The sequence below is a fragment of the Dipodomys merriami genome, unplaced genomic scaffold, assembly GCF_024711535.1.
Source record: "Dipodomys merriami isolate MVZ:Mamm:240054 unplaced genomic scaffold, mDipMer1.0.p SCAF_29, whole genome shotgun sequence".
Classification (NCBI taxonomy): Eukaryota; Metazoa; Chordata; class Mammalia; order Rodentia; family Heteromyidae; genus Dipodomys; species Dipodomys merriami.
The window spans coordinates 3789613-4077970 of NW_027204381.1; the positions used below are offsets into that span (position 1 = coordinate 3789613).

At 36.9% G+C, this 288358-nt stretch overlaps 7 protein-coding genes and 3 pseudogenes across 9 annotated transcripts; 4 read left to right on the forward strand and 6 right to left on the reverse strand.

Moving 5' to 3' along the window:
• Positions 1–23456: 23456 nt before the first annotated feature.
• Positions 23457–195533, reverse strand: LOC138838830 (cytoplasmic dynein 2 heavy chain 1). 3 transcript variants are annotated; one of them, XM_070038201.1, is made up of 90 exons: positions 195193–195517; positions 191238–191408; positions 190701–190836; positions 189674–189792; positions 188258–188402; positions 186892–187124; positions 185060–185194; positions 184841–184954; positions 184620–184731; positions 184211–184335; positions 181938–182113; positions 179091–179286; positions 177727–177822; positions 174003–174155; positions 173365–173463; positions 171881–172020; positions 171549–171777; positions 170052–170179; positions 168957–169072; positions 168300–168427; positions 167497–167646; positions 166460–166665; positions 165857–166012; positions 165649–165763; positions 164978–165148; positions 163378–163760; positions 161598–161730; positions 161373–161490; positions 158648–158760; positions 157811–157930; positions 157449–157599; positions 156327–156532; positions 154651–154833; positions 153469–153651; positions 151623–151846; positions 150935–151050; positions 148436–148635; positions 147465–147729; positions 145330–145537; positions 144237–144366; positions 142024–142179; positions 139911–140170; positions 138309–138555; positions 136893–137044; positions 136109–136253; positions 134715–134817; positions 134064–134231; positions 132037–132167; positions 130475–130723; positions 129928–130036; positions 127847–127960; positions 127057–127199; positions 125671–125752; positions 124473–124627; positions 119410–119547; positions 119091–119204; positions 118424–118584; positions 117378–117501; positions 116284–116405; positions 114174–114260; positions 112454–112580; positions 110254–110395; positions 109441–109550; positions 107692–107712; positions 106399–106497; positions 103411–103534; positions 99559–99722; positions 99070–99189; positions 98461–98595; positions 95435–95578; positions 90045–90134; positions 87541–87606; positions 83906–83956; positions 82897–82974; positions 78902–79033; positions 77901–77973; positions 71896–72056; positions 70494–70619; positions 66604–66714; positions 64586–64741; positions 62008–62083; positions 58525–58733; positions 55710–55814; positions 47101–47217; positions 46583–46792; positions 38186–38275; positions 30886–30995; positions 29694–29775; positions 28346–28462; positions 23457–23932 (listed from the first exon to the last, which is right to left on the reverse strand). In XM_070038201.1, the coding sequence occupies exons 1-90, from the start codon at positions 195385–195387 to the stop codon at positions 23774–23776; spliced, it is 12942 nt and encodes a 4313-aa protein (XP_069894302.1). In that variant the 5' UTR covers positions 195388–195517; the 3' UTR covers positions 23457–23773. The 3 variants fall into 3 exon arrangements, with proteins under 3 accessions (XP_069894302.1, XP_069894304.1, XP_069894305.1); XM_070038203.1 differs by lacking the exon at positions 107692–107712; XM_070038204.1 differs by lacking the exons at positions 23457–23932; positions 28346–28462; positions 29694–29775; ... (33 more) ...; positions 124473–124627; positions 125671–125752 and having other exon boundaries at positions 127164–127217; positions 195193–195533.
• Positions 195534–204103: 8570 nt separating this feature from the next.
• Positions 204104–224010, forward strand: LOC138838832 (DCN1-like protein 5). Its single transcript, XM_070038206.1, has 8 exons — positions 204104–204468; positions 206509–206600; positions 210260–210330; positions 210732–210823; positions 218772–218880; positions 218964–219068; positions 221848–221950; positions 223856–224010. Exons 1-8 carry the CDS (start codon positions 204383–204385, stop codon positions 223909–223911), a joined length of 714 nt encoding a protein of 237 aa, XP_069894307.1. The 5' UTR covers positions 204104–204382; the 3' UTR covers positions 223912–224010.
• An 11801-nt stretch (positions 224011–235811) lies between these two features.
• Positions 235812–236818, forward strand: LOC138838756 (olfactory receptor 8C8-like; annotated as a pseudogene).
• Positions 236819–242631: 5813 nt separating this feature from the next.
• Positions 242632–243573, forward strand: LOC138838749 (olfactory receptor 8C8-like). The gene has a single exon (XM_070038082.1). It carries the CDS (start codon positions 242632–242634, stop codon positions 243571–243573), a length of 942 nt encoding a protein of 313 aa, XP_069894183.1.
• Positions 243574–250693: 7120 nt separating this feature from the next.
• Positions 250694–252078, reverse strand: LOC138838724 (olfactory receptor 8C8-like; annotated as a pseudogene).
• Positions 252079–256477: 4399 nt separating this feature from the next.
• On the reverse strand, positions 256478–257671 carry LOC138838755 (olfactory receptor 8C8-like). The gene is made up of 2 exons (XM_070038089.1): positions 257556–257671; positions 256478–257428 (listed from the first exon to the last, which is right to left on the reverse strand). Exons 1-2 carry the CDS (start codon positions 257556–257558, stop codon positions 256478–256480), a joined length of 954 nt encoding a protein of 317 aa, XP_069894190.1. The 5' UTR covers positions 257559–257671.
• Positions 257672–266721: 9050 nt separating this feature from the next.
• LOC138838725 (olfactory receptor 8C8-like) lies at positions 266722–267678 on the reverse strand. The gene has a single exon (XM_070038065.1). It carries the CDS (start codon positions 267661–267663, stop codon positions 266722–266724), a length of 942 nt encoding a protein of 313 aa, XP_069894166.1. The 5' UTR covers positions 267664–267678.
• A 21-nt stretch (positions 267679–267699) lies between these two features.
• LOC138838726 (olfactory receptor 8C8-like) lies at positions 267700–274625 on the reverse strand. Its single transcript, XM_070038067.1, has 2 exons — positions 273700–274625; positions 267700–267826 (listed from the first exon to the last, which is right to left on the reverse strand). The coding sequence occupies exons 1-2, from the start codon at positions 274623–274625 to the stop codon at positions 267700–267702; spliced, it is 1053 nt and encodes a 350-aa protein (XP_069894168.1).
• Positions 274626–279062: 4437 nt separating this feature from the next.
• Positions 279063–280025, forward strand: LOC138838750 (olfactory receptor 8C8-like). Its single transcript, XM_070038083.1, has one exon. It carries the CDS (start codon positions 279093–279095, stop codon positions 280023–280025), a length of 933 nt encoding a protein of 310 aa, XP_069894184.1. The 5' UTR covers positions 279063–279092.
• A 3468-nt stretch (positions 280026–283493) lies between these two features.
• The window catches only part of LOC138838727 (olfactory receptor 8B2-like), a 7071-nt pseudogene continuing 2206 nt past the window's right edge, over positions 283494–288358 (reverse strand).

Sequence of the window (288358 nt, forward strand, 5' to 3'; positions counted from 1 at the left end):
CTGCTTACATGGTGCTGAGGAATTGAACCGATGGTCTCATGCATGCGAGGCAAGTACTCTACCACTGAGCCACCTTCCCAGCCCCATCTTCGTATTTTAGAGGGGTATCTCCTCAGAGCACTCTCTAGTAGCCTTTGGCACACAATTTTAAACATTAGAATATATTTGCAAAAAGAATATATTTGCAAGAAGTCAATACGTGAAACTCGGTCCTGGGATCCATTAAGATGCAGACCACAACATTTCCCTTTCAAAGTTGCTGTGAGTAGAAATGTGTCCTTCATGCCTTTGGATTCCTTCCTGATTTAAGAAATCAGTGGAGAGTAGAAAGATTGGCACTGCAATGATTAGATCACTGATATCCTACCCAGCTTTGCGGTGCTCAGAGAGCCCATCCAGTGTCTCGTTATTCTCTTGGTAACTGCTGGTACATTGCTAGTAACCATGGGTGAAATTTCTTTGTGAATGGTAGAAATCGCTGCTGTACATTTCTAACATAGACATACATAATAGTGGATCAAAATCTAGTTTAGGGCAACAGTAGTAACATATCTCATCAGATCATTGTAGGAAGTACAGATATAATTCCAGAATCGAACTTGGGTTCGATTCTTCGGCCCTCCAAATGTCTCTGTCATTTATCCTCAAAGATAACAGCCAGGTGCTGGTGGCTCATGCCTGTAATCCCAGTTACTCAGGAGGCTGAGATATGAGGATCAGAGTTTGAAGCCAGCCAGAGCAACAAAGTCTGTGAGACTCTTATCTCCAATTAACCACCAGAAAACTGGAAATAGAGCTGTGGCTCAAAGTGGTATAGACTACTAGAATTGAGGGAAAAAAACCAAAAACCAAAAAACAACAACTCAAGGATAGAGCCCAGGCCTGAGTTTAAGCCCCATGACTGACAAAAATGGGGAAAAAAAGATAACCATCTTTTTTATAACCTCTTTTTCTGCTGAGTCAAAGTTGGCATCTGTTGTTTGCAGAGAGCAGATCATTAGAGTGAGAATTAAAGTGTGTGTGCAGTGCATATGACATATACAATAATATACTGCAAGCATTATGACTTCTGTTGCCCATGTAATTTTAAAATTGTGGTGTTGGCTACAATTTTATTAATTAATTAATAAGTAATTAAGTAATTAATCATTAGCAAGTATTTGAACAGCAGTTTGTACATAACAATCACATCATACATGTTCATTAAAAAATACTGCTGTTCAATCTTAGGCTCTTCCATAAATATTAAATTGTTACTTTGGACTAAGTACATGTTTGGGAGTTGGATTGATCCAAGATAACTGTTTTGACTGAGTATCAGAAATGGGATCTGGGCCCAGCTTTTCTTAGGGCAATTTGACTCTGAAAAAAGAAGTGTTCTCTGATGCCAAGTCTTACCATCTTTATCCCAAGTGATTGAAGTTTGAAGCTCATTTCTGTTTCCCCTCCTTCTATAGGCTGTAATGTCATCAGGTGTTATAGGTCTCGAAGTACATTCATTCCCACCAGTAAATTTCTCTCAGATCTCAGGGTTGCCAGAAAGAGTGAAGTGTGTGTGTGTCTGTGTGTGTGTCTGTCTGTCTGTCTGTGTCTGTGTCTGTCTGTCTGTCTCTGTCTCTGTCTATCTGTCTTGAGGCTTGAATTCAGGGCCTGGGCCCTGTCCCAGAGCTTTTGGTTCAAGCCTAGCATTCTACCATTTGAGCCACTGCCCTACTTCTGGCTTTTTCGGTAGTTAATTAGAGATAAGAGTCTCACAGACCTTCTTGCCGAGGCTGGCTTTGAACAATGATCGTCAGATCTCAGCCTCCTGAGTAGGAGTATAGGAGGGAGCCACCTATATTTGTGACAGGAAAACTTAAGATTCCTTGCAGAGAAGTGTATACATCAAACATTTGGAAGTTATCTCTTTGATGGATACTGCCCTAGATTTCACTAAGAAAAACTTTAAATGTTTCACATATACTTTTGCTTCAGTGAGATCTGAATTACACAGACAGAAACTTTTGTAAGGTCAGGGAATAAATCTATAACACGGGTCTTGATTCACTATGCATCATTTTCATTTATATAAAGAAGATAAGGAAAACCCATCAATTAAAACAAAGGAAGGGCTCTCCAAATTTAATCTGCTGGTCTCTAGCACTCAAGCTGCAAATAAAAGTGTGTTTAACTGTACAATGTACCTACATTTTGTGTGTAATGAATATGGTGTGAGTATTTCCACCTAGCAAGTTTAAATTTGAAATTATTAAATAATGGTACATTCTACTCTTCCTTTATTTGGCAAGTGACTGTCCTTGAAGTTATGGGCGAGGCTGCCTTATCAAGTGTTGATATTTCCATCAAGTTGTCCAGTATTAAGAAACCCATGGCTTCCATTCATCAGCAACACTAGCAGTACTACAACAGAAATTTGGCCTACATTCCTCCAAGTATATCTTTCCTTCCTTCTCTTCTTTCTCTTCCCTCCCTCCTTTCTCTTCCCTCCCTCCCTGCCTCTTTCTCTCCTCTTTCTCTCCTTCTCTCCTTCCCTTTCTACTTACTTCTCTTTTTCCACTTTTCTCTCTTCCTTCTTTCCTTTCCTTCCTCCTCTCCTCCTTTTCTCCGTCCCTCCCTTCCCCTCTCCCATCCCCTATTCCCTCCCTGCTCATCTCCCTCTCTCCCTTTCCCTTCCCTCCCTCCTTCCCTTCCCTTCCCTCCCTTCTTCCCTTCCCTTCCCTCCCTCCATCCCTCCCTTCCCTTCCTTCCTTCCTACTTCCCTCCCTCCCTCCCTCCCTCCCTCCTTCCGTCCTTCCTTCCTTCCTGCCTGCCTGCCTGCCTGCCTTCCTGCCTTCCTTCCTTCCTTCCTTCCTTCCTTCTTTCCTTCCTTTGCTGGACTCTTACTTGGGAATTGGCCAACACCAAATCAGCTCTTAGATATTTCCAGGGAACATATTCCTCCTCTGGCATTAGTATGCCATGCAGATTCTCATACTATCATTTGTTATTCTTGGCCATAACCAACCCTCCCTTGCCCCTGCCCCCATTGTTGTAGGGGAATGCAAGAGATGTGAACAGTTTAATAAGGTTCTCTCTTGACAATCTAATTTGAGGAGTTACTTTTATGTTACCCTATAACTTTTCAATAAAACGAACTTCGGAGATTAATGGGCTTTGGGTGGACCCTGCCCCTCTATCCACAGAATGGATGGAGCTGGGCAAGGATGCAGATGGCCAATGGTAGCCTTTCCAAGGTGGAAGCAGACAGAAGACTGACCATTCTCTATTGGAGATGTAGAGAGGAGGCCGGAAGGAGAAGGGAAATGGGGTTGTCCTAAGATATCAGATACTCAGATACAAATCTAAACCACCAGAATATAGCTGAGCCCCATATGCCTGTGTACATGTATAAGTGGACAAAAATATCACTGACAGTGCTCTGGATAATTTCTTCACCTAAAAGGTGTTTAAACTAGAAATTACTCCATCACCAGCTCTCACTCTTCTGCCTGGCTTAGCATACATTATCTTAGCACTTAATTGAAAATAGTGGATTTTTTTTTACAACTTCAGAATGGATCGTTACAAATCTCAAGTCCTAGATCATCATCATATGTTTAAATATTAGTCTTATTTGCCTATCAGAGAGGACTCCACGTCGTGTGCTTGATGTTTATAAATTGTTCAGTGGTGCCCAAAGCCTCATCAAAGTTTTAATCAAATTCAATTTTTAAAAATTATCTGAGGTACAAACAATAGGAGGAAGAATAAGAATAATTTATGGATCTTGAGTGTGGCAAATATTCTGCATGTGACTGAGTAAATTTGAATAATTAAATGGGAGGGAGGACAGGGCGCAGCACCAAATTAAAACAGCTTCTATTTGAGCCACTTCTGACAGAGGGCAGGCTGGAGGGCTGCGCTGCTTTTTGTGATTTCTATGGAAACTGTCAAAATCACTCCTAGTCCATGCCTGACTTGCAAAATCAGGTTAATTAATCAGTTTCCTTGACATATCATCCATTTCAGATATTAACAAATTAGAGCCTGGTTTATAACAAAGCCTTATATATGTATATAAAGTATTAAGGTGTGTACAGAGGGGCTACCATTTCATAAGTCTGGTAATGAGTACATTTCTTTTTCCTTTGTTTGGACAATGTCACCCTTTCCTTCACCTTCCCCCTCCCGTCCCAGCTCACAAGTTCATAGGTCATTTTCCACAGGGTCTACTGAACAGCATGATTGTGTCCTTCCTCCCTCCCTTTCTGTACCGCCTTTGTCCCCCTCAAAGAAAAGGACCCCAAAGAAAAAACAAATACCAACACCAATAACACCATCAAAAATCCCCTCAACATTTTCGTTTTCTGGAGTTTGTTTGGATAAATAGTATTTCAAATGTTCAGAGAGGTTTTACCTCTTTGAGTTCTGTTTCTAGTCTGTGTGTGTGTGAATGCTTAGCGTCCTATAAAGCTTATTATGTCCAGTTACAGTATTTAATTTTTTTGAGGTATCTGGGTTTGAACTCGGGGTTTCATACTTTCTGGAGACTACAATCTGCTTTCCTCTATGGACTTCAATGCTAAAATGGTGCAAGATCCCCTCACAAAACCACGGAGAAAGTTTGACCACATATCAATGCATCTTATTGCCCAGTGAAATTATTCATCAGCTTAACCAGCCTGTCAGTATTCCCACTTAAGGGATCTTGATAACCAAATTCTTCAATCTAGTCAATGTTATGGCCTCATATTTTTTTCCTATTTGAATTAATTTTTTTTATTGTGAGAATACCGTACAGAGGGGTTACAATTTGGGCAAGGTAATGAGTACATTTCTTATCAAGCATTGTTGCCTCCTCCTCTGTTTCCCCTTCCCATCCCTTTCCATCTCTTCCACCACCACCATGGCCTCAGATTTTTTGTTGTAAAGGTCTCTCTGAAAACTCTGATTCATGACAGGTTGATGAAGTGAAATATCTGTACCAATATTGTGACTAAGAATTGCTAAGAGCCTAGGGCATGTCTAGCTAAGGGCATGAAAAGTGTGCCTGAGTACAGCAGGGGATATAGAGCCAGGGCCAGTGGAGTCTCAACCCTTAAGGAAAAAGGAAACCAAGAAACCTCACCAACCCCTCTAGCAAGCCAAGATGAGCAAAGGCAGAGCCTTGCAAGGATTATAACCACAAGGACATCCGTGGAGAGTGAATGTGTCACAAATTCCTGTAGTACAGATTTTGTTGAAAATATTCTTACCTGGTTAAGATCCAGAAACAGAAATTTAGCAGTCTTTATTAAACAACAACTGAATATAAGAATTGTCACAGCAACATCCCGAACATAAGGCTGTGGTGTGAGGATGCACACACAAAAGTTCCCTTTGCCTGGCCCCATTATCATTCAAAGATTGTCTAATGGGCGCACTCCTGGAATCCCAGCTACTCAGGAGGCTGAGGTCTGAAGATCCCAGTTCCAAACCAGCCCAGGCAGGAAAGTTAACCAGTTAACTCCAGTTAACCACCAAAAAAAGCTGGAAGTGAAGATGTGGTACAAAAGAAACAAAAACAGCAACAAAAAAGAAAACAAGCAACCCCCCCCCCCCAGGACAGCAGCCTAAGTTCAAGCTTCAGAACTGGCACAAGGCAAATAAACAAAAACCTTCAAGTAACTCTACAGGGGGATAGGTTTTGTGCTTGTTATCAGGGGTTGTCTCCTAAAAAAAACAGCTGAGAAATCTCTATTATCTAGGAGTGCATCTGAATCCCACAAAATTAGAAACAGTCCTATTTTGTGGAATCTATTGCATAAAGGCAATTTGTAGAGACTTGATTGTCTAAACATCATTTGTCACATGCCGCACTTGAAGGGCAGTCTTACCCCACACATATGTGGGTAGATGGACTGGGGATCTTGTCCTGGCTTTGGTGTGAGGGGAGGATTTCAAGGGGCTCAAGGCTACATGACTGAATTGTCACATGATAGGTGCTTTGGTTATTTTAGATGGAGGGATACCTAGTCTCTTCGTGAGCAGGGAATGGGCAGGGAGTTAGGAGGTTCTGTCTCGTAAATGCTCTCAAGAGTCATAAACAGTTGCGTCTTTCTCTTCTCTCCGGCATTCTTGATTTCCTCTTATTTTAAATGCGCCTCTTTGCATTTGAGATGCCATCCCTCTGTCAATCCTAAACCCAACCTCCCTAGCCCACATGCCACTCTAGCTCCCAGCCTTCTGTTCTGAAAGGCCCCCAAAGACACGCAGGACACCGTGGTCTCCTGTGATCACCACTCATCTCATTCGAAAAGTTCTGCATGTCCTCCGGGTCCTGGCAGTGTCCCCAATCATCACCCTAGCTGCAGGCACACGCACAAGCACAGACTTGAACAAAGTAATCCTGACCCCCAGCCTCATTACGCCCCACGCTAGAGCTTGTATTAGTGAAAACAGATGGTCTGGCTGCAGTCGCAGATGCCAATCAGGTGCACTGTGGGCAAACATGTCCTCTAATCAGGCCCCTTTCAAATGGCATCTGTTTCCTCTCCCCGTAGGTATAAGCAGTGACTCAGAGCCGCCTGCACATTTCCTGTCACTTTTGAGACCTAGCAACATGGAACAGAACAGAGTTCTCAGGGCAAGACAGGCCAGTACACTCGGCCTGAGGCAGAGGTAGGCAGCACTTCTACCTGGTATCTGGAGCCTGGGAGGAGGTGGATTGAAGCAGAAAGAGATGGTGTCACAATTCCTATAATACAGGTGGTGTCTCCGTATACCCTTGCAGCTCTCATGTAAATGATTTAAAATCAAGTCTTTGCCAGGCATTGGTGTCTCAAACCTGCAATTCTAGCTACTTAGGAGGCTGAGATCTGAGGATCACAATTCAAAGGCAGTAAAGTCCATGAGATTCTTTCCAATGAACTACCACAAAGCCAAAAGTGGAACTATGGCTGAAGTGGTAGAGTGTTAGCCTTGAGCAAAAAAGCTCAGGACAGTGCCCAGGCCCCGAGTTCAATCCTAGGACCTGCACAAATAAATAATAAAAACCCACCAAAACAACAATGAAAACCTAGTCTCTCCACATGTTTTGGTTACGTTCTTACTTCCCTGCCTTATGTGAGCATTTGTGACACAGGGATTTGATCCGCTGCCCATCACAATGATCCATGAGCATAAGGGACACCACCAAGATATTCATAAGCTCCTCCTTCCCACGTGTTCTCTTTCAGCCAGCCAATCCACAGCCCCCTTCTTCTGGGAAGACAAAGGGATTACACCTGGGCACCAGAGTGAAGGCCTGGCCCCACAGCTGGTTGGGTTCCTGTTGCCCGCCCCCCCCTTCTCCAGGCTCTCTCAGCACCAGGCACTTCTCTGCAAAATGAGTAATGTTCGTTCTGTTTTGTGTATTTGGGTTTCACCTTCTCATGGGGTCTCACCCATGCCTGACTTTCTGCCTGCTCAGAGCTCTTCTAGAAAGTGGCTGCCTTGGCTCATGGGAGCTCTTGACAGAGAGCTCAAAAGAAATGGGAGAAGAACCATAACAGTAAAAACCACACTGGGCAGGAAGAGTGATTTTTCACCTCGGTGTCTAATCCTGGCCTGCCAGATTAAAGGAAGGACTGCTGCCCTGCCAGACTAGAAGCAATGTGGGAGAATTCACCCTTCCACATGTTGTGCCACAGGCAAAACCAGTGTACATGCAGATATGGGGATGGTCTTTGTTAGTGGGGAGCAGGGGTGGCCAAGGTGAAGGGCTTTTGGGGTGATGGAGCATTCTGTGTCTCAACCGTGCTTCTGTGGACACAGCAGCTCTCCAAATTCAATTCACTGGTCACTTGGCATCTGGCATTTTGTGTGCATGTGCTACCTCAGGAGGAAAAGATAGCAAGGTATAAAATTAAAAGGGTCTCAATCCTCCCTATAAAAATCATGGGAGAAAGGTGGTTTTTATTTTTGTTTTATCTTCCAGTTTTTAGCCTGTCTGCCCTACAAAACACACTACCCACACACAGTTCCAGTTTGCCCATTTAGTTCATTTGTTTTCTGTAGAACTTCAGCCAAATCTGGGATTTGAATGAATATATGTGTTTCCTTGGTAAATCATTAAGCTTTCTTTTTTTTAAATTAAGTTTTCTTCTATCTAAGACAATCTCTTATATCATGGGATGTACAATTATGTGTGGGGATTTATGATAAATATTTGTTGGATTTGAGGCGAGGAGAGAGAAAGAAATGGAATAGTGAAAGGATTGGGAAGTGGCTCACAGGAAGTCTGCTATTAGGCCACGCCCAGCTTCACCTTGGGTCAGTCTGGCTGGATGAGCAGTCTCAGATATTAAATTTGTCAAGAGAGTACACTTAATATGTGTTTTCTTTTGTTTTGCCATTCCGGGGGCTGGGCACTATCTCTGAGCTTTTGCTCAAGGCTAGCACTCTACCACTTGAACCACAGTGCCATTTCTGGTCATTTCTGTTTATGTGGAACTGAGGAATGGAACCCAGGGCTTCATACATGCTAGGCAAGCACTCTACCACTGAGCCACCTTCCCAGCCCTTATCAAGCACTTTAGATAGCTGGATGATGAAGACATGGGCAGATGTCAGAAATCAGATACCACTTCCATTTAAGATTTTGTGGGAGACCTTGGATTTGGACTGAGAACCTGCCTTGGTGCCAACAGACCAAGCCAAGGAAGAGCGTAATCACAGTAGCTGAGCCTGGCTGGATGCAGAAGGCCAGCTTCGTAGCCAGTTAACCGATTGGGCTAAAAATAAGCAACAAGCTATAAAAAGTTGACTGTTGATTTCTAGGCTGAGGCCAGTAATGGCCTTCCCGGGCCTTGTTTCTGTTTCCTATTAAGGATGGACAGTCACAATACTGGTTGACATTTTCAAAACCTGCTTTCATTCTGGTAACTGTCGGGGGGTTGAACATCTTTTGTTTCTTATGTTGTCTACTAAATTTAATGGGGCTAAGGCATCTCTTTTTAGTATGGTCCTGTTAATTGTTCTTTTTTCCTGGTACTGTGGTTTGAACTCAGGGACTCGCCCTTGGTAGTCAGGTACTCTACCACAGAGTCGTAACGCCAGTCATTTTCTTTTAATTTTTTTAATTGCCAGGAATCCCATGTGTTTATATGTGATATTTTGACATATGTTTACAATGTGGAATGATTAAATCAGGCTAGTTAAAACAGCCCATTCTCTCAGACAACCACTGTTTTTGTTTTGTGGTGAAAGCATTTTAAATCCACTCTTATGGATGTTGAAATATATACAGTCATATCTCATCAGTCACAGCTAGTCTCATACAGGAATCCACAGTAAGAATCTTTCAATGCCAAAGTTTATGAAAAATTTGTAAAGCTACTACCACAGGTACAGACGCATTAATAATAGTATTCTGACAAGTGTGAGGTAATTTCTCCTTGTGATTTTAATTTGAATTTCTCTTAAGGTTGAGTGTAAATATATGCACATACATCGATATATAAAATCAATGTATTTATTATAGTAAATACTGATTATGTACTGCTGTGTGCATGTCTGCATGTCCATTTTGTTCTTTTTTTTTTCTCTGAGACAGAGTCTCACTGTTCAGGCATCCTGAAAGATATTTGGGGGTGGGACAAGACATTGGGAGGTAGATTTGGCATAGTTGGAATAGTGTGAATGGCCATGCCCAGCGTGTTTGCCCACCCTGGCCTTGAACCTCCATCCTCCCAATCACTGCCTCTTATAAACTGGGACTGTAGGTATGCACTATCTTGAGAGAAATGCTCAACTTGTCCTATTTTGTAGATTAACCCAGGTAACAGAGAATTAGTAATTTGCATAAAGTAACAGATTAATAAGGGGCAGAGCTGGGCTTAAGTCCAGTCAGTCTGCCTTCTGAGTATTCAAATGAGGCATCCTCAGTTTCTTCAGCCTGCATTTCAGAAAGAGGATTGATATACTAAAAGAATAAATCAGATTATCAAGATCAGAGACCTACCACCCCGCTGAGGGGAAAAGGGAGAAGACTCTTGCAGCAGTAGCATTTCCTATTAGATAAAAGAAAGGCATTTGGAGAGCACTTCCCTTGTATGAAGCTGTCAAAGGCAAACCAATCTCAGGTACCTTGGTATTTGCCACAGAGGCTCTTTTCTCAATAGTTTTTCTGCCAGGGAAACGGTGCTTTCAAGCTGTGATTTAATATCTGTTATCCAAGCAGGTAGACAGGAGCTTCCACTTACCGCACCTCACCGGGGCTTTGTCTACAATAGGTGCTCAGAAAACCAATTTAGAGGGAGGCTGAGAAATGGCCATTCTGTAAAGCCCAGGAAGGCATTAGCAGGACACATAATCTAGAACAAGCAAGTAAAGCTTTGGCAAGTTTATCATCAGTCTAGACACTCAGGACTCATTTATAAGTGGCTTTGCCAAGCAATACAAAGGATTCTGGAGGAAAGTGTACCTTTGAATCTGCACACCTCACTTGTCATTTGTATTCAACTAAGAAGACTTTTTTTATTGGATTATGTTTAATCAAGTGAGAAACCACTGAGGAATACCAGGCTCACATGCTTGTAAGCTACTGTTCATTTAGCTTGTGGGGAAAGTGGTACATTTACAAGGGGAGACAAAAGTATTGGGGTGGGGTGATAGTGGGGGGTTGAACTCAGGACCTTGAGCTCTTGGCTTGACTTTTTCCACTCAAGGATGGTTTTGCCACTTGAGTCACATTTCTACTTCTGCCTTTTTGCTGGCATATTGGAGGTAAGAGTTTCTTGGATTTGTATGTTTGGGTGGGCTTTGAACCACGATCCTTAGATCTCAGCCTCCTGAGTAGTATTACAGGGGTGAGTCACCAGCACAACCAAGTCTAGCAGTTGTGTGAACCTTTGCTTTGTAGGTAAAGTTTCACTCAGAGTAGAGCTGGCGAAACAAAAGACTGTTATTTCTTCAACACTCAGTCTCTCTCTCTTTCTTCTACTATGAACAAAGCATCAGGAAAGGTTGTGTGTGTGTGTTTGTGTGTGTGTGTGTGTGTGTGTGTGTGTGCATGTGCATGCTAAATCCCATCTGTAAGTGTGAGTGACCACTAGACTCTTACCTTCTGTCAAATTGTTTGAAGTAATCCCCTCCCCACCCCCCAAACCTTAGTGGCAGCCTTGGAGGTTCTGATGGAACCCGAGGTTGTGACATTTGGTGGTGTAGACCTGTCATCTTCATCACCCATTCATGCTGGCCAAGTTACTGGGCTGCAGAAATCTGCCATCCGCTAATCCGTGTTAGAATGTGAAGGAAAGCTGAGTCCCCTTCTTGCTGGCTGACTCTCCTGTCTTCAGGGCTGTTTGCTGGGCTCTGAGGCTTCTCAAGCAGCTGGCAGCTGGGCTAGGTTTTAATGAACCGCACTGGTAGGTACCCACTTGGCCTGCCTTGGGGTAAGACTGGGTCTTGTCAGTCGGTGGTCTCGGGGGACTCTGTTCTCATTTAAGCTTTTGTGTTGAACAGGAAACTCGGTTCCCTTACCATGTGGAGTTTCAAATGAAGTTCAAATCAGATGTGAATTGCCATTTTATAAGGCTGTCTTAACATTTCCTGTCTCTGCAAGTAGTTTCCAAACCAACTTGCCTTTAATGATTATAACATCTCATGCTCAAAGCTGCTCCTGAACAAGATAAAACCATCTCTCCTCCAGGTACCTCTGTATGTGCATTATGAGTGGCTATCTTCCGTTTCCCAGGTACAGCGCCACTACTTCCGTGTAGCTGCCTTGTCTTGGCCTCTGTGGATGTCTGGCAACTTTAAAGCATGATATTCGCCAGAACCCAGATGTACTCTTTCCATCCTTCAAAGCAATCAGCAGTTAGATAACAGCAGGCTGTGATTAATGTAGGGCACATATGGAAATGCAAGCCAGCACGTGTCTCATTGTTCACAAGCAAACAGGCAATCTCCCGTGCTTTGCAGACTAGCAAAGCCAAATAAAATACTGAATTCTGGCCCTACAGACAGGCACATACATTTTTATTTTCCTCTAGAACTGTGCTGTTTCAAAACATGGAAGGTCAGAGGGAGGGAGTTGAGCCTTTTATTTATTCGTTTTAGCAAAGTTCTGAAGTCTGTAATTTTTGCTAGTCTTATAGATGCACTGGAATTGAATGCTAATACTACTTAAAATAAAATTTACATCCAGATAAACAATTTGTGTAAGAAAGATGTACTAGATAAAGTTCTAACACCTGAAGTAGATAGGAGCCAAGAAATAGGTGTGTGTGTGTTTTGACCGTTTTGAAAATGTCTCAGTATTTAAATTTCTGGCGTTCCTGTTTTGATGTGGTTTTGTTGTTGTTGTTTGCAAAACAAGTAGACTTTACTGGCATCCCCTAAAAGCCCACAGAGCACCCCATTCACCGAAAAGCACAACTGCTTACAAGACCGGCCAAACCAATGTTGTAAGCAAAGTAAGAGGACTCGGTTACAGTCCACTCAAAGCATCCAAGATACTTCAATTAAAAAGAGGAATTGAAAGGGTGACACTATCAAGATGCCCTATACTCTTAAACTGACATGTTGACTTGAAATCTCTCTGTACAACCATTTAAAGAGGGGAAGCATGGAATAGGTATGAGAACCTGAAACAGTGAAAAGGGAAATCTGAAGTGGCAGAGCCACCAGAGACAGCTACTGAGCCACAAGTGGCAGAGAAACTAAGAGACAGCGCTGGGCCCAGTGGGTGGCCAAGGGTGGCTTTAGTCAGACGGTACCACATGCTCAGCAGGTTTAGTGTAGTGCTCTGTGGGCACCCCATCATTATTACCAACAATCTTCGAGGGAGGGATCCTCTTTTTTATTCTCACCTTTCTATAAATTATAGAACTTACAGTGAAGCCTTGTAGAGGGAAGACTGCTAGTAAAAAAAGAGCTACCTGGCCAGTGCTGGTCCATGAGGCTGATTCCAGGAATGCAAAGAAAACTGAGATCTTAAGCCAAGAGCTGTGGAAATCAACTTCCCCTGCCCAATTTCCTTCTGTATAGGCAGAAGCTGTCTTACTGAAGCTAACGACAACAAACTAGTGTCCCATCTTCAACGCTCACCACCAGGTATTCTGCTGTGTCCTCCTACTGGGAGAATGGAGTTGACAGAACCTAGATAAGGGGAAAGAGCTTAAAAAGGCCCATATCCGGCTGGGAAGGTGGCTCAGTGGTAAAGCGCTTGCCTTGCATGCATGAGGCCCTGAGTTCAATTCCTCAGCACCACATAAGCAAAAAGAAAAAAAGCCGGAAGTGGCGCTGTGGCTCAAGTAGTAGAACGCTAGCCTTGAGCTGAAGAGCTGAGGGACAGTGCCCAGGCCTAGAGTTCAGGCCCCACGACCAGACCCCCTTCCCAATAAAAAAGGCCCATATCCAACTTTAAACACCGAAGAAAAGGCCAGGCATGGTGGCTCACATCTATAATCCCAGTCACATAGGAGGCTGAAGTAAGACAGTAGTCTGAGGCCATGTTGGGCAAAGCATGAGAGCTCATCTGAAACAAGCTTAAGGAGAAAGGGCTGAGGGGTGTGGATCAAGGGGTAGACACTTTGCCTACCAACTGACTTTAAACCCTAGCACCACCAACATAACAAACAAAATAGGAATGGTGGCTCATGCCTGAAGTCCCAGCTACTTGGAGGTTGCAGATTGAGGCGACTGTGGCTCAAGGGAGGGGAAAAGCCAGCAATTAGCAGGACCCCCATTCCAGCATAGTGGTTCATCCCAGCTATGTGGAGGGTCGAGACCCACCTGATTCATTAGCAGTCCTTACCAAGACTTCTCTCTGAGGGGAAGGTCACCTCCCATCACCAAGTATACTGCAGGCCCAGAGGAAGGCAAGAATTTCCTGTAGAGTTGCTCCGATCCATCAAACCAATCCTGGGATAAATGAGACAGGACTGCTGCCCCATAATTCTCAGTGCATTCTCACTGTCCGTCCTCAAGGCTGATCTCAAGGTTTCACAAAGTGCCCAATTTTTTTTTAATGCTCCTCAGATTTCTTAAGATGGATGAGCCCAGTGAAAATCACAGGGTACTTCAAAGTAGTTTGTAATTTAAAATCTGCCACGCAGCACTTGACCGATGGTTTCGTAGATGAATGGTTGGAAGGGATCAAGGGTCTAGCGTTATTTGCTGTCATGACCTGCTGTGGTGCTCTCAGAGCTCTGTCTCCAATGTGTAGCGTTCTCCCCTGAAAGAAGTGTTCTAGAATGATGTCTGAAGCAGCTAAGGGCTTTGGGGGAGGATTTGTGATGATGGAGGAAGAGGAGCCATAGCTCAGCTGGGCAAGTACAACAACTCCAGGCTCTCTCCACCCTTCCACAACATGGCGGTCAGAGGCACGGCCATAGTCACGCCACTAGCCTCATTGTGGTCACAGTGAGTTCCTTCAGAGCATGCAATGGAGACACAAAGAATCTGAGCTTTAGAGAGTAGTTCTGGTGACAGCCGGGGAAGCCACACTAATGCCACCAGCCAATTACTGCTTCTACCTCAGGTCTCACATTTCTCATTCGTATGCACAGCTCACTTCTTGGTCTCTTATCTGCACCCATAAATAAGATAACATGTTTGTATTTTGGTAGAGGAATCTGAGAACTAAAATGCAATGGTATTTTTCCAGTAACACTAGTTAAAAGATTTTTATTATTTTTCTCTCTGATTTGTTACATTAAGCTATAAAACTCAACATGATATAGCTTAGGACCAGCTGGGGAAAAAGAACTGAGACTTGGGACAAATCAAGTATAAAAAGTATAAAAAGCTGTTTATTATTTCCTTTGCCATTGAAATCACTCTTTGAGATTGCTCTATTGGGTAGACACACACGTTTCTGTTTTCAGCTTTGTTTGGGAGTTTCATTTCCTCCATTCTTTATACAGAATGACCACCATCTGCATAGCTAGCTAAAAAGGCTAAAGAAAACTCAGACCTTGTGTGTGTTTATTGTGATAGAGAGCACTGAGCAGGGCATGCTTATGCCCATGTTTCGTTTCCTGTTTTGAGGGAGGCTGGTAGCAGAATTGTTTCAGTTATAGAGAATGATAGCTACCAACTTGACTTTTGAGGAGGAAACAGCAATCGCATAGTTCCAGAAGCCACCATGGCCCAATGTTTAGTGCATGGGGGACAGGTTTACCTCAGCACAGAGAAAGCTTGGAGGAGGAACACAGACTGAATAGTAGAAAGTTTCAGGCAGCTGAATAACACCAGTCCTTGAGTCTGGTAAGAGAAGGATTCAGGCAAGATGCAAACATAAAACGATAGAAAATATTGTTAGAAAATAACATTAGAAAATGAGTATGACAGAGAGAGCATGTGGCACAGATAAGCCACAGGGAAGACAGCACTTCACCCACTTTAACTATGTGAGCAGTCTTATTACAGAGCTTGGCCTTGGTTTAAATAGTGAGAACTGAATGGCTTTCTGACTGGTGGGTCTCCTTTCTGTTTCCTGTAAGACTGTGATGTCAGGGATTTTCTGTCTTATCCTTATCTCATTCTTTTGTCCTTACCACCCCATTCCTTTGTACTCCTTGCCCCCATTTTGTTGCCAGGTAAGTGTTGGTTTGTCAGCTTATCCTGTGATCTGCAAGATGTATTGGCCACAATGTCTTTTTTTTTTTTTTTTTCCGGTCGTGGGGCCTGAACTCTGGGCCTGGGCGCTGTCCCTCAGCTCTTCAGCTCAAGGCTAGCGCCCTACCACTTGAGCCACAGTGCCACTTCTGGCTTTTTTCTTATGTGGTGCTGAGGAATCAAACCCAGGGCCTCGAGCATGCAAGGCAAGTGCTCTACCACTGAGCCACCTTCCCAGCCCAGCCATAATGTCTTGATTGTAGTTATCTGCTGATTCATTCAGCACAGGATGCATCTCATGAGGTGAAGGTCAACTGTAGAGAGTGGTGGGGTGGGGACAAATGGTGTTGGGTTGGACCCAGGCTTGAAGCTGTATGGTGCTATTTCTGCTGCAGGGTGGGAAGAAAGAGGAAAGGTGGTCTTAGATAGAAGTGAATAACAGGTGAGGCATCGTGGCTGCTCCTTTTCTCTGTAGGACCCCAGCTGCCTCTGATTCTCAGTATCATCAGCATGCAGGAATAAAGAGCCATGGTCCCTGGGTTCTTGGGATTGGGGTTATGTTTAGATGTACCCAGAGCTATTAGAATATTCTAGTTAGCTCCAACAAATGGCACGTGCCTCATGAAGAAAGCTGCTAGGCAGGTTGAATCAATCTATCAAATAGTAGTAGAGATTAGCTATTTCTGAAATGCTCACATACACTCACACGTTCCTGTCTGTTTGAAATATTACAGTGTTCTTTATAAGAAATGTGAAAGATAAAAGATGGGCTTGATTTCATTACTCCTTTCATGCAGTGAAGAATGGGACTGTGAGGCTGTAGAGGCCCCTGGAACAGTATGCGCATTGCAGAGACCACATAGTGGTCTGAGCTGACATTTCTGAACGTGAGGTTCACAATTCAACACCCCCACCCCCTGCCACTCTACCTATATTCTCTTTGTAAGTTTTATGGAGGTGACTCTTCAATGAAAGCATATAATGTAATATATTTTGACTGGCAGTGTCAGTTCATTTTATCTTCTTGCCAGAAGCTCTGCTGTAGCAAATATTTGTCAAGATGAAGAATTGATCCGTATGTGGTTCTGAAATACCACTGCTCTTTCCTCTTTGCCTACGCAGTTTTTAGATGATGGATTTTAGAGAATTTTAGAGAATTCAGCGTGGCTGTCCTCTTTGCTGAGGGTGTGGAGTAAGAGTTATTTTTTGTTTGTTTCTTGCCACTGCCACACCTGTATCTCCATTTAGTCATCCACTAAACGGACACAATAATGACACATGACGATGGATGTGTATCTACCAGTCAGTTGAGGCAATGCTGGATTTGCTAGTTATTGTTCTTATTGTCAGAAACAGGCATTGTGTTAAATTGTGTGAAAACAAAGCAAATCTTTACCTCCAGAAACAACATAACTAAACCATGCAATATAAAGCTTGAGAATAGTATAATTAAACCTCAACTTACATTTTCATTTCCACATGGTAAATTAACATTTTATACAAAACTTCAGATTATGATCTTCTAAAATCTTAACAATTCATAAATTCATATCTAGTTCTAAGATGACAATGTAAAGAGCCAATTTGAAGGTTATATATTGGAATGTGTCAATATAATATAGTTTTTGTTTATATTTAGCTTTAAAATCTTGTTTTATTTGGATTATGAAAACAATATAATCATTTGTATTATATTTGAAGAATGAAAAGAAGCCAGGCACCAGTGGCTCACACCTGTAATCCTAGCTACTCAGGAGACTGAGACCTGAGGAATCACAGTTCTAAGCCAGCCCAGGCAGGAAAGATCGTGAAACTCTTATCCCAATTAACCACTAGCAAATCAGCAGTGGTGCTGTGGCTCAAGTGGTAGAGTGCTAGCTTTGAGCTGAAGAGCTCAGGGACAGTGCCCAGGACCAGAATTCAAGCCCCATGACTGGCAAAGAATGTAAAGAAATACTCAAAGTTAAACAAAAAGTACCTATCATTTTACCCAGAAGTGATCATTTAATATTTTAAGTGATTTCTAATTTGATGCTATACATACATGTTATATATTAAATCACGTATAAAATATTTTATCTTTGCCTAATAACATTAGGCAAAGACAATTCACTCGAGATATTTATCTAGTGACACAAACATAGCCTGAGTACCATGAGCAAGGAGTAGAGGCTGGCATCTGGAGTATTTTATTATATTTTTATTATCTTTAAGTAGTTGTACAAAGGACTTACCATTCAACAAATCAGTTTATAAAAGCAATGCATCTTGATGTTACTGCGTTCACATTCTCCTGCAATTCCTTCCAACCTGTTCCCTCCCTCCCTTTTCTAAGAGATTCAGAGGACAAGCGGTAAATATTGTGACTGCCTTCTCCCCTCCCTTCATTCCTCGATCTCCCTCCCTTGACCTGTCTCCTACACCTTTCAAGTGCCAGATTCCAGATATTCATTTTGTTAGGCTGTTTTTCTAAGAAATTACACTGTTTGAATCCTCCTCCCCTGCAAATACTATACTTTGGTTTATACGTCTGTGTATATTAGCATACAACTCTGTATGTTTACTTGCATACTTACGAGAGAGGACATGTGTCTTTTGTCTCTCTGGACCTGACTTCCCTCACTTAATTTTCCTCCAGGTCCATCCATTTCTTTGCAAATGATGTGCTATCGTTCTTCCTAATGGATGAGTACAATTCCTGTGTGTATGTGTGACATTTTCTTGATCCATTCATTCAGGGGCATCTGGGCTGTCTCCACATGTAGGCGGTAGTGAATAGTGTAGCAATAAACATGGATGTACAGTGGCGTTACTGTATCCTGACTTGCCATCTTTTGGATAAATGCTCAAGAATAGTACTGCTGGACTCTAGGGTAGTCCTATGGTTGAGGAACCTACATGCTGCTTTCCAGTGGTTGAACAAGTTTACAGACCCACAGTGTATTCGAGTTCCTTCCCCTTCCCAGCCATCCATGCCATGTGTATTCTTTTCTTTTGTCCTTCCCTTCCCCCTCCCTCTTCTCTTTCTCTCTTTCCTTTCTTTCTGTCAGTTGTGGGGCTTGAACTCAGGGCCTGGGCACTGTCCATGAGCTCTTTCATTCAAGGTTAGCACTCCACCACTTTGAGCCCCAGTGGTTTTCTGATGGTTAACTGGAGGTAAGTCTCGTGGATTTTCCTGCCTGGGCTGTCTTTAAACCATGATCCTCAGATCTCAGCCTTCTGAATAGCTGGGGTTACAGGTGTGAGCCACTGGCACCAGCTTGTTTATATTCATGATGATGGCAATCCTACCTGGAATTGCCATTTCTGTTTATGGCTAGAGATGTTGAGTTTTTATGTGTCTACTGGCCATTTTTACTTCTTCTTCTGAGAAGATTCTTGTTTGCCCATTCATTAATTGCGTTGTTGATTCCCTAAGGATTTAGTTTCTTGAACTTTGTCTATTCTGGATGTTGTGTCATTATCTGATATATAGCTGGCCAAGCTTTCCCATTCTGTAGGCTGCCTTTTTATCTTGTTAACTGCGTTGTTCTTTACCATGCAGAAACTTCTTAGTTTGAGGCAATCCCACTTGTCAATTCTCTTTGGTTTGCGGAACCCTGGGAACTTTACTCAGAAAGTTGCTGCCTATGCTGAGAAGTTCTAATGTCTTCTCCTTTCTATGGTAGTTTCATAGTTTCAGGTCTTATATTGAGTGAGGTCTTTGATGCATTTTAAGTTGATTTGTAGTACAGGGTGACAGGGATCCGATCTGTTTTCTGCAGGTAGATGTTTAATTTTCCCAATATCATTTGTTGAAGCGGCTTTTTAAAAAATTCCCATATTATGTTTTTGGTTCCCTTATCAAATATTAGATGGCTATGGGTCTCTGGGTTTATTTCTGGGTTCCGTATTCTGTTCCATTGGCCCTCAGGTTGTTGGGCCAAGATCAAGCTGTTTTCATTATTATAACTCTGTAGTAGCTTGAAGTCTAGCATTGCTATCCCTCCAGCACTACTTCACCCTCCCCATCCCCTGCATCCCCCCCGCCCCCATGATTGCTTTTGCAATTTGAGGCCTTTTGTGGTTCCATATGAATATTTGGATTTTCTCTATCTCAGTGAAAACTTACATTGGTATTTTGATGGGTGTTGCATTGAATCTGTAGATTGCCTTAGGGAGTATTGCCATTTCCACAATATGCTGCCGATTTCCATTTTCATCGCAGAGGTCCCTTGGTTAGGCTGATTCCTAGGTAAATATATATGTATGAGCAACACTCCCAGGTTCTCATGCTGCTGGAAAGACAGTTGTGTCTGTGTGATCACTGCCTCCCTAACAAAGGGAACCTGCATCAGTCAGAGGCCACACCTATTACTTCTGGTCAGGATGTATTTTGATAGTCCTAGTATCTTTACTGTTTAACATCAGATTGGAAATACAATGCTTGATAAATATGTATCCCCCAAATAAAGCTGACCAACACTTGCTGAATGCCAAGTATGTCAGTAGCAGTGTATTATCTCTAGAATCCAACTTCACTCTTAGATGTCTGTTTTGCAACAATGCATAGCATATCTTTAAGCATTTCCATTAGAATGCTCAGTTGAGCCAGACAGGGAACATGTCAAGTCCAAGATGAAGGGGTTCCTCTTGCTGGTGTGATAAAAGACAGAGTATCTGTGACTGCCTTTTCCAACAAATCTGTTCTGAATCCCAAGTTTGGTGAGGTTCCCCCCCCCCACCTTGAGTTCCCTTTAGCCATAGGGAATCTGTGTTCTATTATATCATACAGCCTCTCTCTCATTGGTGGTTATTAACTCCATATTTTCTGTTTAAACCACAGTGTGGTCTATAGTTTTTATCTTTTGATTGGACACAAATGGTTATATAATGAAAATTGGTTATAATTTCTGGATCTAATTAATATTTCCCAGAAATTTCAAAACTGGAATGTAAAACAGAATAAGCTTCTAGCCATTACAGAATATCTTTCCTAGAAAGAGGTGTATGTATGGAAAATACTAAGTTTTTACCAATTTGTTCTTTCATTATTATACTCTGGTTCCTGTACTATCATTTCTTTAGGAATACTTTTACATGCTTTCTTAGTTTATAGTCTTTAAAAAGACTGTTTTCCTTTCATTGCATCCTTTCGCCTGCAAATACCTAATTTCTTGTAAGTGATTTAATTCATTTTTTAAAATTTTATTTTATTTGTGAACATACTGTACAGAGGAGTTACAATTACATGGGCAGGATAATGCGTACATTTCTTACCAAACATTGCAGCCTCCTCCTTTGTTTACCCTTCACATCCCTTCCCAGCCTCCCCCCTCCCCCCCAATCCCAATCCTTCTCCTTCCCCCTCCCCCCTGCACCGACGTTGTAAAGCTCGTTTTGGACATGACAACTTGTACTTCTCATTGTTGCAACAGGTCCACCTGTATCCTTAAACAACTGGTTTTTCCCCATCTCCTCCACAAGTTATACTGACATCAAATATAGTGAAAGTAGGGGTTATACTGTGGGGAAGGGACATACAAAGCAACAAAGAGATAATCTTATAAATGCGTTAGAAACACATGCATGAAAGAAAAAAACATTAAAATACACATCTAAGGGTTCATTTCCCTGACATCACATTATCTGACCTTTTCCGCTTGACTCATACATATACTAGATATTACAAATAAGGGAAACCATGGGACCTATGTTTCTTTGGGCCTGGCTTACTTCACTTAATTTTTTCCAAGTTTTTCCATTTCCTAACAAATGGTGCAATGTCATTCTTTCTGATGGAGGCATAGAATTCCATTGTGTATATATACCACATTTTCTTGATCCATTCATCTACTGAGGGGCATCTGGGTTGGTTCCATATCTTAGCTATGGTAAATAATGCTGCAATAAACATAGTTGTGCTGGTAGCTTTAGTGTGGTCTTGTTTGTAAACATTTGGGTAAATGCCCAAAAGTGGGATTGCTGGGTCATAGGGGAGCTCTATGTGGAGTCTTTTGAGGAACCTCCATACTGCTTTCCAAAGTGGTTGAACAAGTTTACATTCCCACCAACAATGAAGTAAGGTTCCTTTCTGTCCACATCCCCTCCAGCATCTGTTGTTGTTAGAGTTCTTGATTTTTGCCGTTCTAACTGGAGTGAGGTGATATCTCAATGTTGTTTTGACTTGCATTTCTTTTATGGCTAGGGATGTTGAACATTTCTTCATGTGTCTATTGGCCATCCTTCTTTCTTCTTCAGAGAAGTTTCTCTTTAAGTCTTTCGCCCACTTATTTATTGGGCAGTTGTTTCTTTGAGGATTTGTCGTTGGAGGGTTTAATTTTTTGAGTTCCAAGTATATTTTAGATATGAGACCCTTGTCCGTTGTATGGCTAGTAAAGATCTTCTCCCAATCCGTGGGCTTTCTATTGATCTTGCTAGCTATGTCCTTTGCCCTGCAGAAGCTCTGCAACTTTATGCAATCCCATTTGTCCAACCTTTCTTTGATTTGTTGTGTTTCCGGGTCTCTATTCAGAAAATTTCGGCCTGAGCCAAGGAGACCTAGGGTTTCTCCTATTCCATCCTGTAATGTTTTCAGAGTGTCTGCTTTGACTTCAAGGTCTTTGATCCATTTGGAGTTGATTCTGGTGCAGGGTGATATATAAGGATCTAGCTTTAGTTTTCTACGTGTAGTTAGCCAATTTTGCCAGCACCATTTACTGAAGAGGTTGTCTTTCTTCCATTCTATTGTTTTAGCTACCTTATCGAAGATTAGATGGCTATAGGTCTGTAGGTTCATTTCTGGGTTTTCAATTCTATTCCATTGGTCCTGAGGTCTGTTCTTATGCCAATACCAAGCTGTTTTGATTACTATGGCTTTATAGTAGAGTTTGAAATTTGGTATTGATATTCCTCCAGCAGTGTTCTTTCCATTGAGGAGCGTTTTTGCTATTCGGGGTCTTTTATTGTTCCATATGAATTTTTGGATTGCCTCTTCTATTTCCTTGAAGAATGAGGTTGGAATTTTGATAGTTATTGCGTTGAATTTGTAGATAGCCTTGGGAAGTATTGCCATTTTCACGATGTTAATCTTTCAAATCCAGGAGCATGGGAGGCTTTGCCATTTTTTTAGTTCTGTGTTGATTTCCTTTTTCAAGATTTTAAAGTTTTCATCATAGAGGTCCTTCACTTCTTAAGTTAATTCCTAGGTATTTTATTTTTTGTGGGGCTATTACAAATGGAGTTGCTTTCATAATTTCAGCCACACTTTTCTCATTGTTGGCATACAGAAAAGCCATTGATTTTTGGGGGTTAATTTTATAACCTGCTACTTTGCCAAAGTTTTGAATCAGCTTGAGTAATTTGGGAGTGGAGTCTATGGGATTCTTTAAATACAAGATCATGTCATCTGCAAAGAGGGAGAGTTTTATTTCTGATTTAATTCATTTTTATCAAGACCTAACAAAAATGTAGACCTTAGTTCTTAAAAGAAATTCTAAGTACAGCTGGAGCCAATTTTTGGCTACTGAAATACCTGTCATCCAGATGAACAGTATGTTTTTTTCTTTGATTCAGAGGGTCTAGCAGAGCTGAAGTAACAAGCTCCAAAAATTGTCAACAGCTGAATATCACCAGTATTTATATTTATCATCTGAATTATCCCTTTTACTATTTTGAAATGTAACTTATATAGGTATTATGAATTATATAAATGAGTTATATATCAGCTATAGGTATTATGAATTATATAAATGAGTTATATATCAGCTATAATTATTGCATTTTATTTAATGCATTTTATTATATGTAATATGTAATAATTAATGTGTAAGTATATTGATCTAATAGAGTTGAAAAAGAGAGTAGATACTTACATCATAAGCCAAGGAAGACAGAAAAAAATAATGTCATATTTTATTAAATATTTAAAATGGTAGCCAAACTATTGATTTCTTAAATATAGTATTTTTAAAGGTTTTACTTACATATCTGAACCAGGATGGAGCTCCTCACAGAAATACTGCCTATCAAAGGAATAATACACTTCCACTATTAATTCCATGAAGTCACTACTTTCAAAGGTGCACAGCACCACTACTACATATTAAAACAAGAACCCAAGGAGATCAACAGTGCAGGTGAACTAGAAGCATATTCTGAACTAATATTTCAAATGTAGACGGTACACATTTTATTTCATCCTGTAAGGCATCCTTTGCTGAGCTCGCTCCTACTGGTTTTTTAGAAACAGGGCAGCTCCACACTGGATCCACTGGTCCTGGTTGGCCCCGCAGGGAACATGGATGTTGGTCACCACACGGTCCCTCTCTGAACTTGTGTAAACAGGCAGAGAGATGCACTCTTCAGGGGAGTAGGGACCATAAGCACCCTGTTTAAAAACAATGTTTAAAATAGATTATTGCAAACAAAGCAGATTCTGTGCCTAAAGAAACAAACGGAAAATCTTCTAACCAGTAAGTTATTATGGAATACTTAAAATCTTCTAACCAGTAAGTTATTATGGAATACTTAGATTAATAAGCCCCTACTATCACACTGCAATAATTACTCATGCCCAACTGAGTTTCCTTTCAGTCTCCAGATATTTGAGTATTTTGAACCAATAATTCACAATATTTATTTCCCAATGTTAAATCTCCATTCACTCAACATATAATTTTAATACTTCTAATTAAAATTGTAATTCAGATAAAACCTACATTTTCCAGTTTGTTAATGTCTCTTAAATCTCCAAAATTTATATAGGTGTATGCTTTTTCCTTAGCAATACTTATGAAGAAACTAACCACAGAGTTTTTTTTTGGGGGGGAGGGGAGTTACATTCCATGCATGGTATTTCCCTCATACTTATTAGCCAAAACTATTATATACATGCTATTACACACTCTCATAAATGGAAGTGCAGGTGTGGCTCAAGTGGCTGAATAGAGCCATGAATTTTAAAAAAGCCAGTGAGAGCATGAAGTCCTGAACACAAGCCCCAATATAAGCACACAGTAACTAATTTCTATCAAGATGCAACACAATGTCTGGTGTCTTTTGGGATATTAGAAGCTAATAATGATGGTGATTTCATTCAAGAGTATAAAATGGTAATTTGATTCTATCCTTTTTTTCAATTCCATTTATTAGTTTTTATAAGAGAATGTACAGTTTAAAGTTTACACAGAAAAGGTTGTCTAAATGCATCTAGTTTATTTCATTCAAAATAATGAAACTGGTGTTTGTTGATGTACCTCCAAAGTATATCCTTTTCTAAATAGATTTCAATTTGTTAATTTGGCTCAACCTGTGCAATTATCTTATTAATGTTCAAATTGTCAATATTTAGTGGTAGTACTTTAAGTTGGCTCCTGAGTTTTGCTATGTCCCTAGTTGTCTTCAATGGCTTCATTGTGCTTCTGGTATGGTAGGATGGTACAAAGTCACATACTTTTGTCCTATAAGTACACGGGTTCAAGAGAAATGGTGGAAGAGATTATAATTTAGGTGGAGGAATGACCATTCTTATTCTAGGATCTTTCAGTGATAAAAGCTCAGAAATACACACACACCCCACATATATACTAAAAACATTTTTAAATGAGTTCATAATGGTACTTCCAGTTCAAATTGAAAATAGAAGTTAATAAATAAGCTGGACTCCCTGCAAAATATTCCAAAACTGGTCAGTTTTAAAACCCAGTGAAAATTTACTCATGGTACATAGTTAAGATGTGCAAAGTCACTGAGGGCAGTTGACTAAAGTTCTGGCATTTGTGGAAATCACCAGTTTTTGGCCCTGGAATGCCACTCTAGAGAGCTAAGTGGATGACCCTCCCAATACCAGTTTCCCAATTATAAAAGTACAAGTGACACCTGGACACCTCACAGGGAGGTGAGGGAATCTGAAGACACCGTTTATCCATCCATGAGGCTCTTTCTATTGTTAAATCATCTAGAAAAAATTTCCAAGCCAGGCAAGAGTGGCTCATGCCTGTAATTGTAGCTACTCAGGAGGCTGAGATCTGAGGATCACTGTTCAAAGCCAACCCAGGCAGGAAAGTCCGTGAGACTTTTATCTCCAATAAACCACCAGAAAACCAGAAGCAGCACTGTGACTCAAGTGGTAGAGCATTCACCTCGAACTGAAGAGCTGAGGGACAGCAAGCACCCAGGCCCAGAGTTCAAGCCCCAGGACCGACAAAAAAAAAATCCAATTTTTAGCACCCATGCTACATGTTGCTATGAGAGAAATGTATCTCTCCTACATGGAGAATTTTTAAAAGCCTATTAAGTCCAAGTGGGCACTAATTTTATGAAATTACAATTATTATCTTTTCTAATCGTAATCCTCTTTCTCCCACTCCATTTCTTTCAGAAATTATTTGTTCCTAACATTCTTAAATCTTAACCTGATGTGCATAAAAAATTTGTCATGTAGCATCATTCCCTGAATAGGTGAAAACATCAGCCATCCTAAATCTTTCCAGTTCTCTCTCTGCATTGATGATTTTGCCAATTAGTAGCATTTTTGTGTGCTAATAGTGTACATAAAACTTTAAGCAGCTAAGCATTTTACATAATATTCTTTAGACTTAAATTCAATTTAGGAAACACAAATATCTAGTATTTTGGGAAATTTCAAAACTTTCAAAAATTAAAATATAAAAAATAATACAAGGATTTGCAGAAAGAATGAATCCTGAGTTGAGCTGAAAAATACAAAAAGTAGGGATTAGAGTTTATATTTTCAACCAATCTCTTTCCTTCTTTTTTACTGTTTAAATGGCAAAGCATTGCCTGTAACTGCTCACGCTGGCCTGAGTTTAATAGCCTTTGAAGAGGCTTCCTTCTGGAGCTGCTTCAGGATTTTTCAGCAAAGAGCATACTTGTCTTTGGACAACTAATTTTAAAGCCAGAAAAGGTCTTGAATTATGTCTCTGCCACCTGATATTTGCTTTGCTTTCCCTATTTCCTTTGAGATCAAAAATGAAATGGAAATGTCTTTCAGCAATATATTTCTTTCTAGTCAGGAGATGTCCCTATCTCTTCACACCAGTAAAATCTCCTTTTAAAAGGAAAACTCTGCATATGCACTATCAGCTACTAGGCTTTCTGTTTCTAAACCCTTACAAACCTAGTTGGAATCTTACACAATGTTTTAAAGTGCAGTGACAAATCCTTCTCCCGAGACAGACTTTTATTAGTTTGGGCAGGGGGTTGGGGGGGGGGGGAAGAAAAGTGTAAACTTGCTCTTAAGTCACTAAAACCTAATGGTCAAAGTAGAAACAAACCTCAGGTTTTCAGTATTTTCATGATCAGAGCTTTTACATACATAGACTGCTCAATGCAAAAAAGATAAATGAAGACCTCAAGTAATTCACATTAACACTACATATAAAGTGTTTATAATTAAAATGTATTAAAATCTAAGTATTATGGTTATACTGAGCTGGGGGAACAGTTTTATGGCTTTTGCTACTTTACTCTCAGGGCTTGTATTCTATCACTTGAGCCACAGCTCCATGTCCAGCTTTTTTCTAGGTAAGCTGGAGATAAGAATCTCTCAGTGGTTGGGCGCTGGTGGCTCACGCCTGTAATCCTAGCTACTCAGGAGGCTGAGATCTGAGGATCTCAGTTCAAAGCCAGCCCGGGCAGGAAAGTCTGTGAGACTCTTATCTCCAATAAACCACAAGAAAACTGGAAGTGGCTCAAGCGGTAGAGCACTTGCCTTGAGTTGAAGAGCACAAGGACAGCGCCCTAGCCCAGAGTTCAAGCCTCATGACTGATAAAAAAAAAAATCTCTTGGATTTATCTGTCAAGACTGGCTCTGAACCTGAGCAGCTAGTACAGGTGTAAGTACTGGTGTTTGGCTTAGAATTGGATGTTGATATCCTATTGTAAGTACTGCTTGTGGATCTCTGAACAATGACTGTTAAAGCTTTGGGTTCTCTTAAATGAATATTCATATGCTTTTTCTTTTCAAAAAGACTAAACTAGAAATTTCAATGTGTTATTTCTCAATGATAAAATTCATTTTTCTTGTAGTAAGCAATACATATATTTGCTGCTTTTTAGGAAAGGGATTCCTTGTCATGTATTAATACTTACGTTTTTTAAAGGTCTTCATGGAGGAAAGGTCATGTGTTTCAACTGCAGCTATATGTTTATTTTTTTGCCAATCGTGGGGTCTGAACTCTGGGCCTGGGCGCTGTCCTTCAGCTCAAGGCTAGCACTGTACCACTTGAGCCACAGCACCACTTCCAGCTTTTTCTGCTTATGTGGTACTGAGGAATCAAATCCAGGGCCTCATGCATTCAAGACAAGCACTCTACCACTGAGCCACATTCCCAGCACCTATATGCTTTTTTAAAAAGGAATTTGCCTTATACTTCCAATAATTGAAGCTTTCATTCTTTATCTGCCTATTTCAGCATTATACTGCTATTATTTGGTGTGAAACTAAAATAGTATTTATACCTTGGTTCTGTCACTCTGTACCTAGTTGTGGGGAAACCTCTAACCCCTGAACATGGTTAAGCACTGGAAAAATATCTGCTTTACACAGCTGCATCAGGAAACTAACATAAAAGTACATGAGGTGCCTAGCACAATGCTGAAAAGAACAGGAATACAAACAGGGTTCTCACTATATATTCTTTATGTGATTTCCAAAGCAAAATGGGTTAAAATGTCCTACACATCTAAAAAGATTTTGACTATAAAATCATTTGGTTAAGATTAGAAAGCAGAAATACACAGGCCAGAATAACTTGTTGAAAGATTATGGGTAAATTACCTGTGGAATCCAGCCCATAAAACAAGGAAGAACTGCTGACACGCTGGGAGAGTCATGTTGATTTTCAGAAAGCTGATTCCCATCAAAACTGCAGCCTTCCAATAATAAGCCACTGATCTGCCACAGAAAATATTGTTAATATATTCAGTGACTCTCGACTTCAAAATGGACATATCTGAACATCAAAGGCCACATGTTCCATTGTGGCACCTTATTGGAGAATATAAAGAAAAGGTACAGACTAGTAACTCAGACTGAATTCTCATTTTAGCTAATATGTAAATGCCATTAACCATATACCCTCAGATGTCTTGGCAACAGAAATTAAATCTGGTGTAAAGTAAAACAGAGCTCCTTCTTTGATTTTCTCCAATGTCAATCTACTTTGTCACCTTTATTCTCAAGAAATATAGTTTAGAGGATACATACAACAGTTCTCTGGGAAAATGGCAGGCTTAATTTTTAGTCACAATCATGCTGGAACAAGCCTTTCTAGAAATGCAGAACCCCTTCATTCAGAATATTTACACTTGAAATAAAAGAATGCGGAAGAGACAAGTAAAGGGCCCTAATTTCTTCACTGTAATTCAACCAGGTGAAGGCGCTTCTTCCCTGGGATGGGAGGAATAAAGAGATGACCCTTCAGCAGATTCAAAAAACACTAGTGGGAAATAAGAATCCCTCTTTCACAAGCTATTTAAAATAGTTGGAAGAATTTAGATTAAATGAACAATAGCTAAAACTGTTTAGGTGAAGCAAAATTACTTGGCTCCTTCCAACCAAAAGCCTTTTTTCTTTAAACCGTCTGCATTTTTTCCATTCCAGATAGACAACTGAGTCCATCCTATTATTTCATTTGTAGATGAGAGGAAAATGTATTGGAGCATACTTTACAATTTTAGCGATGCTGTACTTTGACTAATTATCCACCACTAGTCAACAATAACCCATGCTATTTGTACATGTGTACTTCATACTTCCTGCCTTAAATTTGGCACTAGTGTCTTACTGTAGAAGACACATTGTTTACTGAGGAGGTGGCATGGTATCTGTGTATATTTACCATTGAAGTTGAATGTAATAGGTGTCTCAATGTGTACCTTCTGTCATGTCATTTACCCTAATTATTTTTGCTTTGCTTGTATATGGCACAGCTTTCAGTATAACAGGACATCTTTATTTTTTCATCGGTGGGATTAATATCAGATTTTATATTATAAATTCTTATTTGTATTGTAATTCTTATAGGTCAATCTGTGTTGATCTCACAACAATAAAGACAGAAGTTTCAGAATCTATCTTCATTAGCTATACATTTTTAACCCAGATAACCATCTAAAGTTAGTACCTTAATTTGCAGCTTTGCTTCTTGAAGTCTACCTTTCCATGAGGCTACAAATTTAAGGCTATCCACAGAATGGCCCATTGCCCTGTAAAGTTGAGGAATCAAATGTTACAAAGAAGTCATTCTCTGCTATCAAGCTCAATGGTATAGAAGGGATGAATGACCTTAACATGGCTCAGGGGACCTAGTTAATTCCACAAAACAACCCTCAGACACTAAAATGAGATAAGGAACTGCAGCTAGATATTCTTCTTTATTTTAAATCAAAGTGTGCAAATAATACCTAACTGCATATACAGGTTACAAGCTCTCTTAGCAGAGTGGCTTTTTACTTTCTCCATTTTGACACTAAGCCTCAAATGTAGGCACACTATAAATGTCCAATAAATGCTTATCAAATTAATCAAAATACTAATATTCCTTATATCCTGAGAAAGTATAAAATGAAATGTCCAAGTGACTATACAACTAAATTTTGTTCAGCTTATTTGTGGTAGCATCTCTTTCACTATGTGCTCACTGGTTTAAAAAAAAATGTTCTCTGAATACAAGCTAGTAATCCTACCCTGGTATAAAGAGGAATTTGATCTTGACCATGAGATCCCGTTCTTCACACTGTACAATAAACATTAGTACAAATATAAAAAAAGTTTTCATATATTCCAAAATCGTACCTAGCCACCTGTGGATACCGAGCAAGCCAGTGTGATTGGGGAACTTGAATTTGAACCTTTTCAAAGCCTTGCAGAAAAGATTCTACCATGTGAGAGCATCACCCCTCATTTTTCAAATACGGTCTCACTTTTACCTGGGGCAAGTCTCAGTCTATGATCCTCCTACTAATACCTCTTGAGTAGCTTGAATTACAGTGTGAACAACACCACCCTGCTTTTTTGTTAAGATAAGGCTCTAATTTTTCTGCTATGCTAATCTTTAAAAGTGACCAGAAGGATCACAGTTCAATTTAATTTCTAGAAGTTTAAATAGCTCCATGTGACCTCTGGTTACCATATTTCACAGTACAAATCTAGATAAATGACAATTTCAAAAGTCAAATTTCATTATTTCCAATCCTAATAAAATATTTTAATTAAAAGCAGTGTTTTTTAAACTAAAATCTTCAGAGAATAACAACTGTCTGGATTCTAACAATAAATGTATTTCTAGAAACTCAAAGCAGCTCATTATTAATTACCTGGCAGTTTCCTGGCGAAGTGCATTAAGAAAAGTATCCGGATGGAAAAGCTCTGACAGATCAAGTGTATCAGAAAGAAGAGCTTGTTTTTCAGCTTTATCTACCCAGTTCTAGAGGAAGAGAGAGAAAATGAAAAGTATAAATATACATGCACACGTACCCTCTACAGCACTGAAGATCTGTGATGCACAAGTCATTTGTGCTCAGAGTTTTGCACTTAAGTGTCCAAATGTGTCTGGGAAGCCTGACCCAGCAACTTGCACTACATCCATCCATCCGTCCAAGTAAGCTTCCCTCTATATACTTCTACTAAAATTGTGCTCAACCTAAGAGCCTGGGAAGTTAGCTTTCTGCATAGCCTTTCACTAGGACCTCCCAGTGTTGCTCCAGGCCTGCCTCAGTCCACAGGCTCATCAGCTTGCAAACAGTATCAGACGTGAGAGTGACTTGCGCCTTACAGAACCAAGGGTCAAAGGAGAGGGTAATACCCAAGAGGACAACATTCTCCTTCACAGGTGGCTAAGGCTTTTCCACTTACCTGAACTTACCTGTTGCACATCAACATAGTTAATTTGGAAACTCAACATAAAGTTTGTTAAGTATTTAAAAAATTCCCACTTAGAACAAAAAAAACCCAGCAAAACCTTATCCAAGATTGTTTCATCTACTAACTGATGTTAGGCTCACCACTGCTCTGCAGATTAGCAGCCCCTGGTTACAAATAAGAAATGGAGCAAAGCAAGGATGAAGGTCTTGTCCAAGGTCACAAGCTCAGTCAGCCATGATTTGCTTTTCTATTTCCTACAGGTGTCAATGGGCATGTACACTGATGATTCTAGCAGGTGCAGAGATGGGATTGGAATAATGTTAACTACTAAAAACTTAACAAAACTGCCATGTACTCAGTAAGTCATTTTACCTAATTTATAAACGTCCTAGAAGAAATCTTATTGCTGCTCTGAAAAAGGTGTGTTTTATGTACTTTTAACAGCCTATTATCCACCTCAGCCATGATGAGAATGAGAAATTAAAATCTCCAATGCTACCCTACTTGCATTAATGTTGTAATACATTGACTAGTATTCAAATCCTATAGTACAAAGACTTTAAAAAGATACCTCCTAATCCAAGTATAATTCTTTCAGATATTATCCTTTACAATAATAAAAATATTCTCAACTAAGTAAATTATACAAGGTAAAACTTTACTCCCTACTTTGAGTTAAACAGTCAACAAGTTGCTCATATCACCCTTTTTACCATAAAATATTTGTTATTCAAAAACCATTTAATATAACTTTTCAACTATATTATTTCATTAATGCCTGAAAGTTAAGTTTGAATTCAAAGAATTCTAGATAAAACTAAGCTAGACGCTGATTGCTTATGCCCGTAATCCTAGCTCTTCAGGAGGCTTAGAGCTGAGGATTTCAGTTCAAAGCCATTCCAGTTAGAAAAGTCCCTGCAAGACTCTATAAAAAACTGGAAGTGGAGCTATGGCTCAAAGTAGTAGAGAACTAACCTTGAGCAAAAGAGCTTAGGGTCAGTGCCTAGGACCTGAGTTAAGCACACAACTGACAAAAAATAAAAAAGCTTATTAACAAATAAATGTGTATTTGTTTCACCTAACTAAAGTCCTGTGGTAAGAATGTTATTGGACCAGATGGGGAAAAATAACTCCTAGTCTATTAAGCTTAAAAGTACCGAGTAGCACAAAGATACCGTTTGATAAGTTAAAGCTATATACTTCACACTGAAGAAAGAGTGCAGCAATGTTGTAGCTAGCATACTTAGCTGGCAATATTTTTCACCAAATGTCTCTAGTCATGGCCAAGGATTTGGTTTGAGATAGAATATAAGACTTAGTCTGATCTATGATTATGAGACTTTACAGTATACCTAAAATTCTTAAACAGCTGAAAGAATGGAGCAACTAGATGGCTGGACGGCTTCTTTTTAACTACTTCTGCACCTACCTGAGGCCATTCTCTTTTCATTCACTATGTTCCTTGGAAAAGGTGTTTACAGTCAATAATAACAGTCAATCATTCTTTTCAATGACATCTTTTATTCCCACATTTTTTCTTCTAATTTACTGTAAATTTAAAGCCAAGGGATCTGAGAATAAATTCATCCAGAACTAAAAAGTCTAATCTATTCAGAAAAAATAAGAAATAAGTGCCTCAGTCACTGCTTTTACTAGAAACAAAACATTGGAAGTTTCTCAGATCACTAAATGAATAGATGTAATAAATTACAGCTCATCAGCAAGGTATTTTACCAAAATTGTCCTAGAATTAAAGCCTCCAAATTAATCATTAAAAATAAGACATTTAAAATTGTTGGTATATTACTAGACATATCATTCTTGAATATAAATTGCTCCTGAGCCCAAACTTTGGTTTATCATCATTCAAATAAATCTTGTGCATTAGATTTGCTAGTTATATTATTATTCCTAGAAGAAAACAAAAGTATTCTCTGTCAAGTTTACTCACTAGCTTTTGAAGAGATAGAAAATTTGCTATTCAAATCATTTAAATAGGGATACAGGTGGACCCATAGCAACAATGAGATGTACAAGTCATTATGTGGAAAAACGAACTTTACAACTTGGGTGGGGGGGCGGGGGGAGGATGGGAAGGGATGGGAAGAGGAAACAAAGGAGGAGGCTACAATGCTTGATAAGAAATGTACTCATTATTTTGCCCATGTAATTGTAACCCCTCTTTACAGTATTTTCACAATAAAAAAAAGAAAATTTGCTATTCAACCTAAGTTTAGTTGAACTAACTTCCTGGTACTCTGGTCATTTTTAACTATATATCCTTAAAAATAATTTTCTTGTCCCATATAGAGCAAGAAATTTCCTTAGGGAAAGATTGCTTTCCCCACTAACTTACAGAATTGCTTTAATAATGTGTGCTGAATACATTAATGCAAATATTCTATCCATTAATGTTCGCTAGCCAATTATATTGCCTTTAAATCTTGATTGCAGCTCTAAAATTTTACTGTTTTGATTTTTATCCAGTTAATTTCCAACCTTTTTTGGGGGGGTGGGGAGATCAGTCATAGCGCTTGAACTCTGGGCCTGGGTGCTGTCCCTCAGCTCTTCAGCTCAAGGCAAGTGCTCTACCACTTGAGCCACAGCGCCATTTAACTCATAGGTTACTTAAAATTCTTTGGCCAGTATCAGCACACCATATCTTTTCCTATCATTTGACTTTTAACTTCTTTGTGTCTTAGTATTAAATGTCCTAAAGCCATCATTGCTGGCACTGTTTCCACTTCAGTAGGTAACTTTACAATACATATTCAATTGTTAAAAATATTCCAACCTGATTTAGGGGGGGACTGACATATGTTGTTGGTCTCTCAGCTTCAAAGTCTCTCCTCCCAGTGTTTATCTACATGACCACTCTACCCCCTTCAGGCCACCATGCTAAGAACATGAAACCATCACAATGTCACTTTCACTGTTGAATTAACCCGCTAGTCAACCTGCTTTCCTTCTTTCCATCTCTCATCTACTCATATACCAACTTGTATACCAACCTCATCTGCTGACTTCTCATGCACTCAAGTCTTGGGAGTCCTTTTCACCAAACAAGCTTACAATGAACCATATCAAAGTCTCTGGCAACCTCTTCCAACCTCATGTCCAGAGATCTCTCTTTATGTACATGATATATTCAAGCAGAGCATGTTCCTGCCTGAGAGATTTTGCACTTGCTGGTCTCTTTGTGGTCCCTCAGATAAGTTTACTCATGTCTGCTTAGCAATACTGAAGTATTACTTTTCTGAGCCCATTCATCTCTAAACCCCTTAAACCAACATCAGCACCCTGATGTTCATTAGAAATGCAATTCACTTCTCAACACTTAAGTCATATCTGTTACTTGTCTTTCCTTCATGTCGGTGCAACAAACAGGTGCCTACTTCAACACTGTTCTATCCCAGAAACAAACAGTACCAACATTTGTTTAGTACAAACATAGTGAATAAATGTAATACTGTCAAATAATGCCAACAAAGTGGGGAGGGAAGGGATGGTAGGGAAAAAACAAAGGAGGGGATAACAATGCTCGATAGGAAATGTACTCATTACCTTACGTAACTGTAACCCTCTGTACAGTATCTTTACTATATATAAAAATTAGAGTTATCATCATATATAGTTATTTTATATGCCACTTGAAAGGAAAAAATATTTATGTGATCTCTGGGTTAAAATTCTTAGTCTAACCTCTGTGGGTTATTGCCTGAATAAAAAATTTCATGAGGAGGCAGCTGAGTGATAGGAGGCAGCTGAGTGATATTTCCTGGCATCTTTCCTCATGTGCATACCTTACTGAACAGCTTTTGTCACACCAAACCTCTAGAAAAGCTAAGGAAATCAGAGATGATGGCACAGTAGATTTGTAATTAGTTATCAAGGTAAATCTGATGGAAGACATATTAGAGAATCGAATAAGCATGTAAAGTCATATGTAATTATCACTGACAAATCTTTTGAAAGCTGTTTGATCCAGGTGTCAAATACCATTTGTTCACAAACAATATTGTGTTTAATAGAGCAAACCTATTGACCACAGCAGAAGTTTTACCACTTCTATTATTGTTTTGTAGCAAAATTACATGAACTTAAAGACATTTTTCAGCTGTCTTGATTGGAATATATATATATATATATATATATATATATATTCCAATCTCTAAATGGTAGAAAATGGCTACCTTAACCCAAGGAGAGCATTTAAATATGATTTCCCAAATAAGAGTAACAACATGATAGACACTAGTAACAATCACTGGCTGATTCTTTAAGAAACTACCTAAGAGTGTAAATAGTCACTGCATGTTTTCTGTGTAAAAGTCCTCTTATTATGCCAATCAGAAGGTTCTTAAATTTGTATGCCTGTGATGAATACTGCAATGCAGACAGAATTCAAGAAGGCCAATTATGTCACATTTCTAGAACTAAGATTTATCTTTCGCAAACAGGGTAAATTGTGTGTTTCGTAGAAATGCTTGTATAAAACTGCAAATCACCATAGACTACTATTCAGTATTCCATGTGCAAGGTAAGTTAACCACAGGAAGAATTTATCATCTGATAGTGTTGAAGAATTACTGTCCCTATAAAAAAATGTTAACTCTTCAATTTTGTAATACTGCTGTTATTAAGCTATTCACTGGGTAAATTTCAGATATACATATGCTAACTTCATTCAATAATGGTGACAATGTAACTTAGATCTTGGTTTGTATGTTAATTTTAGGTTTCAGGATTTGAACCAAAATATAAATACCACAACTGGATCAAATATATCTACATTTATATCCTTCAACACTATGATTCCTGTTGTCAAGAATGTCATGTTTCCCAATTCTACATTTTTTAACATTAAGAACAAAGGTTTATATAGAACAGAAGCAATATGTATATGAATTTACAAGGTGGTCCTTATAGCCAAATACTATCTGTAAAATGCAATGCTATACAATTTAGAGCTACATGCATACTTCTATCTTTTTACAAGTCTTCTGATAAGATTTTAGTGAACTCAATATGTGTAAAAAGTACAGTGTTACTGATTATAAGAATTGCTGTTAGAAAAATGATGAATTTTCTTTTCTAAGAATGCAAAGTACTACTAAATCTTCCAAAAGACGAGTCAAAAATAAAGAATGGTATAATTCTAGTAACTTTTAACAGCTGAAGTCTTAATCACAAGTTTTGAATGTTTAACTTTATACACTATGTGAACAAGCTATATTTACTGGGAAGATTTAGATGAGAGGCAAAATCCCAGAAATATATCATTAAGTCTATAGAATGCTTCTTAGCCTTGTAGCCTAAGTCATGATTACTGGGAAATACAAAGAGGAATGAAAGCCTGTCAATCTACTTAAGCATTAGCCCCCTTTGATCTAATATTTCATTTATTCAACAGGTATTTATTGTATGAGCAACATCATTGGATTTCTGCCCTTGGAAAGCTTTCACTTTAGCTGAAGAACACACAGAAAAGTTGAAAAAAAATACGAAAATATACAGAATATTGAAATTATCACCATAGAGAGACAAAGAAGGGAGAGAGTAATTACAACTTAAAATACAATGATCAGAAGACCTCACAAAGAAGGTGACATCAGAGTGAACACTTGGAGGAGAAGGTTTCTTTTAGACATTTGGGAGATGGCATTTCTGGGTAAAGAAACAGAAACATAATGGGCCTGATCAAAGAAACTCAGAGGCATTTAAGGATCTGGTGTCCTGGATGAGATGACTAGTTTAACAGGGACATTTTTAACCTACAGCTTGTTCTTCAAAGCATTTGAAACTAGTAAGAAACAACCAGGGCATGGGGCTGGGGATGTGGCTTAGTTGTAAAGTGCTTGCCTAACATGTATGAAGCCCTGGGTTTGATTTCTTAGAACCACATAAGCAGAAAATGCCAGAAATGGTGCTGTGGCTCACGTGATAGAGGGCTAGCTTTGAGCAAAAGAAGCCCAAGGACAGTGCTCTGGCTAGACCTTGAATTCAAGCCCCAGGACTGGCCAAAAACAAACAAGAAACAACCAGGGCATTGGAATATCTACCCTCCCCTTTAAGAGTCTGAAGAGTTGAAAGCAGATGGATTCAAGTCCACAGGACTAGGGAGGAGTCTTGAACAGCAGATGACTAATTTCTTTTACATTAGAACCAAGACAATGAGAGAGGGCTCCTAGCTCATGGCCTCTGTTATGTGTAGTTGTTAACAAATGGTAATGAACACCTTAGAGGTTTAAACATGAAGCTGTAAATAGTGAGGGCCAAATTCAGTATGTAGGTAGGTATAAGAATATAGATGAAGTCTTACTGGATAGAGAAGGACACAGATTGAGTTTATGTGGTTAAGACAGCTTAGTTGTGAAACAGGGGCAAAAGAGACAAAGAAGGGAGGAAAGCAGTGGAAAATTTACAAAGCAAAAAAGGAGCCTTTCAAACACTGATCCTACAGGGAGAATATTCCTTAAAGCAAACTAGTCATAGTGATGAACTGGTTCAGTTACTATCTGTAACTAAATTTTCTCTAAATTCTCAAAAATGATGGAAAGGCACAATAATCAGAAGGAATATATAATCTTTAAAGAATCCTATGCAAAAATAAAATCAAATGGCAAAACACAAAATGAGAATACATGATGTTTTCCTGTGCAAAATCACATTCTCATTGGTAAGAAGGTCATCTCAATATGCATTCTCTGACTAGGAGCCACACAATACAATCACTGAATAATTCATTCTTACCTGTATTGCAAGGGCACGGGACACAAGGCCTCTGAGGTATTGCAAAGGATCGTCAGGGCCTTCCCACTTGCTCTGCCACGTGAGAGGACACTACAATTTAAAAGGGCCAAACTGTTTATATACACAATATTACACAGAAGAGGCTTCAACATTAGTGGCAAGAGAAAAACTGACAATTTACATTATTCAAACCGTAAATTCATTTCATTGATATGTCTGTTTCCTTTAATTTCACTGAAATTGACAGACACAAAATGAATTAATATTTCCCTAAAAGGGGGACCTTCACAGAAATGAACTCAAATTAGTAAACAGAGTAGTCAATTACCATTTCTTGAAACAATATACGGTTCATCAGGAAATCAAATTAAAAATCTTAAATTCATTTTAAAATTGGTAAAAAAAAAAAAAAAAAAAAAAGAATGTTAGTCCCTTACAGTATTTTATATATAAAGCAGCACAATAGCAAATTTACCCACAAAGTTTCCATTGAGATATATGGTACGAAGAGAAATGAAAGAGAAGTGGGGGACAGGGGGTGATGGGAAGGGGAAACAAAGGAGGACGCAACAATGCTTGATAAGAAATGTGCTCATTACCTTGCCCATGTAATTGTAACCCCTCTGTACGGTATTTTCACAATAAAAAAAAAGGAGTAGGTACTGTAAATATTTAAACCCACTAAAAATATAAAACCACCCTAACAATGGTTGCTTTATCTAGAAAAAAGACCTCAATAATGTTAGCACCTAGAAAACCACTGATGAGTAACTGAAAAATGTTCAACACCTATAACCCATTAGAGAAATCTAAATAAAAACTGCATTGATTTTTCTCATTTAACCATAAACTGGCTAAGATCAAGTAAACACAGTCCAAATTTTTCCAGTGATACATAGAAAAACCAATCCATACACACTGCTGGTATAAATGTATTCTAATCCAGCCACCATGGAACTCAGTATGAAAGTTTCTCAAAAAAGTGGAATTACCATGTTGATCCAACAATACCAAACAATAAAAATCCAATAATTACAGAATTACCTGCTTGCCCATCTTTACATTAGCCAAGTTACAGATCAATAGACTTGCCCATCAATAGATGAATGGATAAAATATGGTGTGTATATATATTGCATATATATACTATATATGCAACGAAGTATAAATATAAGTTATATCATTTTTAGGAAAATAGAGCCAGAAATCACATTAAGTGAAACCACCAGTATGGTATCACAAAGATACTATTGTAATCTAAAATATACCTGGAACTCAAAAAATTAAATCCCCCAACAACAAATCTTCAAAGAAACAACTGCCCAATAAATAAGTAGGCTAAAGACTTAAAAGAGAAACTTCTCTGAAGAGGAAAGAAGGATGGCCAATAGACACATGAAGAAATGTTCAACCTCCCTAGCCATAAAAGAAATGCAAATCAAAACGACATTGAGATACCACCTCACCCCAGTTAGAATGGCTAAAATCAAGAACTCTAATAACAACAGATGCTGGAGGGGATGTGGACAGAAGGGAACCTTACTGCATTGTTTGTGGGAGTGTAAACTTGTTCAACCACTTTGGAAAGCAGTATGGAGGTTCCTCAAAAGACTCCACATAGAGCTCCCCTATGACCCAGCAATCCCACTTTTGGGCATTTACCCAAATGTTCACAAACAAGACCACACTAAAGCTATCAGCACGACTATGTTTATTGCAGCACTATTTACTAGAGCTAAGATATGGAACCAACCCAGATGCCCCTCAGTAGATGAATGGATCAAGAAAATGTGGTATATATACCCAATGGAATTCTATGCCTCCATCAGAAAGAATGACATTGCCTATTTAACTTAGGAAATGGAAAGGCTTGGAAAAAATTATATTAAGTGAAGTAAGCCAGGCCCAAAGAAACATAGGTCCCATGGTTTCCCTTATTTGCAATGGTTTCCCTTTTTTGCAATATCTAGTATATGTCTGAGTCAAGCAGAAAAGGTCAGATAAGGTGATGTTAGGGAAATGAACCATAAGATAGGTATTCCAATGTTTTTTTTCTTTCATGTGACTGTTTCTAACACATTTATAAGATTATTTCTTTGTTGCTTTGTATGTCCCTCCCCCACAGTATAACCCCTGCTTTCACTGTATTTGATGTCAGTGTAATTTGTGGAGGGGAAGGGGAAAAACAAATCGTTTAAATAGGGATATAGGTGGACCCACTGCAACAATGAGATGTACAAGTCATCATGTCGAAAAATGAACTTTACAACTTTGGTGCGGGGCGGGGAAGCGGGGAGGACTGGGTGGGGGCGGGGAGGATGGGAAGGGATGGGAAGGGGAAACAAAGGAGGAGGCTACAATGCTTGATAAGAAATGTACTCATTATCTTGCCCATGTAATTGTAACCCCTCTGTACAGTATTTTCACAATAAAAAATAAAAATAAAAAATGTTTAGATGAAAAAAAGATACTATTGTATATTTTCTCTCATATGTAAAGCTTACATGGAAAAAAAAAGACTTGAAAGTAAAACAGGGAATGTTAGGGATACAGAAAAGGAAAAGTACCTGGGAGGGGCATAACAATGGGTCATAGAAGGGTTAATATGATCCAAGTACTTGTACACATGTAAAGATATCTTATTGAAGCCATTACTTTGTAGAGTTAAGGAAAAATGAAGGGTCACGAAGGAAATATTAGGCTTCTGAGAATATAAATTCCAAATAAAAAAGTGGTCTATGTGGCATGAGAGAAAGAAGAAATAAGATCATTTCAAAAATAGTAGGAAGTTGTTTCTTCGAAAAAATGAACAAAATTGACAGACCCTTAGCAAATCTTATCAGAAAAAGAAGAGAACACACCCAAATAAATAAACTTAGAGATGAGAATGGAAACATCACCACAGAAACAAGTAAGACTCTGAACATTATAAGGGAATAATTCTCAAAACTTTATGCTAATAAGTTTGAGAACTTGGCAGAAATGGACCTTTTCCTAGCAAATACTGACATGCTGAACTAAACCAAGACAAGTTAAACCATCTTAACAGGCCCATACCAAGCACTGAAATAGAAACAGCAATAAGAGACCTCCCATCTAAGAAAAGCCCAGGACCAGATGGTTTTACAGCAGAATTCTACAAGCCTTCAAAGCAGAGCTCACACCAATACTCCTCCAACTCTTCAATGAAATTGAAAGAGAAAGTTCACTACTGAACTTATTCTATGAAGACATCATAACCCTCATCCCAAAACCAGGCAGGGACTCATCAAAGAAAGAACTATAGACCCATTTCGTTGATGAACACTGATGCAAAACTTCTCAACAAAATTTTGGCCAATCGACTTCAACAACTCATCCAAAAAATCATACACCACGATCAAACAGGATTCATTTCAGGGATGAAAAGCTGGTTTAATATATGCAAATTAATATAATTCATCAAATCAACAAGAGCAAGGATAAGAACCACATGGTTATCTCAATAGATGCATAAAAAGCATTTGACAAGATTCAACACCTTTATGATGAAGGTTCTGGAAAAATTAGGAATCCATGGAACATTCCTCAATACAATAAAGTCTGTAGATGACAAACCTACAGCCAGCATTAGACTTAATGGTGAAAAACTAAAGCCATTTCCTCTTAACTCAGGAATGAGACAAGGATGTCCACTTTCTCCACTTCTCTTCATTCTAGTATTAGAATGCCTAGCTGCAGCAATAAGACAGGATGCAAACATAAAGGGGATCCAAATAGGGAAAGAAGAAGTAAAACTCTCCCTCTTTGCAGATGACATGATCTTGTATTTAAAGAATCCCACTGACTCCACTCCCAAATTACTTAAGCTGATTCAAAACTTTGGCAAAGTAGCAGGGTATAAAATTAACCCTCAAAAATCAATGGCTTTTCTGTATGCCAACAATGAGAAAAGTGTGGCTGAAATTAGGAAAGCAACTCCATTCGTAATAGCCCCACAAAAAATAAAATACCTAGGAATTAACCAAAGAATTGAAGGACCTCTATGATGAAAACTTCAAAAACTTGAAAAAGGAAATCAAAACAGAACTTAGAAAGTGGCAAAAAAAAAAAAAAAAAACCTCCCATGCTCCTGGATTGGAAAGATCATCGTGAAAATGGAAATAATTCCCAAGGCTATCTACAAATTCAATGCGATACCTATCAATATGCCAAGCTCATTCATCAAGGAAATAGACGAGGCAATCCAAAAATTCATATGGAACAATAAAAGAACCTGAATAGCAAAAACGCTCCTCAACAGAAAGAACAGTGCTGGAGGAATATCAATACCAAATTTCAAACTCTACTACAAAGCCATAATAATCAAAACAGCTTGGTACTGACACAAGAACAGACCTCAGGACCAATGGAATAGAATTGAAAACCCAGAAATGAACCTACAGATCTATAGCCATCTAATCTTCGATAAGGGAGCTAAAAAAAACAGAATGGAAGAAAGACAGCCTCTTCAGTAAATGGTGCTGGCAAAATTGGTTAACTACTTGTAGAAAACTAAAGCTAGATCCTTATATATCACCCTGCACCAGAATCAACTCCAAATGGATCAAAGACCTCGGAATCAAAGCAGTCACTCTGAAAACATTACAGGATGGAATAAGAGAAACCCTAGGTCTCCTTGGCACAGGCCAAAATTTTCTTAATAGAGGCCCAGAAACACAACAAATCAAAGAAAGGTTGGACAAATGGGATTGCATGAAATTGCAGAGCTTCTGCATGGCAAAGGACATAGCTAGCAAGATCAATAGAAAGCCCATGGATTGGGGAGAAGATCTTCACTAGCCATACAACGGAAAAGGGACTCATATCCAAAATATACCTGGAACTCAAAAAATTAAATCTCCCAACAACAAATCTTCAAACAAACAGCTGCCGAATAAGTAAGTGGGCTAAAGACTTAAAGAGAAACTTCTCTGAAGAGGAAAGAAGGATGGCCAATAGACACATGAAGAAATGCTCAACCTCCCTAAGCCATAAAAGAAATGCAAATCAAAACAATACTGAGATACCACCTCACCCCAGTTAGAATGGCTAAAATCAAGAACTCTAATAACAACAGATGCTGGAGGGGATGTGGACAGAAGGGAACCTTACTGCATTGTTTGTGGGAGTGTAAACTTGTTCAACCACTTTGGAAAGCAGTATGGAGGTTCCTCAAAAGACTCCACATAGAGCTTCCCTATGACCCAGCTATCCCACTTTTGGGCATTTACCCAAATGTTGACAAGCAAGACCATACTAAATCTACCAGCACGACTATGTTTATTACAGCTTTATTTACCATAGCTAACATATGGAACCAACCCAGATGCCCCTCAGTAGATGAATGGATCAAGAAAATGTGGTATATATACCCAATGGAATTCTATGCCTCCATCAGAAAGAATGACATTGGCCCATTTGTTAGGAAATGGAAAGACTTGGAAAAAATTATATTAAATGAAGTAAGCCAGGCCCAAAGAAACATAGGTCCCATGGTTTCCCTTATTTGCAATATCTAGTATATGTCTGAGTCAAGCAGAAAAGTTCAGCTAAGTTGATGTTAGGGAAATGAATCCTAAGATATGTATTCAAGTGTTTTTTCTTTCTTTCAGGTGATTGTTTCTAACACATTTGTAAGATTATTTCTTTGTATGTCCCTCCCCCATAGTATAACCCCTGTTATTTGATGTTGGTATAATTTGTGGAGGGGAAGGGAAAAAACAAATTGTTTAAATAGGGATACAGGTGGACCTATTGCAACAATGAGATGTACAAGTCGTTATGTCAAAACCGAACTTTACAACTTTGTCTTAGGGGAGTGGGGGAAAGGGATGGGAAGGGATGTGAAGGGTAAACAAAGGAGGAGGCAACAATGCTTGATAAGAAATGTACTCATTAACTTGCCCATGTAATTGTAACCCCTCTGTACAGTATTTTCACAATAAAAAAAGAAGTAAAAACGGTTGTTCACTCTGCAAAAATAAATGACAATATAATTATTTGATAAAAAATAGTAGGAATCTAAAAGACTTCTTGACTTGCTTTTTCTGAGCATTCAGTAACCCACTTTGCTTGTTTCTACATAAATAACTATTCTGTTCATAATGAAGCTCTTCTGAAGTAACAAAAATAGTATTTATGGGGTACTCTATATGCCAAGCACTTTTCTTATAAAGTAGGTTTTATTATTATCCTCATTTACAAATAAGAAAAATAGTTTAGTGGAGTTTAAGTAACTTTTCCAAGTTACACATAGTAAGTATACTAGGACTCCAGAGACCACATTCTAGCCATTTTGCTATACTGTATTTCTACATAAAATATCATTTTGCTACAGCAAAATGTATCAATGCAGCTTCTTTACTTTGGCTGAGAAAACTGCTCTTAATCCCATATCCCTTAAATTTTCTCAGCTTCATTTCTGCTAGTCATACTATATTACACAAATCACATTCTTATGTTATCACTCCCTTCTCCTTAATTTAAAGCCAATTATTTTGCCCTTAAGTAGCATATAGAAGAGCTTTAAAAGAAACACACTGAAGAATATTTCTCTTTTGATTTCAGTAAATTTAAAGTTACATTAATTTTGACAACAAGATCTGCTTAGATTCAAATGCTGATCTTAGTACTGTGGTTATTTAACAGTCCTTGTTCCTCAAGTTTCTCATGGTAAATCATAATAACAGTAGTAGTAGAGCACTCATTACTGTAGTAATTCAACATATCAGTCAATATAAAGTTCTCAAAGTTTTCCTTCTGTTTTTTTTTTTTTTTTTTTTGGTTGGTCGTGGGCCTTGAACTCTGGGCCTGGGTGCTGTCCCTCAGCTCCTTCAGCTGAAGGCTAGTGCTCTACCACTTGAGCATCAGCCCCACTTCTGGCTTTTTCTGCTTTTGTGGTGCTGATGAATCAAACCCAGGACCTCATGCATGCAAGGCAAGCACTTTACCACTGAGCCACCTTCCCAGCCCCCTTACTGGTTCTTTCTGTGTCTGGATTTTTCAGGACTGACAGTGTTTCTATTATAGTTGATAATACAGTACAGCACTATAGTAATTTTTGTTAATCACAGTTGATTAAAATATATTAGTCTATACATTACAAAGCTATTAAAATTCTTTTTCCAGATAGATTCAGGAAAAGTTTTTTTTTCTATAAATGGTGAAAGGCACTGGATAGCTTCTTAGATCATTGAGTACACGTTCTATAAAGGCTTTATCTTTATATTAACATCAATAGGATTATACTCACACCAAGAGGAATTTAGGTTGACTATCAGAAAATTTCTTATATTGGATATACACAACAGGAAAGAACACAAAAACTTTTAATTTTCATAGAGCCCTAGTGAAATTTTTCTCAAGTTATCAAGTTCTATAAAGTCTATATTTTTCAAAGAGCTACAATCAAATTCAAGGCGTTTTGCCTCTACTCAATTGATCTGAATTACATAGATTTTACTATCATATAAAATGATCCAATCATTTAATAAAATTATTTTCATATTCCTGATTTTCCATAGGCTAAACATCATCCCTTAAGCCCTGTATATGTGTTAACGATGAAAAGAAACACATACCCACCTCCTGGAACAAGCACTGGACTGAAGCACAAGTTATTGAAAACTGTACATCGTCACAATTTCTATGTAAAGATGTTAATGTTTTAAATAGAAGCAACACCAAGATTTTTTTTTCTTAAATTACTAGGATCAGTGTTCTTTCCATTGGATTTGGTGCTCAAATGGTATTAGACTTGGGCTGGTAGGGTACAGCTATACAGTATATACATACATGTATATATACAGATACACAGATATATCTACATATACATACTGAATGTATATACAACCTTCCCCAGTGAAATCAAAATAGATGTCTTTCCAAATGCAATGAAAATGAAGCTAAATAACAAGAGAATCTAAAGATATTTATAAGCTGCTACATCCAAATGACAATGTTAGCCATCATTAGACTTATGTTAGCCAATTAATTCTTACATGCTTCAGCCACTTTGACTTTAGTTTTCTGTTACTATTAACTATTAACTATGAAATCTATGGTGGAAGTAGGCATAAAGGAAGAACCACCTAAACAATGGAATAAAAACATATATGTCTGCCAGGTGCCAGTGGTTCATGCCCATAATCCTAGCTTCTCAGGATGCTCAGATCTGAGGATCTTGGTTTGAAGCCAGCCTGGGCAGAAAAGTTCCTGGGAGACTCTTATCTCCAATTAACCACTCAAAGTGGCACTGTGGCTCAAGTGGTAGAGTGTTCATCTTGAGCACAAAGAGGCTAAGGATAGGGCCTGGGCCCTGATTTCAAGCCTCACAACCAACAACAACAACAAAAAACATGGCTAGAATTGGCTTACCTTTTGGTTTAATAAAGCACTTGCCAATTTTTGTACCTCTGAACTCAGTAAAGTAGTTCCTCTGATGACTTTGCTGAGAGCAGCAAGAGACTGATGAACACTTTGTACTAAACGAATGGCATTAAATTGCTCAAGAATGATAAATGACAATATTGGAGATCCTTGTCGGTCATTAGGAGGAGATACTTTCTGATGAATCAGGTTTGAATTCTAAAAGAAAAATGCCATTAACTTACCAAATACTAATACAAATCACAGACATATTAAACCACATCAAAATTAGGACTGTTTATTATTTTTAAGAAATTTCTGAAATACTCATTTTATGTATGGTCAAATTCATTCATTTTACAAATACAAAGCAAGGGAGCCTGGAATTCAGCATATTTGACTATATGGGTGGAAATACAGAAAAGAGGAATCATATTGAGAAGCAATACTCTATTAGGACATCAAAGCAGAGAGCAGGATACACTGCCACTCTCAATACAAAAGATAAACAGCATTTAACCACGAACCTGGTTTAGTTTCTTCCAGAGATTGAGGACAGGAGAAAGTTCATTAGACCAGATTTCTCTATCAAACTTGCAGCCAGCAGTTACTGATCTGCCCAAGATCCGCAGCTGTGAAATAACCTGAATGATGAAAGTATCAATAAATGAAAATAACTCCTAAATATCAGCTTACAAAGAGGTTTTAATCTTATTATCTCTGTGCAACTGCCTTCATATTTTACGGATTTACCAGAATAGTTAAAAAATAAAGATGAGGAAAACATTATAGACTGTGATAACTCTCATTTTAAAAGGTGTTTATTCAGAAAGCACTCATTACCTATTATTAATATCTTCTTGGCTCATTTTTGAAATCCATTTTTGTCTATTTTAATTCCATAATATAAATGCTGAAAAAGATACATTCTTTAAAAGCAGAAACTAGCAAGATAATAGCATAGTAAACACTGTAAAATGGTAAAGCAAGGCTGAGTCATTACTGGTTGACAAGATTTTATAAATCTAATTTTTAACACCCCAGAGTAATTTTAAGCTGTCATTTCAGTGTTCTTCTGCATAAGGCTCCAAAGAAGTATCAGTTAATTAGAATGAAGCCAAGTTAACATTCACTATTTACATTCACCTCGGTAACTTCCTTAGTCTGTCATCATTCTCATCAAAAGTCAATTGTTAACACTTTCTAATTTTTTTTTTTTGGTTGTGGTGCTTGAACTCTGGGCCTGGGCACTGTCTCTCAGCTCTTCAGCACAAGGCAAGTGCTCTACCACTTGAGCCACAGTGCCACTTCTGGTTTTCTGGTGGTGAACTGGAGATATGAGTTTCACGGACCTTTTTGCCAGGGCTAGGTTTGAACTGCAATCCTCAGATTCAGCCTCCTGAGTAGCTAGGATTACAGGGGTGGGCCACCAGCCCCAGGCTTTCTAAAATGTTTAATGGTTCCCATTTTAAGAAAATTAACATAATCATTTATGAGTAATAATCCAGATTATAGATAATAAGGTTTAAGTCTAAAGTCAATAAGGTGATGATTCTTTAATGTTTCAACTGAACATTATCTATTATTAACTAACAAAATTTAAAAAAAGTATATATTATCCTAAGTCAGTATTTTAAATTTATGACATTTGCAGCACTGTTAATTACTTTTCTGCTTTCGTTTTCTGAAAGATCTAAGTTGTTTTTCCTTATGACCTATATGCCATATTTTGTTGTTCCTATATTAGTAAAATTTGTAATAAGAGCTACAAGTCTTTCAGAATGAATATTCTATTTAATCATTAACATTCACAATCATATTGTTAATTTACTTCTTGTGCTTTTGATTGATTTTCTAGTCTTGTAAAAAGCTGTAGTGATTCAGCGTTTGATTCTCTGTTTTTCTGATAAATTATTTTCATTTGTTCTAGCTGAACTCTGCAACAGCACCTAATTTATCAGCTTTGCTACACTTCAAAACATCACTACTTGGTAGTCAGGAGATGCAGTTTTAACTTTGGTAACATTGCTATCACTTACTTGTGTTTTAAATTTGTCAAACAGGACAGCAAATGATTACAGGGAAAAGAAACGAAGTAAAAGTACTTTTTATACATGAAGCTAAAAACTATTTTAATAAAATGTAAACAAGGACAAAGGTTTTTGCTTTCTGTCCTAGAAAAACACATGATGCTGAGTTATTTAACAAATTATTCTGATGCTTAAAAAATGAGTTCAAAAATAGGAAAAATATTCTTATTAACAAGGTTTTAACAATGGGCCATCATTTCTGCAAATTCTAACATACTTTTCACAAGCACAGATAATGTCTATTAATCATATCTGAAACCACTAAAATATTTTTTTCAGTAATACTGCCTTAAGGTCATGTCAAAGGGGATAGAATACCATCTATTAACAGCATTTTTACATGGATTCTTCTGTATTCTATGGAAAATTCAAGCTTGTGTTATGAAATCAGACCACTTTGGGAACCTCAGAAAACAAGCCTAAATACATGCCTAAGAACTGTAGGAAAGCTACAGAATTTGTTGCTATTCCACCTATCCTTATTTCAAAGACCTATAAGAAAGAGATATTCAGTAATTCCTGAAATGTCTCCTGGCAGGCTTCACCTGGTCTCTAGCATGTTTTCATTACAAGACATGGCATGGTTTTCATGTAGCTCCGTGTCCCCCAAGAATCCATTATGAACAAAGACTTGGTTCCCAGGGTGCTGCTGCTGGGAAGTGAGGCAGAGTGGGAAATCTTAGGTCATGGTGTGTGGGGGTAGGAACCTTGCAAAATGTCTCATTCTGGACCCTATGTCATATGTCATATATTCATTATTTCTGTTTCTCCTTATGGAAAAGTTTGTGTTTTAGGGAATTCCTTTGGAAAGCATTTTTTATCCTGCTTTACACTCTGAATGCCTCTGCTTTGCAATGAAAAGCTCATCACTGGGGAAAGGGGTAACAGCAGATTCCCCCATCAACCTTCCATCTACCAGATTCAGTCTTCCACACTGTTTTTTAATCATTTTTGTTTACCATGATTTAATTCACAAAAATTCTTTTTACCATTTGCATTCAAATTAAGAGTTTTTTATTCCTTTCTATATAACCTATAAAAGCTTAAAATTCAAGTTTGTAATATTTTATTATTTCCACATAAACATTCAAAAGAAAGTGATATCACTATATTATGACCAAAGTAAATAGACTGATGTGGTTTTTCAGTGTTCTTGCTTTTATTTTATATGGTCTTAGAACTTAAGATGTGAAAAGTACTCAAACTCATGTTTGTCAGAAGTTAATATATAGGCACATAGTATCTCACACTGCTGATCATGCTACTGGCAAAGTGGAAACAGATATGTTCCTGAAATACACATTCTTATATTCAAATAGAAGGTTAGCTGAGAGAAAAGTGTTAAGCTCCTTTATTTCAAACATTGAATTTACCAGGAACTTGTGACTTTACTAATGATGACAAAGTATCTGAGTCAGGATAACACAGCTGCTGAACATGAGGAATCACAGCTGCTGTGAATCGCTCATAAAAGCCATTCAGTGCCATGCTCTAAAATGATCATACCAGCAATTAATCCTCACATCTTTGGCAACAGAAAACTCATCATTGCATTTTAGGAATAAATATGACACATTTGAAGAACTTTGCTACGAAATTGCTTCTGAGTCTATGAAAATATAATCATATTCTGGAACTCAAAGCATGTTTAGGAAAATAAAAAATGTGTACTCTTATAGAAAACACATATAAAACTTTTATAAAAGTAAAGCTACTCATAGATTTGATTAGTAACAATTCCCTTCCAAAACCTGCTGTTTTTGAGTAACATCACCAGCTTTCTGCATCTGCTTTCTAACTCACCTCTTTGCGCCAAGTCTTACTCCCCTATTGTCCATTCTCTACAAGTTATACACTGCCAGAGGATCTAGTTAATGCTATAGATCACAAGGGTCAACCTTCTCTCCAGCACCTTCATCCTAGCTAGCTCTACACTAATAGCCCTCTCCCACTCTGTTCTTCAACCATGTCTGCTTTACTGCCATCCTTCCAACTGAAAACAAAGAGAAATGGCCACAAACATATGGCAGTATGTTTAGTCATACTGATCAAAAATGCTAATTTAGGAAATAATATTTTAACACATCAGATTGGCAGAATAAAAAGGTATCTAAAATTCCATATATAATGGAATTAGGAGGATGTGGCTATTACATGGGGATGGCATGACTGTAAGTTACGATGAACATCAAATAATTTGACACAATGGTTCTATTAGAAACACTTGTTCCTGCATACCAGGAGATGCATCCACAAATACTCATAATAGCAAACATAAGAATCAAATATCTAGAGTAACTCAATTGTATAATGCAAAGTGAAATAGGCACAGTAATAGCAAAGGATAGCAAAGCAAAAATATGGATATTATTAGAAAAACAAAGTTGGAGGAAAAAGCAAGTTCTAGAACATCACATGCTACATACTTTTATAAAATTCAAAAATAAATAAACATAGATCCAGATGCATTATATATATACATTGTTTTGTTAAATGGCAAAAAATACATAACCTAAAAATTAAGAAAAATGAGGGAAAGGGTAGGTAGGGTGGGAGGGATGGGTTAGAATGTTCAAAGGGGCAACACTGATCAAGAGACACTATGTTCATAAACTACTGTGTTGAATGGCAACTCTTGTACAACTACTTAAAAGAAAAAAGTAAAATAAAACTATATTTTAGGCACATGTATGTTGAGAAAGTACATGGGAGCTAAATTTTGTGAGACTTAAGTATCTGAAAATATTATTATATTTGGCTGGTAATTGGCTATGTAATTTTAGTTTGTCAATTTTCTCCCATATTTTTGATGGTATTATCATTGCTATCTACCAAAAATGTTATAGTAAAAGCTTATACTATTTTATGAGGCATACATACACAGACACACATATATCTCCTAATGTAATCCTCTTTACCTGTGCCTGACTATACATTTACATAGTAAGCCCCACCTGTCTAATGTTTGTGCATGTGAGAGAGATAAAGAGAATATGTATGTAGATACTACTACTATTTTTAGAAGTTTGAAAGTACCTGTGGGGTAGGGTCGAGGGCAAGGATGGAAAAGGAAGGGAAAGGGAGGTTGTGGAGGGATGGGTGAGAATGTTGACAGGGATGATAGAGATCAAGATGCGTTGTATTCATAAACTCCTTTGTTAAATGTCAACGCCTTTGTACAACTACTTAAAGACAAATAACTAAAAAATGAAGATTATAACAAAAATAAAACAAAGCCAGTTAGGAAATAAGTGGTGTAAGTGTTGAAAGGGAATATTATTTTATATGAATGCTTATTATAATATTTATAGACCTGCAGATTTAAACCATGAAGATATATAAAGTATTGATGTCAGGGTGAAGGATATGGGAAGCACGGAGGATCTTAGGCAGAAGTTCAAGAAGAAAATATAAGGCCAGTGTGGTTACAACAGATTAAGGAGAAGACTCATGCATGTGGGATCGTGAAGATCTCGAAGACTGATTTTACTCCGAGTTAGATGCAAAACTATAGGAAAAGACTATTTATATTACTATCTACAGAATACGAAAATACCTATCTTTTGGTAGAAAGACCTTATTTCCTAGATAGATGCAGACTGGCCTAAGATCATAGATATGCTGAGACTCATTCTTATTTGCCTAGATCTAAAATCTTCATAGGAAGATTTAAGTGCTTATGTAAATGTGGATTCAAATGACAGCTAAGACATCTATTTTTGGTAAGTCATCCAACACACTGACTAGATGCAGAAAACTAAAAAGTATTTACACCAAAATTTCATTGTTATCTCATATTTCTCCAGAGATTCATTGATTTCTAAAAAAGGGAAAGCTTTTGCTAGAAACTATTTAAATAATTTTATGCTACCATTTACTAAACTTATTAAGTCTATAAATCACAGCTCAGAATTGTCAACATGTAATGTCTTAAATAAGATATTCAATAACATGACATTTCTTTCTAATAACCATGGAACCAAATGACAAACTCAGTACAAGTGACATTTTTTATCTGTATGTTTTGAATAGAAGAGCAAAATTAAAGCCAGGTGCTGGTGGCTCACACCTGTAATCCTAGCTACTCAGGAGGCTGATCTGAGGATTATGGTTCAAAGCCAGCCTGGGCAGGAAAGTCTGTGAGACTCTTATCTCCAATAAACCACTAGAAAATGGAAAGTGGCACTATGGCTCAAGTGGTAGAGTGCTCGCCTTGAGCTGAAGAGTGCAGGGACAGTGCCCAAGCCCAGAGTTCAAGCCTCACAACCGACAGAAAGAAAAGAAGAGCAAAATTAAGAACTATCAAATTCTAGAAATTCCTAAGCTTAAAGCACTCATGACAGCAAAAATGTTTCAAATAACTGAGTTGATGATAACAGCTTGCAGTATCATTAATAATACAAAAAACCCAGGTTATTCTGCTCAGATTATCACTTATGTCATTGGTACTGATTAGCACTGTAAAAAATTTTCAATAGATTATTCATCAAACCCCGTTCCATCAGTCTAATATCTTACTAAGGTTGTTTTAACTCTGCACTCATACATTAAGGAAAATTACTCCATGTGATCAGATTAAAAAAAGAATATGAAAGGCAGATTTCATGCTTTTAGAATAACAAGACTGGGTATTCTCTACAGTCTCTCCTAACTGTAGCACAGATGCTCTCAAAGCTGAGGTATCTAAGAATCACCCAAGACATGTATTTAGAAAAATAAGATTCCAAAGCCCTCTTTTTATACAGTCTAATTTTACAGACCTTGGATGGTACTTATTTTACCTTTTTTAAAAAATGTTTATTGTACAGAGGGGTTACAGTTACATGAGCAAGGTAATGAGTACAATTCTTATCAAGCATTGTTGCCTCCTCCTTTGTTTTCCCCCTACCATCCCTTCTCTCCCACCTCCAAAACTACACTACCCCTCCCCCCACCTAAATTATAAAGTTCATTTTTCAACTTAGTGCCTTATATATCTCATTGTTGCAATGGGTCAACCTGCATCCCTATTTAAACATTTTGTTTTTTCCCTTTCCCTCTCCCAATTACACTGACATCAAATACAGTGAAAACAGTGAAATACCGTGGGGGAGGAACATACAAAGCAACAAAAAAATCACATGGTACCTTATAAATACGTTAGAAATAATAGCAAGCAAGAAAAAAATCACTTGTGTCCCTATCTTGGGGTTCATTTCGCTTAACTTCACCTTTTAGACAGCAGAACACAGATACTGCCCAGGATTTAACTTTGCTGGAAGGGGAATCACGGCTATTTAAGGATTATTTGAAATAATATATATTGTAATTGTGGATTAAAAGACGCCAAACCATGCAGAACTAACTACAGAAATATATGACAAAACAGACTTCAAACAAAATTAGTCAAAAGAGACAAAGAAATTTATTTCATACTGATAAAGGGAACAACCCATAAGAAAATCTAACAGTTGTAAACACTGGTCTACCTAATTTCTCAACACAAACATGACTACAAAAATAAAGACAAAATACCTAAGAGAATGATAATTAAAAAAAACTTCATGAGATATAAGATACAGAAAAACAGCTAAATGAAATTAAAAGATGAATAGGGAATATGAGAAATCAGTAGCATTTTTGAAAAAGAACCAAAAAGAGAGCTTGGAAATGAAATGATTAAGTCAAATTTTAAAATACAATTGTAAGCCTCAACAACTTGTGAAGGCAGGAGAAAGACTATGTGAATCTGAAGACTGGTCTAATAAAGAGATGACCCACAGAATGGGAAGGAATCTTTGTGACATACATCTGACAAGGGATTAATAACCAGAATATACAAGGAGCTCAAAAACTTAAACTCCCAAAGAATCAATTCAATTAATAAATAAGCAAATGAACTGAACAGAAAATTCTCAAAAGTTGTACAAATACCCAATAAATACATGAAGAAATACTCAACATTCCTGACCATAAGGAAATGTAAATCAAAACAATATTGAGATTTCAGTATTTTTTCAATCTGTTGCTTGGGCATTATGTTGGCTATAGGACAATCATTCTCTTTCCGTCTCCCTAGTCCCTATATACCTCAAAACAGCATTACAATTAGAATCATATTTTATAATAGTTATAGACATATATTTATATAGAATATAGTTATATACAATCATGTATTTATGTGTATTTACAGATATAATTTATACACTAGATGCATGTTTTATTCACTTAGAGAAAAATAAAACAGGATTAGATATTTACTCTTAAATAAAGTTCTTTCAGGTTTACTTCAAACAGGAGAATATATTTTCAGAGATAATGTGTATATACACACAAAATAATCCCTGTATATAGGTAGACCCATTGCAACAATGAGATGTACAAGTTGTTATATCGAAAACAAACTTTACAACTTTGGTGGAGGGAGGGGAGGAGGATTGGGGGGGCGAGGGGAGGGTTGGGAAGGGATGGGAAGGGGAAACAAAGGAGGAGGCTGCAATGCTTGATAAGAAATGTACTCATTATCTTGCCCATGTAATTGTAACCACTCTGTACAGTATTTTCACAATTTAAAAAATCCCTGTATATACTATTAAAGTGGGTATTGTAAAATATTTTATATATAAAATTTATTTTACAATATAGTTTATAATAAAATTTTATGCTATTATATAATACATAAAATAAGCTTTTATTTTAGATTGGATAAAGAGCATGCAGGGAAATACCTAGAGTGTAATCTTATATGAAAGGAAACTCAGTAACCTTCATGTCCTCTCATAGACTATCTGAGTTGACACTATCTAAGAAAATGCAACAGGAATATCTTCAGTTGGCATAGGTAAGGAGCCTATTTGTACCTAGGAACACTTACATTTATTTTCATAAACACACAGGGTAACAATTTTTACAATAATACAAAACGAACATTAAAACTGCAGAACAGATACTTTAACAATAATGGAAGAAACAAAGCTTGTGGGCCTTATACTAAAGAAATTGAAGGTTGCTGGACTCGGGCTCTGCAGCAGCATTTTTCTAAAAGGGAGATTATTTTCTTAGATTACCTGAGAACTGATCATGCGCTGAGATGAGCGAGCAATATTGGCAGGCAGGCCAAAGAAACTCGGTTTATCGTCCTCTGGAAGTTTATCAATGACAGCACGATAGTCCTGGACACAAAGAAGTACAAGGATTTCTCATTAGATATTGAATTTACAACCAGCAAAACCAGAAAGAATAGATATTTGTAAAATATTAGTTATCCATATTTTACATTTTCTACATAAATCTCATTGTACTTTATCTCAGTTATCCATTAGAAATAATTTCTCATTAATACTTCTCTAGGCATTATTTGATACTCTTTATTTTCTTCTTATGCAACTTCCCATTAAAGTGTCCTGAATTGATTAAAACAATGATACCTACATTTCTATAACAACGTTTTGTTAGACGGTTTAGGAAATTTTGTCATTTTTTTTCCTTCAGTCTACCTAAAGAATTCAGTTCGTACTGGTATAAAATTAAGATAAATGTTCCAGAAATGTTTCTCAAAAATATAGAAAATTCTTTAAACCGATGAATAGCCTACTATTCAAGTTCTCCTTGTTACCACTTTATTGTAAAGCAATTCCATACCCACAGCTAGTCCTCAGTTTGCTTGTGGCCCTGGCATGCGGCCTTACATGGTTCTTTTCAATACAGCTGTGAAGTCTTGTCTAGACTGGAGTCTTCTGCCTCCCTAGAACTATATACTGACATGCTGACTAAAGAACTAGCATCTGGGGCTGGGAAGATAGCTCAGTGGTAGAGTGCATGCCTTGCAAGCATGAGGCCCTGGGTTCGATTCCTCAGCACCACATACACAGAAAAAGCTGGAAGTGGTGCTGTGGCTCCAGTGGTAGAGCGCTAGCCTTGAGCTGAGGGACAGCGCCCAGACCCAGAGTTCAGGCCCCATGACTGGCAAAAAAAAAAAAAAAAAAAAAAAGAACTAGCATCTATACTTCCAGATTCACTCACATGGACCCAAAAAGATGTTACTGCATGATGCCGTTAATATAAACAGCATGAACACAGGGAAAACAAATGTAGATTGTGAGAAATCAACATGAACATTTGTGGGGGAGGAATAACTAGAAGAGCCATGAGAAGAGCGTTTGGGGAGCTGTGTTCTACTTGCTCTGTGCATTCAAGGTATAAAAGCTCAATGTACTTATGTTAGAAATGAATGTTGTGTGTACTGTCTGAAAAATGTACCACATGAAAAAGACGTGGGTGTACTATCTGAAAAATACAGAATACATAAATATGTTATGTGTTGTTTCCTTATTCAAACTAATGTTCTTCTAGAAAGTAAATTCCATAAATAAGCACTTGCATCCACAATGCTTAGAACAGCTGAAACAGGTGTTCTGTGCAAATTACTGAATGGGAAAAGTAAAAATACTAAAAGCAAAAACAGATGTGATAATCATTCACATAATACATAAGGTAATATTAATATAGTTAATATTTACTCTTAAAATTTTTGGTGTTTTGACAGTTATGACACAAACAAAAATATCTTTAAAAATATTTGGGTGAGAAAAAAAGACATCACACAAATTAGGAAAATATATAATGTCACACATAAATATATATACACACATACACTTGCAATTCATGAAAAAATACAATAATATTTGATGTAGGCTGAGGGTAGTGACTAATCCTTATAATTCCAGCTACTCAGGAGGGCAGAGATTAGAAGAACAACAGTTCAAGGCCAGCCTGAGCAAAATGTTAGCAAGATCCTATCTCAACAAATAAACCAGTTGTGGTTAGTGTGCATCTGTAACCCCAGCTATCTGGGAGGTTTAAATAGAAAGATCACTGAACAAAAACAAGAGATCCTATCTAAAACAAATGAAACAACAAACAGCTGGGAACTTGTCTCAAGTGGTAGCGCACCAGAGCAATCAGGAGGCCCTGAGTTCAAAGCCCCGGATATAGATAGATAGATAGAGAGATAGATAGATGTGTGTATATATATATATAAATATATATTTTAATAATTCGGTGGGGGGAGGGGGGTAAAATTGGGTGGGGGGAGGGGGGAGGCGGGGAAGGGAAGTGAAGGGTAAACAAAGGAGGAGGCTGCAATGCTTGGTAAGAAATGTATGCATTATCCTGCCCATGTAATTGTAGCCCCTTTGTACAGTATGTTCTCAAATAAAATAAAATACAATTTAAAAAAAAAATAAATATATATTTTATTTCATCGAATATATATGCATATATTACAATATTTATATTATAATAAATATTGTAATATTCATATATATACACACATATTCGATGTAATAAAATATTGGGACATTTGTACAACTGTAAGTTTATGATAAATTGAAGTAGATTGAAATCTTTTGGCTATATTAATACTGTTTTCTGGAAGATGACTGTATTCTGGAAGTCTTCCAAGTGATGACTGGAGGTCAAAGCAACACACAATAGTTGCTGTGATTTCCTTGCATATATCCAGGCCTGTTTTAAGTTTATGAGCCAGAAACTCAAGGTAAGACTTAAGAAAACTTGACTTCTTTGCACTCCTCAGAGTAGGTCACATCTATTAGAAAGCAACATCTCCCATTCTAGATATTAACATGAGCCCTACACTACACTTTTCTTGGCAATTGCAGATTTGCCTAAGCACTAGTCAATCATCACTAGAATCAATAAATCTTCAATACATACCCAAAAGTTCACAGAACACATACAGGGTATATTGACAAAACAGTCTGTCCTAGGAGTAACAACTTGGGTTTCTGAAAATAAAATCTTTTTAACAGTGTTAAAATAATCCCAATATTTCTCTAATAGACTGAAAATGATATTACCTACCAAAATGCTGCAGGATTTTGGTAGAGCTATAGAATATGGAAAAACACTTTTCTTGTTCCTTTGATTTAATACGTCAATTACTGAAGAGTTAAAAAATTGTTTCAGGTATGACTGAAGAACTCTAAGATCAAAATAGTTATCTACTCGTCCTCCATAAATAGCATTTTCAAGCAAACCATGTACAAATTCCCACTGTATGTCTTTGGATCCTGTAAGTTAAAAATACTTTTATTAATCTCATTTTAAAAGGTTAATAAAAATACAAAAATTATATTTATCAGTTGTGGAAGGATATATATGTGGTGTATATATGTGTATACTAAACACAGCTAAATCACTTACTAGCATCACATAGTTGTACAAGGGGTTCAGTTCATCGTGTCTGCTTTTGGTTACAATGCATTTTGATCAGTCACTCCATTCTCACATGCCTCATATCCCCCTTCCCAAATCAGTCTGAGTGAGTTTGTTCCATTTCTATGTGTTCACATACGTTATTATGACTATGTTTGCCTTCCTTCACCTTCTACATTCATCCACTTACCTTCCCAGTAATAGCCACGACACTGCCAGGACATGTTGCAACTTCCTAAAGTATTTCTTATAATGGTCCATATTAACAGTAGGTATATTTACTTAAATATTAGTTAACCAAGTAAAAATTTCCAAGTATTTTATACTTATAAACTCAATCTTTGCCACCCCAGAAGTATTAAATAGAGAAGTATCAATATTACTCCATAAATAGAGACATTAAGGTCTAGGAAGTTTGAGTTTGGATTGGTAATGAGGTATTCTGAATGCACAGTCATCCTTTTCTACCACAAAACATTGCCTACTTAACACTGAAACGCCTTAAAAGAACCTCCCCCAAACCTAATTTTATTCTGAGCGAATATTTAGTGCATATTACTGAATTATTGAATGGGGGAATGATAAAATATTTGGTTCCTAAAATAATCTGACTAGGGAAATTCTACAAATCACCTTCATACAATATAGTCTTCTATATTGAAACATAGTGTAGGTGGAGCTAGTAAGGTAGATGAGTGGTACAGTGTTTGCCTGGCGTGTGCAAGGCTTCAGGAAGGTGGGGTGGTTCCCAGAGTCACAAAAAAAAACACCAAAATTTAAAAAAATGACAATTGTTTTCTATAAGATATGACCTCATTCTGCAACAGAAATCGCTTTAAAATCACAATTCAGTGATTAACAGTAGAAAATCAGAAGTTTCAGATCTCTCGTAAGTATAGGAAACAAAGATTTTTGTTAGGAGTACTAGTTTAATTGTATTTCGTCAGTACAGAATTCAGAGATAATCACAAATAGAAGTGTTACAATGTTCCTTGGGATAAAGGGACCTACATGGCAGAGAAAGAGTTACCACTATTGTCCTGCATATACACAGTGGTCAATAGCCGAGCATTTCATCAAGACCTCACTTCCTCCCTTCCACTGCTATTCCCCAAATGAGGTATTAGTGATGGATATGCCAGTCATGAGTAAATAGGTCACCCAGGAGGAGACCTTCCAATTTATAAAATACATTGGCTGTTTTATACAATATTTTACAGAAGTTATATAACAAAATCTTCCTTTTCTCCTAATATTCACTGTTCTCAAAAATAAATGTTGGTTGTTCAAGACAAAAGTGAGAAATTAAATTACAACAACAAAGCCAAACACTGCTTAACCCATATATTAAATGTACTAAACATCAATGTTTCATGTGGCTTCTCATTTAAACCTTTCAATAACTAGACAAACAGATAGTGCCAATGTTTCTACTGCTTTATGGACCCAGAACTGAGGTTTAAACATTAAGAAACTTACTCTAGATTACATGGTAATTAATTTCCATACAAATTTTCTCATGACTTTTTTATTTTTGAATTTAATTCTACATATACGGAATCTCTTAATATTGGGAATTTTTTAAACTATACAATTATGCAAAGAGTTTTACCATAAGGGTCAATATTGCTCTGAGGTATCTGATTTTTATTGACAAATCAATGGTGCAACATATGTAAAAACCACAGGATTCCACCACAACTTTAAAACGCAATTATGAGTTATCCAAACTCTCTGTGCTTTGGTTCTCCCAGCTGTAAAAGGCACTAATTCTGACATTTTGAAAAACTACCAAGATATCCTAAGTATTAGTGTATGTCCTTTAGAAAAATTTCCAAATTAGCATTTAATGTCATAATTCACAGAAATCAGGACAGTATCCATCCTTGCGTGAGGTGGAAGAGCACGAGGTGCTGTACAGTTTAGGAGGTGCTTTTGGAATTGTAGTAAATCTTCTTGAAACTGATGTTATTGACATGGGTTCAATTTATGAACGTTTGTTGAAGTACATACTTATATGTACTTTTCTGATGTTATGATTTAATGAAGATAATGTTGGGATACTAGTTGGCATTAAGTAACAATGATAAAAAAATGCATGTGTTATGACCTAGTAATTCGACTCCTGAATATACACTCCACAAAAACAAGTCCTATAGTCACCTAAAGCTACAGCAGCATTAACCATCCCAGAATGAAACTAGCCCCATGTTCAGCAGCAGAAGTACCTATACAACTGCATACTATAGAGTAATAAGGGGATTGTAACTACATGCAAACATAAAACTGTCACATAAAATGTTAGCTGAGGGGGCTGGGAAGTTGGCTCAGTGGTAGAGCGCTTGCCTTGCATGCCTGAGGCCCTGGGTTCGATTCCTCAGCACCACATAAGCAAAAAAGAAAAAACCCGGAAGTGGCACTGTGACTCAAGTGGTAGAGCGCTAGCCTTGAGCTAAAGAGCTGAGGGACAGCGCCCAGGCTCAGAGTTCAGGCCCCATGACTGGACCCAAAAAAAAAAAAAAAAAGTTAGCTGAGAAGATCTAGTCACTAGGCATATATGCTGCATGATTCCAGACTTATGAAACCAGTAAAGTTCACTGATTAGCTAGGTACTTGAGGACAGACTGCATCAGAACAAAGGTAGTAAACAGGGGAAACTGGAAAGTAGTATCAGATAGAGTATAATCTGGGGCAGCTTACTGGAGATAAGAGTATCACAGAGTTTTCTGTCCAAGCTGGCTTTAAACCTTGATCTTCAGATCTCAGCCTCCTGAGTAGGTAGGATAACAGACGTGAGCCACTAATGTCCAGCTTCTACAGTTGTTTTGAAAGAGATCTGACTAACTCAATTGAAGTTTGTGGGTCACAAAATGAGGATGAGATCTATCTAGCTTTCTGCTTCCCTATAAGCTACAGATAAATTGAATGGGGTACATAAAATAACTACCATAGCTAATACCAGACCCTCATATAACAAAGATTTGACAGTCAGGATATTAAAAACTAAAAACTAAAAAAGTCAAATATGTGATATGAACTTGACACTTCTGAAAAATCACACTATTAATAACACTCTAAACAAATCTATCATTAACATCAGAGATAGAAACTGTCTTCATGAGAACTTACCATCAAAGAGTCTGTCAATAATGTTGTATCCAGCCCGAAGATCTGATAAAGAAAACTCATAAAATTTGGTCCAACCCTATCAAGATAAATTTAATATGTAGTAAAGAATTAAGCAGCATCAAGTCATATGTATATATTTTTGACTGCTTTTACTATTTTAAAAAATGCTCAGGATATCCTAAAAAATATAATTGGAGAATTTTTAATAAAATCAATATACTATATTATTTAACAAGTAAATATACTAATCTTTAAAGCATAAACCATATAGTTTATCATTTACATATATAATAATACATGTAAATATGATTAAAAACTGGTGTAGAATTTTTATTCTATACACTATGCACAATAAGTTATTTCCTATAATTCATGCTATATAGCTATAAAATTTTACCACAAACATAAGAAAATATTACCAGTCTCAAATGTACTTAACATTATTTTCTGTCCTTTCATTCTGATTCATACTGAATCTATAAAGCATTCCTAATCTAATAGCAATACTATGTAAAAGAAAATCCATAGAGCTCTACATTGTATATAGAGAGAATACAAAACATCAAAAACAATTTTTGTGAGGTTCCCCTTAGCTGAAAGTAATTATGTAATAAAGCAAGTTCAATTTTTATACTTGGGTATTTTATACTTGGGTAGCATTGGTTTTGAGGAATGTTGATACAGACTTTATTCATCATTCAAAAATATTTCTTAAATTTTATTACAAGTCAGGTTGTGGGCACATAAGAATAAAACAAATAGAAATAATACTTGTTCTCATGTACTCTTCAGGCAGATTCAGGAATATGTGAGGTGGAGACCATCACTTAAGATATATGCACAACTACAAACTGTATTAAGTTTGATAGAAAGGAATGTACTTGGTACAGACAAGAATGAGATCAAACCCAGGCTAAGTGGTAAGTTACCCTGATGGGAAAGGGGAAGAACGGATTGGAAGACAAAGTATTGGAGAATTTGTTAGGAAAAAAGTGATCGTATCAGTTTGTAATGAAGGATGAAGACATCAAAAGAGAAGAGAAGTGTTACCACTGATTACTAAACATGTGCTGAATTTAGCAGATGGTAGCTATTCACTGAAAGAATATAAAGTTGTAAGAATTATGATGAGATCAGTAAACTAAAGTTAAACAATTTCAAATATTTTTATTGGAAGGCTTGTTGCCTACAGTTCTTTGTTTTAAAGGTACTGAGGACTGAACCCAGGGCCTCACTGATGGTAAAGCACTCTTATCACTAAACCTTACCTCCAGCCCAAGGTAATTTTAAAGTAAAATGTAGTCAACAAAATCTTATGGAGTGTCTGATAAGTACCAGGCCCTATTTGGGCCAATGACAATTCAGCAACAGTAAGAATCTGCTCTTAAGAAGCCTATATTCTAGAAATGGATCCAGAGTACATGACTTTCCCATCACTTTTTGGAGATACATAAGTAGGCAGGTCAAATGAGTAGTTGAATATCCAAACTCAAACCCAAAAGAAGTAAACTGAGCTAGGAATATAAATTAGAGAGCCAGTAGCATTTTGAATCATTAAAGAAAGCGTGTAATCAGTATTAAGTTATGAAATATTTAGGAATTAAGGGCCTGAGTGGTAAAATTTAAAAACAAATGTTTTAACCAAAGCTTCTACCCAGTCAAAGTCTGTCTAGGTTCAGAACCGATTTCTTCCTTTGACCTGTAGGTGAAGTAGAGACAGTAGCTAAAGGGAGGACAAGACAAGGAGAGAATGAGGAAACAGTTTCCCAGCAGAAACAGACAAAGTTGAAAAATTAAGGATGGAAAAAAATCTAAAGAGGGGACAAAGATCCAATTTATGGCTGAAAAGGGCTTGTGGACTAAATGGGGTATTAGCACCAGCTAAGGCTGCCACAACAACAGAAAAATGGAGGTCTAGATCTTTTGGGTAGATTCATACTGAAAAGACAGCCAGCGTAACTGAAGAATAAATAAGAGTAGACCAAGGCTGAGAAGGGGCTGAAGAGATAGATCTTTCCTTTGGGGTCATAATTTGCATAGTTTTCCCAAGTACAACAGAAAGTAATGAACTAATCAAACTCACAGAAAGACAAGTCTGGCTGCTGAATGCAAATTGGAGGAAGCACAGTCAGAAGGTAAGCTCACAAAGCAGTCCCAGTGAGAGAAGACTAGGCTTGGGAAAATGGAGAAGAGGACACAGGTAGTAGACATAAGTAGATAATGGATCAAGTCAGAAATTCACAGAAATACATTAAAAAAAAAACTCCTAGGATTCTAGTTCTAGAAAGTAGATGGATATCAATGCTTTTTACAGAGGAGACATTACAGAAAAGGGTCCAAGGATTCAGTTTTTGAAGTCTGAGATGTCTATGAGATATAAAGTATAGAAGTGCTAGACTGGATATTTACCTTGGGTCACAGGTTGTTTTAACATTTTATTTCAGTGAAATGTGAAATAGATAACTATATGCAGTCCAGAAGATTAGTACAAAAACTATATGCAGTCCAGAAGATTAGTACAAAAAGCTGAGTTAGATACACAAATCTATTAACATTAGCCACATTATAATTGTATTACCTGTGGAATATAATTTCTTCTTTCTTGACACGCAGCATGAAACCATGCAAAACTAAAAAGAGCATGAGCTCGGTGTATGTTGTCTTTTTTGCTAATTTGCTCAGGAGTCCAAGACTCATAAGTACGCATTAAATTCTTCTTCAAACCTGGAGGTGACTAAAGAAATTAACAGCTTTCTTATTGCCTAACAGGCACAAATGAGTTTGTATTTGAAATATTTGAGAACATATGTTGATAGGGTATCTAAATTGAAGGTTGACTTCAATTAGTTACTTGGAAGTGTACAAATATAAAATGTTTTAAATACATAAATAAAATTTTGTAACTTCAAAAATATTCTTCCGTGTGAAGCAGACGTAGCACGTGAGATGATTAAAAGAATTCCATGAGAGATGGTGGGGGAATACAGTCATGATAACCAATGTACCTATGTGAAAATGAAAGCAAGTAACTTGAGGGGATGGACAGGGTTAGAATAAATGAAAATGAGTGACACTGATCATAAATTGACATGTTGAGTTGAAGTTGACATTGAGATTTTACCTACTAAAAGATAACTTTTCAAAATTTCAATAGTTAGAAAAAAAGCACAGTAAAGCCCTCAAAGAGAATTTTAAAGGAAAAAAAATGGTTTACATTTGTCTGCTAACCATAATTAAAAGTTTTAAAAGTAAAATCTTATTTCCAAAATAGTTTCTCATGTGAGCAGAAAATAATTCAAGTTCATACTTTAAGAATACTGACTACTGCATACTGAGCAGACTTTTTCATTAATATTTTTTTGTTAAAACTAAGAATATTCTATTAAACCTAATCTTTAAGAATAAAGTTTGTTTATTAAACACTTAAAAATTATCATAAACTATGCCAAATTTTCACAGCAGAACTTAACAAAGCATGACACATTGGAAACTAAACAATCACCACAAAATCTTGAAGAGAAGTGGTCACCTATGTACAATGCACTATTCCTAATAGCCAAAAATTGAGGACCTAGAAGTTCATCAAGGGAAGGAGATAAGGAAGAAGGGAAGGAGGAAAGGAAGGATGGTATATACATATAATGTAACATTACTCAGTCTGAAAGTTAAGTTCCTAGCTAGAGATGGGATTCAAGTAGTAGACCAACTGTGTAGCAAATGTGAGTCCTGTAGTTTAACCTCATTTCTGCCCCACCCTCAAAAGGGGATGAGCAAGGATATTGAGCTAAGTGAAATAAGTTAGTCACAAAAAACCAGACACTGAACGAGTGTACTAAATGAGTCAAACTCTGTAAAACAGTAGAAAGGTGGTTGCCAGAGGCTAGAGAGAGGGAAAAGGAAAAATGTGGAACTGGGGAACCTTGATGATTTTCTCAATTATTTGGATATAAACCAAGATTGGAATTTCTGGCTCATATACTAGCTCTTTTTTTAACTTTCTGAAGTATGTGTATACTATTTTTCCATAATACTTGCTGCCATATTTTATTTTATTTTATTTTTGGGTCTGGTCTTGGGGCCTGAACTCTGGGCCTGGGCGCTGTCCCTCAGCTCCTCAGCTCAAGGCTAGCGCTCTACCACTTGAGCCACAGCCTCACTTCCAGCTTTTTTCTTTTTGCTTATGTGGTGCTGAGGAATCGAACCCAGGGCCTCAGGCGTGCAAGGAAGCACTCTACCACTGAACCACCTTCCCAGCCCCTTGCTGCCATATTTTATATTTCACTAACAGTACTCAGTAGAATAGGATCTTAATTCCAGAGGATAAATAGTTCCAAGGAATCTGTTACATAACAAAGTTGTTCAGAAGGTAAATTTTATGTTATTTATTTTTATCACATTAAATCAAAGAGGTAAATAAGAAATACTTTTAAAATACGTGTGAAGCTTTATATCATTTACATTATTAATTACACCTTATTTAAGTATAAAAGGAAGTTTTTACAGGTTCAGTATATGTAATTACTTATAAAGTTTTGGAGAGCATGATCAGATCATTGTTGTTATATAACAAGTGATATACATTTCAAAACTTCTCACCTCATAGGTTATCTTCAAACTTGACTGCAGTAAGATAGGAGTAAAGCTGGGATGAACTTCTGCAGTGAGCCAAAGACGAAAGGTATCTTTAGGTTGAAGAGTATTCAATTCCTGGTTGACAAAACCAAAATTAAATCTAGTTAAATACATACATTTCCCTTTTAACAATCTATTATGAAAAATCATATCTTACTAAAATTTCTGTGAAATTCTGAAACATCAATTCTTTGCTTTAAATGTTTAGCTTCTCTATTACCAGCTTAGTGTGATGAATGTAGGATGAAAAAGCCTACAATGCAGTGCAATGCAGTGCATACAGGTAGCCTTGTTCACTTAAAAAAGAGTAAACAGAGACAGGTGCCCAAGGCTCAGGCCTGTAATCCTAGCCACTCAGGAAGCTGAGGATCACAGTTCAAAGCTCACCTGGGCAGAAAAGTCTGTGAGACTCTTATCTCCAATTAACTACCAGAACACCAGAAGTGGCACTGTGGCTCAAGTGGTAGAGCGTTTGCTTGCTTTGAGCTGAAGAGCTCAGGGTCAGCGCCCAGGCCCAGAGATCAAGCCCTTCGACTGACCAAAAAAAACAACAACAAAAAACAGTAAAAGTACATTTACTCCCTTAGTATAATGGATAACAACTTGGTCCTGCAAGTCGTTCCACTCTATAAAATCCAGACCTTGTCTTTGTTGTTTATTTGCTTTGTGACCTTAGTCTCAATGACTTACACCAACTCTAAGCACCTTAGACTTAACCCTTATTGCATCCTTGATATGTTTGTTAGGCTACCATTGCTATATGTAAATCACCAACTACCTTAGGCCTTCAAATTCTGTTATTATTTATGCTTCTAAGAAATTATATAATGATATTAATTCCCTTCTTGACAATTTTTCATAGTACCTATGTCTTGTCCCATAAACTGGGAATTTCACAACACAGATTCATCTACCTGTGACCCTGACAATGTATGTTTTAGCCATCTGCTCAGATTTTTATGCCTCAGTATTTGTACACAGCATGATCACTCTGCTCCATTATTTTCTTGGGAACCAGATAAATTCTTACTTATGTCAAAATACAATTTAATCTCTACTTTCCTACAAAAAAATTCAAGAATCACTAGTTTATACTAGTGATTCTTGCTAGTTTATACATTCTTATTTGTAGTGTACATCATGCTTCAATATACTTATTTACTAATGTGGTCTGTTTCCTTTGATATGTCTCTAAAGAGCAGGTACAACCAGCATCTAGCATTTGGCTTATTACTGTTTACTCAAGTATCAATAGAGTGAATATATGAAATATAGCTGATAGCTATTAAAATAGTATAATATATTCTATGTCTGACACAAATTGCCACTATTAATATGTAAAATGTAGATGTGAGATGACAAAAGAATATTAAAATAATGACTATAAAAGCATTGTGCTACTGGGTGCTAGTGCTCATATCTGTAATCCTAACTACTCAGGATGCTGAGATCTGACAACTGTAGTTCAAAATCAGCCTGGAAAGCCCAAGAGACTCCTATCTCCAATTAAACACCAAAAAACTTGGAAGTGTAGTTATGGCTTAAGGGGTAAAATGCTGGCCCTGAGCAAAAGAGCTCAGGGACAGGGTGCAAGTCCTGAGTTCATGCCTCAGAACTGGAACAAAATGAAACAAAAATTGTGAATCAATTTATACTTCATAACTTTAAAATATAAAGTTTATATGAAAATTTGCCTTTAACTAACATATCTAAAAATTTTTAATTAAAATTTTTAAATAAAAACAACACATCTGTGATTTGGTTGGGTATACAATAAACATAAATTTATATCAAAAGAGTTCATATAGACTTTCCAAAAGAAAAAAAAGTTTAACATTTTTTTAATATAATGTATTCTATGTTCCAAAATTAAAACTTAATTATAATTACATTTTACAAAGATTAGTGTCTATCACTCAACCATAGGTGAAAGCAGGCTACAACTACTTATCCTTTAGGTTTTAAGACATATGAGTCATTACACACAAATTTCATTTTATACCATTACTGACTTTTACAGAAAACAGTAGAAGGCCGGGCATCGGTGACTCACACCTATAATCCTAGCTACTCAGGAGGCTGAGATCTAAAGATCACAGTTCAAAGCCAGCCCGGGCAGGAAACTCCGTGAGACTTATATCTCCAATAAACCACTTTGAAAACTGGAAGTGGCAGTGTGACTCAAGTGGTAGAGCTCTCACCTTGAGCTGAAGAGCTGAGGGATAGTGCCCAGGCCCAGAACCCCATGACTGACGAGAAAGAAAGAAAGAAAGAAAAGAAAGAAAGAAAGAAAGAAAGAAAGAAAGAAAGAAAGAAAGAAAGAAAGAAAGAAAGAAAGAAAGAAAGAAAGAAAGAAAGAAAGAAAGAAAGAAAGAAAGAAAGAAAGAAAGAAAAGAAAGAAAGAAAGAAAGAAAGAAAGAAAAGAAAGAAAGACAGAAAGAAAGAAAGAAAGAAAGAAAGAAAGAAAGAAAGAAAGAAAGAAAGAAAGAAAGAAAGAGAGAAAGAGAGAAAGAGAGAAAGAGAAAGAGAAAGAGAGAAAGAGAGAAAGAGAGAAAGGAAGGAAGGAAGGAAGGAAGGAAGGAAGGAAGGAAGGAAGGAAGGAAGGAAGGAAGGAAGGAAGGAAAAGAAGGAAGGAAGGAAGGAAGGAAGGAAAGAAAGAAAGAAAGGAAGGAAGAAAGGAAGCTATAGAATTATATGACTATTCCTATATACCTCAGTTCCAAAATCTATTTAACTACAAATAATATAACATTATGGTCCATTGAGCCATCTATTTAATCATTAATTTATTCTGAGATTTAATGATTATCTTCTTTGTGCAAGATTCTGTAGTTGCCAATTTATTACAACTGCACAAATTTTCAACAACTCACAACTAGGCTAGGACCACCCTCAATCTACTCTATTCTGTTTGATCCTCTTTGCCATGCTACTTTTGCCCATTTACTTACTAACCCCTACAGAAGATTTCCTCTGGCTAAGTCCCAGGGTAAAATTTCCAAACTAGGGCTATAGATGTAGCTCAAGTAGTTAAGCACTATACCTTAGCAAGCAGGATGTCGCAGTTCAAACCCCAGTAAGGTTCAAAACAAAAACGAAACTATCTCTGTTGAGTTCTTGAGGTATTTTGTAGCCTCGCCTCCTCCAGTCACCTATCTCCCACTTTCCACCATCCAGTTCAATCCAAGACACCACATTATTCTGAGAGGCATGTGCATCTCTAACCTATCTACTTTTGTTGCTAGTATTAGCCTGAGATCCTTTCTTCCTTTACACTTAGCTGAATTACATTCAGCCTTCCAGCACTATCTGGTCTTTGGTTGTAATCCTTACCCAAGACCAATTCATCTTTCTTAAATGAGCAGCAAACTTAATCCCAGATTTGCATTCAAAGTCTACCCAGCAATTGTTCTGTTGTATGGTTACTTTCCTCCTGGGGCCAGTGGGCTACATGAAATGACTTCTTTAGTTTACATTCCACTTCTTCAGCCTTAGGAATGTGTGGTTCCCTGACTCCCTTTCCTTTCCATATAGGTAACAGAACATGAGCACAGAGCAATGGTTTAACAAGATCTTTTAGAATCCTCTATGCATCTTCTATTTTTCTTCTGGAAAAGTCTTCTAGGATTTCCCATAAATTTTGATTAATAAATTCTTGAGTTTGTTCATACACCCTGAAAAAAGATTCTGAGACTTTCTAGTAAAAGATCTATCATTTGGCACAGATATATTTATTTTAGAAAAAAAAGCTTTTGTTTAAATAATATTAAAAATAGTTAAGTATACATTTTAATATTGATGTTCTTTAGTGATTTCTGAATTGATACAAATGTACCACATTTATCTGAATCTACCTTTTCTAGAACTGGTAGCCAAGATACCACAAGATGCAAGTTCTTCAAACAGAGCCAATCTCCATTTCGGGCACATTCTTTTAGCATTTGAATTGCTAAATCAGCTTGACCTTGACCCATAGCAACCTACAAACACAAAAAATAAAGTGAAACAAAAAATATCTGTAATATTCTAATATATACATTGTAAGCATTTTAATAATGATTGACAAACCTCCATAGCTGTCTTTAATAACAATAATCTGTAAACCTTTATGATCAGCTTTTTAATGAAGAAAAACCAAAATAATTTCAGGAGTTACATCATCTTCTCCAGGAACATTAAATAATGTTTATATGCTTAGTTTAGTCTCCCTGCTAAAGTTACTGTTGACAGGTACAACCTATGGAAAAGGTTCACTGCCTTACGACTGACAACTATTTTCCTAAATAGACAAATGTACTATGATAATGACTCATTAGGAAGCAGCTCTAAGTAAGTCAGAGAAAAACCTGCACAGCTTCCCAACTGCCATGTTATTTTGCTGTCTTCTATTTACATTATTCCTTGTAAACCTCTTACTTTCCAAGTTTTGGTTGTATGTATTAAGGTTTTAAAATCAATAACTAAATTCCTAATGAAAAAGATTTATGCACTTGCTAAGAATAAACTAATAAATTTAATTTTCAAAATTCACATGTAAATTGCCTTGGAAAAAAGGGGGCTATCAGAACAGAAGAAAGCTTCTACCTTAAGAGGAAATAGAGTATCACACTGGATAAATCTAATTCACAATATTTATGTGTCTTTTCCAATTTAGATCAAGAAATTGCAAGTAAACATTACTGTGATTTATTAAAAGCAACCAAATAAATCTTTTAAAGTCATTCTTAAAAGTTTAAGCAAATATATTAGTTTCCAATTGCTGCCCTAACAAGCTACCGCAAATTTAATGCCTTAAGTCAAACTATTTCAGACTTCTGGAGGTCAGAATTTACACAGATTTAAAATCAAAGTACCAAATTTGAAAATAGTAGCTCTATCATTCATGTGCATCCTGGAAACTGTTTACTATTCCTTTGTGGTCCCTTAGTTCATCTTCTTTTCCTCTCTGACTTCTACCTCCATCTTCACATTGTATACTTTCATTCTCAAGTCTTGTCTCCCTCTTATAAAGGTGCTGTGGCCCACCTGGATGAGCCACCTCAATCATCCAGGGAAATTTCTCCATCACTAGATCCTTAACTTTGTCTGCACAGGTCCTTTCACCATGGAAGATAGCATCCTCACAATGACTGGAGAGTAGAACAAGTACCATCAGGCGATCATTTGGCTTGACACACAAAGTGCTCACTTCACTAACAGGACCTAGTGTGGCAGCAATAGGAGCAGGACAAAAACCACCAAGCAGTCTGCACCCACCTGGTGATAACACTCTGCACTTCTTTCAGCATTAGCAAGTTCTTGAAGCTCCTGAGAAGGGTCAGCTCCCGGGGAAATAATGATCAAAATGGGCTCGATTTCTAGTGTTTCTTTGTACAAACGTTTGAGATTCAGAGGAAGTGGGGACAACTCTTTCAATCCTTAAAATATATATATTTAAAAAGTAAACAGCATCATACATCATTTTATTTAAAACAATTACAAGGTGTATAATAGAGAATGCTTGTGTAAACTATATAACCTCACATATTAAATATGTTTTCACCTTAAAATCCACAACTAACTAATGTTTACTGAATGCTTCAGACAGGCATTTCTATAAATGCTTTTCATGTGTGATATCATCTGACAGGCTATCAGTATCCAGATTACCACATTTAAGAGCTGAAGGAATATACAGCCAACATTGCCTCAATGTACAAAATTCTCTTTCCTGTAAAAGATTGAACCTGTCCATCTATATGGATGATATATACATCTCACTAATACAATTTATATGACTCTTGTGCTTTCTTTGTGGGAAATCAGACTCTAAATCATCTGAGTAAACAAATTTACTTTCATGATACTGGCTAATAGATCATTTCACACACTAGTCAGAGAAAATTAAAAATATGCCTAGTTTAGAGACAAAAATACATGACAGTTTATATTTGTTGGCTGAATGACCTTATAAAAATCACTAAAAAACACAGTGCCTTAGAATTCTCACTTGTAAAACAGGAATGAATCAATCCACAGTTTGAGGTCAAAATACACTAGAGTAAATGGCAATAAAATGGCAATAAATTCCACTTCATCATCACATATTCTTATTCTAAAAATATTTAATAAAGTCAATTTATCTGCTAAGCCATACAACCTTGAAAAGCACATACTATGTTCATTTTATGTGTATAAGAAAATACTCCAAGCTGAATGTGTCCTACCAAAGGATGCCCAGCTGCTGTAAGTTGTAGTTAAATGTGATTCATCTGTGCCTCTTCTACTCTGCTGCCTTTCCCCAACTACAAAGTCCTAGTCAATATAGCTCTCCTGTTTTACTGAAATATCTTCTGCTAAAACTTGAATGTTTCCCCATTAATGTATTTAATAAAAAGTTGAATAAAGCTGATTTCAATGAAAAGTTTCAAACATACAATTTTGAATTTAACTTGAAAATTACACAAATGTTTAAAGGAAAGTCCTGGAGACTCTAATATCCAGCAGAGTGATTACTCAGGCTAAAAAGACTTCCATTTGCCCTCCCAAAGTAGAAACAAAGCCAGGCACCAGGACTCATGCCTGTAATCCTTGCTACTTGGAGGCTGAGATCTGGGAATTGTGGTTCAAAGACATCCCAGACAAGAAAGTCCATGAGACTCTTATCTCCCAATTAACTACTCAAAAGCTGAAAATGGAGCTGTGATTCAAGATGGTAGAGTGCCAGCTTTGAGCACAAAAGCTCAGGGACAGTGTCCAGGCCCTGGTTCAAGCCCTAGAACTGTTAAAACAAAACAAAAACCCTGGAAATGAAGAGAACGGGTCTCAAATTTTTGACTGAGGTCAGCCTTGGACTGTGATTCACCTTCCTATGCACCTCCTACACAGCTAGGATTCGTCATAAGACTGTATAAAGGCATCGGGTGTAGAAAGTTACCTTTTCTTTGTTGGAGAGAAAAGGCAACTGCAAAAATATGTAACACAAATATCAATAAAAGAAAAGCCAGTAACCACTAGTTAACCCAATATACATCCACCAATTAAATGAGAAACTACTTAAAAATGGAAAAATAACTGGAAATAATGAAAAATGTCAAACATTTTGTGGTACACAACAAATGTCTTATGATGTGTCCCTGAGGCCTTACTAACTCTGGAACATAAATGTTTGTGAAATCAGGGCTATTTTCCTAGCTGGTTCTCCCTACTTCAATTTTTGCTTTGTTTTCAATCTCTTCTCAGATTTCTTTAAAACCGGGTAATCACATGTCTTTGGCACCGTCTTTAAAGTCTTCTCAAAACAGACTAAAATTCAGATTCCTTCTCCAGGATTACAAACCCTACAGGGCATGCCCTTGTACACTTCTCATCTTGCTCACTGTGCTTCAGTGTGCAAACAGCCCTTGGACTCGTGCACCATCTGTTTCTATATTTTCCATTCTTTTTGCTTTCAGAAGATGGCTACTCTATCATTCAGGTGTTAAAATTATAAATTCACATTTTCAGGCAAATTTTATGGGCTACCTGGTCAGTTCTAACATATCAATCAGCCCTGAACTCTGGGCCTGGGCGCTATTCCTCAGCTCTTCAGCTCAAGGCTTGTACTCTACCACTTGAGCCACAGTGCCACTTCCAGCTTCTTCTGCTTATGTGGTGCTGAGGAATCGAACCCCGGGCATCATGCATGCAAGGTAAGCACTCTACCACTGAGCCACCTTCCCAGCCCCATTTTTACATTTTCTGTATAGCACCTTTCACTGTTTGGTTTGTATCGATTCATCTATATACTTACAATTTCTCATAATGACTCAAGCAAGTTTAAATAAAAACCTAACAATTTGGGGGAATTCTTAATTATTTATCATCTATCCACTTGCCTAGTTTTTCTAAAATTATGGTCTGAATGCCCATTGCCCATGACCTTTTCATTTTATTGATCTTATAGCTTGACCCTCTACCAAGTCAGTCTTGGGAATAACTCTATTTCATCTCCAGGTCAAATGACTTTTTAGGCTTAAAGCACTAACTGCTAATCTCATGATATTCAAATTTTATTCAAATACTTTGAAAGGTTAACATACTTCTGAAACCATATTATTTCCAAGCAAAAATGAATGACTTTGTATTTGACCAAACAGTTTTAGTAATGAAGAATTTATGTAAACAATTGGGATTTTATTATATACCTATGTTTTAAAATTTCAAATTGCTAGAAAATAAGTATTTCTCAAATTTTAGAGATTTAATTTTAAATGCAATTTCCCAAGCATCATTCATGTGGAGAAATTCTCATTAAGCTTTAAGAATCTTTGTTGTAATCTATAAACTTTTAAATGACAGCTTATAAAGATTGTTTATGAAAAACATTTTGAAGACAGAAGTCAGTAGACCAATCCTAAAAACTTTTAGGCATAAAACAGTATGGAGGTTCCTCAAAAAACTCCACATAGAGATTCCCTATAACCCAGCAATCCCACTTTTGGGCATTTAAATGATCACAAAGACCATACTAAAGCTACCAGCACAACTATGTTTATTGCAGCATTATTTACCATAGCTAAGATCTGGAACCAACCCAGATGCCCCAGTAGATGAATGGATCAAGAAAATGTGGTATATATACACAATGGAATTCTATGCCTCGAGGCATCAGAAAGAATGACATTGCCCCATTTGTTAGGAAATGGAAAGACTTGGAAAAAATTATATTAAGTGAAGTAAGCCAGGCCCAAAGAAACATAGGCCCCATGGTTTCCCCTATTTGTAATAACTAGTGTATGTCTGAGACAAGCAGAAATGGTCAGATAAGTTGATGTTAGGCGAAGATAAGGACTCAAATGTTTCTTCTTTCTTGCTATTGTTTCTAACATATTTATAAGATATTTCTTTGTTGCTTTGTATGTCCCTCTCCCACGATAAAACCCCTGCTTTCACTGTATTTGATGTTGGTATAATTTGTGGAGGGGAAGGGAAAAAACAAAATGTTTAAATAGGGATACAGGTGGACCCATTGCAACAATGAGATGTACAAGTCGTTATGTCGAAAATTAACTTTACAACTTTAGCCAGGGGTTAGGGGGGCTATGCGGGAGGCGGGGAGCGGGGGGCAGGATATGGGAAGGGATAGGAAGGGGAAACAAAGGAGGAGGCAACAATGCTTGATAAGAAATGTACTCATTATCTTGCCCATGTAATTGTTAACTCCTCTGTATGGTATTTTCATAATAAAAAATTTAAAAAAAAACTTTTAGGCATGCATACAAAAGTACAGCTATATACTGGAAAAATCTCCACATATTACTACTATTGTGCTTTTAAAGCATTGACAAGCGCAAATGTTATGGTTTGTGTAATTCTCACTTAATTGTGACTTCAAAGGAAAGGTACCGGATATTATGTTCTGTGGATTGAGGTATCAAAAACATCAAGAGACATGGTTCCCATAAGATCTTACAGAGACCCAGAAACCAGAAACCTGTGTGGTTCTGCACCAAAATGTTTTTGAATCAAACAACTTTTCCCATCTCTCATGCCCATCCTTTCTTAATGGTACATAAAACTTGCTTTTGTCACTCAAACTATACTGTAAAGTCTGGGTCCAAGAGTAAGGAAGGACCTGAGGAAATGTGCACTTATTTTCTACTGATACTTTAAAACAACATTAAGCAGGAGCTTAATGAGGTAAGAGTATAGAAGCTAATACACAGAGGGTACTCAAACTAGTCTCTGGCAAATAGCACCATTTAAGTCTTTGCTATGATACTGTCTTTATGAACATTCAAGTTTAAATGAAAGAAGCTAATAGAATAATTTCCCTAAACAATACAATGCTATTATACTAACAGGAGAATGATTATTCACTTCTTTGAAAATTTTCAGAAATATTTATAGAGGGCCTATCTTTTCAACCTTATAAAACTCTGTGCTACCTTGTTTATATGAGATATGATTTATAGAAAAGTTGCACAATTGATACAATACTTTTTCTTGGTTTTAATGTATGTGAGAACTAAGAAAATTTCTATATAAAACTCTACATATAAAAAAATAGAAATGAAGGATTTCAATGGAAAAAAAGAATTGTCATAGTCTATTTTACAATGCCAGACTTATCATTTTCAACATAGGTATAAATCTGTGATTTACTAATGGTAAAGATCCACTCTTCCATGCCTATGTGATAAGTTGGACTAAGGATGTAGCTCAGTGGTAGAGCATTTGCCTTCAAGATGCTTAAAGCTCTAGGCTTGATCCTTAGCACTGATGTCATTGTCACTGAGACAGTCCAAAATATTAGAAGAGTGTACCCAAGTATATAAGACTTACCTGAGACACAGCAATAATGTAAAATAAATCTTGATTCTGATAAAAAAAATCCACTATTCTGGATAAATCTATGATTAAAGTAAAATTATTTCCATACTCTTTCCAAAAACAGGTTTTCTAAACGTCTCTTGCAAAAATATATTTCTAGATGGGTGATAACTTCTTAATTCTTCATGCTTACAACATTATCTGAAAGACTTAACAAAACTTTACCATGAAATTTATGATCTAAAAGGCAAATTAATTTTCAATTTTCTGTTTTAGACATGCCAAAAATTACTCATTTTGAAGGCTTTATTTCCCAAGACTATGTTATCTGTGAATATATTTTACCTAAATTGTCTAATTTTTCATGAAGTATGACTACAAGTAGCCCTTAAGAGTGTACACATTTGGCACAAACATCTGGTTGTCTTGTGTTCACTATGGGCAAATATCTATAACATTTTCTTTTTTTGGTCGGTCGTGGGGCTTGAACTCTGAGCTTGGGCGCTGTCCCTGAGCTCTGCAGCTCAAGGCAAGCGCTCTACTGCTTCAGCCACAGTGCCACTGCCAGTTTTTTTTTTTTTTCCTAGTGGTTTATTGGAGATAAGAGTCTCACGGACTTTCCTGCCCAGGCTGGTTTGAACCACGATCCTCAGATATCAGCCTCCTGAGTAGCTAGGATTACAGGGCGTGAGCCACTAGCGCCCGGCTTCTATGACATTTTCATAACAAAATAATTCTCAAAATCTCAAAACACCTTATTAAATATAGAATGTCAATTATGTTTGAAATTGAATTCAACATAACATATAGTTATGTACAATAGAGAATTATTATTCTAAACTAGGAATGACAAAAAGAATGCAAAAGGATTTTAAAACATTTCTACATTAAAATAAGCGTAAATTAATGTAAATTAAAAGCCAGCACCTCAGGCTTGTAGAGTAGCTCTTGGAAAGTACTGTACTTACCCAGAGTTTTACATGCAAATAGAGCCATAGCACTTTGCAGTCTGTCTGGTCTCAGAGCCTGTACCACAAGAACCTTAAAATAAACAGAATTTTTAAAGTAATAAACTTCCCACAACTGCTTTAACTAAAGAACAGTTAACATTATCAGGGTGAACAAATATTTATTGATATGGGTGAGTACATCATTATTCTACAGTCATTACTATCCTTCAAATAGTAAGAGATATCTTAGGCATCTCTTTAATGTCCAAAATATTACCAAAACCTACTTGTTTCCTTAACTCTGTTATCTAAGACAAGTATGGGATTAGCCATCTCTTCAAGATCCTTTAAGAGGCTAAATGGCAAGAGAAAATTACAGTGCACAGTCAAAGCTTTTCCAGCTACAGTGAATGAAGGCTGAATAATCCTGCCTAAAATCTTCAAATCACTATTTCTATGTTGTCTGTATACTTACATATCTTAGATATTTCCATTGTTATTTCTAAGTATTTCACTATTCTTTTTTTTTAACGCATATTTGGTAAAACAGAATTCATTATATAAGAAAACAGAAAAAAGTCAGATCTCAAAACAGCCACCAAAGAAGAAAGATTATTTCTTGGACCTTCAATTTCTTGAGAATTCTCCTACCTTGAACTTTTTAGCCTTTCAAAAAATTGAGTGAATCAACCATTAGATTTCTTCATTAATTTTGAAATTAAATAAAAATATCATTTTAATAGTACATACTTTTGTTAGATGTAACTCTAAAAGGTGAGTGAAAAATGTGCATCATTTGCTTTGTAGTTGCTTTCTAAAAGACATTGTAACTACTGTAAGATTTCATTTGGAACAGAGGCAAGAGAAAATAAGGAAGGCTACAGGTAGAGATACCCACTCAGAAGTTTTGCCAGTGACATGTCCAGGTAAAGTGGTGAAAGCAGAAGGCCCTTATACCACTGAAGGCAAAACTTCCCATTTAAATGTCTTCTGAACACAAGAAAAACACTGAATCTTACCTGCTGAAATAAGGAAACTTTCTTTACAAGAATAGATGGAAACTCTTGTTCACATGTTGAATTATGATAATAAGTTCGCCAAAGAGCTACATCTTCCAAGCAGAGAGTCTGATAAAAACTGGGGAGGGCAATCTGAAACATAAAAATAACCACAGATAATGAACCCACAAGTCATTATGTATATATTTTAATAAGGACAGCAAAAGCAAATGACAACCAATTTTTCATAGGTGCTCGTTTTCTACTTTATGTTTACTTGTCTAATCATTTCTAGGTTAGAAGTAGGGTGGTAGATTCATCAGATATTAAAAACAGTATTAAGTAAAATCATTCCAAATAGTACTAAATCGATCAGTAATCATAAGAAATCTTAATGTAAATTCCTTTGTGTACAACTCTTTAAAGACAATTTTTAAAGTATCTTATTTTAAAAGAGAAAAATCTTCCCTCCACATAAAAAAAAAACATTTTTACTTTGCTATCGCCATCTTGTGGAGAGAAAAAGAACTACTGGCACTAAAACCAAGAATAGATTTTAGTGACTGCTACAGTAGAGTTGTATGTTCAAATGCAAAGAGGTCAAATTTGATATCAACAAGGACTTTCTCTATCTGATATGGCTTCCCAGGCTCTACTGAGCTCTTTAAAATTACTCTTTAACCTTATGTTTCACGTCCTTCTCTCAGAACCCAGTTTTAGCAAGAAACTTGCTAATCAAATTAGCAAGCCAGGAAGTGGCACTGTGGCTCAAGTGGTAGAGCACTGGCCTTGAGCTGAAGAGCGCAGGGACAGCGCCCAAGCACAGAGTTCAAGTCCCACGACTGAAAAAAAAAAGAGTCTCAAATTAGCAAGCCATCCCACTTTCAATATGTAATCATATTCTTCATCCTCAACCTTTGATATCTGATCACCCTAGTAAGCAAAAATCCTGCTAAATGGATTGAACCAGAATTGTTTCCTTTATCTGAAATATATCTCTTAGTGGATTTCCATCCAGAGACACCAGCCTCTCCTTGACTATGAATGCCTTCTTGTCCAGGTTACAACCAGAACTCAGCTCAGTTCCTACACTAAAGTCTCTGTTCCTCAAATGCAACAGACTTTTCTTTTTTAAAAAAGTTTTATTTTATTGTAAAAGTGATTTACAGAGGGGTTAGTTACATAAGTAAGGTAATGAGTACATTTCTTGTCGAACACTGTTACCCCTCCCTCGTTTTCTCCCACTTTCCCTCCCTCCAAATTCCCCTCCCCCACAAGGTGTAATGTTCATTTCCAGCATAGTGTCCTGTGAGTACTGCTGTTGCATTTGGTTCACTCTCTGTCCTCTGTCTCACCAATTTGTTACCTCCCTTCCCCAATTCAGATAAACATATATACAAGACACAGGGTACTAAAATAAAAAATGGTAACAACAGGTCTTAAACCCAAGGGGGGAAAAAAAGAATGAAAAAGAAATAGCTTCACACAATATATTTAAAAAAACACTCTTTAGTGTCAACTTCTGTGTAGTTCTGGTTTTCTATAACAACAGCAATTCCTTAACAAAGCATAGTTCTCTAACCGTATCCATTTGTCTCCGTTAAAGAACATTTTGCACCTAAATGTTTTAATCTACTTAGTTACTTCATAAATATCTGAGCATTCACTATTCCTCTTAATACCATCCCTCAAAGATTTCCTCAAACATACCTGTTCCTTCTACCTCAGTATTCCTTCTCAACATTTAAGAGCAAGCAAATGTGTGCAGATGGAAAATTCCCATTAAAAATAATATTTAGACCAGGTGCACGCCTGTAATCAGTAGCTACTCAGGAGGCTGAGATCTGAGGATCATAGTTTGAAGTTGGCTGGGGTAGAAAAGTCTGTGAGACTCTTATCTCCAATAAACTACTCAGAAAAAGGTGGAAGTGGTGCTGTGGCTCAAGTAGTAATGAGCTAGCCCTGAGCACAAAGAAACTCTGAGACAGAGCTCAGGCCCCGAGTTCAAGCCCCAGGACTAGTAAAAAAAAAAAAAATAATGTTTAGAAGACATATATCTGTATTGTAGACTGGGGAGGGGATTAGAAGCATGAATCAAGCATTTAGGATGTTTTATCTGAACATCCACAGTCATATCTAAAAAATCTTCTATAGTGACCACATTTCATTATGTAATCTAGCTAAAATTAACATTTTACATTAATCATTTTAATAAATATTTTAAGCTTGTTAGGATAACAATTGATAGTAGGCTAATATCTTTAATGGCAATTAGTATCTAAATTCCCATCACTGATTTAGGTTTGCTGCATTTTACATAAGCAGCATGTGTTCAGCAAAGTTAGGAAGATCTCTATATATAATGTTAGGTACTGAGTCAGATCACCAAGATACAGCTCTGTGTGGTGCAAACCATATCTGAAGGCAATTATTTAGGTACGTTCTTCACAGTGTAGGAGTGTTCATTACGCAGTCTCATAATAATAAAATACATATATTTGGTGTAAAAAAAACTGGTGTCAAAAAACACCCCAGAACTGGGTAATAAAGTATAACAGATTATATGTAAGGCTATTGCAATAGGGGTAAAAGATGTCAGTACACAGCTGGATTTAATTATGAAGATGTGGAAGATGGGAACAAACAACAACAAGAAAAGGTAGAGGTAACTAGATAGAAAATTGCAAAGAGAAAACATCAAGAGTAAGAGAGAATTCTGACTAAACAGAATTTTTCCTAAAGAAGACAAGTATAGATTTTTTTTTTTTGGTGCCGGTTCTAGGGCTTGAACTCAGAGCCTGGTGTTATTCCTTAGCTTTTTCATTCAAACCACTCAGAACCATAGCTCTGTTTCTAGAATTTGGCTTGTTAACTAGAGATTAAGAGTCTCACAGACTTTCCTGCCTCATCAGGCTTCAAATCACAATCCTCAGATCTTAGCCTACAGAATAGCCACCAGTGCCCAGCCAAATACAGATTAGACTCACCCAGGAGGGTGGAGCGGATGAGAGAGCTAAACAGGTATCATAGGTATACAACATGGAAGATGGGAAAATTCTGACCATACCAACCCAGAATAGTTTCTGTTACAATCAGACCATGAATTACATAAGTGAGCCCAAGAGGGGGTTCAGTAGGTTGATTAAAGTTGGGTCAGACTTACTAACTTGAAAGAACAAGTGGGACAGGGAGAGATGATGGAAGGAACGGCATTGATCAAGATACACTGTGCTCACAAACTGACATGCTACATTGAAATCTTTTCATACAGCTACTTAGAGAATGATTTTAAAAAATTAGTAACTGGCACTATGTTGACTTGTAGCCAGCACCAAATAAATGATTAATGAAGAGAATAAAATGATATAAAGCAGAACCCATTTCTTTATTCAACAAATATTCATGAAAAAAGGTATGGAGAATATAGGGGGGGTGGGGAAGGCAGACTATACCGCAAAGCGTCTAGTTCTGAATCCTGGTTCTACTCATAAGTGACCACAGTGATACTCTCTTTCTGCACATTAGTTTCTTAATCAAAGTAAGTAACTACCTTATGATGTTACTGGAATTACTTAAAAATCATTTTTAAATTCTGAATGCCAGGAACATAATAAAACATCAATAGCTACTAGCTATTCTGACTCTCTTTATCATGGGCTATCATATGATGTGAACAAAAGTAGAAGGAGGGAAGATACATAGATAAATAAAGATTTGGGGAGAAATGTCTTTCCTTCATTCTTCAACACTTTGTGTTAAAAAGAGAAAGTGAGAAAAAGAAAGTACTATACTTGGAAAGTTTAGATACTGAAGGCACATTTCATAAATGAGATTTAATAAATTAAATATTGATTAAAGAACAAATTAGAATAAATTTGGTGTCCTTTACTGATAGATTTTTGTCTTATTTATAAAAATATCAACAATTAGCATGAATAAGCAGCACCTACAAAATGTCAACAGAACTAAACAAACTACACATAATTAAAATATCCCTTACAGCAGAAATTGAATACCTTTAATGTTGCCACTGCCCAGCTTCTTTCCTGATCGATCCAAGATGGAAGCTGATCACGTATTCTTTGTTGAGAGTCCTTTAATGAAAGCAATTATTTTCCTTAGTATACTTCATAACTTTAAGACTTCAAAAAAAATAGCAATTAACCAGTCATTTATAACTCTTTAAAAAAAAATACCCATTTTAAACTAAGTGTAGTGGCTCAGGCCTATAATCCTAAGTACTTGGGAGGCATAGATCTGGAGGACTGACATTCAAAGACAGCCCCGATAAAAAGTTTTTGAAACTCCATTTCAACAAATTAAGGCTGGGAGCAGTTACACACATATTTCACCTCAGATACAACAGGCAACACAAGTAGTAAGACTGCTGTCTAGGCCAGCCCAGGCATAAAGTAAAAGGGTTAAGTGGTAAAGCTCTGAGTTCAGAACACCAGTATAACCAAAAGAGAGTTTTTTAAAAAAGTAGTTTTTCTTAACATACATAGAAAATGTTCCTAAGTATAATACAAGGTTTCACTTTCCTAAGGATGGTAAATTTTTTCTAGGAATAAAATACATCGAGCTAGGCACTGGCAGCTCATGCTTGTAATCCTAGCTATTCAGGAGACAGAGATCGGAAGATCATGATTTGAAGCCAGCTTGGGCAGCAAAGTCTGTGAGGCTTTTATTTCCATTTAACCACCAAAGGGTGGGGGGAAAAGCCAAAAGTAGAGCTGTGGCAGAGAGCTGGCAAAAAAGCTCAGGGACAGTGCCCAGGCCCAGAGGTCAAGTCCCAGGAACAGCACAAAAAAAATTAGTTATATGAATTTTTTAGTATTTAATATTCTCAAAAATTGGATATTTTCAAGGTAAAAAAAATGCACCAAAAGTATATTAAATAATATGGCAGCAAAGGCTAGGACATACTGCTCAAATGTATAATTTCAGTAATAATTTTGAAAGCAAATTGTAGTTCATGAGCCTAAAGCCAGAGCACTTTCATGAAATATTGAGATTTTAACTTACAGCTTTCCGTAACATATCTCCAACAACCACACCTGTAAATGTGTCCCACTCCTGTTGAATACAAATATGAACACAAAGAATATAAGAATACTAACCAATCAATAGAATTACTTTAATTTTCCTAAAAGATAACTTACCATACAGATCCTTTCTAAGAACATGGGGAGAGTAAAGGGAGGGTCCTCACACATTCCTACTTCTAGAATTTTAACGTTACAGGACTACATCCACTTATCGTTATCAAATATTAATGAAATCTCCATAGGAATAATTTTATTAGAAACAAAGGTATAACTACATTCTATGTGCTACCCTGACCACCTAAAATGTGAACATTATTTCATGTCCTATTCTTTTCTTGTTTTGTTTTGTTTTGTTTTAATGAAAATACCATACAAAGGGTTACAATTACATGAGCAAGGTAATGAGTACATTTCTTATCAAGCATTGTTCCCTCCTCCTTTGTTTCCCTTACCATCCCTTCCCACCTCCCCCTCTCTACCCACCCTGTGCCAAAGTTGTAAAGTTCGTTTTTCGACATAACGTCTTGTACATTTCATTGTTGCAATGGGTCCATCTGTATCCCTATGGGTCCATCTGTATCTCTATTTAAATGATTTGTTTTTTCCGTTCCCCTCCCCAAATTATACCAACATAAAATACAGTGAACACAGGGGTTATACCATGGGGGAGGGACATACAAAGCAACAAAGAAATATCTTATAAATATGTTAGAAACAATAGCAAGAAAGAAAAAACATTTGAGTCCTTATCTTCGCCTAACATCAACTTATCTGACCATTTCTCCTTGTTTCAGACATATACTAGTTATTGCAAATAAGGGAAACCATGGGACCTATGTTTCTTTGGGCCTGGCTTACTTCACTTAATATAATTCATATCCTATTCTTTACTAGCATATTAGCAGTAAGGTACACCAAACATTTAAAATTAGTCAGGCATTGGTGGCTCACGCCTGTAATCTTAGCTATTGAGGAGGCTGAGATCTGAAGATCTGTCTGCAACCCAGGCAGAAAAGTCCATGAGATTATTATCTCCAATTAACCACCAGAAAACGAGAGGCACTGTGGCTCAAAGTAGTAGGGCACTAGCCTTGAGCAAAAAAGCTCAGGGACAGTGCCCAGGCCCTGAGTTCAAGCCTCATGACTGACAGATGAAAAAGGACAAAGAGGTCCAGGTAGTTACCTATTCTTATATACTGGGATAAGACTGGTATTAATTCTATTTTTAGCCACAGGATTTAGAATAATCCAGTGTCAAGGACTCAAGTGAGTGTGATGTTCACTCTGGGACTCTGCTATTTACAGAATAAAACTCCCATTCTATTTGTCACATACTGGTCAGCAAACAAAGCTTAAGAGCAGTATGGAAAAACTACTAAAAATCCTAATCCCTGCTGCCACCCATCCTAGCCACCTATTTTTCCTATTGGATTTATGTAGCTACATGTAAGTAAAATAGGAAAGATTACTACTAAAATATATTAGAAAATGTTTTTTTATTATTTATTATTTTTATTATTTTTTCCAAGTGCTAATTTAATATTCCAAGAAGAAAAAAGTAGGAAACATAAGATTTTATACTATTTTTATTATTTTTTCCAAGTGCTAATTTTTATTACTATTTTTATTACTATTTTTATTATTTTTTCCAAGTGCTAATTTAATATTCCAAGAAGAAAAAAGTAGGAAACGTAAGATTTTAATACTACATGAAACATACTGATAATGGTTTAAAATTCTATAGAAGGGAATTCATCAAAGTTAACAGTGGACACAAAAGGAATCAAATGAACAAATTCAGGATAAACAACCCAAGGGAGACCAGAGCAAGGAGACTAGAGAAAAAGCAAGAGCTCGCACAGATTGTGAGTGGTCTACTTGCTTTTCCCTACTGAATGAGGGTACTAAAAAGACAGTCACAATCTGATCAGGCACACTTAAAGGCCACTAGGTCAAGCTGTGCTGATCTTATAATAATCACAAAACCATGAGAAAAATCACTTGCAAAAAAAATTTTTTTTATTAGAAGCAGACCAGAAATGAATTAGGTCTAGGTCAAATGAGTGTCTCACAGCAGCCTAACATGAAGCTACAGGCAGAGAAGGTACATGAAGTAATATAAACCTATGGACTCCAGAAAGCTTCCTACAACTGTCCTTCTGTCCTGGGCCTTGAAATCAGGACCTGGGTGCTATCACTGAGCTTTTTTGCTCAAGGCTGGCACTCTACCAGTTGAGCTACAGCTCCACTTCTGGCTTTCTGGTGGCTGACAGAACAGATCAAGAAAATGTGGTATATATACACAATGTAATTCTATGCCTCCATCAGAAAGAATGGCATTGCCCCATTTGTTAGGAAATGGAAAGACCTGGAAAAAATTATATTAAGGTAAGTAAGCCAGGCCCAAAGAAACATAGGGCCCATGGTTTCCCTTATTTGCAATAACTAGTATATGTCTGAGTCAAGCTAGAAAAGGTCAGATAAGTTGATGTTAGGGAAATGAATCCCAAGATAAGTATTCAAATGTTTTTTTCTTTCATGCAATTGTTTCTAACATAGTTATAAGATGATTTCTTTGTTGCTTTGTATGTCCCTCTCCCACAGTATAACCCCTGCTTTCTCTGTATTTGATGTTGGTATAATTTGTGTAGGGGAAGGGAAAAAAACAAATCGTTTAAATAGGGATACAGGTGGAACCATTGCAACAATGAGATGTACAAGTTGTTATATCAAAAAACGAACTTTACAACTTTGGTGGGGGGGAGGGCAGGATTGGGGGGGTGGGGGGGGCTGAAAAGCGATGGGAAGGGGAAACAAAGGAGGAGGCAACAATGCTTGATAAGAAATTTACTCAATGGGCTGGGAAGGTGGCTCAGTGGTAGAGCGCTTGCCTTGCATGCCTGAGGCCCTGGGCTCGATTTCTCAACACCACATAAGCAAAAAGAAAAAAAGCCGGAAGTGGCGCTGTGGCTCGAGTGGTAGAGCGCTAGCCTTGAGCTGAAGAGCTGAGGGACAGAGCCCAGGCCCAGAGTTCAGGCCCCACAACTGGACTCCCCCCCCAAAAAAAATGTACTCACTATCTTGCCCATGTAATTGTAACCCCTCTGTACAATATTTTCACAATTTAAAAAAAAATAATTTCTTGGACTTTCCTACCCTGGATGGCTTCAAACCACAATCCTAAAATCTCAACTTCTTGAGTAACTAGAATTACAGGTACAAGCCAGCAGCGCCTGGCTCACCTTGTGACACTCAGAGGAGGTAATAATGTAGTTGTGTTCCCAACATATCTCACTTTTTACAATTTTATGTCCCATTGGTGGACCAGGAAAATAAGAAGGCTAACTCTTCTGAAATCCTGTGCTCACAGGTCTACATTCAGTAAAACTAGACAGCTAAGTTACTGACATTTCTTTCCTTGCCATCATTCTGGAATATTGTGTTCATCAGCAGAACGATAAACCAGAAAATAGTTATCTTACCCTAATTTCTAAATAAATGATTAACAGGTTAAAACACATTTTTTAGCATAAGATAATTTGAAATCTAATGAAAAATTCACTCATTACCAAATTTGTATGTAACTCCAAAATCTTCTTCAATCAGACTTACATTTTCTTGAAAAAGTTCAGGATGCATGCCTCGAACAAAATGCAAAGCAAACATCAACTGGTCAGCCTGCAAAGAATAATAGATACATGGTATTTTGACTTTTCTATATTTCTTAGAAAAAGCACAGTCCTTAAAGTTTACCTTATAAAACTATATATTCTGTTTTCATAGAATCTAATTTTATCAATGAGTAGTCTTATCAATGATTATTCACGGTACATCTATATAGAAAAAAATACTTCTGAGTTGTAAGATGGATGAGACAGTTAGTGATGCTACCTAGAGAAAGTGCTAAGCTAAAAAAACTAAGTTACTAGCCAGATAAAACTAGTAGTTTTCAATCAGTCAGAACTAACCAAACCCACCACTGCAAAGATTTAAATGTATGAATGACTACATGCAATTAGTGTTTTCTCCTTCCTAAAGACAAGAAATTGTAGTGAGCTCTTAATTTTGCCCTTAATAAGTCTTATCAACTGAGCCCAAACAATACATAGTACTACCATCCATGTGTTATTTTTTACAGAATGGAAATAAACTTCAAATATAAGTAAGCTTAGAAGAAATTATCAGATGACTCAATATCTTATAGTAAGAACACAGAATCAAAAACAGGTGTATCAAGAAAGGTATAGAAGCAGCATTGGTGGCTCAGGCTTAAAATCCTTGCTACTTGGGAGGATGAGATAGAAGGATCAGAGTTCAAAGCCAAACTGGCCAAAAAGTTCATGAGACCCCAAGCATTCTCTTCATACCATGTGAGCTATCTTCTGAGATGATATTTCTCAAAGGGAAATGAGTAAGAGTATCTCCTCAAGCTTCTCCCAACCCTGCCCATACTTTCACTTACCATAGTTGGAAACCTGACAAGATATTCCACTGTTTTCTATCAATCCCAAACAACAAACTGAAGTGAAGATGTTATGTGTAGAGGTACTTGTATATGGTTTTATAACAACTGTAAGGACCAGGAACACCAAATGTGTGATTTATCCTGTAATTTTTTATGATACTTAGGGAACTAAAAACTTCTGATCTTTTGAAGGAAAACCAGTGGCATAGCTAATAATCTAAAACTGCTGGACAGCTTTCTCTATTCAGTTTATTAAAAGGACTAAATGTTCTGTTACAAAACAAGTCAATTATTTTTCTGTTCTAGGTCAACTTGCTTTCAGTTCACTGTGACCTGAATATTGATATCCCTACTTTGTCTCCATTTCAAGAGCCTGTTGTGGCCATACTGCTGTCACCAACACAACAACTGAATCAGCACGAGACCAACTCTGGCAGGCAGTTTAATGTTACACTGATTGCTGAAAACCCAAAAGTGTTTTCACAAAAATGCAAAATTGTTCCCACCTCAGAAAGCTTATAGTACTGTCTTGAGAAACATATCTCATTGCTTTATGATTAGTGTGCTTTCTGAATTTTATTCATGATGGAAACTGGAATGCTGAATTCTGCACAGGTTTAATGTTGCTAAAAAATGAATTCCACCATCAATTAAAACACATGTGAAGAACTGTAGGCCACACTTTCTAAAAATGATTTTCCACTAGTCACAACAGAACTGTATTCCTCAAAACAGGCAAAGAACTCCAACTGAACACCAAGACATTAAGGAAGTTAAGCCTTTCATGAATTCTCCTATTGGAAAATAACTGCTCCATTTAGCCTAAGTTAAATGTATTTTTAAAAGATAAAGTAACTTCAAAGAAATAGCACTTACTACCCTCTATTGACATACTAGGTTATCTTGCTATTAAACACTTAGTCTTCCCTAATTGCATTATTAAATATATGACATAAGATTTAAATCTCACTAGCAAAGATCTTTTATTACTATAAATAAAACAAATATGTAAACTGAAATACAGGTTTGAAGTAATCAAAAAACTAATCAGAATAGTTAATAATCTATAGAATGAATACAACATTTATATGATTTTTATATTTAAAATATTTTTTATTTGTGGGAGGCCCTTGAACTCAGGGCCTGAGTACTGTCCTAGAGTGCTTTTTCCCCAAGGCTAGTGTTCAACTCCTTGAGCCACAGCTCCACTTCTCTTAAAATATTTTTTGAGGACTGGGAAGGTGGCTCAGTGGTAGAATGCTTGCCTTACATGCATGAGGCCCTGGGTTCGATTCCTCAGCACCACATAAACAGAAAAAAGCCAGAAGTGGACGCTGTGGCTCAAGTGGTAGGGTGCTAGCCTTGAGCTAAAAAGCTGAGGGACAGCGCCCAGGCCCAGAGTTCAGGCCCCACAACCAACAAAAAAATATATATTAAAATTAAAATTAAAAAATTGAAAATATTTATTTATAGCACATTCCCTTTCCAATGAATTTTAAATAACAACATAAATGCACCTCTAAAATATTTTAATGTAATGGTCTTATAAATGAAATTTAAAAAGCATTAAATATACTATTGGTGAGACTGTAAACACTGCAAGAAATCAAGGATGTAGTAAGATTTTGTATTCAAAAAATATGCTTCTTACCTTAAATAGACAACGGCATATATATTCATACACCATATGTTTTAATGAACTGATAAGAGACTGGATTCTCTGTTCTGTACTTTCAGAATCCTGTAGATTATAATTTGAAAATTAAAAACTTGTATTTACAAATTTTAAATATCTTAAAGGTATTTCATAGCTTAATTATTCTTATCAAAACAGTTCCTGCACTTAAAGCTGATTCTGGAATAAATTTCTTTGTCCAAAAAACCCAGAGGACTAAATAAATGCATCAATCTTGTACACTAATGTGACATTAAAAGACTGATGTATTTTTTTCTCTTGTTTAGGAAGTGCTTGGGGTTTGAACTCTGGACCTTGTACTTGCTAGGTAAGTTTCAACTGGTTAATTTTTCTGAGATATATAAGGTTAAGAAATGAAAAATCACATACCAAAATAAAACACTTTGATTCTTACAGCATTAAAAATCCATAGGTACTTCAAGCTGGGAATAGGCTATTTTAATTACATTAACTACCAACCCCATCCTAAAATAACATTACTAAAAGCATCTTGTATTTTTTTCATCCTCAGTATAAATCTTAAACTGTTCCCTTCAGGTTCAGTAAGAATTAACAATAATTTTAAAACTACTTCAATAAAGCTCACCCCTTAGGCTTTTTAAAAAGTTTTATTTTCTTGTAAAGATGCTGTACAGTTACAGTTACATCAGTAAGATAATGAGTACATATCTTGTTGAGCATTGTGAACCCCTCCTTTGTTTTTCTCCTATTATCCCCACCTCACATACTCTTCCCCTCTCTAAAGTTGTAAAGCTCATTTCCAACATAGTGTCTTGTGACTATCATTGTTGCAAAGGGTCATCCTGTGTCCTTGTTTCAACATTTTGTTATTGCCCTTCCCCTCTCCAAATTAGATAAATGTATATACAAGAACCCTGTAAGTTTTTTAAAGCTGAATTAATACTTGTGTTATACATGATTGCCATGATTGGAAAGGATATCACTAATGGCTATTTTCTTCGAGTAAGAAAAACTGCTTGAGGTAGAAATGGAGGAAAGGAAGGTTGCATATGTTGATCTTTCCTCTAAATGTGATGGGACTTCTACATCTCACTTTAGAAGCATTTGAAAAAGATGAATCTTACAAAGTTCAAAGTTACAACTAGACTAAATTTGCTTGCTTTCTTGTGATTATTAAGAAAAAAATCCCCAGTAAAATACTTTTAATGGTTCAAAAAACACCTCTAGAATTAGCAGCGAATTGGTATAAAGCATTGTATGCATTCAAATGCATCAAGACTTGTCTAGCCATGTAGTAACTTGTTCAAACCAGGAGAGTTGGTCGCTCATTTCCTGAAAACAAATACACCTCCTTATTTTCAAGAAAATCACATGTGAAATTGAAATTCAGGTTTAATAAAATAATACTCTTGTAAAATGGACTACCATATCAAAACACTTGGGTAGTTCTTACGCCATATATTTAGTCATATTAATTTTTGACATAAATTCATATGTGCATACAATTACATATGCAAGTATACACAAGACTTATTTTATGGCTATATCATTTATGATGGAACTATTGTTCTGGAGGAAACTCTGAAACAGAGAGAAACTAGTATGCTTATTAAGCTTATTTGAACTGCTAACCTCTTTATTCATTCTTATACCAGTTTATATGAGCCTTTTTTGGGGGGGGGATCCAGTTGTGGGGCCTGAACTCTGGGCCTGGGTGCTGTCCCTCAGCTCTTCAGCTCAAGGCTAGCGCTCTACCACTTGAGCCACTTCCTGCTTTTTTCTTTTTGCTTATGTGGTGCTGAGGAATTGAACCCAGGGCTTCAAGCATACAAGGCAAGCGCTCTACCACTGAGCCACCTTCCCAGCCCCTATATGAGCCTTTTTAAGAACTATTTTTTTAACCAAAGAGTAATTAAAAATGAACTTACCAACAAATGCTTTCCAATTTTCAATATGAAAAAATAGGCAAAAGTACTATTTTCAGTTGTATTAGTACAGTGAATCAGAAGTATGACTGATCACATATTATGAACTAACCTCAGACTTAACCTAATTTCTGTGTCTTTTGTAAAAATGTTTCACCAGTACAATATTACAAATTATTTGGTTCAACATAGTTAACTTTTAATACACTTTAAAACTAAGGACCACAAAAATTTCCATCATTTTCTAGCATCTTGAAATATAGGATCTGTCCAAAGAAAACTAAAACTTTACACTGAAGAAATGTTTTTCTCATCCAAAACTAATTTTAAAAAACAGTTACTAATTTAAGTGAAATCTGTTTTATGCAAATATTTATGAGGATGGGTAAGAATGTTTAATGGGTGGCAGTGATTAAGATGCATTGTATTCATAAACGTACTCATGCACATTGTATTCATGCAATGTATTCATAAACTGCTTTGTTTAATGGCAACTCTTTTGTGCACTACTTAAAAATAATATTTTTGAAGGGAAAAGGTAGATAATACTTATAAAATACTTATAACACACAGCAAAGGATTAACATCCTTAATATATATAAGCATGTCTTAAAATTTCATTTTTGAGATATTAACAAAATATAAAAGGAAAAACATAAAAGGAAACATAAGAGAAAAAAACAGTTCACCAAAGGAAAAAATGCAAATGTCAAATATCTGGGCTACAATGATATTTAGCTATAATTGATATTTATCTGTGAATTATTAGCAATCAAAGATTTACAAAAACAATGATAAATTATTTTTTACATTGCTTAATCAGACCATTACTGAAATGCAAAATAGAGATACGGAGCTCTGGTGGAGGGGAACCTATCATTTCTAAGCTGTTGGAAAACACAATGCCCAAACTCTTTTCTACACTTCCATCAAGTGAAGATGCTTCCTCTTTCAGAAAGTCTTCTATCTGAATAAAGTGTGACTGTCTCAGTCAGCTCAAGATGGCAGATACAATACTGACCTAAGACTGGGTAAGAAGGTGAGTATTTGGTGCCTCAAGGAAGTGCAGGTGAGACTGTAATACATTGTAAACATATGAGAAAATGGAACATAAAATTTCCCATGTGTGCTAATGCCAGATAAATCTGTGTTGTCAGATGTTTAAGTCCACAGTGCCAGCCGCCAGGGCCCTGTATTCCAGGCAGCCAGTAAGTGGAGTACCTGCCCCTTTCACACTCCCTCAGTTTCCACTGGAGCCCAGGCACTGTGAATTATGGTCAAACTATGTGGTATACTAACAAAATTTCTGACATGAGCATTAATGTTTTTTTAATATACATATTTTATTGTAATGATACTGTACAGAGGGGTTATAGTTATATGAATAAGGTAATGAGTACATTTCCTATAGAGCATTGTTACCCCCTCCTTTGTTTTTCATGAGCATGAGTGCTTTAAATCTGCCAACTTTAGTAGCAATATTATACTCAGTTAAAAATATCCAATATACTATCTACACAAAGTTAAGGTATTTAAAATTTTTGAAGGTTTATATTCATTGTCATGGAAGTTGTCCATAAAATACTGTCTTTTTAAATTATAGCATCACACATTTTGGTTAACTTGATTTGTTATCCTGTAATACATTCTTTCCATCAGAACGTAAGCTTATAAAGGTTATGGATATTGCCATGTCCCCACTGTAGAACAGTACTTAGCATATATTACAGACTCAAAAAAAAATAAATAAAAAACAGGTACCTTTACACCTTAATGAATCCTTGGTAGGGTTTTGTTTTGAAGGTTGTAGGGCTTGAACTCAGGGCCTGGACTGTCCCTGAGCTCTCTTGCTCAAGGCTGGCACTCTACCACTTTGAGCCACAGTGCCACTTCCAGTTTTCTGCAGAAGAGTCTCATAGACTTTCCTGCCTAGGTTAGCTTTGAACCTCGATCTTCAGATCTCAGCCTCCTGAGCAGCTAGGAATACAGGTATGAGCCACCAGTGCCTGACTTCCTTGGTGTATTTAACAACTATACACTGCTTGATTTATTCTTAAAATATAAATTGCTATCATTTGGGTAAATGCCCAGAAGTGGGATGGCTGGTTGGCTGGTTCATAGAGGAGCTGTATGTGAAGTCTTTTAAGGAACCTCCACACTGCTTTCCAGAGTGGTTGAATAAGTTTACACTCCTACCAACAGTGCAGTAGGATTCCCTTTTGGCCACATCCCCTCCAGCATCTGTATTATAGCCATTCTAACTGGCGTGAGGTAGAATCTCAATGTTGTTTTGATTTGCATTTCTTTTATGGCCAGAAAAGTTGAGCATTTCTTCATGTGTCTATTGGCCATTCTTACTAAAGCTACCAGCACAACTATGTTTATTGCAGCATTATTCACCATAGCTAAGACATGGAACCAACCCAGATGCCCCTCAGGAGATGAATGGATCAAGAAAATGTAGTGTGTGTATATATACATATACATATATACATGCATATATATGTATACATACATGTATATATGCATACTCATGCATATATATGTATATGTAATATACATGTATATATACAACATACACAATGAAATACTATGCTTCCATCAGAAAGAATGTCACTGCCCCATTTTTTAGGAAATAGAGTTGGAAAACATCATATTAAGTGAAATAACCCAGACCCAAAGAAATATAGGTCCCATGGTTTCCCTTATTTGCAACAATTAGTATACATCTAAGATAATCTTATCAGATGAGCAGAAAAGCTCAAAGCTATGTACATATGACCATGTAAGATGATGCTAAGCAAAATGAACCCCAAGATATGGACACAAGAGGTTTTTTTTTTGTTGTTGATGTTTTGTAATATACTATGTGATTTTTTTTTGTTTTTTGTTTTTGTATGTTCTTCCTCCTATGGTATATCCCCTGTTGTCACTGTATTTGATTTTGGTACCCTGCATCTTGTATAGACATTTATCTAATTTGGGGAGGGGAAGGGGAATAACAAAATGCTGATACAAAGACACAGGATGATCCATTGCGACAATGATACTCACAAGACACTATGTTGGAAATGAACTTTATAACCTGTGGGGTGGGGAGCCGGGGGGGGGGGGAGTAGGTGTAGAAGGGAAGGGATAGTAGGAGATAAACAAAGGAGGGAGTAATAATGTTCGGCAAGAAATATACTCATTACCTTACTCATGTAACTGTAACCCCTCTGTACAGCATCTTTACAATAAAATAAAATCTATCTATCTATCTATATTTTTTTGCCATTCCCCAAATTATGCATTGGAACAGTTTATTATGAGTAAGATAACATTAAGGAACTAAATTCTCTTAAATACAGTTTAAGAGTGGGCTTTGGAAGTATAATTCCATGTAAGTTTGCTCAGGAAAGTATTAATGAACTACCTAAGTGATCTGTCTAACGCAACTACAGAATAACAACAGCTTACCTGTTTGTTCTGCAAAGCTCGTTGGAAAATTCGGAGAAATGAAGCCAAACTAAAGCGGTACATGTTATTAATTTTGGACAAGTCAGAGATAATGAAATACATCTTGCTGGCACTCTCAGCCAGGGGAAGGTAGGCATCCCGTTCCTGTGCATCATTGGTGTAAAGGGGAGAAAAAAACACACATTAGAATTGGAGCTTTACTGCCACCTACAGGTATGTGCATGGTGATGCACATATCTAGCCATGGTACACATACAACCAATCAAAATGACAAAAACCAAAAAACTGCAAAGAAATAGCTTTGTAAAAATATTATTTTCTTATGCTAGTTCTGAGGCTTGAATGCAAGGGCTAGGTGCTGTTTCTGAGTTTTACTGCTCAAAGCTAGTGCTCTACCACTTGAGCCATAATTGTACTTCTGGCTTTTTGGTGGCTAACTGGAGGTAAGACTCTCATGGACTGTCCTCCCCAGGGTTGGCTTTGAACTGTGACCTTCAGATCAGCCTCCTGAGTAGCTAGGATTATAGACTCAAGCCACCAGTGCCTGGCTGTTTCTTTATTTTTATATGAGGCTGAAAACAACATATGTCTTAGTCCATTCTGGCTATTTTAACAAAATGCATTCTATTGGTTCTACTTACAAATAGAAATTTATTTCTCCCATTTGTGGAAGCTGATACATCCAGTTAAGACAGTTACAGACTTGGTATCTAGTGAAGCCTATTCTCTGGTTAAAAGGCACAGTCATTCCTGCCAAATCCTTACATAGAAGGTGCAAACAAGCTCTCTCAGCCTTCTTTAGAGATGGCAAAGGTCCCATTTACCCTCATGACCTAGTCACCTCCTAAAGGCCCACCTTTTCATACTACCACTGTGGGAATTAGGTTTGAACATGGGGTAAGGGGTGGATATTCAGACTGAAGGAATTTATTTTAAGTACTTTTCTACCTTCACATGATAGAGCTACAAATAGTTCAGATGGATCTTAATTAGGATCGAGTATTTATGGAAAGAGGGTAAAATGGAATAACAGCAAGCAGTTGGGGGTCAGAGATGAGCTGATACAGTTTCAGATTAGTATCAGTATCAGTATTATTAGTATCTGTTTAGGTAATGCAAGATGGTATGGCAGGGTGGGCTTGGCGGCTCATGCTGGTAATCCTAGGTACTCAGGAAGCTAAGTTATAAAGGATCACAGTTCAAAGCCAGCCTAGTCAGACAAATCCAAGAAACACTTATCTCAAATTAACCAGCACTGGAGGTGTGGCTCAAGTGACAGCCAGTCATGAGAATGGCACTCCTACACTATCCTTGAAGAAAAAAAAAGTGCCAGGGTCTTTCATTCTGAGTAAAGGTAATGAATGAGAGAAATGGGAACATCACAAGATTAATGGCCTCAATGTTCTGAGTGAAACTAAGAAGATTCTCCATACTGTGATGATAAAAGCACTGGGATTATAAATATGACACTGGTAAAATATCAATGACTGCTAAGTAAGACAAGGCATAGAGAGTTCAAAATGCTTTTGGCAGAAAATTACCATTACGACATCTGCCAAGTTCATCTTTGGAAGGGAAGAGGGAGAGCTGAGCTGGAATCAGGCTATAAATTTGCTATTTTTCTGGTTTCCATAGAGACTTCTCCCCCAAAAGTAGAAATAAATAAGTCTAACCTTTGTACTATAAATTACTAGGAAAAAATTGGAAAAGTTTCTAGAGAAAATGGGAAAAATCTAAAGCATGTCAGAGAGCTTAAGTCAATCTGGAGCCTAGAAATTCATATGAATAGTAATTTCTCTGGCTATCCAATAAAGCTCAGTAACTACAGTATAGAAAAAGACATAGTACAATGATACTAGATCAAAACTTTGCTAAAGGAAACATCAAAAGAATAAAGCAAGAAGGATTTAAAGCCATTTGTAAGAAACTGGTTCAGATCATCACACTAGTAGGATCCATTTATAAACACTATTTATTTGCCTTAAGAGAACTTCCAGCTGAGTGTGGCAGCATACACCTATAATCCCAGCATTCAAAAGGCTGAAGCAGGAGGATCATAAGTCTCAGGCCAGTCTGGGCTACACAGTAAGAGATGAGGGAATATCTGAGGTACACAGCAAACTGCTCCCTCAAAAAGGAAAAGGAAAAAGCAGGAAGGAAAGGAGGGCTGACGGGCAGGCAGGCATGCCTTAAGAGTGGTGCAAGAACTTTGAAAGAGATAGGGCCGAATGGGAAGGGCCTTCAAAAAGAATCGGGGGGGCCTGCTCTTTTATCTTTCCTCCACATCCCAGTCATAAGTAAACAGTAGTATCATCATATACCACTGCCATGCATGGTCTCATTCCAAGCCCAAAAGCAATGGGGCCAAGTAATTCTGGAATGAAACATCCAAAACTCGACATAATCCTTTTCTGTTTTTAAGTTAATTTACCTCAGTTATTTATTACAGTAATGAAATGCCAACTAACCAGCAAAGATGATCTCTACACTCATATACGTTCAATGTATTTGTGTTTAATTTCAGTAAAAAGTTTAGCTCTACCTTAGATAACACAGTAGCAGCATTCAGTAGAAACTACTAGGGTATATGATCTCAGTCTTTGTACCCTACATCTTAACTGTTCTCTATAATAACAAGAATGAACCTTCAGACTCTGGGGCTTTGGATCTTTTTTTTTTTCTTTTGTCTGTCATGAGGCTTGAACTCTCGGCCTAAGTGCTATCCCTCAGCTCTTCAGCTCAAGGCTAGCGCTCTACCACTTGAGCTACAGCGCCACTTCTGGGTTTCTGGTGGTTTATTGGAGATAAGAGTTTCACAGACTTTCCTACCCGGGCTGGCTTTGAACCGCGATCCTCAGATCTCAGTCTCCTGAGTAGATAGGAATATAGGCATAAGCCACCAGTGCCTGGCTGAATCTTATTTTTTAACATAATTTTTTCCCCTGACTATGTGATTCTACCTTTTCTAACATAGCAGCTTTGTGTTTTTTAAACCTGACATAATACCACAAGAAAGAAATAATTACTTGATCGAGGGAAATCTGGAGATTGTAAGATTCTTTAAGCGAGTCTTGAATAAGTGCACTACTGGCTTTTGTCTGATTCAAAGATTCAATCAAATCCTTATTTGCCAAAATATTGCCTTGAGATGTTGCAAGTGTCTGTAGAAAATATTAGCAAAAATTTGCAGTACAAATTAAAATAACCAATTAAATAAAGACCATAATAGCTATCATTAATGTGAAGATTATTCTACATGACTTTCAACATTTTCTAACCTTGAATATGTCTACTGTTACAAAAGTATAGTGTTTTATAATACCATATCATACAAATTATTAAATAACACTAATTGTATCCATCTAATAAAACTTTAAAAAATACTACACAGTTATAGGTTCAATCACAATTTCATGCTTTTAATATTTTGTGAAATTCTAAGTATATAATAATGAAACAATGAAGAATAAAGACTTCATTAGCTGTTTAAAATTTTCATTTTATATTCTCTTCTGTTGAAATTTTGAAATTCTGCAAAAATCAACTATTTTGAAGTTGCTAAGTTTTTAAAAAGCATTTTTATATTTATTAAAGAAAAAGTAATATGAAAAAAATTCCAAATAGTTCAATTTTACCTCTAAAAGAGATTCCTCAAGTTTGGCCAACTGTATTTTCTTATCTTCTTCCTGTTGTAATAGTTTTGTTTTTTGCTCCTCTAAATCAGGCTTTTCATGCTGAATTGTTAAAGCCAAAAGCTTAAGAAAAAAAAAAGATATTCTAGCCAATAAAGTTTAAAGTTGCAATTTTCACAAATTCGTTTTACCATTAAAAAAAAACATGCTGATCTTTATCTCTATGAAACATTGCTCTCTCAAATTCTACCATTCTATAAAGTCATAGACTGGCAAATGTGATTCCTATTAGAAAAAGCAGCAATTTGAGGATAGCAGCAAATGTATAAGTCTCATGCAGCTGATAATAAAACAAGCCTCAATAACATGCTTGCAAGTTTATTTTCAAAATCAGGGGTTTGCATAGTAAGCAGTTTAACCAAGTGGCTTTACACTATAAAGTTCACAAAAACACAAAATATTCCAGGATGAACAGTAACTGATTTTACACACCTGCCCTCGTAACCCACTTCTCGTTGTTGTGAAGTTAACCTCAGTAACGATGGAAGCTGCATCCGGTGGAATGAAGGGGTTTGGGCTTCTTGTTGATAAAAACAGACGAAATTCTTCATTGTAGTCAATAATTTTGTCACCTATTTGTACCACATAACGTGGCCCTATATAAGACACACAAACATATAAATATATATATGTACATATACACACACACACATACACACCATTAGTTGGCCTGAATCTTCGTGTTACATGCTGCTTAAAAGTAGGACAAAAAAAAGGACAAAAAAAAACAAACAAAAAAAAAGTAGGACAAGTATTTTTAAAATAAGCTTTCTTTTTGTGCCCTAAATCCAGGGCCTAGCAATCTTACTAAACTTTCTTGCTCATGGCTTGGGCTCTACTACTTGAGCCATTTTAGTGGTTCACTGGTGATGGAGTATAGTGGAATTTTCTACCCATACTGGCTTCAAACCTCAACTCTCAGATCTCAGCCATCTGAGTAACTAGAATATAGGTATGAGGTACCCAGTGACCAGCATTATAAGCTTTTAATACTGTATTTAATACAAAACTTAAGGTATATGATACTGTTCAGCAGAATGCTCTATTAGTCAGCATGTGCATAATGAGAGTGGACAAGTTTCATGAAAAAGTCTCTGGAACACTGAAGCATCAAAGGAATATCTGCGATAGTACAGTTCTACTATTAATTACTAACTATAAGAGAAGTATTATAGATGACAAAAATAGACTCTCAACCATATATTATATTCTATGTCTAAATTCATTGTCTAGAAGTATTTATTGTGCTAGTATTTAACATGTAAAATACATGGTGACAGAAACCTAGAGATATCAAAATATAAGTGATTGCATTATCAACAAATTAAGAGAAGACAGATTTATTTTGTTTAACTAGTCTTGCCATCTCTCATTTCCACTAGAGAAATAGTCCATTGGTAACATCAGAGCCTTCATGATTCAGTCATGGACAAAACCCACCAGCTGGCAATCAGGCTTTGAAGATACACAGGAGCTTTAGGGGACATTTCAGATTAGCAGTCACAAGAAATTCTATCTTCCATTTCTTTAGGGACCTCCATAATATATTTCCATAATGACTGCTCAAATCTATAACCCCTCTGTCCCTTTTTGTCTATTCTCTTGCCAACATTATCTTAGGCATTTTGTCATAACAACAAAACTGACTCACACTACCCACACAGCATAAAGCTATCAGCAGTCTTACATTCCTTGCAGCATTATCTGCAATAGACATAATACACAATGACTTAAGTGTTCAGTAATGGAAAAATAAAGAAAATTTAAAATGGAACACTATATAGCCATAAAATGGGCATTCTGCTATTTGCCACAATATAAATAAGCATAGTAGACAGTATATAAAGTAAAATAACCTACACACAGAAAGAAAATTATGTCATAATCTCATTTATATGTGGAATCTAAAGAATCTAAGAGAAAGAGCATGAAGAAGCTCTTAGCCTTGTGGGGTAAGTGCTAACACACAAATGCTGAGTGCTATCCACACAATGACCTGCTTACAAAGCTGGCCCATAATCAAAGAATGCAGAAACATGGATTTGGAAAGAATTCCAAACATTCTCAGACCTGATTAAAAACTAATAATTGTATAGAATTGAAGAAAGACAGCCTCTTCAGTAAATGGTGCTGGCAAAATTGGTTAACTACTTGTAGAAAACTAAAGCTAGATCCTTCTATATCACCCTGCACCAGAACCAACTCCAAATGGATCAAAGACCTTGGAGTCAAAGCAGACACTCTGAAATCATTACAGGATGAAATAGGAGAAACCCTAGGTCTCCTTGGCATAGGCCAAAATTTTCTTAATAGAGACCCAGAAACACAACAAATCAAAGAAAGGTTGGACAAATGGGATTGCATGAAGCTACAGAGCTTCTGCATGGCAAAGGACATAGCTAGCAAGATCAATAGAAAGCCCACGGATTGGGAGAACATCTTCACTAGCCATACAACGGACAAGGGTCTCATATCTAAAATATACCTGGAACTCAAAAAATTAAATCCCCCAACAACAAATCTTCAAAGAAACAGCTGCCCAATAAATAAGTGGGCTAAAGATTTAAAGAGAAACTTCTCTGAAGAGGTAAGAAGGATGGCCAATAGACACATGAAGAAATGCTCAACCTCCCTAGTCATAAAAGAAATGCAGATCAAAACAACACTGAGATACCACCTCACTCCAGTTAGAATGGCTATAATCAAGAACTCTAATAACAACAGATGCTGGAGGGGATGTGGACAGAAGGGAACCTTACTGCATTGTTGGTGGGAGTGTAAACTTGTTCAACCACTTTGGAAAAGTAGTATGGAGGTTCCTCAAAAGACTCCACATAGAGCTCCCCTATGACCCAGCAATCCCACTTTTGGGCATTTACCCAAATGATCACAAACAAGACTATACTAAAGCTACCAGCACAACTATGTTTACTGCAGCATTATTTACCATAGCTAAGATATGGAACCAACCCAGATGCCCCTCAGTAGATGAATGGATCAAGAAAATGTGGTATATATACACAATGGAATTCTATGCCTCCATCAGAAAGAATGACATTGCCCCATTTGTTAGGAAATGGAAAGACTTGGAAAAAATATATTAAGTGAAATAAGCCAGGCCCAAAGAAACATAGGTCCCATGGCTTCCCTTATTTGTAATAACTAGTATATGTATGAGTCAGGCAGAAAAGGGAAGATAAGTTGATGTTAGGTGAAATGAACCCCAAGATAAGTATTCAAATGTTTTTTTCTTTCATGCGATTGTTTCTAACATATTAATAAGATGATTTCTTTGTTGCATTGTATGTCCCTCCCTCACGGTATAACACTTGCCTTCACTGTATTTGATGTTGGTATAATTTGTGGAGGGGAAGGGAAAAAAACAAATTGTTTAAATGCATTGCAACAATGAGATATACAAGTAGTTATGTCGAAAAACAAACTTTACAACTTTGGCGGGGGTGGGGGGAGAATGGGGGATCGTGGGGAGAGATGGGAAGGGATAGGAAGGAGAAACAGAAGAGGAGGCAACAATGCTTGATAAAAAATGTACTCATTATCTTGCCCATGTAACTCCTCTGTATAGTATTTTCACACCCACACAAAAAAGTTAATTGTGCCTAAAATTTTTATATGTAATGTGGGTTATGTTAAATTCCTATTTTCCTTTGGGAAATTTTGCTATGAGTTAGGAAGTATGCTTATATAATCAGTCTCCAATAAAACAGAGTTTTAATGAGCCTCTTTCATAACCAACATTTACACGTGTTGTCACAACTTGTTTCTGAGCTAGCAGATGATCAAGAACAGTGTGTGCTTTGTGGTTTCCTGCTCTCCCACCCCTCCGGCCCCAGTACTCTGTTGCTTGGAGAACTGAGCTGTCCTGTGACTCCCCCAAAGAGGAATTCTGAAGGCTCAACCTTCACAACTTTGGAGTTTTAAAAGAGGCACTATCACCCTCTTCACTCCGATCACAATTAAAAGAGACCTAAGACCTTTAGCAAAGAGAAAAGGCTAAAGAGATAGGGAAATATTTTTAATAAATCCAATTTTTAATAAATTCAAAAGGACTAGACCAAGAAGTTAATACTAAGAAGTAAACCGAGCCCAGCTCAGAAAATATAAAAGCTATTTTGAGTCTTTAATTCCTATATCCTGCATGAGGAGCAGGAAAGGTTTCTCTGCCTTTTCTCTTCCTCCTAACTTTAAACCTCTATTACACCAAAATAAATCCTTGATAAAACTTGATGAAAAAAAGAAAAAGGCCCTCTCTTGAATATTTACCTTGAGCAACAAGATCTCGTCTCAACAATGGATAAAGGACAGGCTCAACACCATCCATCTCTTGTATAATAAGGGTTTTTCCAAAACGTACTGCTAACTCAAGAGCTGTAATAAAGTTACTATCCTATTGGAATAAAAAAGAATATATATTAATATATATTTATTATCTCAATCCTTAGATCCTTAAGAGACAGTGAATGAAGACACTAACAGAAATAATATGACTAGGAATAATTCTATGTACTTGGTTGTGCTGACTCATTTTAACTGAATTATTCTAAATTTCTAACTTAAAATACATAAACAAATATTACACATATTTACTGTATCAAAAAAGAATCTGCCCTCTCCAACTTGTATATGTATAGTAAATTATGAGAATCATACGTATAACCCATTGATACCATTCTTGGCATACATCCCAGTACTGGGGGAAAACAAAGGGAAAAAAAGCCAGACTCTAGTGGCTCATACCTGTAATCTTGAGATTTTAGGACTGTGACTCACACCAGCCTAGGCAAGAAGAGTCCATGAGACTCTTATCACCAATTAAACACACACACACACACACACACACACACACACACACGCACACACGCATGCGTGCGCGCGTGCACAGACTGTGGAGCAAAAACCTCAAGGGCAGAGCTCAGGTCCTGAGTTCAAGTCCTAGAGAACTGGTATGTACATGCTCACACATGTGTGTGTATGTGTGAGCATGAACATGCATGAGGAGAGAGAGAGAAGACAGAAAGGAGAGAGGGAGAGAGAGAGGCAGAGGAAGAGAAGAAGAAAGGGGGAAAGGGAGAAAGGGGAAGGAGGAGATAGGGAGAGGGAGGAGAGAAAGGAAGAGAGAGGGAGAGATGGGGAGAAAAGAAAAAGTAAAAGGGACAAGAGATAAGGGAAAAGGGGAAGAGAAAAAAGGAGAAGGGAAAAAGCAGAAGGGGGAGATAAAAAGCACAAGGGAAAAGGAAAAAGGGAACAGGGCCTTGGAACACAAAAGGGCCTTGGAAGGGGCAAAAAAGGAATTTTAACAAGTTCTGTCAGTGGGGTAGGTACCAGTGGGGAGAGGGGTAAAAGCAAGCAAACAGGGTGAAGTCCATGTACTTTATAAGAAAATAAAACCTGTGGAAATTGTTTTAAGAAGAGTGGGAAATGAGGGAGAATGAGTAGAGGATACTGTATGCATGTACATAAATATCACAATGAATCCCCCTATAGAACCAATCTGTTTAAAAAAATGTAAATAGCAGAGCTACAGATATTTTCATCTTTCACATCTGGAATGTACATAACTACCTACTGTGTAGTAACTGTATCTCAATACAAAGTCTATTCTTGAATTTTCTACTATAGTTATAAATTATTTCAAAAATAAAATGTAAATGCTACATACAATACTAATAGTATTGTATGTTTTCTTGTGACAGGTTAAAATAATTTTTAAAAGAACCTTAGGCAAAATGTTAAAACCAATCAAGAATTTTGAAGTGGTCTGGCAAAAAAAAATGAATTTTCATCTTTGTTCCAGACTTTTATGTAAGGTAGGAAAAAATGTAGCATTCGGGATAATTAAGATCTCATATTACAACTCATAAATGGGATTATAAACATTGGTACTCTATACCAATAATTTGGTCAGCAACACCTCACATATACAACAGTGGCACAATAAGATTAAAATAGAGCTAAAAAAAATAACCCTAATGGCTAGGACACAATGGCATTAGTAACACCAGTCACTATGCTAATTCAAACCACCTAACCAACCTGCCAGGTTGCATAGGCATGGCACATACAAGCCTGTACAGCACATAATACTTCATGATCACCAATGAATGTGTCATTTTATTTTCATTACACTGAATTTTTGAGTGTTCTTGTACTTCTGAAAAAGGGTTTACTACCAAACATATTCAGGCCAGTCCTTCAAGAGTTGCTCCAAAATAAAATATAACAGATCGTATGTGTTCCTGCCCATGAAGCTCTCTTACCCCAAGATGTTGATGATTCTGAACTTTGTAGGCCTAGGTCAAGGTAAGCTTTTAGAAAAATAAGCTTATAAAATAAGGACATAAGAACATCTTTTGTAAAATTGTACAATGGGTATTTTAAACTTTATTACAAGTCTGTAAGCTAAAAAAATTAAAAGTTACATTAAAAAAGTTATTGTAGCAAGGCACCAGTGGCTCATGCCTATAATCCTAGCTACTCAGGAGGCTGAGATCTGAGTACTGCAGTTCAAAGCCAGCCGGGGCAGGAAAGTCATGAGACTCTTATCTCCAATAAACCATCAGAAAACCAGAAGTGGAGCTGTGGCTCAAGTGGTATAGGGCTCATCTTGAGCTGAAGAGTTCAGGAACAGCACCCACGCTCAGAGTTCAAGTCCCACAGTGACAAAAAAAAATGTTATTGTGAGCTGATTAATTTCTTATTGAATAAAAGGCTATATGTATTGAGAGTAACCTAAACACACAATGTTCACAGTTTCCAATTATGCTCAGTTGTATCTTAGGCCTTCATATATTAATATGAATATATGCATATATTGTGCTTAAATATATTTAATAATGCATATAAATGTATTTAGTAATGGATATATATAAGAAATATAAATATGTGAAAAGGCAAGAGGTGTTTTGATTTTCCCATAACTCTATCTCTATAGTACCTTATTGTCATTAATTGTAATTGTGAAAATGTTTATCTTTCTAACTATTTTAATAGAGTGTTATCTTCAGAAGAAAATGAACAGTGACTATTATCAAATCCAGTAATAGATCAATGCCTAGAACCAAATAAATGTTCTTATTCCTTTTTATATAAATTAGAAAATGGAAGCTCAGAAAGTTCCATTTCTTCCATAGATCCCACCCCATGTAAGTAACAGGGCTCAGTCTTGAATCTGTTTCCTGATTATAGGCCCAGAAAAGTTTTTACTGTTAGATGCGATTTGTAGTTAAGATCTAAAGTAGAAGTATTACACACCTGCTGATTAATAACTTCCAACCGTGAGTCTTTCAAATGTGTCTTTAACCATTCTGTAGCTTGGGAAGAAGGATCTATGAGAAATGGGCACACTCGACTCTAGTTTTTTTTAAAACAAAAAGAAAGCAATTAAGCAATTACTTTGAAATAAATGCACAACTACAAGAAAGAACACAGTATGGTTTATATCTGAACCATAACCACAGTTACAAACTTTCAATGACTATACGAACTAATTTTAATTCAGAAAGTGAGTATAGTCCTATTGACCATACAATAACACAAAAATATATATTAACAACATGCTAAGCAAGAGCTCTAGTTTTATATCCATGCCACATGCATTATTCTGTTTGGCTTTCCAAATACAAATCAAACTATTTATAATTTCATATATCCTTTGGTTGAGTAAATCATTAAAATTTCATAAAAGGTATAATCATAAAAATAGTTATCAATTTACATTTTAACACAATTTCATCTAAGTGTTATAGGTTAAAATCTAATGCGCAAGAAACTAAATTCATTCAGACTGTCCTGTGTTTGTTAAACTCTAAGGCAAACAGAAGGTTTAGAGAGCAGTAGAAATGTCTTACATATAATAGTACTCAGCAGACAAAAGAAGCCAGTTTTATGTAGAAAATATGTAGCACATGCGTAATAAATTTAGAATTTACCTAATCATCACCAGTAAATCTGATTTAAACAATGCGCTGTTTTTAAATCATTTGCAAAATGTATTAATTGTATAATTTAATAAAAATGTATCAATTGTAGATTACATATACATATATTACATATACATATATATATATATATATATGTATATTGCTATAGAGGTAAGAAAACACCCATGGAAACATTAGGCCTGGAATATATCTAAGGGAGCACATGCTATTTCAGGAACATTTCAAGAAGGAATATCTGCGCTATAGATGAAGAACTGTTGATAAACAACACTGTTTAGAACTGTTAACCCCTAGTGACAATAATGAGACACCTCATCTTAAAACAGCTTTACTATAGTTTTCCTATGCAACATTACTTCTAGAAACAGAGTTTCTAGAAGTTTCTAGAAGTTTCACTTCCTGATCCATTATATATGTTGTTCCTAGAAGTTTCTAGAAGTTTCACTTCCTGATCCATTATATATGTTGTTCCTAGCCAAGTTTTATGGTTAGTAAATAGCCTTGTAAACATTACATTAGTTTCACTTCTAATTTACATTTCCTAATTCTCATGTTGCTTAACTAACTACAAAAATAACTACTTTAAAATTTGAAAAGTTCTTACCCATGATTGCATACCAATGATCTGATGCAGTTTAAGAAAATAAAAAAGAAGGTTTGAAACTGTATTTTTAGCAAGGAAAAGAGTTTAACAAATTCAATGGTACTTTATTTTCATCTTATACCTCTCTAGAAATGCTTACATAAAACTTCTCTGATGCAGTTTATCTCTGTACCATGTAGTTATGTTTAAATAAAAATTGTACAATTGTAAAATGTAGTTATGCTTAAATAAAAATTGTAATATATTTTAAGTGATGAGCTTTCATTCATCCATTCCCTTATTCATTCATGCATTCATTCATTCATTCATGCATTCATTCATTCATGCATTTACTATTCTACCTGTGTTAGATATTAGCTACAGGAATTCTGTACAAGTAGTACAGAATTCTCTTACTCCCAATGACTTCATGCTCAATAAAGCAGCAAAAGGGACAATTTCATCATAAGAACAGCACAAGATGCTACTGAAGGGTGACTGGGAGGGTGGGCCACTAAGAAATACTTCAAGCCAAGCCAAGCAAGATTAGCAAGGCAAAGAAGCAAACAAAGCATTTGGGAGTGAAAACAGCACAACGGAGAGGAAATAACAAGCTTGGAACTTTTGGAAAATTGTAGTTGTTTGTCACAGGTAGATTTAAAAGTATGATCAAAGGTGAGGCATAAAAAGTTAAAAGTAAACTCAATTCTGATCTGTTCTAAAGAGCTTTGCCCTTAGCATGTACTAAGTGTACAAAATGGGGGGTTTCCACACGTGCGTAATATGTATTTCAATTAGATTCATCATTCTACTAACCTTTCTTATCTCCCTTCCCCTTCTTTAAGCAGTTTTAATGGATGCCATTCCTCTATTTTCATACCTCTGTATCAAGTGCTTTGATTTCTCTATTACCAACTTTCTCAATGTTAAAAAGATTAGTTTATTGCCCATATCAGTAAATTTTTGAAAGTAAAATAAAACATAATTACATCAGGACAACAGATATAAACCACAGCCCAAGTAACCCACAACCTAGAATGGGTGTGGCTAAAGTTTGCCTGCTCCTCAGAGACTAGGTCAAATAAACATTCTGTTAACACACATCAATTCCTGTTGAAAGGCCAAAGACAAGGATTTCACTGATTCCTTTCAGGTAATGCAGATACTCAGACTAAATGACAGAATTTCAAACATCTCTGTAAGACCAGCAGGAATAACTATGAACATCAAAGGCTTTTTGTAGCATCAATAAAATTGTTGAATAACTACAGCCTAGGAAAACCTCACTGTGAAAGAATCTCAGAAAACTTTTAGTATACTTACTAATTTTCTGAATGTTGGAAATCAAAACTACCTAGCTAGCATTTTTCCTCATAAAAGGACTCCAGTATATAGAGAATATCACAAATCTCGCATAGTATGTTAACAATGATGTTAACCAATTACACCTTTATGTACAATTTATTTTAATTTTTCTAGTCTACCTTAGAACTGAGATAAAATGTTGACTATTTTAATAAGGTAAAATTCTAAAAAAAATTTTAAAATAATTTTTGTTTTGTCATTTAAGTCTATATAACTATTCAGCAATACTGAATATAAAGCAAATATGAGCTATAATTAAAGTTAATTCAAAGGCAATTTCTATGTATTCACTGTGAATGACTACTCAGAACATAAAAGTATTTTCAATTAATACCAGTAAAAATAAAAATTATTTTGGCAAATATGATTTCCAAAGGCTTACCCTCCTCTGAGTAAATTAATTACCTGTAATATCACAAGAGCATTTTCTATGGAAAGATCATCTGATGGCAGGCCTTCACTTTTCCAAATTAACTGCTCACTTTCAGTGCAAAGAAATCTCCTCAGATCAAATTCTGAAAAGTTAAAAGACAGCAGTAATCCTTCACTGCAATAATCTGTACTGGACAAAGGGAATAAAACCAATACAATATAGAGTAGCAAAAGTTTTATGTCAGTATTTACTTTTAAATCCACTTGTCCAAGATTAGCACCTAAACCCCAGAGGGACAAAGCATTTTGAGAAGTAGTAAGAATTCAAACTGTATGTGCTGGGCTGGGAAGGTGGCTTAGTGTAGAGTGCTTGCCTTGCATGCATGAGGCCCTGGGTTCGATTCCTCAGCACCACATATGCAGAAAAAGCCAGCAGTGGTGCTGTGGCTCAAATGGTATAGCGCTTGCCTTTAGCTGAAGAGCCGACAAAAAAAAAAAAAACTGTATTTGCTCTAAGTCAGTACTTTACAACCATAACAATTTTGTAAAAATTCACAGGGAATTTTGAAATCTCTGCATCTTATTTTGAGATGAAATTCTAGAAAATATTTAGATGCATTCATACAATAACACAAATACTTCATTAGTTTCAGTTTCCTAAGAGTGGTTAGGAACAGGATACTCAAAAAGAAAAAAAATTTTAAACAATTTTTAAAATTGGCATATCTAACAACACACCCAAAATTTTAAACATCAGAAAATGTTTCCTATTTAAAAAAATAACAGATGTCAAAAGTACATTGTTAGTACACTGAAAATACAAATCATCAATAAATAAACACAAACTTTCAAGAGCAGCTGATTTGGTCCATTCTTCCAAACAGGTTTTTCTGAGACATTCAGGTGCAGCAGAAAGGTAGGTAATAAATGCAGCTGCTAGTTGAGCTCTTTTCGGAAGAGTAGCTAACTCCTCTGATATCTCTGCAACCTAGCAAGAGAGAAAAAGATAGATATGGCTGTGTTCTAACATGGAAGAAGTTGACAACATCACAGAGTTTTGTCTTATTAAAAAAAAAAACCTCATATATTAGTTTATGTAATTAACATTTTGTCTTGGAATCAGTGGAGAAGCCATATATCAACAAGATTCCAGAAATTGCTGTATGGTATGGTATGGCATCCTATTTGTAGAAATAAGTAGATTTTGTCATTAAAACTTTCTGAGGATTATAATGAATGCAGAGTAAATTTGCATCACTATGTAAAATAAGATTAAAACAATATATAAACGAAGATAAAGACATAGAGACTAATGGGAAACTTTGGTGCAGATAAAGCACAAAATTGATTGGAAAAGATAGTGATACAGAAGGAATGAAGAGAGAGAGAAGTGAAACTGTCTGGAGGCAGACTGATAAGTTTTCTCTATACAATGTAAAAAATTTCTGTTTTAACCTGTGCACAAGCCACTGAGAAGATTTAAGCCAGCAATGAGTAACATAATTAGGCTGGATTGAAAAAACACAATTCAAGTCAGGCACTGGTAGCTCATGCCTGTAATCCTAACTACTCAGGAGTCTGAGATCTGAGGACTGCAGTTCCAAGCCAACCCTGGAAACAAAGTCCGTTGAGACTCCTGCCTCATAGCACCAAAAATAGCTGGAAATAAAGGTGTGGCTCAGGTGGTAGAGCACTAGCCTTGAGCAAAAAAGCTCTGGGACAGCACCCAGACCCTAAGTTCAAGCCCTAGGAGAGATGCATGTGTGCACGCACACCACACACACACTCACAAAGTCTACAATTCATCTGGGTGCCCATGGCTTACACCTATAATCCTAAAATGCTGAGTTCTCATGATAATAGTTCAAAGACAGACCAAGTAAGAAAGTCTGTGAATCTCATCTGCAATTAACCAATAAAAATTCAGAAGTGAAGCTGTGGTTCAAGTGGTAGAGCACTAGCCTTGAGCAAAAGAACTCAGGGACAGGCCCTGAGTTCAAGCCCCAGGACTGGCATACACGCATACAAGCATACACACATGCAAAGAAAAGACTAGTATGAAGGACGGAAGACAAATACAAAAAAAATTGGATATGGAAATGAAATAATGTATAAGTGAAAATAATCCATCTATTTTTATTTAATATCTAGAAGAAATAAGTGAATTAACAACTAACAGAGATGTGGAGTGAGAAAAGAAAGGAAGTTCATGAAGATACACTGGGTTTGGTTCCTGAGAGGCAACTATGAGCAAATGTCTAATGTGTGTTGGAAATAGGACTTTTAAGCTCAGCAGTGAAGAAATACAGCTCTGTTTATCACAGGGACCGGGTGACATGAAGAAGAAAACCATAGCTCTGTTCATCATCAGAAAAGAGAAGAAAACAATACTGAAGATCATCAATGTTATTAAGTGAGCAAATAAGAAGAATCAAGTCAAGGAAGGAATCAGGTTTAAATTTTTTTAAGAGACAAAACCAACAGAGTTGATATGACACAACATCTAAAGAATAAAGAAATGGCTAACATCCCCATGCTATGCGCCAGTTTCTCATGCCTTTAATCCTAGCTAAGGTTCAAAGCCAGCCCAGGCAGGCCAAGTCTGTGACTCTTATCTCCAACTAAGCACCAAAACAGCCAAAAGTGGAGCTGTAGTTCAAGTGGTAGAGTGCTAGCCTTGAGCAAAACCGCTCAGGGACAGAACCTAGGCCCTGAGTTCAAGCTCCAGGACTAGCACAATAAAAGAAAAAAAGAAAGGGAAAAAAAAAGAAATGGCCAACAGTGTTGAATTCAAAAATTTCTGTCCTGGGGAAGGTAAATTCAAAAAATTTCTAAGGAGAGTACTGAGTTTCCAGGAGGTCATGTTCATTGCCTTCCCCTATATAATACAGTAACTAAAAGGGGAATGGGTTTCTTTCATAAATCCATTCCTATAAAGATGCTGTACTTAAAGATTACTTAATGACCACTAATAGCTAAATCATTTGTCCAAAACTAATGGATCCTCCACTTTCCTTTCTTCTTTTCTGACAACTCTAAAACAAACCTGTGCATTCCATCTCTTGTGTTCTCGATCAAGCTGATTAATCAAGACTTCTGCAGCTTTGATTGTTTCTTGTGCTTTGCTTACTTCAGCTTCAAGTTTGGCAGCCTCTGAAGTCCTGTTCTGAAATCTATCAAAGCATTAAATTTAAATTAAAAACAAAAAGAGTCTAAGAGATGCTTAATGAAATTATCTGTGGGTAGTATAGTATTCTTTTTTTCCAGTACTTAATGATAATACTTACATATAGATAGATAGATAGATAGATAGATAGATAGATAGATAGATAGATAAAATGATTAGTAAAACAACATGCCAACAAATATATTTGAAGCAATTTTCTGTCTACTTCAAAACTCTTGACAGAGCCTCCACATCCTACTACATTACAAATGTCTCCATATGATATTGAAAATCCTGTTCTAAGACCAATCTACTCTCTTTCTGTTCTAGTCCAGCAAAATGTGTCAAAAGCTGAAATTATTACAAAAATGACCCTACATTTGAAGTCCTTTGTTCTTCAGTATGTTCCATTTGCCCAGCCTATCTTCCAACCACATACCCTCTGCCTCAAATATCCAATCCTTTACATGTAATGTTATCTTTAAAACTCATGTTAAATATCCAGTATATTATATATCATTTCTCTTTTACTATTTACCAGAGCTTATAACTTTTAAATTTTTTTCCTGAAAAATACTTGCAAATTGTATTATTTTTACTATTATGGTAATGTTTTACCATATCTTTGTCAAATATAGTATGCCCAGATTTGTACCAGGCAGCAAAAAAATAGCATCTCATGTAATTCTTAGACCAACAATTCATAATAAGTATTATACTTCCTGTTAAAGTGATAAAAAACCTAAACGCCAACCACATAGTGTAAAAGTCTCAACAATCATCAGTAGAGGATCTAAAATTCATGTATAGTAACCTTTACATTGAGTTTCATGAATTTACCGGTGTATTTCATTGGTTCTGCCCTTATCTTTCCTCCTCTAGACATAAGCCTTTAGAAGTGAGCTATCCAATATGGTAGCTACTAGCCACAGGTCTATTTAAGTTAAACACAAATTTAATTCCTTGGACATATTAAACAGGTATGATTGATAGCTCTGCATGGTTATGTGGTACCACAGTGGATAGTGTAGATTACAGAACACATCCATCATCTAAAAAAGCTCTACTAAATGATGCTGACCTTCAGAACTTGGAAATAAAAAAGTACATTTTTTAGTTACAATTCAAACTATACTATATTTTCTAATAGTTCTATAGTAAATATTAAGTTAAATCAACTCATCCATTTCTGTTTAAGTTTTTTTTAATGCCAAAGCTTCAAATTGTCAAACAGGATTAAAATGGAGAAATCAAAGGCTTGGGATGTAATTCAATGATAAAATCCCTAGCCTAGCATGTACAAGGCCCTTTTAATCCCCAATATAAAATTTTAAAAAGAAGGTAATGTCAAATCTGAAAAGTCCCAGCATTAACTCATTACATTTAGTTCCTCTTGCTCGACTTTCTCACAAGTGTGTGGGAACATATGTAGTGGTAGTGTTCTTTAAAAAGAAATTGATTCTGTATTATTCTATACCCTTCCCCACATTAGAATGGTATACTAGAAGAAGTAAAACAGTGATCAAATTAGGACTTTCAAGAGTTTAAAAGCAATTTAACTTGTATACTTCAAATATCCAAAATTCACTTCAAAACTTACTTCTCTTTGAGTTCCGATACCTTTTGACCAACAGAATTAAGAAGCTCTTCCAGTTTCCTTTTTCTGTCTTCAGTTTTCTTCAAATTCCTAAAATTTAACTCAGTATTATAAAAGTCATTCTACTTAAGGTCTCAACAGTAAGGCAGCAGAAGCATTTTCAAAGGTAAACTTGTAGTAAACATAAAAGATAAATACTGTCAGTAATATTACATTTGATTAGAATTTAAACTGAGAAGCAGTGGCAAAATTAAAATGCATTCTTGGACCCAACCATGCCATATCTAGAAGCCTATATTTAAAAATACTGTACATGTAGACTTCTAGATGAAATAGTAGATTAAGCACATAATTTCTTCTTCTTCCCTGAATTCTATTGAGCTAAAATAAAGCACAAAATATATACATGAAAGTATGTGTGCACATGCACATGCCAACATATAAAACCTGGATTCAATGTGTAGCACTGTAAAACAAACAACAAAAACCCTCTTTAGCTTGTAGAAAAGTAGTAGTCTCATGAACTTGAAATCAACCATAATATATAGTTAATCCTATCATCTCTAGCTCTTCCACCACCCCCCACAAAGACACAGATATATCAAAGATAAAGAGAAGAATGTGGCAAAGGAGAAATTTCAAGGCAATTCTGAAAAGTGGTAACTGACATACCAGGACATACAAAGCCCAAACTAAATGCCTATAGGAAGAAAATAACATTATCTATATGTAAAGGTAATAATGAAGTGAAATGCAAAGTTTATTGGTCCATATTATGAAGTTTAGACCTCAATCTTTCCCCTATTGAAAGCAAACTATCCTCCAACTAACCCCAAATGCACCAAGTCTAGCTTATACCCCAAATGCACCAAGTCTAGCTTATACCCCTGGACTCCACTGACCCCAACCAAATCCTATGTGAAGAGATGAGGATTCTTTTTAGAGAAAAATAAATAGCATTTCTGAAAAATATGAATAGTGAAGGGCTACCATCCAAGGCCCATCTATACTTGATCACCTACAATGATGAGCAACATCAACAGCCAAGGAGTCAACTCCACACTCGAAGCTGCTAATCAGAGTTCCAGTACTTCACAATTAATCACTGACTGCCACAGACCAGAAGTGTCTAGAAAGACCCTAACTTGAAGAAAAGCAAACAAATACAGAAAGAATTACAATGGAATTATCAAAGATAGGAGAAAAAGGGAAATTAACAACAACAACAAAAAAAAAAACAGAGCAAACAACATCCCGAGAGCAGTAATGTCTTTCATGTAAGAGGAATTGATGTTTTTTTAAAGTAAAATTTTAAAAACATTCAAACTTAGCAAAAATCAGAAGGAAGTAGTACGATAGTAGGAGAGACATGTGAAAAACCAACCACAGGCAGCAATGTGGGAATGAGAGGGGGCTATATATTGCTGTGTATTTCTGCAAGGCATAACTGGAATAGCTGACCAAATGTCTTCTCAGAAGAGTACCTTTTTGTATTAAGATATTATAATTGTGTTTATTTAACACAAGAACTTCATTCAATTATACTGAAAAATTCAGAAGCTGAGAGTTAAAGTCTTTGGCCAGAAGCATAAGGTTAACCAGTAATGTCAAACACTATAACACCGAGTAAACTTTTTGGTCTGCATGTAGAACAAAACTGATAAAATACAATCCTGATTTGGTAACAATAAAAAATTAGATCTTTAAGCTCCAAAGTAAATGACTAAATCTCCCTACCTGCCCAGACACACTTCTGAAATATATATACTAAATACTTCCTAGAACTTATGGTGAAAACAATCAGAAAAGCTCATAATTCTGTACCATTCTTTTGTATTTCAGTATTATTCCTTTATAAAGCTTTTGTTTTTCCTAAAGGAAGTTTTACCAAATTACCCCTAAAACAAGAAATGACAGCAAAGCTGATTCTGCTATCTACTTCCTAAGTGCTTCTTTTTTAACCTGTTTAATTTTTAATTTTCTTTTCAAATAACTCATTTTAAATTCTATAATGTTAGCTCCTTAAAAAGCCCCAAGTAATTACTAACAATATAACACACTCATCAACTGGCAATCCAGATGTCAGAACTGTTGTGTTTTATGTTTCACTCACGATTCTAATCCAGACTGTTCAGTTTCCAAAGGCTGAATTCGTTCCAAGACATGGGAATACTGTACATTGGCCTTAACCCAGGCAGCCAAAGGTGCAGCTGCTGTACTGGCACGCTTGGCATTCTGAAAGATTTCATTAGACATTATCCAACACCCCAGTCCAAATTTCAAACAAATGCAAAGTTAATTTCAACACATTTTATTTAAGCCATGTATTTAATATTCTACTTAATGAAATTTTTTAACTATACTGATTAAGAAAAATATATCTTTTAGAACCACATACTTATCATAAAATGTTCCACCACCTAACCTAATTACCTTATTTTCAATAAATACATGCCACACTCACAACAACATGCAGGCATTGATTCCATTTCTTCTATATGTGACAGACATTTTGTAAAATAAGAATAATTTTGAAACCACTGTTATTGGAGTCAAGGAAGATGTACATGACACCATAAGGGATCCAAAACACATCAGATTATGGAACTTAAGACAGTCCACTGAAATTTGTTCTACCAGAGACTTGCTATAATGTGACAAGCACATGGAATAAAGTATCTTAACTTATAAGTTGAAAGTAAAAGCATGGCAAGCTGGGAATTTACTACTAAGAGAATAAACTAACTTCCTGTAACCTGGATTCTAGTTACTAATTCCCAATTATGATGCCTACTATTACAAACCTTCATACAGACAATAGTTTCTAACTTTTCTTAAATTTTAGACTTTAGACTATCAAAACAATAATGACAATGCATCCCATATTAAAAAGCAGATTTAGCTGGGTACCAGTGGCTCATGCCTATAATCCTAGTTACTCAGGAGGCTGAGATCTGAGGATCATGGTTCAAAGCCAGCCTGGTCAGGAAAGTCCGTGAGACTCTTATCTCCAGTAAACCACTAGAAAACTGGAAGTGGCATTGTGGCTCAAGTAATAGAGCACTCACCTTGTGCTGAAGAGGCAGGTATAGCGCCCAAGCCCAGAGTTCAAGCCCCACAACCAAAAAAATAATTAAAAAATAAAAATAAAAAGCCAATTATTACAGCGTAGAAAAGGGTGCTTATGGTGTAACTGTTAAAAATTACCTTTGACTCAAAAGAGGCCTTATTTTTATAAAGCAGATCTTCAACACTTTCTCTTATTTCCTTTGGAATATTTCGTGCATCAAAGGTTACAATGTCTTCTCGCACACCTCTTTTGGCAAGGAAACTAAAATTAAAGAATACAAATTCAAATAAGGCTAAAAAGGGTTATTTCTGAAAATATCACATACATGTACTTTTAATTAACAAGAATACTAAATATTGCAGGAAGAATGATGGAAAAAGTGACATTGCTCATAAGCTGACATACTGAATTAAAACTCCTTTGTACAGGTTCTTAAAGATAAAAATACTAAAAAATTAGTATGCAGTAACCATTTTTAAAATAGCCTCAGTGACATATTAGAATCACAAAATTTTATTCCACTCCCATCATGTGAACTATTCAAATGTTCTATGATATGTAAGGAAACTTCATGATTTCTTTCTAAGGTATTGGAAATTATTTTTCCTATTTCCAGATATAAATCTTGGAGTAAGATCAACTGGAAGACAAACGTGTGCAGATGTAGCAATGAAACCCCTCTGTGTATAACTAATATAGGCTAATCTGTTTAAAGACTAGTAGTGTACTATCAATCCAAATCCCATGGCTTCAGGTTGTATTAATCCTCCCACTTTGCTAGATCGTATCTCTTATATGATTTGTGGCATAAGCATGTGCTTGCACTCATGCTCTCTTTCCCTCTCTTCTCTCTCTCCCTCCCTCCTGTATCACTACCTCTTCTTCCTCACCTTCAAAATACAAGACTGAAAAGAGATTGTAAATCTGTAAACCAGTGCTTTTTCTACTCTGTAAGAATTAAAAATTCTATGGCATTCCTTTCTTCCTCTATCAACACTTTTGACAATCACTTACTGGGAGAGGATACTTAGGATTTTGACATATGATAATACAGAACAACCTGAAATTTCAGGGCACAGTGTATTTAGATAAAGGTCTGCTTGAGAAAAATAAACGTTAAAAACTCTGAAAGAAGGTCCAATTCATTGTTGAAATAACATTTTGCACAGGCTCAAAAACTAACCTTTTCATGCTCACCCAGGATGTATCAAAGATACCCATCAACCTTAAAACTCCCTCAAGAATGTCTCGGATTACATCAGGTGGCATACGTAGTGAGCGAATTTCTGAAAGAGATTCTGGCTTAATGTTTCCAACGGCTAGTTTAGCTTCATTAACTAGAGGCTAAAAGAGAAAAAAAAGGTCACTTTACTTCAAAATATAAACTTTCAAGTGACTTCACAAATGATGATCATTTTATTTAAACAATTACTAATACCCTCTGCTTTCAAATAATGTATATTTTTAAACAAAAAGCAAGAATGTTCTAGTTGAGCAAGTAAGACTACTTGCCACCATAACTGCAGTGTTCTAATGGCAAATTATTTTGCCATTATAAAAAGCTTCTTAGTATTTTAGGACTCATTGAGTAATTAATTTAGTGATCTCTGGGCAAAATAAAGTACAGCAGTTTATCTACAATGCATTTTCTTCTCAGAAACCAAAACAACAAAGCTTCTATGAAGCACAGATTATTTTAACTGCCCTCAGTTAATTTATTTTCTTTCCTGTTAAATTTTCCTTGTCTCTTTTTTTTTTCACATGTTAAGCTACCAGTAATTTTTAAACTCTACATACAACTGGTAGTGAAGCATGTAAATGGCTCTTAGAATGTCTCATTCTTAACTTACCTGTACTTCTTTTAATTCATCATCAATTTTATTTTTTCTTTCTTCAATTTTCACAACTTCTTCTGCTATTCTGTGCTTTAGCCTTTCAAGTTCTGTCTTTTGCTCACTAGCATCCTATAGGAATTATCAAGTGACATTCAATTAACCTTAATGTCATGCAATTCTACAAAAGCTCAAGTTTATTATTTTATCAGCCTGACTCAGTATGGATGAGCAATATTTTGAGTCCCTGTAAGTAGAAAATGTTATTTTTACAGTGGTTGATAACTAGACATAAATGCTCTATTACTTGCATTTCTGCACTTAAGTCTCACATTACCTGCATTGATACTGTGATCTCTTGAAGGGCAGCATCTGCCTCATCCTGCTTCGTTTTAAGTAATATGCTTTGTTCTCCAGCTTTCCTGTTCAGTTCATCCACAAGAGCTTTAGCTTCATTTAGTTTAGACACACCAGCCTATGTCAATAAAAAAACTGATTGGCATACATACACAGCATAAATAAATTCCTGTGGGAAAGAACTGAGCAAATATGCAAGTGGTACATAGAAACCAAAGGAGTCTTAGGTTTTTTTTCTCATTGCTAATCAAAGACTTACTAAACATACCCACTGAGATGCAGTGAAAGGTTTCAGGGGTTGTAAAGAGAGGCAAATTTTAAAACAACAGTAACAGTACTCAATGAATATTCGATTGCTTAAACACTAGGTTATAGACTTTTTAGTCATCATGTTAGAAAAGAAAATAGAAAGCAAGGGAAAACTTAGTAAGCCATTCGCAATTGTTAGTCTCACTGGGTGAAAGGAAACAAAATTCACTCTTCTCTGAAGTGGACATGCCTTGTTTTTGTCCATCTGGGTCACATATGGGTGTACCAGTGGACCACTGTTCAAACTGCCTTCCTGCTTTATGGGTGGGCATTTGATCCTGAATTTACCATTATGATACCCCGCATTGCCAAAAGTTAATCTTAGGAATGAATTGATGTAAATTCCTCTTTTCTATAATGTGAGCTAAAGTTTTTGTCAGCTAACATATTGGAAGACTTGAAGACAGTCTTGGAGAAAAAAGATTCCAATATGTACTGATCATCTGAAAGTAGAAGACAGCTAGCATTCTAGGTTCCTCACATATTATCTAATACACTCTCACACTAGTCTGATTGAAACTCAGCAAGTGTATGTACTTTACCCAAACAATACTAAGAACAAATCAGGAAATCAAACTTCTCAAAATCAAAGACAGTCACAGCAAAAGCAGTCCTGAGGGGCAAATTTATTGCCCTCAGTGCCCACATCAAGAGAATGGAGACAGACCAAGTAAATAATCTCATGTTGCAATTAAAACAGCTAGAAAAACAGGAAAAAATGGAACCTAAAGCTACTAGAAGAAGCCAGATAACCAAATTAAAAGCAGAGATTAACCAATTAGAAAATCAGAAAACCATAACCAAAATAAACCAAACAAAAAGCTGGTTCTTTGAAAAAATAAACAAAATTGATGGCCCATTGGCTAGATTAATTAAAAAAAGAAGAGAGGAAACCCATATTAATAGGATTAGGGATGCCACGGGAAACATCACCACACGTACCCAAGATATCCAAACAATTCTAACAGACTACTTTCAAAAGCTATACTCTCTAAAGGAAGAAAATCGGGCAGAAATGGATGCATTTTTAGAGAAATACAAGTTGCCCAAACTGAGCAAAGAAGAAGTTAACCAATTAAATAAGCCAATATCCTATAATGAGATACAGGAAGCTATCAAAAGTCTTCCAACAAAAAAAAGCCCAGGACCAGATGGATTCACAGCAGAATTCTATAAGACCTTTAAACAAGAACTAATACCCATACTCCTCAAGCTCTTCAGAGAAACAGAGAAGGAAGGAGCTATCCCAAACTCATTCTACGAAGCCAATATCACACTCATCCCCAAACCAGGCAAAGACCCAACCAAAAAGGAGAATTACAGGCCAATCTCCTTGATGAACACAGATGCAAAGATCCTTAACAAGATTCTAGCTAACAGAATCCAGAAACACATAAAAAAAATAATTCACTATGACCAGGTAGGCTTCATCCCAGAGACACAGGGATGGTTTAACATACGTAAGTCAATAAATGTAATCCAACATATCAACAGAGCCAAGGTCAAGAATCACATGATTATCGCTACAGATGCAGAAAAGGCCTTTGACAAAATTCAACATTCATTCATGCTAAAAGCTCTGGAGAAAATAGGAATAGAAGGAACATTTCTAAAAACAATAAAAGCCATTTATGACAGACCAATAGCCAATATTATACTTAATGGGGAAAAGCTACAACCAATTCTCCTAAAATCAGGAACAAGGCAAGGATGCCCACTGTCTCCACTCCTCTTCAATATAGTCCTAGAACCCTTAGCCAGGGCAATAAGGCAAGAAAAAGACATTAAAGGGATCCTCATAGGAAAAGAAGAAGTTAAACTATCCCTTTTTGCAGACGACATGATACTATACCTCCACGATCCCAAAAACTCCATCCCCAAACTCTTAGAAATCATAAATCACTTTGGCAAAATAGCAGGATACAAAATAAACCCACAAAAATCAGTTGCCTTCCTATACACAGATAATGTACAGGAAGAGAGGGAAATAAAGGGAGCAACCCCATTCACAATAACCTCCCGAAAAATAAAATATTTAGGAATTAACCTAACCAAAGATGTAAAAGAACTATTTAATGAGAACTATAAAAAGTTAAAGAAAGAAATTGCAGAAGACACTAGGAAATGGAAAGACCTCCCATGCTCCTGGATAGGCCGACTTAATATAGTAAAGATGGTAATACTTCCAAAACTAATATACAAATTCAATGCAATTCCTATTAAAATCCCAATGACGTACATCACTGAAATACAGAAAACAGTCCAAAAATTCATATGGAACAACAAAAGACCTAGAATAGCCAAAACAATTCTAGGGGATAAAGACAATATGGGAGGGCTATCCATGCCGAACTTCAAACTCTACTACAGAGCTATAATAACAAAGACAGCATGGTACTGGCACAAAAACAGACCCGAAGACCAATGGAACAGAATAGAAGATCCAGAAATAAATCCACAGGCCTACAGCCAGCTGATATTCGACAAAGGAGCCAAAGACATACAATGGAAGAAACACAGCCTCTTCAACCGTTGGTGCTGGGAAAACTGGGCAGCCACATGCAGAAAACTAAAAGTGGACCCCAGCCTATCACCATGCACCAACATCAACTCAAAATGGATTAAAGACCTTAACATTAAACCTGAATCTCTGAAACTACTGCAGGACAGAGTAGGAGAGACACTTGAACTAATAGGCACAGGAAGGAACTTCCTGAACAGAGTCCCAGGGTCACAACAAATTGGAGAGAGACTCGACAAATGGGACTACCTTAAAATAAAAAGCTTCTGCACAGATAAAGCTATCGCAACCAAGCTAGAAAGACAACCAACTAATTGGGAAAAAATATTTACCAGCAATATATCAGACAAGGGGTTAACATCCTGTATATACAGGGAACTCAAGAAACTAATCCCTCCCAAACCCAACACACCAATTACTAAATGGGCAAGGGAACTAAAGAGGGACTTCTCAAATGAAGAAATAAAAATGGCAAAGAAACACATGAGGAAATGTTCATCATCCCTGGTGGTGAAGGAAATGCAAATAAAGACAACCCTGAGATACCACCTTACCCCAGTCAGAATGTCCCACATCCACAAATCAGCCAACGACAAATGCTGGAGGGGATGTGGAGAACGAGGAACGCTATTACACTGCTGGTGGGAATGTACACTCATACAACCACTTTGGAAAGCAGTCTGGAGGGTCCTTAGAAAGCTAAAGATTGACCTCCCTTACGACCCAGTCATACCACTTCTAGGCATCTACCCTGAACAACAGGAACCAATATACAAGGACACGTGCACCTCCATGTTTATTGCAGCACTGTTCGCAATAGCTAGGATATGCAAACAACCTAGATGCCCCACCACAGATGAATGGATCCAAAAATTGTGGTATCTATACACAATGGAATATTATGCAGCCATTAGAAATGACAAAATAATGGCATTTGCAGGGAAATGGATGGAGCTAGAAGGAATCATGTTGAGCGAGGTAAGCCAAGAACGAAGAGACAAACAGTACATGGTCTCCCTGATAAGTGGATGATGAATCCAAAAGGTTAGGTGATATGACAAAACTAACAGGACTTAAGAAACAAAGAACTCCCACTCATCTGGTTGAACCACTACTAAATATCCCCATGCTGCTGATCACATATATGGTATATAACATATGAGCACCGTTATATATTACAGACTGTGATAGACAATTTGCTCCAGGAAAGTTAGAATGAACTTGTGACTTTAAATGAGCATCATTATTCCACAATACTGTGAATTTCTGGAAATTAAGTAATCACTTAATCACGATCAAAAAAAAAAAAAAAAAAAAAGAACCTTGGGGAAGGGAGGGAGGGAGGGGATGGTAGGGGGAAAACAATGGAGGGGGTAACAATGTTCAAGAGGAAGTGGAAGTGTACTCATTACCTCACTCATGTAACTGTAACCCTCTGTATAGTATCTCTACAATAAAAAAAATTAAAAAAAAAAAATCAAAGACAGTGGCTTAACACAAATGAAAATGAATCATTAGAAAGAAAAAAATAATTATGTGACTTAAGCTAGATTCTAGTCTATTACCCTAACAGAGAGAAACTACATCTCTGGAGAGGAAAGATTTGCTGACAAGTTAGAGGCTGGCATCATGCCAGTATCACATTTAAGTCAAAATTCTACAACTTGAGCCATGATCTCAGTCCCTTTAGTTTTAGATAATATTAAAAAAAAAAAAAGTAAAACTAAAGAACTGTGGAGTGCTTTAAGTGGTAGAGAACCTACTAGCAGCATGAGACCTTAAGTTCAAACTCCAGAAACACCAAAAAGAAGAAAAGGTTTAACTGTTAATCATAAACATAAATCAGAAGTGGAGGCATGGGTCAAGTGGTAAAATGCTAGCTGTGAGCAAAAACTCCAAGCAACAAAAAAGCCTCAAGTTTAAGCCCCAGTGTGGGGCACACACACATGCACACACACGTATATTATAGATAGGTCTATAGTGTATCATTAGCATAATCCAGTGTATAATGCAAATAAGAAAAATTGTTTTCCAACATTTTTAATATAAGTACATTCCAAAGGCATGAATTTATATGATGTATTACATTAACATAAATGCCACAGGCAATGTGGTATTGTGATTTATATAATTCTTGTCTCCTACAAACAATAACAAGATAAATTTGAAATAATCATGAAGACAAAAATCATTCAAGATTAACAATATTGTACCTGTAAATGACTTTGTCTCTTTAATAATTCCTTTTTTTTGCTGCTACTAATGGCAGAATACACACGCAAAAAGGTCATATATCGGCTTGGTGTAGCACCATAGGCTTTGCAAGACTCATGAATTAACAAAAATGATTTTAGAAAGTCAGGATCAACTAGATAAAGACAGAAAATAAAAAAATTAGTTATAAAGCATAATTAAGAATTGGAAAAATGATCTTAACAACATTATAGTTATTACATATTAGATATTTCTACTTTATATAACCATAAGTATACATTTTATACAAATGCATAGGCATTCCTACACATGTTCTAGAGTTCCTATCTTCCTAATATCTAAAGTCCTTTCTTTCCAGTTTTTTTCTTGTTATTTGTTTAGTTTTTGCCTTGGGGAGAGTCTGTGTAGTGAAGGTTCACTATGCTGCTTTAGCCTCTCAAGTGCCAAGATTATATGCATGCACCACCCAGCTCTCCTCCTCTCATCCTTACCCCTCATTTCAGACCTTGATCATGTCTTTCTTAGATTACTGAGATGCATGTCTAACATGAACTAATTGCCTTCTGTTTTTCCCTATACTAGACCATTTCCTAATAACTGAATTTATTAGGGAAGAGTGGACCTCAAGATAGCTGTCTCTGAAGTAAGTCTCTGGTTATATACCTATTAAAATACCTTAATAACCCCTGATCACTCCAAATCGGGCATAATATAATGTGTGGAAGCTGTCTCACCATTACCTGACCCTGTCAATCTTGTCCTGTATGGCTGCTGGAGCATTTTTTAGCATTTAGGCTCTTTGTGAGTCTACAAATTGCCTTCATTTCTTCTCTGGCCTTTTCCACACTAGTATATACTCTGGTCAGATGCCTTTCCAAGGCACTTTCCCATGTACTTAATCACATTTCTATCATAATTTACCTGCTATATCAGAGTCTTATGTTCATATATAACAGAAACATAAAATTTTTAAATAATTTTTGAATTTCTTAAATTCAAACTACAGATATTCTGTTGAGCTCTATTTTAAATAACATATTTTAATATAAAGAGGGCTTCAAATTGTAAATGTAACTGTTACAAATAACATTTAGATTCATAATTATCATGATTGTTTAAAGGAATCTAAAAACATTAGAAGAGCAATTACTTCATAAATAAAAAAAGCAGATAAAATCAGTTCTATCAGAGTACTACCTGACTCTTTTTTCTTTTCCTCTTTCCTTTTTTTGTCACTGTATTTTTCTTCATCTGTTTCACTGAATAGCATTTCTGGTATCTAAAACAGACATAATGTTTCTTTAAACTAATATGTGAACTTTGTGTTGCTTAATTCAATTATTTTACTTCCATATGCCATAATTTATCACCTTCCCTCCTTTCAAATGTTGTCTTCCCTTGGTTTTACATCATGTACCACTGCTTTCAGCAGCTCCTTCTCAAGTTGCTGGTCCTTGTCTGTGCTCCCAACTTCTTAACAATAAAGTGCCTTGGGTTCAGTCCTCAATTTCTGCCCCCTGTTATCTATACTCTTTATTCACCTTTATCCTTACAGCTTAAGTATCACCTATACCCTGATAATTCCCCCATTTGCTTTTCTGCATGTCGAAGTCCAACACACACACACACACACACACACACACACACACACACACACACACACACACACACACACACACACACACACACACACACACACACACACACACACACACACACACACACACACACACACACACACACACACACACACACACACTTCCTTCTCAGACATGTACCTTGGATCTCTAACATCTCATATTAACATATAAACCTCAAAGTCTCACATTCTCCTCTTAATAGACCTGCACCACAGCCTCGCCTGGTACTCAGGCGGTTCTGGGAGCCTCTAATCCCAGTTAATGGGAAACAAGGATAAGATTCTAGTCTAAAGCCAGCCATTTGAAAAAGCACAGGATCCTATCCAAAATATAAATAAAAGCAAAAAATGGGCTGGAGCACAGCCCAGGTGGTAGAACAATTTTCTAGTAAACATTAGGTTTTCAATACAAATCTGAGTATCTTAAAAAGAGGAATTTATAAATTTTAACTAGAATTATTATCATTATGCAAATGTTATGTGACATTTGTAAAATTTTAAAGTATGATTATCTCTTTGATCCTTATTTAAGAGTAAACCTAAACTTATAATTTGATGCTCAACAATCATATAACAATAAAAAGAAAATAATAACTAAGGATGCTGACACCCAGAAGATCATGGAGCCAGCTCAGACAGAAAAGTCTGTGAGCCTGTATCTCCAACTAATGAGCAAAAAGCCAGGCTAGAAGTGAGTCAAGTGATAGAACCTCAGCTTTTAGCAAGAAAGCCACGTGAGATCACAAAGCACCAAGTTCAAACTCTGTTAATGACACCAAAACAAAAAACTATGAATAGCAATATTTTCAAACATAACAGATGTTCAGCACCACACTTAAGCTAATGTTAAAGTTAACAGCAAAGAGAAGTTGTGAAAGCCACTAACTTCAAAAATCAAATATGCTCAATCTTTCCATCTTCATTTAAACTTCAGTTAAACTTACTTTCTTCATACTGCTATCTGACCAACCTTCCATCCATAGCACCTGGCATTTCTTATGTAAAGCTGGATTACTCTCACAGTTTATTATGAAGTTTAAATTTGCAGAATCCATAATCAAGACAATATGCAAGTTTTGTTGAATTCCTTAAAAATACAAAAAAACTAAACATGGAAAATTATAATAATAGTAATATAATCAGAACATTTAAGTATGGTCTGGTTTCATGAGACTGAAATTTTCTGAAATATAATAACAGACTATAACATTATAAGATTTTTACTTTGGTTAAAAGATAGTTGTAAATATTTGTATTTGTACATGCATGGTAAGAAAAAGATCCAGGAGATACATCAAGGGTATAAGTGCATTATGTCTGCATGGTATGATTATTGCCTTATTTTTATTTATTCCTATTTTATTTCTACAATGCACATAAAACTGCCTCTCTATCAATAACAGGTAATGTAGTATTTAAAATATATAAAAGTTTGGCACAATTTAAATAGTTCAACAGTTCTCTAAGATGGATGATACTAAAGTAGCACTAATTTTATCACAGTAAAACAAAGGAAACATAACCACATTTTCAACATTTCCCTTTGTTAAAATGTTTCAAAGTTGTTTTATTTATAAGTTACTGTATCATAAATTCTAGAAACTCCAGAAAAAATAAAGATGTAAATTATTAACCCATATTTTGTTACTTTTGCAATCTATTGAGAAAATTAAAGTGGCCTTCATTTCACTTGACTCAAAACTTACATTCAATAGTGAATTGAATATCACTTACTATAAGTGAAGTAATTGAAGACAGGTCCAAAAAAGCCATCCTGTGAAGCTTGGTCTTTAAGAGGCAACAGCAAGGGCTCTAACTCCTCAAGAGTATAAAGACCAGGGACTTCACCTGAAAGAAAATAGCACATTTCTTTTTAATTTTAGTTGTAATATGTTCATCTAAAATACATCTTTTACAAATTCTTTTTACTTTGTGTGTTAAATGATGTCCTTATTAAATCTTCCTTTCTTAAAATATATAAACTATCACTATGACTAAAATCTACATCCACAGCTTCATTTTGCTAAATTTAAACTCAAAGAAGCCATTCAAGGGAGATCACAATCAACCCTTATGTCTGCCTTGATAGGTTTATTTTGCACTCCCCCCAACATAACTTACAATCCAGCCTCAATGAACTTGTTACAGAAATATAACAAAATATCTTGTCTTCATGGAATATACATCCTCCAGTCTTCCTCTGCTCCTTATATTTACCCTAAATTATTGTTTATCTTTCAGGATACAACTTTGCCAAATGCGATTCCTAAGATCATTTCTTAATTACATATACACTAAATTTCTTAACTATATACATATACTACTCTTCCTTCTCACATATTGTTTACCATTTACTATAGTTAATGAATTGCTTCCCTTTCTTTCCACAGACTCTGAATTTCTGAGGAATAAATCTTTCATGATATTCCACATTAAACCATGAGGCAATCTTTCATAAATATGTAGAACACAAATGTTTGTCAGAAGAACAAATGAATTAATGGACAAATGCACCTGTATGAGAAGCAGCCTGTTCAATAGCTTGGTATGCTGCAGATTAATGGTAAGGAACAAATTCAAGTTGACGAAGACAGTAAGAATTTGATGAGAGGACTGAGACTGATTTACTGCACTAAATCTAATACTTCTAACTTGGCACCACAAATAGTAAGTGTTTAATATATATTACTAAATCAATATGCTTGTAAATCACAAAAAACATGAGAATAAGTGAAAATTCCTTTGCTATGAACCCATTTCTGTAGGACTCATTAAAAATAAATCTATCAAGGCAGACATATGAGTTGACTATGATCTCCCTTGAATGGCTTGAGTTTAAATTAGCAAAATGAAGCTGTGAATGTAGATTTTAGTCATAGTGATAATTTATATATTTTAAGAAAGGAAGATTTAATTAATTTCTTTAGATCTAACTAAAAGGCATCAGACTGTCTTTATCATCCAATCACATAGTTACCCCTCATTTCCCTCTTTCTCACTCCCTCTCTCATACATCAAAAATGAAACAAACTATGTATCCATTTATGTCAGCCAAACTGAACAAGATCTCCATCTAGTGATGTTTGGTAATATGTAGGAATGTGTCTTAACCCTTGGGTCCAACAATTCCACTCCTGGGCATTTATCTGAAAGATTACAAACCAGGATATGGTAAAGCCACCAGCACAAAATCTGGTGTATACTGAAGTCCTATTCACCACAGCCAATGTATGAAATCAGCCCAGATGCTCCACAATGGACAAATGGAATACACAATGGAATTTTACTTGTCCATTAGAAATGATGACATTGTACCATTAGTGAAGAAACAGACTTGGAAAAACTTATGTTAGGTAAATTAAGTTAGGCCCAGAGATAAAGGACCCATGTTTTCCCTTATATGTGGAAAGCAGATCTACTTTACAAACTCAGAAGTAAAAATGTTGAATGGTACACAAGTGTATATAAATGTATTAATGAAGATTTCAAATAGTGTAATTCCTTAGAAAGCCAAAATCAAAACTTGGCAAAATAAAACAGATTGGGTTGAGGGAAAAGGGATAGTGTATGAGAGAAAATTTATTTTCTGTACATTCACTAATATCCAGTAACTTTACATAATTTCTATATTCCTGGAGTTATAAAAATGGAGTTTCCCAATTCTGCAGCCATAAGCAAGTTTAGCCTACATTATTACCTCAGTAAAGGACCATGTCCAAAGTTCTCTGAAACACAGGTAAATGCCATATGAGATAATTTGACTTAACTTTCACATTTACACTTTTACTTTCATTGAGTAGAAACCATCCACTTGCCTGAAGACAAAAGGCTATTGATCATTTCTAAAAATGTAGGGTGTACAAACTGGTAATCCTCAAGAAGTAAAACTACCTGCTGGGCTTCAATTCCTGCAAGATGCAGCACCTGCAAAGGGGGAAATAATTGTTACTATTCTTTACTATGTTTTGGAGACCATTAAAAGCTATTCTCTAGGTCACTATCCTTTATTCATTTATATTAAATCAAACATAAAGGTTGGTAAGCAAATCAAACATATGAATAAAAACTATATGAGGGATATTTTAATTATTTCAAAGAGAGTCCATTTTTATGCAAATTCCATTCTTTTGTTCATCATTTATATCCATCAAATATGCCATCATCTGGGGTATCTAGAAATTAGAAATCTTAATAATCTCTTTTCTATCTACAAAAATGTAATTTTCTAGTAATTATGTGTAAAATATCAAAATTTAGAATAAAGATATATATCTGAGATTGAAGACTTTAAAAAGGTAGTAAGCTAATAATTGGCATAATTATAAATGGAAAAAGGAATAAAGCAAAACATTAACAACTCACATGTTTGAGATCATTTCTGAACTGCTTTGGTTCATACCCTCTGGAAATCTTGGGGGAAAACAGCACTGCTCCATGCATATGACTGACTAGAGAAGTGATGGTCCGACGACCCACGCCACTGCGTCCTGCTAACAGAAGTGAACCTCCTGGGAAACTCAGCACTCTATCAATCCTAGACATATACTCCAGAACTTCTTGGAAAAGTAAAATATCCAAATTCTGATTATCTCGTCCATAGTGGATAAGACCCTTTCAAAAAACAGAGAATATATTTTATGATTTAAACGCAATTTCTCCAAAAGTATCACTTATGTAAAATATTACATTATTGACACAATCAAGAAATGAAAAGGAACTCATGTCACCTCACACCTACATTGTACCTATCCAATAACAAATTCACTTGATGCCAAACAGATTCAAAGGTGTACAAACCCAGTTACCTTTAGACATTAATACAAAGAATAAAAAGTAATGTGACAGTTAAAAGCTCTCAAATTTGAAGATCTAATATAAATCATTAATCTCAAAACCTTAGAAACCCTGCATCTATAAAGTTTTTTATAAACTCCTTTTTTGTGCTGCTTGAGAATGAGTCAAGAGCCCACATAGGCAGGTACTGTACCATGCCAAGGCTGCACAACAGAGTACAGAAAATGAGAAAAGAGAATTCAACTTTTTTTTGTGGGGGGGAGGTCCGGTCATGGGGCCTGAACTCTGGGCCTGGGCACTGTCCCTCAGCTCTTCAGCTCAAGGCTAGCGCTCTACCACTTGAGCCACAACGCCACTTCTGGCTTTTTTCTTTTTGCTTATGTGGTACTGAGGAATCGAACCCAGGGCCTCATGCATGCAAGGCAAGCGCTCTACCACTAGGCCATCTTCCCAGCCCCGAGAATTCCACCTCTAAGATTAAGAACTTCCCAATATTCCCAAACTTTTCAGTGTCCACTCCATACAAATTAGTTTGACAATAAAATTTTTCTGACAGAAAACCTACAATGATTTTCATATAAATATTAGTATTTATAAGTCATTTCAACACTGTTTCTTCTATTTTAAAACTAAACTGAAAACAAAGAAGTAAGGAGCCAAGAGCAAGTAAGCCAGCAAGGAAACAAAGAGGGAAAAAGTCAAGGACAGCAATCTTCAGTGTTTTAGGACCAGGAGCATCAACAGCCTTGGGGAGCCTGTTAAAATTTCGGATTCTCTGGACCTCACATAGAGAGTCTGACCTCTGTAGCTGGACACCAAGAACCTACATATTTTCTATGTTTCCAGGTGATTTTGATTCTCCAACCTGATAGTCACTACTCAAGGGTGATTTCTCAATTAACATTATCATTCATATTTCCAACACCATCTTTTGAAATACATCTTAGTATTAATATACCAGTATTAGTACAAATGTACTTACTTATGTCTGCTTCAATGGACTTAATTCCAAAAGAACAGAACCAGTTCCATCTATACTCTATCTCCATGCCCTAAAAATGTTTCCAACAAGCATTTCTATAACTATAATCACAGACAAGTCTTATTCAAATTCATGATTCATGTTATACCTTTTTAATAACATCCTTAAGATCTGAAGAATTGAGTTTGCCAAGTGGCTTTCCATGTGGAGGTAATGGTTGTCCTGGGGCTCCTCTTGCTCCTAAATTATGCCGGGCTCCCCATGTAACATAGAAACTATCTATAGAAATAAAAGATTATTTGTGGTTGATATGAATTAATAAATTCATTGCTTACTAAATTATTTTAATCAGTCTCAATAAGATTATCTTCAAAAAGTTATGCAAAGCTAATTATTTGGAAAATCAAATATGACTTCAAATTAAAATAACAAAGGTGCCTGAGAACTGGCTAAGTGAGCCCTTGCCTATGTTTCTCCCTGTATCTTTCTCATCATATGAACTGGCTTCCTTCTAACTATACTTCATTATCTCCCTGTTTTCCCATTTTCTTTCTCTATAGTCTCCACTTTATTAATAACTTCTACAACATTAGTAAACAAAACAATTTCAAAACTCTATGAAAGAACATAGATTAATTAATAGCATCAGAGGCACAATCTTCTGAAATAACAACTAAGTTACAATTAGAAAACAAAAATACTCCCAAGTTTCCCTTAACTTTACCTTTAGCAACATAAAAGGAAAAGCTACTCAGCAACCTATTGAAACTCTTCTGGGAAACCCATTCTCAGTTCTAATATTCTTACTACAACTACCCAACTTCCCTAAAGCCAAGAGAGTTCATCTTTCTTTCCTTCCCTTCACCTTCACTTACTGCATCATCCCTACCTGTAAAAACCAGGATAGTAAAACTTCTATTTGGAAATAACAATGTAGCTCAACCTCCAGACACAAATCTTTGCATCTGTTACCCCCACAATACATTTTTTTTTTCAGAAACTTGAACTCAGGGCCTGAGCTTTTCTGACTAAAGGTTAGAGCTCTACCACTTGAACCATAGCTCCACTTCAGCTTTCTTAGTGATTAGAGTCTCATGGACTTTCCTGCTTGAGCTGGCTTTGAACTTTGATCCTGAGATCAAGTAGCTAGGATTATAGGTGTGAGCCACCAGTGTCCAGCTCACATTTTAAGTTTCTTCCTTACATCTACATGAACCTTCTCACAAAGCCACAAACCCTACTACTGTCTTTCAATTCCTTTCTTATCCCTTATAAATTATGTACTCTGGAATCTGTCTTCTACTCACTAATTCTACGTTTTCCTCTATTTTTTTCTTTAGATTAAATTATCAACAAATTATATACCTCAAAAGTCACTCAATACTATTTCAAGGCAAATCCCATACCATATTTACAACTGTTTAAAAGACATACAAGTCACATATCATTCACTCATGTCTACTGAGCACGTGTGTTTAAATATTGTTCTTTCTGTTTGCTGTAAGTAGTGAAGAAAAACAATGAATGAATAAACTTGAGAGCCCCAAAAGACACTCAAAATGCTTTCAAATATTAAAGCACAACATAGTATTTCTAAGTAACTAGTAAAGTTATTATGATTAATTACACAATTTTCTTTCATACACATTACAACCCCAGTAGTTTTCAAAATGCAAATTGCTTGTTAAACAGTAATAATTCTAAATGTAACACAGCTGCTTTGACTGAATATTATACTTTGTTTGCCACAAAATTGGATATAGTGGGTAGTAAGAACATATGAGACATTTTGGGGTCAGAATGTTATGGGTAGTGACAGGAAAAAGAAAGATATTACTATTAAGCAAAAGAATATTATAACCAAACATAGATTTCCTCAATTTCTTTAATTCCAAATATATAGCCTTAACCAAATTTGTATTAGTGAAAAATCATTTAGGATGAACAACTTTGTGTTTAAAGTGTACAACAATAAGCTAAAGCACTTTTAAAAATATAATAATTCTTGTTGTGTTTTGTTTGGAACACAATCATGAGTTGTGGTCAAAATGATTTGATGAAAATCAGCATTAAAATTACCTGAAGTTTTGTGTAGATATGAAATCACACTACAGGAAAAATAACAAGAGTACCCATCAAAATCATATACTTACGCAGGTGCCACCACCATCTTACCTGCCATATTGTCTAGTATGTCTGAGCCCCAGTCCCCTTGAAACACTGAGGTTAAAATGCTGTCAAACAAATGGAGTTCCTTTGCACTGACAAGTTTGTCACGAAATAAGCGCCGTGCTTCATATGCAACAATTTCTAATACGTAATCTAATGGATGGTTGGAGGACCCTAGAATAAGCAATTTTTTAAATGGCAATATTCAATTTGTTTTAAATTGTCTGTTTAACATAACAATAAAAAGAAATAGAGTGTGAAAATCTACATACCATTATTTTGGCATCAGATAAGTAGAAGAAATGGGGAAAAAAGTTAAAATTCATTCTGTTAATAAGCTAATATATTATTTTTGATTATTCAAAGGCTACCTTAAACACTATCATCTCAGTTCATTCAATAAAAATGTGAACTTAAAAAAGTATATTAATTGTGGCTTAATTACAAAAATAATTATTTCATTTTTCCTAAAAATCAAGTTTTAATTAAAGTGATAATCAGTTTGAAATATAGTAGTAATATTTAAAATAGGGCTAATTTGATATCAATGTAACAACTGTTTTAATACTCATTTATTGATTTTGAATAAAATATGTAACACCGAACAAATGCTTACATCTATTTGCATATACACAACCCCACAATGGTACAACTTACCTCCTTCTAAATCATATCTGAATAATCCAAGTACCCACTGGGTAAGAATGCAAGGTGTAAAGAAATAGTGACTGTAATCATCAACTGTAAATCTGGCCCGCACCTGAAAAAGAAAAACATAGATATATGCATGTTATAAATTTTCCTATTACCTTAGACTCACAGTTTCTACCTGTGGGCAAAAACTTATTTTAACAGAACTGTTTTCTAGCAGTTTTCCTATCTATAACTGATACCTATTATTAGTCTATCTATATATTCTTTCTTATACATTCTACATATAATTCTAAGATTCACAAGTTTAAAGAGAATGCTGATGATTGCAGCAAAAATACAAGTTTCAAAAGTCCTACTAAACAAAAGCTAAGTTGAGCTTTATAAAATAATGACTGAAAGTCACAGATGCAGGTAAAATTCCTTTTCTAATGATGAGAACCACAGAGTTGTCAGTTCAAGATGTCTCTGTATGAAACAGTTCCTCTCCTCACAAGAGCCTATCCCTTCTACTCTATGGACACAGACATAATACAATGTGATCTTGATAATTTATCATCTGACTTTAATAAAAGGTAATTCTTCCTTCCCAGATTATCTTTTTTTGTAGTTCTGAGATTTGAACTCAGAGCTTCACCCACTCAGCTTACTTCTTCATCTGGCAACTCTTATCACTTGAGCCATATGTCCAGTCTTGCCCTGCTTTTGGCTCGTTATTTTGGAGACAGATTTTCATAGACTCTTTTGCCTAGGATGGCCTGGAACTGCAGTTCTCCAGATCTTAGCCTCCCGAGTAACTATAATTACAGGCATGGGTCATTAGCCTGGAGCTTTCTAGTTTACCTTTCCTATTCTACACCACTATTATAAAATTATATACCACATGGGGCTGGGAAGGTGGCTCAATGGTAGAGCGCTTTCCTTGCATGCCTGAGGCCCTGGGTTCGATTCCCCAGCACCACATAAGCAAAAAGAAAAAAGCCAGAAGTGGCGCTGTGGCTCAAGTGGTAGAGTGCTAGCCTTGAGCTGAAGAGCTGAGGGACAGCGCCCAGGCCCAGAGTTCAGGCCCCACAACCAGACCCAAAAAATAAAATAAAATAAAATTATATACCGCAAACATGCCATAACTTATATCGGTCCCTTTCCTAAAACCTCTGTCATCTTCAACCACTTTGTGAATTTCTATTAATTTTCGACACCCTGATCAAATTTCCCCTTCTCAATAACTACCATACACAACTTTGTGTTCTCTATAACTGAACACACTTTCACTGTCACACTTGCTGCACTGTATTAATAGTGGTAGCAAAGTCAAACCTGGCCATAAACACAAAAATGAAGATTAAATATGATATTTTCAGAATAAAACCACCAGACATAAAAATGACAGTAAAATGCACCTGTTCATATACTTGTACCATCGATCCTGCTAAGAGATAAATTTTTGATGAAGATCCCCAAACAGAATGATTCTTCAGATTTTTGTGTAGAACAGCTTCCAAATATGCTCCATAAATTGTCTGCAATTGCTCTCTTTCTGGGTAACTAAACAAGGTCAAAGAAAGAAGAGAGCTGAAATAAACCAACACTCAAAATTATTTTAAATATTAAATTACAGCTGTGAGAGATTCCTTCTCTGAGATACAGATGAGACTTTGCTCACTTTCAAACAAGTTAGATCCCTAAGTATCTATTGTCAGTAATAATATTCCTGGTAGAGGATTCCAATAAAAATTATTTTAAAACACAACTGTTGGAATAACCCACAAATCTTTACAAAAGAACAAAAGGAAATTTTTACTAAAGAAAAGAAAAAGCACTTTAAGCTGGGTGGTGATGACTCATGACTGAAATTCTAGCTGCTTAGGAGGCAGAGATCTGGAAAACTGAGGTTCAAGGCCAGCGTGGGCATCCACACAAGGTATTTTATCAACAGATAGGTATTTTATTTTCCTGTAAGTTTCTAAAACATAAGATGGTTTGATTAAAGCCTTTATCATCCTCAATCACTGCCTATAATTTGGAAAGAGTAGAAAAAAAGTCTAAAGATTGACTTTTTATAGTCTACAGTTTGAAGACATATTACTAATAGAAACCTGTTATAATTTTAAGCAATTTTAAGCACTCATATTCACGCTCTACAGCACAAAGACGAACAATGGATGTAACTGCTCAGATACGTACTCTACAGCGCAAAGACGAACAATGGAAGTAAATCTGGTGGTGAGCTTGTGCCTTCCCAGCCTTCCTCCAGCTGACATGGATGCTACAATCTGGATGTTTTCCAGACCAACCCATTCCAAATTCTCATCATAAAATCCTTGGTATGTCAATACCTATTTAAAAATACATGTTTTTAAATGTTTCAGACATTATATTTTGTAATCACAATAATGTTTTCCTAAATGTCAATTATTTCCAAACATATTCCTCACCCTTTACCTAACTCAAGACTTTCAGTCTGAAATGTACTTTAAATTCTCATATCATTGAAATAAAAATACTGTTTACAACTTCATTCATATCTTCATTTCTAAAAATGTTTGCTGGGAGCCAGTGGCTCATGCCTGTAATCCTAGCTACTCAAGAGGCTGAGATCTGAGGATCGTAGTTCAAAGCCAGCCCAGGCAGGAAAGTCCATGAGACTTTTATCTCCAACTAACCACCAGAAAACCAGACGTGGCACTGTCGCCCAAGTGCTAGTGTGCTCACCTTGAGCTGAAGAGCTCCGAGATAGCACCCAGGCTCAGAGTTCAAGCCTCATGAGCAAAAAAAAAAAAACAAAACAAAACTTTTATCACCATTAATTGTTAAAATTGTTTAAATCCCAGCAATCAGTAGAATAAAAGTGTCAGGATCAGATAAAGTTTTTTTTGAATTATTTTATAACATTCTGCAGTAATATAATAGAGCTAAATTTTGAAATATAAAGTGAGCTCTAAAAATTTATAGAATAGCAAATATGATGTACAAAACATGAGGAAAATTTTCCACACTAAGAATGGATGATTTTGTTGGATGCTGGTGGCTTACATCTGTAATCCTAGCAACTCAGGAGGCTGGGATCTGGGGATTGTGGTTCAAAGCTAACCTGAGCAGTAAAGTTCATAAGATTCTTTTTTCCAATTAACCATCAGAAAACCAGAAGTGGAGCTGTGGCTCAAAGTAGTAGAGTGCTAGTCTTGAGCAAAAGAGCTCAGGGACAGCACCCAGGCCCTGAGTTCAACCCCCATGACTGACTAAAAAGAAAGAAATGGATGGTCCTGGGTCCTTCCCAATGGGCCTATGCAGTCAGAAATGGTGTGACTAACTGTAGCCACTGTCAGATGGAAGCACCCTCAACACAGGAGGTCAGCAACCCTCCCCACCTCTAGCACCAACCCAGTTTCTGATTCACTGCTTAATTTAGGCGAAAAGGAAAGGCCACAGATATAGAACATCTATTATTTTCTATCTAGCACTATCTTCTAAAGGAAGAGCAAAACAACCAACCTAGAACAATGTTTCAGGAGTTTAATTTCCATAACACATGCTAGATAAAATTGGCCCTAATGGATAAGAAAAAATAACAGCATTAACTTGTCAAGTGATAGGACTTACCTGCTGCAGGAAAGCTACCAAAGTACTGGTCCCCCATTTATCAAGCTTGGGTAGGTTGATATCTTTTAAGTATAAAACAAGTCTTTCACAGTCTTTTGGTCTGTATACCCGACCAGTATTAGTACTGATGACCATGCATGTCTGGCTCAGTTTCTGTAGCAGATGGCGAGAAGTAGTTTGCGTACTACAGTGAACTGTAGCAATCTGAGTGGAGCGGAGCTGAGAAAAGGCATACCTGAGCAGCATCCTATAGAAAAGATGATGAATTTTGACTTCGAAAATGCAACAGCCAAAATATTTTTTTAAAATACAGAATTCATCTTAAATATTTCAGTTTTTAAACTAAGTATGATGATAGTTAAGAGTAAAATAACACAGATATGGTTGCCTCATTATTAAACTTTCTTGGGGTTTGGGAGTTTTTGTGGTTGTTTTGTTTCTTATGGTACTAGGGATTGAACCCAGGGCCTCATAAATAGTTTTAAAAAAACTTTTATTAATTTGCCTGGGATACCCTCCAATTTGCAGTTCTCCTAACACCGCCTTCCAAGTAACTAGAATTATAGGAGGAGTGTGTCACCACACATAGCTTTCTAATTTTTAAACCAGAAAAAATGCACATTTAAAACTATTGTTGGAATTAATTTCAGCCAAAAAATTATAATCATTTAAATATTTTGGCTAAAGTATATCTAGATTACACCAATTAGGTCTCCACAATTTAAGATTTTTAAGTTCTCTTAGGTAAAAATTACCATGGTTTAATAAAATTTTAAAATATTCTCACAACAAAAAAGTAAAACTAGGGCTGGGAAGGTGGTTCAGCGCTTGCCTTGCATGCGTGAGTCCCTGGGTTCTATTCCTCAGCACCACATAAGCAAAAAGAAAAAAGCCGGAAGTGGCACTGAGGCTCAATTGGTAGAGCACTAGCTTTGAGCTGAAGAGCTCAGGGACAGAGCCCAGGCCCAGAGTTCAGAACCCACGACCGGACCCCCCCCCCCAAGCAAAAAAATGTAAAACTACTATTTCATGAAGTCTGTTACCAAAAATCATATTCTGTAGGCACTTTGTAAAAGTGGACTACATTTAAAACTTTGAAATAGAGTTAACGTCAACATATAAATAATTTAAACACATGCTAATTTGTGAGTATGTTTGAGGTAGTCAACTTTTGTTGTGATTGTATATATAAACTCTTCTAAAAACAATTTCTAAAAAAAAAAAAAAGCTTGTAATTCTAGCTACTCAGGATGCTGAGATCTGAGGATTGCAGTTCAAAGCCTCCCTGGGCAGGAAAGTCTGTGAGACTCTTATCTCCAATTAACCACTTAAAAACTAGAAGTGGAGCTGTGACTCAAAGTGGCAGAGGGATAGTCTTGATCAAAAAAGCCCATGCCCAGAGTTCAAACCCCATGACCAAAAAAAAAAAAAAAAAAAAAAAAAAAATCATATAAAATCTGGCAGAGTAAAGGACATGCATCTCCATAATTATTGCTTTTACAATAGCAAAAATGACATGTTCTCCTTGAAAATGTAAATATAACAATGGCTGTTAAGGTACGTATGTTTAAGTTCACAAGATGAACCACTGTGGACACTTACCCTTTGCCACAGCCTTCTGGTCCTACAAGAATAAATGGCTGCTTAGTTTCAGAGCTCAACCAAGGTCTGAAATAATCTAAACCACGCTGCATGTCAGGAGTCTGAATGACTGGCAGAGTTTGGCCATTACTGAAATCTTCAGCAGTCAAGTTTTCAGGCTTCTTCAGCACATAAGGTAATAATTGTCCTCTATTAGAGTCATAGTAAGTGTCCATTGGCTTGTGAGTGTCTGGAGGAGATTCTCGTGCCCAATTAAAAACCTTAAAAGGAAAGAGCTATAATAAATTTCTCCATACTATGAAGTGAAATTAATTTTTCCAAGTAAAATTCCTTAAAGTGAATCCTCTTAGTTCCCATATACCAAACCTATTTATAAGCAAACTACCTTATCACACAAATTAATATTTTATTTCTAAATGATAATTGAAGCAAATATATCAAAGCTTATCTGAAGATGTCAACTGAGTTATTCAATGGCTGAAATAATGCTGGCTAGTAACAATGAGAAATATGCGAAGTTGCCTCTGAGGCCACTAGAAGAAAAAGAGAATAGAAGTAACAAAAGAGACTACTAAAAGGGGCAAAGTGAAAAAGGAAGCTGGAGCAGGATGTTGCAGCCAGTATTAAGGGACACATTTCTAACTATTTATACAGAAGCCAAATGAAAAAAAAATTCACTGGTATTGAATTCAGTTTTATAAAGAACTGGCTCAAACAAAATCTTTACACATAAAAAAATTTACAAATTACTAATTCAGTTTAACATTCCCAAAACTGTTGTGTTTAAGACCAACCCAAATACCTCTTAGTAGATGAGTGGATCAAGAAAATGTAGTGTGTATGTATACACACACACACACTATATTTTACATATACATTTTATATATTACGTATTTATAATGGAATTCTATGATTTCATCAGAAAGAATGACACCACCCCACTTTTAAGGAAATGGAAGGACTTGGAAAAAAATCATATTAAGGGAAATAAGCCAGACCCAAAGAAACATAGGTCTCATGGTTTCCCTTATTTGTAATAATTAGTATATGTCTAGGATAATCTTAGCAGATGAGCAGAATAGCTCAATAGCTATGTAAGACAAATGAACTCCCAGTCATAGACACAAGAGATTTTTCTATATTGTTGTTTTCAATGTACTACTTGATTTCTTTTTTCTTTTGGGTCTTTTTTCCCCATATGGTTTATCTCATTGTCACTGTATTTGATTTTGGTACCCTAGGTACTGTATATATGTTTATCAGGATTAGGGAAGGGAAGGGAAGGGGAACCAAAAATTGGTGAGACAAAGGGGGAACCAATGAAACAGTGATACTCACAAGACAGTACGTTGGAAATGATCTGTACAACTTGGAGGGAGGAAATGATCTGTACAACTTGGAGGGAGGGTTGGGGGAAGGAAAGTGGGAGAAAAATGAGGGAAGGGGGTAACATGTTCCACAAGCAATGTATTCTCTACCTTATGTAACTGCAACCCGTATGTACATCACTTTGACAATTAAAATTTAAAAATGAAATTATATTCTTTACTATAGCTAAATAGGTTTACAAATGCATAACATTTCATGACCCAAATTTTAGCCTACTAAGACATTATTTCATAAAAAATAGAGTATCATCAAGTGTCATGAATTAGGAAAAGTATTTACTCATATATATTCATATATATGTATACATATGTGTGTGCATATGTATGCATCTATAACATATAGATATTACTCTACTGAATGCATAAATTCAAAACCTGAAAGTTCCATACCTTCTGGGCACTGGTGACTCACGCCCAAAATCTAACTACTCAACAAGCTGAGGTCTGAAAATCACAGTTCAAAACCAGCACAGGGCAAGAAAGTCCATGAGATTCTTCTCAAACTACAAAAAGCGGTAAGTGGAGCTGGAGCTCAAGTAGTAGAGCACTAGCCTTGTGGAAAAGAGCCCAGGAACAGTCCTCGGGCCTCAAGTTCAAGCCCCAGGACGAGCACACCCCCCAAAAAAGTAAGTTCCATACCTTATAGTTACAAACTAAACTGGTGTATTGCAGTAGTCAAGGGTCATGAAAAGTATTACTGAATTCAAGACTTAAATATGCATTACCTCCTTGGTGAATTCTAGTCGTGATTTCATATTCAGATTTCCACCAAGTCCCCTTATGAGATTAATGATAAATTGATCATGGTCTCTGCATCCATGTAAATGGGACAAACCATTCATCACAGTTCCAACCAAACTTGTTTCTACTACATAATCATTCTGTTGATTAAAATCCGTGGGACAGAAAAAAAAGCAAATATTAACCAGTAAACTCAACTTAGATAAAGTGATATTCATATATCTTTTTTAAAATAACTTTAAATTCACCCTTGAATCAAGTCAGAGTTTGGATTCTACTCAATTTATGTATACACTTTGAAAATAAAGTCATAAAACTATATTTTTGAGCTATAAATACTAATGTCCTCAAACAGATACCTGATCTATTTTCTTCCTAAACCAGCAGAATACATTTTTACAAAATAGATCACCAGCTTGGTCTTGTTTATTTCTTCTTCTGATAAAAGGAAACTATAGGCAAAAGCTTGTCTGATGATCATGAAAGAAGAGCACTAGAAATCAAGCTAAATGAGATGATTTAGAGTTTTCTCAATAAAGAGAAATGTATGTATATATGTGTTTGTGTCACACATATGCACACCTGCCATCCTAGGGCTTGAAACTCAGGGCCTGGGTATGGTCTCTGAGCTTTTTGGTCAGGGCTACTACTCTATCACTTGACCCACAACTCCACTTCTGGCTTTTTGGTAGTTTATTGAAGGTAAGAGTCTCACAGACTTTCCTGCCTGGGCTGGCTTCAAATTACAAATCCTCAGTCCCTTGAGTAGCTAGGATTACAAGAGTGAGTCCCCAACCCCAGCTAATAAACAGAATTTTAAAATCAAGCTTTTGAATTTAGGTCATACAGAGGGTTTTGTTCTATAGGCCTCTAGGGTTTTGGTAAATGCTGGACAGTTCAGCTGAAAAATTATCATTTTTTTCCCGTAACATTTACTGAAACCAAATCATACATTAGAAGCTTTTATTAAGGTGGATTTAACACAGTCCTTGTCTTCATGGAAGTCAAGCACAGGAGAGAAAATGGTTAACAAGTTGTGGTAAGAACTACAGAGCAGAAGAACAAGGCACTGTGAAAGTGTAACTCAAATTTCAAGCAAGGACTCTGAAATAGGTGATAGCTATTATTTGTAGGGTGAGATTCCCTGGCTATACAAAGAGCATGCAAAGGAAAACACTACAGCTGAAAAATAAAAGGAATTTTGTGCTTGAAGGAAGGAATCAATGGTTTAAGAGAGAGAAACAACTCATCTACTAACATGGGGCTATAATGTAGGCAATAGGTATTAATCCCCATATTCTGAGGCCTCTTAGGAAACCTATCTTCATCCTTATAATACCAGAAAGGAAAAAGGTCAAGCAAACTCAGCAAAATCTCCATTTCCTGCTGTGTTTTATCCAATTCCACAGTAGTGACCACTAAATCACCTTTAGACTAATAGTCAGATACTTTCAGAGCACTTTTTTCTACTTCTTTTATGTGTGTTTTTATATAAAATAAATGGCATAAAAGAAAATCTAGGAAAAGGTGAAATCACCTATCACACCTGGAAACCTTTCTATGCATGCTTCAAATTAAAAAACAAGAGTGATCTTGATTTCTAAAACCCTCTAAAAGAGAGCAATGATTTTATTTTCCTGCTGCTATATCATGGTGATGTGTTTGTATGGAATTTTCCTCCATTAGAAACCCTTGTCCAGAAAAATAGCTATTCTTTTAATCTTCACCTCTTAAAATCTATCTAGTTTAATGCTTAACATATTTTATTCATCTTTATTGAATAAATGTCTCCCAACATTACTACACATTATTCATAATCCTTTTTCCACTTTAGTATTAATTTAATACTGTATTCAGTTTGATATACATAGTGGTATTTATTGATATAATAAGTTGTGACAGTAAGTTGTTTTGCAAGTGAGAAACACAAAACATTCCAATATTCATTTTTTTCGCTCTTTTTTTTTTATTGTGAACCAATATTCATTATTTTTCAGAAAGTCGGACAAGGTATTGTAGGTATGAAATTTAAAATGTTTTCAGATTAACTAACAAAAAGGTAGGCCAAAAGATTTAGACTGCAATGCAAACATCTACATCTCCCTCTACCACCAGATCCCAGGTACGTTCTCTCATGAGGCAAAAAGAGTAAGCCACACACCATTAAGTCCTCACCTCAGTGTTATGGTCAACTTACCTGCTTTAGAACCCATTGTAAAGCCTTTTCAAAATAATCTCCAATCCAGCTTTCAAGATTACTTCTGTACTTAGCAGGCTGATTCCTCAACCAAGATTTTATTAGAGAATTAAGATCTGTCTCTTCATCACTGAAACAGAATAATACAAATACATAATTATTTAAGAAGAAACTTCCAAATTTCTGCTCCAATAAAGCATAATTCCACACATGTATTATCTGCTAGAACGTAAGAGTTGGCTTTAGTTACTTACGTCTGCTTATAAAAATTTCCCTCTTTAAAAAGTACCTTGCTTGCAACAAACATTTTCTTAAGGAATAAATCTAAAACTAAGGTATAATTTATGCATATACAACCTGGAAAAGTTAACATTATTACATTTTACAGGAAATTGTACATACTCATTACACCTTTTCCAACCTATACCTGTTTCACCATCAATTTTATAATCCTAGGTAGCAATAATGATCTTTGCTTACTGCTTATTTTCTTTATATTCTATCCTATATTATAATTATTGTTGCACTGAAGTTTATCTCTACTTTATGGTATATTCCAAAATGACAATCCATCAATAAATGTTACTTTTACTCCTGTCTTACCATCTTTCCTAAGGTGCCCAATTTAATGATAGGCACATCATAAACATTCAAAAGAACATTAAAATATTTTAATGTAAAATTATATTTTACTGTACTTTATTACAAGATTTTAAGAATATATTGAATAAGTTGTATATAAATGCTATGAACTATAAATTTAAGTTATGCTATACTTTCTAATTATTATTTCACATCAAAGGAAGCTCATGACTAATTCAATTTAAATGTTTCCTACAATATTATCAAAGAGTAGGCAATAAAGTATAAAACACAGTATGAACTAAAGTGATTGTACTGTTCTGTCATACTCTATCTAAAATGACTTCACATGATCCTAAAATTAGTTGGTAAGTAAAAAATCCTAAACATTAATTCAAGAAAATAGGCAAAATATTTATACATCCTTCACAGTATATTTATTTTACTTACCTATAAAACCAAAGTAATAACTAAAGAGTATTCTAATATATGTAAGAGCTCTGTGACTTACCTAAGAAATATCATTCCCATTCTAGACACTGTGGCTGGTGAGGCACAACTTAAATCATGAGTTTCAAATACAAAGTTAACATTTGGACCAAACTGAATTCTTTCTCCACTGGGCATGGTGAGCAGCCGATTATCATCCAGAACAGAATTCAGAGATTCTATCCACTCAGGGTCAATATCACCATCACAGATTATCCAGGAGCTGACATCTGTTGCCAAATCACAACGGTGAAGATAGTAGAGATTTTTAAAAATGCACATGCACATAGAGAGAGAGGAGGGAGTGAGAGAGAGACAGAGGGAAAGAGAAAGTGATTAAACTTTAAGAAATTAACTATGTCTTGTTATTTATAACTGATTTCCCCCTATGCACACAAAGTAGAGCAAGCTGAAAATTTTTATATAAATTTTTACTATAAAAGTGCTTCTGAGCTGGGCACCAATGGCTCACACCTGTAATTGTAGCTACTCAGGAGGCTAAGATCTGAGGATCGCTGTTCAAAGCCAGCATGGACAAGAAAGTCCATGAAACTCTTATCTCCAATAAACCACCAAAAAACCGGAAGTGGTGCTGTAGTTCAAGTGGTAGAGTGCTAGCCTTGAGCTGAAGAGCTGAGAGACAGTGCTCAGGCCCAGAGTTCAAGTCCCATAACCGACCCCCCACCCAAAAAAAAAGCGCTTCTGAACCCATTGGCAATCAAGTTCAGCTGGCCAAAAACAGTTATAAGTCATATGATAATGCCTTATTCACCTATAAGCATCCAGAATTGGTCATGTAAAACTTCATTTAACCTTCAGCTTGTTTTCAAGCTCTTCTTCAATATACAAGGGAGAGAAAAATCAGCAAAAGACTTAAAGAGGAATTTGTTTTTTAATTGTTATTGTTGGGGGTTTTTTCTTTGAAATAGGATGTCACTATGTTACTCAGTCAGCTTCGAATTCATGCCCCTCCTGCCTCAGCCTTAGAAATGTTGAGATTACAGGCCTACATCATCAACTGACCTAAGTACTATTTCCACAAGATAACTATAAAACGTTCTTCAGACCTTTATCATTTACCATATCATAAGAACAAATGAATGACTGCTATGTAATATCTCTTTTAGAAAACATAGGAAACTGAATTTTCACTGTCCTTGCTTGAGAAATAAAAAAAATAACTGCAGTCATTTTTAATATATAAAAAGATAACCCCAAAGGGGAAAATGGCCAGTGTGCTCGTATAGCCTTTCTAGTAACAAGTGTATTTTCTCCATCTTGCGTGGTTCAGATACTTGAACCTCTGAAACAATTCAAAAAACAAACTGTCAGCAATAAAAGTGAAAGTAATGTCTGACCTTTACTTAATATACTACACAGAAAAAGAAACTACATCAAAAATCCTTCTAATATCTTCATTGTTCAATTTCATTTACTTCCTTAGAAAAACAGCTATTAATTAAATTATGACCCAATAAAAAAGTAAGGAATCTCCTAATTGCAGTCAAAAAAAGAAAAATTCCTTAAAATTCAAATAAAAAATTCAGATCAGGAAATTTACTGTTTTAACACTTAAATTTTCAAAATTATCCAGAACAATGTATTCAAACTAACAAGTTAAAGATACATTTTAAATTAAGCCTTAAAATTCAACTTAAGATTATAAGGTATTATGATGTCAACTAAGCAACCAATAAAAGATTCTGCAGGTACATTAGTTGTAAATTACAATTTATTCACTCTGAGTTTCTACTATATTAATAGTTACTATAAATGTAAGTCAAAATTATAACATGAATTGAGTGTATAATTCCAGTACTTGAGAGTCTAAGATCAAAAGTTTGAGAGCCTGGGGAATATAGTAAAATAAGTATCTCAAAAAAAAAAAAGATAGCATGTAAATAATCAAAGGCACAACATTGTAAGAACACTATTTTAAGAACACCATTATAAGGTTTTCTTATACTACTGAATAATAAAATTGATAATTTATGTAATAAAATTTTCATAAGTCATTTATAAGTAAGTCATATAAAGTCACATATAAAAAATTTCATATAATATTCATGTATTAGCTTTGATTAAAACAGCACCATTCATTATACACAGGTTCTTATATTCTTTTAGCTTTATTAAGTAAAACAACGAATTACCAACCTTGTGGTTCTCGAACTACTTGGCGAGCGCTGTTTGTCAAAACACCATCAGCCCATTCTCTAGTATCCATGTCAATATGGCCTAACAACTGATGCCTTGGCATAGCTTTAGGATTCATAGTGTACTGTTTCACTACTTTGCCAGTTCTACAAAGTGCTGCCCTTAACATTCTCCAAAGAGTAGATTTGCCAGCACCACTTGGACCAACGATAACAACTCCCATCCTCTGGCGTAATTGCTCATACAATTCTAAAGCCTTCTTAATCTAGTAGAAAAGAAATATGTCCATATGTGATTTATGCTATTCAATCATAGTTCTGATTTCATTCTGTGAAATTTGTTTCAACATGTAAATTAAGCCTGCCATTTCTTCAGTTGAAGACAAAACCTTAAGCAGAACAATAGCTAAATTAATGTGACTATATATTCAGTGAAATTCTAAAACTCATTATTTGATTAAAAGAAACAGGTTGTTTTCCATGGATGACATTACAAAATTTACATTATTTCCTTTACTCATTCATCCAAATCCAATAATCCTTTATTTTATTCACTTATAAATATATGCTGTGATTTTTCAATTCTGAGGGAAGAGTATTCAGACAATACAAGAGAACCTCTAAATAGAATTTTTACTAAGAAATTGTTCTAGTGAAATGAAATTACATGTAAACAATTAACAAAATAAATGGATTAGCAAATGACAACTCTATTACATGCCAGACACTATTATGAGCATCAGAAACAAAAATTGAAATAAAAAATATATATGGATCTTGTCTTTCATGGAGGTTACTGAGGGGAAGGGTCATTATTAATCAAATACTCAAATATTAAACAAGCATATATGATAGTAATGAAAGTACATAACAAGGGGACCTAACCAGGACTTGATCAGAGAAAGCATCCCTGAAAGATGAATAAGGACAGTTAGAAATGTATTAGTATACTGTAAAATATTCTTGAGTTACCTGATTAGGTATGATTTCATAATTGGCCTCCTCAAAGACTTGCTTTAATGCAGCACTTAATTCATCATATTCTACTTCTTTAAAGTCAATGCCAGGGAAGACATCTTTAATCAGGGCATCAAACCGTGTACAGTCAGCAAATGTAAACTTCGACATTGTATTAAGCCTTAGTGCTTGTACCACTATGTGACTTTCATTAGCTAGAGACAAAGTTTCACCAAAATTATTAGTTAACAATCTAATGAAATAAAAAGATTTATGTACTCTGTAGATTTAGTATATGCTATTAATCATTAAATGATATGCTAGAACATTTAAAGACAAAAGTAAATTTTAACTGGAAAGCTTAGCCATTTTTTAACTGCTGAAAAATAAGTATCACTAAACAGAGTTATGAACTCTTTCCATAGGATTTGAATCCCAGGGTACATAGACTTGGATAATAAAAATTATCACTTATACTACCACTTTATGAATTATTAGAATTATGATAATAACTATAAAATAGGTAAGAAAACATTCCAATTTAAGATGTGAGGCATTAAGCCTCTAAAGGTTCAAATGACAGAGCTGATAGGGCATAGCAATAAGCATTGAAACTGGGCTCAAACCTAGGTAACTAATTCTAGACTCACATATCTCTCCAAATATACCAATATGACATCTAGAGAATTTATTTTTTAAAAACTGATGAACTGAGAAATCTTCTGACAACCTTGATCAAAACTATTTTACAAATCCATTCTTAGACCAAATATACTAAATACTATTAAACTATTATCATTGCTAGGCTCTAATTTTCAAAGATACCTGGAGCTCACTGATACTCTTCTCTTGCTCTCCCTCCCTCCCCACCCCTCTCTCTCTCTCTCTTACACACACACACACACACACACACACACACACACACACACACACACACACACACACACACACACACACACACACACACAATCTGCCTTCTATTTGCAAGTATAGAAATGCTTGATATAGCTATATTCCCAGATATTAAAAAGGTTTAACTATCCTAGAGTTTATTTTGGACACTAAATTCATAAACCATCTTTATAACTTATTGTAGGTATCATTTAAATATTTCTTTACCAGACAGAAAACTAGCCACTGTACAAATTAACGATCTACACTTACATATGTCAACCTAATAACAAAGTTAGTCATTTCCTTTTTTAAAGACACATATCATTAAATAGCAACTTCTTTGTACTACTTAAAAATGGATAACAAAATTTTAAAAAGATGCATTATCTGATCAATACAAAAAGTGAGGAAAACAAGAAAAATCTTTATTAGAGAATTTAAAATACTACCTGCAGATACTTCCTAAATTTAATCCTTGCCTCCCTTCTTTGAGGATGAGCTAGCTTTAAATAAAATTCCAAGTATAAAACTGGCAGCAAGGAAAATAACTTTACAATAGAAAAAACTAGTAAACACCACATTAGCCAAATTATATTATGCACCCCCTGATTAGAAGGTTATGATTATGAATATGCCTTACTCCTTCTGAACATTTGTATGCCATGTAATTCTACTCAAGGAATTCTTATTTGTGAAAAAGAAAAAACTCAATGTGTTTCAAGAGTTTCTGTTAAGACTAGACAAATTCTCAATTGCATTCTACCTCTATTTAATCATTAACTTGAAGGGTAGAGTCCAAAAAACAGTCCAACAATCTGCAAAACACAAGATTGTTTAGGTGATTATTATTTTGTCGTTGTTTTGTTATGAGAGGGTCTCTCGCCAAGCTGGCTTCAAATTCAAAATCTTCCAGTCTCAGGCTCCCAAACAATGGGATTATGTGGTTAGTGCTAAGCTCAACACTACTAGGTAATCCTAATAGACTGTTGAGTTTAAGAACAAGAAGACTGGGCTGGCAAAGTGGCTGAGTGGTAGAGTGCTTGCCTCTAGTGCATGAAGCTCTGGGTTCAATTCCTCAGCACCACATAAACAGAAAAAGGCAGAAGTAGTGCTGTGGCTCAAGTGGTAGAGTGCTTGCCTTGAGCTGAAGAGCTTAGGGACAGCAACCAGGCCTGGAGTTCAAGCCCCATAAATGACAAAAAGAACGAGAAGACTAACCTACTCCTTCATATATCAAAACTGTTTTTTACTTTAAGTACATTTAAAAGTTATTATAGGACGAAGGTTAAAATTATGAGAAATCTTAATTAAACATGAACTTAAAAACAATACAGCAAAATTGCTACATTAGTTGTGGATAACTATAGTAATGATAAAAGATATAACCATACACCAAACAGAAGAAGTGGACACAGAAATTACTTATAGTCTACAACTTTCCCATAAATATGAAACAATTCTAAATTAAAGCTTATTTTTAAAAAATAAATTATTTGGGGCTGGGAATGTGGCTAAGTGGTAGAGTGCTTGCCTAGTATGCATAAAGCCCTGGGTTCGATTCCTCAGTACCATATAAGCAGAAAAAAAAATAGTTACTAGAATTGGAATAATGAATCATACCATTCTTCTTAGTGCCAGTTTTCTTCAATTGTCTAAGAAGATTTCCACTTCCTCTCAGAACTGTCTTCAAAGCTCTCAACCCCCAATCATAGTGTTGCTGAGGGGTCAAAAGTTCCCTGAAATAAAAACATGAGACTCTTAAAATGGTAAACAGCTATGATAAATCCCTTGTACCACTTCATCCAAAGAACTACAGAGTATGAATACTAACACAAGGAAATGAATATTGACACACCATTAATTCCTTTAAGAGTATGAATCACATATAATAAGCATTATAGAAGCCTCTGAGGACAGCTCTTCAGAAGCCAGATAAACCTGTCTTGAATGAGCTCATTATCTTAAGATACTGAATGAAAATTACTTTTATCAGTACATAATGGTCTTATATAAACTAGTTCCCTGTTACCTACTGACATAAAACAATTCCATGTTTCCCAACAAGAAATAACTCAAATCTCTATTACTTGAAGAAGAAATAAGATAAATTGTAAAAGATTCCCTCTAAAGATTTAGTTTCCTCTGAATAGTCTGTTAGTAAATCAGTTCAATCATAATCATTAAACTAAAGCAATCCAATATAAGTATTTCAGTAAAAAATATGGTAACTTATTGAAAAATAAGGTCACTTATAGGTATAATCACTAGAAACATAAAATATGAAAATATTTAGAAGAAAAAAACTCACCTAGCCAGATTGAAAATAGCTACTAATTTTCTTCCCAATACTTTAGCATCTTTAAAGCCTTCTGAATAGAGAATAACTTCTGCAATAAGTTCATTGTCTGGACGTGACATAGCTACTGGCCTGAAGAGCTGTTTAAGATTATCAGGCAGTTTCTGTCTTCCTCCATAACCTTTGCCAGCAGGATTCATAGTGATAAAAATTCCAGAATTAGAATTTATTTCTACCTAGAATGTTAAATTGAAAGATAGGAATAAAGATTTATAGAAGAATCATACTGTATTTCATAAGAATAAGACTTACATCTTGGAAAAAGTAACTTCCAATGGGCTAACCATCTTCATACTTGACATAAACTCCTTAGGACTCCACAGCTTTATACAGATTTCCTTCATAATCAGTTGTTTAAGATGAAATGTTTAAGAGATTGTGTATTCACTCATTCAACATGTGTTTACTAAAAGTTTTTCCTCCACTAGGTACTTCACTAAGTTCAAGTCTGCACCAAAGTTAATATTACTTATGCCCTTCTGGAGCATAAACACAGTATACCTAGAATTACATAGGCCAACTATAGTACAACAAATGATGAAAACACATGGTAGGAGCATTTAACACAACATCAGAAGCTAAAATACAATGTCAACAATAAAGAGGAATGAAACAAAATAAAGAGTAATAAAGTAGAGTAATAAAGATAATAATAAAGAGTAATAAAACAAAAAAATCTATCTATTAAGGAAAGAAAAGAGAAAAATCAGGAAGTAGAAGGGAAGATGAATAAAGATATATGTTTTAGTATTTGTAAAGGTGATAAATGTGATTAGAAGGAAGGCAGGCTAGAGCTGTTGCACAGGATAACAAGAAAAGGTCCTTGGTAAAAAGAAAAAATTACTTTCTAAAACAAAAAAAGGAAAGAAAATGTAGACCAGAGTAAACTTTGATAGCAATGAGGTAATGACTTAATAAAGTTATTTTTACTTGTCAAGAGCTTTACCACGTAAATAATGTATTAAAAAGTAAATCTGGTCTTTGTTGGGCTACCCCCCCAAAAAAATACCATGAAAAGTTATTTTGAATAACAGAATTGTTACACAGTTCCTTTAATTTTTGGTATGTTCAGCAGTATTCATAAAAACACACATTTACAGTTTTTGCACATTTACAATCTCTCATGGTGAAAAGTGAGTAGCAATGCGGAACAGGTGTTAACTTAGAACTGAGCACTACTAAAAGTGACTACTCCAATATTATCTAGAGTCATGTTAAACACATGCTTTCAGGATTACATAGATACAGATTCAATTCCCAGAAATCTTGGTTTCTGTTATGCGTCAATGCATAACAGTACTTACGTCAAATGACTGTAGTGAGAATTAAAAGAGATAATACATTAAAGTATGTGTACTTTAATGGACCAGCACAGATGACATGTAAATTATATATATATATATATATATATATATATATATATGTATGTATGCATGCATGTATTCGTGTGTGTGTTTGATGAATAGTAAAAGGGGGACCAGGAATTTAAAAAGCTATTTCATAGATAAGAAGGCTTAGGGGAGTGGCGGGGGGAGGAGGGTGTGTAATGGGAAGGGATGGGAAGGGGAAACAAAGGAGGAGGCAACATCTTGCCCATGTAATTGTAACCCCTCTGTACGATAGTTTCACCAAAAATAAAAAATAAAAAAAAAAAAGGCTTACCATACTGGTCTCAGATCACAAGTGGCAGTAGTAGAGGAAATATAAACTCTTAATACAGTGTTAATGAAGCCAAGTCTTATCATATAGTTTAAGTCTTTCAAAATCATTAAATTCTTCAATTAAGTTTTCTTTTTACCTCTTTGCCAAGGAGTTCACATACAGTTCTATGATTCTTCAAAGCATCTTGAATTGTCTGGATTTGCATAGACACTGCTGATAGGACAGATTCTTCTAGTCGGTTGAATTCATCAAAACAACCCCAGGCCCCACACTTCACCAAACCAACAAATATTCGACCCATTGATTTCACATCAATGCCCTTAAAAACAATTTAAATAAAATTCATTAAAAATGATTAAAATCTCTAATTGATATTATTTTACCGTTCAACTACATTCAGGTCATTTATTGATAAAATAATCATTTTACCATCTATGCCTCTTGTTTTTTTTTCAAAATAGGGGTTAAGACAGATGTGATGCCACACACATCCCAGCACTCAGCATTCAGAAAGTAGAGCTAGAAAGGTATTAGTTTGAAAGAAAAGGGGAGAGGGATTCAATATGGAATTAGCTACTCTTTTCAAAATTTGGGATAGTTTCAAGGTGTGAAGAACTCTATATAATTATTTTAAAAATTATTATCAGTGTTAGTCTTATACCACATCTCTGGGCTTGTAATGAAAACATAGTATTCTTAATACACCTGAGTACACTGAGAGGTGGGGAGGGGAAGGCCCAGAGAACTAGGGCAGGAGATGTGGCTCAGTGATAGAGCTCTTGTATCATATGTGCAACACCCAGGGTTCAAGCCTCAGTACTACAAAACTACAAAAACACACAGCATAAATTTAAGAGTACCTTTTGGTTAGTCTCTAAAACAAAATATACATCTTACTGCTTTCAGTAACTTACAAATCAGTAACTTCAAATTAATTTTGCAAATATCCTTTTTGAGTTTTTTTTAGTACTGTCCTTACTAAAAACATTTAAGTGATTTAAATGTTTTAAAGGTAGAATGATTTTAAAACTGGGACATTCCCATAGTCAGCACTCAAGAGGAGGGAGGACCACTTAATGAAGACCAGCCTGGGCTATGAATCAAGACCCCATCTCAAAATAAATAAAAATAGAGATATTTTAGGGCTGAAGGCATGGCTCAAATGGTTAAAGCATCTACCTAGCAAAGATGAAGCCCTGAGATCAAACCTCAGAACCATAAAAAATATTTTAAAAGTGTATTTCATATACAAACTTGTGAGAAATAATCTTAACACTTAACAGAATTTATTACATATTTTAGCAATTATGTGTGCTACCTCATCACAATTAAAAACCAAAACTTGTCTTCCAAGAAGTCCACCTAAAGCCTTTACTGATTCGGTTTTCCCAGTTCCAGCTGGTCCATAAGGATTTCCTCCAAGTCCCATCTTCATGGCTTGGGTCAGAGTAAGGTAGCACTTGTCGGTCAGTGGAGTATACACCAGCTTGGGAGCATTACCCTACACAGGAAAAATGTAACATCAGTGCTCCTGTTCTATTGACAAGGATCAATACCATATAGGGGAGATTCTAATTGAAAAGCTAAAAGTGAAATAACAGGTCAATTTTTTTTGCTGTTGGTCATGGGGATTGAACTCTGGGCTTGGGCACTGACCCTGTACTCTTCAGCTCAAGGTGAGCGCCACAGCACCACTTCCGGTTTTCTAGAGATAGTCTCATGGAGTTTCCTGCCCAGGCTGGCTTTGAACCATGATCCTCAGATCTCAGCCTCCTGAGTAGCTAGGATTACAGGAATGAGCCACCGCCCCCAGGGAACAGGTCAATTTTTAACAGAAATTTATCCAGACTTTCTCTCAGTGAAAGGAACTTTTTAAAGCACAAACTATAATTATTTCTCAAGCATGTATTTTTGTTTCCTCAATTACCATAGAAGTGTAATAGTGTTAGGTTTCTCAATTTCTTGATAATAGCACACAGATACCCTTTTAAGACTAATCCAAAAGAGCATTATATAAGAAATTCCATTCCATATTATAAAACTCAAAAATAACTTCCCTGAAACCTCAATGTGTAATCATATCTTAATTTCCTAAGAAAATAATTATCAAATAATTTTCAAAAGTTTTACTTATCTATAGAGAAAACACATTCGAATTCTGTCATTTATAGGATTCTTCCCTCAATTAAGTATATATATATATATATATATATATATATATTTGAGAAGCAAAACCCATCGCCTTGCCAGGCAGCGGTGGCTCATGCCAGTAATCCTAGCCACTCAGAAGGCTTAGATCTGAGTATCACAGTTCAAGGCCAGTCTGGACAGAAAAGTTCATGAGACTCTCCAATAAACCACCAAAAAAAACAGAAGTAGCACTGTGGCTCAAGTGGTAGAACACTCTCCTTCAGCTGAAGAGCTAAGGGACAGCGCCCACGCCCAGAGTTCAAGCCCCATGACCAACAACAACAACAAAAAAAATCTTTTTTGAAAGACCCAACTGGCAGCAATCTTGACATATGCTTATTAACCAATTATTGAATATATTCAGATAACTAATTCACTGTGATAGGAAAAGGCAAAAAGGACACAGCTGTATTTTTAAGGATAAATCACATGAACTAGGCTTTTAAAGAATTCCTTTACTGCACAAACAGAAAGTGTTTAGAAAACCTGTTAAATGTAAGTACAATTACAGTATTTTGATACTACTGAGGTTGCAATGCTCAGTTCTCCTTGATTAAAAATATATTCCAAGTTCTATATAAATACCTCTCAATGTAAAGGTATATCATCGAGAACTGAGTAAAACACTAGCATTGTTTCAGCATTTTAATAAACAATATTTTATTTGTCTTACATAACATCTAAATTCTGACAAATTTAAATTACTGAAGACAGTAATACAAAAAAGAATAAAAACAACTTTTTAATAGCAAATTCTCTTTAATTCTTAGGTGGAAATGGTAAGTATTTCTGCCACAATCATACCTGGTACTCATAAGTATACTGAAGTTCAGAATCCACCATTTGAACAAAGCATGTGTGATCATTTTTCATATAGAATCGAACTTGTTTTTTCCAAGCCCAGTCTTCAGTTGTATGAACTTGAACTTGGTTTAACTGCTTCACCACATCAATATTATGAATAATGTCAAGAATTAGTGCTTTAAGTTTAAGCTCCAAAATTTCTGACTCTGTGCAAACAGGAAAATGTTGGCCTATAACTTATGTACTTCATATATGAAAGTATAAAAAAGAACTTTAGTGTCAATTACACTTGAATAGTAAGTAAAATAAATCATGCAAGCCAAAGAAATAAGATAATTAAGTCAAGTGCTGGTAGCTTATGCTTGTAATCCTAGCTACTTAAGAGCCTGAGATCTAAGGATCACTGTTCAAAGCCAGCCTGCACAGGCAATTCCATGAGACTCTTATCTCCAGTTAACCATCAGAAAACAGGAAATAGCACTGTGGCTCAAGTGATACAGCGATAGCCTTGACCTGAAGAGTTGAGGGACAGTGCCCAAGGCCAGAGTTCAAGCCCCAGAACTGACAAAAAAAAAAAAAAGAAAAAGAAAAAAGAAAGAAAGAAAATTGAAAAACTGAAGGTGTCAAATTTTCAGTAGAGACCTGGGAACATGTCTCAAGTGGTAGTGTGTCTGACTGGTAAGTATGAGACTTCAGTTTAAACCTCGGTACCACATATAGAAAAAAAATTGGAATATCAAGAATGAAAGGGCAACAGAAATACTAAACATGGATAAATTTAGTACTTTTTCCTCTTGAATCACATAAAATTTGTATAATGGAGAAAAGCAAAAAAATATATATAATCTCAGGGAGTTGAGAATGTTGATGTAATATGAAGATAGCTACAACATTAAAAAAGAGTGAAAAAAAACCTATGTGTGGTAAAAGTTTCTATATTCCACTTAACACTATTCATTTTACAAGCAATATAAAATTCAATACGTAAGTCTTAATGTAATTTATAATGGCCAAAATAGGTAGATGGATACATTTCAAGTCAGGAACAAAACAGATGAAGATACAATACAAAAACAATTCAAAGAACCCAAGGTTGGCAAAAAGGGACTGCTTTTTTCATACCAGTATTGCCTGGATCCTCAGAATTGGTGTCAACATTGGTATAGTACTCTAATTTATTCACCAGCTGTGTTTCAATCTGATGAAGACTATGATCTTTGATGGCATTTTCTATATCTTCAGTAAATTTAATCTGCTCTGCCAAGCATAATATCTATTAAAGAGAAAAATTACTTTAAAAAGAAGATAACTTCATTATCCTGCAGTTTGTCTTCCATGTTTTACAGCTGCAGGGAATAGAGACCCAGAAGTTAAGTACTCTGACACTGATGAAAAAGATGTCAGCTGTCAGAACCTCCTCTCCTCTAGGTCAGGAATCTCTCTGAAATACCAGGCCTGACTGTATTCCAGACACAAGCCCTTACCTGTGAAGGGAACAGAGATGGGTCAACTGCACCTTGTGAACTTTGTCCAGCAGTAACACATTCTTTCAACAACTGTTTCAAAGTCTGTTTCATTTCCAAGGCCAAATCATTCAGCCAAGCCTAAAAGTAAAATTAGAAAGCAATATGCACAATTCATCAAACAAATATGCAAACCATTGACTGACCATCTTTTTTTATCTCTAGAGAGGGTATTATAATTTTTATTATTTTTATATTTTTTATTGGAAAGATACTGTACAGTGGGGTTACAGTTACATAAGTAAGGTAATGAGCACATTTCCTATTGAGCATTGTTACCCCCTTCTTTGTTTTTCCTCTACCATCCCTTCCCTACCTATCTCCCCAACTCCTCCCTCCCACCCCTACGCCCACCCCTGCCTTCATTTTATCTTTTTACTATCAACAACACTAAAATAAACACCAGTAGCTTGTAACTTTAGCTATTTAGAAGGATGAGAGCTAGTTCAAACCAGCCCAGATGGCAAAGTCTGTGAGGAGTTCATCTCCAATTAGCTACCAAAAAGCCAAAAATGAAGCTGGTGCCTAAGTGTAGAGCACCAATCTTAAGCAAGAAAGAGCGCCTAGGACAGGAGTTCAAGCCCCAGTACCACACACCCACACACCCACACACCCTCTCTCTCTCTCTCTCTCTCTCTCTCTCTCTCTCTCTCTCTCTCTCTCTCTCTCTCTCCCTACCTAACAAAATACATTATTTGTGAAGACATTTTCCTAAAACACCTTTGTTAGTCACCTTTGATGAACTATTTTGATACAAATTTCATATGGTTAAAAATTCTTATTTCCATAACAGTTTACCTCTACATTATTTGATAGAAGAACTTTATTTTTAAAAGATACAACTTCTCCCTCTAAAGATTTCATTGCAGTTATATGTTTTGACTCCTCATCAAAGCACACACTGTTGATACCTGTTACAGAAAAGCAACAATTTAAATGCAAAAACATTAATTTCTAGATATGATACATACATATACATGCCACACAATACATATTGCATGCCCCATAACATTATAATAGAATTATAATGTGCATCCTGAAATGTTTTGGTAAGTGCTCCAGTATTTAAATGTCAGATTGTAGGGGGAAAATAATGTTCATCTTTTCTTTTTGCAGGCTGGGAAGTGTGCTGATTATTCAACTCTGGTCCTGTACATGCTAGCCAAGTACTCTCCTGCCACGCCACATCCGCAGCCCAATATGCATTCCTATACTCTTATTTAAGTATGGCTTATTTTGCTCATTTTTGTAACACCTCAAATTATATTTCCTTTATTGTACAGTATTCTATAATTTATAGTATGCTACAATTTATCCATTCACATATTGATTAATTTATTCATTCACCAAGTAATGAATTAACCCATTCACCTATTCAGCTTTTGGATTACTTCCAGTTTTTCATTCATGAATAAAGCTCTTAAGAACATTTATAAAAGTCTTTTGCTAACATGCTATTTTTTCTTATGTAAATATCTGGCTATAGTGAAGTGTACGTTTGCCTTTATTAGAAACTGCCAGGCTGGGAAGGTAGAGTGCTTGCTTGCCTTGCATGTGTGAGGCCCTGGGTTCAATTCCTCAGCACTACATAAGCAGAAAAAAATGGAAGTAGCATTGTGGCTCAAGTGATAGAGCACTAGACTTGAGCTGAAGAGCTGAGGGACAGCACCCTGGCACAGAGTTCAGGCCTCAGGACTGACAAAAAAAAAAAAAAAAAAAAAAAGAAACTGCATGTTATCTTTCAGACATTATAACATTTTATACTACTACCAACAATATATTGAGCTAGGACAGTTCTAATTGATGAATTTGTTGGTTACATGCTTAAAACTCTTTCTAGAAAATGGTGATAAAGAATATACAATCAAATATATGTGTATGTTTGTTTTAAAAACCACCGGAGAATTGTGTTGTATGTGGTTAAAGTATCTATCAAAAAGGAAATGTTTTTAAGGTTTTATGAAGCTCTAGAAATGACAGGAAAGAATCCATAGGGATAAAACTCAGATCCATGCTTGCCTGGAAGAGGACAGTGCAGAAGCCGACTGCCAAGAAGAATGAGGGAACTCCTGGGCCTATGTGTTGGTTATACAGATGTGTATTTTTTTTTTACAAAATTTGTCAAACTACAAACTCTAAACACAGTACTGCCTATAAAGTAAATAAAACAATGTTTTACACTAGCATAAAACTTTTTGTAGTTGGAATAGAAAAGTGATCACTACAGGTAATAGACTTGAGACAAAGGGATGGGTACATAAGACTTGTCCAAAAATTTACAGTAATTTTTCAGCACTAAAAACCTAAACATATGATCTCACTTTGATCCAAAAATAAACGTATTTGCTAAACTGAACTACACTTTAGAGAAGTAAATTAAGCTTAGCTGACTAGTACAAAGCTTGAGTGCTTGAAAGCTTGATTCCAGAAGCTCTATTACCTCCCACAGCCCAAAGCACAGATACAAGCATCTAGAGCTTCAGAGACATAAGATTTGGGAAGTAGATCTATAAAGGAAATAATCTACAGAGTAAATAAGTTAGGTCTTATGGGCCATATGATTTCTGTGTCATATACTCAACTAAATACTCTTAGAAAAAGCTATAAATAATATATGTAAAACCTGTGGATATAAATATGTTCTAACCAAACATTATTGAAAAACATCAAATAATGAGATAGATTTGGTCTATATGATAGTTTACTGATTCTCCGATTATGAGTGAAGATGATATATTGTTCATTTCTTTTGAAAAATATAGGTTTTAACCAAAGTATTTGAGGAAAAAATAATCATTACTTTCCTAACAAACCCGTTCCATTTGCCATTTGAATTCAAGTAATACTGAAGCATTAAGACATGAATTATACTTCTCCCCCAAGTAACCTCACCCATTCCTATCACTTAACTTTATTCAGATGACCTCCAAATCTCAGGATCATCAACAAAAATCACTTACTGCATATGTCAACTTGGCTGTCTTTTATTGTTGACATTTTTGGTGGTTTTTTGGTACCTATACTAGAGCTTGAACTCAAAGCCTTATACTCACTCTTTCTTGGCTTTTCTAATTACACCTGGCACTCTGCCACTTGAGCCTTACCCCCAGTGTAGCATTTTTGATAGTTAATTGGAAAAAAAGTCTCTCAGACTTTACTGCCTTAGCTGCCGTTGAATCACAATCCTTATATCATTACTGAGATCTTAAACACAGTAATTAAAAGGCATAGTCTCCTCTAAGCCCAGACCTTCACACAGCCTATTTCCCTCTGCCTTTACACCTACTCACCAAAACCTGTATATTCTTCAGATCATACCTTAGATGTCATTTTTCCCTAATGTCCCAAAACTGAGTTCATATAACACCACCATATACTTACAACAGTCATAAAAACTGTCACTCTCTAAGCTTGTCTCCTCAAACTACAAGTTCTTTGAGTGTATAAATTGCAATTTACTCAATTCTGTCTAGAAAGTGTTTAAAATTCAATACATATCGACTAAAGAAATGTTTAATCCTACCAGCAAACAGCTTCTTAAGGTGAGACTGAATCACTGATGGGTTGGTAGACTGGCCCAGTATTTCTAATAGGTCATCATCACCAATAAAATAAAATCTTGGAAATGCTGAACGTTTTTCCTAGTAAAAAGAAACAAGAAAAACTCTCTCTTTTCAAATAATTGGGATATTGGGTTCTTTACAAAATATAGATTATGGGGGGGGGGGATGAAAGGAAAATAACATGCCTCCAAAAATTCATTTAATGATTTCTGACACCGTTGAAGCTGATCAAGTATTGTTAGGAGAGCATTTCTGATTCCTGCATGAGTGGTTAACGTTGTGACTCTATTGTCTTTCTTGATATCAGTCATTATTGATCTGCAAGAAATAATTGTTTACATCCATGTCAACAGTGTTTTGGCTTAAGCGAGACTATATCACTTAGTTTTTTATGTTTTAAATAAACTAGTGGTAACATTACCACTAATAACTTATGCTTCCAATATACCATGCTATAATTTCATTATAATTCTCATTATAATTTTTATATGATCATATTACCAATCATCTAATTCATTCATTAAACGTGTATTAAATCTTATCTCCAATGACAGAAAATCTTATGTCCAATGACAGAAAAAGCCATTAAATAATGTCCCAAAGTATTTAAATAAAAGTATCAAAAATGACAAGAAAGAAAAGTACAAAGTGCTTTTATAGTGGCAAGTAGGATAGCAATGTAATGACTTTTTTGAGGAAGTAACTGATGTTAAGAAGTAAACAATGAGCCGGGCGCTGGTGGCTCACGCCTGTAATCCTAGCTACTCAGGAGGCTGAGATCTGAGGATCGCGGTTCAAAGCCAGCCCGGGCAGGAGAAACCGTGAGACTCCTATCTCCAATAAACCACCAGAAAACCGGAAGTGGCGCTGTAGCTCAAGTGGTAGAGCGCTCGCCTTGAGCTGAAGAGCTGAGGGACAGCGCCCAGGCCCAGAGTTCAAGCCCCACGACCGACAAAAAAAAAAAAAAAAAAAGAAGTAAACAATGAAGAAACATGAGGAAGCAGAAGGGGGACTGAAACTCAGAGCTAGAGTTACTGAAGCAAAAAGGAGAACAGCGCAAGAAGAGGCTAGTGAAAAGGACAAGGATCATCCTTTATCTTTAGAGCAATGGGGAACAGTTGAACTTTTACCTAGAGTAGTAAGTGAAGAAGCTGCATTTTAAAATGACTATTCTGATTACTGTGTGAAAACTCAAGAAGACAAAAGCAGGTCAGAAGGCTTAATATAGAAGTCCATGTCAAAGATAAAGTACTTTAGAGTAGAATTAGAGAAGTAGAGGTATGCAAGGTATGCATTTCCAAGATATTAATTAGGTAGTGAATCAACAAACCCGATTTCATACTCTAATAGACTGGGAAATGAAGGGAGTGAAAGACACCAAATATGACCATTATATTCCTGTGTTTAGTCATTAGGTAGTAGCATTTATTGATAGGAATCAGAACGACAGCACACACACATATATATACATAAATGGAAAGTAACTGGCAACTTTAGGAAATGCATATATATATATATGCGCACACGTGCATGTATGTGTGTGTACATACACACACACACACACACACACACACACAGTAGAATAGTAGGGCTGGGAAGGTGGCTCAGTGGTCGAGTGTTTGCCTTACATGCATGCATGAGGCCCTGGGTTTGATTCCTCAGCACCACATAAGCAGAAAAACCTGGAAGTGGCATTGTGGCTCAAAGTAGAGCGCTAGCTTTGAAGTGAAGGCCCAGAGTTCAAGCCCCATGACCAACAAAAATAAAATGAATAAGTAGAATAGTAAAGAGATCAGAACAAAATAGTTCAAGAAGTAAATAACTGGCAAACAGCCTTGAAGAAAAATCCACTAAAGATTAAATACACAAGACAGCAATAATGAAAATGTAATTAGCTTATATTGCAGATGTCACAATATAAATTAAAAACACATGTATGTCCACATTCTATGTAGTTGTACTGACCTAAAATCTTCATCAACTCTGTTGAAACGTGTTTGTTCTTTTGGCAATGCTCCACGGCCAAAAATAGGTTCCAAGTACACCCACTTTCTCTGAATATGATTTAAATTCTGCAGGTACTCATCTAACTCTGCAAGTTTTCTTTCCCAAATTGACACTTTATCTTCAAATCCTTTGTAATATGGAGAATCTTTTAAGGACTGAAGAAGGCATCTATTATCTCCAACTTGATTTACAATATCTTTCCAGTCTTTAATTAATTTGATATTTCGACTTTGGCTATCTTCATAATCAATCAATGTAAACACGGCTCCAACTCCCCAAAGGTCAAGTTCACGTAAAGCTTCTCTGATTGTAACTTCACCTTGTGCTCGGCTATTTAAGTCCTATTTAACACAAAATATCCACATTAAATTACACATTAATTCTAAGAAATATACATAAAAAATTTTCTCTGGCTTTTTCACCACAGGGGAAAAAGCTAAGTATATATAATCCAAGAAATTAACTAGTTATTGTATCCAGGCATATCAGATATAAGGATTAATATTCATATGGCCAAAGTATGTACAGATTCTATCTTATGCTTTTCATTTCTATGAAAGAAAAATAGTATATTCAAGCATCTATCATAATAGAAAAAATTGCTCTGGCTTAAAAGTTTTGAGACCAAAAAGCCAATATTTGGGGGACTAAACTATAGAAATATTATGGTATTCTAAATATTTAGTATATCTGATACACCAAGAATTAACAATTAAGTACAATTATCTCCTCCATGAGTCCATTTTTATTGTGTGTGTCTGTGTGTGTGTGTGTGTGTGTGTGTGTGTGTGGGTGGGTGTAGGTACTGGGGCCATACTGTCCCTTAGCTTTTTCACTCAAGGCTAGTGTTCTACCACTTAGTAAGTTAATTGGCCATTAAGAGTCTCATGGCCTTTCGCCAGGCTGACTTCAAACTGAGATTCTCAGATGTAAGCTTCCTGAATAGCTACTAATTCAGGCATGAGCCACTGGTGCTAATCACTTCTATAACTCCTCAGGATTATCAAAGATATTTCACAATTCTTTGACATTTTGTAAAATTATTTACATTTTGGACAAAAAAATGTAGCAATATGACATCAAGAGTTCTCATAGCTTTATGGAGAATGGGCAGCATACAGCATACGAATTCTGCCACTCATTACAGAACTGTGACAAAGTATTTTATCTTAGATATTTCCTGGTTATTGGTTTAGCTCTCTCAATTTCTGTATTCTCTAGCACACCAAAATGCATAAATTTAAGTGAACTGCATAAATTTAGGTGAATAAATTTATGTAAATTATTTTGCATTTGTTAGTTTTCTGATTAAAGTTGACTTCCTTCTTAAAAGATATTTCATATGTTTTCTTTAAGAGAGGTTTATACTGTTTCTATAACCCTATATACAGAGCTAAACAGAGCAAAACACTCATTACTAATGAGTGGGATAATAGGACATGTATTATCTTCAGAAAGGAAAAAAAATCTCATTTTCTATTTTAAAGAACAAGATATGAAGAAAAACTATGTATGAATAATGGTCAAATGTATACTATTTTTATAACAGAATTCTTACTTTAAGATCTGAAGCTTTGACAACAATTGTATCAGCTACTTTGAGTAGATCACCAAACAGTAATTTCTCTAGACTAGTCCCTCTAGGAAGGCCAAGGAGACGGAAAAGGTCTAGCCAGTGATCTGGAGAAAGATGCTCTCCTTTGACGTACTTTAATATAGGAATTACAATCTGTTAAAAAAAAAAACACATGTATGTACATATGCATATATCTGAAAAATACCTATTACTTACTTTTATTACCTCTCAAAATTTCAATTACATTATCTTATTTAACAATCTTGAAATTATATTCTTGTAAATATTGTTATAAATGCAAGCAAATCTCGCTTTGCAGTTTAACATGTTTTAAAACACGTGAGAGTATCTCTTTGGTTACTTTAGGATTTGACTTATCTCTCACTATCCAAAATACCATTAGGTTTTACTATAACTGTCTTAGTTATAACTTCTTTCCATTTGGCAATAAAAAATATCTATAACTTCTATGATTTATTCTCTTTCCAACTTTTTTTGATATATGGAGTAACTTAATTGAAAAAAATATACAAATTAAAATATGGTTTAGCCATTAAATAAGATAAATGAAAGCTCCAAGCATTGTTTTTAAAGTAAATAAGGATAAATGAGAGCTCCAAGCATTGTTTTTAGGGTACATAAAACAATCGTACTTTGTATCTGTCAACTTCTGATTGTAATTTCACTGTCATAACTGAATGTTCATCAATCTTCCTTAATCTATCATGCCAGTTCATCAAGAACTCCTCAAACATGTATGTCTTAGTCCTAGAAAATAATGAAACACATCTTAAAGTTTACCCATCTCAAAAAAAAAAAAACTTGCAAGTTACAAGAATCTAAATAATTTTTTAAGCAAACCGAAAAGTAATCCAGTCTTCACAGGCCATTTCCTGAAATTCTTGCTGAAATTCTTCATAAAGTCCCCAAGTTTGTGCACAGCTCTCAATGTCTTTAGAGATGGTATATGCCAGAGAGAAATTGGGCTCTTCTAGTCCAAAATGATGGCAATCATCACTACAAACAGGTAAGAAAAAATGGTTACTAAGCTATTTCACTGAATTCTGCTTGTATGATTAGTGGAGATAGTAGGAAACTGCCTTCACTTACAAAGGCAATGAAAAACTACTATCACATATAAACAAACTTTTTCAAAAAGAACTTATGTGTATGAGCACATGCTCATACGCACACATGTTCTCTTATTCCAGGGCTTAAACTCAAGTCCTCAGTGCTTTCCCTGAGTTTCTTTTTGATCAAGTCTAGCATTCTACCACTAGAGCCATACCTCCGTTTCTGGCTTTGTTTTTAGTAGTTTATTGGAGATAAGAGTCTCATGGACTTTCCTGACCAGGCTCTGTACTGGATCCTCAGATCATAGCTCCACGTGTAGCCAGTTTTACAGGTGTGAGCTATCAGCACCCAGCCAAAATAAGTACTACTATTTTTAGAGAAAAAACATACACCAGATTTTTCCTTCTGACTTCAAGATAATCAAACTCAATTTTCTTCTCCTTTATTAACTTTGCACTCTTCTCGAGAGTTTCAAGTTGACCAGTTTCAATGAGATCATCACTAGGCTTCAGTTGATCCCAGCGAGCTTTAAACTTTTCCAATTCTTCATAGTAGACCTGAAGATGTGATTTCACATTTCTTTTCATCACTTCAATCTACAAGCCAGCAAAGTTTAAATAATTTAGTCCAGAATAAATTCACATTGTATGTTCATGTTTTTATTTCCAAAATTTAAAGTAAAAAATACATCAAAAACTTTTCAAAGGATGGCCTAAGTGTAACAATTCAATGACAAAATTAAAACACAAATGTACAATAACAAGAGATAATCCTCAACTATTAATATGCCAATCATTCCTGATTATCAGCACCAACTACACCTATCAACAAAGATGACGCGTATGTGTGTGTGTGTATGTGTGTGTGTGTGTACACACACACATATATATATATATATGTATAGTCAAAATTGCTGGCTTTTGTTATCAGAGGATTGACATGAAGCATGAGCTTATAAGACTAATTTCAGGCCAACAAGATGTGTGCAACCTGCAGGCTGCACCTCTAAATGACAGACTGTGTCCCTTTCTTTTCCTATTAGGTGGCAAATGAATAAGGTAGGGAAATATCTGGAACAGTAACCTTCAGATGGTGAGAAATTAAATGGAAGAAATTTGGATTCCAGATAAATTTATAAAGTACAAGCATCATTTTAACTTGCATTGTAGCTTGAGAAACTAAGAAAATCAACTAAGAAATCAACTAAGGTATTAACAACTAGTTCATTCATAAAATTAGAGATTATACATATAGCAAGAACTGAAGACAAACTATGTGAAATAATCACTATTTATATAAAGTATAAAAATACTATAAATGTACCAAGGGAGGTCAATTTCAATAGCAACCTAAAATTTTCAGAATCCTGGGCTATAATGAAGGAAGAATAAATTAAGTTTCCATTTTAATACCTAAACTTTTCTTACCTGATCTTTAATCATAAGTTGATGGCTTTCCATCATTAACTCAAATTTATCCCACTTGGCTTTCAGATTACTAATTGTTTCTAAACCTCCACCTGCCACAGTTCGTAAAAGTCTGTTTTTATCTTCAGCTTCTTGAAATAAGGGCAAAATCTAAAGGTTAAAAAAAAGCATATTTAACAAATTTTTGTTTTATCAATTCTTTCAAGATGTCTTTTTGTGGTACTTGAGTTTGAACTTAGGGTTTTGTGCTTTATAATCAAGCATTCCAACACTTGAACCAAGCCTCCAGCCCCCATTCATTTTGCTTCATGATTTGCTTTTCTAAAATACATTTTACATTAAAATAACTAATTTTTATCTATGAACTCTTCTATTGTGTGGGTATTCATATTTCAGTTTTAATTTCATCCTGTAGCATGCTCAACTTAGAATTCTAATGTGGCACAAATGATGAAATGAACTACAAATGGGAAGGGATGGTAGGGGAAAAACAAAGGAGGAGGTAACAAAGTTTGATAGGAAATGTACTCATTACCTTACTCATGTAACTGTAACCCCTCTGTACACTATTTTTACAATAAAAAAATAAAAGAAAAAAGAAACAAATACTGCTAAAAAGAAGCCTTACAGTTACTGTCCTATTATATCAACACAGCATCAACACAGTCCAGAGAGTAGATGCCCAGATCACCAGATTGCCTGGACCTCTATATAGAAGAACATATACTTCTACATAATCACACAAAAATACCTAGAGACCCATAGTAAGTACAACAATAACAACTTTGCCTTGTAGTCCTCACCTCTGGCTTCCGACCTTGTAGCTTGCTATACTGTAAATTTGCATTGCCTATTTCTTCCACAGACTGGGGTGTAACTGTTAAGCTTTCCATTGCCTCAGTAACAAACGTATCAATTTCATGTATATGAGCTAGTAGGTAATAGTAAAAATAAGGCACATTATCATTACCAAAAGAAATTCAATTACAAAATTTCTAAATCAAGGAGGGTCAACATATCAAATCCTAAATTATCATGTATCATACAATAAAATTTCAGGAAGTGCATTAAAACAGATTTCTTCCCATGACAGTTTGTTTTACCTTGTATTTTAAATCTTTGAAAATAAAATGCCTTCAGTCTTACTAAACTTTAAAAAGTTAGAAACTTCAATCTTTTGAGAAATACATTATGCCAAAATCATGTAAACTTTCCAATATCATCTTCAACAACAAACTGATAATATTTCAGATTCCAAATAATGAAATTGTCTTCACTTTTTACACTTGTTAAGGATGAATAGGACTTTTTTACTTTCTCAAAATTTCATCTTGAGAGTATTTAATAGCATTTTCTAGTTCAATTTTAGTTTTTAGTTCATCCTTGACTCATTTTATGACCATCAAAGTACTGCCATTACATACAAAATGGAGTAGAAATGAAAATTAAAGTATCTTTACTCTGGATGGACTTCTTCAAAGAGAGAACAAGCATATCAAACAGCTTCTGGATGAGATCATCTATAACGGTCTTCACAGGGCTGCAATTAATATTTAAGCAGTCCACCTTGACAGTACTGAAAAATGCCAATGGACATATCCATGTAAGAGAGAAACATTTTAAGAAAGATTCTCATAAAGACATTCTCATTAAAATGACTTTATATAACACATCTGTTTTTGGAACACGGACATGTGGTGTTAATAATACCAGCTAAAAGCTAACGTTTATTGAAAATCTACCCTATACCAGTAATTTATCTGCAGGTTATACATTTAGCCATCAGCATTACCAATAATATTGTTTTAAGTACTGTAAAGCTAAAAAAATTAATGATCATAATTTAAATGACCACCAAGATCATGCAGTCAGTAAAAGCTACCCAACGACAGAGCTGAACCACTGACCCTTCTGTAGAATGACTTCATCATTAAATACACTGGCTATATGGCACTACTAAGAGTTAACAACTTGATCTCAGGTTCTCTCTTCTTCATCTCAGTATGCTACAGCACAAGATTTTCATGTTACAAATGTTCTCTAAATATTCACTGATAGAAATAAAGTGAGGTTATCTTTTGTATAGATAATACGTACACTATTATACAAGCCTTGTCATGAAACTCTCAGCCAAGAGTGGTTGTGGTAATAAGAATTTTAAATAGCAAGGGGGAGAGATTTATAAAATGTTGGATTATAAAATACCCCTCTCATCAATACGTAGATGCCTCACTATGTTGTATGTCTCCCAGGGCATTCTTAAAGGAAGGAGAGCACTGTTATATGGATAACATATAAGAAACTCTCATCAGTAGCTCCTGACCATAGTTAGGCTGTGCAGACATAGTTCCTTCTCATACTGGATCTGAAGAGTAGCTTCCTCCTCAGTGTATTCTACCCAACTAGACCTCAGCCAATAGAGCCTCTAGAAAGAAGTTCTTTCCCCCCAGATGGTACTTCAAATGTCACAGCTGAGATCACAGGAAGGAAGAAGTTGATTCCACTGCTCCCAAGAAAAATGAGTATAGTCCTAAGTGCTACATAACCTCCAATACCTTGGAAGTCGTTCTACTTCTTTCCCTTTTACTTTCAGTGCCTTAAAATTCTTCTCCCAATCATGTACAGTAAAAAGATGCTTTTCTGCCAAAGCTTCCATATCAACTTGTCCAATTACAATCCATTCCTATTTAAAGAATGAAAAATATGTTAAAGAAGTAGAATAAGTTGAAATGTAAAAGATTAGTATCCAGCTATTAAACCAACAAATGGAGAAAATGTAAGGTACTCAAGTAAATACAAATTTAAGTAAATGTAGTCATTATTACACAACCAAAAGAATAAAGAAAAATTTAACATGAAAATACAGCAAATACAAGTTTAATTTAGATTTTCTTCCCAAATTAGACACATATAAAAAACAGACTCACTCTGCAAAGACAAAACTCACTATAAGGTACAAATCTGGTAGTATTCAGATTTACCTAGTAGTGTACAAATCTAAAATTCAGTAGCACTGCAAAGCCATTCTAGGAACTGGACCAGTTTTCAGTCTTAGCACTTAGGATCAATAAAAATGAGCAGTGGGATTAGAGTTTATATGTGGTTGGTTGGCAGGATACACCTAATGATGTTGTAAACAATGACAGCCCGCACACATTCATGTGGATATGCCGTACAGTCCAGTAGGGCAGTAAAACCTCATTATGGAAGTTTTTGTAAGCATATCCTATGGCATTCTCCCAAGAACTAAACTTCCCAGTAACAGATTTCACAGAACAAACATCAGTTGTTGACAAGGCGTGATCGCACACAATTAATCTTCCAGGGCTGGGAAGGTGGCTCAGTGGTGGAGCGTTTGCCTTGCATGCATGAGATCCTGGGTTCGATTCCTCAGCACCACATAAGCAGAAAAAAAAATCCGGAAGTGGCGCTGTGGCTCAAGGGGTAGAATGCTAGCCTTGAGCTGAAGAGCTGATGGACAGCGCCCAGGCCCAGAGTTCAGGCCCCACGACTGGACACACACACAAAAAAAAAAACAACTAATCTTCCACCACTTTAGCCACAAGTCCAGCCCAGCTTTTTTGCTAGTTAACTGAAGGTGGAATCTCTTGAACTTTTCTGTCTGGGCTGACTTCAAACTGAGATTTTTTCAACCTCAGCCTCCTGAGTAGCTAAGACTAAAGGTGTGAGCCAGCAACACCTACTACCGATGTAACTATCTTTTTATCAGTCCGATTTCATTAACATTCCTGCACTTCACCTCAAAATATATTCAGGAGAATTAAAATGACACAACAATGTCACGTTCCAAGTTAAAATAGCAATTTTGCTATTTTGTGAAGTTTATTCAACTTCGTAAAATAAAGAACCAAAAAATTTTTTTCATTATCAGGATAAATCCAAATTGTTCAAGAATCTCTTAAGTCTGGTTTTCTGGTCTGCAGTGTTTTAATTTTATGCCAGATAAAATTATTAATTAATCTGTACATTTACTGTTAATTCAATCAAATGAAATTTTAAGATCAAAGGCAAGAAAATGACATGTTGAATACCTTATGTTGATGTAACACAGCTGACAATCTCCTAAATAAGTCTTCTGCTTTGCTGTAAATTGTCAGAAATCCACTTGCATTTCTGTCAATCATGACAGAAAAAATGGACTCCTCTCCTGCCTCCCCTACTCCCTTAAACTGATTTGGAATGCCGATGAATCTCTTCATCTCTCTGTAATATTTAGCCCGGATTTCTTCAAAAGGGGGCCTAAATTGTAACCGCCCCTGTCTGAAAATAAAATATAATAGTGTAATAGTATATGTATTTTAACAATATAAACTGTTAGAAAAATATAAATTGGAAGTTAAATTAGGGTTCAAAATCATCTTACTTGTAAGTTAGGTCTATATTTATCTCTGGCAGGTTCTCATTAAGGGCTTCTAGGCCCATCTGATATTGATGCTCCAGGGCCTTATACAGCTGGTGATTCCAGTGCTGCTTCCATGCATGCATGTCACTGGCTTGGAATCCCTAATATTGACAGTCACATTTTTGGCTTAATAATTAGGTAGTAGAATAGAGTTTTCATTCTTTATCATATGAAAATACTTTACAAGCAAGGTAATTTTAAATACCTGAACCTACACAGTCCTTAGCTGTTTTGTCAGTTGTGGGGCTTGAACTCTGGGCATGGGTGCTATCCCTGAGCTTTTTTGTTAAAGGGAGTCACAGTTCTCCTTCTGGCTTTTTTGGTAGTTAACTGGAGATAAGAGTGTCACTGATTCTACTGCCCGGGTTGGCTTCAAACTGCGATTCTCAGATCTCAACTCTTAATTTAGACTACTGGCAGAAATCACCAGGACCCTACTTGTTGTCACATTAGTAAGACATTTGATACAGCATTAAATGTGAAAATATTTAAATGGTCATAAATAGTATGTAAAAAAAAATCACTGAAACAGCTGGGAAGGTGATTTAGTGGCAGAGTGCTTGCCTTGAATGAAGCCCTGGATTCAATTCTTCAGCACCACATAAGCAGAAAAGGCCAGAAGTAGCGCTGTACCTTAAGTGTTAGAGCACTAGCCTTGAGCTGAAGAGCTGAGGGACAGTGCTCAGGCCCAGAGTTCAAGTCCCACAACCGACAAAAAAAAAAAAAAAATGAAAATAAAAAAATAAAAAAAATCACTGAAACTTAACATTATACCTATTTGGATTTTATTTTAGAATGCAGTAATAAACAATAGTTTATAAATTCTTAAATCAATTTTTAAAATGCCCATTATATACACCTTTTCTTTTGCTTTCCCATCCCAAATAATTCATTGGATATTTACAAACAAAGTAATTTAAAATATAAAGCTTAGGATAGTTTACTATTTTGCTTCCAAACAACTACAAATCAATTCTCATACATTTTCATAAAATTCTAAGAGCTAAAAATTTATGTTAAAATATATATATATATTCAACCAAGATTTGATTATTATCTTGGTAGCAGGCTCTGTGCTGCCACCTCTCTATATATTTATCTCCTCAGATCAAAATGTTAACAGGCTGAAATACTACCCAAAAGATAAAACAATTATGACATGAGACTTATTGCAATCACTGTATTTTTGCCTTAACTTTGCAATCACCTAAAAGAGAATTAACAAACAACAAACATTTAAGCATCAAGTCAGAAAAACCACATACAGTTTCTGAAGGATTTGGGACTCAGTAAGACATACAAACTTTTTTAATTCATTGTTATTTCATGTCATTTACATAAGATTTTTAAGAGCTAATCAATAAAGCTTTATTCTGAATGTGCCATCAATTCATATCATCTGTAAAGATTGTACTTCAAAATACAGAAGTAAAACAGACTCTTACCTGTGCTTCTACACTGGCTAGGCCAGTTCTTAATTCTTGTAATCCATCTTTCCAGCGTTGCTGCTGCCGAAGCAGATCAATATTCATAAGAACTACCACCTTCCAAAAGTTAAAGCACAGTAATGTCAAAACCTGCTAGAAAGTAAGTACCTATTCAGGCACCCTTCATCAACTGACAGAGGACCACTAGCCTATATGGCATTATCAACAATCCACTAAAGCACTGAGAAGCACAAAACATCACTTCTGAAGTACACATAGCAAATTACAAGGAGAAAATATCACATAAACTCAAGTTGACAGTCTTCAAAATAACTAACCAGGGTTCACTGAAACTATCACAGTTGTGAAAAACAAGGAATTACTAAGAAGAAGACTACAAAGACTCAACAACTAAACACAAAGAAACTGGATTATACTTGGAAAATAAAAAAGGTTTTAGAAGGAAATGTGTAAAATTCAAAAGCAGCATATTTCCTGCTTTAAGACTAGACCATAAGTATACAAATTGTTAACGTAAAGGGAAAACTGAGTGAACAATATTTACAATTTTGCAACTTTAAGACTCAAATTATTTCCAAATAGGAAAGGTTTTAAAAATTAGGTACTAATAACTTTCTATAAAATATTATTCATACCTTTTCACAAAATGTAGTATGCCATTTTCTCAGTTTTCTGTTCTCAGTGGCAAGTCTTTCTGCAGCATTCTGAAGTTTTTGGATGTAGCCTTCTAATTCTTTAGGATTATCCCAAGTAATTTGTGACTTTCCTCCACTTCCTGCTTTTGAATTCTATGATACATTTACTATTTAGATAAACATCTTTTTTCCACAAGATTTAATACTATCTCATAAATACAATTATCACCAATTCTGACCTTCAATAAAGCATCTAAGCCAGGCACCAGTGGCTCACACCTAAAATCCTAGCGAATCAGGAGGCTGAGATCTGAGGATCACATTTCAAAGCCAGTCTGTACATAAAAGTACCCAAGAAACTCTTATCTCCACGTAACCACTCAAAAATTAGGAGTGGGGTTATGACTCAAAGTGGCAGAGTGCTAGCTTTGAGCAAAAGAGCTCATTGACAGCGCCCAGGCTCAGTTCAAACCCCAACACACAGGCGCGCACGCGCGTGTGCGTTCATCTTCAATTCTATAATGGATAAAGCAATCTGGTCAAGATTTCATGGCTCCATTTCTTCCAGGTTCTCTCTGGAAGAAAGAAGGGTTTTTGTTGGTTTTGTTTTAGGGTTTTGTTTTTGTTTTTTTTTTTTTTTTTGCTCTAGGCCAGTGCCCTACCACTTGAGCCACAGCACTACTCTGGTTTTCTGGTGGTTTATTTGAGATAAAGAGTCTCATGGACTTTGTTGCCTGGGCTGACTCTGAATGGCAATCCTCAGATCTCCTTAGCAGCCTCCTGAGTAGCTAGAATTACATGAATGAGCCACCAGTACAGGGCTAGCAGGGTTTGTTTTTTTATATAAGTAACTGAAAACACCCTAGATACAATGTAGCAAGCAAGCATAGGAAGACAAGAAGATAGAATGCAAAGGGCAAAGACCTCAGAAATTAGGTTTTGTCAGTCTCCTTCATATCCTGGAGAAACTTCAATGCAAAACCGCTAACACACACAGACCAAAAATACTCCAGGACTCAACTGTTCCCCCAAAGGATCAGAAAACAGTAGTCTCATATTTTTTTTTTTAACAAATCCTGCCCTGTTGTAGTCAAACACTAATGGAAAAATCGTCTCTCTACACTTTCAGTAAGACCAAGTAGAATGCTCATCTTCCACCATTACCCTACTTGTAGAAGCAGGTATCATTCCAATTTCCCCACTAAGGTAGTGTTGGTGGGAAGAACTTCCACCTCTACTTCAGAGCAACACAACAGTGTCAATCAGTCCTGTGCTCTACCGTTCCTCTTATCAATGAGGTCCATCAAGATACCAAGCCTACACCCTAATGGGAGGCAATGAAGCAGTACAAATTGATACCTCTTGGTTACAAGATGGTATACATACATTATAAAATATTTTATTCTTACAAAATTTCACAAAGTAAATTAGTTTTCTCCTCAGAAATATCAGCATGTTATTTTGTTTTGTTTTGGTTTGCTTTGATTTTCTGTTGGTCCTGAAGTTTGTACACCAGGCCTCAGGTTCTCTAGGCAGATGTTCTAACCAACTGAGCCTCACCTCAGCATCAACAGATGTTATTTTGAATATATTTATTAGAGAAGGTTAAGTTAAAAGGTTTAAAATTGAAAACAAATCTCTACCTTTGGTGAAAAATATTAAAAAGTAGTCATGTATATACAGATATACATATACTTACATATATTTATAAATACACAGAAAAAAGTTTAAAAGAATATGTATGTATGTGTATATATAGCATGCATATATACATATATCTATATACATTACACTACTATATCAGACTTGAAAAACTGCTATATGTTGCAATATAGAAGACATTTCTTTTTATTGACTTGTATTTTTTAAACTTTCCATAATAAATTCATTAAACATAGAAAACAAAGTTATTAAATCATCTTTATTAAAGTATCTACAATATGAATCATATAGCTTATAGTATATTTTAAGCTTGAGAACTTAAAAAAAAAGTTAACATGGTTGGTCTATTATTTGAAATGAAATTCCTGCTTTAAAAAAAAAATCTAGGGCTGGGAAGGTGGCTCAGTGGTAGAGTGCTTGCCTTGCATGCATGAGGCCCTGGGTTCGATTCCTCAGCACCACATAAGCAAAAGAAAAAAGCTGGAAGTGGCGCTGTGGCTCAAGTGGTAGAGCGCTAGCCTTGAGCAGAAGAGCTGAGGGACACCACCCAGGCCCAGAGTTCAGGCCCCACGACCGGAAAAAAAAAAAAAATCTATTCATGCTGGGCATCGGTGGCTCATGCCTGTAATCCTAGCTACTCAAGAGGCTGAGATCTGAGAATCACAGTTCAAAGCAGGAAAAGTTCAAGGCAGGAAAGTCCGTGAGACTCTTATCTCCAATAAACCACTAGAAAACTAGAAGTGGCGCTGTAGCTCAAGCGGTAGAGTGCTTGCCTTGAGCTGAAGAGCTGAGGGACAGCACCCAAGCCTAGAGTTCAAGCCCCATGACCAACCAAAAAAAAAAAATCTGCCTTTAGTTGACATGTGGGAAGTTGGATTTCTGAAAGGTGAGCACCAGTCTAACTCTAAGAATGGCTTATTTATATCTAAGTAACATGGTTTATGCTGAACACTCTTTTCCTTCTAGTATCCTGGGATTTGGGAACACGTGAAAGAGAAAATGATAAAGTGACAGCCCCCAATATAAACCTGAGTGGTGAATCTCTAATGACTTTAACTGCTGGTAAGGAAATTCAATGCCCTGTGTGGTTCCACTCCAGGAAGCTTATACTGAATTTTTTTGGGACTTCAACCCATGTACTTCTTCCTGTATTAATTTTGCTTTGCACTCATTCACTGTAGTAAATTGCTGCTGCATTCCAAGCACTGAGAACACAACTCTGCACTAAATCACACAAGTCCTAGTGACTCTCAGAATGTGGAAGGGTCCTAAGGATCCTGAAAGAAACGGCAACCCACTTTCAAGTAAAAGAAGAGTTCACTCCTCTTTATGTATTTTTCCAACCAATTTATGTCTAGAAAAACTAAACCTATAAATCTCAGAAAGTCAGTAGTCACAAAGTAACACGTAGTTTAAAAATTATTGAGGTTTCGGGGAGGGGGTCAGAAGGGAAAAAACTGACAGAAAATGAGGGAAGTGCTGACATTGTTCAAAAAGCATTGTACTCATTACCTGACTTATGTTAACTGTAACCCCTCTGTATACATCACCTTTACAATAAAAATAACTGAGTTTTCCCAACTTTACATTACAGACTTTACATAAGTACAAATAATGAGAAATTAAGTCTTAAATCACAAAATTAAGACATAATATAAAAGTGCTAATAAACCCTGTATACAAAGACCTCAAATTTCAATGGAAAATAAATAGCATATAAACTGTATATTACCTACACTATTACAATTGATCAAAACATATAGCAAAATATGTGAAATAATTGTTTAAATGTGTTACTTAGTGGGAGAACAACAAGGAAAGGAGTAACAATGCTCAACAATAAATGTACTCATTGCCTTACTCATGTAACTGTAATCCCTCTGTACAGCTTCTATATAATAACATAAAATTAAAAAAATAAGTTACTAACAGTAAAGGAAGGCATTAAGGAGTAAAAGAAAGTGTAAATTGGTGGCTATGTTAAGCTAAATGGTATACTGAGAAACTAAAATAATCACTTCACATGTAAAATCTAATAATAAAGTATAAGACATCCACTTACCTTAATTATCTGTTCAAATGCTAGGGCAGATTGTAACATCATTGGCCTCTGACTCTGGATCATTTGTTGATCAATAGAGTTATAAAAATGCGCTACCTGCAAAGTACAAGTCCAATTAGCAACAACTGATAAGAACAGATTTCATCTGTAAGTTTTAGTTTTCTTCACTGTTACTATTTGAATGGGAATAGTAACTTTTCTCGATCCTAAGATTAAACAGAAATGGTTTGTCTTCTCTAATTCAAGAATAATGAGTTAATACATATCGTCAACATATACATTGAATTCCTACAGTTTTCTAAGTGATGTATTGAGGTTCACTGAACAAAGGTGACCGAATCTAGTTCCTAGAATCAAGAAGCCCAAAGACACCTAAAAAAGGAAGTTAGCAAAGCATGTTGAGTGCTAAAACAAGCAAATACACCTAAATTCTTAACTTCTGTACTTTTTTAAAAGTCCTTCCTTTTTCAGGATACAGCAAAAGGACTTATCTATTTCTTCAATCAAAATTTATTTGAGTTGTCTTTTATGTATTCTCTTACATCCTACATCAACAAAAGCCTATTATATTTTGAAAATGTATCTTTAATCCTATCACTTCACTAGCTCCCTTGATCCAGCACTAACTCATAAACCTCCATCTCTCAGCAACAGAGTAAAACAGTCTAGTCTCTCTGCTTCCAATCATAGCCTCCAATAATCTACTGAAAGCAAGCTGGGATGATGGAGTCCTCTTCTTTTTACTAATATGCATGAAAATATATTACTCCAAATTAGACTAAGGAATGACAAGAAATAAAGACTAATCCAATAGCCTAGAATTCTCTATGAACATACCCTTGCTAGGCAGATGAGGAACTCGTTAATTAGAAGGTCCTTTAAAACCCTTGCAATTGGGGCTGGGAAGGTGGCTCAGTGGTAGAGCGCTTGCCTTGCATGCTCGAGGCCCTGGGTTTGATTCCTCAGCACCACATAAGCAAAAAGAAAAAAAGCCGGAAGTGGTGCTGTGGCTCAAGTGGTAGAGCGCTAGCCTTGAGCTGAAGAGCGGAGGGACAGCGCCCAGGCCCAGAGTTCAGGCCCCACGACTGGACCCAAAAAAATAAAAAAAAAAAAACCCTTGCAATTAACATAAAAAACAAACAATATTCTACTTTTCTAAATGATTTTTGAATGAAAAGTAGTAACAATAAGTTCTTATCCCATTTGTAAAGCAAATTTTGCAATGCAATTCATTTACCAAACTATAATTTCACAAGTTAATGATCTATTCTAATTTTATTAGCCTAAAAATATCAACAGGAAGCCCTTAGCACATACGAGTTGAAGCAATGGATTCAGAGCAGTCATGTTACATGATGACATACTTGTTTAAGAATAATTGCTTGCTTGCAGAACTTCTGTGCAATGTTTGCCACTTGCTGGATTTTGGCAGGAATAACAAAGCCAAGGGCAGAGAGCTGACGAACTTCTCGTAGAAGTATCACCAAACGGTCAGAATAATGTACTTTTAATGACCCATCATTAGGATCCAATTCCATTATTCGACTGTTAGCCTCAATGCTACAAAAAATATACAATCTTTTAAGTCTCATATTATCATTGTTTTGACTGGTGAAAAACTTAATTTTTGTGAGTTTTCTGTAAATATTAGTATTAAAACAAAAATAATTATGACTTTTAAATTATGGTCTTTTTTTCACAAATCACAACCCAGATTTTAGAAAGAAACTGCAATACTCAAATAACATTGTTACATCAATATTTCAACCAAGTAGTTTTAAAGACAAAAATCAATCTCTTAACTGTCAGCTAAGACTCAAAATCGACATGTCCACCAAAAAGGAAACGTCTTGATTCATTTTCTAAAGGTATCCAAGAATTTCCAGTCTACTTGAGTTTTTTATATTTTTATTAACAGATCAATGATTTCTTAAAATAGAAATGAGGCTACAGATCTAGCTCAGTGATAAAGTGTTTAACCCGCCTATGAAAGGCCAATCTTTTCTAAAATAATCTAAAGTGTAGAAGAAGAGAAATACTCAAATGTTTCATTCTGCTACATTTGCTCCATATTAGTTAAGGATATTCAAATCTGCTTTATTATAAAAATGTCAGTCTTAATTTAGCTAAGGTATTATGTTTTCATCACACACACACACACACACACACCCTTTTAGGATGTTTCAGACAATGCTCATTTCTAAAATCATTTTCATAGTTAAGAAAATCTTCAGTTCTTCAAGGTAGCCTACTGAAAAGCAAAGAACATATATACCTGACCTCCTTCAATGTACACACAACAGAACACAATACCAAATGCATACCTGAAATGGGCTATAAAAGATCAGATAGGCTGGGTGCTGGTGGCTCACACCTGTAATCCTGGTTGCTACTCAGGAAGCTGAGATCTGAGGACCAAAGTTCAAAGGCAATCCCAGGCAAGAAAATCCACAAGACATTTATCTCCAATTAACCACCAAAAAGCTCCAAAATGGAGCTGTGGGGCTCAAATAGCATAGTCTAAACTTGAGCACAAAAAGGTCAGGGATGGTTCCTAGGCCAACCAGCACAAGAAACAAAAAAGAAAATCAGTCTAAGCTTTTCTGTCTGTATACTATGCCTGCCATGAAACTATAATGGTGAGTTTTTTTAATTTTTTATTATTATCTTTAAGTAGTTGTACAAAGAAGTTCCCATTTTACAAAACAGTATATGAATACAAGGTGTCTGACAATGTTGACTAATAGTCTTTTTATACTTTTTTTTTTGGTTGGTTGTGGGGCTTGAACTCTGGGCCTGGGTACTATGCTTGAGCTCTTCAGCTTAGGGTGAATGCTCTACCATTTGAGCCATAGTGCCACTTCCAGTTTTCTGGTGATTAACTGGAGATAAGAGTCTCATGGACTTTCCTGCCCAGGCTGGCTTTGAACCATGATCCTCAGATCTCAACCTCCTGAGTAGCTATTATTACATCTACTGGTATCCATCTGGCTTTTTACTTTTATTCAGAACTACCTTCAAAATCAGTTTGCATATACCAGCACTTTCAAATATGTATTCAAAACCACCCTAATGACTCAGGACATGGTTTTATGCACTCACTAGAATGAAGCAAGTTTAACAGTCTTCTCTACAGCAGATAACAGTCCCCTGGTGTGCTACCACACAGAATTCATCACCAACAACCACGGTGCTAAAGCATGCAAATGTTCCAAAATTTGTTGGATAGAGCACTTTTAATTATTTTGGCCTGGAGCATCTCTCCTATTTTAGGCTCAGAGTTGGAAGGGAAAGAACCATTATGTATCAGACCTTTTGGTTCCTCGATTCTTCTTCTATAAAAACAAAAGTATTCCTTCAATTTAAGAAACATTACTTTTATCCCAATCATCCTTTATACCAGTAAAGACAGACTTCATATATAGAAGTTCATATTTAAAAGTTTCTTTTTAAAAGATATAGTTGGGCATGCTGGTATATATACATGTGGTCCCAGTTACTCGGCAGGAGAATCAAGAATTAAAGGCCAACCTTAGCAACAGAGGAAGGCCCTGTGTCTTAGAAAAACAAGAAGCTGGAAGAAAAAAACAAGGGGCTAGAAATGTAGCTCAATATGAACTATGTTCAAGGCCCAAGCTTAAAAAAAAAAAATGAAACAAGTTTAAAATTACAGACAATATGCTGGAGAAGAAAATTGACCCTAGATACAAAGCAACTGTATTTGGTTCTAGAAAACATGTTATTTTTGAATAATATTAACCAATCAATATATAAAACTCAATAAATACTAACCTAAGGCTTACTACTTTGAGCCCCATGAAAAAAAAGTCCCTGTCTCAAGAAATTTAAAATTGCTGTAATGTGCATGTACAATACTAACATAAAATAATAAGCATCTAATGTAAATATAGAGAAAATATGTAAATACTAATTCAAGGAAACCTAGAGAGAAAACCTAATTCTCAAATGAGAATCTGCAACTTCAGGGCATAGATGTTAAAAATCAAGGCAAAACAGTGGTCAATCTAACCATAACATCAAGGTTTCCAAACTTAACTACATATTAGTTATAACCCAACTAACTTGTTTTCAAACAAAAAGACAAAGGAGAGGGATTAAGTTTGGAGAAAGAAGAAAGATCATTAGTTCTACCTTGCCATTTGGATTAATAGTATATGGTTTTGTTTTACAGTTAGTTTACTTATACTCACCACAAACCAGATCTGGAGTCAGATAAACCTGACTGAATATCCCTGGACCAATCATCAAATTGTTCTTGCTCGTATAGTTTAAACTGGTCTAAGAGATCTTCAGCACTTCGATGGAAAGATCGAAATCCTGACAGGTCAGACAAAAGAGCCTCAGCAATCTTCATAGCATCATCTACCTTTAAAAGTCAAATTATAGGGAGTAGTTGGGGAGGTGGGGAAGGAAGGGATGGTAAGGGAAAAACAGAGGAGGAGGCATCAGTGCTCAATAGGATATGTACTCATTACCTGAACTCATGTAACTAACCCCTCTATATGGTATTTTTACAATAAAAATGTATAAAAAAGAATAAAGAGGTTAATAAAGTCAAATTATAATAATGAACATTATTGGAATTCAAACAAAATTAGCACCCTCTTCTGATCTTTCATTCAGAAATTATTTTCCCCTCATCTTTAAATAATAAAACAAAGTTTTCCAGAGAACATGACATCAGCCCTTGCTTTAGTCATGACTTGTATTACTTCAAAACAGCAGCTCACAAGAAGGCAGTCCAGACAGGCACAATTTTAAGGGTAAAATAAAACAAGGACAGGTCTCAAAATACTTGTGCCCACTGATATTCAGAGAAAACTCCAAACTTCAGCAATACTCCTACACAAGTTCCATAGCAATACTGCCCTGAGTTAATGCTCTGGTTAATACAACAAACCATGAGGCAAATCTGAATGTCAAGAGAGAAAAATACTGTTCTTCCATAACTACACAAAGAACACTGACAAACTGGAGTGCTAAGTGTCAAAATGCTAGATTTTATAATATTCTCTTGCCCTTAATCACAGATCAAATTAATATTTACTGCATATGTCAAATACAAAAGACAATAGACATGGTAAGAATAGTAGGGTCTTATGAGTCTTAAGTAACTTTAATAATTTTTTGGTTGGTCAAGCACTTGAACCCTAGGCCTGGGCATTGTCCCTGAGCTCTTCAGCTCAAGGTGAACACTCTACCACTTGAGCCACCACACCACTTCCAGTTTTCTGGTGGTTAATTGGAAATAAGAGTCTCAGGGACTTTCCTGCCAGGGCTGGCTTTGAACCGTGATCCTCCGATCTCAGTCTCCTGAGTAGCTAGGATTACAGATGAGAGCCACTGGCACCCGGCTAATACTATTAAGAGGTGTTTGAAAGACTTGAACTCAGGGCCTGGGTGGGCTCTGTCCCTGAGTTCTTTTGCTCAAGACTAGCATAGGACCCTACTATTTTGAGCCACAGCATCACTTCTGGTTTTCTGGTGGTTAACTGGAGATAAGAGTCTCATGGACTTTCCTACGTGGGCTGACTTTGAACCATGATCCTCAGAGCTCAGTCTTCTGAGTAACAAGGATTACAGGCATGAGCCGCCACTGACAACCAGGAATATTAAAGTTTTTTGTTGTCAGGAACAAGCGGTTGCTAGTGTGGTGCTCTACTACTTGGGCTGTGCCTCCAGCCCAGTTTTTGCCAATGGTTTTTGAGATAGTGTCTCATTTTCTGCATCAGCTCTTTCTTGGACCACAATCAACCTATTTTAGGCTTTTTTTGCTGGAATCACAGGTGTATAACCACATCTAGTTTCCCTCCATAAAGACAGAGTCTCAGACTTTTCAGCAAGAACTGGCCTGGGACTGCAAACCTCCCATTCTCAGCCCTGTAATAACAGATGCTTGCCACTGCACCAACTGTGTACTGAGATGAGATCTCATGAACTTTTCTGCCCAGTCTGGCCTTGAACCATGATTCTCCAATTCTCAGTTTCTTAAACAGCTAAGATTAGAGGGGTGAGCCAACAGTGTCCAGATCCTAAAATAATAGTCATTTCAACCTATAAATCTGTCAGTTCCTCAGTGTCACAATAATTTTGAATTTTCTATCAACCTAAAGTGATTTAGTCATATAAACCAACTTAGAGACTGACCGCAACTATCTAAGATTTTGCAATTACATTGTTAATACGGTGCAAAGGATGCTTATTTAAGAAAGTGTAAATGCACTTGCATTGAGCAAGTATAACTAAAATGATAAATGAGTTGTCAATTTTGTCTATGTGAACAAACCATCATTAGACTGTGCTATTCACACTTTCTCAGACTAATACATTTCACATGAAATTAGCTGGAGATGTGAAGGAAAACAGAATGTTTTCACTATAGTTTTAGAGATTCTACTATACATGTCTCAATTTGCTATGTTTTAAACAATTAGTTTTCTTCAGCTTAAATTAAAACAAATACCTTCAATTCCAACTGACGAACCCAAACAATATTATTCACAACTTCTGAAAGATTTCTGCCAGAAAGTGGTCCAGATGCATCACCAGGGATTCCTCGGCACCGAGTTTCAAAGTCTAGTCGAAAATCTATGCAATTAAATCAAATAAATGATTACATAGAGGTAGCAAATTTCCTGAACACCCCCCATGTAACGAGCACTACATGAAAACTTGTGTCTAAAAAAAAAGTTGGCCCTTACCGTCGACTTTGTACCAAGTCAGAAAGAGAAGGAAAATAACCAGTCATTTTATAACTATCTCCAGGATGACGATGTCAGAATATAAGTTAACACTAAAGGATATACAACAAATAGAAAAACCAACTTATAAAATATTTTTCAAGCAAACACTAGAATATCTGGTAAACTTACCTTTAACTGAGTCCACAAGTCTTGCCAGTAAAGTTTCTCTTTCCAACATTAACTCTTTGCTTATAGTTGGACGCTTCACCAACTCTTTGTATTTTAAAAATGCTTGAAGAAGCTAACATAAAATAAAATGTCATCATGATAGACTAGGTCAGTATTTTAGGAGTAAAAATATCTTTAGTAGGTTAAAGAAATAGTAAGAGTAAAATATTTCAATATTTTACCTGCTGTGGACTATCTTGAATTTCTGAAATGTAAATTTTTAATTTTCCTGCTATTTTTTGTTCTGCAGGGGCAATGATTTTTTCATATTGAGATACTGCAGCTTTCCATAAAGGCTAAACAAATTAACAATATTATTAGATTTTAATATTTTTTAAACTATCTTTAAAAAGAACAACACAAAGGGGAATTATAAAGAAATAAACACATATATTCTTAACCTCAGTATATGGATTATATTGCACAGGATTCAGACCAGTAAAAGGTTCAAATACTCGAGACAGGCACATGACTTTCTCTTCACTGGTTGGCAAAAAATAGAGAAGCTTCTCATGAATTGTTCTAACAGCCAAGACCTAAAACATAAAACATGAAAATAATGAAATTTATCTAAATCAAATATTGGTATAAATGGGTCTAATGAAAATTTAACAGATTCTCCAAAATGAATCAAATTGAAGCATAACCCTGAGAATTAAGGTGACCTCAAAGGCATAACTGTGTCATCACACTAACATTAGCCAGGGTGCTCAAGTCTAGACAAAATATAAAAGATTAAGATATTTTTAAGAGTGTTTAAGATTCATTTAAGTAAAAGTATAGAGATTTCCATGAATATTGTAATGACTTCTGATTTTCATTATTCTGCATTATTTATAACTTACAAATATCTGAAAACAAACACAATTGTATTTTAAACTGAAAATTTCTATTAACAACCAAATAGTACTCAAAAATGTTAAGTAAAAACACTATAATCTTCCATTTCAGTTAGAAATATTTGTATAAACTTGTTCATTGCAAGAACATCACCAATTCTGTCTATGTAAAAGGTTTGAAAAGTAGTTTTAACTAGCCAGGCACCGGTGGCTCAACACCTGTATTCCTAGCTACTCAGGAGGCTGAGATATCTGAGGATCATGGTTCAAAGCCAGCCCGGCACAAAAGTCTGTGAGACTCTTATCTCCAATAAACCACTCAGAAAACCAGAAGTTGCGCTGTGGCTTAAGTGGTAGAGCGCTTGCTTTGAGCTGAAGAACTGAGGGACAGTGCCCAGGCCCAGAGCTTAAGCCCCACTACCGACAACAAAAAGAAAGTAGTTTTAACTAAGTAACAGCCTTTCTCCAACTACATTGCTGCTGTCATTTTCCACCAAAAAAAGAATCAAGTTTCTTAGAAATGTAGATGATTCCAAGAGTAATACAGAAATTGCATGAGATCAGCCCAGCTATGCAACTCCTAAAAGAGTGAAGGCTAAATTATTAAAATAACAGGGGCAACTGCAAGGGACACTCACTGCCCAACTATGGAATAATGTAAGAATAAGGACAATGTTCTAAAACACATAAAACACAATAACCCATGAATTCATGATAATACCAAAAATATTTTATTGCTACTATGGAACTATGGCACGAATCTATGGTTTTACTCATTGTTCAAAAAATTGTAAGTAGAAAGAAGTTGTATATTCTGCCATTCCTATGCAAACTGTATTTCAGGAAACTAAAAACAATGGATGAGCAAGATTCTGCTACATTTTCCTAAATCATCACTACAAAAATACAGAAAGAGGAAGTGGCACTGTGGCTCAAGTGGTAGAGCACTCGCCTTGCGCTGAAGAGTGCAGGGACAGTGCCCAGATCCAGAGTTCAAGCCCCACGACCGACCAAAAAAAAAAAAAATGCAGAAAGAATGACAGAATTAGAAAAATCATTATTTTACAACCCTTCAAGATTATAAACAACTGCTAAAATTCATTAAGATTTGACAATATCGTAACAGTTTTATCCAGATGCTGGTAACTCACACCTGTAATCTTTACTACTCAAGAGGCTAAAAATCTTAAAGACCAAAGTTCAAAGTCATCCCAAGCAATTAACTACCAAAAACCAGGAAGTGGAGCAGTGGCAGAACACCACCTTAAGCAAAAAAAGTTCAGTGAGATCATGAGATTCTAAGTTCAAGCCCCAGTTCCAGGGAAGAAACACACATTCACAAATAACTGAAGACTACTTCCACTTAAAAGACAGATACATAATCCAATTGATACCTCTTCAAGACGTCTGCCAAGTTTGTCCAGTGTTTCAGGGTAGTATTTGTCACTTTTCCATGGATGAGGAACATAGCGCTGCCACACCTGCCCTGTCAGATGATTACAGACTACCACCCACTGTTCACAAATTGAAATGCCAGCTTTCAGATTTTCTTTCACAACATAATAAGGATCCTCCCACAGGTTCAAAGTTCCCAGCTTTTTCTGAACAAACCTTCCAAATGAACCACCTAATTGAACATAAGGCAAAGATTGAAACTGAAATAAATAACTTATGCATAATTATAAAATATGATAATAAGATTAAAACATACAAATTAACAAGCTAGCAAATTCTGAAGTAGCACATTACTCTTAGACCACCACTGTCAATAATGTGTCTTGTTAAAAGTACATATATTATTTTGTATATTTCTATTCATGTTACAGTGCTCCAATAAATATCATTGTATACATACCTTTAAATACTTATTTAATATTGCTTAGGAAAATACAAATGGCATTTTCCAGGTCAAAATGTAACAGTAGGGGCTGGGAAGGTGGCTCAGTGGTATAGTGCTTGCCTCACATGCATGAGGCCCTGGATTCTATTCCTCAGTAACACATAAATAGAAAAAGCCGGAAATGGCGCTGTGGCTCAAGTGGTAAAGCACTAGCCTTGAGCTGGAGCTGAGGGACAGCGCCCAGGCCCAGAGTTCAAGCCCCATGACCGACAAAAAAAAAAAAAAAAGTTACAGTAATAGGTGCCACAGGTGCCAGACACAATGACTCACATCTATAATCCTATCTACATGGGTAGTGGTGATCAGGAGGCTCAAGGTTTGAGGCCAGACCTGGTAAAAAGTTATCGAGACCAAAGATGAACTAACAAGCTTGGTATGATCACACTTGTGATCTCAGCTACAAAGTAGATCATAATAGGTAAGAAAACCAGTCAAGCCCAATCCTTGCAAAAACATGAGAACCAACCAGAAAACTAAAACACAACAAGGCTTAGGTATAGTGCTGAACTATTAGACACCAAATGCAAACCCCACTACCACATACAGATACATAGATACACATACACACACACACATAAACCAATATAACTTAAAACATTTTTCAGTTTGAACATATATATTAATGCATAAATATTAAAAATATGTATAAATTGAGTTTGACTCAAAGAAGTTGACATATGCCATATAAATGAATCAACTATATACAAGTATCTACATAATTCTATATAATTTGCGCTAAGAATTACTTTAAACAGCAATTGTTAAATTACATTGGGAGCATCTTAAGAATGTCTAGAAGTAAAAGAAAACATGACAAGTCAGACTTTCAGGATTCTAAAAGTTAATTTCTTTCCCAGTACCTATGATATCCAAAAGATGTAGCATCCGCGACTCAGGATAATGGTCATGTTCCGTTTGTCGCCACACATCGTCCACAACATCCCGAGTAGTCTCCACTAAGTCAACAGCTTCCAGTAAAGACAGACTGTCCAAGTTATAAAATTCCTAAAATCAGAGTGCATTATTTATCATAATTATATCCATACCTCATGTAACATAGCCAAAATGTCTCGAACTAACCACAGTCTGGTGGCTCATGTTTATACTCTTAGTTACTCAGGAGGCTGAAATCTAAGGATCATGACTCAAATCCAGCCCAGACAGGAAAGCAAAAAAACAAAACAAAACAAAACAAAACAACCAGTGGAGCTGCAGCTCAAGTGGTAGAGCCCTAGCCTTACACAAAAAAGCTCAGGCAAAGTGCCCAGGCTGAGTTCGCACCCCAGGACCAGCACTAAAAAAAAACAAAGTCTCTAAACTTTTTAACTACTGTAATTCTATTATTAGTCATATTTTTCTTTTTCTACTGATTTTGTTATATAAAAGTCCTCCAAAAGCATAGATTTCAATAAAGTCAAAAATAATGATTATGAAAGCCTATTTAAACATTTAGGTAATTTTTTCTTAACTTGGATGTCATTATTTTCCCACTTTCGATGTCCCTAAGTGCATAAACAGAGTAGGCATTGTAGTTTACCTGTCTTCATTCATTGTTGCACTGTGCTGCATGATGTTGTGTATCATCAGAGCACAAAATTTATTATGCCATATTTCTTCACTATTATTACCACAAAAAGTTTTATTTATTTTGTGGCAGTACTGGGGCTCGAACTCAGGGCCTCACACTCTCACTTGTTTTTCTTTCTAGAACTCTTTCTGGCTAGTACTCTACCAATTGAGCCATGCAAAAAAAGTTTACCATTATTTCAAACATATCATTAAAATAATAATGGTGAAATAATAGTGGAAACAAGTAGAAAATTGCTACATATTCAAAAAGAACAGACATGTTACAAGCACATTTAAAGTATCACTTATTAAGCTCTATGCATATACATTGGAACAATCATATAGGCATAAAACAGACTTCATATTTCATATTACCTCAGAAATGTTCATTTGTGTAAAGTAAGCCTTCATTCAGAAAACCATATTACCTCTACATAGATAAGGTTTTTGTTTTTCACTAAGTATCTGCAAAAAGCACACCTGTGATTTGAGAAAAAAATATTCTAGGCCAAAATTTAACTTTCTTTGATGTTTTATATTCATAAGTTTTACTCACTTTAAATACATGACTTAAACTTTACTATATATGAAGTATACATTTTGTTCACCATCAAGTTGATTTTAAAACAGAGAAAAATGCAGTGAAAACTGAACCCTAAAGTGCATTCACAAGAAGCTTGCTACATAACCACATATGAATCACATACCCTTGCAACTGTTTCAAACAATTCTTTAAAATATGTGGCTCTTTCTTTACTAATGTGTTTACTACCACGATGAGCTTGTTCTATCCAGAACTGGAATTCATCATTTGGAGTAAGAATGCCTGTAAACGTGAAGAGAAAAAACAATCAATGGAAAACAGGGAGCCAGAAAATTAGGTGGTGCATTTGCTAACTTTGGTTGTATTTACATTCATGCATATTCCATATTCTTGAAGATGTACTAAATATGAATCTTAAAATCTCTATCAACAGTAAGGTCTTACTGAAATTCGCTAAAACACTGGTAGCCCCAAATTTAGACTTCACATTGCACCTGTTGAGTTTGTTGCTCAGTATGACTCTTATCTACTCTGGTAAACATTCTGAATTTGTTCTCTGTAAGCTTGCTAATGTCAATATATTCATGTTTTGTTCTTTGTTCAGTGACATGTAGTAAGCTTTTTGTTGACTCCACTGTTAGGATGACCCCCAAAGCACAGTGCTAAATGTGACCTAGTATTCCTAAACACAAGGTTCTCCTTGTTAACTGATCAATTATAAACATATACACATATATTTGTATTATATCTGATATAGATCATATATATTTATATATATATGTGTCTTTAAACATAAATTGAAAAAAAAGTCATATACTCATCAATTGGCTAAATATGATCAGAGGCTCAAAGTAACTTTCTCCTGCATTTCCCTTGGAAGCAGTCATCCATTGTTTTCTAATTCAGTGTTCACAGTGACTTTTTAAGATGTAATTAATGCAAGTGATGATTTCCTAGTTTCATTATTATAGTTTAAAAATATATTTCTCTTCTCCAAATACATATACATCTATTTTAAAAAGTTTTATCCTGAAAATAGTTTCAAAATAATGAGAAGAAATCTGTGAACTATATTAATTTACTGATGTACTAATGTAATAATTTTGTACGTCTTTTATGTTACTGGTATTTATTATAAAACTATTTTGGCAAGCAATTTGGAAACATAAAACATTGCACATGCTACATACCTCGTATGTCATCTTCCTTAAGTTTCAATTTTGACAAGTTAGTGTCTGATCTTCGTAGAACTACACCCAATCCAGCTTCCAGTTCACTCAAAAGATTCTGAAGTTTTGGATCAAAGTTTCTGCTCCACTCCTGATCCTATACAAGAGGACAAGAATGACTACTGATCAAAAGATCACCAGCAAAACTGGCTGCTTAAAACACTGTCTAAAGAACCAAGTCCACAAACCCATTTTCACCAAAAACTTCGCACTAACTACACTTCGTAAGAGGGATGAAGTCTTCTGAACAGTAACAACTTTATAAAGCTAATTACTAATGGACATTGTAAGAGCTGATGTCAATTATGTTTCACACCTTTTCCCAATTTGTGTATTTGTCAACAAAACTTACTTTAAAATTAAAACTGGAGAAAAAAATTTTGGCCCTAGGTTTGATATCCCAAGCACCACAAAAACATGACAGACAGTAAATTAAATACTAAATATTTATGTATTTATATACCATCTGCACAAGCTACTAAATAAAACTTTACTCACCTTTAACAACATTGGTACAAACACCTGCCGTACTGCTTGGTAAAGGGAATTAATAGGAGATTCCAACATGGATGAAACAAGAATGTTATTATGCAGATTTTCATCTGTAATTACTTCAGGTCGAAGCTTGAAGAACACCAGCACTTTATCTTTTGTGTCACCAAAATCAATCTAAGTTGGTAAATAAATAATTTGTAATTTAATCATCATAAAATTTATTGTTTGAAATGAATCATGCTCTAAAATGTTGTATCACTGTAATACTTGCTAAAAAAATGTTAACTTTAAAAGTAAATATATTAAAAACCATTCTATCTCTGCTTAAGAACCCCCGCTTTCACTATATTTGATGTCAGTATAACATGTGGAGGAGATGGGGACAAACAAGTCGTTTAAGGATTCAGGTGGACCTGTTGCAACAATGAGAAGTACAAAATGTCATGTCAAAACCAGCTTTACAATGTCGGTGTGGGGGGGGAGGGGGGTATAATTGGGTGGGGGGAGGGGGGTATAATTGGGTGGGGGGAGGGGGGAGGGGGGGAAGGGAAGTGAAGGGTAAACAAAGGAGGAGGCTGCAATGCTTGGTAAGAAATGTATGCATTATCCTGCCCATGTAATTGTAGCCCCTCTGTACAGTATGTTCTCAAATAAAATAAAATACAAATAAAAAAAAAAGAATATATGAGTTTATAATGTATTCCTACCTACATGTGGTTATATCATAGAGCTGTTTTCATAAGTGATTTATGAGAATAAAATATTATACATTGTTGACATATACTGCTAACTATTCCACTCCAGATTCATTCACATTACAAATCAAAACTGAGTAATACAGGTACACAGTGATGAGCAGTGTACTTGTCTACTACCCCAGAAAGTCTGGGACAGACAGTTAATTCTCCTATTTAGAAAAAAAGAGTATTTTAGAAGGTGATGTTTTTAAAGAAGGTTTTGGGAAGGGGAGGGTTGTTTTTGTTTTGTTTTTGCTAGTCTTGGGGCCTACACTCTGCGCCTGGGTGCTGTCCTTCAGTTCTTCAGCTCAAGGCTAGCCACAGCACCACTTACAGCTTTTTCTGCTTATGTGGTGCTGAGGAATCCAACCCAGAGCTTCATGCATGCAAGGCAAGCACTCTACCACTGAGCCACCTTCTCAGCCCAAGAAAGTTATTTTTAAATTATAAATATATATGTACTGAAAACTGCCAATAGTTTCCCGAAAATTATCTTTACCTTAACCAAGGTTTTTCCTTTAAGAAAACATTTTTTTGTTTGTTTTTGTTGGTTGTGGGGCTTGGATTCTGGGCTTCAGTGCTATCTCTTAGCTCTTCAGCTCAAGGCAAGTGCTCTACCACTTGAGCCACAGCCCCACTTCCAGTTTTCTGGTGGCTAACTGGAGATAAGTGTCTCATGGACTTTCTTTGCCCAGGCTGGCTTTGAACCGTGGATCCGGAGATCTCAGCCTCCTGAGTAGCTAGGATTACAGGTGTCAGCCACCAGCACCTGGCTAACATTTTAAATGTTTGAGCATCAAATTTTTTTAGTTCAATTGTCACAGTCAATTACTTAAATTTGGAACAAAGCCAAGCATGGTGTTCCAAGCCTTTAATTCCAGCACTGTGGAGGGTGAGATAAGAGAGCATCATGAGTTCAAGTCCAGCTTGAACTGCTTATCAAGACCCTATCTCAAAAAACTAAAATTAAGAAAATCAAAAAGATAAAACTGGAACCAGGTGAACTCAATTGACATTCATTTAAGCAATCTTATAGTGTCAATTCATATGCCAGGAGCTAGAGTCTCATACCTGTAATCCTACTTAGGGGGGCTCATTGTTCAAGGTCAACACAGACAGGAAAGGTCATGAGACTCTTATCTCCAGTTAACTGGAAGTGGCACTGTGACTCAAAGTGGAAGATCACTAGCCTTGAAAGAAAAAGCTCAGGGACAACACCCAGGCCCCACGTTCAAGTCACACAACCACAAAAAAAATTTTAAAAAGCTCACAGTAAACAGATTATTAGCCACAAAGTATACGTCTTTCTAAAGAAGTTTTTACAGTTTTGCACATTTTCAAGTTATTGTCACTTTGCTGTCTATGAACTTATTACTGCTGTATATAAAGATCCCTTTGAAGGTGAGCAAGATTGATGCCACTTGGCTTTCATCCTAATGACAACTTTTAGCTAGTGGACAGGAACAGACACTTGACTCTTATTTCATGGCATATAAAGGTAATATGAAATTCAAATTATCAGTGTCCATAAAGTCTTATCACAACACAGCCTTACATGCTCATTTATGTAGTATTATATAGATTTTATACTACCATGGCAAAGCTATAGTTGTAGCAAAGTCTTTACCTCCTGGCAAAGCCGGAGATATTGTAATGATTGTAACAGGAAAGTGCACTGACTACTGTCTGACACTGCCAGACCTACAGATGAATGCCAACACCAAACTAGCCGTTACAGCTGTCTTCAATCTGTCAGGGCTCATCTATGAGTGAGCCTGTCAAGGTCTTGTGCTTTGAATTTTACATTTGCAACACTTGGTTGTAAATGCATTTATCTTGTAAACAATCCTGTTGGCTGAGAGGACAGATCAACAAATACACCACAGGTGGTTCCCTGAGAAACTAATGCAAACTTTGTTATGAATCTATCAAGTTATTTTGTAAAGACTGGAAGTCCTTGGGCAATCTTACCTTCAGGCAGTAGTAAAACTGAGTGCATAACACAAAAGATACACCAGAATTCTCCTCAAGTGGGAAAAGACGAGGGCAGGGGGAGGGAAAAATAATTAAAATAAACGTTTTCTTTCTAGAACCTATCTGTAATCTTTAAAAACTTAGAAAACGGAGGGGAGGGAGACACGCCCCCACAGTTCCAAGTATTCACAAGTCCCAGCTACAGTGGCAGAAAGCTCTTTGGACCCAGGAGTTGGGGGCTAGCCTGGAGAACATGGGGAGGAAAATAAAACGGGAAAACATACTTCTGCAGAGTCGTTTCTTTCCCCAGGTGAGGGGCAAAAGGCCAAAGCGGGCGGGACGAGATAGCTCCCAGGGGGGCGCGCGGCAGGGGGGGGGGAGCGGGGAAACCCACGGGGCCGGAGCTGGCTGGGAGCGCGGGGGGCTCTCGGGGCCGGAGCTGGCTGGGAGCGCGGGGGGCTCTCGGGGCCGGAGCGGGCTGGGAGCGCGGGGGGCTCTCGGGGCCGGAGCGGGCTGGGAGCGCGGGGGGCTCTCGGGGCCGGAGCGGGCTGGGCGCGCGGGGGGCTCTCGGGGCCGGAGCGGCTGGGCGCGGGCTGGGCGCGCGGGGGGCTCTCGGGGCCCGAGCGGCTGGGCGCGGGCTGGGAGCGCGGGGGGCTCTCGGGGTCCGCGCGGGCTGGGAGCGCGGGGGGCTCTCGGGGTCCGCGCGGGCTGGGCGCGGGCTGGGAGCGCGGGGGGCTCTCGGGGCCGGAGCGGGCTGGGAGCGCGGGGGGCTCTCGGGGCCCGAGCAGCTGGGAGCGCGGGGGGCTCTCGGGGCCCGAGCGGCTGGGAGCGCGGGGGGCTCTCGGGGCCGGAGCGGGCTGGGCGCGGGCTGGGAGCGCGGGGGCTCTCGGGGCCCGAGCGGCTGGGCGCGGGTTGGGCGCGCGGGGCCCGAGCGGGCTGGGAGCGCGGGGGGCTCCCGGGGCCCGAGCGGCTGGGCGCGGGCTGGGAGCGCGGGGGGCTCTCGGGGCCCGAGCGGCTGGGCGCGGGCTGGGAGCGCGGGGGGCTCTCGGGGCCCGAGCGGGCTGGGAGCGCGGGGGGCTCTCGGGGCCCGAGCGGCTGGGCGCGGGTTGGGCGCGGGTTGGGCGCGCGGGGGCTCTCGGGGCCCGAGCGGCTGGGCGCGGGCTGAGCGCGGGCTGGGCGCGGGTTGGGCGCGCGGGGCAGCCGCTCAGCCCCGCGCCTAGGCCTGGGGTCCAGGTCAGGCAACCTACCGTGTTGGAAAAGGAGAGTCCGGCGTCGGACCGCTGCACCTTGAGCAGCATCTGGTTCCCGTCATCCAAGAAGTTGTTGATTTCCACACCGTGGTACACCAGCGGCTGCTCGCACAGCTCCGACGTCAGTCCGAAGTAATTCTGGGTAGTGGTGAAGACGAAGAGCTTCCGAATGTCCCGGACCCCGCCCGCCATGGCTCTGGAGATGGAGAGGAGATTCGGAGGGCGGGGAGCGGGGAAGGAACCAGAAACCCGTCCTGAGGAGGACGCGGGGACGTGCAGACCTCAAACTCCGGGAGGCCTGCAGGACCGCGGAGCTCCGCGGGGCCACGGGCGGTCGCTATGGCGACGGGCGCCTCCGGCGGCGCGCAGCGGACTTAAACGGCTCAGACACGTGCGCGCGCGCACGCACGCACGCCCGGGGAGCGCGCACGCAAGGGCGCCTGCAGAGCCCTGGCAGGCCTTGTGCGGTGCGGTGGTCGATTGTAGGAGGTTGAAGCCAGTTTGGACTGAAGAATCGTGTTGTTAGTCTTCCTTCCGAGTCCTTATAACGCGTGGCCAGGGGACGTAGGTCTGGCCTTCCGACGCAGCTGGGCGGGGCCTGGGCCTGACGTACATTTGTCAGCATCGAGGACCACGGACGGTCGGACCTACGAGCTGTCCCGCACCGCACCTCAGTGCCCGAGGTCTGTCTTATTAAAGAATTTTTACCAATTTCTATGATTTTTTTTAACGATCGTTGCCGTGACAGAGCTGGATTTCTTGAAAGGCCTGTGTAGTAGTGTGTGTTAGTTTAGTCACAGGCACAGCGAGTTAGAACTTAAGATAAGCGCCCACCGGTCATCACCCGCCGCTACGTCCTTGGACAGTCATTCTCGGAATCGCGGTTTGAGAGCTCTGTCCATTGAGACATCCGTTCACCTTCGAAGCCAAACGGCTTTATCCTGTTTCTTTACTCAGAATCTGGGAATGCCTTCTACCCAAAACTTTGAGGCTGAATAAACTTGGCTCCAACAAGAACATTCTTCGGAGCAAGGCAATCTTTTTCCCGTGAGTGCATGAACACCAGAATGTTTTCACTGCTACATTAAAATTCTAAAAATTCAGTCACCTAAACGCGAGCTTACTAGCTAACGGTCCTAGAGGTCAGGAAATTCCAGTGCTGCGTGGCCAAGTTCTCTGGTTAGCATCTCAGGCTTAAATCGAGATACTGGAAAGCCCGCATTCCCCCTCCAGAGCATGGTACCCTCTCCCACACTATTGCCACTGAAGCAGAATTAATTCCCTTCCATTTGGAAGGATGAGTCCTTAATTCTATGCTGTTATCTGATAGGGTCAGATGGATGATCTCCTTTTTCTATTAACTCAGAGTAACTGATTAATACACTAAGCATGGGAGTGACAAGTTCTTCCCACAAAATTATACCACTTATATAGAGCAGGGAGTAGGAACCCAGGGTCCATCGCAGACTTCGGTCTACCATAGCCACTACTGCTGTGTACCTTGCTAAGCCCAGTGAATGAGACATACAGTGTCTATTAAAATTTTTTTACCAAGTTTGACTTGGTAAATATGAAAATGTCTCTAGTTCCTCCAGAAACCCACAGTTGTAGATGATCTCTTACCTATATTCATTGTTTGAAAGTGACTAGAAGAAAAAATTTCTTTTGCTCATGTTTGATAAATGTTGAGCAATTTAAAGATGTAATGTTGGCCATAATGTATTTCCCACATAACTATAATTTCATTCAATTAATTCAGAGTAACTTAATTTTTGTGGGGGGGGGGGATCCAGTTGTGGGCCTGAACTCTGAGCCTGGGCGCTGTCCCTCAGCATTTCAGCTCAAGGCTAGCGCTCTACCACTTGAGCCACGGCACCACTTCCAGCTTTTTTCTTTTTGCTTATGTGGTGCTGGGGAATCGAACCCAGGGCCTCAGGCATGCAAGGCAAGTGCTCTACCACTGAGCCACCTTCCCAGCCCCTAGAGTAACTTAGTTTTTTAAAGAAAAAAATACCAGTCAATTTGACTGGACTAAAGGATATCCAGATAGCTGGTAAAACATTCTTTTTGAGTATTTCAGACTGAGTAAGATGATAGCCTTCATGGATGATATCTTGGGCTGGCCAGGGTATCAACAGAACCACTGAGGGTCCAGATTGAACAAAATAGGCAAAGAAGAACAAATTCGTTCTCAATCTGAAACCTTTCTTTTGCTTTCCAGGCTCTTGGAACTTTGAACCCTAGCTGTGTCTCCTCCCTGCCCAAGTGCTCAAATTTCCAGTCTCATACTGAGAATTATACTATTGGTTCTCCTGATGCTCAAAGTTGCAGACTCAGGCATTATCATGGTTTTTCTGTTCCTCCAGCTTTGCAGATGACAGATTGTGGGGCTGCCTGACCCCTATAATTGTGTGAGCTACAGTAGTTCTCAATTTTAAAGTCTCATATCTGGATGTGTGTTATTCTGTTTCTCTGGGGAACTCTGACTGACACTGTCTCGTGTCAAAATAATAATCAATTGTCAATGTTCTTTGCCCTGCCTACCCTCAAACTGCCTCTGCCTCCCAATTTCCCTACTTCTTGAACTATGACTATAGCTAAAGAGTTTTCTTGAGTAGTCTTTATTTTTTATTTTTGACAATATATCTTGTTACCATTGATGGGAAAAAAATCAGGCACTGGCTCTTTCATTCATGTTTTGTTGGCCAAGGAAGTGAAATGGTTCACATCTAACTGCAAAAGGACAGGTAACTTCATAGCTTGTATACAAAATGAGAGCTACAGAATATTTGAGAACAATCCTACCTTCTAATGTCTTTCAAATTAAGAAAAAAATGATTGAACAAGGAAAAAAAAACTATGTTCATCCTGCCACAGGAACTGGTAATATTCCAGAAGGCTGCTCTAATGGTAGAGAATGAGGCCCCCAACTAACTCTTTCTGAGGAGTGTGGCCAAGGAAGAAAATTTTGCTTTCTTAAACAATTGAGTTTTTGGCTGCTTTATTGCTATTAACTGCTAGCACTTGCAATTCATCCACAGGGTCCACCTATCCCAGTGTCTAGTATTGAGGCTACTTCACTGATTTATGTGTTGATATTATGTAATGCTGTTTAAATGGTTTGTTCAACCATATATAGATACATACATGCATACATACATATATATGTATATATATTATATCTTCAATTTTATCTACATTGCCTCTTCAAAAACCTACTATTAGGGTCATTTTCCTCTATGATTATGCTAATTATACTTTTATTATTTTAATAATTCTTTTAGATGCTTTAATGCTGCTTTCTTTACAATGTGTATTACCTAGCTTATCTTTTCTTTGCAGGAAACAGCTGAATGTCTTTAATGTCTTTTTAAAAATACATACCATCCATATAAAGTGTTGGAGCTTTTTTTACACCATGGCAACTATTAATAAAAAAATTCACATAAGAGGTTATTTTGAGGCTTCATTCTATTTCCATTTTTATTTATAGAAAATGATTGTTGAATAATATGCAATTAAATCAGAGCTTTCTGCCTCAGAGCCTAACATCTTTTTTTGGATAAATTCTGTGATAAAATAACTCACTGACATCACAGCCTGTTGCTGTGAAAATAGAACATCAAAACTTGTCAGTGTCAACTTACTCAGCAGGGTAGCTCAGGATAAATTTAAAGTTTCAAAGCCTATTTTTCAAGCATTGGCTTGACACCTTTAATTTCTAAGAATATCTAATCCAGTGTGAAATTCGTGAGTTTACATCCTTAGGACGATACTCAGTGAGTCTATTGAGGTAAAGTAATTCCTACCATGTATTTAGTGATCACATCAGGAACAAGGCTGCCCAGCCCTTGGAGACACATTCTGAGGAACTTTCCTTAGAAAAAGAAAAGATCTAAGATCAGGTTAAACTCCTCACACCTCAGTAATTTATAACCTAAGAAGAGAACTTATCTGAGATTCCTGATGGGGAAACTCTGAGAGGAAAATGGTTGTCTTATGATTATGGTTGTCTTATGTAAATATTAACATATTAAATAATTTAATATTTTAATCATAATATTAAAGTCTTATTTAATCCAGCAAATAGTTTAATGTAATTCTCTTAAAATGGAGTCTTTCTGATGTATTTGATTTTAGATCCATATTCTAAATTTCATATTCTAGTTCTTTTCTGTAAATAATTCTCAATATTTAGTTCCTTCCACATACATATGTCCTCCTGTCAGCCTGGTGGATTTTTTTTTTTTTTTTTTTTTGCTTATGTGGTGCTGAGGAATCGAACCCAGGGCCTCATGCATTGCAAGGCAAGTGCTCTACCATTGAGCCACCTTCCCAGCCCCGGCCTGGTGGATTTTTTATGCTAACTGAAACAATTGAGATATGCAAAGTGACCGACCACCATTCACCTGATCCTTGCTCATAGATTATGTTAAGCCGGGCGCTGGTGGCTCACGCCTGTAATCCTAGCTACTCAGGAGGCTGAGATCTGAGGATCGCGGTTCAAAGCCAGCCCGGGCAGGAGAGACCGTGAGACTCCTATCTCCAATAAAAACCACCAGAAAACCGGAAGTGGCGCTGTAGCTCAAGTGGTAGAGCACTCGCCTTGAGCTGAAGAGCTGAGGGACAGCGCCCAGGCCCAGAGTTCAAGCCCCACGACCGACAAAAAAAAAAAAAAAATAGATTATGTTAAATGCTATTTGGGTCTAGACACCAGTAGCTCACACCTGTAATCGTAGCTACTCAGGAGGTTGAGATCTGAGGATCAAGGTTCAGAGTTAACCCAGGCAGGAAAGTCTATGAGATTCTTCTCTCCAATTAACCACCAGAAAACCAGAAGTGGAGTTGTGGCTCAAAGTGGTAGAGTGCTAGACTTGAGCAAATAAAACTCAGGGACAGTGCCCAGGCTCTATGTTCAAACCCCACAATCAACAAAAACAACAACAAAAAAAAAAAAACACCTATTTGAGTCTACCTCTTCCTTTGAGTCACATACTCAAAGGAAGCATGTGACTCATACTCCTAGTGTATGGTTCCTAGTATCTACGTGGTAATCAATTTGCATGCATTTTTTTCCTGGTAAGTTCTTCTTGTTAGCCTATTTCATAGAATAAAATGATCAAATCTTCAGAGTGAATATCTAAACTCTTCAAGCCAGATGTGGTGCTGCACTCTTGAGGTCCCAGAATTTAGGAGGCTGAGGCAGGAGGACTGTGAATTTGAGGTCAGCTTGTGCTCTCTTTAAAAAGAGCAACCCTATGTGTGCTAAGAAAGAGAAGAGCCAGAAAAAGAACTTTCTGTCAAACAAGGAATAACTTACCACATGACTATAGCCATTGGTTCAGGAAAATAGATTCACATCTTGAGCTACAGAAAGAAATCGGTACTTGGAAGTGGCGCTGTGGCTCAAGTAGTAGAGTGCTAGCCTTGAGCTGAAGAGCTCAGGGACAGTGCCCAGGCCCAGAGTTCAAGACCAACAAAGAAAAGAAAGAAAGGAAGAAAGAAAGAAAGAGCAAGCAAGCAGGGAGGGAGAGAGAGAGAGAAAGAAAAGAAAGAAAGAAAAAAGAAAGAAAGAGAAAGAAAGAAAGAAAGAAAGAAAGAAAGAAAGAAAGAAAGAAAGAAAGAAAGAAAGAAAGAAAGAAAGAGAAAGAAGGAAAAATCGGTACTTGTGCTGGAGCAAAGGTAACAACGCAAGTTATGGAAGTGAGACAAGAAAAATGCATCAACTGATAGTTCTCATATTATACAGATGAAGTTCACAGGTAACAGCTTTCAGTAGACTATGTGACATCCTCTAAAATATGTGGGTTGATTCAGATAAGGCAAAAAAAAGACAGATGAAAGTCTCCCACACAAAAGGACAGTTCTGAATTATTTCAGAAATTATTTCTGAAAACCCCTCTGGGTGGCCTATTAAAACATTCCAAAGCACTCTATTTTGATCTCCATCATGCATATAAAAGGTAATGTATTCTTTACCGTAGTTCTTTCTTACTACCATGGCAATCATTAAAGTATAAGTCAAGATGAGGTTTCCAATAAGCCTTGCTCCATGAATAACTTTATGAATAGTTCTGGTAAATACATTTTAGTTGATAGCCAACCAAAACCAAAAAGGAACACTTTTTTAATATGTGCTATGGTTTGAATGTGTGACCCAAATTCATGTTGGAAATATAATCCCAACCAATAGTGATAGGAGGTAGAGCTTCAAAAGAAATGGTTAGGTCATCAAGGTTGTGTCCTGGCAAACTGATTAGTATCACTATCACTGCAGTGGGTTAGTTATTGCCAAGAGTGGGCTTGTTTAAAAACAAAAGTGAGCGCAGATGTCAGCTACATGTCTGTAATCCCAGGGGAGACAGGATTGAGGTTTGAGGCCAGCCTGGGCAAAGAAATCAGATCTTGTCTAAATAATGAGCTGGGCATGACAATGCACAATTGCTGTTCCAACTAATCAAAACGCAAAGGTAGGAGGATCCAAGCCCTCTTACCTTTCTCTGTCGCTATCTGAAAAATAACTGAAGTAAAAAGAGATGTAAAGATCTAGGGCCAAATAATGTTGTTTCCCACAAATCCTTTAATATCTATCTGCATTATTTGTTTTTCTGGCAAGTGGGGGAGGGGTGGGGAATTCTCTTTTAAAAGTATTAAGGAAAAAAAACTATGTATAGAATACCTTAAGGGACTATTTTTGGACGCCCCAATACAGCTATAACCTTTAAAATACCCTTTCCATAATTTTGTTCTATAATTTACAAAAGCCAAAAGATGTGTGATCAAAATGCCAGACCTATGTCTCAGCCCTTAGCATATTTCCCTATTCAATATAAGCATTATGTGTAGTCATTACAGATAGCTATTTTCTAGTTGTGAAGGTTTTTACATGCCTTATTACAATGATAGGGTAAGATAGAAGATAAAATTGCTAATATTACTGAATGTTTCTTTAGATCTGGAAATGGGGTGCGGGGTGGGGGGCATAGCACAGGTGTTCTGCAATAGTGTGTTTCTTGTTATAGGTGCTTTTTAATGAAAATGAAATGATGTGTTATCTACATCTTAGTAAGAATTCTGACAAGTATCTATACCACCACTTCAATCATAGAATAGTCTGTTATCCAAAAAGTCCCTGAACTTCCTTGCAGTCTGCCCCTGAAACTTAACCTTTGTACCAGTCCCAAGTGTCATGGATATGCTTTCATTATAGATAAGTTTTACATGTTCTAGAATTATTTCTAATATCGAGTTAGTGTTAAGAATCCCAATTGCACAACATCATGGTAGTGTTTAAAATGTTTGAATAGACTTAAATAAGAATCATACTGAAAATGATTAAGGCCGGGGTTATAGATCAATGAGAAAGTGCTTGACTGGTATTCATACAGCTCTGGATTTGATCCTTGTTCCTATAAGGAAAATTATTAATATACTTTTCAAATTCCTTCTAAATTCTTTCTCTCTTCTCTTTGTAGTAATTTGTTGCAGAATCAGGGTCATTTGTCCTATAGATTGATATACTATATTTTGTGTATTTAACATATTCCTGTCCTCTACTTTCTGTAGATAGCTCTATTAAGACTTGATATGATTGAGTGTCTACTTTTAGGGCCTCCTGAATTTTTAATTAGGTTGATTTTTGTTTGTTTCAACAGAGTTTACTTAGGCAAAATAGTTTAATTCATTGGCTCAACTGAAAATTCCAGGGGATAGCATGAATTCAGGACATATCACATAATCATATCTTGGTTCTTCTGTCTTTTTACTTGATTCTGCTCTGAATTTTGGCTTCATTCCCAACATCTCCTCAGGTTCAAGTCCATGGGAAATAAGCAGCTCAACTTGTCACTAGCATTTCTTGTCCTGGCTTGGACCAAGCATCCATCCTGAGTCAATTAACAGCACTAAAGAAATATGATACTCTGATTGGTTAGATTAGCCTGCCATAGAGGAGGCAATCTCACCAGAACAACATGGACTGTTTCTGAATTTAAAAGAAACTTTTAGCCTTCTACCATCAGTTTGGTTTGCAAAGAGTATTCTTATATTATTATGTAGTTACAATCACCTTTTGGTAGATGATCTTTACAGACAGTAATCCTTATTTATAAACAATGTCTACTGCGGTGGAGGAGTTTAGAAAGTGAAAGCCTAGACCTTTAAAACTGACCCCAAAGTCCCTCTCTACTAAGTCAGTGAGTACCCCACCTCTTATCTGAGAAATGAACTATATAAAGAAAAATGGTAACGTTTAGGTTTCAGTATTCGAGAAGGACGTGAGGAGAGGTAGGGCACAAGGGAGAACTAAGGATGGGTGAATGAGAAGCTGGCTTCGGACCATGAAGAACAAAACGTGACCTAAGTGCCAGTGGCTCAGGCCTGGGGACCCAGGAGGCTGAGATCTGGGAATCCTGGCTCCATGCCAGTCTGGGCAGGAAAGTCCACGAGGCTCACACGAGAAAGTGAAATGTCCAAAGAACTTCAAGAAGCCGGAAGTGGAGCTGGACTCAAGGGGTAGAGCGCGATGCTGGAGTGCAAAGGCTCCAGGGCAGCGCCCGAGCCAGCACAGCGCGCACGCGCACACGCGCAAGTAAAAACACGGGACAAAGTATTTCACAGGTAGCACGGTGAGACCTACAGCCTGCGGGTTTTGAATGGCAGCTGCAGAGCACTGGGGTCTCCCAACGCCTCTCGCAGTGGTGACTACCTGTAAAGCAAGGGGCAAAAGCTTCACAGGGCCTGGCTGCTCCGGACCGGGTCCCGCAGGGTGTCGCCGGCCCCGGGTCTGGACTGGCAGGGTCAGCGTCGTCCTCCGCGCGGCCTGACGCAGACGCCGGTCCCACAAACCCAGCGGCTCCCCGCGACCGCCTCTTCGCTCGCGTCACTTCCGGCCCCGGGCATCGACTTCCGGGTCAGGCTGAGCCCCCGGCTCTCAGTGACTAGTGGAGGTGCCGCGCTGTCCGCGTTATTTCCCTGTGGTGGCCGCCGAGCGGAGAACCCAGCCCGCGTCCGGGGCCGAGGAGACCTGGGAAGGAGCCGCGGCCCGCGCCGGAGTGCACTGGCGACCCTGTTCCTCGGCTTGCTGCTGTGTCGGGGGAGTGGGTGCCGGCGCCGAGGGGGCCCCCTCCCGACCGCGACCCCCTTCCCCGGCTCCCCCGCCCACCCTGCCGGGGGAGGGTGGAGGAAGATGCCGGTGAAGAAGAAGAGAAAAGCCTCCGGGGTGTCAGCCGCCGTGGCGGAGGACGGAGGCCTCAAGAAGTGTAAAATCTCCAGGTACCGCCTCCCCGCCGCCTCCCTCCCCCTGCGGGCCCGCCGGGGTGGGGGGGATGGGCGTGGAAGCGGGGGGCGGGGAGGGCCCGGGGCGGACCCCCGGGGCGCTCGCTGTGGACCCCGAGCCCGCCCCGGTGTTCGCACGTGTGCCCGCCCGTCTGCGGACGAGCTGCGGCAGGCCCCCCCACCTCGCAGCCCGCGGGCCGGGGAGGGTGGGAAGAACGGCGTGCCCGTGCGAACTGCGCTCTGCCCCCCTTTCCCTTCCCTCCTTCCCCTTCCCCCACCCCCCCAACCCCAAACCTAGAAGTGAGCCCCGGCCGGACCTGCGGGTAGGGTCACTTCTAGAACCTCTTTGTAGAATGTGAAGAAAGGAGCAGAGCCTGCGGAATCTTAACTACCGCCTTGGGAATGGTAGAAAGGAAAACTAAGCTAATTGGCGTCCGGAGTTGAGTATTTACTGTGGCCCCGAACTGGACGATCTCCCTCTCCCTTCCCCCCACCTTCCCTCCCTCCCTCCCTCCCTCCCTCCCTCCCTCCCTCCCTCCCTCCTTCACCGGCAGGAGGCCTTTTAAATTGCTGGAACCTATTTTCTCGGAGGACAAGTGCCTGCACCTCTTCCAGTTCCCAGTGTGGGGAGTTGGAAAGACCCCGAGTGCTTTTGTGTTCCAGCCTCGTAACTCAGTCCTAAGTATTAATAACTTGAGCAGCTATTGTACTGCTTTCCCTTGGAGAAAAAGGAGACAAAGCAAAATTGTAGTTGCATGTCATTCAGGCATCAGAAAAGGCCTTGCAATTTAGGTGTGGGAAATGGGCTTCGATTCCCCCACGGCCTTTGGTGTTTGTATATCAGTGGTTGTCCACTTCAGATACTACCATTGAAACAAGACCGTAGCCACCATTTTAACGAGGAAGTAATAATAGGGCTATCCTTAAAGAGAGATCTCCCATTTAAAATGTGAAAGAGGGGACCCCTGTATAGTTTTATCTTCCTTTTCGTTTTTTTCTTTCATTGGTATGCTTTGGCAGAAGAGCTGAAGGAATCCTTCTAGGGCCATAAATGTGATACATTTTCCTCATGCCACTTGGTAGTTTTGACCTGGTTACTATATCTGCTCATATTTTATGAGACATAGGCAAATTAGAGTTTGGGGTTATTTTCTCTTTTGGGGGAAGGGGTTAAGTCACAGTCTTGCTATGTAGCCCAGGCAGACTACCAAGTGAGATTTCAGGGATACATCATAGGTATATACCGTCTCAAAATTAAAACATCTTAAAATAGAGGATAAGGCAATATTAGAACTCAAATCAGTTGAGATTTAAAATTTTGTGTCATTTTACATTCCATTAATCCGGTGCCGAAATTTAAGTATTTCCTAGATCATTGAGCTTCATCTCCTTATTTGAGTTTCTTGAGAAAATGTTTTTTGAAGCCCAGTAAATCCTAGGGGCCAATTTTTAACTTTCCAACTTTTAACAATTTTATGAAAAAAGATCTGGCATGAAATAGCTTTGACCTAATTATTTGGAGTATTCTTTGAGACTTTTGTTGTAGTGATTTTGCTGTTTTAATCTTTGGAATTTAAAATGCCTTCAAGTGCCAAGTTGTCATTTATCTTTTAAAAATCTGTTTAATAGATAATAAGCAACTCTTAATGTAACATTTTATTTTCAAATATTGAAGTATCATAATACATTTTCCAAGACATTGTTTTCAAATAGATGTAATTTATACAAAACAATTTCCATATAAGTCAGTAGCAGAATCACAAAGATTTATACATATCTAGTTTTTCATGGAGACTTAGCCTGGACTTTCTGTATAGTCTTGAAATCTGGGAAGTAAATTTGGTTATGTTTTGGAATTTTGGAATCTGGGTTTTGTTAGAAATTCTTAGGTGTAAACTACTTTTTCAAATTGCAAATATTTAACTCGATTTTTTCCTGATAATGCCAACGTACTGTTTCATTTGAATTGAACTAGTTCTTATGTTTCACTAAGAGTTGAACTTAATAAACATCTTAAGCATTTCTGTGTTTTCTAAGCTATTGCAGACCCCAACCCCCTGCTAGACTAATAAGTGGAGAGGAAGTTTTTTCAAGAAAGAAGTGCCTGGCTTGGTTTTATGAGTATGCAGGTAATGAAATTAATGTAAGAAGACATCAGTCATTTGCTTGAAAAATGTTTGTTTGTTTGTTTAGCTAACAAATTATTTATTGCAGGACTGCTGTGTTGTAGTGCTGTTTGTTGGGACAAGGTCAGATCTAAAAATGGTGGCTATTTGGTACCATTTAAGGCTGACAGATATTTAAATATATAGGAGAAAAAGAAACTCTTACTGTTAGTATGCACACCCAGACAAGTTCACTTACTAATTAATACCCATTGGCTAACAAAAGTCTTTTTGGGAAACAAAAGCTGCCTAAAATTTGTTTTGTAGTATTCTTTGTTTTTATAATTTTTTTTCCTGGTCTAGAGTCATATTTTCTGAAATGTGGGGAGACAGCCAAAGATTTAAACCTTACATACATCCTCCTGCAGTGCTTGTACCATTAATGGTTAATATGTAGCCATTTATATTTACTCCAGATATAATAAAAAGTAAGCAAGTAAATAGACTAATATTAATACAGTGTAGAATTTGATAGGAGTAATACATAACCCAGCCCTGAAAGTATCAAGTGAACCTTTTTGGAGTAGTGAACTAACCTGAGCTAAGTCCTGTAAGTGATAGATGGAAACCTATAGGACCAAGTAAGGCCATATCATAGAGGTGGAAGTCTAAGCTAGCTGAGGCTGAAGAGTTAGATAAATACATAAAACGATACTTGTTTCCCTTATTATTACTTTTTCATATATTTTAAGTTTTTCTCCCTTAAACTAGTCACATGTCTTTTGGAGTTAGTGATTTCAAAGTAACTTTTTTTGGAGGGCGGGGGTCTTCCCTGTTCCTTTTGCTTACTTTCCCTGCTTTTATTTAATTTTTTCCCCTTATTGTCATTCTCATAGTCTTTATTTAAAATAAAGGCAAGTAGATACTTAATGCCTTATATTTAGTACAAATCCATGTTAAGGTCTAAGATCTTTTCATTTCAAATTCAAATTTGAATTTGAAGTTAAGTTTAGCCTAACTGTGTGGGAAGTAAGACTGAAAAGGGGCATCGACTTTGCTGTTGAGAGCAGTCAAATGGTCCCAGAAGTATAATTTAAAAATTGTTCAGCAGATTTATTCTAGACCAAGAAAAAAAAAAAAGAATGCTATTACTGGCATCCCAAGACAACCACTAACCCAATTTAGTTGAAGGAAATTCATTTCTTACTGACCTCCATTTAAGTTGATGACCCATTATCTTAAATGCCAGTTTTACTGACATACATGCTATGCAATCTAAGGATCACTGTGTTACTTAATATATAAAAGTACTAAGTACCATAAAAATAACTAGTTCATTTTTTTTTCTTTTATGCTTACATGTTGTAGCTCTCCTTGGAACTTTCCTGGTTATCATAAATTCCTAGGGGTTAAACATTATCAGCATTTCAGTAGTCACCATATTAATTGCTGTCATTATTTTAAGAATTGTACTAAGTATATCATTTTTTTCCTTGTGACTTTTCTGTTAAATAAGTGACACCATCCTCATTTTATGAATGAGAAAACTGAGAATAAATTGAGTAATTTGCCCAAGGCCATACAATCCCAAGAGCCAGGATTGAAACCCCAGTCAGTTCCAACCATGCTTTGCATTACTGTTGTCTCATATTTAGGGCTTTTTTTTTTTTTCACACAAATGTGTACACTGCTATGGAAATAGCAACTAATTTTCACTTTTACAGAAAAATACTAATAAACACAGTTAAGGTTCTCTGTCATTCAGTGATTCATTCAGTAAATATTTAGCACTTGTTTGTGAGTCAGACACTGCTGAGTGCTTGAGATATAATATTGAAGAATGCAACATGATCTCTTCCTTCAGGATTCTTGGCTTTTAGTGAGAAGTGAACAGAAAGGTAGATAGTGAACAGGCATGTAGGCAAGGTAGTTGCAGATTGTGGAGAGTCATGCAGGTGAACAAGAGGAGGTTCAGGAATAGAGAATAAGGAAGAGTTGGATAAAGTTTCAGTTAAGAGTAATCAGGTGGCCGGGCAATGGTGGCTCACGCCTGTAATCCTAGCTACTCAGGAGGCTGAGATCTGAGGATCGCGGTTCAAAGCCAGCCCGGGCAGGAGAGACCGTGAGACTCCTATCTCCAATAAACCACCAGAAAACCAGAAGTGGCGCTGTAGCTCAAGTGGTAGAGCGCTCGCCTTGAGCTGAAGAGCTGAGGGACAGCGCCCAGGCCCAGAGTTCAAGCCCCATGACCAACAAAAAAAAAAAAAAAGAGTAATCATGTAAGACCTCTCTATAGAGACTATCTAGGCAGAAACCTTCCTAATAGAGGAGAATCAATTGTTAAATAAATAATAATTTTTCTGTCTTAAAATGTGGGTGTCTTTCATTGAGGCTCATAGATATAAAGCACTTAGCATAGTACCTTGTGTGTGTGTATGCACACAACTCAGTTATTAGAATCTACAACCTATATTTTATGTTGTTCCAAAATTTAACTACTACTGACAAAGGCACTGTGTCACAGCAATTTCTGTTTTTTTGTTTTCCCCAGTATTTTTTTATGGCTGACATGGTATTAGACCCGTATATATAGCTAGAAACATTTCTTTGTGGTTATAAAGAAATTGGGAAGGCAAAAGTACATAATTCTTATAATTTTGAAAATATCCTGCTGTAAGTCATATGTAATAAACTGTTCATTTTTCTCTTTCAAGAGACCTGCTACTTTTGTTGTTATTGTTGTTGTTCATAGAGCTTGAATTCAGGGCCTCGGTGCTGTCCCTGAACTTACTTGCTTAAGGCTAGCACTTTCCCACTTTGAGCCATAGCACCACTTCCGGCTTTCTTGTGGTTAATTGGAGATAGGAGTCTAATGGACTTTTTCCTTGCTGGGCTGGCTTTGAACTGTAATCCGTAGATCTTAGCCTCCTGAGTAGCTAGGATTACAGACTTGAACCACTGACGCTCTGCTAAGACTTATTATTCTTAAGTAATATTTAAATGAACAAGAGAATTCAATGATAGATACAATGAACTCCCTAATATTACCTGTGATGTTAATTCAGAAATAGAATTTGAAGAAAGAGAAATCAGTGGTAGTAACTGTCCCATGTAATAGCTCTGTTCTGCTCTGCACACAGCAAAATTTTAGGGTACTGAAGTCCCTTATATAAGATGGGTTAGTATTTGCATTTAACCCATGCATATCCTACTGTATACTCTATATCTATCATCCCTAGATTGCTTATGATGCCTAATGTAATATAATGTGATGTAGATGTTTTCATAATGATGAGAAAACAAATTTGTGTATGTTTAGTACAGACAGTATTTCTGATTAGCTCCTGACTATAGAAATCAACTATATACAAAGCCTATGTAAAGAAAAACTTGAGGAAATGTTTTGCTAATGGATCTTTAAATTTTTCAACAAACTAGTAATAGATATTAGTGGAGCATTTCTTTACTACTTTTAAAATGTCTTCATATTGTGATGTATTCAAAAAATATTTTACAAGTTTTAAATTCTAAATCACGTGCCAAATATTAATGCTATGCCAAATTCAAATTCAGTTACTTGTAAATTATTATATTGTATTTATGGATGACCTTAGCATAATAGTCTACTTTATGTTAACATTAAATTATACTAAAATATATAAATTACGTTTTTGTTTTTGAAGGTCCTGATGAAGTTGTAGGGCCAGAAGGAATGGAAAAATTTTGTGAAGACATTGGTGTTGAACCTGAAAATGTATGTTTTATTTCTAAGTAGAATAGAATATAAGTGGGGTATATCATATTCATAAATTTCTAAAAATTGAGATTTTAATCTTACATGAAGATTTACTCATATTTAACGTTGTAAATTTGCACTTAAGATACTTTTAATCTGCTTAAACTGGGCAAATGTTCTCAATACAAATGTCAATAGAGTAAGAGAGATTCTACCTTCATAAACGATTAGAAATTTCTACTTTTAAGAAATTGTCTGGCACCTTTCAGTTTCTTTATAGTTAATAATCCCCAGCGATTGTTCTCATTAATAGTTGGAGGTTTGAAATAGTTATATAAAAATACTCTCCATGATAAAATATAGCCATGATTATCTCTATGCTGACTTTTCCCCTATCCTTTATGTTCTGTTCTTTCCAGATTATTATGTTAGTTTTAGCGTGGAAATTGGAGGCTGAAAGCATGGGATTTTTTACCAAGGAAGAATGGTTAAAGGGAATGACTTCATTACAGTAAGAAAATTTTTTAAAAAACAAATTTGATAGCCTATTTGAAGATCTTATTGGTATTTTGTGCTTCATCATTTTCAGTTGGTTTGATTTATAACAGTGTGGGAATTGACAGTTATATTGTGGGTTTGACAAGTGAGTAGTGAACCCAGTTTTCTTACTCTTTAAGGAAAGAACTTCAGTGCAGTCTAATTAAAACTTGTTGATTTTCCTGAGTACATTACAAGTCTTTGATCAAAGTTATTTGTTCACAGGATGAGTAATAAAGGTTTTCCAGGCTTTCACATTCTGAATTACAAACTCCACAATATGAAGTTTGTTGATAGTCCTAAGATCTAGGGCCTCCTCTCTTCTCTAATAAATTTGAAGATAGCATTACATGACTTTTTTTTTTTTTTTAAGTTACATTTACATGACATGACTTTTTTCTTTTCTTTTTTTTTGCCAGTCCTGGGGCTTTCACTCAGGGCCTGAGCACTGTCCCTGACCTGCTTTTGTTCCTAGCACTCTACCACTTGAGCCACAGTGCCACTTCAAGCTTTTTCTGTTTATGTGGTATTGAGGAATAGAACCCAGGGCTTCATGCATACTAGGCAAGCACTCTACCACTAAGCCATATTCCCAGCCCCATAACATGACTCTTAAGATATTTTTTTTTTTGCCAAGAACTTATAAAAAAATAAAACTAGTGATGTTCTGTAGTTCCCAGGTAGCCATTTAATATTTGCATATCTTGAGTTTAGAGCTATCTGAATATTTTGCAAATTACAGAATTGTTTTCCTATTAAAACAACTTGATTTTGTTTTTCTAAGATTGAGTGTTTAATTTCACAATCAATTAGTAGTTTGTGGAAACTTTATAGTATGTCAGTTCTTAATAGTAATTCGGATGTTATAGTCAACATTCTAAAGCTGAGGAATTGTCAGTTTATAATATTTTTTTGTTGGCATGCTTGTTTGTTTTGAGGTGCCTGGAATTAAACGCAGAATTGCACAGGCCAGGCAAGTGCTCTACTACTTAGCTACATCCTCAGCGCTAATTTATATTATCTTTAAGTCAGGAACTGAGTATTATTAGCAATGATTTCTTGTTGTTATGCTTTTATTAACATGCTTAAATACTGTTAATCCTTACTTATCTACCGTTCAAAATTTTCTGTTACATTTGAATTTCCATTATCTAATGCATGTTTGTCTTTTTAGACTAGCATTAACATAGATATTTCATATTCTTTTTCTTGACTAAAAACTTTTCCTCAGCTGAACCAAATCATCATTTTTGCAATGGAACATAAAATCAAACTTTCCATTATTTGTAAATGAGCAACCTGAGCATCAACTAAGTTAAGAAAATATTTGGCAGAGTTTACACAGTTTCTTAACAGCAGAGTTAGGATCTAAAATTTAAATTCCTTGATTACAGTCTGCCACCACACTTCTATCATATTTTTCTCTAATAGATAAATTGGGTTCTTTTCAAAATAAAACAACATCATTACCTTTTTAAATTAGAGTATTTGTGAGCACCAAGAATGATTTCAGTCATATACTTAGGTATCGTAATATACCCATTAAATGTACTAATCCTGAAATTATTTGGGCAATTTCCTACATTTAGTTACCATTTTAGAGAAAATAAAATAACATGTACAAACATTATACAAAGAAATAAGCTGGTTTCTATTTAAATTGTTGTGTGTAACCTGGCATACTGAAGCTAAAATATTATATTTGACATATGTGCTCTTGTTATTTCTATTTTTTGCATACTGCTTTTTTATAGTATCCCATCTCATAGATGGTTTTGTATTTTAAAAACAAAAGTTCTGGCCAGGTGTTGGTGGCTCACACTTATATTCCTACCTACACAGAGGTTTGAGATCTGAGGATCACTGTTCAAAGCCAGCCTAGCCAGGAAAAGTCCTTGAGACTCTCTAATTAGCCACAAAAGAACTGGAAGTGGAGCTGTGGCTCAAGTGGTAGAGCGCTGGTCTTTAGCACATAGCTAAGGGACAGCACCTATATCCAGAGTTCAAGCGCCAAGGGCCCCCCCCCTACCACCCTGGGGGGCGGGGAGGGTTCCTTACTGTTGATGCTTTTGCATAAGTTGATATAAAGTGCCCTTCTATAATTAAAATGTGTAAACAAAAAACTTGTTTTTACTCCTGAATATTTAGCATGTGGTCTTCAACATAAGTAACCAAGCCACTGAGCTTACTTTTCTATTAAAGCATACATTTGCTATAGGAATTTCACAGGCTATCTAAAATAAAAGTAAATTATTCACTATGTAAAATGCCTAGGAACTTTGTCACTTGTTTATCATTCCTTTCCCATTTGCCTAGAACAATATGCCACAGAGCTTTGAAAGTACTCAAGTATGCATTCTGAGGTGGGAAAGCAGTTGATTTTTTTTCCCCATGAGCTAGATTGCTATGTGAGTACAAAGTATTTTTCTTCAATTGGCCAAGACCTATTACTCTCTGAATGTCCCTGTGATAAATTTGCAAGAATTAAGTAGCATGAAGTTTGAAATTGAAACCAAGGGACAAAAAGTGATCTTTATGCATAAATTTTAAAAATTGATAGGTATTTAATATTCTTAATTTTATATAAGGTGATAAAAGTCTGTACTCTCCTTTCCAAATATATATACATATATATATATATATATATATATATATATATATATATATATATAAAATGTATTTGGACTGGTGTTTTGTTTTGTTGATCGTGGGGCTTGAACTTTGGGCTTGGGCGCTGTCCTTGTGCTCTTCAGCTGAAGACGAGCACTCTACCACTTGAGCCACAGCACCACTTCCGGTTTTCTAGCTGTTTATTGGAGATAAGAATCTCATGAACTTTCCTGCCCCGGCTGGCTTTGAACCGAGATCCTCAGATCTCAGCCTCCTGAGTAGCTAGGATTACAGGCATGAGCCATCAGTGCCCGGCTTGGACTGGTGTTTGAACTCAAGACCTCATCATGCTTGTTAGCATGTGCTTGCTTTTTAGCGCCCGGCTTGGACTGGTGTTTGAACTCAAGACCTCATGCTTGTTAGCATGTGCTTGCTAGGCTGGAGCTCTACCCTTAAGCCATGCCTCTAGCCCTGCCTTTTGTTGATTTATTTTGGAGATGAAACCTAGCAGACATTTCTTCTAGACCCTGATTCACCATCCTCTAAATCAGCCTCTTGAGTAGCAAGGATTATCAATGTGAGCCACTGTATCCAGCTGAAATGGTATCAGATTTTTTTTTTTTTTTTATTTTGGGTCCGGTCGTGGGCTTGAACTCTGAGTCTGGGCACTGCCCCTCAGCTCTTCAGCTCAAGGCTAGCGCTCTACCACTTGAGCCACAGCACCACTTCTGGATTGTTTTTTTGCTTATGGGTGCTGAGTAATCGAACCCAGGGCCTCAAGCACGCAAGGCAAGCGCTTTACCACTGAGCCAACTTCCCAGCCCGGTATCAGATGTTTAAGCACAGGAATGAATCAAAGATTTTGGGGATCATTGTCACTGAGCAATTGTTCTTCATGTTTTAAAGTCATAGTCTTCTGAGAATGTTATGCAGTCTGGACCTTGTACCTATTAAGATGTACTATTATACACCAAATTTTGCCTATATTGTTCCATCTACAAAATTCCAAGGATATTTGAAAGTTTTATCATGACATGCTATACTAGGGTAAAAAACTTTCTGAACTGCTAGCTACAAGTTTGGTGTTGAAGCAATACTACCTATGCTGGTGGAAAAAAACTGGTTTTCAAAGAGCTGCAACCCTTTGAAGAGGCCTGTACTTACTTGACTATGATAATGAAATAAGCATGCAGGTAGCATCTGACAATAGTGGTAGAACAAAGTTGCCTGCCAGGACGGTGCAGGTAGCACATTTTCTGGGCTTCATATTGAACCCTGGAGGGTTTATTGCTTGTTTGATTTTGTTTTGTTTTTTTTGTTTGCCAGTTGTGGGGCTTGAACTCTGGGCATGGGCATTGTCACTGAGCCCCACCCCCCACCCCCCCACCCCGGTCCAGACATGGGGCCTGAACTCTGGGCCTGGGCGCTGTCCCTCAGCTCTTCAGCTCAAGGCTAGCACTCTACCACTTGAGCCACAGCGCCACTTCTGGCTGTTTTTCTTTTTGCTTATGTGGTGCTGAGAAATCGAACCCAGGGCCTCAGGCATGCAAGGCAAGTGCTCTATCACTCAGCCACCTTCCCAGCCCCTGTCACTGAGCTCCTTTTTGCTCTCTAGCATTTATAGCCACAGGGCCATTTCTGGTTGATTGGAGATAAGGTTTTTCCTGCCTGGGCTGGCTTTGAACTTTGATTCTGAGATCTCAGCCTCCTGAGTAGCTAGGATTACAGGTGTGAGCCACGAGCACTGGGGTAACCCTGGACTTTGGAAGAAAAAAGGGAATGAGTTGTTGAATTAAAGGAAAGGAATACTTTTTTCATTTGTTCATTTTTAGTGGAGCAGAAGTAGTAGGGTAGCTGAGATGCTATGGTGGGTGTGGTATGTAACTGTCATTCTTTTGGTACCCAAGAAACTGCAATTAGCATTCCTCACTTTTCCATCTCTGCTGTTCCCTAGGGTAAACATGACAGTTTCAAGATGCTCTGACTATTTTCAGATACTCTTACAAGTAGAGCAAATTTCTGTAGTTGGTAAAGCCGATTGAAAATTCTAAACCTAATATTGTGGGATAAAGCTCTTTGCCATGCCTTTATTTGTCACAGTGTATTTATCAAAATTCACTCATTAGAAGAGAACCTCACTTAGGTCTGTTATACAAAAGAGGCCTTCCTTAAGACTGGAGATGTGGCTGTAGTGATAGAGTATTTGCCTAGGTTCAGTCCCAAGAACCAAAACAGCCTGTTCTACAGATCTTAAATAAGCAGAAATCCAAAAGCCGCCTTCTATAATCAGATGGTTAACATCAGAAAGTTAATTTCTGAAATTGAAAGTTTTGTTCTCATTCTAAACATAATGGTTTTATTTGGTTGTTCTTAAAAATGATCTTGCTTCCCATGATAAACTACTTAAAACTCATTTCTCCTTAAAGGAAGTATTTCTAAACTTTCCAAGTCCTGAGATACAGACCCTTGGAACTATTTATTTGGTACCTAAACATGTGTTGATGTTAGCAACTCCTTGCGGTATGTTAACTAGCTTTTGCAAGGCTATAGGACACTTGTAGTATAGAAGTTTGTGCTCTTACTCTTCCACTCAGTTCTTCTAGATTTTTTCCTGTTCAACATTTACAATTTGTAATTTAGAATAGAATATAGCCAGGCGCTGGTGGCTCACACCTGTAATCCTAGCTACTGAGGAGGCTGAGATCTGAGGATCACGGTTCAAAGCCAGCCCGGGCAGAAAAGTCTGTGAGACTCTTATCTCCAATTAACCACCAGAAAACTGGAAGTGGTGCTGTGGCTCAAGTGGTAGAGCACTTGCCTTGAGCTGAAGAGCTCTGGGATAGCACCCAAGCCCAGAGTTCAAGCCCCATGACCAACTAAAAAAAAAAAAGAATAGAATATAGAATACAGAAGTAAGTAGTAAAGGTGACTTAATCCCTTTGTTTGAAAAGGAACATAATTAAGCTAAAGACCCACTAAGAATTTCACACATTGTTCTAAAGTTTGTTAGCTAATATTAAAATAGGTCCTATTGCTTTCTTGAGATTGTTTCATTATATGTTATTTTTTAGTTATTTTACCTTGCTTGCTTATAGCTTATACTTTGAAAAGTTATGCTCCTCTAATCATAAAATAGTTGGATCGTTTTTTTGTATGTGTGTTGTCTTACATTTCTCAAACCGAGATCCAACCTATGCCTCTTGCATAGCTGCAGCCCGGGTTGGTTGAAATGGGAGTCTTTCTACCTTTTGACTGGTCTATCCTCAAACTCAGTCTTCCTACTCTGTGCTTGTAAATAGTTGGGAATAACTAAAATTCCATTTGTCACCACACCTAAACCTGGATTATGGTTTGTTTTCTTTTAATCCACTCTGTTATTTCTAATTGATACTTAGACCATTTATGTCTCATCATGGTTAATGTTAGGACATAAATCTACCCTTTGCAGTTTGAAGATTTTTAGTTAGTTTTTTTTTTTTTTTTTTTTTTTTTGGCCGGTTGTGGGGCCTAAATTCTGGGCCTATGTGCTGTCCCTCAGTTCTTTAGCTCAAGGCTAGTGCTCTACCATTTGAGCCACAGCACCACTTCTGGCTTTTTCTGCTTATGTTGTTCTGAGGAATTGAACCCAGGGCCTCATGCAATCAAGGCAAGCACTACCACTCAGCCACCTTCCCAGCCCCTCTATTTAGTTTGAATTCATATTTCTTTTCTTAGATTTCTCTTTCTTTGCTTACACTTTTGTCTTTTCATATGTTTTGGTGCTTTTTGTTTGCCAGTCCCAGAGCTTGAACTCTCAGCTTTTGTGCTCAAATCTAGCACTCTACCACTTGAGCCACAACTCTACTTACAGCTTATTTTGGTAGTTAATTGAAGATGAGAGTCTCATAGACTTTTCTGCCCAGGCTGGCAGGATCATCAGATCTCACCCTCCTGAGTAGCTAGGATTAAAGGTGTGAGCCACCAGCAGCCAGCTGCTGGGTTCTTATTTGCTGATTAGAGCATTTTTATGACAATTGCTTTGAAGTCTATAAAAACTACTAAACATGTAGCTGAGCACCAGAGGGCACCAGTGGGTTAGTATGAATTCATGTTCCCCTGTGGTTTCTACTATACTGCTGGATTTGAGAGAAACAGGAGGGTGGACATTTTAGGTCCCCATTTAAGCTTTAGTGGTATTGGTAGGATTTGGATTGGTGGGACCACAGTTATGCTTAACTGGAATAGAGTGTGTTTCTCTGGTACTGGGGATCAATCGTAGGACCTTATGTATGCTAAGCAACAGCTCAGTGTCAGCTGCAACCCTTCCCTGGTGCTTGATTTGATTCTGAAATAGTCTCTGTATTTAGTTTACCAGGCCTTGATTCCTTTGTAGCTAGGCTAGGCTGACTGCACTTGTGATCCTCCTTACTCTGCCTCTCCAAAATGGTAGTACTCACCGCCATGTCATTCCACTGGTCTTCACCGATCAGAGCCTTCTCATGTTTGTTTTGCATATGCTATCTGTGGATTTTAGTCATCCTTAGTGAAAAGAGGGTGAGACTACAGGTTTATGACAAATTTTGGGGGGGTTTTTGCTTTGCTGCTTGCTCTATATAGTAAAACCTACTGACCCAGTGAGAGAAATCCAGTCAAGATTAAAGAGCTTTCTGTTGATTTAGTTACTTTGCATGTCTAAAGTTAGGTGCTTCTATGATTGATTTAGACCTTTTAAACTAAAAATGAGGGAATGTGGACTTATGACTCCAGGTATTAATTTCCTCTGAGTTGTATCCTAAACCTTTAAACCCACTAATTTCTTTCACCAAGCTATTACTTAAGAACATCCAAAGGAAATTTGACAGAGGCCTGATTTCATTTGCTCTGCTCTTTATTTTTTTCCCCACTTGTGGTAAAATCACATTTTAATACATCTTTTAAGAGTTACTCTGATTTGGAGTGTTTGGGGTTTGGGGGCTTATTTTTGGCAGTGCAGGGGATCAAAGACAGGACCTCACACATGTTAGTCAAACTCTGCACACTGATTTCTGCCATCAACCCAAGAGATATTTATGATTCTATTGGATACTTTGAATTTTGTGGAGTTTTTTTTCCTTGTAAAGAATTATTGGCATGAACTTCCAGTCAATTCAGGCAGATTTTTCTTGGTTTCTTTTGTTATTGAATGGAAGATTCAAGACAGCAAGTTTGTTATTTTAAATTTGAATTGGGATTTTAAATCTAAATTAACTGTATAAATGCACTAGTTTTTTTCTTAATTCATTTTTTTAGAATGCCTTAACTTAATTTTCTTGATTATATTTTTTTAATTTAAGGTGTGACTGCACAGAAAAGTTACAGAACAAATTTGACTTTTTGCGCTCACAGTTGAATGATATTTCATCGTTTAAGAATATATACAGATATGCCTTTGATTTTGCAAGGGTAGGTGCAATTTCCGTGTTTAGTCATTGCCATGGTTTTTTATCTTCAGACCATACTTAGGAAAGTTTCTTACTTCATTTCAGGATAAAGATCAGAGGAGCCTTGATATTGATACTGCTAAGTCTATGTTAGCCCTTCTGCTTGGGAGAACATGGCCACTCTTTTCAGTATTTTACCAGTACCTGGAGGTATGTGTGTTTTGTTTTAATGTTTTAGTACTTAATTTGATTGAAAAAAATATTTTTAATTGAGGCACAATGGATTTTTTAATACTATTCTTTAAAAAAGAAAAAAATAAAAAGCAGCTTGAGGCAAGGCCTGTGATCCCAACTGGGCAGGAGGAAGAAATGGAGATATCATGGTCTGAGGCAGCACTGGGCCAAAAAAAGGAAAGAAAAAAAAAGCATGAGATCCTATTTGAAAAACAAACTGAAAAGGACTGGAGGCATGGCTTTTTTGGTTTGAGCAAGGCAAGGTTCTAGAGTCCAAACCTTAGTACCACACACACATACACACACACACAAATCTGCTTGTTAGTGCTAAAATTCTTCAAAAATGTATGTATATCTTGGTGTTTTAGGTGTGAATTTGTTATTTGATATGTTCTTCTGGTAGGATATTTTTGGACTACTTAGGTAGCTCAGAATAGAGTATGTGCTTAGTATGTTTTAGGCCCTGGGTTCAATCCTCAGTATCCCATTTAAAGAAGAAAAAATATTTTTACCCACGTCTCCATCTCAAAAAGAGAACTAACAGATTTTTGGCATAGACATTCCTCATACAAGATAAATTGTTGGGGAGGATTGCAAGAGATAACAGCCCTTAGCACACGAACCTCAAGCTTCTAGGGTCTAGGCTAAAATGTATATAAGAGAATCTATAATATTAATAAATTCTACTTTTCTACTTAGAGTCAATATGAGGCTTTAATGTTTTATGTCCAAAAATATAAGAACCGCTATAATAGCATGCTTAACTATACTGATAATTTTTTAAAAATATGCTGAAATTCATAAAGTAGGTAATGCTTTTAAAAGACATACCTACTAGATGCAGAGTGTCTAAGAAGAGACCATTTTCCATTCCTTTCTTTGTCTAGTTTTATATGTTTTATGTCTTCTTTTTTTTTTTTGTCAGTGGTGGGGCTTGAACTCTGGGCTTAGGTACTGTCCCTCGCTCTTCAGCTCAAGGTGAGCACTCTATCACTTAAGCCACAGCGCCACTTCCAGTTTTCTGGTGGTTTACTGGAGATAAGAGTCTCACAGACTTTTCTGCCTGGGCTAGCTTTGAACCTCAAGTCTCAGATCTCAGCCTCCTTAAGTACTAGGATTATAGGTGTGAGCCACCCACACTGGGCTTACCTTATGTCTTTTTTTGTGTGTGTGTGAGAATACCATACAGAGTAGTTAGAATTACATAGGCAAGATAACGAGTACATTTCTTATCAAGTATTGTTGCCTCCTCTTTGTTTCCCCTTCCCATCCCTTCCCATACTCCCCCCTCCCCCCACCCCATCCCCCCCTCCCACCAAAGTTGTAAAGTTCGGTTTTCGATATAATGACTTGTACATCTCATTGTTGCGATGGGTCCACCTGTATCCCTATTTAAACGATTTGTTTTTTCCCTTCCCCTCCACAAATTACACCAACATCAAATACAGTGAAAGCATGGATTATACCTTGGGGGAGGGACATACAAAGCAACATAGAAATCATCTTATAAATATGTTAGAAACAGTTGTATGAAAGAAAAAAAACTTTATGTCTTTTAATTTGTTTTTGATACAACTCTCACCATTTCTTGAATAAAGATGCCTTTTCCTTTTGGAAATAATTTCCTACGCTTTACTGAGTTTTTTGGAGTGGTTTTTTTTTAAAGTTTGTATGAAAAGATCTGTGTGAGTGAGTTTTGCACACAGTTAAACTTGTACGCCTGATAAAATAGGTATTATTGGTGAGTGACATACATTTCTCCTAATAGTAGTTTTGGCCAAAAAGAGATTAAATGTAAAAATAATCACTTGTAAAGGGAGCTGAGAAGAAGTAAACATTTTCAAGCACTTCCTTTACTTTTCTCATTTAGCAATTGAGGAATAAAGATTATATTCCTTTTCTTTTTTAAGTCTTTTTAGGTTTTGTTCTTAATTTTGGTGGCATCTTTTGTTTGTTGTTTAGGTTTTTTTTGAAATGATATCTCACTAGTCCAGGCCTGGCCTCTAACTCAAAATTCTTCTTTAATCTCCACAGTACTGGGATTAGGCATGTACTACCAAGCCAGGCTTAGATTCTATTCTTAAATAGCCTTGTCACTCAGACAAGTATCAAGTGGGATTTGAACCCAAGCCTACATTCTTTCTTCTACCTCCATAGATAACAGCCTCAAGATGTAGCTCATGCAAGAAACTATTGATAGGGAATTGATACAAAGTAAGTGTTCTATATCTTGATTTTGTTGGTAGTTACACGATATACGTAGATAGATATGTCAACCTACTATATTTCACACATAAGGATATATGTTGGTACATATATATAGATATCTATATCATACATATAAGATATATATCTTTTCATAGCGATATGGATATCTATATGTAATTAGATATATATCTTATAACTATCATATCAAGATATATAGATGTCTTTTGATATATAGAGATATCTATATGTAGAAGATATACATTGGTATATATCCTCATTTGTGAAATGAAGTGAGTTTTAGTCTTATCAGTTGAATCTTTGTATTTACCATTATTCCTCAGAAATGAAAGAAAAATAATGGAAAAAATAGGTGGTGTTAATGTGTAAATGCTTTTTGAGCATTCTGCAAAAGCACAAATAATTGATGGAAAAATAAATGTTTTGGGAAAAAACAAATCACAACTAGAGTTACTAAAATTACTAAACTAGAGTTACTCAAAGAAGTAATGTTTGTTCTGTGGTTAACATATATCTGTTACTTCCACAGCAATCAAAGTACCGTGTTATGAACAAAGATCAGTGGTATAATGTGTTAGAATTTAGCAGAACAGTCCATGCCGATCTTAGTAACTACGATGAAGATGGCGCTTGTAAGTATAATGTAATAAATTTCCATGAAAATAAAATTCTGAAAATAAGAAGGTGTGCATTGAGTAGCATTGATGAAAATAATAGTCTTAAAACATCATAACAGTATTTTATATTATTTAATCATGTACCGTAGAGATAGAAAGCTTAGACTCAGCAATGTTACAGAATTTTGCTGGTAACTGAAATTTTTTCCATTCCTTACAAACTAAGCATTACAGCTAAATTTAAATGGCAGTTTCTTGACAGTTGTTTTTTTTTTCCCAAAAGCAAGATTTTAGCTTCAAGAAATGATACCTATCTTTTGGGAGAAAAACTGCAGTTACTGATTTTTAAAATATGAAAATGAAATGGTTTTTCTGATCTGCTTTCAATACAAAATAATAATAGGAGAGACTTTTAAAACTAATACAGGACCCATTAAACAACAGTATAATGCCAAATAAGTTCCCTCTCAAAACTGCAGATAGGTTCTGAGTAAACTCAAGTGAAATGTGTATAATTTTCTAGTCCTTCCAAGTTAAAATATTTGTATTCTCCATTGAAATGGCTAGAATGTCCAAAGCGACTTTTGAATAATGATAAATGTAATTTCTAGAACTATAAATTTTCAGTTTATTATTTTGACTATGCATTGTTTTAACATTCGGAATGGCTACATGGAGAAGTATATTCCTTGAAAATGCAAACTAAAATTAAGCATTTAATTCTGTGAGATGAAGAAATAAGATCCTGTAAAAGGATAATCTTGATTTTTCCTTATATATAGCATGCCCTTCTACAGGATAACATAAAATGAATAATATTTTAATGAGACAACACTGCAGTAGATTGTCAGCTCAAAGCCTACACATAGTAGATATGAAAATTGATGTTTGTTGAACCAACATTTAAAACTAGGAGATTTTGTATAGAAATAAAACTTCTGGATTTGTTTGAATAAGAAAAATAGACAAAACTGTACCTGTATTCCTTTGTAGAATTCAGAGGTTGGAGCTAAGCAATAGCTTGTGCTGAAGTTGCTTTCCAGTTTGACAATCCTCACAGTATGCTAACACCGAGGTTGTTCTTAAGTTGACGGTCCTCATGTATGCCAACATCTAGGTTGTTCGTTACTGAGCTTGCTCTGCTGTTTTTTTGTGTGATCCTATTAAAAATGAGAAGAAGAAAAAAAAAAGAGAGAGGTCCTGAGAGTTCATGGTTTGAGGGACAAGATAGGACAAGTATTTTTCCTAAAGTTAAACAAAGTAAAAAAGAGAAACAGCTGGGCGCTAGTGGCTCAGGCACGTAATCTTAGCTACTCAGGCTGAGATTTGAGGATTGTGGTTCATAGCCAGCCTGTTCAGGAAAGTTCATGAGACTCTTTATCTCCAGTTAGCCACCAAAAGGCCAGAAGTAGAGCTGTGGCTGGCTCAAGTGATAGATCGCTAGCCTTGAGCAAAAAAGTTCAAGCTCCAAGACTGGCATGAAATCAAACAATCTGTCAGTCATTTAGATTGCCTCTTGACTGCTTCTGAAGATAAATATTTGGATCTTTACTGATAAAAACATCTAATTTTGAATAGTCTTCAATTCTGTATTATTTGCTTTATGTCCATTTTTATACTATGTCCTGTTTGGAAGACAAAATAGTCTCTTAATGTGATAATGCCAGAATGCTGTGGGACAGACTGGTATTGAGTCAGTTGTTGGAAGGTTCTGAGATATGTTGGTATGGAAATCTATACTTCCTTATATTTTTGTTCTGAGGGCAAAAGGGAAATGGCCAAAAAGCACTGTAAAGGCCAGGAGCAGAACCCTTGGGGAATTCACTGTCAGGCCTATATCCTTGCAGAAGTTGCCGGGAGTTGGTTGTGTATTTCCAGAGATGAGTTTTGAATTCCAACAAACCTTTCTTTTTTTCCCAGGGCCTGTTCTTCTTGATGAATTTGTTGAGTGGCAAAAAGTTCGTCAGTCATCATAGCAAGAACTATTCTGAAGAAAATGCAAACTTTTTGGTTTCCACGTGTATACAAGTTAATAAGATGAGAAAAAAAGGGGTGCATTTTCATTCATGTGAAAGACTTCTCATAGTACTTTTGTTTTCCTTTTTTTAAAGGAAGTTTTCTTGTTACATGTGATGGGCATTGAGCCACACCTCTTCTGAGACTGAATATTGATGTTTTGTTTCAAGTTATGTTTTTAACATTTATTTCAGAACAATAAAGGTTCCAATTTGTGACAAAGGCCTTAAAGCGAAAACTTTCCCTGAGTGTCAGAGTGGTATTTATTTTTGTAAACTTGAATTCTTGGAGTTCTCAGTCACCCTGAAATTGTGGAACTTCACAGATTTTAAACAATGGTGATATAGTCCGTTGTTGGTATGGCTCATTATATTCATCTTTGCACAATTAAGAAGAATACTTATTAGCTATGACTCCTGGGATAATGATTTTCTGATGCCACTAATAGAAAATGTTTCTAGATACTGAAATCACTCCTACTTTAGCTCTGGGGTTCTGTACAAGCTGCCAATATCTTATGTATATATACCTTACCTGAACAGTTTAGAATTAAAAAGATAAGCCCACTCATTTTATTTTCTAACTTGAACTAGTATTTTAATAAGCACTAATGAGCATTGCATGTATAACATGACTTCTCAGTTTTCTGTATTTCTGTCAGTAAAAAAGTTTTATTTATTTTTTAAAGTGCAAGGTTGTTATATATGAGTCTCAAAGTCAAACGTCCTTGTGAAAGAATTACAACTATTGAAATTGTATTCTTGCTGTTATGAAATTACATTTTCATGGTCTTTTTAATTGATTTTATGGTATGGGGAGTTTTGTTGAGAATATTCATGTTTGCCTTAAGAAAACTTTATGTTGGATGTTAAGATACACATAGAAGAAGATAACGAGAAATCAGAAGAGAACGTTGGGTGCAACTGCAAACTCAGCAAGCCCATTTCCTTTATTTATTCATTCTTTTTGAGGTGCTGGGATTTCAAACCATGTCCTGCGCACACTAATAAGCAAGTGCTCTGCCACACAGCTACACACCCAGCCTCAATGAGGCCATCTGCACTGGTGATCACAGTTCTGCTGTTCTATCACAGTTGTCCGACTATTGGCAATAAGGTGTCTTGAGGCAGTAACAGCCTTTGTTAATTCATATAAGAAGCACCTTTAAGATTGGCAGCTGGCCTGTTTGTATATTTAAACTATTGAATATCCCAGTGATAGGGAAACTTGGGCACATTCACAGTCCAAGTCACAACCCCAAAATTACTGTTTCAGTGTATGAATGAAGAGAAGTAAATAGGCTACATTTTCATAATAAGGAAATTTCTATTGAGATTTGAGATAAAAGTTGATTTTAGAGGGTAACTTTGTTTTAATGAGTAATTTTCAGGATTGATTGCTTAAGAGCATTTCATAGCTTTTTATTGTTTGCTTCTTAATGTACAGGGAGAAACTTGCCAATGTTATACTTGCCTTCTTAAGATTACTCTGTATTGTTTTGTAAAACTGATTCAATACTGGGATATAAAAGGTTTCTTGAATGTTGAGTAGATAAAGATAATGTTCTTGGAATGTTCCTCTTCTGTAGGAGAATCATTGAGCCTACAAACAATGTTGTGATTTTATATCATGAATGATTTAATATCAAATTTATTACAAATTTTAGACCTTTGAAGTTATAACTGAGTTCTCTCTGAGGGTTCAACTTCTAAACTTGAGGAATCTTGTCAAATTTTAGCTCCAAATGAACAAGTCTTATAAGTTGTCAAGTTACGGCTTCAACTGATAATGGCATTGTCTTTGTCATCTGCATTATTTTTTATTTGAGTAAAAGAATATTCAAAATGTACAGATGAGCTTTAAAAATTAAATGTAAAATATTTACTCCATCTACCCATCCAAGGATACCTTTAGGTTTTCTTGTCTGAAAATGAAAATTCAATTTACTTCATGAGATCTGCAGCGTAAATTCAAATTCCATCCTGATTGGTACCCACCATACTGTCTTGCCTCTGTCTTCTCTTACCTTTAAAGCTGTAATATTCACCTACATTGGAGGCACATTTACTCTTCCTAATTCATCTATCAGGATTAGGGCTGTGTCTTCCTTTTCTTTTAAACACCATTTTAATTTATTGGGAAACTGATGAAGATGTTAAGCAAAGACAGGATTAAGGAGCCTGTGGTATAAAAATGAAGTCTCCTAATTGTGGCTTTTCTGACTAAAGTGCCTTCCCAGGAATCTTGTAAAATTTTCAGATGTGTTTACTTTGTACGGGATGAAATACTCTGGTGCTTTATAACACGCAGTTAACTTGCTTTTACAGGATAGTATTCGAATATAATGTTACTGAAGGAAGTAGAGCCAAGTGTGTTGATTCTCAACTGTGGGAAGGTAGACAGCTGGCCCTCCACAAAGGGCTAATAATTTTTAATTAAAAAATTTCCAGGGATTCAAATAACTGGTAAAAAGTGGTGTACTATATGCTGATCTAAATTGTGTTACTATGTTTGTTTCTTACTGTCTAATGATTTTTTTTGTGTGCTTTAAATGCTGCTTATAAAATTCTTGACAATACATTTCTGATAATTGTATTTTTATGTATAATGTATAGGTTTTGTTGATTGTGCTTTTACCCGGAAGAAATGTAGACTGTTAATGGAATGGGAATTTGAGGATCTCCCAAGAGGATGTTGTTAGGTTGACCTTGAGGAGTGAGTATACAAATGCCTTTTCACCTAGTTTACCAAAAATTAATCTTAACAGTAGTCACTTTGGGGTGTAGGGTGAAGATGGGAGAAGAATTTGAAGTGATGACATTTTAAGGCATTCAAGACATCAGAAGTTGCCCAGATAGGACACATAAAAGTACAGTACTAATGAACACTTCACTCTTAAGTGTTTTGTCAGTAAAACATGTCCTTTTTGCATGATTACAAATATGAAATTGCTAAAAGAATCATTGAAATTATGTACTTAGTTTTTGAAGAGTACATAGTGATAATGAACTCTTGCTGAAGGCTAGCACTACCACTTGAGCCACAGCTCCACTTACGGCTTTTTTAGTAGTTTCTTGGAGATGAGAGTCTCAAAATTTCCTGCGTTGGCTAGCTTTGAACTGCAGTCCTTAGATCTCAGCCTCCTAAGTAGCTAGGATTTTGCTGCTTTCTTGAAGACGTGTACTTAATACTGTGGGTAATAATTCATACTCATGGGTGTTCTGGCTTTTGAGTCTTCTATAGCTTAAAGTTCAGTCATAAGCTTATTGCTCATAATTTAGGAAACTCATGCTTCTTAAATGTCTAAAGCAGCAAATAAGTTGAGGGTGTTTGCATTTCTAGGAGAAAAAGCATGAAATACCTCAGTCACTGCTGACGAATTCTCATTCCTAAAGAACTTGAGAACTAGATCTTGAGTGATACTGGAAATCAACAGAAGGAACATTTCAAAGATAGGATCATTTTCTCTTCAGGAAGAACACGTAACAGCAAAGTTCATTACTTCCCTCAGTAGGAAAGGCTAGTCTGAAATACCAAATATTGTGGATCATAATTTTCAATGAATGCAGTTTTTTTCTTCCTGAGTATTTGGTAACTGATTGCTTGGCTCAAAAAAGTCTTTTTTTTTTTTTTGTTAACAGAGCTAGTTATCTGTGATTATTGTGTAGAAGCCCACCCATAAAACATCCTAACTTTTATAGATAGTGGGAAAATGAAGTTCTTTCCCAAACCTTGAGTAAAATTTTCTGAATGTTTAATTGTGGAAAACTTTTTACTTCACTAAAACAAATCTTTCAGTTAAAAAAAAAAAAAACACCTGGGGCTGGGAAGGTGGCTCAGTGGTAGAGCGCTTGCCTGGCATACATGAGGCCTTGGGTTCGATTCCTCAGCACCACATAAGCAAAAAGAAAAAAGCCGGAAGTGGCACTGTGGCTCAAGTGGTAGAGCACTAGCCTTGAGCTGAAGAGCTGAGGGACAGCGCCCAGGCCCTGAGTTTAGGCCTCCCCCCAAAAAAAACGGACCCCCCCCCAAAAAAAACCTTAATTTATTTACCTTTCTATATCCACTTTTCAGTCTTTTGTGTTTTTAAGTACAGATAGTGTTTCCTTAGCCCCTTTTGCTGATCAGTTGTTTGAAATGTGTACATTTTGTCTTTAGAATGGACAAGACATTTTGGCAATGTGAGCTGTGTGTGAAGTGTATACTTAAAAGCCTTATCATGTGGCCTATTTTTATGTGGGTTTACTATGTGTTAAATATTCTGACTAGACTTCTTAACATAAGTACAGTTATAATGCTGATTTGTTGTGTTTATTTTATGTATCTATGGTCCATGAATGGAAAAGTATAGCAAAACAGTCTTATTAAACATTTCTTCGTTTTCCCCAAAATTACATAATTTGGAGTAGTGTTATCTCTCTGCCTTTTAGCTTTCCCAACCTTGAAAACTAGAAGTGTGTGTGTGTGATTGATTGAGGAAAGCACTAATGCATTTTTCTACAATTTCACATATTTAGAAAATCAAAGTAAATATGCTTTCAACTTGCTACCAATCACATGTGAACCAAAGAAGTGACAGCTTGTCATTTGAGAGGTTGTATTATCAAATTTCATAGTATTTTTTTAGTGTACATAGGACATAACCTGCACTACTGTTGTGCAAATTACAGGGCCTGTAGCAGGCTGATACAGTTTTATCTACAAATGTAGAAAACTCACCTATTTATAGTGTCTGGAACCACATTTGAATATTGAGACTTCATAGTAGTACCTGAGAAACAGGTTTGTGACCCTTTTTTACACATTCCTGGTTTATCACTTTTCACAAGTTACTTGGCCTCTGTTATTTTAAGTTTTTCCTGTAAAATGCTAATAATCACTGTCATTATTGTCAGGAAGTTCAAATAAGATCCAGCAGAACTTAGTAAATGTTCCTGGTAGAGGAACAAAAATGGATTAAAAAGTTTAGTTTTCTCCAGTAAATTTCACCATCCTTAAGAACCACTAGGATTTCCTGTTTTATTCTATATATTTTAATCTATCTTATTCATATATTCATCTACTAGCTTATTAATGCAATAAATCCTAAGTACTTTAGACCATGTGATCTAGGTCTGAATGTAAAGCAGGCCACAGTCTTAAAATTCTCTGACGTGTGTGTGTGTGTGTGTGTGTGTGTGTGTGTGTGTGTGTGTGTGTGTGTGTGTGTGTGTGTGTGTGTGTGTGTGTGTGTGTGTGTGTGTGTGTGTGTGTGTGTGTAAGTGAAGGACGTAGGTTATGGTGACAAGATTATTTGGGGAAAATGAATTGAGAGGGAAGTCAGGAGATGGACTTTGTGATAAAACATCGAGCAGACGTGAGGGAGACAATGAACCAGCACATGTCTAAAGCACAGCATTATAGACAGACGGGATGCACAGGGTGAGAAGGTGCTCTGTTAACTGTGCTTGGTCTTCAAGCAGCAATATCCTTATCTAGTGAGCAAGGAAAGGGTTAGAAAGGGAGGTTAGATGTGATGATAATAGTTAACAAATGTGTAACAAATGTGTCATTTTATTCTTAAAACTTGGGGGGTATTTAAGGTTATATTCCTAGTTAATTTTTCTGGTAGTTGGGAGATTGCTGTTCTTATGTCAGTTTCGGCACTAGAGGGCAGGCTTGGTTCTAGATTTTGAAGTTTTACAAGTGAATTAAATTAACCAAGCACATATCTATGTTAAATCCCAATGAATGCACCTTTAAAGTTCCAATAATGTACTTGTTTCTCGAATGACAAGTTTGCTACTTAGTTTTCCCCCCAATGGACTTTTAATATGTCTGGGACTGGCAGGGGATATTAATGTACATTTGCATATAAAATCCAAGGAAATGTATAGCCTGTGACTGTTTATGCAGATCTGATGCAGAGGGTGGAACAAACACATGAACATAAGAGAATCTGAAGCCCAGTTAGAACTCTTGGACATGGAAACACTTATTCAGGAAGGGTATTGAGTTGCTGTGGCCAGGAAGTTGTGATAAGAGTTGAAGCTCAAATATGAGTAAAGTGTGGTCTAAACAGGCTGCTATATCAGCAATCCAAGCACTTAATGTGCTGTGTCTATTTAAATGTCTTTTCCCCTTCAGTAATGAAAATCTTGACCCATTTCTCTTTGGTGCCTGGTATTTAGGTTACTTCAGAGTGTTTGAGTAAATAAGTGAAAAGAGCACTGAATTGGGGAGTTATAAAAACCTGTTTTCACACTTTTCCCTTTATAGAAAGACTTGTATTAACATGCCTACAGCTTTATAGAGATTATATAAATCTCTAAACCAGGTGCTTATAGACATAAGTGGTGGTCATTGCTTGAACCAAGATCCAGGTGAAACAGAAGTAAAGATATGGGTTTGTGGGCAGCGTGGTGGGAGGAGTGAGGGAGAAAAGCAAGAGGAGATGACACCAACTATTGTAAGTGCCACCAGTTGTATAGCCTGTTTTGGTGATTGGAAAAAGTCACCAAGCAGCCAGAAAGGTTAAGGAAAAACAAAGCAACTCAATCAAACTAATAATATCTGTGAATAGAATGAGAAAACAACAAAACAGGAAGTTCTTCAGAAGTGTAAGCAAATAACTGAGTTACCTTATTGGAAATTGCATGTCCTCCCTCCGTCAGTCGAATAATTCAATAGAAACAATGATAACTCAAGAGCAAAGCCCACGACCCAGATTCTAGCCACTACCCAGCCTCCTCTTGCTTAACATGAATTTAGAAAATCACTCTTATTTAAATAAAAATGCTTGGGCTGGGAATGTGGCTTAGTGGTAGAATGTTTGCCTACCATGCATGAAGCCCTCGGTTCAATTCTTCAGTAGCACATAAACAGAAAAGGCCAGAAGTGGCGCTGTGGCTCAAGTGGTAGAGCCCTAGCCTTGAACAAAAGAAGCTCAGGGTCAGTGCCTGAGTTCAAGCCCCAGGACTGGCCAAAAAAAAAAAAAAAAAGCTCAAGAAAAGTTTCAGTAATACTTTAAAGTAAATGAGAGATCATGTAAATCAGTTTTAATCAATGTTTTTAATTAAGAAGATAAAAATTCTATATTCTGAGAGAGATCTGTCCCAAGTCATTTTTCTATAGTGATGACCTACATGTAATTTGTGGGGTTAATTGTCAGTGTGTGCATTGCACTATTTACCTTGTCCTAACTACAGTTACTGATTGGCGCTTTAGAAGCTGATCTCCATGGTGGGGATAAATTCATGATTTCATACCACAACCATTGAGTCCCTAAAAAGTATCACACTCTATTTCTGGTGCTGCAGATTCAGCAGTAAATGAAATAGGCAATGATCCTGGACAACATGGAGCTCATACACATGAAAAGGAAATATAAGAATATAGCTTTATAGAGGAAAAATATTGGAAAGGATGGGTTGAATGTATATGTGGGAAGGAGGATTACAATTTAATCATTTTAGCTGCTAACATGTCAGACCTGATAAATACAGATGCATGCTACACACATATCTTGAGGAGAAAAAGAAACTAGTAATGTCTTAGCAAAAAAATCAATGCTCTTATCATTGAACTCTGATGCCTTATTCCAGTGTATAGATGATCTCATCTTTATTCCTACAAAATTTGATTCTGGTGCTAACACTCTTAAAGTCCCTAATTTCTTAGTCTACAGGACACCAGGTCCTACACAGATCTCCCAGTGAAAGGTAAACTATCCAGGCCACATTCTGACTCATGGGAAATGAACCCTTGACCTTGGGGCAGGGTGGAAAGAAGATTCTGTTTGAACTACAACCTTCATAAACAACAACAAAGAGAAAACATAAACAGCTCTGAACTTTGCTGAGAATGACTGGCTGCTATAGGATCTGGAATCACCTTTTTCTTATTCTCTGAAAGCAAGAATGAAGTCTCATTCTTTTCTCTAACATCTCAACCAGGTACCCCATACTGACAGACGCATTGTGTCTATGGCTAGTCCTGTTACCAGTGGCTTCCTTTCCTCTTGTAACTCATGAAAATAAGGATGGAAAATGCCCTTTGTGACAACCCCAGAAGGAAAAGGAAAGTGTAAAGAAGGTAGGAGAGCCAGGAAAACACCAAGATAGGAATTACAATTTTATCATATGTCAGTTGAATTGTGCATTTAAACAATTGGACTAGGCAAGGAGATAACACAAAATAGCTCAGGGGGTGACAGGAAGGACATTGGATTAGGAGCTCTGATCCGGAGGGAGATCCCTGGGCCTGTTCATCTGGAAAATGACGGAATCACAATAGATCATCTCTAAGCTGTGTTCTGTGCTAGACACATTAGCTATTTCTTGATGTGGCAAGAAGCCTGATGAAATCACTTAATATAGATGTATATATATATATATATAGAGAGAGAGAGAGAGAGAGAGAGATGTATAGAACATAATATATATGTTCTAATGAGTTCTCAAAATTATTAGAGGCAGGTTAGCCTGGGAAGGTCATGGGGCGTTTCAAGGCGTTTTGTTTTTGTAAAAAGGAAATAGCATGAAGAAATAAGAACACAAGTCAGGGTAGGCTATGACTGGGAAGATGACTAAACAAGAAAGGCAGGTGTTCCAGATCACTAGTACATTCTAGAAGCAATGGGAAGTGCCTTCACAGATTCAATTGCCAGGAGTAGTAGGAGAGCAAGAGTTAAAAGGTGACCTCCAAGAAAAAAGAGATATGGACTTAATATTCTCCAAGACCTGTTAGCTATCAGACCAAAAAAAAAAAAAAAAGATGCCTGGCTGGGGAGAAACTGCTATGTGGGAAAGGGACATATTGAAGTGGCTGTGAAGAGCCAGTTATTTAAGCCTAAAAGTAACCTAATTATAAAATAAATACTTAAAGACAAGATACCCAATTAAATAAATTCTGTAGGGTACCCTTTTTTTTTTTTTTTTTTTTTTTTTGGGTCCAGTCATGGGGCCTGAACTCTGGGCCTGGGCACTGTCCCTCAGCTCTTCAGCTCAAGGCTAGCGCTCTACCACTTGAGCCACAGCGCCACTTCCGGCTTTTTTCTTTCTGCTTATGTGGTGCTGAGGAAATCAAACCCAGGGCCTTGAGCATGCAAGGCAAGCGCTCTACCACTGAGCCACCTTCCCAGCCTGGGTACCCTTTTTTAAATAACTCCCTGAGTATGAACTACTAAAAATATGTTTGGACTAAAGAGATATGGTCATTTTTGTTAAATATCTACTTACCTGTAAGTTTTTGGTTTTGCATTTTTTTGCCAAAGGTATGACCTTGCCTTCTCTCTGGGATAGATACATGGAAGGACTAGAGTTCTAGATAAAGTGTAAGAGCTCTTCATAAGTTGTCATTGGTAGTTAACTTTAGGGAGGGATGACACAAAGGACTCTGTTTTGTGATCCTGCCAAGTGCTGGGATTATAGTCTTGGGTCACCATATGCACTATGACTGTTTTGATTCTGACAACTTTCTTATCACTGACATTGTTGATTAACTACTCTGTAGTTGGCTCTCATCACTGGTTGGTCCTGCATGGTCTTTCTTCCTTCTGGTGTAAGATTTGTCCTGAAGTGTCTAATTTTATCCAACATCAGAGAATTGACTAGGAGTTCTGTCAATAAGATACTTTTACCCAAAGTTAAGCCAGTAAGATTTTGGTAGGTGTTGTTCTTAGGCTGGACTAACCTTGTTTCCAATCTTAATTTTGTCTGTCTTGAGGACCCTAAAGTTCTGTTCATGTTTCTCTGTCCCAAGCTGTATTTCATCAGAATCTTACCAAACAAGAGTTACAACATTTTACAAGGATATCACAAAATTAAGCCAAGAAGAACAAACATGGTTTGGAAAAGATGCATCCACAAAATTGTTTTACATGACATTGATTGTAAATGCTAGAGAGAACGATCAACTGTTCGGAAGACAACATATGAAAGAAAACTGTTGAGCAATTGACAAAACATGGCATTTTTCCCTTCCATTACATACGGCATTTTAGGATAATGAATACAATTCATTGGTTTTAAGGATTAAGGGCAAAAGAAGAAAGAAATGTAAGATTACATTAGAAAACCACTGTTCTGAGATTTTCCCAGTCTTCTTCAATTTAAAGAACTCAACAAATTCAAGTGTCATACATTGCAGTACCATTTTCTGAGCCCCTGGAACAGCCTAGAAACAGAGAGATGTCTGGAAAAAGTGAGATTCTCTTTGGGGTAGGAGAGTGGTCAGGACAGGGATAAGGATACTGTTCGTTTTATGTTAAACTGACAATACTATACAATCTAATTTCTCATTCAGTGTCATTTGTGTTGAGGTTGAGAAGCCCTGTGTGGAACAAGGAAAGGCATAAAAAATTGCTTTCCGCTACTATATATGTTAAATGCAGTTCTAATACTTTTTGTAAATAATCTTATTTAACTGTCACCACAATGCAATATATGAGCTTTCCTTGAGCCTCAAGTTATAGCTGTATATAGATGTATATGCAGATACAAGTATAAATATACAAGACATAGAAGTGTTAGGTTTGTTGTCAGTGGCTTTGCAGTCAAGAAGTTCACCTTAGGACACAAAAAGCAGAATGTTAAAAAGCCCTAGCAACTACTTGGTACTGAACTCAAAGGATTCCTGGCAAGAAAGTATAAATTGAATGGAACTTTAATTCTCAAAAGATCCAAAGTTAGGTCAATGGAATAGACTAGAAGCATAGATTCAGTCATTTCTACCCTCAAGGGATCCAGCCAACCTCAGAGGAAATCTTCAAAGTCAGAATCATTTTCTGTGCTTCTAATAAATTCTCCCAAAAGAGTGAAACATAAGCTAGATTCTCTTTTAAGAGTGAGGAAATGTGTGGGAGGCTCATATAAGGTTTTGTTTTCTTTCATGTTGTGAAGAGCCTGCTGTAGAAATTGGTGGGGGGCAGTGTTGTTTTTGTTGTTGTTGTTGTTGTTTTTTGTCAGTCGTGGGGCTTGAACTCTGGGCCTGGGCGCTGTCCCTCAGCTCTTCAGCTCAAGGCTAGCGCTCTACCACTTGAGCTACAGCGCCACTTCCGGTTTTCTGGTGGTTTATTGGTTTTGGTTTTTGTTTTTTGTCGGTCATGGTCCTGGGCACTGCCCCTCAGCTCTTCAGCTCAAGACTAGTGCTCTACCACTTGAGCCACAGTGTCCCTTCCAGGTTTCTGTTGGTTAAAATTGGAGATAAAAGTCTCACAGACTCTCCTGCCCTGGTTGGTTTTGAACCACCATCCTCAGATCTCAGCCTCCTGAGTAGCTAGGATTACAGGCGTGAGCCACCAGCACACAGCCGAAATTGTTAAATAGCAATCACAGCCCCGTGTTTTTTTTCCAGTGTTTCCCTTCTAGCTATTGCAAAGACAGATCTACAATGTCCATTAACAGAAAACGAACACTTTCACACCATGAGAAGAAAAGACTAAATTCAGTAGCAGTGAGACCTCCAGGGAAAAAGTGGGTGTAAAATCATCTTTGTCTTCGCAATTCGACCTTCACACACACAATGCTATGTAAATCATGGCTTCTGAGAAATGGAGTTTATTATACTTCTAACTTCTTATCCCTAGTGAAGTCTAAAGTGAAGGAAGGAAAAGATGTCCAGAGACGTGAGAATCTCACTTCATTCTAATGACCAGAATCATACATCATGGCAGAAAGGGGAGAAGAAATTCCAATTATTCAGAAATCAGAATAGAAAGTCTTATTTGGCTGTCTTGCTGATTGCCTTCAGACAAACCAGAGCTTGGGTTGCCTGCAGCTCAGCAACTCAGCACCTCAGACCTACCTCTGGAGTCAGGGAAAAGATGGCTCATTGTTGATGTCAACCCCTTTTGCTGTTTCTGCAGATCCCATCCATCTAACAAATGGCTATGAGAAATTATTCATCAGTGATAGAGTTTATTCTTAGGGATTGACAGACCAGCCTGAGCTCCAAATGCCACTTTTTTTTTTTCTGTTCCTGGTGAACTATATGATCACTGTGGTGAGAAACTTGGGCTTAATGAACTTAATTTGCCAGAACTAACATCTTCATGCCCCCATGTACTTCTCTTTAATTTGTCCTGCATCTATTTCTGATACACACTTGTCATTACCCCCAACATGCTAGTTGGCTTTGTGTCAGAGAGGAACATCATCTCCTACGCTGGATGCATAACTCAGCTATTTTTCTTCTGCTTTTTTTGGTCAAGTCTGAGTCCTATGTGCTGACCACCATGGCTTATGATAATTACGTGGCCATCTATCAGCCCCTGTAGTACACGGTCATTATGTTCGATAGCATCTGTTCTCTGCTGATGTTTGCTTCACACTTGATAGGATTAGCTTCAGCCATGCTGCACACAGGAGGTGTGATCAGGCTTACCTTCTGTGATTCCAGCATCATCAATCACTACACGTGTGACCTCTTCTCCCTCTTTCAGCTCTCCTGCAGCAGCACTAACGTCAGTGAGCTTGTGAGTTACGTTGTTGTAGATACATCTATTATTTGTTGCAGTCTCATTATCTTAATCTCATATGCTTTGATTCTTTTATAATGTCATTCATATGTCATCAGGGAAGGGTTGGTCCAAAGCTATGAGCACCTATGTTTCTCACATGACCACTGTTGGCCTCTTCGATGGGTTTGGGATGCTTGCTTATGTCAAACCAAAATCAACTGAGTCTGTGGGCCAGGGGAAATTTTTCTCAGTATTTTATACTCTTTTTGTGCCTATGCTGAACCCCTCATTTGTAGCATTAGGACCAAGGATGTGAAACTTGCTCTGAAGAGAATCACAAACTGAATCCAGTGTTTTAATTGGCCTGCCTTGTCCCTGTCTCTGTTGCTCTGTTGCTTTCTCCTTTGCTTGCCTCTACTCGTTAACTTCCTCTGGTGTTCTCTTCATATTCCTTTTTACACCCTGGGTTCTGGGAAGTCCTAGGGTATAAAATATAATGAAATATTTTTCCTCTATCACAAAGCTATATACATATATATACACATGTTAAGACATCAAGAATTTCCCAATATTTTTTATTCCCTTTAGTCCCAACAAGGCTCAACTTGGTCTTTATACTCTGTACCATATAAAAACATTAGACTGGCATATATTACTATATAAAGATAATGCTATATGCCATTCTTTCCTTGTATATCTGCTTCTCATTGAAAGCTGGGAAGTTGGGTGCTTTCTGATAGCTCGTTTTATTTCTTGGTTTTCTAAAACAGTTTTAATAAAACCATTTCTGTGTCAATTGCTTCATTTCTTATGACTGCATCGATACAAAAATGACAAAAATTATGAAAACAATTTTTGAAGGCCAGATTTTTACAAAGTTTCAGTTCAAATTCCAGCATAAGGTTAAAATTTGGCTGTGCACTGGTAGCTCATGCCTATAGTGCTAGCTACTCAGGAAACTGAGATCTGAGGATCATAATTCAAAGCCAGCCGAGGCAGGAAAGTCTGTGAGACTCTTATCTACAAGTAACCACCAGAAAGCCAGAAGTGGGTTGTGACTCAAAGTGGTAGAGTGCTAACCTTCAGCAAAGGAACTCAGGGACAGCACCCAGGCCCCCCAGTTCAACCCCCACCACTGACCAAAAAATAGGTTGAAATTTGCTCTGATGTTAAAGACCTAGCTCACTAATGAAGACATACAATGGCATATGTAACATTCATTGCTATGAACCCTTGATATTTTACCAGAAAATAAAATGTAATGGACAGAGAACATAACTTATGGTCAGAACATTATCTTGTACTCTAAAGTACAGTCTGGTGGAGAGCTAATTACATGTCTGATTCCACCTGGTGAAGTCAATAAACCCATTTAACAGATCCATTTGCATGTATGGACTTAGAAAGCCCAATTGATTTAACTTTTTAATCAAATCCATGTGTTATCAATAACTAAAAGTGCTTTAAGTCTGGAACTCAAATATTAGTATAATTAAATGTAAAGCAATTTGGGAACACAAAAATATAGCTGACAATAATTGTCTAACAGCACTCTATGTATAATTTGTTAAAATATAGATATGGTCTACACATTCCTTATCCTCTTCTTATATCTCATAGATTCTACACAAACACACACACACGCGTGCGCGCACACACACACATTTTGAGTTGTGAATATTTGCTCTCTTACTTCCATAGTAACAAATGTAAAGAGGACTTTTTTCCATAAGAGATTAATATTACAAGCTGACTTAAATAGATTAGGTAACATTAACATAAAAGAGCACTATCTCAAGGTCTAATTTTCTGAAAAAGCAAAGAAATCTCAGAAACTGAGTGTAAATATGTTGTTGTCTGTGGAAGAAGGCTTATTTCCCCACCAAGTTTATCTCATCACCCAAAGGAATTGAAACATCATCACAGTCTTCCATTTGATGGGTCATTGAGAGTTTTTAGGTAATTGCTGCCACAGTTCTCATTCTTTCTCTTTCATGAATAGAGAAGATGACACAGCTATCTAACCACGGCATGGAACCCAGAATGACAAATGAGTGGAGGTATTGAATCCAGGCCACTGAGGTGTGGCCTGCTACATTTGAAGCTCCAATCTGGTCACCGTGGAAGATTATAGGAAAGGAAGGGGTCTGGGAGGTCAAGAGTAAGGAAGTATGGTGTGACTTCATACCATGGCTTTGGGAGGAATGAAACCAATTGGATAAAATGGAATCCCTGCTCCATTCTGACATCCCAAGCAAAGAGTCATCCCTCAATCAGCAGCAGCAGCAGCAGTTATACTTGAAGGAGGAGAGACCTCGTGGGTAAGAGAACCTTGGGTCTGCCCATCAGTTGGGTTTCAGGAGCCCAAAGAGTACATGCTCACCCAGAAGTGCTGTCTCTGTCATGAGGCCAACCCAGGAATCCTGGGAATCACTTCTAACAAGAGACGTCCCACTCTGAGTCTTGACACTGAGGATGGAAAGATCCTGAACACTGCCCACATGGGGTTCTGAGCTATGAGGAGGCAAGACTTGACACTAGCACTTCAGGTGCTTTGAGTTTCAGCCCTGAGGCTGGTGGTGTCAACCACTGAAGTTCTGGACCCTGGTGCTGACAGGCGACCAACCAGTCCCATTCCTGAGGCTACCATTGTCAGAAGAAGACATCACCTGTTTCTCACGGTCATCTGTACCTCTCTTGCTCCCTAAGCAGTGTTAAAATCCCACCAAAGTCCCAGAATAACCAAAGAAGCTTCTCACACACCACACCTTCTGTCCTGATAGAGCAGAAGCACCACAGCTAGCTGGTGTTTGATGGAAGTGCAGGAGGCACAGATAGAGCAGTGACTCCCAAATATAGATGGCTCTGCCACTGTATGGACACAAGAGTGTGATCCCTTTCCTCTCATCACAGCATTCATGGGTGGCACGTTTCCTTTCTTTTCTCAGGCGTAATCACCTCATGTAGTCCAGGCTGGTATCAAAGTAGCAATCCTCCATCATCAGTGTCCCAAGCCTGGGATTTCAAACATGCATTCCTAGTGGTTACCCTCAGCCCCCCCCACCCACTCCACCTGCCAAATTCTTTTAACAAAAGGCAGCTTAAGAGGTTGAGTGAAGCTCAGTAGTACTGAGTGCTTGCGTAGCAAGTGGGAGCACCTGAGTTTGATCTCCAGCGCCATTCTCTCTCTCTCTCTCTCTCTCTCTCTCTCTCTCTCTCTCTCTCTCTCTCTCTCTCTCTCTCTCTCTCTCTCTCTCCCTCTCTTGCTCTCGCTCTCCCTCTCGCTCTCTCTCTCACATCAAGTAGATGTGGTAACAAAGAATTGAAAGAATAAGAGTAGGCTCTCGACCAGTCGTTTCAATCCAGACTTTTTAACTTTGTAACTATGAGACTAGTAGACAAGTGATGTAAATGCCCTGACCCTTGTTTATTTGAATTTCTGCATACTCCTCTTTATATATATATATGATGAAAATAAATAACTACAATAATATATAAAGATACTATAAATATAATAAATATATATATAATGAGGTGAATACAAGAGGACAGAGTCTTGTGAGTAGAGCTTCTGTGTACTATAAATAAAGTCCTTGTTTAAACATAGCAACCCAAAAATAAAAAAAAAATGAAAGGGTTATCTCAATGTGTTGGTATAGGAATTAAATGAGATAATTTCCATACAATGTTAGAACTGAGCCTACCATATAAAGTGAACCTGGTAGGTGCTAGCTCCCCTTCCCATGTTCCATGTTCTTATTTATCTAAAGCAGAGTTTCTTGATCTTGGCACTACTAACATTTGGGTATGTTTCTGTTGTAGTCCTATCTTGTGCAGTGGATAGGGTATTGCATTCCTGGGCCCTGCCCATCAGATGCCAGTACTATTCCCCTAAAACACAGATACAGACACAGACACATGCACACACACACACACACACAGACACACACACAGACACACACACACACACACACACACACACACACACACACACACACACACACACACACACACACACACACACACCAGTTGTGACCAACATTTTTCCCAGAGGTTGTCAAAGTTCCCTTGGGTAGGATCAGGGCTCAAAACTGACATGACCAAATATGTTACTTGGATTTGCTGAGTACTTTGAACTGAAGGACATTGGAAGGACTCAGCTCTTCCTCTTTATGCTCTGCCTTTCTCTATAAGGCAGGCCATGAAAACTGAATTTCTTCCTCTAGTTGTCTGAGAGAAAATGATAGCTCTTTCCTCCAAACCAGAGATAGCACCTATAATATCATTCTAACCTTCCTCTGTCTTTCTGTGTAAAAGTTGCGCCTTTATAATAATAAAGTTAATAAAAATGAATAACAAAAATCCCATTTTTTAAAAAAAAGCTGCACATGAAGAACTACTTCCTGGTTGGGTTCGTATAGCTCAGACCTGTACTCATAGCTACTCAGGAAGTTGAAATATGAGGATGGTGGTTCAAAGCTAGCCTTGGCAGACAAATCGTAAGAGACTCTTTTTATCATGATTATTATTATTATTTTTGTCGGCCATGGAGGCTAAACTTTGAGCTTGGGTGCTGTCCCTCAGCTCTTCAGCTCAGGGCTAGTGCTCTACCACTTGAGCCACAGCACCACTTCTGGCTTTTTTTCTGTTTATGTGGTGTTGAGGAATTGAAACCAGGGCCTCTTGCATGCAACGCAAGCGCTCTACCACTGAGCCAACTTCCCAGCCCCACAAGAGACTCTTAATCTTTAACTAACCAGCAAATAGCCCAAAGTAGAGTGTGGTTGAAGTGGTAGAGTGCCAGAGACAATGCCAAGCCTGAGTTTATGCCCCAATATTGGCACACACACATACACACACACACACACACACACACACACACACACACACACCACACACACACACACACACACCTTCCTTATCTGATAAACCCTCACTCCAGAAAGCGTCCTGATATTACCCAGGAGAGCAGCACAGATTATCCTAGAAGAATCAGATACAGACTTTTCCTGAGCTTCCTCATTCTCCTAGTAAGTTAGATCCATCTTTTTATCCAGTCACATTTCTGTATGTGTCTTTAGTCCTTTTTTTAAATAAGCTTCTGTTGTATAAAATTTGGATTAAATAATTTATCGTGTTTCTCTCTTATTAACTCTGTGTGTGTATGTGTGTGTGTGTGTGTGTGTGTGTGTGTGTGTGTGTGTGAGAGAGAGAGAGAGAGAGAGAGAGAGAGATTAAATTAACCTCATGTTAATTTAATCCTAGAGGCTAGTGTGACATACCTGGGATTGGGAAAGTGACTATAACCTTGGACTTTCCCCTTGAAAGTGCTATAGAAGACAGGATCAGCAGAGTGATTCAGGGAACTGTCCTATACTCTGCTCAGAGGACTAATTATTCCTTGTAGGGAAAGTAAATTGAACAGAAGTTCCAGTCTCAAAAGATCTAATGTTTGGTCTATGGCCCAGGATGTAATCATGGTAATCATCCTCAAAGGAGTTCAGCCAACCAACCTAGGATAAAATCATAAAGGAGACTAGGTATCTCTATATACCTATATATACATATACTGTTATTCCAACCAACGTTTCTAGAACTATGTTGCATGAAATAGACTTTCACTTGAGGTTGGTGATTTTTTAGACAGTCATATAAAGTTTTTGTTTTCCTTCTCACATGTGAAGATAACCTTCTGGAGAGATTCCCAAATAAAAATCCTGGAATGTTCCCCAGTATTTGTCTTCTAGCCTGTAAAAAGCAAATCTTCACTGATGGCTTATCGTTAGAATCTTGGAACGCTGAAGACAGTGAAGAGGAAGGCCTCTTGGGGTCTTGAACCTCTAGGGGAGCAAGGGTAAGCATTGAATCATCTTTCGCTTCATAATCTGTCTTCAAACCCAAGCTATATGAATGGAGGATCCTGGAGAGCCATTTGCTATTATTGTCATTTTCTGTTACAATCGCTACTGAAGACTCAAGTGAATGGAAGAAATGATGTTCAGTGACATTGGTAGGTCTAACCACATTCTATTGGACAGGGACACACATCATGGGTGGGAGAAGAAGCTAATGGGAATTCTCCAGGAATTAACTTCGGATGTATGACTCTTTGGATAACTTACTGTGAATTTACAGACAATCCTGAACTCAGAAGCCAGCAACTCCAGTTCTCCTTCTGGGGTCAAAGAATTAGAATTCATTGCCAATATCACCTTCTATCATTCCTGTACGGATCCCACCCATGAAGCAGATGGCTATGGAAAATGAATCTTCAGTGAAAGAGTTTATCCTCATGGGGTTAACAGACCGACCTGCATTCCAAATGCCCCTATTCTTCCTGTTCCTGGTGAACTATATAGTCACGGTGGTAGGAAATTTGTGCTTAATGAGCCTGATTTGCCTGAACTTGCACCTTCACACCCCCATGTACTTTTTTCTCTTTAATCTGTCCTGCATTGATTTCTGTTATTCTTTTGTCATTAGTCCCAAAATGTTGATGGGTTTTGTCTCAGAAAGAAACATCATCTCTTTCACTGGATGCATGACTCAACTCTTCTTCTTCTCCTTTTTTGTCCACTCCGAGTGCTACGTGCTGACAGCCATGGCCTATGATCGCTACGTAGCCATCTGTCAGCCCCTACAGTACATGGTCCTCATGTCCCCTAGGACCTGTTCTCTGCTGATGTTGGGTTCATACTTGATGGGGTTAGTTGGTGCCATCATCCACACAGCATGTGTGATCAGGCTCATCTTCTGTGATTCCAACATCATCGATCACTACATGTGTGAAATCTTCCCTCTCCTCCAGCTCTCCTGCAGCAGCACCCACGTCAGTGAGCTTGTGACTTCTATTGTTGTAGGGATAGTTATCTGTTTTTCTAGCCTCATTATCTTAATTTCATATGCTTTGGTTCTTTTTAATATTATTCACATGTCATCAGCTAAGGGCTGGTCCAAAGCCATGAGCACCTGTGGTTCTCATATAATCACTGTGGTCATATTCTATGGGTCTGGGCTACTCGCTCATATTAAGTCATCATCTGTTGGGGCTGGAGGCCAGGGGAAATTTTTCTCAGTAGTTTACACTCTTTTAGTGTCCACATTGAATCCCCTCATTTATAGCCTCAGGAACAAGGATGTCAAATTTGCTCTGAAGAAAACCCTAAAGAGAATCACAGACTGAGGGAACCATTGGGTCTACCTTAGACCTTGGTCTATAGTGCTCCATTTTTCTACTCTTCTTAAATCTTCTTTTTACCTTTCTTCTATTTTTTCTTTCTAATCAGCTTTATTAGTAAAAAAAATTATGCTGGATTTCTTGTGTGATATCTTTCTCTCTCTATGAAATCTGATTGTGTTAGCTTACTTTCACTAGTCCCTCTCCATACCATTATGCTCCAACACGGCTATGGTCCCTGACCAGATAGAGAGACTGGGTTGATAACTTTTCCTTGTTAAACATATTATTATGTACTATTTTTTTATGTGCATGCCTTCTCCAGCCAAAGATAGTGTACTATCTACAAGTTCATTTCTTTTTGTTTTTCTTGGACACTTTTGTACAACTATTTAATCTTTCAAGTGGCTTATAACTTAAAACTACAAGAGGTAAGGAGCCAGGCTTATGCCTACCTTGAGCTTAGCTACTCAGGAGGCTTATATCTGAGGATCACGGTTCAGAGACAGTCTGGGCAGGAAAGTCTGTGATACTCAGACCTCCAATCAACCACCAGAAAACTGGAAGTGGTGCTGTGGCTCAAAGCTGTAGAGTGCTAGCCTTGAGCATAAAATCTCTGGAACAGAGCCCAGGCATTGAGCTCAAGCCCTATGACCATCACCATCACCACCAACAACAACAAAGAGATAAGGAATGACTAAAATTGCAAAATGAAGCTGTCCAAATTTCCAGAAATTTTCAGTGTCTTGCTAAGAATAGTTTTCTAGAATCTTAGCCTCATGCATACAATCATACTATACTGGATTGAAATTAATTCTTCTAGTTATTTGAGATCTACTCCTATACCAAGCTTCTAAAATTTCACTAACAATGACAATATATGGTCAACTGATTTTTGTCCTTAGTAGGAATGAAATTGCCACTGGATTATCTTCGATATGTGGACTGTGTATGTGATTGTTTAAAAATAAATTGCATCCTGACATTTCTGACTCTATAGGTAATGTTAAAAACTCTTTTTTCCTGACTCTATAGGTAATGTTAAAAACTATTTCTTTACTGCATAAGGATTCCATTTTGCAAAGAACACTCTATTTTCTTCCTCTCATAAATAAATTGTAGCTGCAAGTGTAGTGCAATAATAGAGGATATGTATGCATATGATATTGGGCTTGATACCTAGCACTGAATTTAATATATTTATACACAAAGATATCTTGATTATGTATGTTTACATATATATCTTGACTATATGTTTATATGTGCTCATGGTAGAAAACTGCCGATTGGATTTTTTTCTTTTAATATATAAATTTAATATGTAAATTCTTTTGTATTTCAGTAGCAAATATTGGCTTGAAGGCTTACTCCATGTATCACATTCTTTACAAATCCTTTTAGGCATAATTCTCCTGATCCTGTTTTCTGAAGGAGAAAAGGATGATGTGACTCATTCAAGGCCAGAAAGCTGATAATGATGAGCTAGTGTTCAAATTCATTGTGCATCCAGTGAGGAAATAGATGAAAGAAAGGAGGACTATGGAGGAAGAAAGAGAACTTCTGGAGAGTTTTTTTTATCATGGATCCCAAAGTGGGTATTCTATGGGAATGATGACCTCAACCAAGATGACCTCTAACAGAGAGATAGTATGCATGGCTTCAGTGCCCAACTAGAACAAGGCATGATCCCTTAACATTGTACTTTTATATCAAGATCATAATTTTTGGAATCATGAAACACTGAATTTGGAGGCTAGACCTAAAAATAAGTATATCAATAAATATGTATGATGTATTTGTATTCATAATAATGGAGTATTTTAGGGAATTAAGGAGAGGAGATAAAAATGATAGAAAGCTAATAATCTCAGTATAAATTGCATCTGCTTATTAAAATGCTATAGTGAAACCTATTGAAAGTTAACATATAGTAAGAGGAAGAGCGATAGGTAAAGAGAAAGAAATAAAGGGGGTAAATCTACCTGTGTGAAATATTATAATTAATAATACACACTTTAAAACATAAATGACAAGAATGTAAAACAAGTCTGTAGTGGGGTGGGCATCACTGGAAGGAGAAAGGGTGATTGAAGAGAGTGGATTTGGTCAAAGTGATTTATATTCTTGTATAAAAATAGAACAATAAAAATCTGCTGAAATTTTTGGGGAATGGGGGAGATAAGGAAGTGGGAGAGAAATGAAAAGGGTGAATTAATCAAGACACATTGTAAGCATGTATGAAAATATTACAAGGAAACTCCCCTGTATAACTAATATATGATAATAAAAGTGTTTAGAAAAGAATATAATTAGAGGCTAATTATCCCAGTTAATAACTTTAATCTGATGAAAACATTGCTATTATGGCAGTGTATTAAACATTTATATTTATTTTGATACTTATCTCAAATTTAATTTCTGAAGCTATGTCTAAATGCCTAGTATGTACTTTTCTTTTGTTTTCTTCCTTCCTTCCTTCCTTCTTTCCTTCCTTCCTTCCTTCCTTCCTTCCTTCCTTCCTTCCCTCCTTTCTTCCTTCTTTCCTTCCTCCCTCTCTTTCTCGTTCCTTCCTTTCTTTTTCTAGTACTGGGGCTTGAACTCAGGGCCTAGATACTGTCCCTGGGCTCTTTTGCTCAGGACTAGTGCTAAAACACTTGAGCCATAGCACCACTTCCAGCTTTTTGGTTTATAAACTAGAGATAAGAGTCTCATGGACTTTCCTACCTGGACTAGCTTTGAACCATGATCCTCAGATCTCAGTCTACTGAGTAGCTAGGATTACGAGACTGAACCTCTAGTGCTAGTTGTTCTTTTCTTTATATTCATGATAGTACATGTTTACACGGCATTCCTAAATGTTTTTGGTTTGAAATTTGTTCTGAAGTACATGATTTCATAAAGACATGGCTAGCTTATTGAAGACACATAATGATATGTGTAGTATGCACTTCTATAAAAACCTTGGTACTTAACCAAAAAGCAAAATGTGACTCACAATCAGGACATCATGTATGCTGAAGACCATAATGTAGTCAACAACACAGTCTGGTGGACATTGAATCAAATAATAGCCTGTCTCAGTTTTGTGAAGTCAATAGTCTTAATTGACTATTGCAATTGCTTGCATTGACCTAGAAAATCCAATTTATTTTCATCAAATCCAAATTTAATAATACTTATGACTAAAAATGCTGAAATTGAATCCTAGAATTATTTTTTCTTTTTGTGTGTGTACCAGTCCTAGGATTTGAATTCTGGACCTGGATATTGTCCCTGAGCTTTTGTGCTCAAGGCTAACACCTACCACTTGAGCCATAGCTCTACTTTTGGCTTTTTGGTGGTTGATTGGAGATAAGAGTCTCACGGATTTTGCTGCCTGAGCTGGCTGTGAACCTAGCCTCTGAGTAGCTAGGATTACACGCGCAAGCCACCAGAGTCCCTGCCCATCCCAGTTATGAAAGTCTTTTTGGCACTTTTTTCTACAGTTCTCATTCCCTCTTCTACAGGAATATAGATGAGAGCAAAGAATTTTAACCTTTGCATATCAGACAGAATGCTAAATGGGCCACAAGAATTGAGTCCAGGCCTGTCAGGTGTGATATGTAGTAGGAAATCCAGTTTGATTACCATGACAGGTTGTAGTCTATCTAGGAAGAGGTCTGGGAGGTCAAGAGTAAGGATGCCTGGCATGGCAGCAAACCATGTGTTTGGCAAGACAAGAACAGTGGGATAAAATCGTATCCTTGCTCCATTGTAACAGCCTAAGCAAAGCTGCAGCAGTCACAAGAAGAGAAGGACAGAATCCTCTGTGGGCCAGAGACCCTTGGGGCTGCTAGTGGAGTTGTGTTTCAGGTACTTCAGGAGAAGCACAGTACTCAGCTTGGGTGTTGTGCTGTGGGAGGCCAGGCCAGCACTTCTGGTAATGACTGGGTGCTAGTGGCTCACACCTATAATCCTAACTACTCAATAGGCTGACATCTTATGATCAAGTTTTGAAGCTAGGCTGAGCAAACAAATCCATGAGATTATTTTTATTATCTCCACTTAGCCAGCAAAAAGCTAGAAATGAATGTATGGCTCAAGTGGTGAGCACCAGCTGTGTGAAGCCCTGAATTCATGTCCCAATACTAGCAAAAAATAAAAATAAAAACACAAGAATTATAGAAGGGTTTCAAGAACAAAACCTCATAAAAATTATGCTCCAGGAACACACACATATATTTTCCTTAAGAATTTTGGAATATATTTTGGGTTGAATATTTTCTAATAATTTTAATAGTAGTAATAGTATTGCATTTTATTTTCTATTGATACTCAAATGTATTCATTTATTCTGTAATGTCTGGTCTATTGTTAATTCCATTCACTGTTTTCCTTGTTAAGTATAAACTTTGAATTAAATTAGTTTATATATACAGGAAAATATTAGAGAAAGATGAAGAAGTCATCAGAACCTTGTCCCAAAGTACTCCTTTTAGCCATCTTAGAGAAATGATAACTATTGAAAACAGATTAAAATGAAACATTTCTTTTCTTTTTTGTCAGTGGTAGGGCTTGAACTCTGGGTCTGGGTGCTGTCCCCCAGCTCTTCAGCTCAAAGTTAGCACTCTACCACTTGAGCCACAGCACCACTTCCAGCTTTTTCTGTTTATGTGGTGCTGAGGAATCGAACCCAGGGCCTCATGCGTGTGAGGCAAGCACTCTACCATTGAGCCACCTTCCCAGCCTGAAACATTTCTTTATTTCAATATAAAACCTGACTCCTGCAAGAGCATATGTCTTTTTCTACTTGGACATTAAGGCCTTGGTTTCATCAAACATTTGAGACCAAGAAATCTCTTGAATAAAAGTTGCATTGATCTGTAACAGATACTAGACAGAAGCAAAAGCACCAGTCTTAGGACAAACATTGTAATCTACTGCCAGAATAGCCAGAAAAGAGTTGGAAAATAATCATATTGTTTAAGGAGCCAGGGCATTTTTGCAATGAAGATTTGAACAGAAGTAAACAAAATTGACTTACTTTAATCCACATTGGTTATACATGATAGGGCAGAATAAAACGAAGCTATCAAAAGATTTGGGATAGGAGGAGGAGAGGGTCCAGAAAAAGTTTTGCAAGTTCTTGGTTGGTTGATTCTAAAAGCAAAATGCATGTTACACTGATGATAAACCTTAAACATGCAGAAGAGGAATGAGGAGAAGTTTTTTTTCTTTTACTTTGTTGATTTAGATAAAAGATTCTGCACTTAATCTGTTATGATCTCTTCATTCATTGCCTTGTCCTCCTGTAATTTAGTTGAGGACATCTTAGAGCTCCTTTCTTACCTTGTAAATCATCTCTGTGCTATAGGTATTCTTAGTAAGGCCCTCATTTCTGTATAATCCCTACTATTTCTGAACAACTCTATAGAAATTTTCTGTTCATAATTCTACTTTCTTTAAAAAATTTCTTCACAGGATTTGCAAAGGCATCCCAAACTGCACTGTGTATAATTAGTTCTGTGTCCTTAAGCATCACATAACGTTTTCTCACCCTGAGAACAGGCTATGGAGACCTATGTACAACAAGATTTCTTTTTTCTGGTCTGTCATGGGGCTTGAACTCTGGGCCTGAGTGCTGTCCCACAGCACCACTTCAGGTTTTCTGGTGGTTAATTGGAGATAAGAGTCTCACAGACTTCCTGCTTGGGCTGGCTTTGAACTGTGATCCTCGGATCTCAGCCTTCTGAGGAGCTAGGATTACAGGCATGAGCAACCAGAGCCCAGCTTCAATAGGATTTCTTTCTTTTTTTTTTCCAATAGGATTTCTTAAAGACACTTAGAAGATGTTTCATTGTTTGGATCACCAAGTACAATTGTTCTAAGATACAAAAGGGAAAGTTTAAGTTTACATTAATTAAAGCAATACATTCCAACTCATTGTAATGCATCCCATACATTTTCATTTTCATTTTCAGCTTATTTTATGGGATAATAGAGATTGAACTGAGGATGTCACATGCTGTGAAAGTGTTCAACTATATTCTTGAGCTATTATTATGCACCTGAAGAACCAAGGAATCTCACTTTATATGTGGCACTCTGCTCTGTAGCTGAGAATGTAATTTCTAATTTTGAAACACAAGCACAGATACATTCCACAGACATATGAACAAAATGGCTATAACCTTAGCTTTCTTTATGATCAAATAGCTGCCCATTAATATATAATATATTTTTCACTATTGTTAAAGTTTGAAAAAAGTAGATGTGATCTACACTTATACATCCATGAGAGCAGAAAATAAATCCAACAAAGTGCACAGATTTATTATAAATAGAAGTTTAAAAATACAAGACAAACAATTACCAAAAGAACTCTATAGCAGTTTAGAGTTTTTGTAATTTTTCCACCTCTCTAATTTTAACATCCCTTCTGTTTTAGTGCAGTTACAAAGAATAAAACAAAACAGTTTTGCAAAAATTATTTTAGAATGGTGAAAGGGTGATATCATTGAAGATGCATTACACTTATAAACTGACATGTCGAATGGTAACCCCTATGTGCAACCATTTAAAGACAATAAAAATATGATTAAAATGTTTCAATTAGGTGTTGAGGGCTCACACTTGTAATCCTGGCTATTTAGGAAGCTAAGAGCAAAAGGATAGAAATTGGAAGTTGCCTTAATAGAAGACTTCTGTTGATAATAGCCAGCAACAAAACAGGCTCAGGTGTGGTTCAAATGATAAAGTACCAGCCAATCAAGTGCTAGGCTGATCTAGGTAAAGCAGAAATAAAAGAAGTTATCGGAAAGCACCATACTACTTGTCATATCATGAAAGAATCAGATATATAGGAAAATACATTATGCAGTATTATCTTTATATAGGAAAAAGGTCGCCATCTAATAAAAATAAAAACCAGATTGGGCCCATTTTAGGTGAGAATATGAGTCTCAGTATAAAGAAAAGTCCACAAACTTATGTTGCATACTGAGAAAAGAAAATGAAAAAAACAGGGCAGGATAACACTCTCTATGACATAGGAAGAAAGACAGACAATAGAAGAAGGTAGTGTGTAGAGAGAAGAAAATGAGAAAGAGCAATAGAGAGACAGGGGCAAGACCACCTAAAGTTTTGTTCAGTGTGTGGTTCTCTTCAGGGTTCTTTTTAGAGCAATTTTGACATCCTTGTTCCTAAGGCTATAAATGAGAGGGCTCAGCATAGGCACCAAAAGAGTATAAAATACTGAGAAAAAAATTCCCCCTGGCCCAAGGACTCATTCGATTTGGGCTTGACATAAGCAAGTAGCCCAAAACCATAAAATAAGCGAACAGCAGTTATGTGAGAAATACAGGTGCTCATAGCTTTGAACCAACCCTTACCTGATGACATGTGCATGACATTAAAAAGAATTAAAAAATAGGAGATTAAGATAGTAAGGCTGGATAAAATGACAGCTATACCTATAACAACAGAACTCACAAGCTCATCGACAGAACTACTGTTGCAAGACAGCTGGAGGAGCAGGAAGATGTCGCACATGTAATGGTTAATAATATTAGAATCACAAAAGGTGAGCCTGACCATGCATCCTGTGTGGACCAGAAACAAACCCCATTAAGTATGAACCAAACATCAGCAGAGAACAGGTGCTAGGAGACCTGATGACCGTGTACTGCAGGGGCTGACAGATGGCCACGTAGCGATCGTAAGCCATAGGAGTCAGCACATAGGACTCAAAGTTGACAAAGAAACAGGAAAAGAACAACTGTGTGATGCACCCAGTCTAAGAGATGGTGTGCCTCTCTGAAATAAAGCCTAGCAGCATTTTAGTGGTAAAGACAAATGAATAACAGAAATCCATGCAAGACAGATTGAAGAGGAAGAAGTACATGGGAGTATGAAGATTTGAGTTCAGGCACAGTAGATTCAATAAACTCAAGTATCCAAGCACCGAGATAATATAGTTCACCAAGAACAGGAAAAAGAGGGGCAACTGAAGCTCAGGTTGGTCTGTCAATCCAATAAGAAAAAACTCTGTCACTTAAGAGTCATTTTCTGTAGCTGCGTTCTGGAGGAACAATGGTAGAAGGTGACATTAATGATGAATCCTTCTTCTGTTACCCAGAATGGAGAAGATTGCAGCTGCTTGTTTTCAAGCTCAGGGTTGTCTGAAGACAATCAGCAAGAAATCAAGTAAGACTTTCTAATATCTGATGAGTCTCTCCAACCCATGCTGTATGTCATGGGATTAAAATGTGATTCCACCTTCCATGCCTCTTAACAGTTTCCTTCCTTCACTGGAGTCTTTTCTAGAACTTCAAAGAACCATAATTGATTTTTCTCAGAAACCACAATTTACATAGCTTTGGTTTGAAGGAAACTTGTGAACACAAAGGCAATTCTATGCTTACCTTCATTCCTCCATAAAGCTCTCACTGTTACTGGACCTCTAAAACCTGCCCTTCTCACTGTGTGGAAGAGCCCAAGTTTCTGCAAGAGGTACACTGGGGAATATGCCATGATTTCTATTTAACAATTTCTCCAGAAAATTCTTCACCACAAGAAAGAGAACAGATGCTTATATGAGCTTCCAGATATCCCTTACTCATATGAGGATCTTGTTTATGCCCTATACTTCTGAAAAAAATGTATTAGAGGCTCAGAGAATGATTCTCTTTGATAATTTCCTCTGAGACTGGCTGAACCTCTTGAGGGTAGGAATTACTAAGCCTGTGTTTACATTCTAATCAATAGACCTAACGATCCATCTCTTGAGGAACTTTGAGCTGCAAGTGTAGCTTCCAACTAGGAATACATAGTCCCTTGCAGGGATAAAAGTGGATAGGATACAAGAACCCATCCAAGGTATCTTCTTTCCTACACACCTCTGGGATCACATTCGCAAATATTAGGTCATAGGTTAATACTCTGTAAATAGATAGCTAGTTCAGAGATGGAAAGAATGGGAATAGGCACTCAAGGCAGACTGATTTTTAAATCCAGAATTTTCTAGTTCCTAACTATGAGAATATAGACAAATGATATAACTTCTCTGATGCTGGTTTATGTATATTTATATATTTATTTATTCCTATGTATATTAACACAGTAAGGCTCTTAAAAGGGGGTCTGTGTTTGTGACTCAGTAGCAGAGATGTTGTCTAAGTACACAAATCCCTGGGTTCAATCCAAGTACCAAATCCAATCCCAAAATAAAAATACAATGGAATGAAGTAGGATGGAAAGTATGGAATCATGGAATCAAATATAATAACACAAAAAATAAACCAAAAGATCTATCTCTATCACAATATACATCTGCCTGGCCTTCTGTTCTTCCTGGATGGATATCCTGGGTAGGTGAGGAGCAGTTCCTTGCTTTATTCCAGGCATAGGTTTAGGATCTGGATCAGCCACTAGGTGAGGACTTCAGAGAGAATGGCTGTCAGTGCCAGATTCAGGATTGGGTCAAGACTAGAATGGCAGATGGTGACTACCTTTGAGTCTGGACTGAGAGAGGCTGGTGACTCAGAGGCCCAGACCCCTGCCATAAATTGTTACAGCCCTCTATGCCTCCTGGTGCCTCGGGGCAGGAAGTTTCTGGTCACTGATGACTTTGATCAGCCCAGGTCAATTTAGCTCTCACTTCCTCCAATCTGTATTTCTTTCCTTTCTTTTCTTTTCCTTTCCTTTCCTTTCCTTTCCTTTCTTTCCCCCCTTCCCTTCCCTTTCTTTTCCTTTCCTTTCCTTTCCTTTCTGTTCCTTTCCTCTCTTTTCCTTTCCTCCCATTTCTTTCCTTCCTATCCCTTCCTTCCTCCCTTCTTCCTTCCTTCCTTCCCTCCTTCTTTCTTTCCTTCCTTCCTTCCTTCCTTTCTGTATGTGCTGGTCCTGAGGCTTGAACTCAGGGCCTGGGCACTGTCCTTACCTTTATCTGCTCAAAGCTAATGCTTCTACCACTTGAGTCATGGCTCCACTTCTTGCCTTTTGGTGATTAGTTGGAAATAAGAGACCATGAAATTTCCTACCCAGGCTGGTTTCAAACCACGATTTTCAGATCTTAGCTAGGATTACAGATGTGAGCTACCAGCACCAGGCTTCACTTCTTTCTTCATGTTATCAGCTCAGCTGCTTCTCTAACACTGAAAATCAGAAATATGGAAGACCATTAGAGAAGTTTTTAGTGTGTCTACTATTGTAACACCAGGGGGCAGCACAGGACTGTGTCGCCTGTTTATAAAGTAAACCAAAGGGTTTACTTGTACAGCTAGACAAGCCTTGGCCTTTCTCTCATACAAATAGAGGACTGTGTGACAACTCAAGGCAGAGTCTCTTTGACCTGTATGGCAGTCCCTTATGCATGAAGGACTGTGTTTGGACTAGTCACAGGTATTCTGCTGGGCCAGGCGGGAAAGGAAAACCTACTCCTCTGGCTGGACTGCAGTCCAAAGACTTGTGGAAAAAGTGCCAGGTGTTGGCTGAGACAGTACCTTCTGCACCAGAGTTTTGCTTTACAGCAAGCTTTAGTTGCTTTAGTTGTGTGTACATTCCTCAATGTGTCTATGGAGTATTTAAAGAGGAAAGAAATAAAAAAGAGGGATAGAAATGTTGAGTTTGATTGGCATACATTGTATGCATGTGTGGAATTGTCATGATGAATACCACCACTTGTATAATCAATATATGCTAATAAAATTATAGAGAAATATCTATCATTCCCAGGTGTGATAGAAAATAGAAAAGCAAGCACAACCAGAGTCTTGGATTGAGGGCGAGGGATGCCCCAGAGGTGGTGCTTGGCCTTTAAGCAGGGGCTTCATCTAGAGGTTGTGGTTAACCAGGGAGGGAGACCGGTGATGAGGCCTGTCAGACGTTCCAGACCCTCAAGGGGAAAAGTCCAGGCAATGTAACAAGGTTAATATACAGTGGGGTAAAGGAGTGCTGACCAGCGACTGAACACAGCTGAGCACATTCAGTTAATTAAACCAGTTTACACGTGTATTTTTTGCATGCTTTTATTTAGGATGTTCTTTAAATAATTTGTCCATTTATTAAATTGTCCACTTATTAACTTGACAATGAATCTGACCAAAGGTCATTGTATGCATATATAGAAATATCACAGTGAAATCCCTTTATACAATTAGTGTACACCAAAAAGAGAAAATGTGCCAGGCACTGGTGGACCATGTCCGTAATCCCAGAAACTCAAAAGGCTGAGATCTGAGGATCATGGTTGGATGCCAACCTGGGCAGGAAAGTCTGTGAAACTCTTGTCTCCAAATAACCACCAGAAAACCAGAAGTGGTACTGTGGCTCAAAGAGGTAAAGCATTAACCTTGAGCAAAAGGGTTCAGGGACAGCAACCAGGCCCCAATTTCAATCCTCATGACCAACAAAAGAGAGAAAGAGCAAGAAAGAGAGACAGACAGACAGAGAGGGAAAATGAATGAATAATTTTTCTCTTCTATTATAGAGATATCTTATTATTGAGTTATTATATATTCTGGATGTAATATTGTTTCTGATATACATACTGTAAATATTCTTGAAGGCTATGAATTTTTTTGTGTGATAGTACTGGGGCTTGAACTCAGGATCTGGACATTGTCCCTTAGCTTTTTTGCTCAAAGTTAGTACTCCGCCCTTGGGCCACAGCTTCACTCGCAGCTTTTTTTTGTGCTTAATTGGATATAAGAATCTCATGGATTTTCCTGCCTAGTCTGGCTTTAAATCGTGATCCTCAGATCTCAGCTTCCTCAGTAGCTAGGATCACAGATGGAAGCCACCAGAATCCAACTAGTTTTGCTTTTGGAATTCCAACAAATATTACAGGGAGTTGTGATTTTATCATTGGTTCTTATGTCCAAGATTCACTCTCAGTTTATTTTTATATGGAAAATTTGTAAGTAAATTCAATTAAAAAGTACAGGGAACTTGTTTAACCAAGTGTGTAAAAAAAGTAAGAAACTGGAAAAAGGAAGTAAATGAAGGCATTCATAATTTCATTTAATAAGAAGAGATTATTCCTCTTTATTAGAGCTGTATGAGAACTATTACCGTAGTGTTCTATGTTTATGAAAGAAGAAAACACATTAGGATATGAACAGCCCCAAATCAGTTTTCTACATATGATTCATTTAATTACTGAAATGAAAAGACCCAAACCATATAACCACAGTCAGCTAATGAGATAAACAGAAGAAATTCCAGTTGATTAAATGTACAAAATTAATGACTACCAGTACTACTCAGAGCTATGAATTTGATTCATAGTTTGCTCAGTTGAGAATCCAAGGCAAGAAGAAACATCACCAATATAGACCAGGTAGATGGAAACCTGGTCCAGTAAAAGGATCTTAGACAAAACTAAAGAAAACAGAAAAAAATATGGACATTAATAACAATGAGTCAATATAACTGAGTTAATTGTGATAAATGTATATGCTAATATAAGATAAAGATGAAGAGAGTTGGATACTTACACACTTATCTTCCTACACTATCTCCAACATTTCCAATCCTGCCATTGTTAAAACTAGCTATAAACCACTAACCCCTTAAAACTAAATTAATCTATGAAACATTCAGAACAGTGAGAAGAAAAGTAACTTGTAGAAAGTATCAAACTCTCTGATTTCCCGTTGATAGAGAAGAAAAAAAAAGAGGTAGTTTATATTTACTTAGAAACATATCATCTCAGTGTATTCACCTATTGTAGGAATTAAGACATGTCTCAGGCAGCAAGAAACTGGCAGATACTCAATTACATGAAAATTAAAAATGATATACTACAGTAGAAATCCTGCATAGACTGTAGAAAAAAGATGCGGAAATAAAACATAGAAGGAAGAAGCAGGTTAGGAAGAGGCAAAGAGAATAAGTAATGTGAACAGAGAGGAAGGCACATCCAATGGTACCATCAGTTTGTGATTCTCTTGAAGGTTCTCTTCACTGCAAGTTTGACATCCTTGTTCCTGAGGCTATAAATGAGAGGATTCAACATGGGCACCACAAGCGTGTAAACCACTGAGAAAAATTTCCCTTGCCCTACAGCCCCAGAAGACGATGGTTTGATATGTGTGAGTAGACCAGACCCATAGAATAGCCCAACAGTGATTATGTGAGAACCACAGGTGCTCATGGCTTTGGCCCAGCCCTTAGCTGATGACATATGGATAACATTAAAAAGAATCAAACCATAGGACATTAAGATAACTAGGCTGCATAATATGGCGGATATACCCACACAAATAGAACTCACAAGATCGTTGGAAGAAGTGCTGCTGCAGGAGAGCTGGAGGAGAGGAAAGATGTCACACATGTAGTGATTGATGACATTGGAATCACAAAAGCTGAGCCTGATCATGTACCCGGTATGGATGATGGCACCAGCTAACCCCATCAGGTATGAACCCAACATCAGCAGAGAACAAGTCCTAGGGGACATGAGGACAGTGTACAGCAGGGGCTGACAGATGGCCACATAGCGATCACAGGCCATGGCTGCCAGCACATAGCACTCAGAATAGACAAAAAAACAGAAAAAATATAGCTGGATCATACATCCTGTGTAGGAGATGGTGTTCCTCTTGGATACAAAGCCCATTAGCAATTTAGGAGTAATGACAAATGAATAACAGAAATCAATGAATGATAGATTAAAGAGAAAGAAGTACATGGGGGTGTGAAGGTGTGAATTCAGGCAAATTAGATTCATTAAACTCAAGTTTCCCATCACAGTGATAATATAGTTCACCAGGAACAGGCAAAAGAGAGGCAGATGGAGCTCAGGTTGGCTTGTCAATCCCATAAGAATAAACTCTATCACGGATGAATCATTTTTCATGATCATTTGCTTGATGGATGGGACCTGTAGGAACAAAGGTAGAAGATGACATTGACAAAGGACCCTCACTCTTTGACCCAGAGCAAGAAGTGGGGCCACCAGTATACAACTCAGAGTTATATTGAGACACTTGGTAAAGACCATTACCTACCATAGTGGAACCTGAGATATTTCATTACTTCCTTCTTCCATCCATGCTGTATAACGTCACTCAATAGGATGCTTATAGAACTGTCAGCGTCTCTGAATATCATTTCAATCCCTTCACCTCAGTCTTCATTAAAGCTTTGAAGAGAGATGAGCAATGAACAGGGAGGCATTCTCCAGAACCAATGGTTTATACAGATTGGGGTTTGAAGGGAAATTATCAAGAGGAATATGATTCTATCCCTAGACACTTTCACAGCTCCTGGACCTCAGGAGTCCTTCCTGCTTATTGTCCTGTGAGTGCCATGTTCCTAATGAAGTAGTTAATAGTCATTACTGGAAAACTCTGTTGATCTACTAGAACGACATTGCAGAATTTGGCATCTTTTCCGTTGATTTTTTTTCTAAATAAAGTGAAGCGTCTGTTCACTTACAAAAAGAAAAACAACAATCCCATAGCAGCCTTCAAAATATTATGTCACTTAAACGGGGATCTACATTTCTGGAGAAATTAATTGGAACAACAGAAAATTATTCTCTGTTTATGATTTCTTCCCAGGTTGCCTAAGTCCCTGAGGGGTAGCGATTGCTGAGCCTATGTTTACAGCCTGTGACGTCGACTTAGCATTCACTCTTTTGAGACTCAAAGTTATGCCCAACTTACAGCTTCTCACTAGGTAAAACTAGTCTCCAAAGCAGAATTACTGGTGATCCTCTTTGTCCTCATTATATCTTGTAGGTCTTTATAAGAAGAAGGAAGTCCAGTGTCCATAGTTATATGCCATTTCTAGAAAATTCCTAAAGCTTCTGGGTATTAATCTATAAAGGTTAGAATTTAGGTTAACAGGCTACAAAAAGATGCTATAGCAAAAGAGTTGAGAGACAAAGAGTAGCTTCTGGATGATTTGAGTCATTCAGCATTTAAGTCTAGGCTTTTCAACTTCCTAGCTATGAGTATGTGTACTAGTGATATGACTTCTCTGACCCTGGTTTATTGATGTGTATACTTTCTATGCACATGTTCCTGTATATGTCTATAAAACGAGGTTCGTAACAAGGTTTGGGTTGGTGGTCTGTGACAGAGTTCTTACCTACTATTTTCAAAGTCTTGGGTTTAAACTGCCAAGATAAAATGAAATGAAATATTAGAATAAATAAAAGATCTATTTTGTTTTGTCAATGTGATAATTAACCTATTAGTAATTAAGTCCAGCATATAAAATGTGTCTGGTATGTGTTAATTCCCTTCTCATGTGCAATTACTTAGTCATTTAAATCAGTCTCTTGGCTTTGGCATTATTGATATTTGTGTAATTTTTGTTGTGGTCCTATCCTGTGTATTAGGTAAAGCACAGCATTCCCAGCCCTTGCCTATTAGATGCCAGTACTGTTCCACCAACACATACACACACACACACACACACACACACACACACACACACACACACACACACACACACACACACACACACGAAATGTGACCAACAAAATTTTCCCTATGTCCCTTGGGAAGTATTGGGGCTCAAAATAATATTTAAACGTATAGTGCATTGATACATTGAGTTAATACTTTCAATGGAAGCTCACAGAAAGAAAATTTAGAATGAAGTTTCTTTCTGACCTCACACTTTTCCTTATCATGCTTTGTTTTTAGCACTAGACCAGCCATAAAACCCCAAAATTACTCTATTATTTTTCCTCAAGACAACTAATAGACCACCTACCATAAACAAGCCACAAAGTACCTATGAATCATTCCAGCCTTCCCCCACCTTCCTGTATAATCCTTGCACATAAGAACTTTTCTGTTTTCCCCTGTCTGATAGTAACTCATAAGACCCTCATTTCAGAAGGAGTCCCTATCTATACTCAGGAAGAAGGAAAGCAATAGGTAGGCTATAAAGAGTAAAGAGGAAGTACTTGTTGAGTTTCCCCTTTCCACCTAGTACAGTTAATTGTATCTGCTTCTCCAAGCACATTGTATCTGTTTCTCCAAGGACATTGCTTCATTGTTTATCAAACCTAACCATAAAAATAGAGGATACCCTCTTATCTTTAGACAATCATTTCTTGTGCCTCCTGCATCGTGTTACTCTTGATGGAATGAATCAAATCTCAAGAAGAGACAATGGAGAAAGCCTTCCTTGTACCTACTATTGAAAGGCCTAGAGACAGCACAAGAGAGTGGCCAGAATAGCAGTGTACCAAGTGTTTCTGCACCAGTCCTGGCCATGCCCTCATGCAAATAAACAGCTGTGTTGGCACTTGGCATGGCACAGCCCCTAACAAGTCCTGGCAGTCCTTTACAGAAAATGAACGTTTGAATTTTTACCAGGCATGGAGGACTTCTGCTGGTCCACAATGGAAAGGAAGCATTCCCCTGTGGTCTGGACAGCAGGTACTACAGAGTGTTGTAGGGGTCACTGAGTCTTATGGTGACAAAGTCTCAAGCAAAGTCTTTGCTAGAACAGTGCCTTCAAGAACCAGAGTTGTGCTCCAGCAGCAATCTGTGGCTGTTATGTCAGCGGACCATTCAAAGCATCCATTGCTGCCATGAGAGAAGTCCAGCCAGTTCACTCAGGACAGCCAGGGTCTTGAAGAGAGGTCTACCAGATATCAAATAAGGAGTTAAATCTCTCCAGTCACCAACAGTTCAGCTCATTGAAAGGAAAATTAAACACAATATGGGTGCTTACAAGTTGTTTTTTTTTTTTTTTTTGGTCTGGTCATGGGGCCTGGGCGCTGTCCCTCAGCTCTTCAGCTCAAGGCTAGCACTCTACCACTTGAGCCACAGCGCCACTTCCGGCTTTTTTCTTTTTGCTTATGTGGTGCTGAGGATCGAACCCAGGGCCTCATGCATGCAAGGCAAGCGCTCTACCACTGAGCTACCTTCCCAGCTCCGGGTGCTTACAAGTTTATTCATCTTCATGGGCTTGACATGAGGGATCAACAGAGAATGAAATATCTACACTTACCTAGATCTATACCCTGTACTAAACATAGCGATGCTTTTAAAAAAGAAACGTAAAAGGTCTTCAGGCATTGCTCAAGAGATAAAGTAGCAAAGTGTTTGCCTAGCAAACACAAGGCCTTTGTTCAAAGCCTAGAACACCCCCCCCCCAAAAAAAAGAAAGAAAAAAGAAAATCTGCATAGATACATAATTTTAAAGGGACTTTTGCTTCTTGGAAGAGAAAGAATGCACACTTTTCTTTATTCTGCTTCAAACTACAGCTAAGAATCAAAGGACAAAAAAGTTGAACTTAATGTAAAACAAATATAAGCAGACTCCCCTGAGTAGAGAGGAGTGAGCAGACTGACTAGTGAGTGCAGATCCCAGGGAAAATACTGTATTAAATTCCATGACTGGTTAAATGGCCTCATCTATCCCAAACCTAAAGTTAAGAAATAGGAAAAAAATATGTATATATATATATAATATATATAGAGAGAGACTATATATATATAATAAATACACACACACAGCACACCAGTAAGCAATGGTTTAAAGAAGAAGCCTAAGAAAAATCTTCTGAGACAAAAGACAAGAAAAGGTACGTGGAAAATGAACTACTTGTGGGCAGGGACGGGAGGGGGAAAATGAAGGAAAGCGAAGGAAGGGGTGACAGTTTCTAAAAGAGGAATGTATGCACTACCTGAATTGTGAAGTGGTAACCCTTCTATACACCACCTTAATAAAATTATATTTTAAAAAGACAAGAAAAAAGTGTTGATAGAAATTGTTTTATTAATGCATATTAATTGGGTAAAAGGTTTTCATTATATTTGCATACATTCATATAATGAATGTTGACTATTAAATTTATGCTATTTCTCTTTTTTATCCTCCTTCTTTATTAAATATTTTAATAGAGCTAATGATTCCATTTTCATATGTGCATATAAGTACCTCTCTTTTTTATTGATCCTGTTTTACACTTCCTGGTTTTGCTTGTCCTAGGGCTTCAATGGGCCTGAGTGCTGCCCCTGAGCTTCTTTTTCCTCAAGTCTCAGCACTCTATCACTTGAGCCAAAGCACTACTTTGGCTTTTTCTGAGTAGTTTATTGGACATAGAGTCTCATGGACTTTCCCACCTGGGCTGGCTTTGAACTGTGATTCTTAGATCTCAGCCTCCTAAGTAGCTACAATTACAAGTGTGAGCCCCTGTCCCCCTGCCTGTTTTACACTCTTGTCAGTCATTTTCTGGAGAAGGTATTTAGATTCCACATATGAGAGAAAACATGTATTAGTAGTTTAAAGCTGGCTTATTTTTCATAATATGAGTGAGCATCCCCAGCTCAATTCCCTGCAAATACTCTAATTTCATCTTCTTTATGGGTAAAGTATGCTCCATGGTGTGTGTGTGTGTGTGTGTGTGTGTGTGTGTGTGTGTGTGTGTGTGTGTGTGTGTGTGTGTGTGTGTGTCTATGTGTATTACATTTTCTATATCCATTAATTGGTGGACATCATTAGTTGGAGGAAATGTCTTTTGAGAACTATCTATTCAACTTATCTGCCCCTTCATCAACTGTACTATTTGTTCATTTGGTATTTGATTTTTGGACAACACAATTAAATAACATCACTACAGTCATAAAAGGACAGATCAGCCAGGTGCCGGTGACTCACACCTGTAATCCTAGCTACTCAGGAGGCTGACAGCTGAGGATCTCAGTTCAAAGCCAGCCCAGGCAAGAAAGTCTGTGAGACTCTTATTTCCAATAAACCACTTAGAAAACCAGAGGTGGCACTGTGGCTAAAGTGGTAGAGCACTAGCCTTGAGCTGAAGAGCTGAGGGACAGCGCCCAGGCCCAGAGTTCAAGCCCCCCCCCCAACAAAAAAAGGACAGATAAAGAGGAAGAAAGAAAAATCCTTGAAGACTAGAGTAGCCAACATCATCAACCTAAAAGATAACTATACCTGAGGGCCTCTGATCTCTCAATATTCTTTGAAAAAGTAGACTAAATGTCAACATGAAAACATAAAATTGGCATTTGTTTACACAAGTAAACTACTGAATAAAATATCCTGAAATACTCTATATTAAAATATCCTTCTAAGAAAGATAAGAAAACTTTTCCTTTTTGTTAAATAATGTTGTAGATTAAAATGTATTTTCCTGGCTGAGGCCAAGAAATGAGTTTCGCACTCATTCTGAAGTAACTCTCAAGAAATTATCTCTGTTTCTTCACACATATCCTTTCTTTTTTTAGTTTCCTTCAAAGATCAACAATGGGCTTATAAACGGAACTCATTATTATTAGCTCTGCAACCATATGCAAGACACAACTGTTTCTTTACATAGGGCATAGGATAAACAGAATTATGCTAAATAGGCTACATAAAGAATGTGGTACATGGTATAATCCTTCAAGTATAATTTTCTACTAAAAATAATAAAACCCCTGACACTGACTTAGAAAAGGAAAAGGAATCCAACCTTATTAAAAAGCATCTAACTTCATGACTTTTCTTGGATAGAGGAGACATACAAAGAGAAATTATTAAACAATATTATGCTTAGGAAGGAAAAGATATTACAGTGTGTCAGGATGGAGTTACCCAAGAATTAAGGGGGTACTCAAATCCAAGGGAGGAAAATGTGCAGCTGTATTTAATAGAATTAGAAGAAAGCATGATTTAGGAGAAATGAGGTCACAGATTATAGGAAGAAAAACTACACAAAGAAAAGACAAAGAATATAAAAGGAAAGTGACAGCCGGATGCTGGTGGCTCACGCCTGTAATCCTAGTTACTCAGGAGGCTGAGATCTGGGGAATGCAGTTCAAAGCCATCTGGGCAAGAAAGGCCATGAGACTCTTATCTCCAATAAACCACTAGAAAACCGGAAGGTGCTATGGCTCAAGTGGTAGAGTGCTCGCCTGGAGCTGAAGAGCCGAGAGATAGAGCCCAGGCTCAGAGTTCAAGCCTTACAACTGACAAAAAAAACAAAAAAGGAAGGTGACAAGGAAGAGAAAAAATTAAAAGAATACAACAAAGCACACAGGGACGAAGGCAGTTCACTGATCCCTCAGTCTGTGATTCTCTTCACTGCAAACTTGACATCCTTGTTCCTGAGGCTATACTTGAGAGGGTTCATTGTGGGTACCACCACAGGGGAAAATTTCTCCTGGGCCTCACTTCCAGCAGATGATGTTTGATATGTGTGAGTAGCCCAGACCCATTAAACAGACCAACAGTGATGATGTGTGAACCACAAGTGCTCATGGCTTTGGACCAACCCTTCCCTGAGGACGTATGAATGACATTAAAAAGAGATATGAGATTAAGACAATAAAACTAGAAAAAAAGATAACCATGATGACAACCACAGAACCTACAAGCTCACTGAAGTAGGTGCTGCTACAGGAAAGCTGCAGGAGAGGTAAAAGTTTACACATAAAGTGGTAAATCATGTTGGAATCACAAAAGCTGAGCCTGATATGTGGAGATATAACAATGAAAGTCCCCCCTTCTGTGTAACTGATACAAGACAATAAAAAATTAGGGGATTCAATGTTAAACATTTTCCAAAACATAAATCTGATCTCTACTGAATATACTAGGCTAATATACACCTTTCCTCAGATAAATAATTTGGAAGGAATGAGAGTGTTTTATACCAGACAGAACATGAATGTTTCTATAAAGAATATTCTAGAATGCAGCAAGTACACTTCTAAAACCTGGAAGATTCTGTGGTATGACTGAAGCACAGAAAGAAAGGCCCGAAATGAGCAATCAGATACCAAAAGGGGTGTTCATATTTTCCCACTTAAACTTTTGCTTCTTAACACTTGCCAAATATTACATGGCATTTGTTTCTACTAATAATTGTGATGAGCAAGTTAGGTCTGTGTTTCTTTTTTAATATCCATTTTATTAGAGTAATTAGAACTTAAATGCATAGCAAATTGAATCCTAACTCAAAACCTACTTAAATCAATGTGATACAAAGCAGCAAAATTAATCCATAATGAGGAATAAAAGGAATATATGGAAACATACTTTTATCTTAAAAGATAGGAACAAATAAGAACTATTATCACTACATCATACATACAGGGAAAGAAGAAAAATCTACATGTTAAGGACAGACATTAGGATATGAACAGGCACAATTCAGTCTTCTAGATATGACAAATTGGATGTCTGCAATGAAATCCAAAAACACATAATTCCAATCCAACCATGATATATAGGAAATTCCAAATAAAGGAAATAAACAAAATAAGCACTGAATAAGGGACAAAATTAATAACCAGCAGTACTACTCAAAGCAAAATTTGCACAGTTGAGAAGTCAGGACAGTCAAGAGAAACATAATGAAATATCACCAGTACATTCAAGCTCACTCCTGAGTAGAAGTCTGCAGAAGAAAAAAGATCACGGGCAGCAATGACAGAAATCTGAACAATGTATGGACATGAATAACAATGAGTTGATAGATGCTAATTGTGGCAAATATACACACAGGTATAAAGTAACAATGAGAATTATACATTTAACTTTTTACATGATCCCTACTAATTTTTTCTGTATATCTAAATCAATTCTAAGATTCAAAGTTTATGTAAGAAAAGAATACAATGAATGGAACTAAGAGTAGATCAGACTTTGCAAGAAACTTGAAACATTGAAATTAAAACATTAAGAGAACTTGAAACACTGCAAAAACAACTACCAAAAAATGAAATACAGAGACAAAGCAAAGCTTCAGTAATCCATTACCATCGTTAGGCAATCAGTGAGGATGTAATGAAGCCAATAACAGATAGGTAGGAAACAAACCTTGAAGAAAAGAGTAGCTGAAGTCATCCACCTGAATGATAACTAACTACACATTGAGGGCCTTTGAATTCTTAATGTTCTTTGAGAACAAAGGTGATTGCATCTGCTATACAAGAACTTATACACTGATATTTGGAGTTGTGTTTTGAGACCTAACCACTCACTAAATACAAGTAACCACTGAATAAAATATCCCATAGCATCCTATATTATGACCTATTTTGTGCTTAAATAAAACTGTGTATTATCCATTAAACTCATAATGTATGCTTTTAAGCTTTAAAGTATAGTTTTTTATTTGTGTGGCAAAAATTAGAAAAATGGCATATTCATTATAAATCACATTAAAGTAAAGCTTTAGCAACAGTGTATGGCCCTAATTTCAAGCCCTGAATTGGAAAAGAGTAAGAGACAGAGAGAAAGAGAGAGAGAGAGAGAGAGAGAGAGAGAGAGAGAGAGAGAGAGAGAGAGAGAGACTTCAAGCTAGTCAAAATTTATTTCTTAGTGCATATATATGTGCAAACAAATACATTTAAGATGCGCATATGTATATGTAGTTCTTTAGGTATATATGCCTACATACACATATACACACACACACTTATGATCAAGGGATCAGTCACAGTACCAAATATACATATATATGGCACTCCTGGGTTATATTCCCAGATAGTGGTTGTTTATTAAAAGAAATAATCAGATCTTTATTTGAAGAAAAGACTTATTGATAGGTACCAAGAGAAAAAAACATTTTACATCAAATGTGATTATTCTAGCCAGGAATATCATTGTGTAATATTAAAAATTACAAACACGATATATATAAAGTTCTCACATCAGGCAAGCCAGTCACCATTGTACATCCATTTCTGTCAAAATGTCTTTTGATAAACTCCATAAATAATTGTCGAAAAATTGACATTACCTTGTGCACAATTTTTATCATCCTTTTTCACTTTTAACAAGATTTTTAAGTAATAAATCCCTTGAAACAGGAAATGTATCTGAAAATTTGACTTAGAAAAGGGAAAATAATATGAACTTATTAAGAAACATCCTGCTTCCCTGGTTTTTTTTGGATAGAGGAGATATATGAAGAGAAATTATTAGGTAGTACTGTGCTTAGGAAGAAAAATATATAAGCATGGTGTCTCAAGAGGAAGATACCAAGGAAATAAGTGATATTTATGTCCAAGGAAAGAACTACACAGCTATATTTCATGAAATGAGAAGAAAGGATGATATACTAGAAATAGCGGCATAAGTTGTAACAATAAAAACTAAGAAAAGGAAAGATATGAGAAACAAAGTGAAGAGGGAGAGAAGTAAATGAAGAAGACATGACAAAGCACACAGGGACACAGACAGTTCACCTATCCCTCAGTCTGGGATTCTCTTCAGGGTTCTCCTCAGAGCAAGCTTGACATCCTTGTTCCTGAGGCTATAAATGAGAGGGTTCAATGTGGGTACCACCAGAGTATTGACCACAGAGAAAAATTTCTCCTGGGCCTCACTTCCAGCAGATGATGTTTTGATATGTGTGAGTAGCCCAGACCCATAAAACAGACCAACAGTGATTATGTGTGAACCACAAGTGCTCATAGCTTTGGACCAAGCCTTCCCTGAGGACATATGAATGACATTAAAAAGAATCAAGCCATATGAGATTAAGATAATGAGGCTGGATAAAAAAATAACTGTACTGACAACCACAGAACTCGCAAGCTCATTGACATAGGTGCTGCTGCGGGAGAGCTGGAGGAGGGGGAAGATGTCACACATGTAGTGATGGATGATATTGGAATCACAGAAGCTGAGTCTGATCATACATCCTGTGTGAAGTACAGCACCAGCAAATCCCATCAAATATGAACCAAACATTAGCAGAGAACAGGTGCTAGGAGACATGAGGATCATGTACTGCAGGGGCTGACAGATGGCCACATAGCGATCACAGGCCATGGCTGTCAGCACATAGCACTCAGAGTTGACAAAAAAGCAAAAGAAAAATAGTTGTGTCATACACCCAGTGTAGGAAATGATATTCCTCTCTGACATGAAGCCCGTTAGCAATTTAGGAGTAAAGACACATGAATAGCAGAAATCAATGAAGGACAGATTAAATAGAAAGAAGTACATGGGAGTGTGAAGGTTTGGACTTAGGTAAATTAGATTCATCAAACTCAAATTCCCCACCACTGTGATAATATAATTCACCAAGAACAGGAAGAAGAGGGGCAGTTGGAGCTCAGGTTGGTCTGTCAATCCCATAAGAATAAACTCCGTCACCGATGAACCATTTTCTATAGCCATTTGATTCATAGATAGGATCTGTAGGAACAGGAGGAGAAGATGACATCAAGGAGCTTTCACCCCAGGTTTCATCCCAAAGGTAGGAATGAGCAGCTGGTTTCCTAGAGATAGTTTGTCTGAAGACATTTCACAGGTTGATTCCTGAGGAATCCCCATTGCTTCCTTCTCCCACCTATGTGGATAACACTTTTAGCTTCAGGTTTGAGGAGAAATTATCAAAACAAGGATGGCTCAATTCTCACCCTTCTTCCCTTGGATGTCACACTGCTGCTGGACTTCATGAACCGTTTCCACTCACTGTACTGAGGGTGCCATGTTTCTGATTATGAAAGTAGTAAAAGCTATCATTTCAGACATTTCTCTGCCCTGCTAGATGAGGCACTCGAAGGAACATGCCATGATTTCTCTTGGAGAATTCTCTAAAATATTGTTTTTACTTTCAAGAAAGGTATAGTAATTTTATGTGAGCATCTATAACATCTACTCACTCAAATGAGAAGCTATTTCATGCCTCTTATTGGAAAAACTGATCAGAAACAGAAAAAAATATTGTCTTCTTCATAATTGCCTCTGAGTTTAGCTGAGTCCCTTGTGGGTAGAAATGACTGAAACAATGTTTACATTCCTGTGTCATCCACCTAAAATGAAATCTTTTGAGACACAAAGTTCTCATCAACTTGGATTCCTACCAGGAATACCTAGTCCCAAGTGTGGAGTAGCATGTGATCTTTATCATTCAACTATCATACCTTTAATAGCTCTATAAGAGCAAGACCAGGGGCATAGTCTCTGTGATTAGCTTAATGAACATTAGGTCATAGGTAACCTTTTTACAAAGAGAAGTTAGAACAAAGAGTTTGAAAGAATAAGATCAGGCTCTTAAGTCAGCTTGATTTTAAAATCCAATCTTTAACCCCTTTCTGGCTATGAAACTACAAACAAGAGATATAACTGTCTGCCTTTTGTTTATTTGGTTTACCTGCATACTCTTTTGTATATCAATGGAATGAAGCTCACAAAAGTGTACTGGTTTTGTGATGTACTTTCAGAGCTCAGGCCTACCATACATAAGACTCTGAGTTCAATCTCAGGACTACAAAAAACAAAATAATGAAATAAAAGATCAATCTCATTCTGTTGTGGAAAGTAAATAATACTAATTCCACATTAGAACGAGGCCCTCCATGGTCAACTTATTTATTGGTTAAACCAGGGTGTCTTATTTTGGCACTATTAATATTTTAGTAAGTGTTTTGGTCTTACCTTGTGCAGTGAGTAGGGTACTTTATTCCTCAGCCTTGACTATTAGTTGCCAATAATCCTCCAAACACACACACATACACACACACACACACACACACACACACACACACACACACAGGATTTTTTTCCAAAAAATGTTACCAGGCATTGTGAAATGACCTTTGTATGGTAAAAATTTCTCTTGCTCAAGGTCAGTAAAAGACAGCCATAACACCTAGAAATATTATTTGACCTTTCCATTGCCTTTCTATGTAAGAATTTGCATGATGAAACTTTGTGTGTGTTCATGACTTTCCCTGTTGGATAATAGCTGATAAGATCCTTGTTCCAGAAGAGATCCTGGGCTTACCTAGAAAAGCAACACAGAGAGGCCAAGAAAAATCAGAGAAGACTGACCTTGCTGGGTTTCTCATTCACTTACTACATTACATCAGATGTTATTTTTCAAATCATTTCTTTTTTTTATTGTGAAAATACTGTACAGAGGGTTTACAATTACATGGCAAGATAATGAGTACATTTCTTTTTTTTTTTGGTCGGTCGTGGGGCTTGAACTCTGGGCCTGGGCGCTCTACCACTTGAGCTACAGCGCCACTTCCGGTTTTCTGGTGGTTTATTGGAGATAGGAGTCTCACGGTCTCTCCTGCCCGGGCTGGCTTTGAACCGCGATCCTCAGATCTCAGCCTCCTGAGTAGCTAGGATTACAGGCGTGAGCCACCAGCGCCCGGCTAATGAGTACATTTCTTATCAAGCATTGTAGCCTCCTCCTTTGTTTCCCCTTCCCATCCCCTCCCAACCTCCCCCCCCCCCCGATCCCTCAAATAATTTCTATGTGTCTCTCTAATTTCATCAAACCTAACCAGAAATGAAGAACTTCTCCATGTCTTTGCATTTCCATTTCTACATGCTCCTGTATTATACATTTAAAATAAATCTGATCTATATCTTGTTATTATGACTATTTTGGTACTCAAGATGGAACCAAGGGCCTCACACATGATAGGCAAAAACACTCTACCACCATTCACTTAACCTATATTATGCCAGAAGAATGTTGAGAAAGGAGCGATGGCTAATGCCTGTAAACTGAGCACTCAGGAGGTGGAAACCCAGGTTACTAGTGTACAACCTCTACAAACTACAGAAAATGGTGAAGCCTCAAACAAACAACAACAACAAAAGTGTTGGGCATGACCCTTATGAAAGACAGAAAAAGAATCACACATTTCCACTCCTGCAGTGTCAAAATCATCCCTGCTTGAGAGTCTCTGGTTTATCTGCACATTCTATGCTTCTGTCTCACACCAGATAGCTGGGGACCTTCTGCTTCTGATTCTGTTCCCTACCTCAATAGAAACCGTGAGTAGGTGAAAAGAACATTTGCAATGATTCCACCACACCTTGGTGGGTTTTGCAATACTTAGCAGCAGAAGACAGTGGCAGAGGCGAGTGGTACCCTCTGCTGGCAGTGCCAGCTTTCAGTTTTGGATACTGAGCCCCTGGCAGCATTGCCCTTGAGATCAAGATTACAGTGGCACACAGTCCCAGGTTGAGGTCCAACCATGAACATCTGACTACAACAGCCTCCGTGTCAGGAGCTAGGTCAAGTAAAGAGCTGGTGTCAAGCATTGCCATTCCTATCCTCCAAGGGGAGGATACCCAGAAGGAAGAGTGACAGCTCTAACAAGCCTTGCTGTCAGTCTCTTGCCATGCTGGCCTCGACTGTTTGACTGCCCCCCTCCACCATGAGCTACTGTCAGTTTCAAACTTACCTCTGATATTATCAGCTGTGTCACTTCTTGCTCTTTTCTTCTTGGTACTAGCTCAGACACTCTACCAATAACAAAAGCCAAATACTCAAGAAGGCCAGCTATGGTGGCTCATTTGTATAATCTCAGCCATCTGGAAAGTGTAGATCTGGACAATTGTAGTTTGAGAACAATCAAACAGAAAGGTAGCAGACTATTGCAACACAACAATCTGGGTGTTGTGGTGACATCTGCCATCCTGGCTATGCAGAGGGGGGGATATCAGCAGGGAGATCTGATCCCAAGTGAGCCTTGTGCAAAAAGGGATACCTTATATAAAAAAACATTTTGAAGCAAAACGGGTCAGAGAGGTGGCTCTGGTGGCAGTGGCTCCCAAGCTTAGTACAAACCCAAGGACTACCAAAAAAATGAAAATAAAAAAATAACCTAAGAAGTGGGCAAGAAAACTACTTGAAAGAAGTCATTACTGAGTCTGTCATTGGGGTGCCCTGAAACAGCCTTTTGGCTGCTCCCAAACGAGCTGAAAAACCTACTTACACATCCAGAAAGAGGGCACGACAAGGCTGTGTGCTCCAGTCACAGAAGGCCACTCGGGCCAATGAAGGACTGTGTTGGCACAACTTGAAGCACTGGGCTGCCACCAGTCATGGAGGCCACTTATGCCAATGAAGGACAAGGTTTGCACCACCAAGATATTCTGCTGAGCCAGGAGGGAAGAGAGGGGAGTCTTAGCCACTGGCATGGATGAACGTGGCTTCAGGCTTCTAGAGTTCACGGAGGTGTGTGGCAGCAAAAGACTGGGACCAGCTGCGTGCACAGGTACACTCTGCCAATGGCCTATACTCCCATGCTGCAGGCTTATTAGAATAAATAGATCTTTCCTTGGGAATTCATGTCATGAACAAAGAAAAAAAATAAAGTCCTTTCAATACATATGATATTGTGTTCTATAGCCAGGAATATCCTTGAACCACTTAAAAAATATTTATAGAAATAATTCATAGATAAGGGAGAACACAGTACTGAGTGCATGTTTATTGATATCAAACTAGCCTTTAAACAATCTGTCTTCCTTGCTAATGGGCTTAAGGAAACCAGCAGAAGGATCAGTCCTAATCCCATTTCAAATGTCCATAGATTCAAAACAATACAATGAAGTACACAGTATAATTGGAGGAAGGAGCAATGAATCTAGAATAAAGGTTTTTAAAAAGACTCCAATCATTGTGGAAAATTAAACATCCTTAAAATGTTCACAATTTTTATACTCCAATATCAAGTTAAACATGGTTATAAATTTTAACCCACCTGAAGGAAGAACCAATACGAAATTGGCTTAGAAAACAAAAAAGGAAATGACATTGTTAGAAAGTATCCAACTCCTTAGATTTCCTTGCAGGGATAAGACACAGAAATGATCGAGTAGTATGATGTGTAGGGAGAAAAAAAAAATTAGGTGAGTGTATGTGCATGGTAAAGAGAACACAAACCAGATTGGAGGCACCAGAGAACCAAGGGAGGACCAAGGCCAAGAAAAGTACTGCACAAAAGTGGGATTGCTGGGTCATAGGGGAGCTCTAAGCGGAGTCTTTGGAGGAACCCGAATGATCACAAAAAGACCATACTAAAGCTACCAGCACAACTATGTTTATTGCAGCATTATTTACCATAGCTAAGATATGGAACCAACCCAAATGCCCCTTGGTAGATGAATGGATCAAGAAAATGTGGTATATATACACAATGGAAGTCTATGGCCCCATCAGAAAGAATGGCATTGCCCCATTTGTTAGGAAATGAAAAGACTTGGAAAAAATTATATTAAGTGAAGTAAGCCAAGCCCAAAGAAACATAGGTCCCACGGTTTCCCTTATTTGCAATAATGGGTATATGTCTGAGATAAGCAGAAATGGTCAGATAAGTTGATGTTAGGCGAAATGAACCCCAAGATAAGGACTCAAATGATTTTTTTCTTTCTTGCTATTGTTTCTAACATATTTATGATTTCTTTGTTGCTTTGTATGTCCCTCCCCCACAGTAAAACCCCTGTTTTCACTGTATTTGATGTTGGTGTAATTTGGAGAGGGGAAGGGAAAAACAAATTGTTTAAATAGGGATACAGGTGGACCCATTGCAACAATCAGATGTATAAGACATTATGCTGAAAAACGAACTTTACAACTTTGCGGTGGGGAGGACGGGGTGGGGGAAGATGGGAGGACAGGCATGGTAAGGGGAAACAAAGGAGGAGGCAACAATGCTTGATAAAAAAATGTACTCATTCCCTTGTTCATGTAATTGTAACCCCTCTGTACCGTATTTTCACAATAAAAAAATAATAAAAAAGTACTTTACAATACGTTTCAAGAAAAAGAGTGAAAAAGATATTTCAGGAGAAATCTTGCACCAAATGTGAAAAGAAAATGAAGAAAAAGACTGACATGGTGCTTGATAAATTTGTGATCTAAAGCAGTTTTCAAGTTTCCTGAAGTATGGTGTCAGAAAATCACTCAGATGATAGGAGATGGTCAGTATTGTAATAGATCAGAAGTAGAGGGACTCAATACCTTATGAAATCAAGTCTATGGAGATCCACACCAACTTTGGTGTATGTATGTATGCTTACTGGTTGTAGGTATGTATGCTTACTAAAAAAAAAGAATTAATGGATCCCTAATGTTTTTGTGATCCCTAATCTTAACAAGAAAATGAAGAAGGCTGGGAAGGTGGTTCAGTGGTAGAGTGCTTGCCCTGCATACATGAGGTCCTGGGTTCGATTTCCTCAGCACCTCATAAGCAGATAAAGACAGAAGTGGTGCTATGACTCAAGTGGTAGCCTTGAGCTGAAGAGCTGAGGGACAGTGCCCAGGCCCAGAGTTCAGGCCTCAGGACCAACAAAAAGAAAGAAAGAAATTGAAGAAGGCACAAAAGAAAAATATAGGGTAATGAAGAAGAGGAGGAAATAGATTATAGCAGAGGTAAAGGAACAAAGTCAGCTCCACTATTCACTCACTTTGTGATTCTCTTCAGAGCAAGTTTGACATCTTTGTTTCTGAGGCTGTAAATGAGGGGATTCAGCATGGGCACTCCAAGAGTATAAACTGCTGAGAAAAACTTCCCCTGGTCCACAGTCTCGGGAGACGATGGCTTGATATGAGCAAGAATCCCACAACCATAGAAGAGGCCAACAGTGATTATATGAGAACCGCAAGTGCTCAAGGCTTTGGACCAACCCTTCCCTGAAGACATATGAAAGACATTAGAAAGAATCAAACCATATGAGATTAACATAATGAAGCTGGATATAAAGATAACTATCGTGACAGCGAGAGAACTCACGAGCTCACTGGCATATGTGCTGCTGCAGGAGAGCTGGAGGAGGGGGAAGGTGTCACACATGTAGTGATTAATGATGTTGGAATCACAGAAGATAAGGTCAATCACGCACCCTAGGTGGACCACAGCAAAAACCAACCCCATCAAGTATGAACCACACATTAGAAGAGAACAGGTCTTAGGAGACATGATGACCAAGTACATTAGGGGCTGGCAGATGGCCACATACCGATCATAGGCCATGGCTGTCAGCACGTAACATTCAGAATTGACAAGAAAGCAGAAGAAAAATATTTGCGTCATACATCCAGCATAGGAGATGATGTTCCTTTCTGACACAAAGTTCACCAGCATTTTGGGGGTAAAAACAAATGAATAGCAGAAGTCAATGAAGGACAGATTAAAGAGAAAGAAGTACATAGGAGTGTGAAGGTGTGAGTCTAAGCAGATTAGATTTATTAGGCTCAAGTTTCCCACCACAGTGATAATATAGTTGACCAAGAATAGGAAAAAGAGAGGCAGCTGGAGCTCAGATTGGTTCGTTAATCCCATAAGGATGAACTCTGTCACTGAAGAGGCATTTATCTTAGCCATTTGCTTCATGAATAGGTTCTGTAGAAACAGGTAAAGGGCATGAACAAGGGACCCTCACTTGGAGATCCCAGAGGGTGAAGAGGAGCTGCTGATTTCTAAAACCAAGACTGTCTTAGGACGCTTCACTGGTTGATTCTTGAGCGATCTTCCTTACCTCCTTCTCCCACCCAAGATGAATAGCTCTGCTAATCCAATGCTGAGATGAATTTGAATGTCTCTAAAATCATTTTCTCTCCTCACTTCTGTCTTCATGAAGGATAGAACTTAAAAATGAGTACTTTAAGCCCATGAATTGTAAAGCCTTGATTCAATTCTCACCTTTGTTTCTTTTAGTTTTCTCTTTCTTGCTAGACTTTAACAGCCCTTTCTCCTCCCTGTCTTTAGTGTTGGCAGATTCCTGAATAAGGAAGAATCATTAAGGCAGATTCTGAAGTCCATAACAGCCATCAGTGAAGAACTATCTCTGATCTGCTAGAAGACTGGCCCTGAGGAATATGACATGATTTCTATTTGAGGATTTCTCCACAATATTGTCTTCACTTTCAAGAAGGAAAAAACAATCTTATGTATCCCCCCAACACCTCTCTCTCAAAAGAGAATCTATACCATGCTCATCACTTCTGAGACAATTGGGTAGAAGCACAAATATTGTCTCCTTCATAATTATCTCTGAGACTGGCTGAGCCCCTTGTGGGTAGAAATTACTGAGACGATGTTTACATCCTGTGCCATTGACCTAAATTAGACCTTTGAGACAGAAAGTTCTTCTCAACTTGGAATCCAACCAGGAATGTCGAATGTCAAGACTATAGTAGCAGGTGATCTCTTTTATGACTCAGCAAGATTTATTTGACTTAAGGTATGAACTCCATGGAGAAAATCTTGGGAACAATTAATAGTTTAACAAAATGAATATCAGGAAGTTGAGACTAAAGTGTAAGGAAGTAAGGTCTAGTGGCAGGGATGGATGAATGGCAAAGGGAACAGGAGACAAACACAACAAGACTACTCAATATACATATGTGATAATGGAAACAGAAAATGTGAAATGAGTCTGGGGGGGTGGGGATAGGGGAGACAGGTTGGGTGTCAGGGAATGATGGATGGAGTGACTTTGATGGAGTCACTCAATCCAGAAGCATGCCACACATAGCTTGAAATGTTAAATTTTCACCCCTGTACAACCTTTTGAAGTTCAGAAAATTAAAAAAAAAGAAAAGGAATAGAGAAGGAGGAAGATGAGGAGGAGATAGAGGAAGAGAAGCAAAGAGTTTAAATGACAGAAGTGCCTCACACTTGTAATCCTCGCTATTCAAGAAGCTGAGATCTGGTATCATGGTTCAAAGCCAGCCGGGCAGGGATGTCTGAGACTCTTATCTACAATTAGCCATCAAAATCTGGAAATGGAACTGTGGTTCAAATGGCAAAATACTAGCTTTTAGTAAAAATGCTCAGGGACAGAGCCCAGGCCCCAAGTTCAAGTCACAGGCTCTCTGGATATTAAATCTGCAAAGTTAAACAAGTTTGGAGAGTTTGCGTGTGTGTACTGTCTTTTGCAAGCCTTTATTTAAAATGTTCTTTAAATCATCTTCACATTTATTATACTATATCTTTGATTATAGAAACATATTTTCATTATTTATTTGTATTCTGAACAACAATTTATCTAGTATACATATTACAAATTCCAGACTGAAGTTGCCTATTAATACTTTCTGGATAATAACGTTTTCCTGTTGATGAAATTAATATTCTTTTTATGCTTTTCAGTTTAGTGCTTTCTAAAATATCTCTATGAAATCTCAACCTATACATGCTTTATGCTATCTGCTTCTAGAAGATATAGTTTAAGCTTTCTGTATATGGTTTTAGTCCCTTTTATAGAAATATTGTTGCATGTTGCGAGACACAGGTCAAGATGTATTTCTTTCTTGCTGGTTACACAGTATTTCCTGCATAAATTACTTAATATATTTTCCTTTTCCACTTGAACTACTTTTCCGCTTATTAAAAACTCTGAATGTCTGCTTAAACAAACTGATTCTGAATCTCCAGTTCCATGTGATGCATTTGTATATATTTATCACAAAAGTCATCTGTTTTGAATACTGTATCATTAAGGTCATTTTAAGACCATTTGTTAGAAGTCGTGTCTGTCATTTTAGAACTCCTAGACAACGAAGGAGACATATCAGCTGGGACTTGGAGTGAGGGAGGGAGAGAGGAGGAGGTGACAATGGTGCATTAGTTGTCTGGGTGGTGATAAAAGTCGAAGGAAATGAGATGAGAAGAGAGGCACAGGGAATCAGAAGAAAAGCTGACCTTCCCTTATGTCCACTAAGCTTTGAACACAAAGTACGTATGGCATGGAGTGATCTATGAGGCTGATATACCAGAAGTCCATGTAGTCCAGAAACCAGAGACTGACAAACACGAATGATTTTTCCACTGAAAGGTAGGGAAGGTGTACTATTACTCTTTATCATCGTAAGATTCCTTGCTAAGACTCTTATAACAAAATGCAGATTAATAAGAATAAAAATTAAGAGATACAGTTACTCAAAACATTTTCATAACACTGGATGACAAAAACAAAAACCAAGGTAGAACTATTTTATGGTAAGTTTTAATGAAAAATAAATATAGAAATAATATTGGACAAGAAGATATCATATAATATACTAGACTGAAAGGAAAAATGTATCAAGGGGCTTCTCCTTAGTAGAGATCAAGATATTAGGATCTTAGTTGATCTTAGGGTCCGCTGTCATACAGGGAAGATCAGAGATTCTGTTATGTGCATAGCTTATGCAGAGAAGTGGAATGAAGTTTACAAAATCAATAGGTTTCATGACTGGTTTAGGGGAGAGTGCTTCTAGTTTCTATGACCTTCCATAAAGAATTCTTAGCTCCTATGACCTGCCTTTGGGATTTAAGGAGAGAACTACTATTGACATTTAGATGAAAGAACGCAGCATGCTAACCATCATACATTGGCATATCACCCCAGGATCACACCAAAATCTACAATATCTGGAAAAAAACTTATGATGGTCCAAACTAGCAGGGATTTTTTTTGGTGGAGGAGAGTAACAGGATAGTATCATTACCTGATGAGTAGAGTCTAGGGGTACTGTGCATTCTATTCTAAACAGACTATACATAATAAAACTCATTCATATGCCAGTAGTGCTGAGGTTGAGAAATGCTGTGTAGAACACGGTGAGATGTGCAACTTATTAACACCTGTCATCTATGTTCAGTGCAGCTCAGTTCTAATATTTTATGGGTCATTTATGGGTCATTAATTTTTTTTTACCACAACTCTGTCAGAATTTCATGGCTCTCAATTTACTGATCATACACACTTACATGTTCATAAAAGTATAAATAAATAATAGTTAGAAAAGTCATATTTCTTCTGAAGAGTTATATAGTCAGGAAGTCCAAAAGTCTGGATTTAAACTCAGAATGACTTGAGGGTCTCTTCCTATTCTTTCAATTTGTTTGTTATAACATCATTTTCTCAGTGTTAAACCATGATAAAATATTTCACAATGTAATCCCAGAAACTTACTGAAGGAATTTACTAGAAAGGGCAACTGATTGTGTTCATGGACTTCCCCTTTGTAGAACTAAGGCATGAAGAGTAGAGTGACTGGAACCACACCTACCTGTCTTGGTAACAATACATCCCCTGTGAGAAACTATAAATTGAGTAGACAACTTCAATTCTCCAATGGTCCAATGTTAAGTGTATGGCATAGAATGTAAACATGCAGTCAGTAATTTCTAGACTCAAGGGGCTCAGTAACCTCAGAGGAAATCATCAAAGAGAATAATTTTTTGTGCTTCTCATAATAAATTATCCCAGAAGTATGAGGCATAAAAGAAACTCTCATATAAGTGAGGTAATAGTCTAGAGATTCATATATGTTTTCTTCTTCTTCTTCATGCTATTTTTCTTCGTACTCGGAAAAAAGTTCTGAAGAAATCATTAAGTAGAAATTATGGCACATTACTGAGGGCTCACTTCTAGCAGATGACTGTCACCTGATACAATCACCTGGAACTCAGATGCCAATGAAAAGCAGGAAGGAAAGTCATTTGCAGTCCATCCACCAAGAAAATAATGGTGAACATTTGAATCAGCTTTGTCTCAATAATTTCCTATCAACTCAAAGTTATATTTAAATTTGGAGTTCAAAGAGAATGCCATTACTTATTGCTCTTTTCAGCTGTAATCACTGCATAGTGAAGCAAAGGAAGGAAATAATATCTAAATATATCAAAGGTCCGATCTCCATCTAATGACCAGAGACACACATCAGTGGGTGGGAGAGGAAGGAAATGGAGCTTTTTCAGCAATCAGTACAGAAAGTCTGATCCTTTAGATGTCTTGCTGACTATCTTTGGACAACCCTGAGTCTGGACACCTGAATCTGTACACCTGTGAGGCATCTCCCTGTGAAGAAGATGGCTATGGAAAATGACTCTTCAGTGACAGAGTTTGTTCTTATGGGATTGACAGACCAACCTGAGCTTCAAATGCCCCTCTTTGTCCTGTTTCTAGTAAACCATATAATCACTGTGGTGGGAAATTTGAGCTTAATGAACCTAATTTGCATTAACTCACACCTTCACACCCCCATGTACTTCTTTCTCTTTAATCTGTCATTCATTGATTTCTGCTATTCCCTTGTGTTTACTCCTAAAATGCTGGTTGGCTTTGTGTCGGAGAGGAACATCATCTCCTATGCTGGATGCATAACTCAGCTATTTTTCTTCTGCTTTTTTGTCAACTCTGAGTCCTACGTGCTGACAGCCATGGCTTATGATCGTTACATGGCCATCTGTCAGCCTCTGCAGTACACGGTCATCATGTCCCCTAGGACCTGTTCTCTGCTGATATTTGGCACATACTTCATGGGGTTTGCTTCAGCCATGCTCCACACAGGGTGTATGATCAGGCTCAGCTTTTGTGATTTCAACGTCATCAATCACTACATGTGTGACATCTTCCCTCTCCTCCGGCTCTCCTGCAGCAGCACCTTTGCCAATGAGCTTGTAAGTTCTGTCGTGATAGGCACAGCTATTATGCTTTGCAGCCTCATTATCTTAATTTCATATGGCTTTATTCTTTTTAATGTCATTCATATGTCATCAGGTAAGGGCTGGTCCAAAGCCATGAGTACTTGTGGTTCTCACATAATCACTGTTGGCTTATTTTATGGATTTGGGATACTTGCTTATGTCAAACCAAAATCGAATGAATCTGTGGGCCAGGGCAAGTTTTTCTCAGTATTTTATACTCTTGTGGTACCCATGATAAATCCCCTCATTTATAGCCTCAGGAACAAGGATGTCAAACTTGCTCTGAAGAGAACCTTAAAGAGAATCACAAAGTAAGGGAACCATTGGGCTGCCTTATTCCTTTCACTAATGTTCTGCCTTCATCTCTCTTTCTGCCTGTGCTCATTATTTTTCTGCTTTTGTTCTTCTCTTCATCTTTCTTTCTATCCCTGGGAAACATTTATAATACAAGGTTTCTTCTTTTCTCAAACTATCCTGTAATTTTGTAGGCTTCTTTTGATGTCAAAATTGAACATCAGTTCCCAGGTAACTTCTACCTGCTTTTTATTCCCTATAGAAGATAGAGATCATTTACTGGTAATTATTTCCTGTATAACAATAACACTGCCTATTATTTTTTCTTATGTATGCAACAGGAATGTCAAGGGGTTGAGTATTTTTGATCATTTCCTTTATTTCTTCCATTGCTGAGGCAATTTTTAAAGTTATTGCTGTTTCAACAGCTTGATTGCTCATCACTGCATTAAATTGGAAAGGATGATTTCAAAACTGTAATATGACAAAGTAGAATTTTTAGAGGAATTTGTTTGTAATTGTTGTTTGGTTTGTGTTTTTAATTTTTCATTTGTAGTAGATCTGGGTACTCGAATTCCTGTTCTAGTCTTCTGGATGTATGAAAACATCACATATGCCACTCAGCCTATCTTTTCAAATATTATTTTCAGTCACAAAAACACGTTATACTGGTTATTTGATCATAAATAGTACTAAGGCTATGGTAATTTTTGTCCATATATCTGTGAATTGTATCAGTGTGTAAAATTTACAAAGTGGTATCCTTAACTATAGATCAAAATGTTATATATGTAATATCAATATTCTGTCTCTTCAGTTGCATAGTAGGTATTTTGAAAATAAAAGTTTATTTTCTGACATCCCCTTAAGGTTCCTCTGTACATCACTTTTACAATAACAGTAATTTTTAATTTTTTATTATCTTTAAGTGGTTGTACAAAGAAGTTCCCATTTTATAAAACGGTATATGAACACAAGGTATCTGACAACATTGTCACCCATCGCTCCTAACCAACCCTGTCTCTTGCTTTTTTTTTTAATTGAGATTAGGTGATTATATAAATTTCACATATTTCACAGTATTGTGGAATAATGATACTTAGGTAAAGTCACCAACACAGTTTAACCTTCACAATGCACATTGTCATTATCATGGTCTATAAAGTTTGTGAATTCTATGAGCTTTGACAATACAATTATTTCTTCCACATCAGGTGATATGTACATTTCTTTCCTTTTGCTTAGTGTAAGCTGTTCCCTTTTTCCCTCTCATTCCTCCCTTCCCATCACTGTCTTTAGGTTGCTTAGTTCATTTTCATCTATGTCCAGCACAGCTGATATGCCCCTCTGCTGTATTACAATAACAGTAATTTTTTTAAAAAGTTTATTGTCTGTCTTTAAAATCTCTAAGGTCTGAGGATGTAGCTCAATACTAGAGCACATTCCTAGCATGTTCAAAGTCCTTGGCTAAATCCCCATTATTCTATAAAATAGTTTATAAAGAAAATGATAATATGTGGTATGAGTCATGACTAATTTGTACACATTGCATCAATATATAAAATTTAATTTTCCTCATGTTTATCTTAGAAGAATAATTTGACTTGGTCTTTAAAAACATGATATACATTTTTAAAACAAATTCTGTTGTATGTAGGTCTCCCATCCTGTTCTCTGAGTGAGGGAATATTTATCTCATTTGCTTCAGAACTAATTATATGCATTCTATTTGGGGTAGTTATTGTGCATCCTTTGAAGAAAAGAAAGGAAAGAAAGAATTCTGAAGGAAATAAGAAAACTGTAAGAGAGATATTCAGAAATAGTTCAAAAGTTGGAATTATATAGAAATGACAGCACTAGCCAAGATACCTTTACCACAGAGATATTTAAAGTAAGAGAGTAATTTTAAGTAATCCTCAAAGAAATTTTAGGCTGGAGGATAGAGGAAAGGAAAACAGAAGGGTATTGTAACTTCAATAAGGCTTATCTAAATCAGCAAAGTAAAAGAAAAAATAAAATTGATTCTGCATTTTCCTGTATGTTAAAGATTAGGCATCAACTTGACATCCATTCTATACATTCTACTTTTGCAAGCAAGCCTTCCCTTTATTCCTGTCCTCCTCTCTCAAATATTTGTCATTTTCACTTTGTTTCATAATTGTTGTTTGTAGCCAATGTGACTCAAGGTAAGTGTTTCATGATTTCTTCTATCCAAATCTTCATCAGAAAATACCCTGACTCCTCTAGGGATGATGAGCTCTTATCTACTCATGCTACTAGTAGCTAGATAATTTGTTCTAAGATTGGCCCTTTACTTTTACCTAGTAACTGTTACAGAGAAATAAAGCCTTTAAGAGATTTCTTAGTCTCAAACAGTTGATTTAACCAAGTCTTTAGTCCCCAAATTATAAAATGCTGAAGACCCTGCACAAGTCAGATTTTAAAGTAAATACACCACCATTCTTTATGGTGACATACAATTAGGTGTCCCATCTTGATATGTTTGTAGTAGTCAACGTTTCTCTGGGATGGTGAGATGGAATCGTTTAGTTCAAAGATTCTGAATATACATGTCCCTCCCTCCCTCCCTCCCTCCCTCCTTCTCTCCCTCCCTCCCTTCCCTCCTTCCTTCCTTCCTTCCTTCCTTCCTTCCTTCCTTCCTTCCTTCCTTCCTTCCTTCCTTCCTTCCTTCCTTCCTTCCTTCTTATTTTTTGTCAGTCGTGGGGTTTGAATTCAGGGACTGGGCACTCTCCTTGACTTCTTTTGCTCAAGGCTAGCACTCTACCACTTTGAAGCACAGCACCACTTCCTGTTTTCTGGTGGTTAACTGGATATGAGTCTCACAGACTTTCCTGCCTGGGCTGGCTTTGAACCCCAATCTTCAGATCTCAGCCTCCCTGAGTAGCTAGGATTACAGGCATGAGCCACCAGCATCTGACTCAGTATTTCTTTAGTAGCCTACACTTATTAGATATTATATACCATCTGGAGTAGCTACAAAGAGTTATTCATAATAAATGTGAGAAGATTTTGCTCTAGAAAATGTTCTAATGATGTACATTATACATCTCTGTTGACACATTGTAACCAGAGAACAATATTTCATTATCATCATAATATTTTTTATTTTTATTCTTGGAATTAAGCCTAGGACTTTGCACATGCATATGAATATGATGATGCATATGATGCATATGAATAAAGATGAAGAAAAGGCTGGGCACCAGTGGCTCATGCTTGTAATCTTAGCTACTCAGGAGGCTGAGATCTGAGGATTGCTGTTCAAAGCCAGCCCCAGCAGGAAAGTCTATGAAACTCATCTCCAATACACCACCAGAAAACCGGAAGTGGTGCTGTGGCTCAAGTAGTAGAGTGCCTGCCTTGAGCTGAAGAGTGCAGGGATAGTGCCCAGGCCCAGAGTTCAAGCCCCACGAGCGACAAAAGAAAAAAAAAAGAAAAACAAGATGAAGACAGAGTTTTCTAACACTGTCATGGCCAACTGAATGGCAATGTGTCACAGGGAACATATGACAAGCATGAATGGATACAGTTGAAGTCTGAATTGGTTGCTCTGAGGAATCTGCGCTTAGGAATAGGTCTGGAGAGGTCAACAGTGAGGAAGAACAATTTGACAGCATCACCTGAGAAAGGAAGTACAATGTGACAGCCTACCCTGAGAAAAGATGATCCCTGAGGGGAAGGAGAAAGCTTTGAGTCAATCCCCAATTGCCACATGAAATTTATGACAAAAGAAGACCCTGAGGAGATTCATAATATAAAACTCACAAAGTGGAAGAACTGCAAGGTTTCTTTTTAAAAACAATTTACCAGAATAGGGAGAAATAGAGAAGGGAAGGTGAACGCCCCTTGACAAGCAAGTGGTGGGGCAAATCAGCCTTGTCCTTGTTCCGGGTGAGGTGGGGAATCTAGTTTAAACTTTTCTTAGAAAAGTGGTCATATCGGTCGGAAACATTTCATCATTTTGTGAAATTCCCGTTTTGATGTTAAAAGGCAACCATAAAGACAGTGAGTTGAGAGTCACTTTACTCTTGCCCAAATGTGTTTGGTGTGAGTTTGTTATCAACAAAACATGGAGTTGATCGATGCAAAGACATGTACATCTGTTTCTTGTGATCTTGAGCATTCCATGGAGGAAAAGCATTGACTGCTATTTTCACACAGAATTACTCATTAATATCGCCTTTGTACCCTTGTCTATTTTGCTTCATTTCTTCCCCGAACAATTTTGGTCCCTTTCCATCACAAAATGGGATGCTAAGCGTTAAAAAAAAAATCTTCTAAGTCTGTTTCTTCCTGAGAATGAGCATTTATTCTGTCAATTATGATAGTAGATATAGTGGATAGGCTGTGAGGATCAGGACCAGAATACATCAGAACTATCTCTGTAAATTAGTTACTGGAAGAAATCAATAGTCATCTACAAAACTTAGTAGCTAAATGGTTAATGCAATGTCAGGAGCTATGGTAATTTAGACAAGAAATACATGGATTAAGATAGCATATCTACATGAGCAATTATGTGAACTGCTTGAGCAATTAAGTAATTCTTTAAGAAGTAAATATAGAGGCTTGTAAGTTGACCATGATTGATAGTTATTTTAATATTCATCAACTCCTAGCAATAATATAAGTTAGTCTATAATCAATATGTGGTATTAGAGATGGATTTGGAAAACACAGCTCTGGAAAGCCTGTGGTTGGTGAAGCAACCAAACTTTTATTACAGTGTTACTATTTTATTATATTTTAATGCTAACTCAAAAAAAAGAATCATCTACAAAGACTAACACATAAAAGTTTTAAAGAAAAATCATGAATATGTTAAAATAGACTATTAAAACAACTACCTATGAATATACATATATATATATATACACATAGTGTGTGTGTGTGTGTGTGTGTGTGTGTGTGTGTGTGTGTGTGTGTGTGTGTGTGTGTGTGTAAGAACTGGAGTTGAACTCAGGGCTTGAGCTCTGTCCCTGACCTTCTTTGTACTCAAGGCTTGCTCTCTACCATGTGAACCACAACTCTACTTCCAGCTGTTTTTGTAGTTTAGTCCAGACAAGAATCTCATTGAGGGAAGAGGTAACAAGGTTGACAAGAAATGTACTCATTACCTTACTTATGTAACTGAAACCCCTCTGTACATCACCTAGACAATTAAAAAAAATAGGCAATAAATAAATAAATAAATAAATAAAGCTTTAAAAAAAAAGAATCTCACAGACTTCCCTATCCAGGCTGGCTTTCACTCAACTGCTCAGATCTCAGCCTCTGGAGTAGCTAGGATTACAGGTGTGAGCCACTGGTACCTGTGAGCCACAGATATTTTTGATGAGTAAATGGTCTCATGTTCATGAAGCTTTTCTTTTTTTTTATCATTTCCTAGTTCTTTTTTAGTTTAGAGCTTCCTGGCAAATCTCTAAGATAGCTATGACTTTATTGACATACTTTCAGGTATTTTCTTCTAGAAAGTTGGTTGTTTGAGCAATTTGTATATCCTTTTAATCCCTTTTAGAGGAGTTGGGTGCTTAGTAGGTACAAACTTCAATGCAGTTCTGAAAGGTGTTAGAGTAATAGAAAGTTTCTGACTTGGAAACAATCATATTAAGTGAAGTAAGCAAGTTGCAAAGAAACATAGGTCCCATGGTTTCCCTTATTGGCAATAACTAGTGTATATTTGAGACAAGCAGAAAAAGTTGGACAAGATGATGTTAAGTGAAATGAACCCCAAGATAAGGACACAAGTATTTTTTCTTGCTTGCTATTGTTTCTAATGTATTTATAAGGCACCATGTGATTTTTTTTGTTGCTTTGTATCTCCCTCCCCCACAGTATAACCCCTGTATTTGATGTTGGTATAATTTGGGGAGTAGAAGGGAAAAAACAAATTGTTTAAATAGGGATACAGATTGATCCATTGCAACGAGATGTACAAGATGCTAGGTCAAAAAACGAACTATACAATTTAGGCGGGGGGTGGGGTGGGGAGGAAGGGGGGAATGTAGTTGTGGAGATGGGAGGGAAGGGATGGTAGGGGAAAAACAAAGGAGGAGGCAACAATGCTTGATAAGAAATGTACTCATTACCTTGTTCATGTGATTGTAACTCCTTTGTACAGTATTTTCATAATAAAAAACTTATTAAAAATAGCAAGTTTCCAAGTGAGTATTGCCTATCAGAAGAGACCCATATAAAGCAGAAACTGACAAAAATCATGCTAAATCATTAGCTGGGCCATCTCAGACTAAGCACAGACCCTGCCTGAGCACGGAGGTACTTACAAAGGAGGTTCAGCTACAGAATGCCAACAACTGTGCTCCTCAAAGCTGCTTCACTTGATAGAGAATTAAGGCTTCCGTAGGGCAGTCACAGTCTACTCCAAAACATCAAGTAAACCCCAAAGTTTTTCTGATTTCTTTTTTTGCCAGTCCTGTGGCTTGAACTCAAGACCTGGGCACTGTTCCTGAGTTTCTTTGGTTCAAGGCTAGCACTCTACCACTTGACCCACAGTGCCACTTTCTGGCTTTTTCTGTGTATGTGGTACTGGGGAATTGAACCCAGGGTTTTATGCAAGCCAGGCAAGCTCTCTGCCACTACAATATATTCTCAGCCCCAGTTTTTCTGATTTCTTGTAATGTTATGTATTATACTTCATTAATTAGTATTCATACTGGTAGAATTTTTAGTGGTGTTAACCAAATAACTCTAGTTCCAGAGATATTCCTTAATCTCAAGTATATCTAACATTTTAAATATGTAGATGAGAAAAGCATTGGAGAAGTAGGGAAATTATGTGATACAGCCTCTATGATTAAAATATTTTATGTCTTAATCATGGTAAGATGTTTAAACTAGCTAACAAATGTTTTTAGGAATGTAGATTATTACCATTCGTGTATAATTATCTTTCAGGATAGACCTATTGGATACATAAAACATTAGCTAAAATATTTCTACTGACTTAATGTGTGGTATATTGTCTACTTTAAAAAGTAGACATTTTCCAGGTGTCAGTGGCTCACACCTGTGATCTTAGCAACTCAGGAGCTAAGGTGAGAATTGTGGTTCAAAGCCATCCCGGGCAGAAAAGTCCATGAAACTCCTATCTCTAATTAACCACCATAATCTGAAGTAGAGTTATGGGTCAAGCTGTAGAGCACAAGCCTTGAGCAAAAAAGCCCAGGGACAGTGCCCAAGCATACACATTCACATGCACACACACACACACACACACACACACACACACACACACACACACACACACACACACCACATTTATTGTAAGAACTACATGCACTTTCCTAAATATCTTATTGTGCATAGTGATTAATATCAGTTTTATAATATAAACTACTCTCATCCGTTTTACAAATATATTATTTTTATAATCCGATGCAGTGCTTTTTTGTCAATAATGATGGAATTACACATATGCTCTTCAGTTCACTGGTGTAATAGTGACCACCTAAGTATGCTCACAGTTGTAGTTCTCATCTAGTAATTAACCCACTTTACTAGACAGCCTGATTTTCTCCATGGTGCAGGTTTAAAACCAACACATTTTTTTTACCTGTCTTTCCTTCTTGCATTCCCCCATGTATTTAGGGAGCAGGGGATTCCAGACTAACATTATTTCAAACCTAGACTGAATTAACATGCTCTCTATATCTGTCACACTAGGAATGAATGAACTTTTGTCAGCAAGACACACATGTTCAAAACCAAAAATCAAGAGACAAATGACATCAAAGATACCATCTACCATTGAGCTCTTCCTTCTAGCACAAACACCTTTTCCCTTTAACACTTTCAATCCCCATCTTGAAGGTAGAAGAAAACCTTTAAACTTTATTCTGCTGCCTGGAAAATCAATAAACCTCATTTTCCTTTCCTTCAAAAGCCTGTCTTCATTATTTGTGAGTCAGCACCGAGTTCAGGATAAATCTAGATGATGGAGATTCTCAGAAGTTGGTGGCATGTGCTGCAGATGTTAACCATTAGTCAAAGACAAGAAAAATCAGAATCATAAAGGAAAGAGGGTGAGAAAATGGAACAAAAGGACAAGATTAAAGGGTTTCTGATTCTGCCTTGAGGTCTGCACAGCTTGTATAAAGGCCACTCATGAAATTCTGATGCCTGTTACCACTTCAGCCATGATGTGAATGCTTCTATAAAACACAACAGTGAAAAAACCCACAACAGTGTTTAGGTAAGAATATCATTTGAATATTATGTAATGTAAAAACACTCCATATTTTATCCAGATGAGCAATAATGAAAATCACTAGTGTATATGTTACTAGATAAACATGTCTTATATAGAAAATAGT

Excerpts from the sequence above, each read along its gene's own strand:
- LOC138838726 (XM_070038067.1), bottom strand. The coding sequence starts at position 274,625 with ATGAAGCAAATGGCTAAGATAAATGCCTCTTCAGTGACAGAGTTCATC. Across the intron at positions 267,827-273,699 it reads GCTCTGAAGAGAATCACAAA|GTGGGAGAAGGAAGCAATGG; the intron begins GTGAGTGAATAG and ends TTATCCACATAG.
- LOC138838830 (XM_070038201.1), bottom strand. The coding sequence starts at position 195,387 with ATGGCGGGCGGGGTCCGGGACATTCGGAAGCTCTTCGTCTTCACCACT. Across the intron at positions 98,596-99,069 it reads TTGAGGAATCTCTTTTAGAG|ACACTTGCAACATCTCAAGG; the intron begins GTAAAATTGAAC and ends TATTTTCTACAG. Across the intron at positions 29,776-30,885 it reads CTTCGCCAGGAAACTGCCAG|GGCAATGGGCCATTCTGTGG; the intron begins GTAATTAATAAT and ends TCAACTTTACAG.
- LOC138838725 (XM_070038065.1), bottom strand. The coding sequence starts at position 267,663 with ATGAATCAAATGGCTATAGAAAATGGTTCATCGGTGACGGAGTTTATT.
- LOC138838832 (XM_070038206.1), top strand. The coding sequence starts at position 204,383 with ATGCCGGTGAAGAAGAAGAGAAAAGCCTCCGGGGTGTCAGCCGCCGTG. Across the intron at positions 210,331-210,731 it reads TTGGTGTTGAACCTGAAAAT|ATTATTATGTTAGTTTTAGC; the intron begins GTATGTTTTATT and ends TGTTCTTTCCAG. Across the intron at positions 218,881-218,963 it reads ATGCCTTTGATTTTGCAAGG|GATAAAGATCAGAGGAGCCT; the intron begins GTAGGTGCAATT and ends ACTTCATTTCAG.
- LOC138838749 (XM_070038082.1), top strand. The coding sequence starts at position 242,632 with ATGAAGCAGATGGCTATGGAAAATGAATCTTCAGTGAAAGAGTTTATC.
- LOC138838750 (XM_070038083.1), top strand. The coding sequence starts at position 279,093 with ATGGCTATGGAAAATGACTCTTCAGTGACAGAGTTTGTTCTTATGGGA.